The sequence below is a fragment of the Microtus pennsylvanicus genome, chromosome 11 (genome assembly GCF_037038515.1).
Source record: "Microtus pennsylvanicus isolate mMicPen1 chromosome 11, mMicPen1.hap1, whole genome shotgun sequence".
NCBI lineage: Eukaryota > Metazoa > Chordata > Mammalia > Rodentia > Cricetidae > Microtus > Microtus pennsylvanicus.
The window spans coordinates 103,177,301-103,451,585 of NC_134589.1; the positions used below are offsets into that span (position 1 = coordinate 103,177,301).

At 44.8% G+C, this 274,285-nt stretch overlaps 4 protein-coding genes and 1 non-coding gene across 16 annotated transcripts; 2 read left to right on the forward strand and 3 right to left on the reverse strand.

The window, feature by feature from the left end:
* Window positions 1-9,088: 9,088 nt before the first annotated feature.
* On the reverse strand, window positions 9,089-67,630 carry Marf1 (meiosis regulator and mRNA stability factor 1). 2 transcript variants are annotated; one of them, XM_075942101.1, is made up of 27 exons: window positions 67,493-67,630; window positions 61,529-61,730; window positions 59,254-59,949; window positions 58,365-58,536; window positions 55,463-55,689; window positions 53,289-53,406; window positions 49,705-49,877; window positions 46,496-46,921; window positions 46,153-46,310; window positions 45,912-46,070; window positions 44,632-44,821; window positions 43,235-43,413; window positions 41,813-41,893; window positions 38,369-38,605; window positions 38,161-38,280; window positions 37,496-37,671; window positions 35,924-36,144; window positions 34,856-34,998; window positions 34,559-34,692; window positions 33,125-33,327; window positions 32,152-32,379; window positions 27,935-28,165; window positions 16,139-16,351; window positions 14,778-14,838; window positions 14,576-14,692; window positions 13,176-13,346; window positions 9,089-11,552 (listed from the first exon to the last, which is right to left on the reverse strand). In XM_075942101.1, exons 2-27 carry the CDS (start codon window positions 61,667-61,669, stop codon window positions 11,305-11,307), a joined length of 5,223 nt encoding a protein of 1,740 aa, XP_075798216.1. In that variant the 5' UTR covers window positions 61,670-61,730; window positions 67,493-67,630; the 3' UTR covers window positions 9,089-11,304. The 2 variants fall into 2 exon arrangements, with proteins under 2 accessions (XP_075798216.1, XP_075798217.1); XM_075942102.1 differs by having other exon boundaries at window positions 59,254-59,946; window positions 67,493-67,628.
* LOC142832065 (small Cajal body-specific RNA 11) lies at window positions 32,839-32,983 on the forward strand. Its single transcript, XR_012907156.1, has one exon.
* A 335-nt stretch (window positions 67,631-67,965) lies between the features above and the next one.
* On the forward strand, window positions 67,966-105,271 carry Nde1 (nudE neurodevelopment protein 1). 5 transcript variants are annotated; one of them, XM_075942104.1, is made up of 9 exons: window positions 67,966-68,207; window positions 76,555-76,678; window positions 77,505-77,658; window positions 82,115-82,263; window positions 95,044-95,180; window positions 97,841-98,020; window positions 100,745-100,836; window positions 102,347-102,492; window positions 102,972-103,892. In XM_075942104.1, the coding sequence occupies exons 2-9, from the start codon at window positions 76,596-76,598 to the stop codon at window positions 103,432-103,434; spliced, it is 1,404 nt and encodes a 467-aa protein (XP_075798219.1). In that variant the 5' UTR covers window positions 67,966-68,207; window positions 76,555-76,595; the 3' UTR covers window positions 103,435-103,892. The 5 variants fall into 5 exon arrangements, with proteins under 5 accessions (XP_075798219.1, XP_075798218.1, XP_075798220.1 ...); XM_075942103.1 differs by lacking the exon at window positions 67,966-68,207 and adding an exon at window positions 72,565-72,710; XM_075942105.1 differs by lacking the exons at window positions 67,966-68,207; window positions 102,972-103,892 and adding exons at window positions 72,566-72,710; window positions 104,016-105,271 and having other exon boundaries at window positions 102,347-102,496.
* A 2,500-nt stretch (window positions 105,272-107,771) lies between these two features.
* Window positions 107,772-207,577, reverse strand: Myh11 (myosin heavy chain 11). 4 transcript variants are annotated; one of them, XM_075942111.1, is made up of 43 exons: window positions 207,466-207,559; window positions 196,013-196,373; window positions 187,507-187,663; window positions 171,412-171,439; window positions 166,464-166,566; window positions 164,849-164,869; window positions 163,016-163,108; window positions 161,045-161,108; window positions 160,373-160,471; window positions 155,975-156,118; window positions 151,115-151,210; window positions 148,883-149,001; window positions 148,097-148,249; window positions 147,077-147,250; window positions 144,850-145,023; window positions 142,846-142,960; window positions 140,506-140,699; window positions 137,820-137,941; window positions 137,654-137,723; window positions 137,330-137,490; window positions 135,263-135,371; window positions 134,515-134,646; window positions 134,204-134,410; window positions 129,736-129,873; window positions 128,981-129,104; window positions 127,403-127,574; window positions 125,911-126,123; window positions 124,725-124,869; window positions 123,092-123,298; window positions 122,460-122,564; window positions 122,227-122,379; window positions 121,758-122,006; window positions 119,289-119,501; window positions 118,865-119,077; window positions 118,468-118,629; window positions 118,015-118,143; window positions 117,735-117,823; window positions 116,807-116,930; window positions 115,792-116,000; window positions 114,260-114,368; window positions 113,989-114,161; window positions 111,573-111,611; window positions 107,772-108,461 (listed from the first exon to the last, which is right to left on the reverse strand). In XM_075942111.1, the coding sequence occupies exons 2-42, from the start codon at window positions 196,355-196,357 to the stop codon at window positions 111,581-111,583; spliced, it is 5,838 nt and encodes a 1,945-aa protein (XP_075798226.1). In that variant the 5' UTR covers window positions 196,358-196,373; window positions 207,466-207,559; the 3' UTR covers window positions 107,772-108,461; window positions 111,573-111,580. The 4 variants fall into 4 exon arrangements, with proteins under 4 accessions (XP_075798226.1, XP_075798223.1, XP_075798225.1 ...); XM_075942108.1 differs by lacking the exon at window positions 111,573-111,611 and having other exon boundaries at window positions 207,466-207,577; XM_075942112.1 differs by lacking the exon at window positions 164,849-164,869 and having other exon boundaries at window positions 108,326-108,461.
* An 11,021-nt stretch (window positions 207,578-218,598) lies between these two features.
* Window positions 218,599-230,861, reverse strand: Cep20 (centrosomal protein 20). Of its 4 annotated transcripts, none has more exons than XM_075942115.1 (5): window positions 230,774-230,861; window positions 226,542-226,739; window positions 224,712-224,796; window positions 219,922-220,008; window positions 218,599-219,656 (listed from the first exon to the last, which is right to left on the reverse strand). In XM_075942115.1, exons 1-5 carry the CDS (start codon window positions 230,799-230,801, stop codon window positions 219,653-219,655), a joined length of 402 nt encoding a protein of 133 aa, XP_075798230.1. In that variant the 5' UTR covers window positions 230,802-230,861; the 3' UTR covers window positions 218,599-219,652. The 4 variants fall into 4 exon arrangements, with proteins under 4 accessions (XP_075798230.1, XP_075798229.1, XP_075798228.1 ...); XM_075942114.1 differs by having other exon boundaries at window positions 219,922-220,032; XM_075942113.1 differs by having other exon boundaries at window positions 219,922-220,055.
* Between the last annotated feature and the right edge of the window lie 43,424 nt (window positions 230,862-274,285).

Here is a 274,285-nt window from a genome sequence, read left to right on the forward strand (position 1 = left end):
TAACATTAAATACTTTTCATAAATATTTATAATGGCTTCTTAGTACTCCATCCCATGGACACTCTGTCATCTGCCTCACCACTGCCTTACCACTGGACATCTAGCCTGCCCACCTTTTCCCACATAAGGTCATGGTCAACACCCTGAAGAGATAAACCTTCATCTAATTTCTGTCTTTTTTTTTTCTAAAATAAACTAGAAGAAACATTATTGGTCCATTAGTGAGAAGCATTTTCAAAATACTTATAAATTTGGCTTGGGATGTAGCTTAGGTAAGTGCTTGCCTCACAGGTACAAAGACCCTGGGTTCTGTGCCAACTTGTGTGTAAACTGGGTGCAGTAGGGCACATTTGACTCCTAGCACTGGGGGAAAGGGAGGAAGTGGAGATGAGAGGTTCACAAGTTCAAGGCCATCCTTGGCTACAATGTTGTATTTACAGCTAAATAAGACCTCTATCTCAAAAACAATGTAAATTTGGAGTTGGAATTGACTTCAGCTCCAGCTGTGGGATCTTGGTGGGGTAGACAGTATGGGGCACACCCTGCACTCTGTCTCCCATGAGTTTCTGCTTCAGCTCACATGCCACATCCTGACATCCTAACAGTGGAGAAGTTCTCTAGGGCATTTGTCAGAACACTGGCCTCCTTCAGTACCTTAGTTCACATGTGAAGCCAGGTTGTATGTATGTCGTAGAACAACCACAAAAAGTGAGCACAAACTGGGAACGCAGCACCACAAAAACCCAGTGTGAAGTCATGGGGTCCCTAGGACTTTCCCTGCCAAGGCTATATATAGGCAGAGTACCTCTGCTTTGTTCAATTCCTTGGGCTTTGGTTGGTTCCGATGCTCCCACCCCTACCTTTGAGGCATTTTCCTCCCTCATCATGTAAGACACTAGTGGTGAGTGTAGGGCCTCAGTCTGACTTCATGATCTTAGATCTGGCTGTGTGGCTCAGATTTCATTGCTGTGATGGGATGCCTGATGCATACAGCTTAAGGAGGAAGAGTCTGGGTTCATGATTTCTGAGGGATCTTATCCATGGTCGTTTAGCTCCACATGCTTCAGCGGACAGAATGGCAGTGTAGCATGTTGAAGGAGCCCCGGACCTCACAGCAGGCAGCAATACCCACACTACCTGTCTTCCCTCTCCTATTCCATTAGGATGCCCAGCCTGTAAGATGGGGTTCTGCCACTCTCTCTGGAAACACCTTCATATACACACTTATAGGTTCCTTGTTGATTCCTCAGGTGCCTCTTAATCCAATCAGGTTGAGAAGATAAACCATCACAGGTAGGCATGAAATTGGGGCAGATGTTATTCAATTTATTATAGACTCTTTACCCTCTGACACAAAACACTAGGACAACATGAAGGGTTCTCTGCTGTCCCTTCCTCATGGAAAACACAGCAAGCCAGGGGGCCAAGAAGAGCCAATCACTCACAAATATCCGCCTCCCGTACTCATCCACTAAGCTCCCAGCATCCAGTACCCCACTAAGCTCTCAGCATCCAGTACCCCACTAAGCTCCCAGCATCCAGTACCCCACTAAGCTTCCAGCATCCAGTACTCCACTAAGCTCATAGAAGACTTGTATTGGGGGCTGGAGAGATGGCTCAGAGGTTGAGAGCATTGCCTGCTCTTTCGGGGTCCTGAGTTCAATTCCCAGCAACCACATGGTGGCTCACAACCATCTGTGATGGGGTCTGGTGCCCTCTTCTGGCCTGCAGGCATGCACACAGACAGAATGTTGTATACATAATAAATAAATAAATATTTTTAAAAAAGAAGGAGACCTGTATTATTTCCTGCTATTCCATTATTGGTTTTGAAAATATATATCGAGGACCAGTAAGATGATTTAGTCACACAAACCTGATAATCTAAGTTTCATCCCTAAAACCCACTGTCTTACTTTTTTATTGCTGTGATAAAACACCATAGTCAAGGCAACTTCTTTTTTTAAAAAGCCTTTATTTGGGCTTATGGTTCTAGAGGGTTAGAGTCCATGATGAAGGATGAAGGAAGGTATGGCAGGAACAGTTGAGAGTGAACAACTTGATTCACAAGTAGAGAATTAAGAGTACACTGGGAATGGCAGGGGTCTTTTGAAATCTCAAAGCTCACCTCCAGTGACATACTTCCTCCAACAAGGTCACACATCCCAACCCCTCCCACCAAAACAGCCACCGAATGGGGAATGCACAAGACTTATGAGGCATCTTATTCTAAATAAAAACCAGATGCAGTGGCAAGCCTCTGCAAACCCAGCATTCTGGCATGAGACAAGAGGAACAAGACACTCACTCAACCCAAAAGCTCTCGTTCAGCCTGAAATACACAGCATGGTAGAAACAAGAAACCCTGCCTCAAGGAAGGGAACTGCCCCTTTGAAAATTGTCTTTTGACCTCCAGCAGACACCTTTGCACAATGCATCTACACTCACAGCATATTTCACACACACAATTATAAAAGGTGTAAAACAAACATTTATTTGTGGTTTATCAGGACAGGACCAGATGAAATTGAGAGATGATGCTCTCAGTTTCCCAGGGCTACCACAAAGCTGGGGAACCTTGAAGACCATGGAACCCTCCATACCCAGACTCGACCCCTGTGGATAGCATCAGGGCACAGGTGGCAATAGAAATCCCATTCATTGCACTGAGTAACATACACAAATCCACTTGTTTGTGTATCATATTGGTCAGTGGGGCAGGTCCTGTTACTACTTCCACTGTGCAGCTGAGGAAATGGCCCAAGTTCATGGCAGTTAGTGGGGATCATCTTTCATTGCTCATGCTCCTATATCCCTGACAGCCCATTCTCTTCTTACTGCATTTAGACACATCTCCTATTTAAGCAAAGAACTCTCCCGTCATTGCTGTCTTTCTCAGCATCTTCACAGCCGTACATTTTTGAGGTGGCCATAGCCTTGCCATCTTCATTTTACTAGCCTCTTAGGTCTACTTGTTTGTCTTGGGGCTGGGACTTGTATGTGTTAGTGCTCTACCGTGGAGCTACTGCCAAACCTCTTGAGTAGATTTAATCTGTTTGTTTTATACTCTCCTCTCACCAGGAATACAGTCATGAGGTTACATCTGGCTGGAGCACACCAACCAGCCTAAGCTCTATGCCTGTGTATAGACATATGTTTCCGTCACCAGTGTGGTGCCCAATCTCCAGGGTCTTCCTACCTCCCAGGAGGACCTCTCTCCAGTCCCTTTTATTTTACTTGTTTTTGAACTTTTTATTTATAGGTACGTATGTGCATATGTGCATGTGCCACACGTGTGCAGGTACCTGTGGAGCTAGAAGAAGGTGTCAGAGGCCATGGAGCTGGAGTTACACGAGGGTGTGAGCTGGGAATTGAACTGTAGTCCTCTACAAAACGATCAACACTCTAAACTGCTGAGCCATCTTTCTGGTCTCTTATTACATGGCGTCAAGCTATGTAGCTCTGGTCAGGTGAACTCAATACCTAGACCAGCTTGGCCACAGGCTGTCTCAGACTTGCAAGCATCCTGTTCATGCCTTTCAAATGCCAAGGGTATAGCCCAATCTCCTAGACTCCTCTAAAGCTTCCTGGTCCTCAGGGACCCTCAACAGTCTGTTCTTTTCTCTCTTCCACTTCTCAAGCATTTTGGATAGTCAGCTACACTCAGGAAGCATCTGTCTCCTAAGCTCAGATTCTTCCTGAATCTGCACTGGACTACAACATGTACTCTAACCTAAGACACCCTAAAACAAGGATGGGCAAGCTTCCTTGTGTCTTTGTAAATAAAGCTCTAAAAACCTTTATCTTGGCCAGGCCGTGGTGGTGCGTGCCTTTAATCCCAGCTCTGGGAGGCAGAGGCAGGCAGATCTCTGTGAGTTCAAGGCCAGCCTGGTCTACAAGAACTAGTTCCAGGACAGGCTCCAAAGCTACAGAGAAACCCTGTCTTGAAAAACAAACAAACAAACAAACAAAAACACATTTATCTTGGTTTTGTGTATATGGGTGTTTGGCCTGCTTGTATGTTTGTACACCACTGCATGAAGTGCCTACAGAGACCAGTTAGATTTCCTGGGACTCAGGTTGTCACAGGGTGCAGGAAATCGAGTGAGCCCAGGTCCTCTGAAAGAGCAGCCAGTGCTCTTAACCATTGAACCACATCTCTTACCCCTATTTAAAAGAAAAAGTTTATTATAAAAACATCACTGTCACTCATCGCGGATCAGCTTTGGTGCCTCTGTGCTAAATGGAGAGCTGCGTGGTAAAGAACGCGTGAGCCACAAATTTCCTCTCTGAGCCTTACGACGAAATTGGTCAACTTCAGGCTGGCAGGATGGCTCAGCAGGAAGGTGCTTGCCACACAAGCCTGATGAGGTAGGTCCTGTGTGGAAGGAGAGAACTGACTCTTGAAAATTCTCCTTAGACCGCCACACGCATATTATCAGTGTGTAGGGCACAGGAGTCTCCCAGCCCCCATCCGTTGGAAAAAGCAGTTGAGTTGTCTAACTTAGTAGTCAGTTTCTTCTAAGTCTCTCCATGTTGGGAAGGATACCCCTGTTCCCATCTGCCTGAGGTCATCCTAGGACTTGCCTTTGACTTCTCTATTATACATTTCTATTCAATTGTACGTCTTTAGCATCTACTCCATAAGTACTTCTAGAATGTGGTCTCTCCTATGGTAGCCACTGCCATTACTTCATCAATTTTTGTCAACTACAACTACTCACTAACCCTTCATTAACACTCATTCCACAGTAGCCTGCTGATTTTTCCTCAGACATTTTTATGGTGAAAGAACAAAACTGGCGTACTTCCATGAGGCTTACCACCCTTCCTGTACCCCAAGTCTTACCTCCTGGTGCACTTCCTTGCCCTTCCTGTATCCTGTACCCCAAGCCTTACCTCCTGATGCTGAGACCACAGACCAGACGTTCCTTGGCTCTTCTTACCACCGTCTCTGTTGACTTGTCTCCTAGATCTTCACATATTGTCCCCTCTGCCAAGAACATCTCGGGTTCCTCACCAGTCCCTCTTCCTGCAGCTCTGCCTCCATATGGATCATGCTGAACCCTACAGCTGAAGCGATCTTTGCAAAGCGTAGATGTAACCAGGGCTGCTGCTTGAGGCCTCCTGGACCTTCCCATAGGCCTTAGAGGGAGAGTCCAGGGTCCTGGGCCAGCTTCATCAGGCCCACACAGTCTAATCCTTCTCTCTACCCTCTTCCCAGTCCCTCTAGATCAGTGCCTTGGTTCATACTGACTTAAGGGAATGGAAACAAATTGAAAAGGAACTACCAGGAAGAAGGAAGACTGCAGAGTGTGTCCAGGAGGAGGGGATGCTGTACAGCGCCCAGGAAAGTTCTGGGGTAGAAATCGATGCATCAAACAGGGAAGCCCCTCTCACTGAAACACTGCAGGGCAGTGGGGGATAGGGAAAGTGAGGTTCAGAGTGGGGAAGTGATGAACTCAAAGTCACATAGCATCTAAGTGAGTGATAGAGCTGGGTTCAGGGACCAGAAGTCTTGAGCTATCTATGTGAGAGTCTATCAGACCTGGTGTTAATTGTATACATGTGATTCCAGCAGCAGCAGCAGCAGCAATGCCCTGGCTGTGATGGACCAAAGGGAATTAACTCATGGTCATGTCAGTAGTCAAGCCTCCATATCCCTGGCTCACGCAAAACGTGGGAAGCTATGGGACACCACAAGTCAGGACTCAAGACACCTGTTGTACAGCAAGTGAGTATCATGGCTGGGCCCAGAGTGCTGAGGTCAGCTGGGCTTAAGGAACAGACATCAGGCATGTTTCAATGTGTGGATGGCGAGGTAATGCCATTGGTCAATGTAGTCCTTGACAGGTGCTAGGAAACGGATTGTGTGCACCTTGTGCTCTGGTGAGAAAGACAGAAGCCAATGGGGAGCTTGGAATCCGAACTGAATCTCCATGAATAGTGGGGCTAGCCAGAAAGACTGAGGCTTCACTGTAGAGCTACACTGCTTAGAATAAAACCCCAGTGGCGCTCCCCCAGGGCACTGTCTTCACTTCTCTACACTTCCAGTTGTAAGATACAGGAAGGCACACGAGGACCAGGGGAGCTTAGGCATGTGATAAAGGAAGCTGCCACCAGGAAGCCTGCAGACAGGAAGCTAGAAATGGGAAGGCTGCTGAGCTTTGCTGTGGTTCTCACGAGGTGAGCAGGAGGGATGCTGCAAGGGACCACAAATGATACAGCTCTGATACCAGCCAAGGCCCCAAGCCATGCACTTTCCCAAGATTCCTGAATAGCCCCAAGGCAGGTCCCATGATGTTGGGAGCTGCAGATCCCTGGCCCCTTGACTTTCTTTGCCTTGCCTCAGACCCTTTGCCTGCTGGCGTGAACTGAGCAAAACACCTGTGCCTGCAGCTGCTCTGGGCACAAGACCTTGATGGCAGGGAAGTGGGTTCTGATTAGGCCTGCAGCTGAAAAATCCCAAGAGCCGGGCGTGGCTAAGGATCCCTATATAAGTTTCCCTGGAGCACAATTAAACTTGGCATTCTTGTATCAAGGATGACCCGTGTCTGTCTCTCTCTCTGTCTGTCCCTGTGTTTTTAAGTCTCCAGGCCCAGTTTCCGGCTCGCATACCAACCTGTAGTGGCACAGGCACTACGGCGTAGTGCCGTAGGGTGGACGTTGTGCTTTACACTATGATAATCTCTGAACCTTAGCATCTGCTGGCGAAGATTTGTCACACCTAGGTTCCTGTCCCTAGCATGAACTAACACAGGGTTCATAAGCAAAGCAAATCTTCCCGAATGTATATGAAAGTAGAAGGGTTGCTACCATGACCACCTGTAGTGATGGATCATTTGTACTTTATAATAAATAGTTTGCCTGAAGATCAGAATGCAGAACAGCCATACTAGCCAGCCATACAGGCCATTTAATGGTGGCACACACCTTTAATCCTGGAAGCCACACTAGTTAGCCATAGAGGCCAGGTGGTGGTGCACACCTTTAATCCCAGCACTAGAGAGGAATATAAATTGGGATGAGACAGGAATTTGCTCTCTTTTCAATCTGAAGATTTTATGGAGGTAAGAGCTCTCTAGTGGCTTGGCTGCTTTGCTTTTCTGATCTTCAGGTTGAACCCCAATATCTGTCTCTGGGTTTTTATTATTCATGCTACAGCCTCCTGCATGGGAGGAGATTGATCATGAATTAGATTTCCTATCCCCAACAGTTCTGCCACCCTCCATGTCCTCATCAATTTCCTTTCTGCTGAATTCGAACACTCTAGGGCAGTGGTTCTCAACCTTCCTGATGCTGTGACTCTTAATATATTCCCTCATGCTGTGGTGACCGTCAAGCATAAAGTTATTTCCCTGCTACTTCATAACTGTAATCTGGCTACTATTATGAATCATAATGTAAATACCTGTGGCCCCCAAAGAGTTGAGACCTACAGGTTGAGACCACTCTAGATCCTCTCCACTCTGACAAACAACTCAAGGCTCCCCCTCATATTGAGAAGTCTCAGGGACAGCCCATCAGTTCCAGGTCCTACTAGTTCTCACCAAGCAGGTTCTTCAGGGAAGGAGAGTCCTCCTTATGGACCACATAGCTGTTACTGTTTGAAGTATCATGAGTTGTTTTCCCGATCCTGCTGTAGAACTAGAAGGTGCAGAGGTTGCAGGAACGTGGAAGGAGACCTCACAATTTAGAGTTCAGATTTTCTGAGAAAAGAATCACAGGAATGAAAAGCTGGGAGTGGGCACTTTGTGTATACACACACACATGCACACACAGGCCAGAGGCCAAAATTGGGTGTCTAACCACTCTCCACCTTGGTTTTTGAGACATGTCTCAGTGAACCTGGACCTTACCCATGGCCAGGCTGGCAGGCTAGTGAGACCTAGGGCTCTGCCTCAGTCCATCAAGCGCTAGGATCATAGCTCTGTCTGCCATGCCTAGCGTTTCAGGTGTGTGCTGGGGACTGAAATCAGGTTCCCATGCTTGTGCAGTCAGCACCAGATCCACCAAGCCATCTCTCCAACTCCCTCAACTTCTTCTGCAAACTTTGCTATGGTGAAAGGTGTTTTGAAGGCTCTGCCCAGGATCTTTTGGAGCTTGTAACACTGACTTTCCCAACCACTACACCTACTGAGAAGCAGCGACTTGTCTCTTTCTTCCCAAAGGGATAGAAGTGGGGATGGGGTGGGGACTCCAGAGCTGAACCTGCAAAGGAAGTCCTTCCTTCCCAGACTTATTGGGAAAGCAAGCTTCAGGAAGCACAAACCAAACACACAGGAAGTACATATGTCTCCAAGGAAGAACCTAGAATCCATCCTGGCTCTGAGAGGATCTGCTCCACACCAGGAACAGGACGCAGGGCTGGATAATGCAGATTGTATTCACAAGGGGCCAACAGCTCCGCCCCCTGCCTCTGCCCCCAGCATCCCTCTCACCCCACACACTCCAGACTAGACTACAGTTTGCTCTGCAGCTGACACTTTCCTATCCTCTACTTCCAGAGTGCTAAAATGACAAATGGTTTATATGGTGCTAGGAATTTAACCCAAAGTTTCATGAATGCTAAGCAAGCATTCTACCAACTGGGACACCCACATCTCTAGCTTAAACACTTAACATTTCAGGAGGGCGAAAAGCTGAGGCCATCCAAAATGAGAAGTGACTGGTAATAAGCCCCTCCTCTGAAGACCTCCAACTGCTAGGTTCCACCCACAGGACACTTTAAGTGCTGGTCCCAGCCCCCACCCTACAGAGTAAAAAGCCCAGTATCTGGATGTGAAATCCCACTCATCACCCTCTATCTGAGAAAGCTCTACCCTGAAAAGTCCCACCATCACCCTCCCTGAGAAAGGCTATGGAAGCCCTGTATCCTGTTGAGTGTGCTGCTGTTTCTCACCCGAGCAGAGGCAGTCACCCTCCTGTTTCTTTTCCCCTCCCAATAAATCTCTTGTGTGAGGTTTGTTGTGTGATGTGACTTTGTGGTATTCCGTGATTCCCAACTGCCAGGATACTTTCCCATCCAAACCATAATGCTTACAACAGAACTGTTTTTTAATTCAGCCCCTCAAAACAAAAGCACTCATTATGGATGCTTGCTCATAAAGTTTATTGACAACTGTTTGGTCCCAACACACAAACAGCACTTGAACCACGGGGGGGAGGGGGAGGTCAAACAAAGTAGACAGTTGAGGAAAACATCTTGCCCCAGAAGTCTGATCAAAAGCAAACAGTGCAGGGTGGGAAAGGGGATTTTGGTGGTAACTTTTTTCTTAACAGGTAAATCTAATCTGGTACATCATTCCACCCAGAGTGTCTCGTCATCTCCATACATCACAGCAGCAGCATCTAAGCCTCTGGATAAAGAAATAGTGACTGGCCTGGCCACTGTGGGTTGGCACATCAGACTCAATGCACTTCCATTGAGTTTTCACATCTTTAAGCAGCAGTGGTTCGTTACACTCATCCCAGACGCATGGGCAACTCCAGCAAACGGCAAAGAAACACCCATTTACTGTGCACAATTATTCTTTGTTGCCCACAGAAGAAACTGAGCTGAGATGGCTCCAAGTGACTTTAGTGACACCTGGTGTTTTCAAAGTTCCTGATCCCTTCTACACTTGCAAACCTTAAGTTTGAGCAGGCAAGCTTATCCTTAGGATGTCTGTGATTAAGGCAGCCCATGTTCTCGCCACTAACTTTATTACATTGCTTGAAAGCCATGAAGAAATTGCACATGTGTGCTAGAGCTGCAGAGGAAGTGCTGCCAGGCCAGGCCCGCATGGGAAGGACCTTGAGGCTTTGCACAGAGTGTGGCAAGCCTGTAGAGAGCATTTCCAGTGCAGCTCCATCTTGTGCTGAGAACCGGGAATCAGTGGCTTCATTTAAAAGATTTTGGCAACAAAAATCCAATTGGTTAAAAAAAAAAAATCTCTCTAGAGCTTTTAATTTTGTGACATTTTATCAAACTGCTGGTTATGAATCAGAATCCATTTTCTGGCTTTCTAGAAAAAAAATGAAATATGAACATTTCCCACCAAACAAACGATCTAACTAGAGGAAGACTGTGTGCCAACAGGTTCTTTCTGTTCTATGAATGGATCCGCCTTTTTTGCCCAACAAATACAATCCATTGTAAATGTCAGGTCTCTCCAGCAGGGGTGAGAGGCCACTCATGAGCGGACACCTCAGGCACCCAGAGAGAAGGTCATTCCGCAGGGCGGTGCCCACAAAGGCTGGCTTTTCCCAAATGCCAACATCAGACACCACAAAAAAAAAAACAAAAACAAAAAACAAAAAAAACCAACCCAAACATGCTTCCAATAGCGAGAAGTAACAGTAACACCAGACACTATTAAAAGACAAGACGAACTAACATGGACACACATCTTCACATGGAGAGCTTCCCAGCTTTACAGCTGACTTTAAAATCACAAAAACAAGGTTAGGCTGATCAACCTTGGCCTTCACATTACAGATAGAACTCCAGTCTCTTTCTAGAGGAGATAGTATCAACCCCACTCCTTTTGAAGCACCTCACTACTCGGCTGATTTACAATTTATGCATCTGATGCATAGTTTAAAAAAATCAGACTCTTTCCAACACCACCTCTCAACACATAGTAATGTGTGCCGTCATTCAAATGCTGACTTCAAATGCATGACACCAAGACCATCTCCTTTCCTAAACCTGATCCTTAGCAAACTGGGACAGAAAAGGGAAGCGTGAAATAACTTTCTAGAAAGCTCCTAAGTGGAATTCTCAAATGGAAACATTAAAAAATTGGGATGAAGCCACACTGGTCAACCACAGACATAGTTAAATAAAAAACAAGGCACACCAAGAAGTCACCCGGAAACCAGGAACCTTCCCATGTCAGCCTGAAAATGGCTCTCTTACCACTCATTCGTCCCCCAGTGTGTGACCCACAGCTCATGGACATGCTTGGCTTCTCCAACAACCACAAAGCCAGAAGACAGAGGCTGCTCAGTGGGAGTTGATCCACTTCCTGCTGAGTAATTGCTGCTTATCCCTCCCCCACCACCACCTTTCACAACAGTTTAGAAACATTGGTAAATATATTATGGATTCCTTAATGAAGGCCAGAGTTCTTTCAAATAACTTGGAGAAATAAAGAAAGAAAAAGTTCATCTGAAAGTTCAAAAGGAACACCACCCTATGGACTGTCTATAAAAGTGGCTTCTGGGGTCAAGACAGAAAATGAGGTTTTTAAGCCCATTTTTGTGTGTAGAGTCAGACAGTTTTTCCCATCCTAATGTAATTCTGTGTTCAAATGGGAGTTAAAGTTTGGTTATACGTGCAAAAGAAAAGTTGGCTGCCAATTTGACTCTATTTTTGGGCTGCTTTTTGGCTGGGCTTTCCACTGTGTCCTTGCTGAACAGTGGCTCATGGGCTTCCAAAGAGGGACTTGGAGGAGTGGGGACAGATGCTGGGCTGCAGGGCAGGCAGGAGTCGCAGGGCGGTAGCCCCCTCTTCTTCAATGGTGCTGGAATCTCAGCTTTTTCTTCTTGGCTTAAAACTACAGTTTCTAGAAAGACAGAAAAGTAAACAGATTTAGTGCTAGGGCTCAGAAGATGTACTGGTTTTCAGTTCCTCTGTATTTAAAACAAAACAAACAAACAAGCTTATAAAACCCTTCCAGAACCAGGTGGCTTGTTATTCCAGCCCTCAGAAAGCTGAGGCAGGATTACCACAGGGCTGGTCAGCCTTAGCAACATGTCAAGACACTGTCTCAAAAAACAACAAAACAAGGTAGTCATAGTGGGGCACACCTTTGACCCCAGAACTGCAGAGGCAGAGGCAAGTGGATCTCTGAGTTTGAGGTCAGCCTGGTCTACAAATCAAGTTCCAGGACAGCCAGGGATACAGAGAAACCCTATCTTAAGAAAACAAAAAACCAACCAAACAAAACCAGCCATCAAAATGTCATACTTATGTTAATTTAGATATGAGCTACACAATAATATGTCACAAAAGTCTATTACTTATAAATGACAGATCACCTTTTGGATTACAAATTTTAGACAGATCATGTTTCGCTCCCTATCAAAGGCTAATTTTTCTTACTTAGACTCTTTACTCCTCTGTCTGGTGACCAAAGACTTTGAGGCCTCATGTGAACTTTCTGAGGCAACAGGGACCTTAGTGTGAGTGAGTGCCTGTCCATTCTTACAGAGGCCACATGCTCACCTCACCATAATATTGACACCAGGAACATGGAATGACGGCTACTTTAGAAGGTCACTTGTCTTAGAGCATATGTAACACACAGATAGTCAAATATTGCCTTAAAAAGACTACAGCCTAGAGCAGAGAAGGAAGTATGGGCAGGAAAAGGAAGAGTCGGATTAAAGTGACAAAGAGGGGAAAGCGAAAGGTCTCTGGAGAGCATCTGGGTCCTCAAAGAAGAGGAACTGCAGACCGGCAGTCAAGAGGCCTTGGTCACTAACCGGTGGACTCCACTGCTCGCACAGCCCGAGTTCCACTGGCCATCACCCAGCACCCGATAAAGATAAGAAAACTGAATGGACCTCACACCAGGTTGGCACTAAGTTAGGATGTTATAAGCGGTCAGCTTTCAGCCAGACAGTGGTGGCACACACCTTTAATCCCAGCACTCAGGAGGCAGAGGCAGGTGGATCTCTGTTGAGTTCAAAGTTAGCCTTGCCTACAAAACAAGTTCCAGGACAGGCAGAGTTACAGCAAGACTCTGTTTTGAAAAACACCAAAAATCCAAACAAGAACAATGTTTGATTCAGCTTTCTTGGCTTTCAGGTCACAGGATATAGAGTCCAGGGCCTCAAACCATAGGTGCCTTGCTCACACCAGCTTCCTAAAAGCCCTAGTATCCACTGGACCCAAAGCAAAGGTTGTGTAGCAGGTGACAGGTGTTGCCTAAGGATCAGCTGAGCCTCAGACACGGTGGGAAGGTCAGTACCAGAGGACCTGAGACAGGACTTATTACTCAAAGGCTCTCCACAGTCCAGTGACACTGGCCCTCAACTTCTGATTAGACCTGATTTATAAATTCTATTAGTCAATACCCAAACAAGGAAAGGAAGAGCCTGAATAATCAGCACAAGTATTTTATAACAGTGCCATTTTCTCTTTGTCCACCAGACACCCTCTCCACACATACAGCGTAACCTACCCAGAGGCTCTTGAGGACATTCCTCAAACTGAATGAGATCAGCGGGCTGCAGGATGACAGGATCTGGTCTTAGCTGAGGGGATGGCAGGCAGGAAGGGACAGGAGCACAGAGAAGGTCAACAGGGGAGCTGTTGGCCAGGTGCAGAAGCTCCTGTTCCATCTGGCTGGGCCCTGCAGAGAAGGCAAGCAACTGCATTCAGCAACGCACAAATGTCCCCTCCTGAGGCTTTGCTCAGCCCCAGACGTAATCATGTAGGACTCAAGCACCGTGTGTGTGTGTGTGTGTGTGTGTGTAAAATAAACAATAACAAAGTCACTATTGGAAAACAATATACCAAAGGCAACAGTCTGCTGAAGACTTGTGTTCTTAAGAACATTGGTCTCTCAAGAGGCCTTTGGAGGAGAAACAAAACTGCTGAGGATTGGGGGCAGTGAAGGAGCCAGGGCAAGAAGCTTCAGCAATGTCAGATGTTGGAAATATCTTTTCTCTAAGCACAAGGCACAGCAATCTTTCTATCTACTCATGATGTATGAAGGTCTCTCTCACATTTAATGGTGGAATTCAATCTACAGGATTCTGGAGTGGCGTCTGTCAATACAGAGCTAGCTCTACATAAAGCCTATGATTCAGTTACCTGGAGAGGCACTTTTGTACCACTATGTCACACCCCATGGCATGTGCCTTGCCCTGAGCCCTTTTCCTCATGAAGCATGTATGCTGCGTCCTTTCCAAATGTAGTCTAGAAAAAACCCTGATGACCCAGCTCAGCACAGCCACCTACCTTGGGCTTCTCACCCTCAACAAGATTTAGCAGAATTCTATTAGACTATCACTACAAACTCACCTACCCTTCCACCCACCTCTGTGTACCCTTCCTGGAACTGTCCCAGGTCTTCCGGCTCGGCTCTCTTTCCTTCTACAGTTTTAAACAGTCACTTTAGTAAACATCAAAAAAACACTTGAATTGGGATAGTCTTTAAGGATTGTACTTTAGCCAAACATTCAATGCTACCTGTAGACCCGTTGTTAACTACACACCAAACTGCATTAGAAAAAAATGAATATTTAGGTCTGGAGAGATTGTTCATCAGTTAAGAGCACTTGTTGCTCTTGCAAAGGACCTAAATTTAGTTTCTAGCACCCACAAAGTGGCTCACAGCCATCCATAATTCCTGTTCTTCTGACCTCCTCAGTTTCCAGGAAGGTACACACATGGTACAGATGCATGCAGGCAAAATGCTGATACACATAAAAATGAAATACATCTAATTTTTTAATGAATTCTTAACCTTGATGAAATTGCCCACCATCCTCTTTCCTCCAGATGTCTCACCCCAATGCTCCTCCTGGAACTTTAAGGCTTTGCCTACTTTGTTGCTTTTCTTCCAGTCCCCAGTACCTGTTCTGAGCTGGAGTTCTGATGCTACACAGGATTCTGACACCTCCAGGATCTGCATGCTGACTGCAGGCTGATCTTCATGACTGGCAGGGAACAGGCCAAGGGAGCTTAGCCGGTCTATAAGAAAAAAGCACTAATCAGAGAGAAAGGCCAGTGACAGAATCACAACGGAGTCAAGGGAGGGTAATGGGGGCTTACTTACTTTTCATGTCATTTTTTAATACTACAATTCTCTTATGACCATGTCCTTTAATCCAGACCACCTATGCAAAAACATACACCCGGTTAAGTAGTGGAAAAGAAGAGAAAAATACCCTAACATTCAGGAGAGTGGGGCTCCTGTGCTGCTTCTCACACACCAGACTCAGAACTCAGTGAGTGTCAACAGGTTTCCTATGTGCTTTCTTTAGCGTCAAAATAGCAGGGTAGAACTCCTGCACTCCCACCAAAGCTGAGCACTCAGAACTCACAAGACAGTATTAAAAGTACTTATAACTTCGATAATGTCTACTGTAGCTTTAGGATTTAAATCCAGAAACTCCCCACATCCGAGTACTTACTCCCAGTTATTTTGTACCATTTCATCGGAGGCTGAGCACCCTCTGTCTCAAATGCTTTCAATCAGAGGGATTTTGGATTTGGGAGTATCTGCATATACCTAATGAGATAATTTGGGGTCTGGGTGCACTTACTAGAAATTCATCTTATCACATAAGCATTGTATACACATAGCCTGAAGGCACGTTAGATGCATTTTAGTGTGTTGACGTAATTCATCAAGGTAGTCAACTGTGGTGTCATGTCGCTTCCAGAAGTTTTGAGATATTGTGGGTTAGAGTCTGACTACAAGTGCTCACATGTATTTTTAACTCAGCTCAACTCCTTCACTGACACCTTCTGGGGTCTGGGCAACAGTCAGGACCCTGCATAAGCTCCTTCCTCCACTCCAATTTCCCTTAGCTCTTCTGGAGACAGCAGGGGTGTTTTCCAAAGGTAAAGCTAGGCTTCCCTGCCTTCTCCACAGCAAAAGGAAGCTCTTACCTGGAGGAGCAAGGCCCTCAGAACAGTTCCTACCCTAACAGAGGCTCTACCATGCTTGCATTTCTTCATTTTTCTTCTTTTGCAGCACTGAGAATCAATTCACACTTGCCATGCAGCCAGACAGGCGCTCTCTCAGCACATTCACTCCTCTCACATTGCCCCTACTGACCACAGGGGATTATGCGTGCTCCTTGCCACATGGTAACTCAGCTGTGATGTTGCCCCTCCAGGATCCCCATGTTCATCAAATGGGCCCTGCCTGGGCCACTGTCCATACTCACTGAGCAGAGAGGAGGGCATTGCTATGCTGCTATAACCACATTCTATGTAGGACATCTGCTTTAGTGTCCTATCCGGTTAGGAGACCACTGAGCACATTTCTGGGGGGAAGGCCTGCAACTTACTTACCTGGCACACAGGAATAAAGGTTTAGAAAAGCCAGATAAGCATCATTCATCTTATCTGGCAGCACCTGACATCTCTGACCAGGGGTCAGCAATAGTTCTTCATGAAGACACCTACCTGTGGGATGGCTCCCAATAGCTCCTCCACACTATTGTAGCCATATGTTTTGGGCTGCAGTGCTTCTCCAACATACTTGGTATAAGCCATGGAAAATTCATGAAGGAAAATCTGCTGGTAGTGATAGGTGTGAAGCAAAGACCGTACATTCTTTGCAAACAAGTACAGGCTTGTGAGCTTCACATACTCTTCTGCCTTATCATTCATAAACACCTGGCCCAGAAGAAACAAAGAGAAGGATTAAAAATTTCATGAGTGACCGGTCCTAGCCCCTCTGGCTAAGGGCCTTCTGCCAAGAATACTCTGAAGGCCCCAAATCAACTTGGCTTCTTAAAGAACTTTAGGAGGGGTTCACAGAAGAGTCTCCCAGAGCCCTAGGAGGGGTTCATGCAAGGTCTTCCAGGGACGCTAAGCAACTCAGGGCAACTTGGTGTCCCTGCAGTGTGATCCTGACAAGTTCAAAGAAACTGTGTGAGCAAGGAAAGGAAGCAGGGAACCTGCAGTCTCAAAGCAAGCACAAGGAAAGGTGGGGCAACTCCGATAGACACACACAGTGGCTATGGTCACTAGAAATAACGTGAGGCAGAACAGTGGCTATTCCTGCAAACACCCATGTCTTCTAGCACCCAGCTTTTGAAACTGTGTGTGGAGACTGCAAAAATCTGGAAATATAAAAATGTTTCTGAATCCCAATAATCAATAATTAGTTGGAAAGCCAAACTCCTAATGAACCCAAGGTATTTCTGTAGCAGTTCTCAACACTGTATCTCATCTCAGCATTACACGACAAATGCTGCCTGAGTGACCTCAGATTTGCATCTACAGTACGCTATTAATACAGCACTTTTACTACTCACACCAATCTGATGTTATTTAACTCTGAAAAACACTGAAGATGCTCCAGGTCCTACAGTCTCAATATTCAGCCAAGATTCTTTTACATGAAAACAAAAGTACATCTACCTCAGCATGCAAATCTGTTTTTCTTTTGTAAATGGTAAAATTGCATGCATACCAATTAATCTTTTAAAAACAAATTTTCTTATTGTTTATCATCAAACAAATACTTGCTCTGTACACCTATTTGATATAGTGATATATCCAGGGTTGCATAAGAAGTTACTGGGCAAAAGGAGGGTTGAATTGGGAAAAACTTAAGCAGCGCTGTTCTACTCCATCAGATGTGCCAAGCATCACCAAGAGAAGGGGCATCTCCGTGTCACCGAGCATGACAAGCTGTTTATCTTGAAGGTCTGACAGCACTGCTTAGATTGGTAGAATGTAATTAACAGTAAAAACAGTAAAATGCCAGACTGGGCTGTTAGCTTAGTGAGTGAGGCCCTGAGTTAAGTTCCTAGGACCATAGAAACAAGAACTTGAATTCTTTTCATTATTTATCCAGCACATGGTCACATGATGATAATTGAATCTTTCATTCCCTCCACGGCTGGATTTTATCCATTGACATCTTCTATAGAATCATTTTCTTTTAAAAGACTATATTAAACCAGGTATGGTGGCACATGCCTTTAATCCCAGCACTTGGGAAGCAGAGGCAGGTGGGTTAATCACTGAGTCCAAGGCCAGGCTAGTCTACAGAGCGATTTCCAGGACAGTCAGGGCTACACAGTGAATCCCTGTCTCGGTGAAATATAAAAGAGAGAGAGAGAGAGAGAGAGGGAGGGAGGGAGGGAGGGAGGGAGGGAGGGAGGGAGGGAGGGAGGGAGGGAGGGAGGGAGGGAGGGGAGAGAGAACATTAAGATTAAAATAAATGATGTGCTAGGGTCATACATCAGTGAGTGGCAAGATGCTTGCTTGGCATGCATTTGATTCCCAACACAACAAACCAGCAAAAGCATTTTTTTTTTTAAAAAAAGTAAATTATACCCTTTACCACATTTCTTTTCATGCCCTAGAATGAACTTTTTTTTTTTTTTTTTTTTTTTGGTTTTTCGAGACAGGGTTTCTCTGTGGCTTTGGAGCCTGTCCTGGAACTAGCTCTGTAGACCAGGCTGGTCTCGAACTCACAGAGATCCGCCTGCCTCTGCCTCCCGAGTGCTGGGATTAAAGGCGTGTGCCACCATCGCCCAGCTTTTTTTTTGTTTTTTAAAGCTTAAGTTGAAGCTGGAAAGATGGTTTAGCAGTAACAGTAACTACTGCTCTTCCAGAGGACCTGGATTTGGATCCCAGCACCTACATGGCAGTTCACAATCATCTGTAACTCCAGTTCCAGAGGACTCAACACCCTCTTCTGGTCTCCAGGGGCAACCAGACGCGCATACAATGTGCATACATACAAACCACTCAAGATACATAACATTTTTTAAAAATCTTTTTTAAAAAGCCTGAAAGTTAGACAGGAACCAGAAACCTCTGTGGGTCTGGGCATGAGTCTGGGACCTCTGGGACCTCTGAGCCAGGTCCTCTGCGAGTCTGGGTGCACCCGAGTCTGGGACCTCTACTGATCAGAGCCAGAGACCTATGCAGGACCAACCCAAGCCAGGGCCTGCAGGAGCAGATTCAGACCAGGAACATTTACAGAAACAGGTCAGAGCTGACAACCTAGACCAAAGCAGGCCTGAGACAGGAAACTCCATGGGAGTGGAATAAAGCCCAGGAGTGCTGAGCAACCTCCAGGAACATGGAGTGACCACCAGGGTAACTAGAACCCTGGCATTGACTGCACCATGAGGAACAACCATCTGAACCTTGGATCCATTGGCACCTAGAAGATTAATCACCAGAGTCACAGACAATCCTGACCACATCAATTAGAGGAAAAGATGAGTAGACAAGGTAAGAACACACACAACACCAAAAAGAGCAACACGATACCAATAAAATCTAGAGATCCTACAACCACAAGACTTGAACAAACAAATATAGTTGAAGCAGAAGAAAATGACCTAAAAAATAACTTCAGGCGAATGTTTGAAACTCTTAAAAGAGGAAATGAAAAATTCCCTCAAAGAAATGGAGGAAAAGACAAAAAAAATTGGAAGATATCAACAAATCCCTTAAAGAAAACCAAGAAAAGCAGTCAAACATATGAAAGAAACTATTCAAGACTTGAAAACTGAAATAGAGACAATAAAGAAAACACAAGCCAAGGGAATTATAGAAACAGAAATCATGAGAAAAATGATCAGGAACTACAAATGCAAGCATAAACAGCAGAATACAAGAAATGAAAGAGAGAAAGAACCTCAAGCGCTGAGGATACAATAGAGGAAATAGACTCATCAGTCAAAGAAAACATTAACTCTCACAAAAGCTTAACACAAAATATCCAGTAAATAGGTACAGAAGGAGAAATTCAACTAAAAAGCACAGAAAATATACTTAACAAAACCATAGAAGAAAACTTTCCCAACCTAAAGAAAGATATGCCTATACAAGAAGCTTACAGAACACCAAACAGACTGGATCAAAAAAAGTTCCTCTGCCACATAATAATTAAAACACTAAACATACAGAATAAAGAAGGAATATCAAGAGCAACAAAGAAAAAAAGGCCAAGTAACATATAATGGCAGACTTATTAGAATTACACCTGACTTCTCATGAGACAATGAAAGCCAGAAGGTTGTGGTCAAGCGTTATTCAGACATTAGGAGACTGCAGATGTCAGCACAGAATATTATACCAAGCAAAACTTTCTTTTTTTTTTTTTTTTGAACTTCTTGTGTCTTTTTTTTTGCCGTTTATTTATTTATTAAAAATTTCTGTCTCTTCCCGCCACCTCTTCCCATTTCCCTCCCCCTCCCCCGATCAAGTCCCCCTCCCTCATCAGCCCAAAGAGCAATCAGGGTTCCCTGACCTGTGGGAAGTCCAAGGACCACCCACCTTCGTCCAGATCTAGTAAGGTGAGCATCCAAACCGCCTAGGCTCCCACAAAGCCAGTACGTGCAGTAGGATCAAAAACCCATTGCCATTGTTCTTGAGTTCTCAGTAGTCCTCATTGTCTGCTATGTTCAGCAAGTACGGTTTTATCCCAGGTTTTTTCAGACCCAGGCCAGCTGGCCTTGGTGAGTTCCCGATAGAACATCCCCATTGTCTCAGTGTGTGAGTGCACCCCTCGCGGTCCTGAGTTCTTTGCTCGTACTCTCTCTCCTTCTGCTCCTGATCTGGACCTTGAGATATCTGTCCGGTGCTCCAAATTGGGTCTCTGTCTCTGTCTCCTTTCATTGCCTGATGAAGGTTAATATTCAGGAGGATGCCTATATGTTTTTCTTTGGGTTCTCCTTATGTAGTTTCTCTAGGATCACTAATTATAGGCTCAATGTCCTTTGTTTATGGTTAGAAACCAAATATGAGTGAGTACATCCCATGTTCCTCTTTTTGGGTCTGGCTTACCTCACTCAGGATAGTGTTTTCTATTTCCATCCATTTGTATGCAAAATTCAAGAAGTCTTTGTTTTTTACTGCTGAGTAGTACTCTAATATGTATACATTCCATACTTTCTTCATCCATTCTTCCATTGAAGGGCATCTAGGTTGTTTCCAGGTTCTGGCTATTACAAACAATGCTGCTATGAACATAGTAGAGCATATACTTTTGTTGTATGATAAGGCCTCTCTTGGGTATATTCCCAAGAGTAGTATTGCTGGGTTCAGGGGTAGGTTGATCCCGAATTTCCAGAGAAACCGCTTCCCACACTTTCCAAAGTGGTTGCACAAGTTTGCATTCCCACCAGCAATGGATGAGTGTACCCCTTTCTCCACAACCTCTCCAGCAAGCAAAAGTTTCAATCACCATAAATGGACAAAATAAGATATTCCATGACAAAACCAGATTTAACCAATACCCGGTCCTACACAAAATACTAGAAGGAAAACTCCAACACAAAGAAGTTGCCTGCATCAACAAAAAAACACAGACATTTTATGGTCTCACAGCAGCAAATCTTAAAGAAGGGCAAACCACACAAATTAGCATCACCAACAACGAAAACAGGAGATAGCAATCACAGGTCATTAATATTCCTTAATATAAATGAACTCAACTCACCTATAAAAAGACATAGGCTAATAGATTGGATATGAAAACAGAATCTATCCTTCTTCTGTACACAAGAAACACATCTCAACCTCAAAGACAGACATTGTCTCAGAGTAAAGGATTGGGAAAATTTTTCCAATCAAATGGACATAAGGAACAAGCTGGTGTAGCTATCTAATATCTAGCAAAATAGACTTCAAACTATACTCAATCAAAAGAGACAAAGAAGGACATTTCCTACTAGTCACAGGAAAAATCCATCAGGAGGAAATCTCAATACTGAACATCTATGCCCCAAATATAAGGGCACCCTCATATGTAAAAGAAACACTTCTAAAGCTTAAATCATACATTAAACCAAACACATTAATAGTGGGAGACTTCAACACTCCACTCTCACCACTAGACAGGTCAGTCAGAAAAAAAAATTAGAGAAATAAGGGAACTAACAGATGTTATGACTCAAATGGACTTAACAGACAACTACAGAATAGTCCATCCAAACATAAAAGAATATATATTCTTCTCAGCACCCCACATAGTTGGTAACAAAACAAACCTCAACAAATACAAAAAAAAAAAATGGGATAGCCCCATGTATCTTATCAGATCACCATGGCTTAAATTAGAATTCAACAGCAATACTAATTCCAGAAAGCCCATAAACACATGGAAATTAAACAATGTTCACTCATCATCAATGGGTCAAGAAAGAAATAACGGGAGAATTAAAGACTTCCTAAAATTCAATGAAAATGACCCCACAACATACCCAAATTTATGGAACACAATGAAAACAGTGTTAAAAGGAAAAGTTCACAGCACTAAATGCCTACATTAAGAAGCTGGAAAAACCCCTCCCAGTTGATTAACATCTGAAAACTTTAGACCAAGAAGAAGACACCTCACCCAAGAGAACTAGACGTCAGGAAATAATCAAATTGAGAGCTGAAGTCAACAAAATAGAAACAAAGAAAACAATAACAATAAAAGACTCAATGAGACGAGACAAAGAGTTGGTTCTTCAAGAAAAATCAACAAAATGGACAAACCTTTATCTAAACTAACCAAAAGGCAGAGCAAGAATATCCAAATTAACAAAATCAGAAATAAAAAGGGGGACATAACAACAGACATGGAGGAAATACAGAGGATTATCAGGTCATATTTCAAAAACCTGTACTCCACAAAATTGGAAAACTTAAAGGAAACGGACAACTTTCTGGATAAATATCACTTACCAAAATTAAATCAAGACCAGATAAACAAATTAAACAGACCTATAACTGCTGAAGAAATAGAAACAGTTATCAAAAGTCTCCCCCCCCAAAAAAAACAGAATCAGATGGTTTTAGCTCAGAATTCTACAAGATTTTCAAAGAAGAATACCAATACTCCTCAAATTGTTCCACACCATAGAAACAAAAGGAACATTGCCAAACTCTTTATGAGGCTACAACTACCCTAATCTAATATCCAAACCACATAAAGACATTGCTAAGAAAAAGAATTACAGACCAATCTCACTCATGAACATTGATGCAAAAATACTCAATAAAATACTAGCAAACCGAATCCAAGAATAAATTGGAAAAATTATCCACCATGATCAAGTCGGCATCATCCCACAGACCCAGGGATGGTTCAACATATGAGAATCTGTCAACATAATCCACCATATAAACAAACTAAAAAATAAAAAACACATGATCATCTCATTAGATACCAAAAAAGCTTTCAACAAAATACAACATCCTGTCATGATAAAGGTCTTGGAGAGAGCAGAGATACAAGGAAGATACCTAAACATAATAAAGGCAATATACTGCAAGTCAACAGCCAACACCAAACTTAAATGGTGATAAATTCCCAGTAATCCCACTGAAATCAGAAACAAGACAAGGTTGTCCACTCTCTCCATATCAATTCAATATAGTTCTTGAGGTCCTAGCTAGAGCAATAAGACAACAAAAGGAGATCAAGGGGATACAAATAGGAAAAGAAGTCAAACTCTCACTATTTGCTGATGATATGATAGTTTACATAAGAGACCCCAAAAATTCTACCAAGAAACTTATACAATTAATAAACACTTTCAGTAATGTAGCAGAATACAAGATTACTCAAAAAAATCAGTAGCCCTCCTTTACGCAGATAAGTGGGCTGAGAAAGAAATCAGAGAAACATTACCCTTCACAATAGCCACAAATAGCCTAAAAGTACTCAGAATAACTCTAACCAAACAAGAAGAAGACTTGTATGACAAGAACTTTAAATCTTTGAGGAGAGAAAATTGAAAAAGACACCAGAAAGTGGAAAGATCTCCCATGCTCTTGGGTAGGTAGAATTAACATAGTAAAAATGGCAATCTTACCAAAAGCAATCTACCGATTCAATGCAATGCCCATCAAAATCCCAGAAAAATTCTTCAATAACCTTGAAAGAACGGTACTCAAATTCATATGAAAAAGCAAAAAACCCAGAATAGCCAAAACAATCCTATACAATAAAAGAACTTCTAAAGGCATCACAATTCCTGACTTCATTCAAACTCTACTACAGAGCTACGGTACTGAAAACAGCCTGGTATTGGCATAAAAACAGACAGGAGGACCAATGGAACCGAATAGAAGACCTAGATATTAATCCAACATACCTTCAAACACCTGATTTTTGACAAAGAAGAAAAAAATATAAAATGCAAAAGAGAAAGCATATTTAACAAATGGTGCTGGCATAACTGAATATCAACATGTAGAAGAATGCATATCACCATGCATAAAACTCAACTCCAAATGGATCAAAGACCTCAACATAAAGCCAGCCACATTGAACCTCATAGAAGAAAAAGTGGGAAGTACACTTGAACGCATTGGCACAGGGAACCACTTCCTAAATATAACTCCAGTAGCACAGACACTGAAAGAAATAATTAGTAAGTGGACTGCCTGAAACTGAGAAGCTTCTGTAAAGCAAAGGACACAGTCAACAAGACCAAATGACAGCCTACAGAATGGAAAAAGATCTTCACTAACCCCATAACAGACAGAGGTCTGATCTCCAAAATATACAAAGAACTCAAGGAATTGGTCATTAAAAGAACACATAATCTAATTTAAAAAAAAAAAAAGTGGAGTACAGACCTAAACAGAGAACTCTCAACAGAGGAATCTAAAATGGCTGAAATACACTTAAGGAAATGTTCAACATCCTTAGTCCTCAGAGAAATGCAAATCAAAACAACTCTAAGATTCCATCTTATACCTTAAGAATGGCCAAGATCAAAAACACTGACGACAACTTATGCTGGAGAGGTTGTGGGGAAAAGGAAACACTTCTGCATTGCTGGTGTTCCCAATTGCAAGCTGGTATAGAGCCTTTGGATGTCAGTGTGGGGATTTCTCAGAAAATTAGGAAACACCCTTCCTCAAGACCCAGTAATACCACTTTTGGGTATATATCCAAAGGATGCTCAATTGTGCCACAAGGACATGTGTTCAATCATGTTCATAGCAGCTTTGTTTGTCATAGTCAGAACCTAGATACAACCTAAATGCCTCTCAACTGAAGAATGGATAAAGAAAATGTGGTACATTTACACTATGGAGTACTACACAGCATAAAATAACGACATCTTGAATTTTTCAGGCAAATGGATGGAGCTAGAAAACATTATTTTGAGAGAGATAACCCAGACCCAGAAAGACAATTATCACATGCACTCACTCATAGGTGGTTTTTAAACATAAAGCAAAGAAAGCCAGTCTACAAACCACAATCCCAGAGAACTTAGACAACGATGAGGACACTAAGAGAGACTTACATAGATCTAGTCTACATGGGAAGTAGAAAGTAGAAAAAGACGAGATCTCCTGAGTAAATTGGGAGCATGGGGACCTTGGGGGAGGGTTGAAGGGGGAAGGGGAGAGGCAGGGATGGGAGCAGAGAAAAATGTAGAGCTCAATAAATATCAATTTAAAAAAAAATTTAAAAATGCCCGAATGTTATCTGGGTTTCTGCCCCCAGGGTTAACGGAAAGACTTAACGTTTTCTTAGTTTTTTACATTGTGTGTGTGTGTGCACACGCGCGGGTTTTCCGCCGCCAGGATTAATGGAAAAACTTAACTTTTTTTAGTTTTTTACATTGTGTGTGTGCACACGCGCATTTGAATGTGTACATAACTTCAAATGCCTCAGCAAGCATAGAACGTCAGAGGATAACCAGCAGGGGTCAGTTCTCTTGTACTCGGCAAATCTGAGGGATGAACTCACTCACATTAATTAGGTTTGCTAGAAGGTGCCTTTACCCACTGAGTTATCTGAAGACTGGTTGTTAACCAACTAGGTCTTGACACCTGTTATCAGTAGTGAGGTGTAAACAAGCTTATGGTCTTTCTTGTGGTAACTGCTCTAGACTGACTTTCCTCTCTTTCTTTTTCTTTCTTCAAGACATGGTCTTTCTGTGTAGCCCTGGCTAGCTTCAAACTCACAGAGATCAACCTCCCTCTGCCTCCAGAGTGCTGGGATTAAAGGTATGCACCACCACTGCCTAGTTCCTTTCTTTTGTTCCTACATAGCCCTGGCTGTCCTAAAACTCAGAGATACCATCTGTGACTCCCCGTCCTAGAACTAAAGGCATGGCCCCCATGGGCAGTTCCTCTGTTAACTGGCTTTTTCTCGGAGAAGAGCTCTATCACTTGTCTTGGATTTTTCTCTGTGCTGCCAAGTGGCAGAGTCTTCTCATTTGTTTTTTTTTCCAGCAACAAGAGCCATTTCTGAAAACGTGCCTAGAGCTAACCTTTCTTTTTTTTGGGGGGGGGGGGGGTTGAGACAGGGTTTCTCTGTGGCTTTGGAGCCTGTCCTGGAACTAGCTCTTGTAGACCAGGCTGGTCTCGAACTCACAGAGATCCACCTGCCTCTGCCTCCCGAGTACTGGGATTAAAGGCGTGCGCCACCATCGCCCGGCCTAACCTTTCTTTTTAACATCCACTGCTGTCACCTGAAACTGTCACATAGGCCAGTGGAGGCATCAGCATTAGACTCTCTTCCTGACTTTCCTGCTCATTTTCAGCAGGGTTTCCTCACTTTCTGGGTCTCAGTACCTGAAAATGGCTATCTAACTGAAAAATGGCTATCCAACCACAGATAAGTGTACCTCTCATGCATCACCAAAGAAGCTTCTTTTGCAACAGATGGCAATCATTATAGAAGACTACACCTGATCCAAATGCAGAGAAAAAAATGATAATGCAGTGCCTAGCTCCAGCAGACCCAACTCCTACACCTAAGACTCAGGAAACATCACAAAAGAGGGGACAGAAAGATTCCAAGAACCAGAGAAACTAGAAGTCGGCTGAGATGTATCTTCTAGAAATGACAGGCAAGGCACACCCACAAAACCCCATCAAGAAGGCTACCTAAACAAGGACCCCCCCAACCCTAAGCAAAGAAGTCCAGGCAACTAAGGAAAGCTGAAGAGTAGGAGACACAGTCTTTTCCAGGAATCAACCCTGATATCATACACACACAGGTAACATACAGACTGTGCAGGCCGTGTTTAGTTTTAGGAACGAACACACACCAAACAACACACACACACACCCCAAAAAAAGAAAAAGTGGCATGGAGAGACATAGCCCACACACCCCAAACAATGCCCCCCCCGAACAACACACACACACATACACACACACACACACACACCCCAAACAAAGAAAATGTGGCATGGAGAGACATTGCACACACACCAAACAACACCCCCTCAACAACACACACACACACACACACACACACACACACACACACACACACCCCAAACAAAGAAAATGTGGCATGGAGAGACATTGCACACACACCAAACAACACCCCCTCAACAACACACACACACACACACACCCCAAACAACACCCCCTCAACAACACACACACACACACACACCAAACAACACCCCCTCAACAACACACACACACACACACACACACACCCCAAACAACACCCCCTCAACAACACACACACACACACACACCAAACAACACCCCCTCAACAACACACACACACACACCCCAAACAACACCCCCTCAACAACACACACACACACACACCAAACAACACCCCCTCAACAACACACACACACACACACACCCCAAACAACACCCCCTCAACAACACACACACACACACACACACACACCAAACAACACCCCCTCAACAACACACACACACACACACACACACACACACACACACACCAAACAACACCCCCTCAACAACACACACACACACATGAACAAAGAAAAAGAGGCATGGAAAGACATAGTTCAGCAGTGAAGACTTGGGTTAAATTCCCAGCACCCAAAAATGATAGGTCACCACCATCTGTAACTCCAGTTCCATGAATTTTGAAGTCTTTTTCTGACTTCTGTTGGCACCAGGCATGCATTTGATGCACATACATAAATGCAAGCAAAACATTCATACACATAAAATAAATTGATCTAACAGTAAATAAGTAAACACAATTTTTTAAAAAGAAAAGAGGCCATGAATTTGAGAGAGAGCAAAGAGGTGGGTATGATAGGGGATGGGAGAGGAAATGGAAGGGGGAAATGATATTGATTATATTTAAATTTCAAAAGATAAAAAATTACTAAAAGAAAGAAAGAAAAATAGCCAGCCAAGTTCAGGACCCCTCATGTCCCTCCAGTTCTACACACACTAATGCAGACTAACAGACTCCAGAAGTGCTGGATGGAGAAGCTTCCAATATGATGGCCTAAAGCCCTCTCACACATGTACCTCCACTAAGTAAGGCAGACTCTTCAGTAGCTCAGTCAAGGTCATGAATCCATATTCACAGGGGTTGAGAGGAGTACTGTGGGTGGTTTCGTAATGTCTCCTGAGCTCATCAACAGAAAGATAGGCATCTCCTTCCCAAGACATCAACAACACCAGCAACTGGGCAGTGAGAGACCGCAGAGACTTCCTGTTGATCAGCTGGATCTGTTTGCCAGACTCCAGGTCAGCAACCTAAGGAGAGGAGAATGCAAACCCACTTCAGATCATCTCATTCTGGCTAACGAGACCAAAAGAGGCACTTAAACACACACAGAGCGAGTGAGTCTCTTTGTGACAGCGATCAACACTTGGAAAGAGACTGGAGCAGAAATTGCTTTTGCTTCCCTACAGTTCAGCCCATAAGCCCAAACTCCACCCACTCATCTTTCATGCAGTAAACTGGAGACGCAGCTGTGGTTCTCTCTTTTGTGTTCTTTCTTCCTTACTGTTTTCCTCAAAGACAGACAGCAGGTGAGCTCACATGGCCAAGCTACTGACGAGGCTGCTGATGACAGGGAGAACTACACTTTTCTGAGGCCCTACAACTAATTTTAACCTGATATTTTCATCTGCTATGCATCTAATCGATCATTTCAGATTCTCATGGAAATAAAGAACTTCAGGGAAGGAACCAATGAAAGCTATATGGCATTGTCTGGACATCAAATACCAAGGCAGAGACAAGAGTTTGGTGATTGAGATCATGCGCCTTGTTTAGGTGCAAGGACATGCCATAAATCTTAACTGCAGGTGGCAGAGCTCTGGGCACTCATACCATCAGCCAGTGGATCTGGTCTTCTTCCTTAGGCTTCTTTCCTGCTGGCTTTGCTTTCTCTGCAAGGACCAAAGGGCTCACTGCCTACAGTTAAGACCTGAGGGATCACATGCTTATCCTCTTTGGGACTCTGGACTCAGCCCAGCATCAGCACATTCTGGACTGAGACAGGAACACTGGCAGACTCCCACTCCCACTTCCACTGTGGCAACAGAGCTCGGGGTCTTGGGGGCTGGAGAGATAGATAGCTCAGCAGTTAAGAGGACTTGGTCCTCCTGCAAAGGATCTGGGTTCAGTTCCCAGCACCCATATAGGGAGGTACAACCACCTATAATTCCAGTTTTAGATGATCCAATGTCATCTTCTGGCCTCCACAGGTACCGCACTGACATTAATGTTATACACATACAGAATACAAGCAGGCAAGCACACATTCTCATAAATAAACATAAATCTGTAAAAAAGAAACAAAAGAGAGAAAGGTGGCACTCAGCCAGGAGACACAGCCCAGAGGGTTGAGTCACCACTGTCTTAGAATCCCAGACCATTGGGCCGGGGGTGGAGGGGTGGGGGGGATGGTGGCGCACGCCCATTTAATCCCAGCACTAGGGAGGCAGAGACAGGTGGATCTCTGTGAGTTCAAGGCCGGCCTGGTCTACAAGAGCTAGTTCCAGGACAGGAACCAAAAAAAGAAAAGCTACGGAGAAACCCCATCTCGAAAAATCCCTGCTCTTCCAGAGGACCATGTTTCAATTCCAGCGTGACAGGTCACTGCCATTTGCAACTCCAGTCCCAGGGGATCCAATGCCCTCTTCTGGGCTCCACGGGCACTGCACACATGTGGTGCACAGACATACAAGTAAACAAAACATATGCATAAAAATTAAAGAAATGCTCTTTAGAAATAGTTAATTCAGTTGGGCAAGAAAAAAATCTGGCTAAATGATGCATGGGTTCATCATAAGACAACATTCCTTCCCAGCATTCCCAACCCCCACCCACAAGCCACCATGAGGCTTGGCTGGGACTGCCCATCTTTCGGAATCCTGACTTGGAAAGCCCTAAGTATTTCTTCTTCTTTTCTATCTTTCCTTTCAGACACAACCAGAGCCTTGGCACACGTTGCCTTGTACTCTGGGCTTCCTTACTTTCTGTAAACTCCCCTGCTGACCTCTGTGCCAGCTTTTCAAATAGCATGACTTTGCCTCCTCTCTTCTTTACTCTTCTCCTCTAGGTACAGCAAGATTTATAGCCTGTCTGCCTTGGTTTTTTTCTTTAAAACTCTAGTAAACTGGGCTGGAGAGATGGCTCAGAGGTTAAGAGCACTGGCTGCTCTTCCAGAGGTCCTGAGTTCAATTCCCAGCAACCACATGGTGGCTCACAACCATCTGTACTGAGATCTGGCGCCCTCCTCTGGTGTGCAGGCATACATCGAGGCAGAATGTTGTATACATAATAAATAAATAAATCTTTAAAAAAAAAAAAACTCTAGTAAACTGACCTCAAGCTCCATTTTGAGTCTGTTTTTAGATTTTTCATCAATGAGACTAAAAATCCCAAGAAGAAACTCAGATTTCCTATGTTTTGGGTATCAGCACTGGCTCTGTTGGACTCTTCAGGGGTTTCTGGCAATACTCCTTGCCTGCCTTGTAATGACACAACAAAGGAGAAGCTGGACTTCTAGACAACATTACTCTCTCCAATTCCCTGTTCTCTCTCCAATCTGGGAGTCCTTCCCTCACTTGGTTCTGTTTCCCCGTCCCCAGTACTGAGGATGAACCCAGGACTCTGCAAGCTGGACAAGCCCTCTACACTGAGCTGTGACTCCAGTCTTTCTACTTTTCTAAATGTGGAGATGGGGTCTTGTTAAATTTCCCAGGCTGAACCTGAAATTCAAGTCTTCCTGCTTTAGCCTCCTGAGGTCCTGCAATTGCAGGCCAGGATTCTGCTTTTCATGTTACTGTCCATCTCAGCAACACTGGCATTTGTGTCAACTTAAGTTTTTTTACCCCTACGTCATTTCAGTCATGGTCATCTGAACAGCTCTCACCATGAGCCCAGCCATCAGCCCCTGGGCCTGCATCTGGGTGACACGCCAACGGTGGCTGTCTCTACCATCCATGAGCATGAGCACGATGCACAATGCTGCTCCTCACCCTTGAGGCCACACATCAGACCTTCTCTGAGCTCTTCTACCTTAAGCCTTGACCCCGTCTCTTTAAACAGCCATTGTAACCTTCCATTTAATGGCAACATAGCATTATTTTCATGGTGACAAACACCAGAATTAACTTTACTAGGGCCAACCCAACAGCCCTCATTGTTGTGTTAAGGCAGTCCGTCCTTCTGGTCCACCTCCTCGTTCTACCCCAGAAGCCCTTCTTGCCTTTGTCTGCTCATTTCTCAAGTCATCCTTCTTTGGCACTCCCCAAACTCAACTGCAGCACCTGCATATCAGGCCAGTAGCCCATTAGTTCTCTTCATCCCGTGTCCAGCTGTGGCCCTCACACACTTCCTCTTACAAGCAATCTAGCCAAAAGCTGTGGCATATCCTTCTACCACTCTCCCTTGACATCCTGACATTGCTGGGCCCACTCTTAAGTGCTGTTCTCAGGAGCATGCCAGTCACCACCACCCACCGAAGTCTCAGAATGAAACTGGTCATTCCCTTCCTGTTTCTTCTAACCTATCAGTAAACAGTATATAACCAGATTCCCTCAGTGTGACTGATGGTGCCACCACTACTTGCTTCCCTTTCCATTTCTTCCTCCTGGCAATTGTTCCCTAGTCCTGTGCTATAGATGTTCTAGAAACTGTCCAGCGGCTCTATGTTCCCTAGTCCTGTGCAATAGATGTTCTAGAAACTGTCCAGCGGCTCTATGTTCCCTGGTCCTGTGCAATAGATGTTCTAGAAACTGTTCAGCGGCTCTATGTTCCCTGGTCCTGTGCTATAGATGTTCTAGAAACTGTCCAGCGGCTCTATCTGTAAGTGGGAGGGTAGGGAAGAGGAAGGAACATGCCTTCTAGAAGGGGTTTGCAGTCACAGGGGCAATTCTAAGCTAGTGTTTACTCTTAGGATGACTCCTAAATGAGTCAGGATCCATGGAAGATACATGATACCATATCCCAAGAACTCTTCGGAAGGATTCAACTTTACCTGAGCACTCGTACCCTAGGATAAAAAGTGACCTTATCAGTTCAGAAAGGTCATAAATAAAGATATAAAAGGAAGACCATGAGTCTAAAGTATCACATCAAGCCACCTCCTATTACCTAGTAAGGTCTCGCTGACACACAGCTGTAAAGCAACAGCAATACACAGAGGGAACAGAAATGCTGCAATACACACAACACCCCACATGGGCCATGCCACAGCCTACTCAGTAGAAGGACATCGGCTTACCTTTACAACATGGCAGAGTTTTTGTGTCAAAGCAGAGACCGAACTGACATCGTAGTCTTGCAGACGAAATGTATAACCAAAAGTTTTAGCATATTCTGTGAGCAGATCTGTCATCATAAGGCAGTTATCCTTTTGGGACCGCAGAAGCTTAACAAACTGGGCAGCTAGAGCTTTAAATCGCTCCACTTCGGTCAAAGTCAGGATTTTCTCTTCTCCACATTCCAGTACCTTAACAAACACATAGGGAGGAATGAAGGGTCTGAACACATGATTGTATGTAGAGTTAAACGGCATGAAAACCTCCTACACACTGGTCACTTAAGATGGGAGTGTGGTTATGCAGGCACAGTTCTGCAAGGTCAGAGAGCTCTTCCCTGGGCACGCAAACACATATGTAGGATGATCCTTTTCCTGGCAGTAAATTATAGTATGTAGATTTCACAACAATAAAAAGTTTTAACAACACATCTGGAATCAAATATCATGTTAATAAAATTAATAACAGAAATACAGCTCCACTTGGAAAAGCTTGGCATGAATTCTTTCACCCCACCTCTAACCAACGGGATTTGGGAAGCATGGTGCTGCTCAAAAAATAGCCATTTTAACATTTGAACCATCTCATCCTATTTTTAATGATTATCTTAACACAAGTTGAAGATATTTTTGAGGTGGAATCTTGCTGTTTAATCCAGGCTAGTTTTAACCTCATAAATTCTGGGATTACAAACAAATCCTCCAGTAGTCTGGCCGGACACACAGCAATTTCCCTCTCAGTTTAGGAGGGCTGTCCTAAGAATAGGGCTGGCTCTTAAAGGCACGAGAGGACAATTTAAAAAAAAAAAAAAAAAAAAAAACAAATCCTCCATTACCTAAAATTACTAACAGGTCAAAATACAGTTTTGCTGATGAGTAACAACACCTCTCTATACACTGCTCAGAAAAACACTTAAAGAATAATCTCTGCACTTACTTGTAAAATCTCAGGTATGGCTTCCAAAAGTTCAAGCAGCTTGGTAAATCCATAGTATGCAAGCTTGCACTGTCGGCCAAAGTGGTGGTGGTAAGAGGGAATGAACTTGTTAAACGGCATCCGGAAGTGGGGCTGGTGGCGCAGCAAGTCTACAACATCCTTGGAGAACTGCTTTGTCCTTTCTATCTCATCCTGAGTTCGTTCTTCAAAAGACAAAGAATATTACACATCAGGCTCCCATCCATTGTGTTTAGTCCCAACCTGCAGGGCACTGCTGGAGTCACAGAGGTCAGCTCTGTGAGGCTACTACTGTGGGAGGTGAGAGACACATGTGTCATCACCTACAAGACAGGAACAATTACTATAAATCCTGTCCACTACATCTATGTGAACAAGACAGACAGTGTTATTTCTACAGAACATTCACACTTTTATTTATTTGATCTTCAGTTCAAAATTGCCATCAGAAAAGAGTATCAAGGGCGGTGGTGGCGCACGCCTTTAATCCCAGCACTTGGGAGGTAGAGTCAGATGGATCTCTGTGAGTTCGAGGCCAGCCTGGTCTACAAAAGCTAGTTCCAGGACAGGCTCTAAAGTCCTAGAAAAAACAAAAAACAAACAAAAAAAAAAAACAAAAAACAGATATACACACACACACACACACACACACACACACCGGACTTGCAGTCAATGTAAGTTGCTGAGTAGCTGCACAAATTAAAAAAAAAAAAAAGAGTATCAAAATTTCAGCAAAATTAAAGAGAAAAAGTACTTAAACACTGATCTTCATTTCTATTAATTTTAAATTGATTGGAAGAGAACTGGGAAAAGACAGACACCACAAATTTTAACTCTGGGACACAGAGACTCTCACTGGTAAGAGGGGAATATGATATTTAACAGGTCTCTCTCCAGAGTTGACAGTATTGAACTACTAGGACTGGAAAGACAAATGCCACATTTCTATGAGCTTGTTTCCTTACAAAGTATGCACTGTGTCAAGGGACACGGTCATTAGAAACTGCTGCACATAGCTGGGCTACAGTTTCTTCTCATCTCTGAGTATGTTCTGAAAGACCAGTGTGCTTTCCTGCAGGATACATGGTTTCCCTTCCTCCAAACAACACAAACAACACAGGTTCTCTGTACAGGCAGTTTTACAAACCACACTTCCAAGGGAACCATTAAGAACCATGGAAAAGGAGGGAAAAGGGCAACCCCTCAAAACAAACAAACAAACTAAAAGCCTATTTCATTTAAAATAATCTAATCGATAACTAGAATCATGTCTGCAATCCCAACACTTTGGGAGGCTGAGGTCAGAGTAATACTCTTAAGTTCAAACCAGCCTGGGCTACACAGTGAAGCTGGGCCTCAAAAGTACAAAACAAAAAACCAAAGGCACCACTGAGACAGACAACCCCCTCCACATACCTCTTTTACGGATATAAATGACCATGTCATCATCTTGTTGGGACAAGCAGATGGTTGTGTCTGGGATCTCTGATATGATATCAATCAACTCACATACACCATATTCTGTGATATCCCAGTCCCTTGAGAAACACCTATGTTTTAAAATGCGAAAAGGATGAAAAATGAGTAAAACTCATTGCCACAGTAACAAGCTTTACAAAACTCTGCTTAACGGAAATGTGAGAGAACTGTTTGAAACTTGTAGGAAAAAAGAATGTTAATTTTTTTTTTTCTAAAAGCTTCCCATCAACTCACCAATGATAAGCCTGTGAGAACTCTCTCACAATGACCTGCTTGCTGGCCTGGGACTTGAGAAGTTTTAGTAAATCCTGAGTAAAGCGCTTCACCTGGGCCCTATGAGTGAGGGTCAGCAGACGTTTGGAGCCCATTCCAAGAATCTGAAAATGAAATGTTCTCATTATTTGTACTGAAGAACTCAAAAGATATGTTGTGTCAACCTCATCTCTATCTTTCTTGCTCTTGTTACTCTCAGACTATCTCCCTCTATGTACAATGTCTGCAATCTGAAATGGACAAAATTCAACATATACAGTTGAAAAGAACAATGGTCCAGCTGTCTGGGGCCAGGTTCATTTGTTTTCAAAGTGCTATTTTTTTCAAGTGATCATGAGCACAAAGAGGAAGAGCATGTGCTCAGTCTGGATGACTAATTTCAGCTCTAAAAGATAGCTAAAGTAGTCACCGGGTGGTGGTAGCACACACTTTTAATCCCAGCACTTGGGAGGCAGAGACAAGTGGATTTCTGTGAGTTTGAAACCAGCCCGGTCTACAGGGCGAGTTCCAGGACAGGCTTCAAAGCTACAGAGAAACCCTGTCTTGAAAAGACAGCTGAAGTTTTTCAAGCCTCTTTAACAAGTGGGAAATTACGAAAACACTGTCTTCAGGGGAAGTTACAGGCAGCCTAGATAACAATCCAAGGCTAAACTCTAGTTCAGTGACTAATGTCCAAATCATGAAGGGTAGAGCCCTCGACTCCCTGGTAGGCATCAACATGTAAGAAATGCTGCTCACAGCAGCCCCCTGTAATGAGCATCCTAGAGAACACTGCAAGAAAGGTGTCAGCCCACAGACACTGGGAGGAAATGCTCACAGGCCTCTAGGAAATTGTTCCAGGTTGGAAATTTGTAGTTCCCTCAACACTTGAGAGGGCAGCTGCATTTTGAAACAAGTTCTAACAGGATGTTTAGCTCAGTATGGCTTTCTGAGAAATGAGGTACCATTTGTCTGTATCTTTGGCTGTGGCAGCTAAAGTCATGGAAGAATACTCCTTTCTTTGAACAAATAACCCCTCGTACCCTTTACCTGTAACACATGAGGCACTGCTTCTAATAGTTCAATCAGCTTGGAATATCCATAATCTGAAACTCGACACTGCTTTGCAAAATGATGATGGTAGGAAGGGATGAAATTGCTAATTGGCAGTATACAAGACGGCTGGTTCTTCAGTAAATCAATTACTTCTCTGCTGAACTGGATCAGCTGGGGATTACCCACAGGACTTTTAGAACGCAGAAGCCAAGGGTCTAGAGAAGGAAAAAAACACAGAAGACCTTAGGCATGATTTCACCGACACAGTAAACACACATAGTGTGTTCACTACACAGCAAGCCACTGTTTCAAGTTTCAGCTTGTACACACAGGAGCCACAGAATCAAACAACCAGGCTATCTTACTATAGGCAGGCAAACTAGTGCCCATAATTCTCAAAAAGTGTCAAAGGAAAGCAGAGCACTCTGGGGTTATGGCAGAAGTGAAGATGAACAAGGATTTCCCAGACTACATTGGCAATATTTCAAAAATCTATCTGTAACTTGGCCATTTGGACAGTATTTCTCCCACAGACACAGTATAGATGGGCCCAGGCAGATGATCCACGAAAATGCAATTAACCAATAATGGACTTGAAATATTCCCCACAAAGATATGGGAGGCAGTAACTGGAGCAGGATGGAAAACAGACTCAGAAACAGATCTACCTACTTCCTCCCTGAGACAGTCTCATGATGAAGCCTAGCAGGATGGACCACCCCATGAAGACCAAACCTCTGCTTCCTATGCGCTATGATATGAACAGGGCTGCACCGTCAGGGTTAAACACTATCTCAAGGACTCACATCTCATAAAAGCTTTAAACAAAAAACAAAATCTAGGCTGAGCTAAAATAATGCCAAGTGCCCTTAATCTCAGTACTGGGGCAAGGCAGGCTGAATCAAGAGGATCCATGAGTTCAAGGTAAGCCTGGGTTAATTAAGTGAGACATTATCTCCAATAATAATACAAAAGTTAAAGATCAAAAAATAAAACCTAAAAAAAAAAAATCAGACAAAAACCTTTATAGAAGTGGCACAAGACAGAGCGTGAGCCTTTCATGGATCCTGCGAGGGAGAGGATAGTTCAGGAAAGAGCTTCTCAGAGCTCCCCAGAGCTGCTGGCTCAGGCTCCCAGTCACCCTCACCTTTCCTGTACAGAAACAGAGGTACAAACCTACGAAGAAGACACATTAAGACTAAAGAGAAGAAGAGAGCGCAAGCATGCACGTGTGTGAGTTTGCGCGTGCACCTGTGCACACATATGGCATGGCACAACTTGTGGAAGCTGGCTCTCTCCTTCCACCAAGTGGATCCTGGGGCTCAACTCAAGTTGTCAGTCCTCATGGTAGGCTCCTTTATTCTCTGAGCAATCCTGCTGGCCCAATGCTGATATCTTCAAAAGTCAGACACTACCAACCCCTTAGCATCTGGGGAGTCTTAAGATCAGAGGAGACATTGTGATAAAAACGGTGCTGCTGTTTAAAATCAAAGCCACAACTTTCTCCTGACCTCCTTGTATTCAGGAGGGAGCTTAGGCCTTAATCCCTGATACCTGCCCACCTACCAGTGTTGGGAGGTGGGGGCTTGTTGTGAATCCACTTCACTACTTTGACACCATTCTGAGCACTGGCAATGTTCACTCCTGGAATGCAGGTGATGAAGTGCTCTAAAGGGACACCCCTGGGGCTGTCTTGCACGATTTCTAGGTCACCAAACTCCGCAGCATAGCAATCTGGAAAGCTGAAGTGGGGAGGAGGGGTTAAATGAAAATAATGGAAAAGGCATTGCAAGCTCAACTGCTGGCTTTAATCTGTATGTGCTGAGAAATAACTGCTATAGTACTGGTCTCGGTGCTATTCTAACAGCTCTAGAAATCCCTGGGCAGTGTTCACTAGGAAGTGAGATAAAGAGCACTGGCTGCCAAGGCCACCGAGTCTGGAGGTGGTCCTTGTCTGTGGAACCTGATCACAGATGGAATGATGCACTCTACTAGCTTGTGCAGCTTTCAGTCTGGATGCACCTCTTTCCTGCAGAGCAGAAACTGTCCTCATGTTTATGTTTGTGAAATTCAATGGAAGCCCAGTTTCTTGTTGAAATACTAAGTGCATGGATCCACTTCTTACAGCTTCACCCCAGGACACAGCCCTATTTCTAATCCTTGGTTCAGTCAGTAGGCAGATTGTAGGAATGACACTCAACACTCTACTCTCAACGGTTAACATCACTCACCTTAGCAAAGGCACAGTGCCCTCATGGGTCTGGAGAAGACTATGAACTTGAGGCGCAAACGCTTTCAAAGAAAGGACCACAAAAGGGATCTTGTAAGAGTCTGGATCAAATTCATGTTCACTGCAGGAAAGACAGCAAGCAGTGAGCTGGCGCTTCTCAGGAGTGGAAAGCATTCCCTGCTCACACTCTCTGGAGGGTGCCGATGTACCTGAAGTCCTTGTTAGAGCAGTGCTGCCTGCAGACAGGTTCATGATATTCCAACTCTTCAAAAAGAACTGGGCTGCAGTTCGTGGAGGAGCCATCATGTGACTGGGAAGAGCCCAAGGGGCTCTGGCGGGCCTGGCTGCTGGGTAAGAGACACACCAACCGCCCGTTTCCCTGCTCACGGATTGCGATTGTGTCTGTTAATTTATATAAATCAGACACATTTAACTTGTGTCCATACCTAAGAACAGGAAAGAGATGTTGTCTTAGAATATCTTTCTTTTTTAAAAAAAAAAAAAAGATTTATGTATTTATTATGTATACAGTGTTCTGCTTGCATGTCTGCCTGAAGACCAGAAGAGGGCACCAGATCTCATCACAGATGGTTGTGAGCCACCATGTGGTTGCTGGGAATTGAACTCAAAAGCTCTGGAAGAGGGCTGGAGAGATGGCTCAGTGGTTAAGAGCATTGCCTGTTCTTCCAAAGGTCCTGAGTTCAATTCCCAGCAACCTCATGGTGGCTCACAACCATCTGTAATGAGGTCTGGTGCCCTCTTCTCGCCTGCAGACATACACACAGAATATTGTATATAAAATAAATAAATAAATAAATAAATAAATAAATAAAGAGAATTAAAAAAAAAAAACAAAAAACTCTGGAAGAGTAGTAAATAGTAAGTGCTGTTAACTTCTGAGCCATCTCCCTAGCCCTAGAATGTTTTTCTTATGTAGAAATACCTGACCTGTCTAAATAAAGCAACAGAGAATGGCTGCCCCGTGATTAAACTCATCCAGTCCTGCCGTCATGTGGCTCCTCACATGCGGACTCTACTTCAGCCTTTGTAAACTTAAGTAAAGATATTCAACCAATTTGAACCTTAATTTTGCTGTCTTTAAAACGCTGAGGTAACTTGTACCTCATGGTGCTGAATGAGGCTAGTGTGTGCTAATGGGTGGGGCCTGGCCTGGCAATCCCTTCCAATCTCTCCAGGTTCTACTGCCAGTTCCCTACACCCATCAGGCTTCCTTCCTACCAACAGCATCCATGGGGTCTCCCCACACCGGGAGATACACATTATCTCTGTCCTCTCATTCTTAGTCATAAGCGCTGATCCTTGAGAGTAAAAATAACTCATCTCTCAGGACTGACATCTGCTCAGGCTCTAAACCTCTTCCCTCCTGGCTGTATGTCACCAGTTGTCCCTAAACCTCACTCTGCTTCCTCAGCCCCAAAATTCCCCATGTCTGGCATGTTCTTTCTCACATACTTTCCTTACCCCACCACCCTCACCCCTGGGACATTGTTTGTTTCCCTGGTCTTCCATCCAGTTCTACCTCTCCTCCCCCACCTCTTCTGATCCTATCTGCTTCCCTGCCCACCACAATGCCTAGTCAACAAATACCAGTCAGGACTTTCAGAGCCAGCATGTCTCTCACAGAGCCTCCAAAATAGCACTCCAACTCTCTGTATCAAGACTCCAATAGTGCCCCAAACTTTTATGTCCAAGACCTAACACTTATTGTGATCCCATTCAAACTTCATGCCGTTTCCTGTTTAACTGTCCCCACCATGTTCCCAGGTCAAATATTTTCTACCTTTAATTTTGCCATCTTGTTTCCTATCCGACACCAGTTATCTGATCCTGATTCACAGGAACTTGAACCTCCTTTTTCTTTCAAAAAAAAAATTTATTATTTGACGTGTATACATGTTTTGCCGATATGTATGTCTGTGCAGCACATGTGTGCAATGCCCTTGGAGGTCAGAAAATAGCATCATATCCACTAGAGATAGACTTACAGGTGGGTGTGAGCCACCCTGCAGGTGCTGGGAAGTGAAACTGGGTCCACTGCAAGAACAGCCAGTGCTTCTTCTAAATGCTGAGCTATCTCTCTAGACAGTGGTTCTCAACCTTCCTAATTCTGTGAAGCTTTAATAGTTTCTCATCTTATAGTGCTCCACCCAGCATAAGTTACTTTTGTTGCTACTTCATAAATAAAATTTTGCTGCTGTTACTAATCATAATGTAAATCTCTGATACGCAGGATATCTAATATTTGACCACTGTGAAAGGGTGGTTGTTTGACCTCTAAAGGGACTGCTACCCACAAGTTGAGAACCTCTGCTCTAGCCCGCCCACCCATTCCTCCATCCATTTATTTAGTTTTTGAGACAGTATCTGTGTCTGGCACTTGCACAGCTAAGTATGTCTTGAACTCCTGATGTTCTGACCTGCACTCCCAAATGCTGGAATTATCAATACATGCCACCAGGTCTCAGAGAGACTTAAAACTTCTGTGGCACATAGTCCTTGTAGTCCAATTGCATCAGACAGATTTGGGCCTGGTGCAGAACGTTCCCTCTTTTTTTCCTGTCCTTGAAGATGGCTCTGACCACCATACTTCTCTGTCCCCGACTCCCCCACTCATGCAATGGTTCATTACTTATGGAGTAACTGCCACACCTCTGTGATGCCTTCCTTTGGATCTCTGAAGCATTCTCTCTTCCATGAAACTCCTTTTCACTGACATTTCTCTTTGATTCATAAAGAATTTGTGAGATTTTCTCTTTCCTTCTTTGGGTACAGAAATCTGCATTTTCTGCAGTGCCTCAGCTTTGGAACACCTGCTGTGCATCGCACACTGGACACTGAACATTCGTCCCTGTCTAATATCCAGAGCAAGCTCACAAATGCCATCCCAAGAGTAATAAAAATTAGTTGGTAAAACAAAATAAAAAAGCTTAGCTTTTAGAATTGTGGTGGTCTGAATGAAAATGGTCCCCATAGGCTCATAGGGAGTGGCACTATTGGGAGATGTGGCCTTGTCTGAGGAAATATGTCACTGCGGGTGGGCTTTAAAGTATCAGAAGCTTAAGCCAGGCCCAGTCTCTCTCTCTCTTCCTGCTGTCTGTGGATCTGAATGTAGAACTCACACGCTCCTTTCCCAGCACCATGCCTACCTGTGTAACATCATGCTTCCCACCATGAGGATAAACAGTAATCCAGACCCAATTAAAGGTTTCCTTTTAGAATAGTTTCCATGGCCATAGCTTCACAGCAATAAAACAGAAACTTGAGTATAATTTTGCTAAAAATAAAAGTTTAGGGCTGGAGAGATGGCTCAGTGGTTAAGAGTACCAACTGCTCTTCAGAGGACCCGGGTTCAATTACCAGCACCCACATGGCAGCTCAAAACTGCCTGTCTGTAATTACGGTTCCAGGGCACCTGACACCCATGACAAAACATCTATATACACAGGAAAATTTTTTTTTAAAAAGTAAAAATTAAGAATAAAATTATTTAAAAAAATTTTTTTAAAAAGTGTTAGATTCAAATTTCCAATCTGATCAGAACCTTCTCTGTGTGACGTTCCTTAAGGGTGAGCATAATAATTTTTTGGATGAAGTCACCAATCATACTGACTATATCAATAGACAAAACTTACTTCTTTTCATAGATGTCTATAAATTTAAAGAGAGGCAAACAACAGGCGGGAGCATCCTGAAGAATAGAGATTGTTTCTGCACTGTAGGACAAAAGCCACAAGTTAGAGAGGGGCCTATTCCTGTATATTACATATTATATATACATTTTCTTCTTTTTTTTTTCCCCTGGATTTTCAAAAAAAAGACAGGATTTCTCTGTGCAGTCCTGGTTGTCCTGGAACTCACTCTGCAGACCAGGCTGGCCTCAAACTCACAGAGATCCACCTGCCTCTACCTCCCTAGTGCTGGGATTAAAGGTGTGTGCCATCACCACCCAGCCAAAGTGTATTTTTAAAAGGGTTACAAAATTAACACAATGTCCACGCAGAGTAAACTTCCGAATTTGATATGTCAAGAGTTTACTTTTCAGAAAAGTTCAAAAGAAAATCAAAAAGATTTTAGGATCAAGCCAAAGAAAGATTACCAAGTCACTGCCTGGGATTCCCTGGGACTCAGTAACAGGACTTCCCACAGCAGTGCAGTAGAAAGACATGAGGTCTCCTAAGGACAGGGGGAGACACACATTGGGCTTTAAGTCCAAGTGAAAGCAGAATAGCTTGAATTATCTCCTGCCATGTGTGGCTTATGTGTTAGATATATGGGGCTAGAATTCCTGCATGTGGCTGGACATGTAACTGCACACAGTAACATCCTCATTACTCGTTACAAAAAAAGGTACTGATGCCACAGAAATAGAGGCCCAAACACTGCAAAAACCTGAGTATTATTTTTATTCTAAGAAAAATAAATAACATGCCCACAACTTCAAATACTGTCTAAGTACAAACCAGAGAAGGTCCTTGATATTCCAATACTCAGAGTGAACCCCATTTCACTAGCTCCCACAGACCTGCTATGAAGAGCCACACTGACCCAGTCTTGAGGAAGACACTGCACTAGGACGCCAGCCTGGATTTTACCCTTTTCAGGCTTCTGTGTGTTACTGTAGTGGTCTGCTAGTCTTCGAACCTGTTCTGGGTAAGCAATATGCCACTTCACTCTCAAAGGGCTGCCAAGTTCAATCTTTGGCTTTTGATTAATAACTTGAACAAAAGCCAGAGGGCAGATTTCAAACCCTATCAATTCACAATAACTTTTATTGTATACAAGAGGATTGGAAATGTGATAAAATCTATTTATTATTTTCCAAACCATTTGTGGCTCAGTTTGTTATGTCCTGAAGTGAATGGCTTGGTTACTGTATTTTTTGTTTGTTTTGTTTTTCTAAGCAGGCTTTTTCTGTGTTAACAGTCCTAGCTGTCCTGGAACTAGCTCTCGTAGTCCAGGCAGGCCTCAAACTCAGAGATCTGCCTGCCTCTGCATCCCAAGTGCTGTGATTAAAGGCACGCACCACCATGGCCTGGCTTGGACACTGTTTTTACCTTAACAAAGAAAGTGATTTGTTGGCAGCTCCCGTGGAGAGTGAGACCAGAATCTTCTTGCTGCCAATCTTGTGCCTGTGGAGGCTGTTCACTGCACAGATTGCTTCTTGCAGGTTTCCCATCTGCACAATGGCCTTGAGCTGGTAATCAGTGTGAGGACTGAGCTCAATACTCTTGACCTACAAAAGGACAAAATGAAGCAGAGCACTACCAATATCTACCCAGAGCCTGTCGTCTTCAAAAACGAGAATGAACTATGGAAGAATATGCCACTAGATGTCAGGGCCTGCATGAGGTGACTTGTCTGAATAAGGTACTGCAGGTGACCAGAGTGTAGAAGATCTTCAGAGAAGCTGGCCTGGCCAGTCTGCCTGTGTGCTCTGGCATATGTCACTCAGAGGCAGACTCAGAGAACAGGGTTTCTCTGACTCTGCAAAATACCAGGTCTATAAAAGGTGCATTAAAAAAAAAAAAACTGCACCTAAACACTGGGCTGGGTAAATTAAAATACAATAAGAAATAGCCAATATTCCTTTAGACTAGTGGTTCTCAACTTGTGGGTGACAACCCCTTTGGGGGTCGAGTGACCCTTTCACAGGGGCTGCATACCAGATATTTACATTACATTCATAACAGTAGCAAAATTACAGTTATGAAGAAGCAATGAAAGTCATTTTATGGTTGGGGATTACCACAACATGAGGAACTGTTTTCAAGGGTAGCAGCATTAGGAAGGTGGAGAACCATTGCTTTAGATTTTCTGTATTTCTGGATGTAGTTCCTCTATCCATGACAGGCACTTCTCATGGCTAGCTTCATTTTCTCTTAAGTGTTTTATACTTCTTTTAGCACAGAGAAGGGAAAAGAAGTTCCAATCTGTCCAGTCATACCTATGTCCTAGTTGTGGCTCTGTGTGTCCCATTAGGCCCTCTGGTATTGAACTCTACCAGGGGTAAAACAAGCAAGGACAAGAGTGAAGGGGGGGGGGGTCTGGGAGGGGCAGCTGGAGAACAAATGGCTCAGCAGATAAGAGCCCACATATATTACTCTTTCAGAGGACCAGAGTTCAGTCAGAGCATCCATGCTGGTGAGCTTAAAACCTACTGTAACTCTAGCTCCAAAAGACCTGACACCTCTGGCACCCACATCCATGTGCACATACCCTCACACAGATACACACATCCATATAACTAATTTAAAATATATCTTTAAAACAATGAAAGAGTAAAGCTGAGCATTGTGGCTTATGCTTTTAATCACATCAACTGGGAGGCTGAGGCAGAAGAACTCTCCCATAGTTGAGACTAGCTGAGCTACAGAGTTGAGATCCTGCCTTAAAAATGCCACACACTCCCAAAAACCCAAACCAATTACCCTAATAACAAGAGTGAAGATACCTGGCCATGCCTGGAAAAGGCCTCCTGGAGGAGCTGCTGCAGCTCCTTCCGGGACAGCCTATAGTCCACATTGCTGACCTGGATGTCAACACCATTTGCAAATGGGTCTGGGCAGTCAGCACTGCTGCTGGGATTGGCAACATTGAAAGCAAGTGGCGAAGCTCTGTTTAAAAGGTTTGGAGACATACTCCTGCAGAAAACACACAAGATGTGAACAGTTCTATGTACCGGGTTCTGCCAGTTCAGCTTTGTCTGAAACTATAGATAACAGAGACTTTCCTACTTGGTTTTGCAGTGGATTTACCTTAAGCCAATGCTGATTTAGGCTTACTGTCTAAAGTACTATGAATTGGACTCAATAAAAAAATCATTCATTATCAAATGTTATTTCGCAGAAATATTTAAAGCAAAACAGAGAAAATATAGGAAGCCTTGCTAAATTAAAATTCCATTCTGGGCTAAATTTAGTCCTACAAACTTAGCCTCTAATGCTTTGTAAGGTTTAACTTCCTCTGACTTACAAGGCCTACCATCACAAATAACAAGGAGTCAATTGTTACATGAAATTGTACATTCCCTTTCCGCAGTGATTTTTTTTCAGATTTTTTTTTCTAAGATAAGGTCTCACTACATAGCTCTTGCTGTGCTGAAATTCACTAAGTAGACCAGCTGGACTCAATCTCATAGAAATCTAAACCTCCCAAGTGTTGGGATTAAAGGCGTGTGCCACTGGGCTTGACTTTTCCAGAGTGATTCTTAACCAGTTCTGCACAGCAAATGCATGCAAAAACAGGCCTTTATGGCAGCCTTGTCTGCTAAGTCTCACAGCAGCCTCCTACAAAGTAACATATTAAGAGCAGCCAATGCTCATCTCATTTTAGCTTCCCTCAACAGAAAGAGAGCAAGATGCTGTTTGTCTAGTTGACTGTTTTTATTTAAGGTCTTGCGAAGTTAACACAGTTTGGCCTTGAACTCATTATGTAACCCAGGCTCATGATCCTCCTGCCTCAGATTCCCAAATGCTGGGAACATAGGCATGCACCTGACCATAAGGACATCTTAACGTCCTTCCCTGTTGATACGGAATCACCTAGATTTCCAAATGGAGGAAGGAACAATGGAGGAAAGCAATGCCTCTGAATGTCAGCTATGGTAACCTGTAAATAGGGTCTGGCAGGGAAGATGGCAGACCTGCCTCAGTGTGCAGTCTCAATAACTAATGTAATGACCTGTAACCTTCCGGCTGCATATCCACCCACGGGTGAGCAAGCTGGACTTACCTGGGAGACCAAGACTGAGAGGTGAGCAGAGGGCTGACTTGCCTTGAGGCGATCAGCTTGCGGAATGCAGACGGGTAGCTCACTTGGAAGACAGTCTCCTCTCTCTCCTTCTTCTCCACAGGAGGGCTGGCAGCACTCTGGGAACTGACGTTCTCTTTTCTAACAGGAAGGAGAATTTGAGAGTAAACGTCACAGGTCTCCCATGATTTCAAAGAAGCAGCTACAAGAAAACTGGACATACTTCTGATTGCTTCTGTAAAGTGGCTCCATCATGCCTGTGTTCTTCAGGGTGGGCACTGAAGTGCTTAGGCCACCATTAGGCAGTGCTGCCAACCTCCCATGGCCTTGCTGGTGCTCACTGTTTCTGTTGCCAGTCTTTGACTCCATTCGGCACAGCTCCTTTAAAGACACAAGTGCAATGGCTTGAACCCTAAAATCGCAGATGAGTTAGATCCTATTCAAACTGTAAAGTCACTGCGTCTCAGCAAAAAACAAAGTAAAAGGACACAACAGGAGCTGGCAGGACACACAGAAAGAAACCAAATCTACCATAAACATCAAAAGGCAAGCAATATCAAAGTTACCTGTAAACTTTTAATGCTCGTGTTTTTTGTAGCAGGTCCAGAATTTGCCTGCAACCCTTTGCCAGGCATGGCTTTGGCACTGGGTGACTGTTCACTTGTGTCTTTGATGAGGCACAATTTTGAGTTCTTAACTTTTTTGGGAGACTTTGCTTTATCGGCAATTGCATTTGAGTTCTTGGTTTCAAGGAACTCTCTATGTTTTGGAGTAAACGACACAATGATCCTGTTACCAAAGACATCTTCATTTTCCATTCGCTTCTGGGCCCGCTCTGCACTATCCTGGTTTATGAAGCGGAGAATTGCACTGCAGCCTGAGATACTCAGCACTTTGCCACCGCAGTTATCAGATAGGCGCCTAAGCCTGTTGCTGATGCTCTTGCCGTCTTTATTTGCTGGTAGGTTATAAACATAGAGCAGAGTGTGGCACTGCAAACACAGGGGGAAAGGGTTACTTCAGTCAAAACAAGAACAAGTGCTGTCTTCACTTCAGTTAATTCACTGAAGAGGTAGGGACAGCAACTTTGAAGGGAAAGCTAAGTACAGATATACTAAGTGATTCTGTCTCTATACAACATCCAGAAAAGACCAACCTAGAGTCCAGTGACTAGCTGCCTGGATGAAAAGGGAATCACCACCAATTGGCAGACACCACATGGGAACCATGTCAAACTGCAAGTGCATCTCAGTAAATATTGAAAACTAATGAGCTGTACATGTCAGGTAAGAGGTCAGAAGCCTTCCAGATATCCTGAAATGTGTATCAAGAAATAGGCCAGGGCTGGAGAGATGGCTCAAAGGTTAGGAGCACTGCCTGTTCTTCCGAAGGTCCTGAGTTCAATTCCCAGCAACCACAAGGTGGCTCACAACCATCTGTAATGAAATCTGGTGCAGAATACAGTATATATAATAAATAATAATAAATAAATAAATCTTTAAAAAAAATAAAGAAAAAGAAATAGGCCAGCTGGTGGCTGTGTAAATCTTTAATTCCAGCACTAAGGAGGCAGAGGCAAGTAGATCTCTGAGTTCGAGGCCAGCCTGGTCTATGGGGCAAGTTCCAAGACAGCCAGGGCTACAGAGAAACCCTGTCTCAAAAAACTAAGATAAATAGGAAGACAGATAGAAAGAAAGAAAGAAAGAAAAATAGAACAGGGGTTGAGAATTTAGCTCAGTGGTAGAGTGCTTACCTAAAAAGTACAAGGCTCTGGGTTTAGTCCTCAGTTCCAAAAAAAAGAGAAACAGCACTGTGAAAATGCTAGGAAAATGAAGATAATTGTGGAGAGGGCTAAATCTGGGAGCCACAGGAAAAAATATTCAAGGGCAATAGCAAAAGAAAAAGAGATTTGTTAAAAAAAAAAAAAAGTTTCATAAGAAGGCCGACCACAGACAGCACTTTTTACCTATCACACCGGCAAATGTTTAAAACGCATTCTCATTGATAAGAGTAGGAACCAATGTCACCTTCTTGGAGGTCAAGGAAGACCGTGCCAGTGACTTCTGCCCAGAGCTACCATAGCTGAGAATGTACTCTCAAGACACCCTGGGTGAGCTGCTGGAGATGATAAAAACTAGGTAAGAAAACATGTCCAATAACAGGCAGACTTCTTAAACAAATCAAAGGCCAGCCACAGACCAGCTGTCAGTCGGCACTCGTTTTGTTTATTTGTTCTGTGTAGCCCTGGCAGTCCTGAACTCACTCTGTAGACCAGGCTGGCCTTAGACTCACAGATCTTCCCGCCTCTGCCTCCTGGGATTAAAGGTGTATGCCGCCGCCACCTGGCTTGTCAGTTAGCATTCCAGTGGCTAAAAATATGGGCAATTTATACCAGTATTTTATGTGGGCATGGAAATGCACCCAAGTTTTGATACTAAGTTATTTTTTAAAAAATAAATAAATAAAAAGATATGGGCTGGAGAGTCGGCTCAGAGGTTAAAAGCACTGACTGCTCTTCCAGAGGTCCTGAGTTCAATTCCCAGCAACCACATGGTGGCTCACAGCCATCCGTAATGAGATCTGGTGCCCTCCTCTGACCTGAAAGTATACATGCAAGTAGAACACTGTATATGTAATAAATAAATAAATAAATATTTATTTTAAAAAAAGACATGATTAAAATTTTTTTTATCTATTTTCAACATCTGGAAAACAACGCTAAACTGTAAACACTGGGAATCATCCCTCACATGATTTCGACTAGGACAGACTCTCAGTTTGCTGGCAACTGGGACTAGCAGGTGGGCTGGTGGACCTGAGTCCAGCCTCTGCTTTGCTGTGGTTGCCAACCTGCTTCTTTTAAGCACTAATTTCTACCTTCCTCCTGTGAGGATGCTGGATGCCACTCTTTCTCCCTGTTTTGATAGAGTTTCACTAATGCAGCCCTAGCTGGATAGAAGCTATGCAGCACAGGTTGACCTGGAATTTGTGATATCCTAAATGCTGAGATTACAGACATATGTCACATGTACTGGGTTGGACAGGGTCATTTATAATACACACTTGCAACTGTGAAGTTATTAAATTATGCATTAAAATCCACTTAATGTATGGGAATGCCATCCTTCTGTAACAGTCACACTGTTAGAATTTCTTTCAGAGTGATGCATGCATTCCCCTAACAGTTCCACACACGGCTCAGCACTGTGGCAATCATCCTTACCCCAAACCACATCCAACAGAAATGCTGTTCCTGCTCATGTGCTCACACTCTCCTAGTGTGTACGGCCTACAACATCCAGTGTCACACCCATACATGACAAGAAACACACTGTAAAGAGCACAGCCTCTGCACCGGCTGCAGTTTGGGAAGAAATCATCCAAAATGCATAACTGCTCTGCTTATCTGTAGCCAGACAAACAAGTACATGTGAGCTCTCTACCCATAATACCTGAGACCAGAACCACTTAAACTCTTCTTTCCCTGCTTCATCCATTTGATATAAAGTGCCTTTAGCCTTGGGGACAGTATCACGTATCTATCTCTGAGATAAAGTCACAAGTTGGTTCCCTAAACAAGTTAGAAAAGCATTAAAAGAAAATTCATCTGTATCTATTCAAGACAAGAATTTAAAGTTTCCAAGCTTATTTCAAACTCTGATCAGCCTTTTACAAAGAACACTATCCCACACCTGGTGACCCCTGGCTGAGGGCTGTGTCTCAGCTTCTAAAATCTACCAGTAAAAACCAGCAAAGGCAACATAAACCCACTCACAGGGATCTTCAGTGGTAACCTGGGGGGTAAATCAGAAATGAATTCTTCAAATCTGATCAGCTCGTTAGCATGATGCAGCAAGGCTTCAGAGGCTTGGTTTTTATGCACCAAAATGATGTGGAAACCGTGCCTGTGTCTCAGGTCACTGAGTTCCAATGCAAAATTGACATCAGCTGAAAGACAAGACAAATTATTAGAAACATCAACAGAAGCAGCCCTGGGCAGCAAGTGGCACGACAACGAGGCAGGCGGAGGCTCAGCCACTTTCCACTTTTGAACAGGAGCACATTTTCTTGTAAAGAATTAACGTGACAGGGTAATCATACCTAACACACCTTCTTTTTCAGGTTTTTTTTTTTGTTCTTTTTTTCAAGACAGGGTTTCTCTATAGTTTTGGGAGCCTGTTCTGGAACTCGCTCTGTAGACCAGCCTGGCCTCAAACTCATAGAGATCCGCCTGCCTCTACCTCCTGAGTGCTGGGATGAAAGGCATGCGCCCGCCACTACCACCTGGCGGCTTCCATCTACAACAGGGAGCAGATAGCAACACACTGGGGAGATGTGAATCTGAAAATTTATCTTGCATTTTTTTAAGTTTAATACTGAGGGAGGGGGAACCCTTACCACCCAAAAAAGATTTTCTTGAATAAACTGACCCTGCAATTATCTCATAGAGAACATAAAAGAGTCAGATGCCTGAGGTGGGAGTGTCATATCAATCTGTTGATTTCATTGGCTAAGCAATAAAGAAACTGCTAGGCCCATTGGATAGGCCCACCCTTAGGTGGGTGGAGTAAACAGAACAGAATGCCGGGAGGAAGAGGAAGTGAGGTCAGACTCTACAGCTCTCCTCTCCGGAGCAGACACAAGAGAGACGCCATGCTACCTGCTCCAGGGAAGACGCACGCTATGAAGCTCCGACCCAGGATGGACTTAGGCTTAGAATCTTCCCGGTAAGTGCACCTAGGGGCGCTACACAGATGATTAGAAATGGGCCAGAGCAGTGTTTAAATGAATACAGTGTCTGTGTAATTATTTCGGGGCATAAGCTAGCCGGGCAGGCGGCTTGGGGTTTTGGGGACATAGCCCCGCCGCCGCTCATATTACTACAAATGACGCCCAGACGTGGGGCTAACTGAGTCCACAGAAAGCCTGAGAAAGCTTGGGAAAGAGTAAAGCATGTTTTCTTGATTGTGACAATTTCTCGGGTCTACTCTGCTTGCCAGAGGCAAGCAAGCGCCTCATCTAAGAGAGGCTTCCTGACTCAGCTTCAGCTGCAAACCCTGCAGCTCATTAAGAGGTCCTGCCACGAAACATTTAAACAGTGTTGATGAAAAGCTGAACACATGCTTTTCGGTTTTCAGCCGTAGCAGGAAAAAAGCTGTGCCGTTTAAAAATGCCGGCTTTCTGGGCCATCCTGCCAGGGCAAACTCTGACTGTTTGAGGCAGGAGGGCCGGCTACAGAGAGAGGACTTGAGTGTTGTCTGTTGTAGCTTGCTGGCTGGCAGGGACCTTGAAATGTTATAAACATGGCTACAGCCAGTACCTCAGCCAAGAGGCTGAAAAGCTAAGGAATGGACTGGATCTAGCTGGCAAAGCCACGCCTTTAGTCCTACTGATATTGCTTGGTAAATTAAAGGCTCTTGTGGTCAGAAAAAGAGAGATATACAGTAAAGAGAGATTCAAAGACAGAGAAAATTTCTGAATGGTTTAAAGTGTGTTAAAAATATATGCAAGCTGAAAGTTGAAGTTTTAAAGCAAAAAACAAAAAAAGGAAGAGAGTTGTTGTGTGTCTTAGTACACACCTTTAATCCCAACACTTGGGAGGCAGAGGGAGATAGACCTCTGTGACTTCAAGGTGTGGTAGCACACGCCTTTAATCCCAGTGCCTAAAAGGCAGAGACAAACAGATCTCTGTGAGTTCAAGGTGTAGTAGCAAACACCTTTAATCCCAATGCCTGGGAGGCAGAGACAGGTGGATCTCTGAGAGTTCAAAGACAGCCTGGTCCACAGAATTGTTCCAGGTCAAAGATATACGCTCAAAAAGCAAAAAGTTAACTTAGGAATGTCACAGCTTAGATTCTTAAGTGCCTAGTGATTTAAAGGCACAAATCAAAAGTGCTCCTGGATAGTAAAAAATTGCAGATTCACAATAGGACAGATTCAGACCACTAAATGAGTCACACTGTTGGATGAATGTACGTAGGCTTGGGAGAGAGAAGAAAAAGAATATAGAGAATAAAGTTAATGGTTTAAAAAGAAAAAAGTAAAAGTAAAGTCTTTAAAGAGACAGAGTACAGATAGTTATAGATATAAATAAAAATAAGCCACGTAAAGATGGAAAATTCACAGAGAGTCTGGATTATGTACATTGTGTTTTCTTTAAAATTTTTGACTGTGAAGGAGCTAAGTACAGAGAGACATTTCATTATATGGGCTGCCAAGTGGAACCAGAACGGATATCATGAGGGTATTACGATTTCGAAATTTGGACCTAAGGATATGATGCTTTGGAGAGAGTCTTCTTTTGTTTTCACAGAGGATGAGACCCTGTTCATTTCTTCTATTCCGATTTGGTATGATGGACCACGTCCTCCTGAAGGGTTGCTGTGAACATCTTCAGAAAATTGCCTTGCTCAACTGCCAACTGAGATAAACCTGGCACACAGGTTACACCCTAAAATCATTAACGACGCCCCCATTCAGCAGGAAGCAGTTTGGAGAGAAAAAACTGCGCCCATGTTCCCAAAATATTGTTTATAAATGTTCTTTTACATTTAAAGGGGGAAATGATATAGGTATGAATAATTTGCATTGATAGAGATTTAAGGTCAATTTTGTTATATGTATAAATGTTTCTGATGTAACTTTTACTTATAACTGTTTTGTTATATGTAATTTTGCTATGTTAAAGTTAAAGCCTTTTTTTTTGTTTAAACAGAAAAAGGGGAAGTGATGTGGGAGTGTCATATCAATCTGTTGATTTCATTGGCTAAGCAATAAAGAAACTGCTAGGCCCATTGGATAGGCCCACCCTTAGGTGGGTGGAGTAAACAGAACAGAATGCCGGGAGGAAGAGGAAGTGAGGTCAGACTCCACAGCTCTCCTCTCCGGAGCAGACGCAAGAGAGACGCCATGCTACCTGCTCCAGGGAAGACGCACGCTATGAAGCTCCGACCCAGGATGGACTTAGGCTTAGAATCTTCCCGGTAAGCGCACCTAGGGGCGCTACACAGATGATTAGAAATGGGCCAGAGCAGTGTTTAAATGAATACAGTGTCTGTGTAATTATTTCGGGGCATAAGCTAGCCGGGCAGGCGGCTTGGGGTTTTGGGGACATAGCCCCGCCGCCGCTCATATTACTACAGATGCCTTTTTCTTCTACCTTTCAGACAAGTGCTGGTGCTGAATTCATCCTCCTACACGCTGGGATTAGAGGGGAGAGCCAGCACACCAGCACACCAGGCTATAGACATCATCACTGCGTGCCCCGTTTTCACCTCTCTGCAGTTCTTTCGCTTGCACACTTCTGGTAATTCCCATGCAGTGATTGTGGCTGAAACCAACAGATGCTTTGACACTTACTTGATACAAGAACCACAGTAGCAGGAGCAGTATGCGTATTTGCAAACCTTCGAAGACTCTGACGGAGTTTGTCATCAGCAGCATTCTTTGCAGTAGCGTTTATGTGAGCAACAGTTACCTGTGATTATTTATCAAAAAGATCATTGAACAAGATCTGGGGTTAGAAAACTGCCACACTTGGTCCACTTTTTTTTTTTTTAAACAAGGTCTCACTGAGTAGCCCAGGCTAGCCTTAAATTCTTGATCCTTCTGCCTCAGCCTCCAGAGTGCTGAGACTAGAGAAATGCACCAGAATACCTGGCACCTAGCAGATAACACACAGGAAAAAAATCTCTCCGATTTCTGTTACAACTGGATCTAAATAATTTCAGAACTGGTTCTCCATATGAAAAGAGAAAAATTATTATCCCAAGTCTCATTTCTAATTGCTTTTGCACTTCTTTTATTCAAGTCATCAGGCTTTCCATGATACACTTTGTCCACAATGTGCATGAGGTACAGCTAAGGTACAGTGTGGGGTTTATCACCCATCGATACCATCCACTGTCTGGAGCCTATAGGATCTGGGGATGCATGGCAGATGGAAGACGAAATAACATTCCTAAAAAAGTCAAACACTGACTACTGTTAAAAGATTAGACTTACACAAAGCTGTCTCCAAAGCAAAGTGCCTCAACCACATGTAATTTTCATTTGGATTACAGAGAATGTGTGTGTGTGTATATAAATTACATAATATATATCTGTATGTTAAACATAAATATATAATTCTAAGCAGAAATATGAAATGTCAATGATACTATTTACCTAAGAGTCAAAACATTTGGATTCTATCTTTAGATTTACAGCAGACCTTGCGGTCAGACAGCCTTGACTTAAATATTAGTTCAAAACACTGTGCATGGTCATGTCTTTAATCTCAACATTCAGGAGACATGAGGTAGGCAGATCTCTGTGAAATTAAGACTAGCCTCATCTACATACTAAGTTTTAGGCCAGCCAGGGCTATCTGGTGAAACTCTGTCTCTAAATAAATAGCTATTCCAGTTCTTTCCTTTATTGGCCATATAACCAAAAGAAAGTAGTTTCCCTTCTTAGAGCCTCAATTTCATCTGTAAATTGGAAATACCAAATCCATTCTGTATAGATGTGGGCTGACACAGACAGCACACAGCCACTACAGCACACCAAGGTACAAACAACTTACTGAAAGATCAAATGTTTAAATTTCAGCATTCTAGGAAAAATTGTGTGGCTTTCTCTCATTTGAAAACAGCATAAAAACAATAATATCACTAAACCAATCTGAAATTGGAATTTTAAACAAAACACTCCAAGTAATCAGGCCAACTGTGATGATACACGGCTTTAATCCCAGCACTCAAGAGGCAAAGGCAGGAGGATCTCTGTGAGTTAAAGCCTGGTCTACAGAGAAAGTTCCAGGCTAACCTGGGCGACACAGATAAACACTGCCTTTAAAAAGGGGGGAGGGGAGACAGGAGAGATGGCTCAGCAGTGAAGAGTGCTGCCTGCTCTTCCAAAGGTTGAGTTCAATTCCCAGCAACCGCATGATGGCTCACAACCATCTGTAATGAGATCTGGTGCCCTCTTCTGGCCTGCAGGCAAACATTTAAGAAGAACACTGTATATAAAAAAATAAATCTTTACAAAAAATTATGTGAGTGGGTGCTTTGCCTGCATGTATGTCTGTATACCACATACGTGCTTGTCACCTGCAGAGACCAGAGAGGGTGTCAGATGCCTGGAACTGCAGTTACGGATGCCTGTTAGCCACCATGTGGGTTCTGGGAACTGAACTCTAATCCTCTAGAAGAGCAGTTACTGCTTCAGCCCTCAGCAGACTATGAGTCTTTCTTCTCCTTCCTCCTCTTTTCTCCTCTTCTGCCTTCTTTTTTAGATTATAATTCTTTTTATTTTTTTTAAGATTTATGTAAGAGCATATATGAGTGCTCTGTCTACATGTACACCTGCATGCCGGAAGGCACCAGATCTCATTATGGATGGTTGTGAACTGCTATGGTTGCCAGGAATTGGACTCAGGACCTCTGGAGAAGCAGTCAGTGCTCTTAAGCAAAGAGCCACCACTCTAAAGATTGCAATTCCTAACATACATGCATACATACATACATATATACATACATACATAATTTTACCTGGCAATTATTTAGTTCCTGAATAACTTCCTTGTTTTCTTTACTGATGTCACACACACAGATAAACTCTGCTTCTCTGTGTCCTCTAAAAAACTTCTCACGGATTCTCTGTACAACAGTCGTTGCTGACCGGCCAGAGGGGACTGAGCAATTTTCAATATCCCAGAAAACGCCAATGGGGGGTAGGGTCTCCAGCACCTGTCCAGTGACTGCAACTTCTGGTGACCCTTAAGAAATATTAATACTTCCAGTTACACATAGTGAAAAAGAAAGCAGTGAGCTAAAACACAATAGGTAACTACCCATCATTCTAAACAGCAGAACATTAAGTTTAAGGATAACAACTTCCCACTGACCAGCCTAAGAAGCAACCACAATGTCCAGCGACATACTAAGATCATTTCTACTTTTTTTCTTCCGAGACAGGGTTTCTTTGGGCAGCCTTGGCTGTCCGGAACTTGATTTTAAACCAGGCTGGCCTGGAACTCAGAGATCAGTCTATCTCTGCCTTCTGAGTGCTGGGATTAAAGGCTGCACCACCACTGCCTGGCCAGTCTATCTCTGCCTTCTGAGTGCTGGGGTTAAAGGCTGCACCACCAGTGCCTGGCCAGTCCTACTTTCAGTAACAACAAAACTACAGACACCGACAGAAACAATAACTGGGACCTCCTAAAACTGAGACAATCTTCACCAACCCCACATCAGACAGAGCAAAATATACAAAGAACTCAAGAAATTGGTTATCAAAAGAACAAATAATCCAATAAAAAAAATTGGGTACAAACTTAAACAGAGAACTCTCAACAGAGGAATCTAAAATGGCTGAAAGATACTTAAGGAAATGCTCAACACCCTTAGCCATCAGAGAAATGCAAATCAAAGCAACTCTGAGATTCCATCTTACACCTGTAAAAATGGCCAAGATCAAAAACACTGATGACAGTTTATGCTGGAGAGGTTGTGGGGTAAAGGGGACACTCCTCCATTGCTGGTGGGAGTGCAAACTGGTACAGCCCCTTTCGATATCAGTGTGGCGATTTCTCAGAAAATTAGGAAACAACTTTCCTCAAGACCCAGTAATACCACTTTTGGGTATATATCCAAAGGATGCTCAATTGTGCCACAAGGACATGTGCTCAACTATGTTCATAGCAGCTTTGTTTGTCATAGCCAGAACCTGGAAACAACCTAGATGCCCCTAGACCGAAGAATGGATATGGAAAATGTGGTACATTTACACAATGGAATACTACACAGCAGAAAAACATAACGACAGCTTGAATTTTACAGGAAAATGGATGGAGTTAGAAAACATTATTTTGAGTGAGGCAACCCAGACTCAGAAAGACAAATATCATATGTACTCACTCATAAGTGGCTTTTAGACATAAAGCAAAGAAAAACCAGCCCACAAATCACAATACCAGAGAACCTAGACCACAATGAGGACCCTAAGAGAGACATACATAGATATAATCTACATGGGACATAGAAAAAGACAAGATCTCCTGAGTAAATTGGGAGCATGGAGACCATGGGAGAGAGTAAAAGGGGAGGGGAGAGAAAAAAAGGGGAGTGGAGAAAAATATATAGCTCAATAAAAACAATAAAAAAATAATAAAAAGTGGGGCTGGAGAGATGGCTCAGTGGTTAAGATCATTGCCTGCTCTTCCAAAGGTCCTGAGTTCAATTCCCAGCAACCACATGGTGGCTCACAACCATCTGTAATGAGGTCTGGTGCCCTCTTCTGGCCTGCAGACATACACACGGACAGAATATTGTATACATAATAAATAAATAAATATTTTTAAAAAAGAATCAAGAATCATTTTGAAAAAAAAAATAATAATAAAAAATAAGTGGTGCCAAAACAACTCTGTATTAACAGTGCGGCTTCACTTCCTGCTGCCCCACGGTGCTTCTGCAATGATGACCAGAAACTGAGTGGATGCTGAGGACCCTTGCCCTGCCTCTACCTCAGCGCAGGCTTGTCTGCCTGCTGTGTATGAAAGAACATTAAAGAGACCACCAAAGTGAAAATGGCACCAATTCTCACCTTAATCTACTCTAATATGTCATTAACATCTGTTTTAACCTTTCAGAGATGTATTTGGATGATAAAATATCACAGTAACTAATTTTTAAGGAAATAATTTTGATTTCAAACTCTAAGGTTTCAAATACTATTAATAATCAGCTACTACTAAATTTTTCTAAATACTAAATATGTCTAGGGACTATTAAGACCCTAAACTGAGTTCAAGCATGGTGGTGCAAACCTTTAATCCCAGCACTCAGGAGCAGAAGCAGGTGAACATCTGTGAGTTAGAGACAAGGATAGTCTATACAGAAGGTTCCAGAACAGCCAGGGCTACATAGAAAGACCGTCTCAAAAACATTAAACACAAACCTAAGTGAGTCCAAGTCTCCTACAGCACTTAATCTCTCCAATACATTCCTCTTCCTATACAGATTCTGGTCTCAAACAGCATCGGTTTAATATAAAGACCTATAATCACAAACACTCTTGCCAAGGGAGGGAAAAGAGGACTCACATACGCTTCGAAATGCAAATGCACCCCTAGTATCACAAGGAAATTTTTATAGGCAAGCAAATACATTTGTGTCAGATATTGAAAACAACTCAGATGGAAGCTATAGATGGCTCAGCAGTCAAGAACATTTTGCTGCTCTTTCAGAGGACAAGGGTTCATTCAGTTCTTAGCAACCTTCAGTAACTCCACTTCCAGGGGGTCCAGTGCCCTCTTCTGGCCTCTACAAACACCACGCACACATAAGTACACTTACATACATGCATACAAAACACTCATACACATAAAACAGAAATAAACGTTGGAAAAAAAGACAACTTAAATGCACTCTTTTATGTTACATCATTTACCAAATTTTGAAGCAGCTTTGCCTAGACTGGTTGCCAACAGTGAGGTCTCCTTCTCCATCCCTTTTGTTCCACAGCCATTACACAGAGGGATAGCTCCAGGTGCAGACTGAGTACTTGGAGGTGGTATATTCGGCCAGATTTTAGCAGCATCAACTATACTATTTCTTCCTGGCTGTTTTATAAAGGAAGACGTTTTAGGCACATCAATAAAGAACTCAGATTCATATATAACTGAAAACACCATCCTAAGCTTTTTATCCTCCTACCCAATAGCCTCTGATAAATTGTATTTTCAAATAATCTTTATCAGAACTACCAGCTACCAATCTAGTCTCAACTGAAAAGCAACTTGAAATGATGAGAGACCTGTTCAAATACTGAGTCCTTTCAACCTGGACATGCATATGCTATGAAGGAGACCTTGGATGCAGCTCCCATAAATGACAGAAAAACCTTCCTTTGAACATTTGTGTGAAAGAGACCAAGTTTCACGTTCCTCATATTACAAAGAAACAATGTATAGTTACTGTTCTGCCATGAAAGGGTGAGTGTATAAGCTGAGTTTAGGTTATAAGAACTCGACCAACTCTGTCCTAGAAAAAACGAAACAGATAACAGACTCTGCAAACGAAGCTGTCCTGCAGGACATGGCTTTCTCGTGAGCAGAGGCTCTAAAGGCACAAGCTGCACACCTAACTCCACTGCACTTTTCTGGATGCTCTCCCATTTTACCCTTTGCATCTTTCAGTATCAGACGAATGAAGCGTGATCTACATCATAAGATTCTTCAACCCTATGCACAGTAAAGACATGGCAAGATAAAGCCATTTCTAAATAGAACCTCAAACCTCATTATCTGGCCCCAACATAAAAAATAAAAGATACATACCTTGTTTAGACAGTCTTCACAGTAAAGTGAGCCCTTTAAACAGACTGGAGGTGCCACATTTAGGTGAAGAGAGTTGGTGCACAAGTGAGGTGTAAGCTCTGACTGGGAAAGGCGATCTTCCAAACGCCCACGAGCCCCACTCGGGAAATCAGAACAGGGGAAACAGCCAGCAGAGGTGCAGCCCTGGAGAGTCGGGAACTGATGCAGCTTGTGTATGTTACTATGACATGACTGAAAATGGAGTTTCCCACAACATGGTAGATGCTTGCAGGAAGGTAGGCTACTCTCTACACACATGCTGGGAAAGTCATTCGCAAGGCCCACCAAGTTGTTCCTAGCAGAGGCATTCTGCAGTGAAGACACAGACTGGAAAGCAAACCCTGACCCTACTTGACACGTGACTGTCCTGGTGCTTGGTGAGTCTAAGAGTGAGCCCGTGTGAATCAAGCTCCCAGAGCCTCCACTACTGCCACCACCACCACCACCACCAAAACGCATGGGTGAAGTGGGGGGTTCATTAGGGCAATGAACACAGCAGCTTACTTTGGGAACAGCTGAGAGCTGTACTTTTGGTTGCTGAAGGGAATGAATATCAGGAAGTGGGACTGCTGGGAAGAGTTTAGAGCCAACATGAAGAGGAGATGGTATATCCTTTAACTCCACAGCAGCGTTCTTGTTCTCCATGTACTCTTTCTTCTGAGGAGAGATCAAAACACAAGGCAATTTTTGGAGACTACTGTATTTTTTCTCTCATATACTACTGTGTTAAAAAAATAGAAAACAATGTTCTTTTTTTTAAATAAGTAAAATCCAACTTCTTTTTTTTAAAGATTTATTTATTTATTATGTATACAATGTTCCTCCTGCCTGTACACCTGACACCACAAGAGGGCACCAGATCTCATTATAGATGGTTGTGAGTCACCATGTGGTTACTGGGAATTGAATTCTGGACCTCTGGAAGAACAGTCAGTGCTCTTAACCTCTGAACCATCTCTCCAAACCCAACTCTTTTTACATCACTCAATCATAACTGAACTAATATAACAGCATCCAGCTAAGACCAGGGACAATCTTTAGAGGTCTTGCAGGAAGGGAATAGAGAAACAAACAACTAAGATTAATGCTATTTCTGTCAAAATATTAAGATGGCTCAGCAAGCCAGATTAACCACTCATACCTCAGGGATTATAACTTTCTCTTGCTTCAAAGAGCTGTCTAAAGAAAACTGGGATACGCAAAGATGTCACAGCACTCAAGGAAGGGGGCTTATAAGCAAGCAGCTTCCTTTATTTATTCCTGTAGGTGGTGAGTAAAGGGTTTTAGTGGGGTTCTCCTTAAAGGAGAAGAGTGATATTCCAAACACCATGAATGAGGCTCGCCACCTGCCCAAAGTGACCCAGCTGTGCTGCTAAGAGCACTGAGGAAACGCTGAAGCCTTCATGGAGTCTTTATACTGTGGCCAATGCAAAGACACAATGATTAGAACTATCCACTGTCAGTTCAAAACCCAGCCAGCACCACTAAAAATGAAAAGAAAGAATATACTTAACACCTACAAGAAATCCTGAACAAAAGGTATTGTCAATCTTTTCTAATTTACAAGACTTAAAACCAGAGGGTGAGTCAGGGACAATGGTCTCACACCTGTCTGTAACTCTGCACTTGGGAGGCCAAGGCAGAAGGATCACAAATTCAAAGCCAGCCTGGACTATATAAGAAAAACTTACCTCCAAGGCCATAGGCCAAATCCACTTAAGAAAGCTATAAATAAAATTTATTTTAAATTTTTCATTGTTTTTAATATGCAAGCTTTAGAATTTGGGGCTTTAATAAGAAACCAAATTTCCAGCCAGGCGGTGGTGGCGCACGCCTTTAATCCCAGCACTCGGGAGGCAGAGGCAGGTGGATCTCTGTGAGTTCAAGGTCAACCTGGTCTACAAGAGCTAGTTCTAGGACAGGCTCCAAAGCTACAGAGAAAACTGCTCTCAAAAAAAAACAAAAGAAGAAACCAAATTTCTCCCAATTTTAAATGATTAAAACCTCTGTTACCCAGAGAGAATACAGAGTTGAGCAGGTGATCATAAAAATGTGCAGATATGGTGCATAATAGTGCATAGGTGATACAGGCAGGAGAGAGACTGCCCCAGTCACCTGTACCCATCATCTATAATATTCTATAATAGTGCAGAGGTGATACAGGCAGGAGAGAGACTGCCCCAGTCACCTGTACCCATCATCTATTCACAACGTGCTATATCTTGAACATAGTTACCGTTTGGGGATTAAGAGGCAACGTTTGATCTGGACGAGAAAAGCAACCAGAGAATTTCCAAAGCCAAGGCTTAGCATCCTTATCTTGGTGAAGCCATCCAAGTGTTCTGCTGCAAGGGTTCTCAGTTCTGTTCCCTTCCATCACATAGCCAGACAATGTGGTTCAACATTCTTTCATCTTTCTTTTCCGTCATTCTTCCACCCTGTTAAAAAAAGTTGTCTTAGTTAGGGTTTCTATTGCTGTGACAAAATACCATGACCAAAAGTCAAGTTAGGGAGGAAATTTGGTTTCTTATTAAAGCCCCAAATTCTAAAGCTTGCATAGTAAAAGCAATGTTTACACTTCAGCATTGCTGTTCATCGCTGAAATAAATCAGGACAGGAACTTAAACAAGGCAGGATTCCAGAGGTAGGAACTGATGTGCAGGCCATAGAGGAGAGCTGCTTACTGGCTTGCTTCCCATGGCTTGCTTAGCCTACCTTCTTATAGAACCCAGAACCAGCAGCCCAGTGAAGGAACCACCCACCATGGGATGGGCCCTCCACCACTGATCACAGGTGGATCTCACAGAGGCATTTCCTCAGCTAAGGCTATTTCCTCTGATGACTTTGGCTTGTGTCAAGTTGACACACAAAACCAGGAAGTGCATAAGTCAACATCTATGTTACTTCTTACACAAGCACACATTTTATAATGTTAATATATGAGATCACAGCTGTATTCACGATACAATGGCTTTCACGTTCAGACCTTAAAGAACAAAGGCAGCATGGATATCACAGCTCACTACAGGACACTAAAATTTGGTAAACTTGGTTGATTCTATCTATTTAAATTTGATTTAGAGTGGTGGCACACACCTTTGATCCCAGAAGTCAGGAAGCAGAGTCAGAAGGATCTTTGTGAGTTCAAGGCCAGCCTGAGACATCTACAAAGCTAGTTCCAGGACTGCTAGGGCTGTTACACAGAGAAACACTGTCTCGAAAAACAAACAAAACAAAACAAATTGATTTAGAAATAAAATATATGATCTGAGGCTGGAAGATAGCTAAGAAAAGTATTTGCTACACAAGGATGTGAATTCAGATCTCACTCTTACAAAAGACAGGCATACAGCTATAACTCCAGCACGGGAGAGGCAGAAACAGGCAGATCCCTAGAGTTCAATGGCTACTCTGCCCAGCAAAAATCAGTCAACTCCAGATTCACTGAGACTACCTCAAAAAATAAGGTAGAGGGGCCAGTGACAGGGATCAGTAAAGGTGATTGATTGCCTCCAAACCTGCCAACCTTAGTTCCACTCCAACATATCAGAGAGAACTGACTCCCACAGCTATCTTCAAACCTCCACATTTATGCTATGGTATGTATGCATATATACACATACACACACAAAATGAATAAATGTAATTTTTAAAAAATTAAATAAAGGGGGGCTAGAAAGATGGCTCAGCAGTTCTTCCAGAGGTTCTGAGTTCAATTCCCAGCAACCATATGGTGGCTGATAACCATCCATAATGGGATTTGATGCCCTTTCCTGGTATGCAGGTACATACGAATAGGGCACTCATACACATAAAATACACAAACAAATCTTTTTTAAAAAATTAAATAGAGAATGATGAGGAAGATACCCAGCATACAACTCTATACATATATCTACATATGTGCAACTGCATACACTCCTACATGAACATGTACATATACCACACAAACCATTTATTATCTGCCATTCCTCATATCCCAGTTTTTTTTTTCTGTGTGTGCAAATTAGGGAGGGCAAAGGGATCCTCTTACATGTGTGTATAGGTCAGAGCTCAGTCTTGGGTTTTCCCTAATCTACTACCTTTTCTTCTTCCTCCTCCTTTTTTTTTAGGACAGGGGTTCTCATTGTCTAGACTGGCTGTCCAGCGAACACGGAGATCCTCCTGTCTCTCCCTCCCCAGCTCTGGGATTACAAGCACATGTTATTACCTCACTCAGCTTTTAAAAACAGAGGTGCTGAGGCCTTCATGCCTGTGCAACAAGCACTTTACCTACTGAGCCACTCCTCAGTCACTAGAGCTTCACATATGAAGATGGATTATAGATTTATTTATTTTTAAGACACAGCCATGCTTGAAGGACAGAGACAAATCATGGCCTCTGCACATCTCTTGGTAGAACTCCCCCTCTTCACTCAGCCAAAATAAGCCTCTATGCTCTAAGCAGACTTTTTCTATAGTTTTTCTCTATTTGTTTTGTTTTTTCAAGACAATGCTCCTCCATGCAGCACTGACTGTCCCTAAACTATGTAGTTTAGGCTGGACTTGAACTCAAGAGATCTATCTGCCTGCCTCTGCCTCCCTAGTATTGGGATTAAGGTGTGGACCATCATACCTGGCCTAGAATTTTTCTTAATTTTCCTATCTCTTCCTATAAATTCTGCTTAGGAAAGCAGAGACGTTAGCAGTAAGGAGAACCTAATGTAAGTAAAAAGAAAAAACACAGTATTAACTTTCCTATGCCCCTGGTATGAGCAAAGAAAGGACAAGTTAAATGACCTCTGAGGACTTTGAATTCTATTGTACCAGAGAAGCCATCCAATCGAGTTTTTGGTTTGTTTATAATGAAAATGCAATGTAACAGACTGGGTGGCCAAACATCCAGCAATTAAGAAAGATACAACTCACAGATGCACTTGACCCCTACACGACTACACTCAGGGTCCTCGTACACAAAGGCAAGGCCCATGCACATTTATCGGGCAGAGATGAAGCTAGCAATGGTAAGAACAACCAAACCTTACTGTAAGTCCTCACCACAGTAGCCATTTTCAGTGATTAGCAGAAATTTCATCTGTGCATGTAGAAAATAATTTCTTTCAGCTGTATCTCTGATAAGACGCTTCTAAGAGATTTTACATCTCTGTGACAGGGTGAGGGGAGAATGGTTCAAAATGTATGTCAAGTCTGGGTGGACTGATCACATAAAGAACTAAACTATGGTCTGCCAGCCAAAGCCAGCCTGCTGCCTATATGCATGTGTATGTTTGTATATGTCTACCTAGTGATTCTTGGACAGGATATGATTCTGTAATCTTGAAGGCTGGCCTCAAACTTTTAACAACTTTTTTTTTTTTACCTCAGTCTTTTAAATGCTGAGATTACACACCTGTATTTAAATGTTCTGTGAACTAAAAATATATTTTGGATATTTTAAATTCCTGAGAAAGTGTTCTTAAACACAAAATTCAAACTTTAGTATCCATAAAGTTTTACTAGGGCACAGCTATATGCCTTCATTTAAATATTATCTATGGTTGACTTGAACTATAATTGAGACTTGAGTCTTTGCCGCATAATCTGGTTGCAAAGCCCAATATTCTTATATTTACTATTTAGCCAGTGTGCTGAACTATAAAATTTAAGTTTCTGTTTGTAGGCTGGGGGGTGTATGGAACTTAGTGGCATATGGAAGGTTCTGGATTCAATCCCAGACAAAAAGAGGGGGAGGAAGGGAAAAAAGAAGGAAGAGAAAGTAGAAAGAAAGAAAAAGATGTTTGTTTCTTTGTGCACTGTCTCTATCTGCCATAGCATTACAGAAAATGAATTAAAAATGCACACACTGCCCATTTTCACCACTGTATCTTGTGCCAGTCCGAGGCCTATTCTATGGTAATCACAAAATAATTATTTGTTGAATGACAGAATTAGCAGAATTAACCTAGTACACAGTTGAAAATAATTTGGAGACAAAGTTAACTGCTATCATTGTTTGAATTACAATACGTGTTTTTATTACTAAATCCAGGTTGTGCCAGGTGGTGGTGATGCACACCTTCAATCCCAGGACTTAGGAGGCAGAGGCAGGCAGATCTCTCTGAGTTCAAGGCCAGCCTGGTCTACAGAGCCATCTCCAAGACAGCCAAGGCTACACAGAGAAACCAACCCTATCTGGAAAAACCAAAACCAACCAACCAAACAAACAAAAAACCCAAGATGTATATCATCCAAAAAGCTCCTCTCTTATTCATAAGAACTTCTGATGCTCATATTGTTCATAATTTCAGCATGCTCAGACCTTTTCAAAGCCAAATGAACTACAACTTCTAACAATTCACTGAGAAACAAGAAACTTAATACTTTCATAACTAGCTTAAGGTCAAAAGGCTCACCTACTTCTTTCTACTACTACACCAAGGTGCCATCAACATGCTCAGTCAAAGAATCAGTAGTACTGGCACACATCTACACTTCCAACACTCAGGAGGCAGAGACAGGAAGATATTGGCAAATTGAAGAGCAGCCTGGGCTACATAGACTTTGTGTCAAAAAAAGTTTAAAATTAATATATATAGGTGTCAGTACTTGTTTTAACTCTTACTTTGGGGGCTTGCCACCCAGCTCCCAAATAAACACAGGGAATCTTATTCTTTCTTATGAATGCCCGGCCTTAGCCTGGCTTATTTCTAGCCAGCTTTTCTTAAATTACCCAGTCTATACCTTTTGACCTTTACCTACCTCTATTTCTGTATATCTTTTCTTTACTTCTTACTCTGTGGCTTGCTGTATAGCTGGCCCCTGAAGTCCTCCTCTCGTTCTCTTGCACCTTCAGCCTCCCTCCCCAGATTTCTCTTCCTATTTATTCTGTCTGCCAGCCCCACCTTTCCTTTCTCCTCTCTTTCTATTGGCCATTCAGCTCTCTTTTAGACCAATCAGGTGTTTCAGACAGGCAAAGTAACACAGCTTCACAGAGTTAAACAAATGCAACATAAAAGAATGCATCATATCTTTGCATCATTAAACAAATGTTCCACAGCATAAACAAATGAAACACATCTTCAACTAATATTCCACAACATAAAAGGATATATATAGATTACTCTCAGTACAAATAAATATAAGGAAAAATATTAGTGACCTGTACTCTAAAATTTGCCCAGATATTCCTAGTTCCATTAGGCATCTGAGCTAGCCAAAGGAAGCTTTGATGTGAGTGTCTTCCCTTCTGCCACTCTCTTTGTCTTTGAGCAACTTAGACACAGGCTGAGAACGCACTGCATGCATACTGGGCCCCAAGGCCACCTCCCCATCTGTGTAGCTATGGGCAACTCATCCTTTTTAACCCAAGGTTTGTGGTTTGGTGACAAGAGATGAATAATTTCTTAAATGGCCTCCCCCTGCCACAAACTCCCATACTGTGCTAACCCATTTTACCGGTTCTGTGTATTTTGTTTTTCTACCTTTTATCTAAAATGACATTATTTATTTGGTGTTTTATTATTTTTCTCCTCCATTAGAATATAAATTCCACGATGATATTGACTGCTATTTTCTTATTCACTGCTGTATCCCCTGAACCTAGCACTCCACTGTGCCTCGCAAGTTATTAACAAATGACCGCTGGACAAATGTAGAGCTCACTAAATGTGAAGAAAGACCATTTAGCTGACCGTTTCCTTCTATACAAAACAGGAGGATCCTGGAAAGTCCAAAAGATACGGCAAGTACTAGAAAGCTCTTCGTTACACCAAAAGAGTGTTTGGCGAACTCTAAAGGCCAACACGTTCGTGCTAGAATTAACGGGAGGAGTGGCTGATACTGAAACTGAATCCAAAGAGGCTGCTAAGAGACGGACCGCTTTGGAGGGCTGCAAAACACAAAAAGCAAACAAGCTAAGGGACCCAACTCCATCACTATCCCTTTTCTCTCAACTTTCTAACTTTGCACAGCCTGCAAAGGTTGTTGCTGACACCTGGAGGGCCCGGAAGCGAGCAGGGAAGCAGGCGCAGGCGGGGAACAGAACGCCCCGGAAGACATCGGGATGGTTTGGGAGACCGATCTTTTCGCGCGGTTCCTTTGGCGGGTCCCGGACCCCAGCAGCATCAGTCTGGGGAAAAGAGCGTTGTTCCCGGGCCAGCTGCGCTGCTGGCCGAACAACCCGAGCGCCCGAATAGAGTCCCGGAACTGACAGAGGACTCACCTCAGCCGCCAGCTCCTTCTCCACTCACATTCCGACCCCGCCGCCTTCCCCTCCCGCCCCCCAGGCCCTTTGTTTTGATTCCCGACTCCGCAGCTCCCGCCGCCGCCGCCAAGCGCACCCTCCACTTCCGCTTCCGCTTCGCCCCTCCTCTGTCGCAAAACCCATACGCTTCTTGATTACTAGCCCCGCCCCTTTTCCGTTCCTCCTCCCCCCCGCCCCCCTCCCGTCTTCCAATTACCACGTCTTCCTCTGCTCCGCTCCTATAACCACGCCCCTGCCCCGCCCATTCCCGCCCCGTCTCCGTCTAGCCCTGTTCCTTGCTTCTCTAGCCCCGCCCATTCCCCCCCTCCTGCTTTTCCATTCCTCGGTTTAGCTCCACCTCTTCCCTCGTCTCTCCCCTTTTCTTCCGCCCCGCCCTCGGCTCCCGTCTTCTTCGCGCGAGGCACGATGGGAATTGGGGGGGGCGGGGCCTCGCGGCCCTGCAGCCTCGTCAGGCTCAGTCCCCTCCCGATAAACCTCTAAATAGGGTCTTTCCCCAGGACGGCTCCGGTTTTTTTTTTATCACGAACACCTAGTTTAGGAGTCCTCCCCGCTGGCTTGATGATGCCAGGTCGAATGGAGCCTCCAGGCGAAGAATTGGGGAACTTATGTGATGGAGATGAGAAGAGTCTGCCAAATGGGGTTTGCTAGGGTCCAGCTCTTAAGGTCTTGGAGGGTAAGACGAAGGAGACAAGAGTTCTGTGAAATACAGCGTTGTGGTGGCTTTTCTAACGTTCTGGCTCGTCACGTGATAGTCCTGTTTTAGTTTTACTAATTAAATTGTGTGTGTTGCGGAACACATCTTTTAGTGCAACCTAGTGGCGACTGGGGAAAGAACAGTAAAACCTGTCAAATGAGCTCCAGCAAGGTCCTTCCTACCGAGTGTCCGTCCAACTGGTGTCAATAAACTACATGCCAAGACTGCCGAATATTGTCAGCAATGATAAAGAGTACATGATGACCTACCCTTTTTTTTTTCTTTTTGGAGATAGCATCTCACTTGTATAACCTGGTTGGCCTGGAACTTGCCATTTAGACCAAGCTGGCTTCGATGTCGGGTTCCCTTGCCTTCTCAGTGCTAGGAGTAGAGGCATTTGTCTCGTCTGGCAAACTTTTCATTCGGATAAACCTGGTGCTTTGTTTCAAATGAACACTTTTGGGTGACAGGTTGGGAACGAAAAAGAAGACATGAAAGTTATAAAAACTTGGTAAAACCAAATTGTGAACTACCATATGGGTGCTGGGAATATGAACCAGGATCAACTGGAAAGAGCAATAAGTGCTCCTAACCGCTAAGCCACCTCTCCAGCCCCAACACTTTCTGTTTTAAATGGTTAAACCATGCCCTGTATTTGCTCCCCTTCCCAATTGAGCCTCATAGTCTTCACTTTTACTTGGCCTAAATATAAGTTGGAGCTTTTTGTTATTCTTCGCTTTTTGAAACAGGGTTTCTCTGTGTAGCACTGGCTGTCCTGGAACTCACTCGGTAGGCCAGGCTGGTCTTGAACTCAGAGATCTGCCTGCCTCTGCCTCCTAAGTGCTAGCATTAAAAGTGTGAGCCACAATGCCTGGTTTAATGTTTTCAGGAGGGGGAAATTTCTGAAATCACCAGCTGTTTACTATTTCCTGTTGCAAATTAGGTTAAAAATTTATTATCTAAATGTAGGCACAGTTTAGAATGTGCTGGCTGCGTAGTACTTTTAAATAGTTTCTACTTAAGTCTGCCAGGGAGCCGGGTGTGGTGGCGCATGCCTTAAATCCAGCAACAAATGAAATTTGCTAACTAATTAGGAAGCATAGTTGCCAGGAACATTTTTCTTCCCGATCTCCAGGTATGCCATGCTTTCACTGCTCTCCTTGAAGTAGGATGAAGACCATGTAGCTTTCCATAAACCTGGATCAGGAGAGCAAGTTCAGACATGTAACTGAAGAATCCTTTATTTCTACTAGACTCTCCAGAAGGCACACCCGAGGTGTTTGCTACTGCTAAGAACAACATTGTGTCTGTGTGTAGGCAGAATTTTTCCAAGGGAGAATTAAAACTGACGAAAAGGATTCTAGTTGCTGTTTGTTTTGCTTTTAGTTATTTATTTATTGGTTTGGGTTTTTTTTTTGAGACAGGGTTTCTCTGTGGCTTTGGAGCCTGTCCTAGAACTAGCTCTTGTAGACCAGGTTGGCCTATGAACTCACAGAGATCCCCCTGCCTCTGCTTCCCAAGTGCTGGAATTAAAGGCATGCACCACCACTGCCCAAATCGCTTTTATTTTCAAAGTCTCAAACAAGTAGGTGTTTCTTTTGCCTCCATTTTATTCTAGCTATTTCTGAATACTGACAACATTAACTAAAAATATAAAAAAGGGAAAAAAGTAATTGTAATGTTTAATTATTTGAACAAGTTTTAGCCACAAAACATAAAAGAGGGAAGACATTTTCCTTGACTTTGCTTGACATTTTTTTTCTATTTATTTATTTCTACAGTATCCTGCCTGTAGGCCAGAAGAGGGCACCAGATCTCAATATAGATGGTTGTGAGCCATCATGTGGTTGCTGGGAATTGAACTCAGGACCTCTGGAAGAGCAGTCAGTACTCAAAACCGCCGAGCCATCTCTCCAGCCCCTTGACATTTTTTTCTAGTCAAGAAGTAGGCTAGGGTCAATAAGTATTGTAAGAAATAAAGTCACTCAGGTAGACTAAAGAAAAGGCCTAAGAAAATGAGAATCATAAGTACTTTTAAAAGCACACAGATTGAGGCTGGAGAGCTTCACAACCAAAAAGACTCGACTTTCTCTACAAACTAGGCCAAGGACTGAAAAAATAGCCAATAGCTCTTCTGAAGGATGGGGTGTTGGTGGCGATGGGTTATTTCATTCTGAGTGCCCAGTCCAGGGTGATCTGACACCTTTTTTGTCCTCCCTGGGCATTGCACACACATAGCACAAGAAGGAGACCACACCCTCCGTACATCAAGGGTTCCCTCCCTGACCTCAAATTAAGCACAAACCACATCCAAACACTTGTTTTCACAGCAAGGTCCTTTATAGGCAGAAAAACGGCAGCCAATGACCTTGCATGTGTGGTTTTTAAGAAGAGAAAAAGGGTAGTCTGTGTTAGAATGGGCTAGGATGCCATAGTATATTTTGATTGGGCATGTTAGTTAGGTGATCCAAAGTTTTGATTGTTGAACTTTAACACTTTGATAGATGATTGGTATTTGATTGTTTCCTGAAAACCACTGAGGGAGGGGCGGGAGTGGGGCTACTGGAAAGATGGCTCAGCTGTTAAGAGCACTACCTACTCTTCCAGAAGACCCAAGTTCAGTTCCCAGCACCTACATGGAGGCCCATAACCCAGTTTCCTCTGGTTTCTGCAGTCATCAGGCATGCATGTGGTATATATACACACAGACAGCACATCCACACACATAAGTTAATAAATAAATGAGAACATACTTCTTCAGTTTGTTTGATATAGGCACTGAGGTTCCTGTGTGTGCCTTTGAGTTCTTTTAAGGAACTATGGCGGAGTCACAAAAGAATTAAGAGACAGGTCACCCTAATAGGAGACAGAAAGCTTTACTTGTGTAATGGGCAGAACACTGTAAGGGTACACAACAACAACAACAACAAAACCAAAAGAACACCACAGCCTGAAGCTCCTTTTGTTAGCTACAAATCAAAATACCTTTGGCAACTTACTGGATTTCCTGTAGCTTTATTTTCTCATCTTTTAAACAACTACAGGAGGCTGGGATATAGCTCACTGGTTCAGTGCTTGCCTTACATGGCCAAGGCTCTAGGTTCAAGACCAGCATTGCCCCAAAATGTAAGATCATTATGCTTTTCTGTGACTCACCAGTCTATCAAGCAATAAAGTTTGGCATCTGAAATTGGGTATATCTTTACTGTGTTAAGCCTTTGAGATCAGATTTTTTTGGTTTATTCACCGGGTTGTAAGATTACCATGTACCTAATAGTACTCAATAAATATATTAGTGAACAATTAGGTTGTTTACTGTCAAGAATTAGGTAGGCCTAAGATTGTAGCAAAAAATAAGGCTGAGGCAAGATGCTCAAGAATTCGAGGCTAGCCTAGGCTACATATGAAAAAAACAAACAAATAAAAAACAAACACACAAAACCAACAGAGGGCTAAGACAATTCAGTTGGAGGAGCACTTGCCTAACATGCCTGGAACCATGCTTCCATCGCCAGCACCTCATAAAATTCTCCAGTTGGCACACACCCACACCCATAATTCTAACTCAGGATGTGGGCAAGACTATCATAAGTTCAAGGTTAGCCATACAAGAAGTTAGAGGCCAGTCTGGACAATATGAGACAGGCTCAAAAGACCAGCGCCACCGTCATCTCCCCACAAAAAAACTTAGCATTGTGCCTGAGACGCATGGTCGTTTAACTAAATAACATATTGTACTTACTATTTACAAAGCACCCCACAATTGTTTTACAACTTGTTTAGCCATGAGCAAAACCTTTTTTATCCACGAGCAATTAAATATCTTGTCCCAATATCTCACAGTTAATAAGGGGGAGGGATACAATTCAAAGACAAGTTCTTTTACACTAAATTAAACTGTTTAAGAAGTTATTGTTAAAGATTCTATTTAGGGTGTAAAATTGTGGGACGAACAAGGGCCCTGTGGGCTGGGCGAAAGTTTGGTGTTTTCTATGCCAGTTTTGTCTCAGTACGCTAGTATATATAGCATTTCTGGACTTGGGTAGGGCGCTTTCAAGTGAAACCCGATACCAGGTACTCCTAAAGCCAGGGGTTCTTCGACCAACTGCACCTTTGTCTCTTCTTGGGCAAGAGCAAGAGCGGATAAATGCCACCAGTGTAATGGAGAGGCGTGCGGGTGTTCCTGGGTGCGTGGCACCGCGTGCACAGAGCCGCCTGCACGCCCTCTCCACACCCGTCTTCCGGGCCAGCAGCCCGCACCTCCCGCGCCCCCTCCCGCCCGGCCCCACCGCAGCTTGGCGCGCCCCGGCCTAGGGGGAAAAAGTTTCCAAACCTCGCTTCTCGGCGCTGATTGGCCGAGCCAGACGCGTCCCGGGCGCGGCAGCCAATGGGAGACGCGGGCAGCAAGGTGCGGACGGGGCTGGGACCGCGGTCGGGCCCTGCTGGCCCGCGCCTAGCCGGGATCGTCGTCGCCCGGGCGGGGTAAGTGAAGCCAGGTTGCGGCCGGGGCCTCCCACGTCCGCAGCACTCGGCGGACGCGTCCCCCAAACCTGACCCCCAGCTTTCCTCCTTCCATCCGTGAGCTCCGCCGCTCGCCCTGGCCAACTCTGTTCCTCTTCTGCCCGCCCCTTCCCTTCCTCAAGCCCGGCGCTTCGCCAGCCCCTTCAATCCCACAGTCGCTGGGTCCCCAACTGCTGTCGCACGGGTACCAGCCTGTGTCCAACTTCCCCCACAGTGCCTCTTGGGTCTCGGCCTCCGGACGTTTCATATTTCTGTAGACATCACTTTGGATCGGATAAACTTTATCCGATAAAGGGTGAGAGTGCTTACCCCACACCTTGGATGTTGGTCCAGCTCTCTAACTTTTTTGAGGTCGTGGGATGACTCCGGAGCGACTTTATCTTTTCACCAAGTCATCTCGGTTTTGTGCCAGGCTGTGCATGCTCCTGCTTTTTACCCGGAACCTTCCTAAACTTCCCTGATAAAGAAGTCTTTTGAGGCAGGGAGGAGGTTTGTAATTTTCGCTGCCTGCTGTTTTGTGTATTGTGTGCTAGGATAACCTCTTAGGACTGGGAGTCTGACACAAACTACTCTCCAAACCTAAGGTTATCTGAGCATGCACCACTCCTCCCCTACACACTGGTATTCAAGCAGCTTTGAGATTTAAGTAATTCCTTTTACAGCATTCCATATGGAGTTAAATATCTGTGGCCAACCAACCCCCTTGAAGTCGTAGGGGTCTCCGATTTTTATATTTTACCTCTACTTGGATAACAGTTTGCTTTCTTGTAGATATCTTGTAGATATTGTTTTTTCTTCCAAAGGGTGTTCTGCCGTAGAATTTGTGAGTCTAGTGAGATTAAAGCCCCGTTCCTTCAGAGGGCATTTCCCACTGTGAACCTCTACAGCCTGCACTAGGGTTGCACCGGAGGATGGAGAAGCTTGGGATATAGCCCAACTCTCTGTGGATGTTAAAGAAATGTTTGAAAAGTTTGAAAAGACACGGAGGGGGCTCAGACCACCGTTGGAAGATTCCTTGGCACCTTGATCAGTAGAATAAAATGACCTCCAAACAACAGTTACTCTGTTTTTATTCTTATTCAAATATAAGCTCCTCCCCACCCCCTACGGAGAGTGCATTCAGGCAGGGCTCAATTTCTGAACTACATCCTTAGCCTACCAAGTGTAACCCTTTTAAAATTTCAGATGCAACCAATTTTCAGCTCAAAAACACAGTTCTCACCTCAATAGAATAATACAGTTTTTCTAGAACCCAGTATAAATGACAGTGGCCCCACAGCACAGATTCGGTTACTCTTGGTTACTTGAGATCTTACTGAACAAATAAAGTAAAAAGTTAAGGTGTTTACCAAATTCAGTGCTAGGGTCACAGCAGGGAAACTTCCTCCAGTGGAAGCTACTGGAGGTCTGCTTAGAACAAGTTTTAGGTTTGCTACAAGTCAGATACTGGGATGGGCAGTGAATAGCTTTCAAAGGTGCTGAAAATAGCACAAGATAATTCGGCTCTGATCTGCAACATTTAATTTTACATTATTTTGAAGTTCAGTTATTTGGTTTGTAGAATCTGTAACAAGGTGCAGCCAGCCTGACTTCCTCTCTTATGGAAACTTGAGTTCACAATGTTTATTGTAAATTGTATTTTTTTTTTTTTAGTTTCTTTTTACCAAAAAGACCATCGTAAGGAAGTGTGTCAGGTACAAGTATGCTAGCGCAGTGCCCGTTCTCGCCGCGCTCTGGCACTGTCTGTCCCTGTTGCAGAGGAGACTGCCCTTCTACTGCAGTGTATATAGTTCCTATTTAACGGCACCACCGTTTTCCAGTTGTCTGCTGATAGTTCTCCATGTTAGAGAATGGTGAGGACATGTCCTTGCATGTCTCCGTACTTGAAGAGCTTGAAGACAAGCTAGGTCTACTGACTCTTGGTGTGTTTTGCGACAATGACCTCTCTTCTGTAAGTGCACACTGTACCATCATCATGCAGGTTTATGTGTGAATATTTGGCTCCTTTCTCGTCCCTGCCTCTCCCTTTCAGCGTTTCTGTTGTTTGTTTGTTTGTTTTGAGACAGGGTATCTCTGTGTATCCCTGAATTTCTCTGTATTGTCCTGGAACTCGCTCTGTAGACCAAGCTGGCCTCGAACTCAAAGATCTGCCTCTGCTCCCAAGTGCTGGGATTAAAGCCATGGTCACCCTCCACTTGCTTTTTTGATAATTTTATACAAGTGTCATACTCACCCCTACACTCTCTCTTGATCATTGAACTTTCATGTCTTGTTTTGGTTTTGCTTTTGCTTTGTGATTTACTAGGGCCAATTCAGTCTCCACCTTCTTTTTTGAAACATGGTCTCTCAGTGAATCTGAGCTCACTGATTCGGCTAGACTGACTGGCCAGCATGCTCTGAGGATCCTCCTGTTTCTACCACACAACCCTTCAGCACTGGGGGTATAGCCTAGCTTTTTACATGAGTGTTGGGGTTGAAACACAGGTCCTCGTGCCCACTGAGCCCTCTCTCCCCCTTTTACTAGGTCTCACTGTGTTGTCCAGGTTGATTTCAAACCTCTGACTTGGGCTGCAGACCTCCTTTCCTGGTCTCCCAAATGGCACCGCTGCACCAGACTCCTGTTGCTTTCTTAGGATCCTGGACTCTTCTTCTCTTCACCCTTATTCTGACTTCTTTTTTTTTTCTTTTTCTGGATCGTTGCAGAAGATCCCCATTTTACACCTGGGCCCCCGCAGCCAGCCGTACCACCAGGCTGAACTTGTGAGTTGGAGAGTCCACCTGTCAGTATCCTCAGTGCCCCAGTGGCTCCATGTGGCAGCCAAGCAATCCTCTGTTTCTCTCCTTTTTTTTCTTCCCTCTTTCTGGTGTCTTTCTCTGTGGCCCAGGTTAGCTTAGGATCTCTCCATCTTCCTGCCTCAGCTTCTCAGTTGTTGGGATTACAGGAGTCTACCACCACATACAGTGGGCAGTAAATTTGTTAATGGGTTTGAAAAGTCTCCTGTGGGTTTTAGCCCCTGGGTTTTCATCGGCACTACTCTTTCCCCTCCTCTGCTGTCAGCCTTCCTGGACTTCCTCACCTACCCCCACCCCCCCCAAGTCTAGCTACTTCTCTAGTACCTATGTATTCAGGGTCCTTTTTTCTCCTCCTCCTACTTTCCTATTCTGGTTTTCTTTGAAACAGAGTCCCAGGCTGGCCTTGAACTTGCAGCCTTCTTGCCCCTGCTTCCTGAGTGTTGGGTCAGGAGTACAATGCTTATCACTTTCCCATTTCACAGGTACTCAGGGGTCAACTTTTTAGGAACTCAGCCTTGACTTCCAGGTTGGATTTTGCACTCTGAGTTCTCAGATACTGCAGGAATGCATATCACAGTGCTGCTGGTGGCTTCTCAGGGACACACCTATGTCCAAACTCAACAGGGTATACTCTGCACACCTACCCATTTGTTGTAGGTCACCTCCTGGGCAGAGCTCTGTCCCTGTGCTCACTGAGGGCTTTGTAGTAATTTACATGTAATTTGCATCTTCTTCCCCCCCAAAGTCTCATCGAGAGGAACAGGAATATAGATAATATCTTATTTGGAACTGAGGGTCTTATACTAGGCAGTAAATGTGGGAACATACACATAAGCCCTGGGCTGTAACTAGAGGTAGGACCTACTTTTTATTTAGCTTTAGTTTTTGAGAAAGCACCCCCTCCCATTTGATCTAATATGAAGTTCAGGGCTTTTAAACTTTAATTTTTTTTTTTAATTAAAGACTGTCTGTTTACCCAGAAGTCACTAATGATTTCTAAACTTTTCTCCAGACATCATGTCACAGGGAGAGTGAGCTCTTGCCCTTTCTACCATGGAGGACTCGGGAAAGACTTTTGGATCAGAGGAGGAAGAAGCAAACTATTGGAGAGACCTGGCCATGACCTACAAGCAGAGGTCAGTACTTCTGTGCCCCTCACTAATTCCTCCTGGGAGGATGGTGGCTGCCTCTTCTATAGGTCTCTCATGATGTCTGAAGCTGACATTACTGACCCATGAAGAAACTAGGATCACCTTGCTCTACAGAGGCCCCTGAGCCTTAGGGAAGGCAGACAGTCAGCTGGGAGAGGCAGAGTTGGGATTTAAACCACAAATACCTGAGGAGCCTAACCATCCTAACATCTCATTGTGGTTTCTGGATGGGTCTTTTTATCTATTCCTAGATGTCAGGTTTTTTGTAGGGGAGAAGATTTACCTGCGCCTTGAGATGGCTCAGGGTTAAGAGCACTTGTTCTTGCAGAGGATCTAGGCTTAGTTCCCAGCGCCCACATGGTGCTTCACAACCATCCTTAACTCCAGTTTCAGGGGATCTCATACCTTCTTCTGACCTCCTTGAGCACCAGGCATGCAGACAAGACACTCATACACATAAAATATAATTGGAAAAGGGTAGGCTCATTTTAAAATTTGGAGCTGGTGTTTCAGTGTACATGTCTAAGAGTGGTGTGTGTGTTGTGTGTGTGTGTGTGTGTGTGTGTGTGTGTGTGTGTGTTGGGTTTAGCACTATGCAGTTCAGGCTAACCTTGAATTCTTGAGCCTCTTGTCTCTGCCTCCTGAATGCTAAAATTATAGTTGTGTGCTTCAATTTCAGCTCTAATCACCTATCTTCTTGTCCATAAAATGGGAATAACAGTGCCTGAATAAAGTCTTGATCCACACACGCTGCTGCAGCACAAATACCCAGCATCATTCTGTGATAAATTTATTTGCAATCCTACTACAGGGCCGAAAATACACAGGAGGAGCTCCGAGAATTCCAGGAAGGAAGCCGGGAATATGAAGCTGAATTGGAGACTCAGCTGCAGCAAACTGAGACCAGGAACCGGGACCTCCTGTCAGAGAATAACCGCCTTCGAATGGAGTTGGAGACTGTGAGGGTGAGGAGCACAGGAGACATGTCTACAGATAGGAATGTCTGTTGCATGGCTGAAGAGGCAGTCTTAGAGGGTGAAGTGATTGTAACCAGGCCACTCCCTCCTGGAATCCTGTCAGGTGTCTGTGGTTATTGCACATTTCTTGTCACAGGGGGTGGAAATTGGTGAAAAGCAAGTCACACACATGGCCTACAACCCTTCTTGGTGGTGGTCTGTACTGATTTCACAAGGCACATGGTAAGGAGAACTTATCAGAGGCTACAGTGTCATTAGAATTGCAGATTCTTGACTCAGTCAGGTAGCCCAGGCTATGACCAACCCTCAACTTACTGTGTAGCTGAGAGTGGACAAGTAAAAAAATAATTCTTCTACTATCACTGGCCACAGGTCAAATGCCACTTGTGGCTCATGGGTTTCCCTTCTGGACACATGAATCACAAAATATCATCTTGTAGAACATTCTCTTGGACCATGCCTGTCATAAGCCAGTTTATTAACTGGGCACTGCAGTAGTTCTGCTTGGACCCCTTGTCTGTGGTTTTGTTTTTATGGTTTTAGTTACCAGTGACCAAACAACATCCAAAAATATTAAATGGGAAATACAGACATAAACAATTTATACATTTTAAATAACTTTTATTATGGTGTAATGTTATAATCATTCTATTTTGTAATTGTTAACTTTTTTGTTTGAGACAGGGTTTCTCTGTGTAGTGCTGACTGTTCTGGAACTCACTCTGTAGACTAGGCTGGCTTTGAACTCACTGATCTGTCTGCCTTTGTCTCCTAAGTGCTGCGATTAAAGGGGTGCACCACCACCATCACCTGGCTATTGTTAATTTTTTAGTTTGTAAGTTAAGCTTTATAGGAAAACATGGCAAACATGGGAATAACAAAGCATATATAGGATTTGGTGGTGTCTAATGTTTTGGAGGATGCTGCAGAATGTCTTGGAATGTGTCCTCTCAGATAAAGAGGAGGCAGGCACTATGTTGCTTAAGACTGGACATTGTTGTAAGGGGCCAAGCTTTATACTGTAAGACAGTGAGAAATGCTTCTGGCTTTCATCGTCCAGAAACAAATAGCACTCCTAACTTCTGAGTGTGGGACAGTCAAAAATACTTCTGAGCTATCGAGATGGTTCAGCTGGTAAAGGTGCCTGCCACCAAGCCTGATGCCCTGAGTTTGATTCCTGCGATTCACGTGGTGGAGGGAGAGAGCTGAGGCCTGCAAGTTGTTCTCTGGCCTCTGTATCCAGGGAGTAGTTCTCTCCTTCCATCGTGTGGGTCCCAGGGATCTAGCTCAGGTCATCAAGCTTAGCAGCAGTTGCTATCTCCACAGCTCAGTTTCAAAGTTTAAAATTATGTATTTAAAGGGGCTGGAAAGATGGCTCAGAGGTTAAGACCACTGACTATTCTTCCAGAGGTCCTGAGTTCAATTCCCAATAACCACATGATGGCTCACAACCATCTGGAATGAGATCTGGTGCCCTCTTCTGTCATGCAGGCAGAACACTGTATGCATAATTAATAAGTAATATACACATATTATTACCAAGAGCTAAAATTTTTGAAGCGTCTCAGAAAAATTAGGATTTCTAATTTCCTTTGAGAGATGGAGACCTGGCATCATAAGGTCTCCATTGTCCACACCAGTGAATGGGTGAGCCCAGCCTGTCCTGGTCACTGTATCCTGATACCAAGGACTGTCTCTTGCTCCTTGTCCTATGCAGAGTCCAAATTTCTTTTTTTTTTTTTAATATTTATCTATTATGTATATGATATTCTGTCTGTGTGTATGCCTGAAGGCCAGAAGAGGGCACCAGACCTCATTACAGATGGTTGTGAACCACCATGTGGTTGCTGGGAATTGAACTCAGGACCTTTGGAAGAACAGTCAATGCTCTTAACCTCTGAGCCATCTCTCCAGCCCCAAGAGTCCAAATTTCTTGTTGGCCCTGGAAGTATTTTCATTTGACCCTTGAAACAGGCATGAGGAATTCTCACATTGAAGGGGCCCCAGGGCTGGAGGCTGTGGGGAGAAAGGTTTGTGGCTCAGGGAACCATAAGAGACCTTCCATAGGGCTGCATACACACTCTTCAGTTACTGAGTAATTGTATGCTTCAAGGCAGAACCTTGAGCTCGCAGAAAACCTCTTCTGGCCAGAGGCATGAGGCTCAGCACACAGACTGAGGGAAATACTGTGGAGAAAGCCTGCACACCTACGGCAGGTGTGTCAGCTGCTGCCTGTGAGGCATCAAACAACACTTACCGAGGCCTCCATCAGCTGACAGCTTTTCACAGTAAATCTCAGATGAAAGCTCAGTGAGGCAGCAGTTTCCATGTCCCAAATTCAAGCTGTTGGAATCTGTGCAGGCAGAGGATCCGAGTCTCCACATCTTCCTGGGATCAAGGTAAATGATCTAGGATCCAGTTTCTTTTTGTTTAAAATGTAGATACTTGCTCTCTGATCCTTGCCAGGAGACCCCAGCAGCCTTAGGATGTTAAGGCTCTTCCTTCATGTCATCTTGCAAGTCATTTAACAGACACTTTGGTCATTCTTTTGTGACCTCATCCCTCTCTCAGGCATGGGCACCATGATGTCATTTCCTGGCATGTCCGACTGATTCTCATAACAGTTTTGTTTCTTGAATCTAGTCAGGAAGAGGAACTAGTCTCAGTCTCTCTCTCTCTCTCTCCTCTCTCTCTCTCTCTCTCTCTCTCTCTCTTCCCCTCTCCCTCTCTCTCTCTCTACTTTCTTAGTGGCCTGCATGGAAATTGCTTGGTATTCTTCTTGCTTTAACAGTACATGCCCTAGTGGCCCTGATCTTGGCTAAGTTATTTGTTGCAGCTCAACCTTGGGCCAGGCAAGCTTAGTTTCCATATCTCTCATGTAGGATCAGGTAAGTTAACACATACCAGCCCAAAGGCCGGGTGCACAGTCAGCACGAGCTAACCTGTAAGGTGTGACCCTGACTAGTCCTTGGTCTTGGAAAGTACTGAGCTTCCCTCCCTTACACTAGGGAGTGTCGTGGATCAAAGGGTTAGGATGGTTGTCACACTAAGTATCCGATGTCTCCTTTTCGGAGGTACACGCAACCGATACCATTCCTGCTACGTTCCTCAAGTACAGTGCTCGTGTGTAAAGCAGGGCCATTTTGAATTGTAGCTGAGGCCTGGGCAAGTACACGCGGCTTCCTTTGGCTGTGGACACCTTGAATGAGGGTTGTTGGGCACTGAAGGGACCGGGTGAGAGAGGACAGGATGGTAAGTGCTAAGAGGATTAGCAGGCACGTGCTTGGGAAAGTCAGGACGTACAGACTTTGAATGACTGTCACTTACTCCCACCATTTTATGTAGTCCCAGCTAGTTTTATGTCACCTTGATACAAGCTAGAGTCATCTGAAAGGAGGGAATCTCAAGAAAATGTCACTATAAGATCTGACTGTAGGGTATTTTTTAATGAGCGAATGATGGAGGAGGGCTCAGCCCATTGTGAGTGGTGCCAGCACTGGACAGGTTCTAGGTTCTATAAAACACAGACTTAGCCCGACAATGGTGGCGCGTGCCTTTAATCCCAGCACTCGGGAGACAGACGCAGGCAGATCCTGTGAGTTCGAGGCCAGCCTGGTCTACAGGGTGAGCTCCAGGACTACAGCGAGTTCCAAAGCTACACAGAGAAACCCTGTCTTGAAAAAAAATGTACAGACTGAGCAAGCCTTATGAGGAGCAAGCCAGTATGCAGCACTCCTCCATGATCTCTGCCTCAGCTCCTCCTCCAGGTTCCTGCCCTGTTTTAGTTATTGTCCTGACCTCTTTTGATGATGAATAGTGATCAAATAAACCCTTTCCTCCCCAAGTTGCTTTGGCTGTGGTATTTCATCACACCAATAGGACAACTGCTTCTCACCTGAAATTTCAGGTCTGAGGAAAGAAGATTCTGTTGACTGAGTAGGGGAGGTTGGGGGAGGAAGCATAAAGCAGCCTTGCAGGAGTGGTGTGAAGCATAACTCAGGGAACTGAAAATGAAGGGAGAAATATTCCTTAGGATGTTGGGGTCATGTTGAGGATGTGCCTCTTTGTAGACTGAGAACCATCACCTAGCACACATGAAGCCCTGGGTTTAATCCCCAGCACTGCATAACTGGGCGTGGAAGCTCATGCCTATAGCCCTAGCACTTGGGAGGTGGAGGCAGGAAGATCGGGACAAGACTGTCCTTCGCTTCTTGGGTACTTAGCTGGTTTGACCAGTTTGGTACACACTAGACAAAGAAGATAAGATATTGTTGCTAAAGTGGGAGGAGGGGGAAGAACTTATTTTCAGTGCCTGAAGCCATCAAATGTCTTCTGCAGATAGATGGCGCTGTCAAGGAATACCGTCCCACATTTGTTGTACTGGGTGTAAACATGGTTTGTCAGAGGCGTCAGTCACCGACCTGGCTTCCATTCTGTCCTGCAGGAGAAGTTTGAAATGCAACATTCAGAAGGCTACCGGCAGATCTCAGCCTTGGAGGATGATCTGGCTCAGACGAAAGCCATTAAAGATCAATTGCAGAAATATATCCGGGAATTGGAACAAGCCAATGATGACCTGGAGAGAGCCAAACGGTAGGTAGGCAAGGAAAGGTCTGCGAGGCAACAAGTACGGAATTGAGTGTGATGACCTTGGTGGTGAGCAAAACAAAGCCCTAATCGCTTGGGCAAGATGGAGCATGTTTACTGTTTCTGGTGTCTTCCCACCTTCCTGAAGATGTGAGTTTCTGTCTGTTCTCTTCTTCCTCCTTCAGCTTGAAAGACTACCCTTGGGGTTTTTTATAGGGTGCGGTAGGACTTTTGCTTACCTGAAAATGTCTTTTTCTTTGCCTCCATTCTTGAATGCGTGTGTGCATCCATGTGTGCCAAAGGACAGCCTTGAGTATTCGAGGTTCTTACCTTCCATCTTAGACTCAGGGTCTCCTTACTTATTTATCTGTTTATTTGAGACAGGGTTTCTCTGTCTGCTCTGGCTTTGTGCTCTGGCTGTCCTGGAACTCACTTTGTAGACCAGGCTAGCCTCAGATTCACAGAGATTTGTCTGCCTCCGCCTCCCAAGTGCTGGGATTAAAGGCGTGCGCCACCTGCTGCTTTTCACCTTTATTATGCCTACTTATTTCTCCTTATGGTTAGAACACAGTGCCAGTCCAGTTTGGTTTTCTTCAGTTTATTCGACCTTTCATCTTTTCCCCTAGGGTATTAAACTCAGTTCCATTGCATGTTAATTTCTTATTAATCCTGGCATCCATTTGTGGATTTGTTTTTGTTTTTTAAATCTTTTTTTTTATTGAGAAAATGAGAAAAAAAAACAAGTTTCCACCTCCTCCCAGCCTCCCATTTCCCTCCCCCTCCTCCCAACCTTCTCTCCCTCCTCCCACCCTTCTCCCCCTCCCCCCACTCCTTTCCCCCTCCCTCTCCAGTCCAAAGAGCAGTCAGGGTTCCCTGCCCTGTGGTAAGTCCTAGGTCCTCCCCCCTCCGTCCATATCTAGGAAGGTGAACATCCAAACTGGCTAGGCTCCCACAAAGCCAGCACATTACGTAGGATCAAACCCCTTGCCATTGTCCTTGGTGTCTCATCAGCTCTCATTGTTCGCCATGTTCAGAGAGTTCAGTTTTATCCCATGCTTTTTCAGTCACAGTCCAGCTGGCCTTGGTGAGCTCCCAATAGATCAGCTCCACTGTCTCAGTGGGTGGGTGCACCCCTCGTGGTCCCGACTTCTTTGCTCATGTTCTCCCTCCTTCTGCTCCTCATTGGGACCTTGGGAGCTCAGTCCAGTGCTCCAGTGTGGGTCTCTGTCTCTATCTCCATCCATCACCAGATGAAGGTTCTATGATGATATGCAAGATATTCGTCAGTATTGCTATAGGATAGGGTCATTTCAGGTTCCTTATCCCCAGCTACCCAAGGAATTAACTGGGGACCTCGGCTTGGGCACCTGGGAGCCACTCTAGGTTCAAGTTTCTTGCCAACCCTAAGGTGGCTCCCTTAACTAAGATTTGTGCTTCCGTGCTCCCCTATCCAACCTTCCTTTATCCCAATCCTCCTTTTTCCCCAAGTTCCCCCCTTCCTCCCCTTCTCCCCTTTCTCTCCCCATCTCCCCTTACCCCCATCCCACCCCACCCCCAAGATCTCAATTTTCTCCCCGGCAACTTTGTCTACTTCCCATAGCCAAGAGGATAACTATATGTTTTTCCTTTGGTTCACCTTCTTACTTAGCTTCTTTAGGATCACCAATTGTAGGCTCCGTGTCCCTTATTTATGGCTAGAAACCAATTATGAGTGAGTACATCCCATATTCATCTTTTTGGGTCTGGGTTACCTCACTCAGGATAGTGTTTTCTATTTCCATCCATTTGCATGCAAAATTCGAGAAGTCATTGTTTTTTACCGCAGCATAGTACTCTAATGTGTAGATATTCTACACTTTCTTCATCCATTCTTCCATTGAAGGGCATCTAGGTTGTTTCCAGGTTCTGGCTATTACAAATAATACTGCTATGAACATAGTTGAACAAATGCTCTTGTCATATGATACGGCATCTCTTGGGTATATTCCCAGGAATGGTATTGCTGGGTCCAGGGGTAGGTTGATCCCGAATTTCCTGAGAAACCGAAACACTGATTTCCAAAGTGGTTGCACAAGATTGCATTCCCACCAGCAATGGATGAGGGTACCCCTTCCTCCACAGCCTCTCCAGCAAAGGCTATCATTGGAGTTTTTTATTTTAGCCATTCTGACAGGTGTAAGATGATATCTCAAAGTTGTTTTGATTTGCATTTCCCTGATCGCTAAGGAGGTTGAGCATGACCTTAAGTGTCTTTTGGCCATTTGAACTTCCTCTGCTGAGAATTCTCTGTTCAGGTCAGTGCCCCATTTTTTAATTGGGTTAATTAGCATTTTAAAGTCTAGTTTCCTGAGTTCTCTATATATTTTGGAGATCAGACCTTTGTCTGTTGTGGGGTTGGTGAAGATCTTCTCCCAGTCAGTAGGTTGCCTTTTTGTCTTGGTGACACTGTCCTTTGCTTTACAGAAGCTTCTCAGTTTTAGTAGGTCCCATTTATTCAATGTTGCCCTTAATGTCTGAGCTGTTGGGGTTACACATAGGAAGCGATCTCCTGTGGCCATCTGTTGTAGGGTACTTCCCACTTTCTCTTCTATCAGGTTCAGTGTGTTTGTACCGATATTGAGGTCTTTAATCCATTTGGACTTGAGTTTTGTGCACGGTGATAGATATGGGTCTATTTTCATTCTTCTGCAGGTTGACATCCATTTATGCCAGCACCATTTGTTGAAGATGCTTTCTTTCTTCCATTGTATACTTTTGCCTCCTTTATCAAAAATGAGGCGTTCATAGGTTTGTGGGTTAAAATTCGGGTCTTCTATACGATTCCATTGGTCGACTTCTCTGTTTTTATGCCAGTACCACACTGTTTTCATCACTGTAGCTCTGTAATAGAGTTTGAAGTCAGGGATGGTAATGCCTCCAGACAATCCTTTATTGTATAGGATTGTTTTGGCTATCCTGGGTTTTTTGTTTTTCCATATAAAGTTGATTATTGTCCTCTCAAGATCTGTGAAGAATTTTGATGGGACCTTGATGGGGATTGCATTGAATCTATAAATTGCCTTTGGTAGAATTGCCATTTTTACTATGTTGATCCTCCCAATCCAAGAGCAAGGGAGGTCCTTCCATTTTCTGGTATACTCCTCAGTTTCTTTCTTCAATGCCTTAAAGTTCTTGTCAAATAGTTCTTGTCACTTCTTTGGTTAGAGTTACCCCAAGATATTTTATGCTGTTTGTGGCTATCGTGAAAGGTGAAGCTTCTCTGATTTCCCTCTCTGCTTCCATATCCTTTGAGTATAAGAGGGCGACTGATTTTTTGGAGTTGATCTTGTATCCTGCCACATTACTAAAGCTGTTTATCAGCTGTAAAAGTTCTTTGGTGGAGTTTTTGGGGTCGCTATGTACACTATCATATCATCTGCAAATAACGAAAGTTTAACTTCTTCCTTTCCAATTCGAATCCCCTTGATCCCCTTATGTTGTCTTATTGCTATTGCTAGAACTTCAAGCACTATATTGAAGAGGTATGGTGAGAGTGGACAGCCTTGTCGTGTTCCTGAGTTTAATGGGATGGCTTTGAGTTTCTCTCCATTTAATTTGATGTTAGCTGTCGGCTTGCTGTAAATAGCTTTTATTATATTTAGGTATGACCCTTGTATCCCTAATCTCTCCTATACTTTTATCATAAAGGGATGTTGAATTTTGTCAAATGGTTTTTCAGCATCTAATGAAACGATCATATGGTTTTTTTCTTTCAGTTTATTTATATGATGGATTACATTGCTAGATTTTCGTATGTTGAACCAGCCCTGCATCCCTGGGATGAAGCCTACTTGATCATAATATGGATAATTTTTCTAATGTGTGCTTGGATTCGGTTTGCCAGTATTTTGTTGAGGATTTTTGCATCGATGTTCATGAGTGAGATTGGTTTGTAATTCTCTTTCTTGGTTGAGTCTTTGTGCGGTTTTGGTATCAGAGTAACTGTAGCTTCATAAAAGGAATTTGGCAGTGACTCTTCTGTTTCTATATTGTGAAATACATTAAGGAGTATAGGTGTTAGGTCTTCTTGGAAGTTCTGGTAGAATTCCACATTGAAACCATCTGGTCTTGGGCTTTTTTTGGTAGGGAGGTTTTTGATAACCTCTTCTAATTCTTCGTGACTAACAGGTCTATTTACATTGTTCACCTGGTCCTGATTTAACTTTGGTAAATGATATTTATCTAAAAAAGTATCCATTTCCTTTACATTTTCCAGTTTTGTGGCATATAGGCTTTTGTAGTAAGATCTAATGATTCTCTGAATTTCCTCTGTGTCTGTGGTTATGTCCCCCTTTTCATTTCTGATCTTATTAATTTGCAAATTCTCTCTCTGCCGTTTGATTAGTTTGGATAGGGGTTTGTCAATCTTGTTGATTTTCTCCAGGAACCAGCTTTTTGTTTCATTGATTCTTTGGATTATTCTCTGTGTTTCTATTTTGTTGATTTCAGCCCTCAGTTTGATTATTTCCAGTCTGCTACTCCTCCTAGGTGAGTCTGCTTCTTTTTTTTCTAGAGCTTTCAGGTGGGCTCTTAAGTCTCCAATGTGAGCTTTCTCTGTTTTCTTTAAGTGGGCACTTAGTGCTATGAACTTTCCTCTTAGGACTGCTTTCATAGTGTCCCATAAGTTTGAGTATGTTGTTTCTTTATTTTCATTGAATTCCAGGAAGACTTTAATTTCTTTCTTTATTTTCTCCTTAATCCAGGGATGGTTCAGTAGTTGGCTGTTCAGTTTCCATGACTTTGTAGGCTTTCTGGGGGTAGCATTGTTGTTGAATTCTAACTTTAATCCATGGTGATCTGATAAGACACAGGTGGTTACTAATATTTTTTTGTAACTGTGGATGTTTGCTTTGTTACCGACTATGTGGTCGATTTTCGAGAAGGTTCCATGAACTGCAGAGAAGAAGGTATATTCTTTCCTATTTGGGTGGAATGTTCTATAGATGTCTGTTAAGTCCATTTGCTTCATTACCTCCATTAATTCTCTTATTTCTCTGTTAGGTTTCTGTCTGATTGACCTGTCCATTGGTGAGAGAGGAGTGTTGAAGTCTACTATTAGTGTGTGCGGTTTGATGGCTGCCTTGAATTTTAGCAATGTTTCTTTTATGTACGTGGGTGCTTTTATATTAGGGGCATAGATGTTCAGGATTGAGACTTCATCCTGATGAACTGTTCCTGTTATGAATATAAAATGCCCCTCTCCATCTCTTCTGATTGATTTAAGTTTGAAGTCAACTTTGTTAGAGATTAGTATGGCCACACCTGCTTGTTTCTTAGGTCCATTTGCTTGATAGGCCTTTTCCCAGCCCTTTACTCTGAGTAGGTGCCTGCCTTTGTGGTTGAGGTGTGTTTCTTGTAAACAGCAGAATGTTGGATCCTGTTTTCTTATCCAATCTCTTAGCCTGTGCCTTTTATAGGTGAGTTGAGTCCATTGACATTAAGTGATATTAATGACCAGTGGTTGTTAACTCCGGTCATTTTTTTTAGTCGTAGAGTTTGTGTGTTTGCCTTCTTTGATTTGTGTTGGTGAAGTGTCTCTAGATGTCTGAGTTATTGTGGCCATTGTTGGACCCCTTGGTTAGTGATTTTCCTTCAATTACTTTCTGTAAGGCTGGATTTGTGGCTGCGTATTGTTTAAATTTGTTTTTATCCTGGAAAATTTTATTTTCTCCATTTATCGTGAACGAAAGCTTGGCTGGGTATAGTAATCTGGGCTTGCATCCATGGTCTCTCAGTTTCTGCAGTACATCTATCCAGGACCTTCTGGCTTTCATGGTTTCCATGGAGAAGTCAGGTGTAAGTCTGATAGGTTTACCTTTGTAAGTAATTTGGCCTTTTTGCTTTGCCGCTCTTAATATTTTTTTCTAATTCTGTATGCTCTGTGTTTTGATAATTATATGGCGAGGGGATGTTTTTTTTTGATCCAGCCTATTTGGTGTTCTGTATGCTTCTTGCACCTTCATAGGTATATCTTTCTTTAGGTTGGGAAAGTTTTCTTCTATAATTTTATTAAATATATTTTCTGGACCATTGAGCTGCACTTCTCCTTCTTCTACTCCTATTATTCTTAGGTTTGGTCTTTTTATTGTGTCCCATATTTCCTGAATGTTTTGTGATGAGAGTTTGTTGGACTTGCTGTTTTCTTTGATCAGTGTGTTTATTTTCTCTATGGTATCTTCAGAATCTGAGAGTCTTTCTTCTATCTCTTGTATTCTGCTGGTTATGCTTGTTTCTTTAGTCTCTATTCGTTTACCTAGATTTTCCATGTCCAGCCGGCCCTCTGTTTGTGTTTTCTTCTTTGCCTCCATTTCAGTTTTCAAGTCTTGAACTGTTTCCATTATCTGTTTGATTGTTTTTCCTTGGTTTTCTAGGGTATCATTTACTGATTTATTCAATTCTTCAAACTTTCTGTTATACTTCTCATCCATTTCTCTAAGGGCGTTTTTTACATGCTGTTTAAGGGCGTCAATCACTTTCATGAAGTCAATCTTTTCTCCTTCTTGATTAAGGTCTTCATCATGTCCTTCCGTTGTGAGGTCGCTGGTTTCTGGTGGCTTCATGTTGCTTTTCAGCTTGTTGGGCGAATTCTTGCCTTGGCGTCTGCCCATCTCTTCTTCCAAATGCTCCCTTATGGATCTTCTTTTACTGGATCAGGTCCTCTTGCCTACCCAATGCGGCCTCCCCAATGTTGGCTCTCCTGGCGCCGAGAGATCAGGCCTCCGTGCTGGTTGGGCAGCTCGCAAACAAAGCGCCAACCCTGCTTGGTGCAGGCAGGCCACAGAAACAAAGGAACTGCAGCCCTCCCGGGCGCCCCAAGGACTCGGACCCAGCGCCACGGGCCAGAAACTCCGCCATTTGTGGATTTGTATTTGGTTCAGTCTATAGTTTGTGGTATGTGTCTTGGATAGTTTTATGTCAGCTTGACACAAGTGAGAATCATTTGAGAAGAGGGAGCCTCAGTTAAGAAAATACCTCCAAAAAGGCTGTAGGCAAGCCGGTAGGGCATTTTCTTAATGGTGGGGAGGTCCTAGCCCATGTGGGTGGGGCCATCTTTGACCTGCTGGTCCTAGGTCCTATAAGAAAGCAGGCTGAGCAAGTTGTGGGAAACAAGCCTGTAAGCAGATCTCCTCCTTGACCTCCGCATCAGCTCCTGCCTTCAGGATCCTGCCTTGCTTGAGTTCCTGCCCCAGCTTTCTTTAGCGATGAACAGTGATGTGGAAATGTATGCCAAATCGGCCCTTCCTCTCTAAACTGCTTTGGTCATGGCGATTACACAGTAGTAGTAGCCCTAACTAAGACAGTCTGTGAAGCCACATTCTGAAACACAGACATCCTTGATCAAAAGCAAATAAATCACTTGGTCACACTGAGTATATTCCACCCACAGTGAGGCTTCAGCAAGGGTTTGGGTGAAGGGACAGATGGAAATTGGGACCAGTAATGCGGTTTCCATGCTGGACGGTGGTGGTGCTCACCTTTAATCCAGCACGAGAGGCAGAGGCAGGTGGATCTCTGTGAGTTTGAGGCCAGTCTGGTCTAGTCGAGTTCCAGGATAGCCCAGGCTACACAGAGAAACCCTATCTTGAAAAATTAACCAATCAATCGATCAATAAATAAATAATGCAGTTTTCCAAGAAGTTAGTACATTTGCACAGTTCAAAACTAATACAGGAGGGAGTAGAGAATTCCCAGACTTAGTCTTATTTTTTTTAAATTATTTCTTTATTGTGCATTGGTGTTTTTTGTCTGTGTAAGGGTGTTAGGTCCCTGGAACTGTAGTTAGAGACAGTTGTGAGCTGCATGTAGATGCTGGGAATTGAACCCGGGACCTCTGGGAGAACAGTCAGTGCTCTTAACCACTGAGTCATCTTCCAGCCCCGTCTTATTATCCTTAATTATGTGTATGTATTAATGCACCTGTGTGTGGTTACCTGCAAAAACCAGAAAAGGCTTCAAATCCCCTGGAGCTGGGGGTCACAGGAGAGGGTCAGCTGCCTGCTGTTGGTGCTGGGAACCAAACTCAGTTCTTTGCAAGAACAGCAAGTACTTTAGCACTTTTAACCACTGAATTATCCTCACTAGCCAAGATAGTTTTTTTGTTTGTTTGTTTGTTTTGTTTTTCTTTCTTTTCTCTTTTGTTTTGTTTTCAGGACAGGATTTCTCTGCCTCTGGGGTGCTGGGATTAAAGGCATGTGCCACCATGCCTGGCTTGTTTCTTTGAATTTTTTTTTAAAATACTTATTTGTTTATTATACAATATTCTGTCTGCATGTATGCCTGAAGGCCAGAAGAGGGCACCAAACCTCATTACAGATGGTTGTGAGCCACCATGTGGTTGCTGGGAATTGAACTCAGGACCTTTGGAAGAGCAGCCAGCGCTCTTAATCGCTGAGCCATCTCTCCAGCCCAGTTTCTTTGAATTTTTAAGAGGTTTAAAACTTTTTTGTGCACCTTGTTACAGTGCTTATAGAGGTCAGGAGAGGGCATTGATCTCCTAAAATTAGATTTGCAGAAATTCTGAGTTGCCATGTGGGTTCTGGGAATTGAACCCTGGTCTTCTGGAAGAGCAAGCAGTGCTTTTAAACACCGAGTGATCTCTACAGACCCTTTAAAAAAGATTTTAATTGTATCTCTGTATATGTATATGTAGGTGTCAATGGATGTCAGAGGTATGGATCCTCTGGAGCTGGAGTTTGTGAGCCACCTGACATGGGTCCTGGGAACTGAATGGGGGTCCTCTGCGGGAGCAGTGTGGTATATAGTCTTAACTGCTGAGCTATCTCTAGGAGTTTTTGTTTGTTTATTTGTTTTTAATGGAAATTCAAACAAACAAAAACCAAATACTCTGTCATGAAAGTGTCAGGGGCTCATGAGACCTCTTCGCCTTCCCAAAGATTGACAGGTAGTTAATGGCTACAGCTGAGGCTTCCCTTCAGCGAGGCAGCACTCTGCGATATACATGCTCCTAGAAGCAATCACATCGGCTCATTGGGTCACACACGCTAAAGACATAAAAACAATGGAATAACACAGGAGGGAGTGGGGGACAGAATAGGGTAATGAGTGGTCATGGCAAACATGATCAAAATGATGTTCATGTATGGAAATGTTATAAAGAAATCTTTATGTATAATTAACATAGGCTGATAGAATAAAACAAAAGGCATTGTTATTCCTCCACCTCCAGTCCCCCATAACAGAACACTTTGTACTCAGAGTTGAACATCTTGCTTTTTCACTTAACAATGGGCGCTGAAGATATCTGTCTATTGAAGGACAACAAAACACCCTTGTTCATCTACTGAGGCTGACATTGGTGACTGACTTATCCAGGCTCTTGGGACTGCATGTCTTTACTGATCAGTGCCCCTGTGATAAACAACCTCCTATGATGTGTACCCGAGCAGTGGGGTCCTGTCTGAGGACACACGCCTATGTGACTTGGATAGGACCAGTTTATATTCCCAGTGGCTCTTTACCAAATCCTCGTTTTCCAATTTGCCTCCTTAACACAGTGATTATTAGGCTTAGAATTCCTGCCAAATAGATGAGAAGTGGGTTCAGCTCAGCTTTGAATTCTAGAAGACCTATAGCTATGGTATTCATTTTCTGAGCTACATTCTCTTTCTTTTTCTCTCAGCCTATTTGTAGTAATAGGAGCGGCGGGGCTGCATCCCCAGCACCGCGGCCGCATGGCTAGCTTATGCCCCGAAATAATTACACGGACATTGTATTCTTTTAAACACTGCTTGGCCCATTATATCTAGCCTCTTCTCGGCTAACTCTCGCACCTGGACTAGCCCATTTCTAATAATGTGTAGCACTGAGGTGCGCTTACCGGGAAGATTCTAGCCTACGTCCATCCTGGGTCGGAGCTTCATCACGTGTGCCTCAGAGAGCAGAGCTCTCGCGTCCGCCCGGGAGAGGGGAGCATGGCGTCTCTCTGAGCTCACTTCCTCTTCCTCCCAGCATTCTGTTCTGTTTACTCCTCACACCTATGTTTTAACCTATCAGGGCCAAGCAGTTTCTTTATTGCTTAACCAATCAAATCAACAGATTGATATATGACACTCCCACATTACCTATTTCCCTCCCTTCCTCCCTCTTTTTTTCTCTTCTAATTCAGTATTTGGAATCAAATCCAGAACCAAGGTGGATCTCTGAGTTCAAGGCCAGTCTGGTCTACAAGAACTAGTTCCAGGACAGGCTTCAAGGCTACAGAGAAGCCCTGTCTCGAAATAAAACAAAAACAAAACAAACAAACAAAAAGCACACTGGGCAAGTGCTCTACCACGAACTACATCTCACACTAGTTTACACATTTTGAAGTTAGAGTTTTGGGGACAGTAGACAGAGTTTCATGTAGCCTAGATGGCCTTGTACCCACTCCATGGCCAAGGATAGCCTTGAGATTCTGGTCCTTCTGCCTCTACCTCCTGAGTGTTAGAATTCAAAATTTGTACCTAGTATGTTGAAACTGGATTTGTGTGGGTATTTTCATTGCTTCTAAGAGACTTTCATCTGTTTGTCTTTGACATGAGTCTAACGTATCTGGAGTTTCTTTTGGTTTTGTCTGATGTGTGCTTTAGTTAGTGTGCATGGGTTATTTGACTTTTGGGTATTCAAGACAGTCACAGTTAGGAGGGCCTTTTGTTCTCTAGTCTTTTAAAACACTTGGCTTGAATTAGGTGTGATGGCACATACCTTTATCCCAGCACTCAGAAGGCAGAGGAAGGCAAATACATAAGACACTTGGCATATGTTTTTATTGTTTTTTTCCTAGTTTGGGAGGGGCAGGGATTGAGACAGGGTTTCTTTATTTAGTCCAGGCTAGCCTTGAACTTGTAACCTTCATGTGTTAGCTTCCCAAGTGTTAGGATTACAAAGATATATCATTACACCTGACCTGTTTTGTTTTTGAGACTTCATAGAGAGGTGTGAGCTTCCTACCTGTAATGATTCTTTACCATTGGTCTTTCAAGTCTGTCTCCTTCTAACAAACAAACAAAAGAAAATTACACTTGCCAGGAGAAGGCGCCAGGTGCCACCATGCTCACCTGGTATTTATATGGCATCTCAGGATCCCAACTCCGGTCCTTGTACATGTAGCAGTTGCTTTAACTATTGAACCATCTCCCTAGCCTAGGGGACCAGTGTCTTTACCTCTTGGGCCTCCTGAGTCTTGAGCACACATTTGTTTTCCCAGAAGCATTCATGTCCTCCATCTAGATCCCTATTCTCTAATTGAATGCTTTCCTCTTGTCACTAGATAGGCACCTTAGGTAACCTGAACGAACAGGTACTAACATGATGCTTTGTTTTGTTTTATTTTTTTAATTTATTTACTTATTATATATAAGTGTTCCTTCTGCCTGTACACCTCCATACCAGAAGAGAGCACCAGATCTCATTACAGATGGTTGTGAGCCACCATGTGGTTGCTGGAAATTGAACTCAGGTCCTCTGGAAGAGCTACCAGTGCTCTTAACCTCTGAGCCATCTCTCCAGCCCCTCTAACATGATGTTAATAGGGAATGTTGAATAAGTTAACAAATTCAGCCTTCCACTACAGTTGAAGACCCCAGCTTACACGGAGGATTCCAAACCTGCTTCCTACCACAGAAAATGCAGTTGCACTACAGCTCCCCAGATGCCTTAAAGTGCCATCATGAACCGGGTGGTGGTGGCGCACACCTTTAATCCCAGCACTCCAGAAGCAGAAGCAGGTGGATCACTGTGAGTTCGAGGCCAGAGCTCTGGTCTACAGAGCTAATTCCAGGATAGTCTCCAAAGCTACAGAGAAATCCTGTCTTGTGAAACCAAAAAAAAAAAAAGAAAAAAAAAGTGTCAACATGAGCTTTAAAAGCCCATGGTTTACTGTTTAGACCACTTTACTCCTGCCTCACATCACAGAGATGTGTTTACTGCCCCTGCTTTCTGTGTGAGGAAACAGATTCAGAGAAAGTTCTGGGCCTGAGTTAAACACTGAATGGATTCTTCTTATTGTTGTTTTGAAGTTACAGCCCTTCTTGGTGCATTTACCACCATTTATCACTGTGTTCTAGTGAAATACCTACCCTGTTCACAAAGCAGTGTCTGTTGGGGAGCAACTGGATGGGGGACCGAATGCCCAGAGCTTTGGAAGCTTTGGTTTTTCTCATCACAAGTGTGTGCACATAGAGGCAGGGTGGCAGAGGTCAGCAGCAGGTATTCTCAGTCACCCGTCGTATTTTTGAGACAGGGTCTCTAGGTGAATCTAGAGCTCCCTATTCTGGATAGGCTGGCTGGATGGCTAGAAAACCTCCTGATACTGGGATAATAGGCTCATGCTGTGTACCCAGCTTTTTGTGTGGGTGTTGGGGGATCTTAGCTCATATAGATGCTCAAGCACTTAGTGACTGCCACATCTACAGTAACACTTTCTTGACTTTAATTAGCATTCCTAGACAAGCTAGAGCTGGTTGCTGTCAATGATGGGCCAGAGCATGTGGCGCTACGGACAGGGCCTTAGATCATCACTAAGGGCCATATGGAAATCATTAGACCTGACCCACAAGACAACTTGTTCTCAGCTCTAATGATCCCATATTTTGTTGGTGAAGAACTTGAGGCCCAGGTAGCTGACTTGACCAGGCCTGTGGTATTTAGGACCGCCCAGGCGTGCCTTTTGTCACATTTTCCAGGCCTGCAGATACCAACACATGCTGCCATTGCTATCTTGGATAACTTTGTGTTTCTTTTACCCAGAGCCACAATCATGTCTCTGGAAGACTTTGAGCAGCGCTTGAATCAAGCAATCGAAAGAAATGCCTTCCTGGAGAGTGAGCTGGATGAGAAGGAGAATCTTCTAGAATCCGTGCAGAGGTTGAAGGATGAAGCAAGAGGTCAGAGACTTTCCCTGTCTTCTTCCAGCACGGTACCGCTCCATCCAAGACAATACTGTCCTTGTCTTTGCCTAGCACTGCCTTTCCAGTTAATCTGGATCTGTTCTGTACATAACTGGGCCTCACAGAGCAGAGGCGCAGCTTGCCAGGATGGGTACTCCGAATTGTCAGCTGCTGATGGGGATTCCTGGGATGACTCAGAAACCTCATGGTTTCAGGAAAAGCCTTGGGGTTGACAGATCCAGCTTTGTTCTTGGGTTTGTCCTCCTTGGTTCAGAAATGACCCCTTGGTTCCGGAATGATCCCACCCATACCAGGCAGGCTTGAGGCCTGGCAGAAACACAAGGGTTTCTTAGGGGATAAAAATGCCATTATATTGCTGGCCAACTTTTGACTGTTGTTCCAGGCATGAAGTTTTCACACTAATGAGAACTTCACTGGTGATCCATCTAAGCTGAGTGCTTAAGAGACTTTGTTCCAAGTCCTAATTTCTTGTTTATTATTTATTTTTGTTTTTCAAGACAGGGTTTACTGTGTAATAGCCATGGCTGTCTTGGAACTCCTTTTGTAGACCAGGCTGACCTTGAACTCATAAAAGTCTACCTGCTTCTGGCTCCTGAGTACTAGTATTAAAGGTTTGCATCATCATGCCTGTCCGTTCTTCCTTTCTTTTCCTCTTCCTCTTTCTTTCTTTCTTTCTTTCTTTCTTTCTTTCTTTCTTTCTTTCTTTCTTCAAAAATTTGATTTTCAATGGTGTAGTTACTAGGTAAGGTTTTAAAAGCAGTAGTCAGGGCTGGAGACATGGCTCATCGGTTAAGAGCACTGGCTGCTCTTCTAGAGGTCTTGAGTTGAATTCCCAGCAACTACATGGTGGCTCACAACCATCTATAATGAGATATGGTGCCCTCTTCTGGTCTGTAGGCATACATGCAGGCAAAACACTGTATACATAAAAAAATAAATTTAAAAAAAAGAAGAAAAAAGTAACAGTCAAGTTTAAATAGTTTTAGATTTCAGAACATGTTGGATTCCATTAGGAGTACTTAGTGGAGCTGGGCATGTTGGTGCAAACCTGTGATCCCTTCACTAGGGAGGAGAATCAGTTATTTAAGGTCATCCATGGCTTTATAGCAAATTCAAGACCAGCCTGTTCTTCAGAGACCCTGTCTCAAAAACAAAATAAAGCAAAATAAAAACAAAAACAAAAAACAAACCATAAACAACCAAGCAAAAAAGCCCTGGATGGGAAAATTCTTGATTGGTAAAGTCAATCAAATCACAAAATTTAAAGAGCGCTGAAATCTGAAGCACATCTGGTCCAAACAGGTAAGAGCCATCACTAATGAGATGCCAATAAATCATAGGAATTTATTTTGTGGAGTGTTAAACAGTTATTAAAATGAGTGGGCATTGGTAGACATGTTGTCTTGGGAAAGATGGGCCAGACCCTTCACGGAAGGGGAGGGAATTAGTCAGAGGCAGGAAGTGGCATATCCATGGCTAATGCTTCCTAAAGTCACTTGCATTACACGCAATAGGAGCTCACAGCATATGTGAACTATGCAAAGGTTGGGTGGACACACGGAGTCTAGTGCTCAGGAGGCTGACTCAGGAGGATCAAGTATTTGAGCCCGTCCTGGATACTTAGCAGAAAGACAGTCATCTGTGTTATGCCCAAATCACAGAAACCAACTAGGAGACCGAGTCCTGAGTGTAAAAGCAAAGAGCTTTTATTCTTACACACGCTTGCAAACTCGGTCTCTCCATGTGTTCAACATGTTGGAGTGATGGAGACCAACCCCCAGCTCAGTTGGGGTTAGGTTTTTATAGTAGCAAAGGTGGGGGTAAAGGATTTCTAAGGTTCAGGACTCCTGATTGGCTGACATTTGTCTAGGGGTGTCTTGGTGAAATGCCAGGGTTAAGTGCTGGCAGGTGGTCCTATCTACTATGGTTGGAACGTTAGGAATTTCCTTTGGATGGTCTGTTCCTGGGTGATGCGTGGGTGGTCACAGTTTGTGGCCTTTTTTGAAATCAGGTATTGCCTTAGGGTAAACTACTGAGACTTGGGCCTCTGTTGAGCTTGTCAGGGCTGGGTCCTACAGTCTGCTGCTCCACGGTTTACCCTACTTTCTGAATTACTTTCCCTTGTACCTCCTCACTCCCCGCCATTGCTGAGTACACTAGTCTGACTCAAAGATGTGGCTTTCTCTCTTCCTTTTCTCTTAACTTCCTTCTGGTAGCTGCTAAGATTTCAAGCTTGCCTGCTTGGGTTTCTCTTTTAAAGTCGAATAAAACTGTTCCCAAGTTTCAAAAAGAAAAGAAAAAACAACAGCACACAGAAAAAAAAACCAAAACTTGGTCACATGTTCCAGAGGGAAGGGCCCTGGGGGGTGGAGAGTGGGTAGTTTCCCCCGGGATTCTGTCTGCACCTCAATGTGAAGTCTTTCTGAGCATTAGCATGGTGAAGCATGTACCATCGTTTCATGTTCTTCTGTATCCTGCAGAAAGGAAGTGTGTTGTTTTGTATAACTGTTAGGAGGACATGTGGGTGTCCCGCTAGTCAGGGTTTCAAGGTTGATTTCTGGGTTGTAGCCCTCCTGTTTTGGCTTCATCCTCACCCAGAAGAGAGGGCTCACATTCTGGCTCCTTTCCCGGCATAGATCTGCGGCAGGAATTGGCTGTGCAGCAGAAGCAAGACAAGCCCCGGACACCCTTGCCAGGCTCTGGGGAAACCGAGAGGACAGACATGGCTGTACAGGCTACAGGCTCTATGCCGTCCACTCCCATAGCTCACCGAGGACCCAGCTCTGGTTTAAACACACCAGGAATATTCAGACGTGGTAAGGAGATGGGGCAAAGGGAAAAATTTTCCTTGATTCAAAGAGGCCAGACATGGTGATGCAGACCTCTAAGCCCAGTACTTGAGAGGCAGAAGCAGGTGGAGATCTGAGTCCAAGGCCAGTCTACATAGTGAATTTCAGGATAGCTAGGGCTTTTTTTAAAAAAAATATTTATTCATTTATTATGTACACAACATTCTGCCTCGATGTATGCCCACACACCAGAGGAGGGCGCCAGATCTCAGTACAGATGGTTGTGAGCCACCATGTGGTTGCTGGGAATTGAACTCAGGACCTCTGGAAGAGCAGTCAGTGCTCTTAACCTCTGAGCCATCTCTCCAGCCCTAGCTAGGGCTTTGTAGAGAGACCCTGACTCAAAATGAATGAGTGAATAAATGAAAGATTTGTCCTGGTGAGAACCTAGTGTGGGTCCTGGGTAAGGTGGTGTGGATCTAGCTCAGGGTTAGGGAGTTGTGTGGGGATCAGTGGGGCAGGCTGTTATGATACATGACAGGGGGGTTTTGAGTGATGCAGGGCGTAACACATCCTGTGGTAAAGAACAGAAGGATGTGGGTCCATCCTAGCTGACCACTCCAGTCACATACAAATAAAAGTTAAAAGCATCATGGGTTGGACATGATTGTACATATCTGTAATCTCTGTGTTCTTGAGGCAGAAGCAATAGGATTGAACGTTCAAGGCTAGCCTGGTCTACATAGTGAGTGACTATTTCATAAATAAATACGTATGAGGGGGAGGAGGAGTTCTGCAATAGATCTACTTAGAAATGGGCCCGAAGTAATTGGTGTGCTTAAAACTGAAAATTTTGAGTTCTGCCCCCGCCTCTCGGCTGATGAATCAGGCAAATGCTCATATATGGTCGACATCTTGTTTACCACCCTTCATAGTAGGACCACACAGAGCCTCCTCACAGTTTACCACACTTCATAGTAGGGCCACACAGAGCCTCCTCACAGTTTACCACACTTCATAGTAGGGCCACACAGAGCCTCCTCACAGTTTACCACACTTCATAGTAGGACCACACAGAGCCTCCTCACAGTTTACCACCCTTCATAGTAGGGCCACACAGAGCCTCCTCACAGTTTACCACACTTCATAGTAGGGCCACACAGAGCCTCCTCACAGTTTACCACACTTCATAGCAGGGCTGCACAGAGCCTCCTCACAGTCTCAGTACCGGTGGTAGTCCCATCTTTCAGATGTGTATGCCAATGTCCCCGATGTTACCTAACAGATCAGTGACAGAGTTGAGATTCACAGCCACGTAGGCTGGTTCAAGGGTGTAAGCCTCAGTTCACAGTGTGAGCCTTGCTGATGAAGACTGGTGTGGCCTCTGGGGTCCCAGTCCAGAGCAGTTTCCTGTGTTTCAGGGTTCACATGACTCACTTGGTGTCTTAATCGCTGTTCTATTGCTGCGTAGACACCATGACTAAGGCAGTCTTATAAAAGAAAGTACTTAACTGGAGGCTTGCTTACAGTTTTAGAGATTTAGTTCATTTTAATCATGGCAAAGAACATGATGGCAGGCAGGCACTTCCTGGTCCACAAGTAGAGGTACTGGGCCTGGCATGGACTTTTGAAACCTAGGAAAACTTCCTCCAACAAGGCCACACCTCCTAATCCTTATAATCCCTTCAAACAGTTTTACTCCCTGGTGACCAAGCATTCAAATATAGGAGCCTATTGGGGTTCAAACTACTGGGGATGAGTTTGGTTCAGGCTCAGCTGGTCTCAGTGGGGCCTACAGTTGTGATGGAGGAAGGTCATTGGTTAAATAAAAAGAAACTGCTTGGTCCTCATTGGTTAGAAGATAGGTGGGAGGAGTAAACAGAACAGAACACTGGGAGGAGGAGGAAGTGAGCTCAGACTCCACAGCTCTCCTCTCGGGAGCAGATGCCTCAGAGAGACGCCATGCTCTGCTCTCCCAGGCAGACAGACACGATGAAGCTCCGACCCAGGATGGACTTAGGCTAGAATCATCCCGGTAAGACCAGTGCTTACAGATTATTAGAGATGGGTTGATCGGGATATCAGAATTAGCCAGTAAGGGCTAGAGCTAAAGGGCCAAGCAGTGTTTAAATGAATACAGTTTGTGTGTTGTTATTTCGGGGCATAAGCTAGCCGAGCAGGCGGCCGGGGTGCTGGGAACGCAGCCCCGCTGCCCTTATTACTACACAGTTGTACCACTGTGTTGGGGGAGGGGCTCATAAAAAGAAAAAGAATTTCTTTTTAATTATGAAGGGCTGCCATGGTGTGCATGTGGAAGTTGGGCTCAGCAGCAAGTGTTTTTACCCACGGAGCCATCACTGGCCGTGAGTGGAGCAGCTGGCTGTGGTGGTGCATGGCTGCAACCCCAGTGGCCACACTGACGGGAGGGACCCTGCCTTTCGCTCCCCGATTTTTTTCACCATGCATATATCTATCCTAATCATTTTCAATGTTATTAACGAGCTCCGTGGAGTTCTTAGACTGCCTTGACTTGGTTTAAAAAGATTAATCTGTGAAAATAGATGTTTAACATAATCTTACCAAGAACTCAAAAAATAGACTGGTAGACTCTTGGCATGTTGCCCAGATAAGATAGTGACCAGACTCAAAGGGAAGGTGTCAGCTTTCGTCCCCACCCCCACAGTTGGAGTTTGGTGACATTGGTCCACAGACTATATAGTACTGTGTGACTTGTGCTTCTTGTACACCCAGGTCTGGACGGCTCTAACAGTGGGACCCCACTCACACCTGCAGCCCGAATATCAGCCCTAAACATCGTTGGGGACCTGCTTCGGAAAGTTGGGGTAAGCTCCAGCCTTTGCGGGGTTTTTTTGAAGGTTTTCTAGATAGAGCCTCTCTTCCCGCTTTCACAGAGACCTGAGTTTTAGATGTGGCTAGACCTTACATCATTAGCTCATGAGACGAGAGTTTCATATAGAGGGATCAGGTGCTCTGAATCCAGGCATCTTCCATTTTTCCTCCCAAGTAGTTTGTCTGTCTCTCAGGCCCCACACTAGCAGCCTTCTTCCTGCCTCACAGTCCCCAAATTCTGAGACTGTAGTTGTGGGCTTCCAAGCTAAACTGGAAGTTCTTTCTTAATTTGAAAAAAAAAAAAAAAAGTCCAAGAGCTATTTAGAAATGGGTCAGTCCTTTTTCCCCACTCTCTCTGTCTGTCTATAGAACATCTTAAGAAGCAAAGCAAAGAAACAGCCTTGGCCTTCCTGGCTTTCTGTTAGTCACAGGGAGGAACTTTTGTCCTCAGGCAGCCACACAGAATTCTTGTAGCTGTTCTTTCAGTTTTAGAAACTATGCCTGAAGGCCATTTAATGTCAGCCTGGCCTGAGGCAGAAAGAGAACACACACACACACACACACTCACGCACGCACGCACGCGCACCGAAGGTCTGTACCTCTGTGAATTTTTAGGTTTGTTTCCTCCAAGTTCAAGACCTCGGTTGACTCTCTTTGCAGATTTGATGAGGTAAACAAGAGAACGGTTCCAGAAGATGATTATTACTATTCTTAGTATTTGGTGAGGGTAGTTCTTTTTTGTTTGTTTGGTTTCTGGTTGTTTTTTGAGACAGAGTCTTTCTATGTCACCTAGGCTGGCCTAGAACTTATAGTAATTCTCCTGCCTCAGTCCCTAGAGTGCTAAGATTGCAGGTGCACACCACGCCTATCTCATTTTACTAGGTGGAGCTAATGATTTTCTGGGAAGCTTCTGAATATTTTAGGGGGGGTAGTTTTAGTCCTCGTAGACACACTGAATTCCACTGAGGACCCCTCAGAATCTTGGGAACACAATTTAAGTGGTTTTCTCTTCCCTGGCTCCCACCTTCTATGTGTTTTTTTTTTTTTTTTTTTTTTTTTTGATAGTATCTTTCTGTAACCCAGGCTGTCCTGGAGCTCACTGTGTGACCTAGACTGGCAAGGCATCTGAAACCTGCTCTGCCTGGACTCACACAGATCTGCCTGTTCCTGCCTCCTGCGGGCTGGGGTCAAAGATGTGTGCCATCATGCCCAGTGGCTCTCAGACTTTTCCGTTCCTGTCTTTTTTATTTCCTTGAGGGGTGGGGAACGCTATGGCCCAGGCTGGCCTCGAATTTGCTAAGTAACTGAAAATAACTTTTAACTTCTGATCCTCTTGTCTCTTCCTCCTGAGTACTGAGGTTACAGGTAATGTCGTACCTTGTTTATATACCGCTGGGGATCAAACCCTGTGCTTCATGCACTTGGCAAGCACCCCCTCCCCCAGCTGGCTATTTCTCCAACCTCCGTCTACACCTTGACTGATGAAAGTGTGTTTCTTCCCAGGCGCTGGAGTCCAAACTAGCATCATGCAGGAACTTGGTGTATGATCAGTCCCCAAGCCGAGCAAGTGGACCAGCCTCAGGGCAAGGAACCAAAGGCCGAGATGGTGGTGACAGATGGCCAAGCAGCACCAGTGTCGGAGATAAAGGGTCAGTGCCTTTGATGAACTCAGATCAGACACCAGCCCCAGCCCCAGCCCCACATGGTCTCTAGTTTTAAGGCTATAGGATTATTGCAGAAAACCTTAGCCTCTGCTTCCAGGCTAGCCTTGAATAAGCCCTTTGCTTAAGGCCAAATTAGATAATACCTGAATTTGGGCCAGCAGACAAGGAGAGAGCAGTGTTTGTGGTGTGATTTTGCACTGTGAAGAGGGCTGTCCAGATCCTTTGTGGAAAGTTGCACTTCCCCTAGAGCACTCTGTGAGTTTGGCTCCACTGTGTATTTGTGTATGCGGAGGCCAGAGGTCAGCTTTAAGTGATGTTCCTCAAGTGCTGGCCACTTGATTTTTGAGACAAGAGTCTAACTGGCGTGGAACTTGTCAAGTAGGCTAAAAGCCCCAGGGATCCACCTGCCTCTGCTTCCTTGGTGCTGAGGTCAAAAGCATCCTCATGTCTGGCTTTTTACATAGGTGTTGGGGATCAAATTCAGGTCCTGATGCTGCAAGGCAGCACTTTTGCCAGTTGAGCTATTGCCCAGCCGGACCAGATTCCTGGAACAGTCACAGGGATGGACACAGCGCTGAGTGCCCGCACTTCTTTTTTCTTTTCTTTTCTTTTCTTTTCTTTTCTTTTCTTTTCTTTTCTTTTCTTTTCTTCTCTTGCCTAAGGGAAGCCCTAGATCTTGGGATTCATCAAAAGAAACCTGCCTGGCCTCGGGGCCCAGGTGTGAGGCAGCACGTGAGAGAAGTGAATTTATCCACAGCTGCACACTTAGCTTCTGGACCTTTAAATACAGATTTTTTTTTGATTTATTTATTTATTATGTGTATAGTATTCTCAGTATTCTGTCTGCATGTATGCCCACATGCCAGAAGAGGGCATCAGATCTCATTACAGATGGTTGTGAGCCACCATATGGTTGCTGGGAATTGAACTCAGGACCTTTGGAAGAGCAGGCAGTGCTCTTAACCACTGAGCCATCTTTCCAGCCCTTAATTTTTTTTTAATATTTATTTATTTATTATGTATACAATATTCTGTCTGTATGCCTGAAGGCCAGAAGAGGGCGCCAGACCTCTTTACAGATGGTTGTGAGCCACCATGTGGTTGCTGGGACTTGAACTCAGGACCTTTGGAAGAGCAGGCAATGCTCTTAACCACTGAGCCATCTCTCCAGCCCCCTTAATTTTTTTTTTAATTCAAGGAATTGAATTAAAAATTAGGAAATGTTGCTCAGTAGACATACGTCCCTGGGTTCAAATTTCAGCATTCCCCACCCACTCTAAATGAAGTGACCAAGAAGTAACAGTTTTGTGGGATCTTCTAAGATACGGTGCTTTTTCTGTAGCGTTTGGAATCAGGGAACCAGATAGCCAGTATCCTTTTCTTCATTTCACAGGAGAGAAAGCTGAGACCCTGTGAGACATTCACCCTTAGAACCCTGGGGTCCCTGTGCTAGCCATGGCAAACTCCTGTCACGTCTGTTAAATGTGTTTGCTCTGTCTGAAGGTCAGGAAAACGCTTGGAGTTTGGGAAGCCAGCCTCACAGCTCTCATCACCGGCACCACCGTCCACCCAGGGTGTGGTCAAGCTTTTGCTTTAGGACCAATGGGAACTGCACCCTCACCTGTCCTACCCTCTTTATATTTAGCTTTTGGTTGTGCCGCGCAGCCCAAGCTGACTAAGGCTGTTGGCTGTGGACTCAGCATCATTGCTGTGGTGTGGCCCAGCCCCTGGCAGTATGCATCATAGAGTTGAGCTGGTTCCTCACCCCACCGCCCTCCAGCTCCAAGGTCTGGTGATGGGGCCACCCTGTCATTGGCTACCTAGAGTTTTAATGGCCTCCAGAGGTGTTTTGAATATACCTAATCTTCAGGGGGAACTAGAGCCCAGCTAGCTCAGGAGCTCTCCCGCAGCCTACTTCCAGCTGAAGCTGTCTTCTGGAACATCCTGCCAGTGCTTTACAGCATGATTAAATTGTGTCGAGAACTGGGAGATCACAGAAGCATGGGGCTGTTTAAACCATGACCATGACCTTTGCAAGATGGGGTGTCTCTGTGTAGCCCTGACCGTCCTGGAACTCACTATGTAGAGCAAGCTGGCCTTGAACTCAGAGATCTGCCTGCCTCTGCCTCTCAAGTGTGCACCACCACTGCCCAGCCCTTTGACACTTCTAATCTGCCTCATGAAGATTTTCAGAGGTGTGTCTGACTCCTCTGATCAGTGGGAGATTATTCTCTATAGATAAACCCAGCTTCCCATCTCTCCTGAGCTCTTACCTTGATGTTGGGGCGACTTCTGTATCACAACCATGAACAACTTGGAGTTGGACTGGGCTTTGTCATGCCATCCCTAAGAACAAGACTTCATCATTCTATGTCTATAGAATAACAAGGGTGACTAAAACATCAGATTCTCAGCCACTGGTGGTCGCTCCCTTGGGATGTAGAGAAATGAGCACAGAACTGCAACACCAGAGCCTTGTCTGGTCTGTCTGGGGTGAAGCACCACCTCCTGCTTCGGTCCACAATGAGAAATGCGCACTGATTTCCAGAGCTTAGCACCCTTCACTTCGCTACTAATGCATTTTTTTAGTAGATGGGGCAAACCTGGCCTTGAACTGAACCTAGAACTTTCTGAGTGCTGCTGACATTCACAAGGTGGTTTTAAGCTGTGTGACCATTTGTTCCCCCCAGACATTATAGCTTGGGAAAAGATGGCCTTTATTTTTTTATATTAAAAAATAAAATCAAAAGAAATGCCTGCTTTACTTCTGTGTGTTTGTCCTTCCGTGTTTGCACATGGCCCTAAAGTTCATTTTTTTGTTTAGCCAAGTAATAAAATAATGGAGGAAAAATGTTTTGTGTGTGGGTATATGTAGTTGCTTGTGCGGATTGGAGGCGTGTGTTCACATGCTTGGGAATCAGAAGCCAATATCTGTTATCTTCTTCAGTTCTATGGGTGATGTATATAGGTGTGTGGGTGGGTGTGTGGGAACATGTGTGCAGAGAGGTCAACGTTTGGTGTCTTTCTTTTTGATGTGGGGTCTCTTATTAGACCCCAGTTCATCCATTAGGCTAGGCTGGCCAACAAGCTTCAAGAATGACTTTCTCTGCCCTGCCAGGTGGAGTTGCACAAGGGTGCTGAGGATCTGGACTCAGGGCCTCGTGTTTGCAAAGCACCTTACTCATTAGATCTGTTTTTAAAATTTTTCTATTAAAGTCAACTTTTCAGCAGTGATTTTGGGAAAATGTTTATATGTCATTCCAGTTATATCAGCACTCGTGGGAGGACTGGCTTTTTCAGCATTTTAGTGTCTATTTCCTGTCTCTTTTATTTTAAAGTCTGTTGAGTTGGGCTTTGGAAAAGTGTGTGTGGACTAGAACTTTTACAGTAATTGGAAATTAAAGGTCCCTGATGTGCTTCTGTAGATTCTTCATGCTAAGAATGATTTCTTAAATGTTTTTTCGGGGTGGGGTGAGATAGCCTTAGATGGCTTCCAAACCAAGGACTATAGGCGTGGGCCACTCTGCTTTAGGTGTTTGGGGTTTTAGTTTTTAAACAGCTTTGCTCGAAGGTGAATGTGTTGTAGAGAAAGATGTGGCCTACAAGTCTGAAGTATTTACTTTTAAATCCTTTATTGGTGTATGAGGGAGTATATGCCACCACACTCACGTGGTGTGAGTGCCAAGGATTAAACTCAGGTCATCGGGCTCACACTGTCATGTGGTGAGCACCCGCCATAAATACTATGTGTCTAGATTTCTTTCTTTCTTTCTTTTTTTAATTTTTTTTAATTTATTAAAGATTTCTGCCTCCTCCCCGCAACCTCTTCCCATTTCCCTCCCCCGATCAAGTCTCCCTCCCTCATCTGCCCAAAGAGCAATCAGGGTTCCCTACCCTGTGGGAAGTCCAAGGACCACCCTCCTCCATCCAGGTCTAGTAAGGTGAGCATCCAAACTGCCTAGGCTCCCACAAAGCCAGTACGTGCAGTAGGATCAAAAACCCATTGCCATTGTTCTTGAGTTCTCAGTAGTCCTCATTGTTCGCTATGTTCAGCGAGTCCGGTTTTATCCCATGATTTTTCAGACCCAGGCCAGCTGGCCTTGGTGAGTTCCCAATAGAACATCCCCATTGTCTCAGTGTGTGGGTGCACCCCTTGCGGTCCTGAGTTCCTTGTTCGTGCTCTCTCTCCTTCTGCTCCTGATTTGGACCTTGAGATTTCTGTCCGGTGCTCCAATGTGGGTCTCTGTCTCTGTCTCCTTTCACCGCCTGATGAAGGTTAATATTCAGGAGGATGCCTATATGTTTTTCTTTGGGTTCACCTTCTTATTTATGTGTCTAGCTTTCTGAGGGATTTTGCTGACCTGCTCTGCTGAACAAAAATATTGTAATTTAAAGAGATAAGAAACCTTGTGCTTAAAATATTGGTTGACTGTGCTGCCCTTGAAAGACTTGGGACCAGAAGTACCTAGGATTTGGTGTCTTTAGGACGTTGTGATATTTTTGCAGCCTGGAGGCAAGACCCAGTTCTAAACACAGAATTCACTTGGCTTCCATGTATGCCTTCTTTTTTTTAAAAAAACTTTATTTTGTGTGCATTGGTGTGAAGGTGTCACATGCCCTGGAACTGGAGTTACAGACAGTTGGGTGCTTGGAATTGAACCCGGGTCCTCTAGAAGAGCAGCCTGGCTCTTCAGTCCCGTGTATGTCTTCCACATGTAGTCTGAAGGTTTTTATTTTTATTTATGCATTTATTTGAGACAGGGTCTCATTATATAAATCATGCCATCCCAGAACTAGGTAGCCCAGGCTGGCCTTAAGTTTTCAATCATCCCACTGCCCCCTCTTAAGTGCTGGGAGTACAGGCATAACACCCCTGTGCCTGACACCTGGAAGTAATTTAAGTGCTGGGAGTACAGGCATAACACCCCTGTGCCTGACACCTGGAAGTAATTTTATACAGTAATTTTAGTGTGTCTGAGTTTTGGTTATGACCCATTCCATTTTGGGATTTTTCAGTGTTGATGGAAAAGGGTCTTCAAAGGTGTTGGGGACATTGGAATTTTCAGACCAGATGCTCAAGCAGGACAGCTGCACAGCTGGTACACAGCCTTCTAGCTTCATGTCCAAATAAAGCCCTCCCTTATGCATGTTAATCCCTCCATGATTGTTTGCCCAGTTTGTGGACTAACTCAAACGTTCACAGGGTGACGGATGTCCTGCCCCGCCCTGCACTAGACTACAGCCTGACAGAAGAGCCAACTCCATTTTCGTGACGTATGTTTTATTAGTGAAAGTGTTCATGGGTACAGCCTGGGTGCAAGTAAGACAGTGTGAGCTCAGTACTCAGCCCTTGGAGCAGTGTTTCCTTTGTAGTTCACTTGGTCTTGGTGAATGAACTCTGTGTGTCTGAGGTGTGGCAGCCAGGGAGGGGAAGGGAGTTTTCAAACAAGGGCTTCCTTCCCGAGCTGGAGCAACTAGTTGGTCAGGGAATGATTTGGGAGTGGACTGGGGGCAGTGGCACCCATTAGGTAACTTACTCATTTCATGTAAACACAGTTGATGGTGACTGGGGCTGTTTTCCTAAAACCTGTCTGCACAGCCCCCCCCCCCCCCCCCAGCGCAAGGTCTGGCCTGCATCTTCTTTGATAGCACATCCTAAAACATGAATTCACACCCTTTGTGTGGGCTGTGGGCCGACTGTCGTGAGGGGTGAGCTGACGTCTGCGACTTGAGAATGAATGGAGCCGAACGCTAAGCATAGTCCACTAGATTCTGCTGTCTTCAGTGTTTTGTTTCCCTGCCACGGTGTATAGTTCTGAATTTATTCATTGGCTTTGGTTCCATTGAAGTCTGAGTCCCGAGCGTCCATTTCTTCTTCAGAACCATCTGTGTTTTCAATAACTCTGCGGCCTCCAGCCCTTCTGGAAGGAACAAATGAGGCCTCGTTTCCTCGCCTATGGATTTAAAACAGAAAATACACGTCTTTAGTAAGGAAATCTCCCAGGAGATTGGAAGAAGTGTTTATCAAGGGCTGAGACCAAACACACACTCAGCATGAATGAGTCACAAACAAATTCAGGGTGAGTCCCAGCCAGTCTTAAAAGTCTGAGTGGTTTTATTTATTCAGTTGGCATGAGATTATTGGCTTTAAATACATCTGGTTTGGTCATTTCATACACTTAGGATTCTGCTGTGCCAAAGCACTGGATTGGAAAGAGGAAAAGGACAAGACGGGTGGAGAGTCACACACACAGGCCTGATAAGAAAGTGTGCTGTTTTATCTACAGATTTCTGTCTTGTGGGAATAAAAAGGCATGATTTTAGGTTTTCAGAATGACTCTAAAAGCAGAGTGGAGTTACACAGAGGACATTCCTTAGTTGAAGGGGGTGACACACACTCTCCCCTGCCCTCAGATCTGCCATGGTGGGGAGATGGTGTCTACCTTGAATGTGCATGATGGGACAAGTGAGTGCCCACTGAGTATTTGGAAATTGTTATTCTGAGGTGCACGTTTACTCAGGGCAGGGCGGCCCTGAGCCTTCACAACTGTCCTCAGCCTCTGGTCTGGGGTGAGAGGAGCAAGTGGGAAAAAAGGGAAAGGGAAGTATACTCACAAATACCCTTTGCTATTTCACAAAAGGTTATGTGTGGACTTTCAGTGACGTAACATGTGATCTTGTTGGGCCCCCACCAGCCAGCCCTATTTGACCTGAATTTGAAAACAGGTGCTAACCCATTTTTGTACAGTTAAGAAAGCTGATGTTGGGTAATGAAAGCAACTTGCTGGCCATACGAAGGCTGGAGGGAAAAGCCATGAGGGTGTGCCCACCCAGTGACCCATTCTTTAGTCCAAAAGGATCAGCTCAGACAGGTGACATGCCAGAGGCATAAGCAGACCCAAAGCTTATTGTCAGCAGATACGGGAACTCCCAGTGTGAACCTTTTGGGGTTTCCCAAGACAGCAATCAGGAATAAAATCTTCCAAAGTAAGACAGACACCCTGGCCAGCTTCAGGGGGCCACTGTAGAAAGGCCACTTTCTTGTTAGAGGATGAACAGCCTGTTCCCATTTCTTTCCAGTGCTGTGGGTCAGTCAGAGAGAAGCCTAGAGTGCAGTGTGGAGAGGTGACTGTCAGTGGCCCTTTCTTCACACAACTATATTTTACTTCAGAACTGGAACCCACTGGGGCTAGAAACCATGGTTAAGTCTACATCAAGGCTTTAGTTACTTTGTGGGCTTTGGGACAGTCTATATTTGCTGACTCAAAAGGTTTGTCCCTTGATCTCAGAAACAAGTCGTGCCCTAGTTATCAAATGCGGCATGGTTCCAGCACAAGGATCACTATTGGAGTAAGTTTTCCCAAATTCTAGACAAAGGTTGATACCAGCCAGGAAGTTGTGATACATGCCTTTATCCCAACACTTGGGAGACAGAGGCAGGTGGATCTCTGAGTTTGAGGCCAGCCTGGTCTACAGAGAGAGAGCTAGTTCCAGGACAGCCAGGGCTACACAGGGAAGCCCTGTCTTGGGAAAAACAAAAACAGGTTGATACCAATTACCAATGATAGGAAATAGGGGGACCCTGCCAAAGGTTTTCTTAGAGGGTCTCATCCTGGAGAATTGTGGGTATTTCCAGATACTTGGAGTTTAGTCTAGGCCCTGTGAGCAGAACAGGCTTACTTAGAGTGGAAGCTTCTGCTATTTTGCCAAAGTTTTGTCTCCTGTTGACTAGAGAAGGCTCTTCTGTTCCCCCTCATATCCTTGGGGATGCTCTCTGCAAAACCTCAATCACCTTTAAGTATTTGGCAACAAGAGCAAAATTAAGTTCTACGAAGAACAGGAAAATACAAGCAAAGGTGTCCTTGGCCTCAATATTATGGGCGTCTGGGAACTATATCAAGCCTTTGTTGCTTTCTTACACCAACCCCCCCCCCAAATGTGCTTAAAATACCAGAAAAGCAGAGACCCCATGAACTTTAAGTCCATTCCCCTGTCCGTGAACATGTGGGAGCCCATGAGGCCTCCAGAAAGGCCCCTGCAGGAATTGTCCAGTTCCCACACTCATGCACTGAAAATTCAGTAAGGATCAATAATTCAGTAAGGAGCCCTACTTCAAGCCACCTGAAGTCCTGGCATCTTTGCTGTGGTGGGGAGTGCGCATGTCCTTTGGACAGGACAAATTTAACCATGGACTGTGGTTACTGTGGCCCTGTGTTTCTTTTTTCTGAACCGTGACTCTGGCCAGCCAGATAGAAGTCAGGTCTATTCTCTAGGGGTTGTGCCAAGGGGAAGGCACCTTACCTATACAAGGAGAGTGCAGTGCTGAGCATCCCCACTGTGTGAGCAACCTCAGCAGCAGGTAGCTAAGAACAATTCCAGCAAGGGCTAGGGCTGTAGCTCAGTTAGTAAGTGCTTGTCCACCACGCATGAAGCCCTGGGTTCCATTCTCATTATCACATAACAGCACAGTGGTACATGCCTGTGACTGCAGCACTTGAGAGACAGAAACAGGTTTCTAGCTTTAGGTCACCCTTGTCTACGTAGTGAGTTCAAGGCCGGACAAGGTTACATGAGACCCTGTCTCAAAACAACAAAAGCAAAAACCAAACAAATGAACAAACAAAACAAATCATGCAGACTTTTAAAATCTAATAGAGATGTGATCAAGGTGTTTTGCCAGAAGTCATGTTTGACAAAACGCCAGAAGGAAGGGCAGTAACTCCAGAGAGGAGGTCTGCTCCTTACACTCATGGTTCTGAACTAATCCAGGCCTTTGCATTTGGGGGATCTCACAGAAATTTGCAAGGACTTGGAAAAGAAAGGACACAGGGAAGGGGTGCTGGGCACAGAGGAATGGAGATAAGGAAGGGGTGCTGGGCACAGGAATGGGGACAAGGAAGGGGTGCTGGGCACAGGAATGGGGACAAGGAAGGGGTGCTGGGCACAGGAATGGGGACAAGGAAGGGGTGCTGGGCACAGGAATGGGGACAAGGAAGGGGTGCTGGGCACAGAGGAATAGGGACAACATGACACACAGGAGCTGCAAAGCTGGAGGCACAAGATACCTGGTAGCTCACTGCGAAGTTTCCTGTGGGGGGGGCCCTCTGAAACAGAGAGAGTCCCCAGAAGTTACCATCCACGCTTGGGAGGGAGCCAGTTAAGTATGCTAAAGGTACTAGCTTCAACTGAGTAATAAAAGGTACTTTTAAGTCAACATGAACCAGAGAGCCAGCTTGGTTCTCTGGTTCTGTCCTCCTGAGTCACTTGAGCATTGTACAACGTAAGAACATCTGAAAAGGTCAATCTGAAAGGTCAGTGTTGGACCAGATGTCTGTGCAGGGGTGTACGCCGTTTGTGGATGTTATCTATCTTCATGAGCACTGCCTACCCTGTCTTTTCAGACAGGGTTTCACTAACCCAGAGTTCACCAATTGGGCTAGGCTAGCTGGCTGGAAAGTCCCAGGAATCCTGTCTCTGCCACCAACCCAGCTTGTTATGGGATTGAACTTGGTCCTTGTGCTTGAAGAAGAAGCACTTTATCAAGTGAGCAGTGCCTGAGCTCTGGTCTCTGTCGGCTTTGGCAGCTAAGTGGAAGGTGACCAGCAGCATGGCAAGTGTTTTCAGGCATGTAGAAGGTTATTTATTTGGCCAACACCGCGAAACTTGCTTAGTGATTTCTGATCTGCTGGTGGGGTTTAACAATCTCAGAACACAGCTTTAGGGTGTGAGCTCATGTTTCTGTACACCTAGACTTAGAGAATGTGGTACGTACTGGTATAACAAAATGACCGGTCTTGGGTCTGTACTACCACAGGTTAAGTAAGTGGGCAGAACCCACAGAGATGGCCAAATGACCTCAAAGAACCATTAAGCACAAGAGAGAAGAGACATATCAGTACAGGGACAGATAGCTGAGGTGACTGTCCTCTAGGGCAGAGGGCCCAGTCCCCACTGGCACATTCTTTTGGGTCACTGTGGAAACAGCTTTTGTGTACTGAGCCTTCAACACTGGAGCATCTCTTACACCTCTACTAGATTGGAGAAATGGGGAAGTATCGTGTCTAGCCCATCAAGTAGGAACCATAAGACTCTCATCTTAAGGGCCTGGAGGCGCCTTTCAAAACAGATCACTGAAAGTAGAAAGATGAAAAAGGGACCAAGATGGAACCTGGGTAGTCCAATGCATGGTAGCTTTCTGAGGGAGAGAGAAGGGCAATCGGGAGTGACCCCTGTGAGGTCCAGGGGAGAGATCCTGTGATAGTCACTCTTCCGGGGGCTATTTGTAGTCACGGTGTGGCCCAAAGAAGGCCTTTGATCCATGCTCCCTGCATATCGCATGGGGAAAGGCGTGGCAGAAAAGCACCCAATGGAATAACTGAAGGAGAGTGAGCTAACACCCAGGTGCATGCTGGGGATGCAAAACTGATGAGGGCCAGGTTTAGCAAGGCCTCGGCTCTGCCACATAGATCAGCACAGACGTCAGGGCAGGAATAGGGGAAGCTGGTGTGTATTTGACCATCACTTCTGTTTTCTAGTTAAGGCAGAAGTGAGAGTGGAGATGAGAAGTGCACTTGTGGAGGAGATGAACGTGGCTGTCAGTATACTCAGTATGGAAGTAGCAGCTGGGGTGTCATGGTTTGTGTCTTGGCTGTGCAGAAGGTGTTATGTTAGGGCTGAGCTGGGTACTAGTCAAATGAAGCCAGCAAAGCAAGAAAGGGTTACAGGCATAAAGGTGCAGGTGCATAGTTGACCATGGAAAAGAAGCTGGGGCCACTGGGGGTCATGGAAGAAAACATGGAGGGAGCAAAGACCACAGAGCTAGATATGTAGGATGCCCACAGTGCAGTTAGAGCCTCTCATTACATCCCAGAGTACAAGATCTCCTGGGATATTAAAATCACAGAGAACAGTGGAGTGAAGAGAGGTTGGAAGGCCAGAGTATCCAGAATGACATGGTACAGAGTGGGAGGCAGACTTGAGCAAGAAGACCAAACCCAGCCCCCACAATAGTGTGGGCAGGGCATCTTCATGAGGGCCACCTGGCAACTTCTGGAGACATTTGTAGCTGTTACGGTGCTGGGTAGGTGGACCTGCAAAACACCTTATAGGCATAGCACAACCCAACCCTACCCAACATGGCAGTGTGCTAAGGGTGAGAACTGAGATAGAAGGTTCATGAAAGAAGATAAGAAGTGAGGGTTGATAGTTGTCCACCCTGCAGTGAACGATGGGCTCCAAGACATGGACTCTTTCTCCACACAGCAGGGGGTGGGACATGCGGGTTAAAGAATAGAAGATGAGTTTCTCAGAGGCCATGTCCTGGGCAGCTCTATGCCTGTTTCAGCGCTGGACTAAGAAAAATGGTGGAGGGAGTTGAGGGGGTTGTTGGGTACAGGGATGCAGGGGAGTGGATGCATGGGTGCAGAGCAGGCACTTTAGGCTGCAAACCCCTTTCCAAGCTACCCTCCCCCAGCTCCTCACCTGAGCTTGCTCTTGAGGGCATTCACCTCTCGGCCCATGGCCTCATTACTCTCAGTGGCCTCATCTAGCTCCCTCTGCAGCTTCCTGCGGTTGGCATTGATGCGCTGGGACTCCTCCTCTGCCTCTTCCAGCTGCCTCTTGAGCTGCTTGACCTTGGCGTTTCCTTTCTCTGCCTGCCAAGGAAAGGATCATGAGTAAGCAAGGCTGCACATGTGGGGCCCCAAAGCATTGTGAAGCCAGAACACTGAGGAGGGGCCGCAGCTATGGCTACCTGCTCCTTATACTGTTCGGCCATCTTGCGCTCATCCTCCACCTGCAGCAGGACCTCCTTCAGCTTCTTGTCCTTTTGTTTCAGTGACTTGGTAGCTGCCTGTTTCTCTCTGTCATGGGGAGGAAAGGAAAGGTAGTTTCAGACTGAGATGGCATCCTTGTGGCTGGCATGTTAATCAGACATAGCATCCCAGCTTCCTCAAGCCCCAAATCAAGAGCCATCCCAAAGATGAGGCAGATGTAAAATAGAGAGAGGTGAGGTATCGAGGCATGCTATAGCACGAATGAACCTCTTTTGAAGAAATGAGTCCGTCACAAAGGGTTTCCATTGATGTGAGATGCCCCACAGGCAAATGTTGGATCCCCAGCAGGACAGGCTGGCAAGGTTGTGGAACATAACTTAGTTGTGGGCCAAATGGCTTAGCTAGCAGAATGGGTCAACAGAGGCAGGACTCAAAGGTTCAGCTCAGACTCTCTGATCCACCAAGATGTAAGAAGCAGGGGCGATGGTGGTGCACGCCTTTAATCCCAGCACTCAGGAGGCAGAGGCAGGCGGATCTCTGTGAGTTTGAGGCCAGCCTGGTCTACAGAGCAAGTTCCAGGACAAGCTCCAAAGCTACAGAGAGACCCTATCTCAAAAAACCGAAGGAAAAAAAAACAAACAACAACAACAACAACAAAAAACTGTTTAAGGGGCTGGAGAGATGGCTCAGTGGTCAAGAGCACTGACTGCTCTTCTAGAGGACCTAGGTTCAATTCCCATCACACACATGGCAGCTCACAACTGTCTGAAGATCCAGTTGTAGGGGATCTGACACCTTCACACCAATGCACATAAAAAAATAAAGTTAAATAAACCATAAAAAATATTTTTTTAAAAAAAGATGTGAGAAGCAGGAGCTGCAGGTGAGCTGACCCCAAACCAAGATGCTCCATAATGCCTTTTCCACATGATGAGCCAAAACAAACCCTTCCCATCTGAAGTTGCTTCTGGCAGGCAGCTTGTCACAACAGTGAGAAAAGTGACCAATACATTCCACATAAGCCTTTCCAAAGTGGTTAAAGTTGGGCGTGGTGGGAAGGAAGGACAAAGAATGTTTTGTTGTTGTGGTCGGGGTTTGTTTTTTTTTCTAAGGTGAGACAAATGTTCTAAAATTGTGATTGTTCTACACACCTGCAAGTGAACTAAAAACCGCAGAAGTATGTGGATCATCCAGAAAGCTGGTATAAGTGGCTCAGAACCCTTAAAACACCAGGCTGAAAGATACTGTGGTCATAACTAAGCAGGGAAGCCTTCTCGTATCTGTGGGCTGGTGGCTAGACCTGTCACTAAGGACGCTCATGTCTGGAGGACTATCACCACCCTAATAACAGTACTTGGTGAATCCATTCTGTCCTCAGTACATCACTGCCGTGTGGCCACCACTGAACCGTATTGTCACTCACCAGAAATGAGCCTCTTAGGGTAAATGATTCCCCGGTACTCCCTTTTGGTCTCCAGAAAGCTGGGATGGAGTGCCGAATGTCCCATACCTGGCCTCCTGCTCCAGCTGCTCCTCCAGCTGTGCAATCTTCGCCTCCAGTGCTGCGACAGTAGATTTGAGCTTGGCTTTGACAGCGCCCTCTACCTCCTGCAACTTGCTCCGGAGTTCCTTGTTCTGGCGCTCCAACTGCTGCCGTGCACTCTCGTTCTTCTGAGCAGCACTGCGCTCTGTGGCCAGCTCATTGCTCAGTTGCTCAGTCTGGTGAAGAGGAATGCCGCGAGTCAGAAAGCATCGAGCTGGGGTGGGTATCAGAGCAAGTCTACTGCCATGGTGTACCTGCATTCTCTCTCCATCTACTCTATTCCTTGTCACCCCCCCACAAGACTCAGCTCAGAAGCCTCCTGTGTCACCTAGACTGAGCCAGGGGCCTTCTGTTCAGTTCCACCAATGCTCCCTAGCCCAGACACTGATGGGCTACAGGATGGTCCAGGCACGCATCACATAGGGATGCTCAGGAAGCCTCCACTCCACAGAGGCACCAAGGACTCTAGGGACTGGGCAAAGAACAATGAGGGAAAACAGCAGCGGCGTTCACCGTGGCCATGTAGTGGAGGGAACTAGATATGACCCCGCAGGTCTGTTCAGAGATTTCTGAAGAGAGCAGACAGTACAGGCATGATACTAGTGGACAAGGAATACACTGGCTGGTTTTGTGGGTGAACTTGACACAAGTTAGAGTCATCAGAGGAAGGAGCCACAGGTAAGGAAAAGCCATGAGATCCAGCTGTAGGGCATTTTTTCATTTAGTGATCAACTTTGCTCCTGTGTGGGGAATGTGGCCAAGCAGTTTTGCCTCACTGTAGCCCAGAAGCGGTCTGCTATTTTGAGTCTAGTGGCTGAGTGTCCAGTGTATGTGTTTTGTGTAGGGCAGAAGCAGCCACCCAGAACTAAATAGGTAGGGCACCAGCCAGGGACAGGTTGCTTACTGAGCCCACTGTCCTAACATAAATGGCCTGAGGAGTTTTCCCTCCCTTTCCCCTTACCCTAACCTTAGTATCGCCTACCTGCAAAGTGGCCTTGCGGACCCTGTCACTCATGGCTTCCATGTTGCCCTGTTCTTCCTCCAGCTCCTCCTCCAGCTGTGCAATCCTCGTCTCCAGGCGACGCTTCTCATCCTGCAGTGTATTCCTGAGGGGAATGCAGCTGCCTTGGGGACCCACGGGCGCACCCAGTCATAGGACTCTCCCTGGAAAGTGCTCTCAGGTGGCCCTCATTCTCTAACTTCAAGCTCAGGGTAGTCTGAAGTCATCCGAGATTACCTTGTGTCATGGTTTGAATATGAAATGTCCCTCACAAACTCATGCACTTGGTTATCAACTGGTGGCCTCAGATAAGTGACTAGATTCTGAGGCTTAATAAATGGGTTAATTCCTTGATGGATTCAGAACATGATGGAATTCCTGGATGTTAAGAAGCTGGAAGTGGAGGCTAGTTGGGGGAAGTTGGTCACAGGGGAATAGGGTAGGTGAGTGACCTTGGGGAATCCATGCCCTTTTCCTGTCTGCCACAAAAGGGGCACAGCCTCTTTAACAGGCTCCTGTGCCATGGTGTTTTTCACTAGTCTGAGTCCAGAATCAGCAGAATGGAAGACCTTGGACTGAATCCTCTGAAACCTGGACCAAAATAAGTCCTCTTTCCTTTAAATGGCCTCTTGAATATTTGAGCCACAGCAGAGCAAAATTAGATGTAACCTGCTAGGAATTGGTGGGCCAGGATTCATACCCTGACCAGCACCAGCAAAGCCAGAATGGGGTAGGAACAACGTCTATCTTTGTCCCTGACACTACTCACCCAGAATGAATGAAATGCCACACTCCCAAATCCATAGGTGGAAGACCATCAGGTAGAGCCTTTCCAAGCCCCAGTCTGACCTGTCAGGGCCCTGGTGACACTCTCTTACCCCAGGTCCAACTGCCTCCCCTGCAGCCTTACCTTCCCGACAGGCTGCTAGCCAGCTCCTCAGCCAGTTCCTCCTTTTCCAGGTCAGCTTGCTTACGAGCTCTCTCAGCTGCTGCCAGGTCCTGAGGCAGGAGAGAGAGGCTCTAGCTACCTTGCTCCCATCATCTGTCCCTCACAGCTGAAGTACAATTCCCCTTCTGAGCCCTTTGTGGGAGGGAAGCCAAGGGAAGGAAATCCGTGCCTAGGCCTGGGGGAGCAGTGCGAGTCCCACACAGCTCCATGCGAGGCTGTTACCAGCAGGGGGAGCCTCTACCTCCTGGAGCTGCATGAGGTCTGCCTCCAGGCTCTTGGCTTTCTTCTCGTTCTCCTTTGAGGTAGCAAAGACCTCATCTCTGGAGGCACGGGCATCATCCAGCTCTCTCTGGAAGTCCTTCATCTGAGCCTGAATGAGTCAGCAGGACAAGCAAGATCCACTTTCACTCACCTGGTTCTCACAAGGATGTTTATCTCTGCATGCCAACCCCTTGGAATTTCCAGTTTATGTTGGTGAGTCCCTGATGTGTGCTTGGGCCCCAGGCCTCCAAGGGTCGAATCCTCCATGTGAATTGAGGAGAGTGGACAAGAACCAGCAATGGTGCCTCTAGTGGCAGAGTCAGTCTCCGGCCTGCACCTCAGACAGAGGCAGGTTGCTTCCTGAGGTTACTGATGCACTGGGCCTCTCTTCCTCCACCTCCACTCCGTTCTCCCTGAACACAGTACCACCCACCTGCAGTTTCCGAAGCTGCTTGATGGCTTCCTCCCTCCCTTTGATGGCTGAGTCAGCCTGGAGCTCCAGGTCTTTCAGGTCCCCTTCCAGCTTCTTCTTGGCTGCTGCTGCCAGAGCCCTCTGCTTCCGCTCATCTTCCAGTTCTGTTTCATACTCATGCAGCTAAGCCAGGGAGAGAGGTACAGGCTACAGGGATGCCCCTCAGAGCCGGGGCTCACTTGGCTGCTCCCTCAGCTCCCAGGGACTTAGAACAATCCCTGTATGTGGTGTATGTTGCTGGGGGTGTCCACCTACCTCTACCTAGTAGGTTTTAGGGGCTGAATTTAGGTCACGAATCTTGGCAGCAAGTGGGATGGAGGATGCAGGTGTCCCCAGCCACAGATGAGAGCTGGCTCACCTGCCGCTGTAGCTGCCTCCGCTTCTCCTCATTCTGTTCATCTCGAGCCTGGAGATCTCGTTCAAACTGGCCCTTGAGGGCCTGCATGTTGACCTCCAGCCGCAACTTGGCATCCTCAGTGGCCTGCAGCTCATCCTCCAGCTCCTCCAGCTGGGTTTTCATCTCTTCCATCTGGGTCTCCAAGGCACGCTTGGACTTCTCTAGTTCATGCACCTGGCAGGCAGAGTGGGCAGGGCATTTGCTTAGATGAGACTTCACCCTCACAGAATGGAGGCTAATGTTACCAGAGTGGTGGCCCAGGCCTCTAGGGTCTGACATGATTCCTGATGGCTTAGCCTCAGCGGCTGTTCCCTGGTCTCCTGTGCCCACACCAGACTGATACACCTCACTGAGGACCTAGCTGGTGAGATTCCGCACCACTTACGTTCTTGCCCACGTCGTCCTTGGAGCTGACCAGGTCTTCCATCTCAGCTTTGAGCATCTTGTTGGTCCTCTCCAGCTCCTCCTTGGCCTCCAAGGCCTCCTCCAGGGCCCGGGCTAGGGACAAAGCCTTTGTTTCCTTCTCTCTGGCCTCTGCTTCAGCTCGGTCCCTCTCATCCGCATACTTGGAAGAGATGTTCTTCTCCTCAGCTAACAACTGAAAGAACACAAAACTCAGAGGCATCCTCAGTATACCTGAAGCTCTTTGAAGCCCAGATATGAAGAAGCCCTGTCACACGGAATGTGCCCAGTGCAAGTATAAGCCAGTTAAGATAATCTTTCTCACTGCTAGAACAAACTGCCCATTGGGTTAGGACATCCTGCTCCTGGGGACAAAATAAATGTTTCTGTTGCATGACCACAAGTATCTTTCTTACAGAGTTAACTCATGTACCATCCTGAAGGTGTATGGTTATGCACATGCTTGGAGAAAAGTCAAAGATGACTCTGTTCCAACTTAACACAACTCTCATCTGATGGAGGAGAGAGCAGTGTGTTACAGACCATGACACCAAACCCCACAGAATATGGACGGGAAGGCAGTGAGAACCTCTGGCCCTCTAGTGGATAATGAGACTGTGGGTAGAACGGACAGAGTGACTGCTGGGAAAGGAGAAAGCAGGGTGTCCTGCAGGAGCTCACACAATGAGGTCTGTCAGGGAACACAGTCCCCTGAACTCCGAGCGTTTGGACTCACAGCGCAATCTGTAAAAACAACCCCATGTCACATATAAAATCATCTTCTTTTCTCTTTTTGTTTTTTCAAGACAGGGTTTCTCTGTAGCTTTGGAGCCTGTCCTGGAACTAGCTCTGTAGACCAGGCTGGACTTGAACGTACAGAGATCCACCTGCTTCCGCCTCCCGCGTGTGGGGATGAAAGGCGTGCGCCACCAATGTGCAGCTAAAATCATCTTTAATAAATATAGGTAACACATAGTAGAGCTGGTATTTAGGAGTTTGGGTCATAACAGGTGCATTTATCAGAACAATGTGACTGCACACTTAAAGGATGTATGCATTGAAACATATGTAAATTTACCTAAAGATATAAAATGATAATAATATTAGTGTTTTGAGACAGTCTTGCTATGTAGCCTAGCCTAGGCTGACCTTAATCTACAATCCTTCTGCTTAATCTTCCTGAGAGTCAGAATTTCAGGCCTGTGCCACCATGTCTGGCTGCAAAACTATTTTTTAATGTTTTTTTTAACATTTATTTACATTTGTTTGTTTATTTGTGTGGGGGGGGCGCACACGTGGGCGTGCACACACGTGCCACAGGATAACCAGAGGACAATTTGTGGAAGCTGGTCTCTCCTTCCACCAAGTAGATTTGATTTTAGGGGCTGAATTTAGGTCATGAATCTTGGCAGCAAGTACTTTAAAAGTTGAGCCATCTCATCAGCCCGAGTATCTTTTAATATGCCATGTGACATGCTAAGGGAGAAAGGCACAGATGTCTGTGATCTGCTTTGAAATGTACCCAAAATATTAAACATGTTAGTTTGTTGTGATTGATCTTCATTATAAAATAACTAGGACAGAGCTAGGCATGGTGGCGCACACCTTTAATCTGAGAACCCGGGAGGCAGAGACAGGCAGATGTCTGTGAATCTAAGGCCAGCCTGGTCTACACTGTGAGTTCCAGGCCAACCAGGGATGCATAGTAAGATCCTCTCCCCCTCTTAGCCCCCAAAAGTAGGTTAAAGGCATGCAACACGGTATTAATGGATGATTCTGGCAGTGACTACACAATTGTCTTAACTTTCACTAAAGAGGCATTTGGGGAAAGCGGGATTGACTAGTATACACTCTGAGGGAAGGGGCTGTGCCTTAGTGAATAGAACGTTTGCCTACCATTCAGGAAGCCCTGGGCTCAGTCCTCAGTACTGCATAAAACTGAGTATGGCACACCAGTGACCCCAGAGCTCCAAAGGTGGAGGCAGGAGGATTAGAAGTTCAGAAACTCAAAATCAAGTATAGCTACATAGTGAGTTCAAGACTAGCCTGGCCAACAAGAGACTGCCTCAAAGAAAGTGGAAATTAAATGACGTGCTCTGGAGAACAGATGCTTAGAACTACTTATAACACACAGCAGTGCTTCTGAGTAGTCACTGAGTGCATGGGATAAATGACCCTCATTTTTTTAGGGCTTGTACCAGCCCTGTGGCTATGTTTGTGGGCAACAGTTATAGTGTTTGTGCTTAGAAGAATCTCAGTGTTAAGTATTCCGATGTGTTCATGCCCTGACCAAGTGGCCCTCATATGTCATGGTCACCTAAGATGAGACAAGATAGCCTTCCACTGCTTCCAGCAAAGTCCAGATGAGATTCAGACTTCCAGTGTCACCACAGTGCCACAGAAATAACCTCTCCCCATGTTCAAGGACAGGGCGGTGAGCTCTTAGACCTACCTGATCAAATTTCTTCTGCTTCTTCTCCAGATTGGATACCAGTTGCCGCTGGTTGTCCAAGTCCACGACCAAGTCATCCAGCTCCTGCTGAAGCCTGTTCTTAGTCTTCTCCAGTTTGTCATAGGCAGCAGCCTTTTCCTCATACTGCTGGTTGAGACCCTCCATCTCCTTCTGCAACCTCTTCTTCCCCTCCTCCATGGCCTCCAGGGTGCTTGCGAAGTCCTGCAGCTTCTTCTTAGAGTCTGAGAGCTGGAATGGCCAAAAGTTGGGTTCTGAGAAGGGAACTTTCTTTCTCCTCACTGAGGAAATCCAATAGCAGAGAGAGCTAGTGAGCAAACAAACCACACAGACCCAGAGGAGAAGAGAGGACCTGTAACGACCCCAGAGAAGAGGAGTCACAATGGACCCTGGAGGTGAGGAGAGGAAGAGAGGTGAGGATGCATGGTAGGCCCCAGCATGCTGTCCACACCTGAATGTTCAGGGTAGAGACATGGCGTTCCAGGTTTTGCTTGGCCTCTGTCTCCTCATCTAGCTGGTCCTGGAGGCTGTTCCTCTCATCTTCCAACTGACGCAGCTTGGTGGACACATTGAGTTTCTGCCGGGTTTCTTCTTGTAGTAGCTCCTACAAGGGAAGGCATGTGTGGCGGGTCCAGGGATGCCCCCAAGGAAGTAGGCACTCCAGGTCTCCTAGAAGGTACTCACTTGAGTATCCTGAAGCTGGGATCCGAGGGACGCCACATCCTTGGCCAGTTTGATGGCCTTGCCCTCTGCATCATTGAGCATGCTTGTGACACTCTCCACTTCATTCTGAGGGGGTGAGAGACTGGTGAGTTGAAAGTCTTATCATAGAACAACAAGAAGAGCCCTTCTTACTCAGAGTACATCACGCACCTTTATGGGAAGGGAGCACAGAACCTCTTTGGTGATGGCCATGAAGGTAATGGAGGAGCAGTGGGTAGGAGAGAGCAGGCCCTACAGTTTCCTCCCCAGTGCTAAGGAGTGGACAAATCAGTACTGACTTTCAACACTGGGACTCTCAGATATGCAGCTCATCTCTGCCAGCTTTGGTGGGGATTTGGAATCCAATAAGGTGGATCCTAACTGGACCCAGTTAATACAATGGGGCTCTGGTAGGATCTTAGAACTGCAGAGTTCTAGGGCCAGGATTCCCAACTTGTAGCTGATGGGTTCCAGAAGGAGCCACAGAACATGAGGTTTTGACAAGAAGAATTCACACAAGGGAATGCAAGGATGCACCTCGAGGAAGCCAACTTGCTGGCAGCCACAGGGACTTGGGAGGCTGGACAGCCGCAGCTTGGGGATGCTGGCCTCACCTGTAGCTTGTGAACCTTGTCATTGAGCTCTGCCCGGGCACGCTCCCCGTCGCTGCATTTGGATAGCACCTCCTGCAGCTGCACCTCCAGCTTCTTCTTCTTGTGCTCCACCTCCTGCTTTGCCTGGCCCAGGACACGCAGCTCCCCGGCCAGCTCCGCATTCTCTTTCTCCAATGTCTGCTTGTTTTTGTCTAGATTTGCCTTGGCCTGCCGAGGGAAGCAGAGAGAGGTGGACTTGTCCTCTCTGTCCCTCTTTCTAGTCCATCTCATCCAAGGGAAGGGGCAAAGGGAGCATAGAACTTCTATAGTGCTTCTGGGATTCTAGTTTCTTAACCCTAACCCCATCAACTGCTTTCATGTCCTTCAGGCCTGCTCTGTGTGGGTTACCAAATTTTAGGACATTTCCCAGGAAAATATGAATTCCAAGTTCTTTTTTTTTTTTAACAACTTCATGTTCTATCTTGTGACTGTGGGACTCTTTATTCAGATGGTCACACTTGTCAAAATGTGTTGAAAGTTGGTGAATTTAAACTGGGTGGGTGATGGTGCACGCCTTTAATCCCAGCACTTGAGAGGCAAAGGTTTGTCTCTGTGAGTTCAAGGCCAGCCTGCTCTACAGAGAGAGTTTGAGGACAGCCAAGGCTACCCAAGAAATCCTGTCTCAAAAGAAAAAAAACCAAAATAAAAATTGGTGAGTTTAGCCAGGTGTGGTAGCACACACCTGTAATCCCAGCACTCAGGAGGCAAACCCTGGATGTGAGACTAGAGTTGTCTAATAAGACCCTGTCTCCAAAGAAGAAACAGAGGGTAGAGAAAGAAAGGAGGGCAGGCCATGGTGGTTTATGCCCATAATCCCAGCACTCCAACTGAAGCAGGTGGATTATCATGAGTTCCAAGACAGCCTGAGGTATAGAATGAGACCCTATCTAAAAATAAGAAAAGTGTGGGGTGTGGGGAGCTTGTTTACATATTTCAATAATTCTGACTCTCAAAAAGCAAAGTAAAGACCTGGCCTTACCTTCCCTCAAGGCAAAAACCAGTCGACGCAGCAGTGCCTGCTCTGTTAGTGGGGCAGGCCCACTCCACTTGACTCTGACTGCCTGTTATCTGTCATAGATTGTCTGATCTCCCTGCTATCTCTGTGATCAATTTATTTTACCAGCCAGCTCCCGTACATATGTGGGTCACCTAAGGAAGTGTTAAAAGCAGGAAACAGGAGGATGCTTTGCAGCTCCTGAGTCCAGGCAAACCACCCAGCTTCTAGATCTCCCACAACACATCTGGGCTGCACAATTTCTCTAAATCTGAGAATCACAAATCTCATAGCTTTTTGGGTTGTAGGATATTTGTATCTGTACATAGAGAAGCACCATGGGGGATGGCTCAGGCTGAACGTGATTTGCCTACTTCTCACAGACTATGTCCACATAGCCTAAAGATCTTTATATCAAGTATCTTGGCCCACCTGCATTCTGACTATGGCCCATCTCATGAGGTCTAGGGTATAGTTTTTCACTTGTTGTGCACAGAAACTTTTGGGTTTTAGGAACATTTCAAGATTCAAAGTTCTAGACAAGAATAGGTGAAATCAGCTGTCCTGATGTGGTTTCTGGGGTGTTTCCTGAGCACGCACCCTTTTGAACTGCTCCAGCTGCTCCGTGAGTTCCTCCATAGCTTGTGTGTGCTTCTGCCTCATCTCCTGGACCTGAGCCTCATGCGAACGTGTTTCCTCATCCAGGGCCTTCTTCAGCACTGTCACCTCCTGTTCCCTCTTGGCTCTAGGGGAAAAGAACACAGTGGATGACACTCAGGTTTACCTGTGACAATACTGGGCAAGGAGACAAGAGGTCTCCTGGTACTCAGAGCTGAAGTTCTCCTTCACTGTGTGAGCCAGAGTGACTTGTCTAACCTCGCTACCCTGCAGTGTTGCATTAGCTGTGCAATGGGGAACATTTTAGTTGCTCACAGAACCTCTTAAGGCTGGCAGACCAGCATAGAAAATATAAGTAAGAGTATGTCCCTTAAATATTAACACTTCTTGGATTTATCCAGCACTTAGTATGCACTTACTGTATGCCAGGCCCTGAGCTAAGATTTTTTTTTCCTTGAAGTAGAATTTCACTCACTACATAGCCTAGGCTGGTCTCAAATTCACAATCCTTCTGCCTCTACTTCTGAGTACTAAGATTATAAGCATGAACCACCAGGCCCAGCTGGACATGATTTTTCTATACACAGCATTTCATTCTCACAGAAACTCTACAAAGCAGTGGTGTCATTTCCCACAGGGTCACAACTACCATGTGACAGAGCTACAAGATGAAGCCCAGCCTGACCTGGAGTTTTAGCCACTGCTCTGGGCTTTTCTGCATCTCTAGCCAGGTGGGAGGGAAACAAAAGGTGGGACTAACCTTTGTACACATATAAAACCCAAAGTGTGGGGAATCCCTACTGTAGGACACGCTCATTAAATGAATAGATGTCCTATGTTCACAGAGACAGAATATTGCTGGAATATGGTTTGTTTCCTCTATTTACTTGTAGTGAATCTTAAATCAGAGACCAATATAATGAATATTATTTTTAAAATTTAACATAAAACATATACACATACACACATACAGTGAAAGAAATTACTTAAAAACCCTAACTATGGGTGGAACTGGAAGAAATTTCCTTTTGAACATCTGTTCTATCATTTTAAAGTTGTTCTTCAATTCTGCACTACTGCTCTCTTGCAGATAAAACTAAACATACTCATGTTCTAGACACAAACAGGTTTGCTCGGAGCCCACAGCCTCTGGGGCCCAGCCCCGTACCGGAGCTCCTGTTGTGTGGCTGTGCTGTCCAGTGTATCCTCCAGCTCCGTCTTCAGGGCTTCCAGCTCCTCCCCCAGGTCTCGCTTCTGCTTCTCAGCCTTGTTCCTGGCAGCTCGCTCTGAGTCCAAGTCCTCCTGTAGGTCTGAGACATGGCCCTCCAGCTCTCGAATCTTCTTTAGGGCATTGTTTTTCTGGGCAATCTCTTCATCAAGCCTGCCCGGGATGGAGAACCCAGATTAAGACCCCACAACCAAGGCTATCCAATGCCACCAAAAACTGTTCTGGGGTTGGCTCCTGTGTCTCAAAGTGTAGGAGGCTCAGTTTAAAGAAAGCAGTGTCAATCCCATGGGCCTGTTTCCTTCAATGGAAGGAAATGAACGGCGCCTAATCACCTGAAATGCCGCAGTGAAAAGTAGTCCACCAACCCGGTGGTTCTTTGCTCTTCCAATAGGACCCAGCCTCTACCTGAATTGCCCAATATCCTGAGCATTGTTTAAGCCCTGATCCCGCAGTGAATAGAACCCATCCCTATGAAAGAGGCCCCTCGGACTTTACATCCTCCATCAATAAAATCTATCCCTATGCTCATCATAGATCCTTCTGGAGGCCTAGCGCTGAGCTCTGGTCCTGTTGCATGGTAAACATCTCTTTATTTCTAAGACAAAAACTGGCTTATGGAATCCAGGCTGTCCATAAAGCTGTGATCCTCCTGCTTCAGTCTCCTGAGTGTTAGGGTTACATGTATACACCATCACATTCAGCTGTGCTGTTCAACTTGACTATGATGAATGGGAAGGCCCAGGATAAGGATCAGGCAGGTGCTCTGGTGTGCTTACAGCCCAGTGGCTCCCAAAGAGGTCAGGGTCTTTCGGGAAACGCTACTGCTCCAGCACAGACTAATACACTGGAGTCACATTTTTCATTAGTTACCCAAGTTCTGCCATGCACTCCAAGTTAGAAAAGAGAGATGAGCCGGAGACTAATCAAAAAGCCTGGGGTTTGAGCCCCAGCTCTGCCTTTTACAAGCAGTGTGGGCAGGTAGTTGTGTCCCCAGAGAAGTGAGTGTAAGTGTGGTACAGTCGTTGTGTCCAAGGTGCTTCTGGGAATGAACTGAACGCACAACACACTACACAGATCGTCGTTTGCTGCTGCCATATGCACAGCCTGAAGCCAGTCAGATGCCAGGATAAAGGGAGAGCAGAGGGAGGAGGAGGGCAGGTGACTCAGGCTGTGTGGCCAGAGCTGGGGAAGCCACCTGCACAGAGAGTAGGATGGGGAGGATGAAAGCCTCAGATGACAAATTCTGGGCACCCCAGGTGCTGCAATCCCATTGGAGTGGAGAAAAGAGAAGTCAAATGTGAGGTTTAGGGGTGAGAGCATAGTTGAGAAGGCCTGCAGGAGACCTGGTCTGAGAAACAACATCCATCCCAAGGGCCTGAAGCCACCTCAAAAACCAGACACACACACACACACACACACACACACACTGCACCTGGCCAGGGCTGCTTGCAGCTCCTCCTCTTTCTTTGCTAGCTGCATCTTGAGCTCCGCAATCTGCGCCTGCAGGTCCGCGATCTGCTCGTGGTAATCACTGGCCTCACCCTCCAGCTTCCTCTTTAGTTTCTCCAGCTCTTGCCGGCTCTTCTCCTCTTTCTTCAGCTTCACTGCAAGAGAGCCAGGGCTACTTCAGCAGGGGGACGACACCAGGAAGAGGCCTATGCCTTTCTGCCTGGGCTGTGTACATTGCTCATTCTGCCCTAGACCCTTCTCGGGTGAAGGGAGTGTCAAGCCTGGGGAAAGACACCCCCCCCCCCGAATCTCACACAGTGTGGAGCCCAGATAGCATCTTTCCCATGATAATCTGTCTTTCTAAAGGTTCCTTTCTGATTTTTCTGGTTTATTAGTTTTTTTAAAAAAATATTTATTTTATCTCTGTGTGTGTGAGTATGAGTGTCTGTGTCCATGTGTAGCTCTCTCTGTGTGTATGTGTGTATGGCTGTCCGTGTTCACGTGTGAGTATCTCTGTGTGGGGGTATCTGTGCAAGTGTGTGCACACCTGTGTGTGAGGCATTTGGAGGGCAGAAGAGGCTGCTAGAACCCATGTAGCTGGAGTTACAGCATCTGTGAGCCACCTACTGTGGGTCTAGAGCCAAACTCTGTCCTCATGATTTAGCACTGGAGAAATCTAGGCCATCTCTCCAGTCCCTGTGCAATAGTTTTTAAAGTGGCTCTGTAGAATAGTGGATTTTGTGAGGCCATTTCATAGACACACATGGTGGGACTTTGCTTGTATTTACCTCAATTACTCTCTTGTCCCTCCTCCCCTCTCCTTCTGGTCCCCTTTCTTTATTCAAACAGTTCCTCTTTCTGCTTTTATGGTTTTTCTTTTTTAAAACCTGACTCCATATGAGAGCAAAGACATTTCCTTTTTTTCTCTCTCCATCTCCCTGTCTTGTCCAGCCACCTGCCCTACCTTAATACCCCTTCCTTTCTACAGACCCCCTTCAACCTTTGTGTGCTACGCCTATGCACTCATTTAAAATCAAAACTCTACACTTGCATGCACAAGCCTTTGGGTTCCATTCCCAGCACTGCATAAGCCCAGCACAGAGGCACACCTGTAATACCAGCATTTGGGATGTATCAGAAGGATCAGCAGCTCACAGCTAGCTTTGACTACATAGTAAGTTTCAGGCTAGCCTAGGCTACATGAGACCTGCCTCCAAAAATAAAGTAAAATAAATCCAACAGAATGACTCAGCAGGTAAAGGCATTTGCAGCCAAGTTTAACAATCTAAGTTCAATCCCCAGGAGCCGTACAACAGAAGGAAAGAACCAATTCTACAAAACTGTCTGTGACTTCCATGTGCATGTTGTGACATGCAGGACCACACACACTGCACATATATATGACATATGTACACACTCAATCAACAAGTAATAAATTTTTAAAGAAAATGGAAAATAAAATAATAAAAACATCAAATAAAATATTAAAATCTAGACAAAATATGTGTCTGAGTACAGTTTCATTTCTCTTAACTTCTGGTTCCACTATTTGTCCACTCACCCTCTAGTTCTGAGATCATGGACTCATGCTTGCTCTTCAGCTTTGTGAGGTTTTTAGCTTTTTCTTCCTCTTCTGCTAGATTGGTTGTCAAGTCGCTGACCCTCTCTTCTAGGAGTTTTCGTTCCTTTGGGGCCAAGGGGAAAACAATCATTGCCGTGGTTTTATTTTCCCTACATGATCTATGTTTTATTTCTGGCAGCTTCTATATGAACAGTTTAAAAAGAACCCCTTTCCTAATCACAGGCACCAGGAGTTCCAGATGGCAGAACTTCCTTAGGAACTTCCCAGGCTGCTCACTACCTACCTTAGACCAGTGTGTCCTGCATACTCAGTGTTCAGCTAAGGGACTTCCCCATTCCTGCCACACGACAGCTTGGCTCTGCCTCAGAATCTTTTCAATGCAGATCAGCCTTCTGTTCCTAACTATTTTCCAAGCTACATTCATGCCCCCTCCTCCAGAAAGTCTCCTTGGAGATCTTCTAGTATTCCACTCCTAACAGGGTGAGCATCTTCAGACCCTGGTCACAGTGGTAATAATTACTTCTATCTTGCCAGAGTGTAAGCCCCAGTGTAGGACACTGGCCTCCTGCTCCATGAGCGCCCTGGTCCACACAGACCCTAGCCCACAGGGGCCTAGCTGATGCCCAGTTTGAATGAATGGAGTCAGCTATCTTGGAATTACTAACTGAAGTGCTCCCCCATTTTCATAGGGTGCCGGATGTGAGTCCCAGGCAAGCCCGGCACATCTAACTCACTTTTGAAAGTTTGTTGTTCTGATCATCCATGACCAAGATGTCATCCTCCAGTTTCTTGATCTTGGCCTCGGCTGTGACCTTCTCAAGCTGTAGTTTCTGCCTGGCAGCCTCCTCCTCCTCCAGCTGCTCCTCCAGGTCCTTGGTTGGGAGAGAGACAAGCATCACAGCCTTGCTGGAACAAAGTCACTAGAGGAGATCTGGGCCGAAGATTCCCGCATGCTGCTGTCTCCTCCAGAAAGGAGGAGATGGACAGCCATGTAGGCTACTCTGCCTTGCTCAGTGTTGGTGACATGTCTTTACTGGCGTGTCAGTACCATACTCCAGACATTCTTTCTGTCATTCCTTCCAGAGGCAAGCAATTAGGCCCCACGAGTGTGTGTGGGGGGGGCAGGGGGAGCGGCAGGGGTGCTGAGAATTCTCAGCACAATTGGAAGGAAGTGCTAGACTGTAACCTCAGAAGCCTGGGCCATGGAAGGCATCATGGCTTCTTCCCTTCTTCTTCTGGGGGGCAGTCCACAGCCATGACAGGAGAAAGCCCAAGCAGCCCCCATGACGTGGCTAAGGAATTGGCACCTCCTGCTAACAGCCATGAGAATAGGCCACAAAGGAATTGATCTTTTAGCCTGTTTAAGCCTTCAGATGACTGATTGGGATCTTGATTGCTAACCTCACAAGTGGCCATAAGTCAGAATCACTCAACTGAGCCCCTCCCCAGTTGCTGACTACTAAGATAAATATGGACGATTTGAAGCTGCTATGTTCAGGTGATGGAGGAAGGTCATTGGTTAAATAAAAAGAAACTGCTTGGTCCCCATTGGTTAGAAGATAGGTGGGAGGAGTAAACAGAACAGAACACTGGGAGGAAGAGGAAGTGAGCTCAGACTCGACAGCTCTCCTCTCGGGAGCAGACGCCTCAGAGAGACGCCATGCTCCTCTCCTGGGCAGACGCACGCGATGAAACAAGCTGCCAGGTCAGACATGCTGAGTCTTTCCCGGTAAGACCGGTGCACACAGATTATTAGAGATGGGTTGATTGGGATATCAGAATTAGCCAGTAAGAGCTAGAGCTAAAGGGCCAAGCAGTGATTAAATGAATACAGTTTGTGTGTTGTTATTTCAGGCATAAGCTAGCCGAGCAAGTGGCTGGGGTGTTGGGGACGCAGCCCCACCGCTCCTATTACTACAAATGGCGCCCACGTGGACAACTGAATCCACAGAAAGCCTGAAAAAGCTTGGGAAAGAGTAAAGCATGTTTTCTGGATAGCAACAATTTCTCGGGTCTACTCTGCTTGCTAGAGGCAAGCAAGCGCTCTCATCTAAGAGAGGCTTCCTGACTCAGCTTTAGCCGCAAAACCCTGCAGCTCATTAAGAGGTCCTGCCACGAAACACTTAAATGGTGTTGAGGAAAAGCTGAACACATGCTTTTCTGTTTTCAGCCATAGCAGGAAAAAAGCTGCGCCGTTTAAAAATACCGGCTTCTGGGCTGTCCTGCCAGGGCAAACTCTGACTCTTTTACGCAGGTGGTTCGTGCGGTTTGCAAGCACAGGCTGCTGAAGCTCGCTTGCTGGCAGGGACCTTGAAACATTGTAGACTTGTGGCACTGAATGCGGCTCTGGCTGGTACCTCAGCCACAAGGTTGGAATGGCAGAAAGCTAAGGAATGGGCTACATCTGGCCGGCAAAGCCACGACTTTAGTCCTACTGAGATTGCTTGGTAAATTAAAGACTCATATGGTCAGAAAAAGAGAGATATACAGTAAAGAGAGATTCAAAGACAGAGAAAATTTCTGAATGGTTTAAAGTGTGTTAAAAATATATGCAAGCTAAAAGTTGAAGTTCTTAAAGTAAAAAAAAACGGAAGAGAGTTGTTGTGTGTGGTAGTACACACCTTTAATCCCAACACTTGGGAGGCAGAGGGAGATAGACCTCTGTGACTTCAAGGTGTGGTAGCACACGCCTTTAATCCCAGTGCCTAAAAGGCAGAGACAAACAGATCTCTGTGAATTCAAGGTGTAGTAGCAAACACCTTTAATCCCAATGCCTGGGAGGCAGAGACAGGCGGATCTCTGAGAGTTCAAAGACAGCCTGGTCTACAGAGTTATTCCAGGTCAAAGATATACACTCAAAAAGCAAAAAGTTAACCTAGGAATGTCACAGCTTAGATTCTTAAGCGCCTAATGATTTAAAGGCACAAATCAAAAGTGCTCCTGGATAGTAAAAAATTGCAGATTCACAATAGGACAGATTCAGACCACTAAATGAGTCACACTGTTGGATGAATGTACGTAGGCTTGGGAGAGAGAAGAAAAAGAATATAGAGAATAAAGTTAATGGTTTAAAAAAAAAGTAAAGTCTTTAAAGAGACAGAGTACAGATAGTTAAGAGATTAAAAGAAATAAAGAAAAATAAGCCACGTAAAAATGGAAAATTCACAGAGAGTCTGGATTCTTTGTATTATTGTGTTTTCTTTAAATTTTTTGACAGTGAAGGAGCTAAGTATAGAGAGACATTTCATTATATGGGCTGCCAAGTGGAACCAGAACGGATATCATGAGGGTATGATTTCAGAATTTGGGTCTAAGGATATGATGCTTTGGAAAGGGTCTTCTTTTGTTTTCACAGAGGAACAGACCCTGTGGATTTCTTCTATTCCAATTTGGTATGATAGACCACGCCCTCCTGAAAGGTTGCTGTAACACCCTCAAAAAATTGCTTCGCTCAACTGCCAACTGAGATGACCCTGGCACACAGGTTACCCCATGAAAGATATGATTAACAGCGCCCCCATTCAGCAGGAAGCAGTTTGGAGAGAAATAACTGCGCCCATATTCCCAAAAAATGTTTATAAATGTTCTTTTACATTTAAAGGGGGATATGATATAGATATGAATAATTTGTATTAGTATAGATTTTGCTTTATTGATAGAGATTTATGGTCAATTTTGTTATATGTATATGTATTTCTGATATTGATTAAGGTATTGTGATTGTGTAGTTCATTTAAATATGTACTGTATAATTAAGAAATATAGGTTGTTAATGGATAATCATCGATAATAGTAAAGCTTGTAGTCATGTTAGTTAGATTTTCTAGATATATAGAGATATATTTTAGATAGACATTCTTCATGTCTTTCAAAGATTACAGAATAGGACATTTAATGTTTTAATAACTTAGGGTTTTTCATGACAATGAGACACTCTGCTCCTGGCAGCACCAATCTACTTCAGGAAGAAGATGGGCATCGAAGAGGATCTTTATGAAGTTTGATAGTCATTTGGGCAAGAAACTCCTATTGCCTGGACTATTGCATAAACTGGACACAGAGAACCCACAAAGAGAGGACTACTGAACTTGCCTAAGGTGAGATGATCTTTCGGGGTTCCTGATTCATGAAAGAGTCTGCGAGACATTCTGCAGGACACAATAGATAGTGACTGAACTGACTTTGAATTTTCCTGCTTTATGGAAATGTCTGCTGGATACCATGGACCTGAAGGCTGAAGATGGATGCCCCAACGGTACAGAGGAACTTTGGGTGACTGTCCAGGCAGCGAGATGTCTCTGTCATTTCTAGAGTTTTAAAAGTTGCTTTTTTCTTGTTTGCTTAGGTAGTATTGTATCTTTCTGGAGTCTTTGATGGAGGTAAGAATAGTTAGTTATATTATAGTTTTCCTTAGTTATGATAAAGATTATTGTAACTTTTACTTGATAACTGTTTCGTTATATGTAATTTTGCTATGTTAAAGTTAAAGCCTTTTTTTTTTTTTTGCTTAAACCAAAAAAGGGGAAATGATGGAGGAAGGTCATTGGTTAAATAAAAAGAAACTGCTTGGTCCCCATTGGTTAGAAGATAGGTGGGAGGAGTAAACAGAACAGAACGCTGGGAGGAAGAGGAAGTGAGCTCAGACTCGACAGCTCTTCTCTCCAGAGCAGACGCCTCAGAGAGACGCCATGCCCCGCTCCCAGGCAGATGCACGCAATGAAGCTCCGACCTAGAATCTTCCCGGTAAGACGGGTGCTCACAGATTATTAGAGATGGGTTGATCAGGATATCAGAATTAGCCAGTAAGGGCTAAAGCTAATGGGCCAAGCAGTGATTAAAAGAATACAGTGTCCGTGTAATTATTTCGGGGCATAAGCTAGCCGAGCAGGCGGCTGGGGTGTTGGGGACGCAGCCCCGCCGCCGCTCCTATTACTACATTCAGGCTGTTCATTACAGTGTTATTCTCACACCAAGCTGCTAACAGGAAGGGGGTCAGCATACAGAATACAAGGCACTAGACAGAGCAGGCTCTGGTGACTTGTGTTCAATCCCTGCCCTAGCTCTGTGGTGTTGGGCAGATAACCATTGCTCTCTAAGGGTGTGTGCCTCCGCTGTCCAGCATCAGGGCTGTGTATCATCAGATGCCTTCACGAGGGTCTAGTGAATCTGTTCCCATCATAAGGTGCCCCTGCAATGTCTTACCAGCATCTGCTGAGCCATCTTCTTCCTCTCAGCCTGCAGTTGCTGGCCCCGGTCCTCCTCTTCCTCCAGGCGGGCCTCCATCTCATGCAGGATCTCTTCCAATTCCTGCTTTTTGGCTGCCAGCCGGACCCGCATCTCCTCGGCCTCAGCATACAGCTCTGTTTCTGCCTGCAGCTGCTCTTGCAGCAGATTCTTCTCCTCAGCCAGCTGCATGCAGGATTAGGATGCAGGATCAGGAGGTGGCCATGAGGTGATCCAAATCTCACTCCTTGCTGTGCAGCCCTCACAGCCCACTGTACACTTGTTTATACCTGTGTGTGCTTCTGCTCCAGCTCCTTTAGCTCAGTCTCTGCCTTCTGCTGCCGCTCCTTGATCTTCTGCATCTCCTCCTCCTTGGCCTGCATCTCTTCCTCCTGCCGTGTCACCTGGAGCAATGGCTTTACCTGCATAGATACACATAGGGAGCCATTTTCATCAAATATTGGATTGGTTCTCAGCTATAGATGATTTTGTCTAGGTGACACTGGGCAATGTTAGGGACATAATCAGCAGTTGAAACAGGGATGGAAGTTTTTATTGGCATCAGTAGGTAGAGGCAAGAGGTATGGGCTTACATTTAAGAACAATTTCTAGGAACCTCTCCCACAAGACAGAATTGCTGAGCCTAAACTCAAAAGATGAGGGACCTTTCATTGTTTGTTTTTTGTAGTTCTGGGGATTGAACCCAGGGCTGTGTGCTTTACCCACTGGGCCTCTTATTAGATACATTTATTAGAACAAAATGAAAGAAGAGCCAAGGGAGTTGGACATAGCTATGCATCTTTGCAAGAAAAAGATCCTGCATTGCTGTTTCCCTGTCACAGTCACTGTCACAGCAGTGCATGGCTGTCACCTACAAACCTTACAGACCTGCATGTGAGGCCTGACTTCAGACCTTCAATTCCAGAGTCACTTTGGACCACCTCCCATTCCCATCTCTAGAGACCCCAGTAGGGCTTGGGGCTGGGAAACTGAAGGAGGTCAGGTGGCTTCTGGAAAGGTGCAGAGTCAATCACTCACTTTCGTGAACAGCCTCCACCATTGCCAGTTGCGGAGCTTGAGGTAGGCAGCACAGTTCCTCTGGATCACCTTCATGGCTGTCAACTGTTGCTGCCTCTTTATGAAGGCCCTGTGCAGAGGAAGGCAGGGAGCCGTGAGTTGCTTCCTTCATGGTTCACGGCATCATTCCCTGTATAGGACACCCCCCGTTTGCTCCAGCCGATCTTTCTGAGCATCAGAATATAATCAGAATATTAACCAGCATATTATCTGATCAAGCCACTTAAGCTGGCTCCCAGAGCCTTTCTCAGTAGGTAAGGAAAACTTCAGGCTCACAAATGCCTCTGAATCAAGGCTAGAAATGATATCTAAGGAAAATTCCTATGCTCTGTTTCTATAAGGATTCTTCACACCCTGCCTGTGCCCACTGAGTTCTGACAGACTTCTTTATTCCTTGGTAGTATTTCAGAATTTTCAAACCTTAATACCAAACCAGCACTATGTTTCTTAGGAGCTTCTGAGTTTGAAAAACTACAGAATGATGACAACAAACCCATTCTGCCATGTTAGGAGCCTCGTGGGCTGTGGGTACATATAAGAACACCAATTATTAAGAGTACCAATTATTAGGCCGGGCGATGGTGGCGCACGCCTTTAATCCCAGCACTCGGGAGGCAGAGGCAGGCGGATCTCTGTGAGTTCGAGACTAGCCTGGTCTACAGAGCTAGTTCCAGGACAGGCTCCAAAGCCATAGAGAAACCCTGTCTCGAAAACTCCCCCCCCCCCCAACAAAAAGAGTACCAATTATTTTGGGAACAGGAACAATGGCAACAGAGAGTTTAATGATAAAATTTAATAAATTAGGGCTGCTGTTGCACTAAGGGCTCCCCAGTATCTGGACGTAACCATATTGAGTCTCTGACACAATCGAGGCTCTACAGATGTGGTTTGGACTATACCTGATAATAGCCCACATTCCAGTCTTCAGCACCTGAAAGATCGCTCTAGGTTGTTTCCTTCCCTCCTTCCCTCCTTCCTTCCTTCCTTTCTTCTTTCCCTCCCTTCCTCCCTCCCTTCCTTCCTTCCTTTCTTCTTTCCCTCCCTCCCTTCCTCCCTCCTTCCTTCCTCCCTCCCTTCCTCCCTCCTTCCTTCCTCCCTCCCTCCCTTCTTCCTTCCTTCTTCCCTCCCTTCTTCCTTCCTTCCTTCCTTCCTTCCTTCCTTCCTTCCTTCCTTCCTTCCTTCTTTCCTTCCTTCCTCCTTCCCTCCCTCCCTTCCTTCCTTCCTTCCTTTTTCCCTCCCTCCCTTCTTCCTTCCTTTCTCCCTCCCTCCCTCCCTCCCTCCCTCCCTCCTTCCTTCCTTCCTTCCTTCCTTCCTTCCTTCCTTCCTTCCTTCCTTCCTTCCTTTTCTTTCTTTTCAGACATGGTTTCTCTGTGCTGCCCTGGCTTTCCTGGAACTTGCTCTGTAGACCAGTCACTCACAGAGATCAGCCTGCCTCTGCCTCCCAAGTGCTGGGATTAAAGGTCACCATGCCCAGCAGGGGGCATCTTTCCTTGAGGAACTTGAGTTTTCATCTTAACACCAAGCAGAACTGATGAAGCATTGCAACTTCTAGTGTCTCCCTTTATGAATCTTATTTGAACATGGGGCTAGAGATACAGCCAAATAATCTTTTCTCTGATATGGTCTCATAGTCTAAGACTTCTGAAATGAACCAGCCACATTTCCAAGCCCTCTCTAAGCATATTTCATTAACTCCTCTTGAACAATTTTATGAGGCAGAAATGATTGCACTCAGGAGAAATCTGAGCACATGAAATGAGAAATTGAGAATGAGAACCCAGGTCTAAAACTCTCAACCCACTGACTGTCGTTCTGCCCTTTCTGTACCATAATCCTCATATATACACATTTCAGTTGGTAGCTTCTGCTTCCTCTCAGAGAGAAGCTGTTGATTACGGGAGTGTCTTAAAATAGATGGCCTCTTGGAATCGGGGAATCCCAGTACAAAGCTGGAAATCCCCTTCTCTGGACTTTAGGTTTCTACTCTGAATTTGGGGGAAACTTTAGGATACAGGAAATTGTATTTACTTTCTGGCCAGGTAGCCACGACACATCGCCTGGAAGGCCATGATCACATCAGTAATCTTCAGGTCTCGTTCCTCCTCCAGGTGGGCCAGGACTCCCGTTCGGAAGAAGATTTTGCTCTGCCCAATCCTGTACAGGTTGGGGTCAAGTTCCAGGGCTTTGATCTGAGAAGAGAGAAAGAGAAAGCCTGCTATTTTCAACTGTTCTGTTTGTTCAGTGGTGCCATGTATTTAGGAACCATTCCACCCAGATCAGCAACTGGAAATATGACTCAGAGCTGGGAGGTCACAATTGGATGTCTGGGGAGGGTCCCAAGGTTAAGCTCACCATGAGAATGCAAGCTTGCTTTCCATCCATAAAGCCTTTGGGGATGGCATTCGCTGCCAGGATCTCATAGCTTAAAACACAGGACAGAAGTTACACACTCATCTCCATGATTCATGCTTTCTTCAGGGCTTGCTCCCCACTGCCCCACCAACCACAGCAGGCTCACCGTTGCCGGAACTCTTGGAAGACAATCCTGTTGGGGAAGCCCTGACGGCAGATGCGGATGCCCTCCAACACACCATTACACCGCAGCTGCTCCAGCACCAGAAATGCGTCCAACTTGCCAGACTATGGAAGTGGAAGAGGCCAGTGACCACTCGAGCAGCAAGGCCCAGACCCCAGGGCCAGAAAACTAACCTGAAGTCTGTGGGGTCTTCACAGGGTTTAGCTGAGGTACAATGTCTCCTGTTGCCATCTCTGGGTCTTTATATTTTCTTTGGCATTATTTGTCCCATAATCCCATTGTAATTGGTGGTGCTAGCACCCCTGGCTAGAAACTGGGTCTGTTTCCCCTTTACTATCCTCTCCCTCACTCCTGGTCTTTGCTAATCCATAGCTCTTACCTCCCAAGTCTCTCCCAGTAATTTTCTATTTTCCTTTTTTAAAATTTTCCATTTTTTAAAATTGATTTTACTGAGCTCTACATTTTTCTCTGCTTCCCTTCCTCTCCCCTCCCCCTCTACCCTCTCCCATGATCCCCATGCTCCCAATTTACTCAGAAGATCTTGTCTCTTTCTACTTCCCATGTAGATTAGATCTTTGTATGTCTCTCTTGGGGTCTTCTTTGTTGTCTAGGTTCTCTGGGGTTGTGAATTATAGGCTGTTTTTTTTCTTTGATTTATGTCTAAAAGCCACTTATGAGTGAGTCCAGTAAGTTTCTTTAAAAAAAAAAAACCTCGGGAGACAGCGACAGCAGATCTCTATGAGTTAGAGGCCAGCTTGGTCTACAGGGCAAGTTCTAGGACAGGCTTTAAAGCTACACAGAGAAATCCTCTATTGAAGAACCAACCCCCCCCAAAAAAAGCAGTTGTAGTGTATTAGTATATATTATGTTCTTGCATGCCTATGAGAGCATACATGTGTGGACATGTGTGGTGTGTGTGTGTTATGTATGTGTGTATGCGCCTGTGTATGTGATATGTACTCATGTGAAATGTGTATACTCATGTGTGTGTATTCATTTGGAGGCCGAAAGTTGGTGTCAGAAATCTTCCACTGTACTCACTGACTCGTTCATCCAAACTCAAAGTTCACCAGTCCTACTAGTCTCTTAGCTGAATTGTTTTGGAAATTCCTTGTCTCTGTCTTTGGAGATTAAAATTACAAGCAGGCCACCATACCTACCTAGTATTTATGTGGGCTTCTGGGGTTCCAAGTCATACATGTGTGGCAAGCATCTCTCCCAACCTACATTCGTATGCCATTGTCTGTGTCTTTTACCCAGACAACTGCAGCACCTTCCAACTTGGTCATCTCCCCTCAGTCCTGCTCATTTTTCCTAGCTCCTCATTTGGTCTAAAACATAATTTTGATCATGACCTACTGTATAAACTCCTTCAGTGGCTTCCTACAGACAGGAGGCCATCACAAAAGGAACTCCATAATCCAGTCCAGTCCCATCCTTACCTCATGTCAATAAGAAACAAGGGGGCTGGACGATGGCTCATTCCATAAAGTGACCACTCCATAAGCTAGAGGCCCTGAGTTCAAATCCTCAGGACCCATGTAAAGCCAAGCATAATGCCATGTGCCTGTAATTCTAGAATTGTAAGAAGGAAGGCAGGGATAGAGGATTTCAAAAAACTAGTAGGCCAGCTAAACTGTCCTGTGTGGTAAAGCTTTAGGCCAATGAGAAAGCTGTCCCACATGGAAATGGAAGGTGCCTAAGGACCAACACCAGAGATTGTCTTCTGACTCTACAGTACACTGTATGTGTACATGCACACAAAACAAAAACAATACAAAATGAGCTAGCTACAGTTTTCTTGCCTAGACTCATTTTTTTACCCCCAGTTCTGACTTAAAGGCCTCCAGACACTATGCACGTCACCAAGTTGATGTCTACCCATGTCTTTTTAAATGACATTTATTTATTTATTTATTTATATTTATTGTGTATATGTGTGTATGTGGGATTGGTGTGGGCACAAGTGTGCCACAGTGCATATGCGGAGGTCAGAGGGAATCCTGTAGCACTCAGTTTTTCCCTTCTACTATGTGGGTTCCAGGGATGGAACTCAGGTTATTAGCCTTGATTGACATCAAGAGCCTTTACCCATTGAGCCATCTCCCCAACCCATCTATCCATTCTTAAAGTTCTTGCAGAGGTAGATACTCCAGTTTTTTGTTGTTTTCCTAATTTACCATTGTGATTCTAGCCTGTGTGTTAAGGTCCCTGGTCTCCTGATATTTTGGGGAGAAATGGGGCACATAATGAGATGTCCAGCAGACTTCCTCGCCTCTCTCTACTGGATGCTATAGCAAATGTGTACCCAGTGATTTCTCCAGCACTGCATCCTAAGTGTCAGTCACAAATAGCAGCTTGGCAAGTGTTTACTAGAAGAACGGAAGGGTTGGTGGCCTCACACCCCATGCCACTACCTAGATGAACAGTCTCTGGAAAGAGTCCCTTCCTTCCTTCCTTGATTTCTGTTGCTTTTAGGCATGGGGAGTAGGCCCCAAATCCAGACAAACTGTCCACTGTCCTTGAGGCTGCTCAGGACAGGGACCAAGGTCAGACCACTTTTTCTGCCCCTCCACCTCGTTAGTCTGCCTGTTGCCTCCCAGGTGCCTCTCTGCAGTCCTCCAACACTACCTCGTGGGCAGGAGCTCCAGGCTGGGGGGTACCTCACCCTCTTCTCGTGATTGGGGATGATGCAGCGCACAAAGTTAGGCGTGGTGTTGTGCAACGTAGTCATCAGTTTCCCTAGCTGTTCTTTGTAGAGCTGGCCCACAGTGCGGAACATGCCTTTCTTAGTCTTGGAGGCACTAGGCAGTGAGCTCTCGGTCATCTTGGCCATCTGGTCCAGGCCCACAATGCGGTCCACTGTGGGGTACATGAAGGATGATATCAGCCTCTAGGCCACTTCAGGGATCCTACACTCTTGTCACAAACCAGATGACGAGACTGTGAAGATGGTGGTCGAGGGAGGTGTTCCTAGACCCCATCTGGGGGGTACCGTTCCCATTTTTCTCTGTGATGGTCAGGTGTTTCCACCTCTAGCTGAGGTAAGGGCCTCGAAGTAGTGTCAATTTGGGCATCCTTGAGAGCACCCGAGTGGCAGATAAACCAGTGTCCTCTCAAGGATCACAGAGACCTAAGGAGTCAGTTTCGTTCTTGGTGCTAACTCACTGGGTAGCCTGGCCCTGGACCATGTTGTGCTTCAGTTCCCTTCTCTGCAATGGCAGCAATAGCAGCATCTAATTCATTCATTCATTTATTTATTATGTATATAATATTCTGTATGTATGCCTGCAGGCCAGAAGAGGGCACCAGACCTCAGTACAGATGGTTGTGAGTCACCATGTGGTTGCTGGGAATTAAACTCAGGATCTTTGGAAGAGCAGGCGATGCTCTTAACCACTGAGCCATCTCTCCAGCCTCCCAGCATCTAATTCCTAAAGATGGAATATGACCACAAAGCCTAGAAAGCCCTGACCTCCATAGTAACCTTCAGTACTTACTGAACCCTAGGGAGTTTGCTGAGAACTAACTATGGATGGCGTAAGCACACAACAAAGGCCCTGTCCACTTCAGCTCATAGGTTACCCATCTCTGACAGGAGGAGGCAGACAATGCAATGTAGCAGGTAGGCAGGTATGCTTAGAAAAGTTAAGGATAAAGAGAGGGGAGAGGAAAAGGAGTGAGAAGAGAGAAAAAGGGAGAGGAGAAGAGGATGGGGGAACAAGAGGGAGAGAAGGAGTGATTTCCCGAGACAGGGTGATAGGGAGTGTCTGTCTAAGAAGCTGATCTTTGAGCAGATACAGAACCAAGCAGTGACCACCATCTTTCCACAAATGCATACGTGTCCAATGAGAGAACATCCTTGGTATAAGTGACAAGTACTCTGATGAGGACTGAGAAGATGTAAGTGCTCAACAGCCAAGACACCAGTGGGCAATATTATCACCACAGAGGAGCTTTGCTTTGGGCAGGTGCTCTGCCAAATAGCCATAGCTTCCCCTTTCTTCTTTAGAATGGAATAAGAAGTGCCCACTGCTACAGCATGTGCCACCATCATGGCCAGTTGATGTAGCTCTGGATGGAGCCAGAGCCTCCTATATGTCCAAGCTCCAGCCGCAGCCTGGGATTTAATAGGGAGACCCTGGTACAAGGCTGCATACCAGCAATGAGAGCCAACCTCATGCAACTCCTAAAGTAAGCAAGACGTGGTAGAGACCCAGTTTACAAATGAGGACATCCAAGCTTAATAGTTAGGCAGTACGTCCAAAGTCACAGCTCATAGACAAGATGTGAAGTCCTTCTGACTTCATCATGTCTAGTTAACCCTCTTCCTGGACCCTGACACAGGACCTTCTTGGTGAATCCAGGAATGAGATGAAGGAGCTCAGTGTCCCTCATTTAAGAAGATCATGAACTGAATTTTCCAGGGAAAGAAGGGCAGGTCTGTGTTAAAGATTCTAAAGGGCTAACAGGTTGGTAATTATGGAGACCTGAAATGTTAGAGATGCAGGGTTTAATCATCTTGGGCCATCTTTAGCCCCTAACTGGCCATTTATTGTCTACATCCATACCTGACCTAATATTTATCTATCATAGACAGGTTGGGACTGTCTTAACAGACCACCAGTTTCCACTGACCCCAAAGCTAAGCATGTCATCAGGTCCCCACAAGAGTCCTTTAAAGATTACCTTGATTATTCTAGAACATTAAAACCTCATGAAACCATTTCCACATTGAGGCCAGCCATTTGGGGTCCTGAGCCTGTGATCTCCAGCCACAGCCACTCATACTCAGCTTAGGATAGATTCTTACTTCCTTTACAGGGGGAAGTGTGTGCTGTGCAGACAAGGCTGTTTTAGTGTGGTAGCATTAGCATGTGACAGTCTGCTTCTCTTCCAGGCCCCACACAAGGCCTCCCAGTTTGTGGCACATGAAGGAACTAGGGCAGTAGGTCTGAGGTGTTCAACCTCCTAGATCAAAGCGGCCTCCAGGGCAGGAAGAACTTACCATCCTTCCACAGGTCAGCAACAAACTTGTCAGAAGAGGCATTGAGGAGTGAGGTCACGTTGTCATTTAGCGGGTCCATGTTCTTGGTCAGCCAGGCAGCTGCATTATAGTCCACCTGCCAAAAGCCACGCTGGCATCAGGCTGCCTGCCTCTGAAACCCACCACAAGGCCCAAATCCTCCATGTTCACATCTCTAGACCTTAAATGGGAAATGGTATTTTTTAGGTTGCCATGATGGGTCTCCACTGACATCAAGGAAGAGACAAATAGGTCAGAATCTTCAGGGACCCTACACATAGTAGGACATTCACCAGTGGCAAATCAGTGCCAGAAGAAACTCTTGCTGTTCTGTCCACAGAGCCTCAGAGGAGCTGCCTTTTGCCACAGTCTCACACTAAGCCCCAAAAATGTCCAAGGAAGATAATGGTGACAAAAGTTGTCCTAGACACCTCGTGTTTCTCCTATTCCGGGGCAACTGGACAGGACTCCTCAGTGTTAAAGTCAGCCAGGGACGTCTTTCCCACTGTCTGAGGAATAGGGTTGGTTCTACTGGATTTCATCATAGCACAGGGGACTGAACCTAGGACAATCAGGGTAGGTGCCCTAGTCTGTTTTCTGTTGCTGAGATAAAACACACTGACCAAAAGCAACCCAGGGAAGGAAAAGTTTATTGGCTCACAATTCCAAGCTATAGTCCATCACTAGGAACAGTCAGGGCAGGGACTCAAAGTGCCACATCCACTGAGAAAGGGACAGAGAAGCAAATGTGCCTATGCTGTTTCTGCACCTAGCTTTCTCCTGTTGCTCGTGAGGTGGTGCCACCCACATGCAGGGCAGGTCTTTGCGCCTTAATTAACAATCAACACAATTATCCCCAGCCCAACATGCCCACAGGCCAACCTGACCTAGGTAATTCCTCAGTCGGGATTCTCTTCCAAATGATTCAAGATTTGAGAGTAACCTTCATGTAGGCCAGTGCTCCAGCACTGACTGACAGCCCTAGGCTGCTAGCTTAGAGGTCTTTATACATGGATATATGGAAAAGGACACTGAAGGCTTTTGAAAATCCCTGACTTGCTTAATGTCCAAATTTAATGCCTGTGACTACAGCACAGTATGGACCGACAGCACAGCTCTGGTGCGTTGTAATGGGAAGTGGTTTCTGACAAGACTGAAAAACAACCACATAGGAACCTGGGCAGAGTGCTACTGGCAGATGCTTAAAGGAGCATAAGCTTTACTGAGAGTATAAAGTGGGAGGCAAAGAGGCCACAGTACAAATATTTCCAGCTTGGTGGGCTATACAGTCTGCCACAATGCTCAACTCTGCCCTTGTAACATCAAAGAAACCAGAGACCTTATGGAAACAAATGGGCCTGGCTGTGTTCCAATCTTGGCCAGCAGCCTAGATTGTGTGAATGGGGCAGTGCCTGTTCCCATGATGCAATGGGAGATACTAGAAGGGTGACGAAACAATTCTATAAGCCAGAACAAGCTATGGCTTCTCTTTTCTTTCTTTAAATACTTATTTATAAGTATGGATGTTTTGCCTGTGCGACCCTATGTGCTGTGTGTACAGTGCCAGCAGAGGCCAGTGATGGATTTTATATGCTATTCAGGACACACTAATATCCAAGATGATGGCGGTGGTGATGGTGACAGTGTTGACAAGTAAAGACTTCCACAGATGGAACACAATGGTGATGCCAGGGGTTCTTGTGAACTAGAGAAGATCCACTGGTCCCTCACTTCAGGGGCCTTGCCTATGGGGTTTGCCATGGAGCAAGCAGTCCTTGAAGTCTTCCCAGGGAAGACTATCCTGGTTAGGACAGTTGACATACCTCAGAGACGCTCACTCTCACTACTGACTGAGGCTTAGACAATGAGCCTCTAGCTGGGAACTCACTTGCTATATGTCTCTGGAGGGTACAGCCTTTGTCAAAGCATCTTTGTGTAAATGCCCACCCTCAGGACAGAGCACCCCTCAAGAACCTTGACCAGTACCTTCCCAGCATAGTGGATGATGGAGAATTCAGTTTTGTCCTTTAACTGCTTGGGCTTCTGAAATTTGGGGTGGTTGCCCTGCTCTGAGCACAGCTTCTCCACAAAAGACTTGTCCGTGGCTTTGGGGAACCAGCACTCTTCATCCAGTAAGGCCAGCACACCTGGAGGGTTGTTCTGGAACACAGGAGGGTAGGATCACCACCAGGCTGGGTCATCACTACCGGGCTCACTGGGAAGGGACAATCATTCAGACGCCACAAACACAGCCAGGTAAGATGGCACAGGCCTAGAATCCTGGCAAAAGTGTGAAAACAAGTTCAAGGCCAGGCTTGAATTTGAACTATATTGAACACTATCTCAAAAAATTATTTCCCTCTCCAAAAAGAGAGAGGTCACACAGAGGAGAGACACTGCCACTTTGTTTTGCTTATGTCAAAGATCAATCCATGTCCTCTTTCCTCCACCCCATGAGGGATTAAGAGCAAGAACTACCAGGACACAATGCTTGCTGCTGCTTTTGCTGGGCAATACACAAACACCACAAAGATGGCATTCCCCTCTCCCACTTTGAGTGGGGATAGAACTCAGGCTAAAGCCTGCTAGGCAGGACCCTATCACTGAGCTATATTTCCAGCTATATTGGTTTGGTTTAGTTTGAAACACAGCATCCTAGGTTCTCAGACAGTTTGAGACACTATAACCCAGGCTGCTATAATCAGTCAACACTTGATGTGGGATTCCCCTCTGTAGGCTATGAAAATGTTTTATTGCTATTGATTAATAAAGAAGCTGTTTTAACAGAGTAAAGCCAGGGGAAAATCCAAACAGAGATGTAGAGAGAGAGTAGGTAAAGGCAAAGAGAAGCCATGTAGCCGTAGAAGGAGAAAGACATCTGCCACTGCCGGCCAAACTTTGCCGGTAGGCCATAACCTCATGGTGATGCACAGATTAATAGAGATGGGCTAATTTAAGATGTAAGAGCTAGCTAGAAATATGCATAAGCTAATAGGCCAAGCAGTGTTTTAATTAATACAGTTTCTGTGTGATTATTTTGGGTCTAGGTGGCTGGGAAACAAATAAACAGTCTCCGCGTACAAACACTAGACTCAAACCTCCAGCATTCTTCCTGCCTCAGCCTCTTGAGTGCTGGGATTAGGTGTGAGCCACTACACCCAGTTAAGATTACACAAGAATCTCAAAAGAATCTGTTGCTTTACTTCCTTATAAATTTACCCAGGATCCCTTTCAGCAAAGTTTTTCCTATGTCTGAGAAGGTCTAAATGAAGGTGTTGGTCTGTACCGTTCACCCTGGGAGAACTGTCTTCATGTTGATGATTCCAGCTCACAGAACTATTTCCTGATTGTCCTCCATAGTGCCTTGGTGAAGTGTTGGTTTGGTTTCACCACTGGCTCTTCCAGGAGGTGAGGGTCTATACCTATCTTGTTCATAGTTATAACACCAATCCTTAAAGAAGAGGCCCAGCCTGCAGTAACTGCTTGCCTGCTATGACTCTAGAAGTTTGGGATACAGTAGTAGACAAATCACAGACTCTTTGGGAATGAATGAGCCAAAGAGAGGAAGAGAAAGACTGAGGGAACTGCATTCTGGTGGTGTATGCTCTAATCCTAGCACAGGAAGCTTGAGACAGAAGAATTGTTATAATTCAACCAGATGTGGTGGTGCATGCTTGAAATTCCAGCACCTGGGAGTTAGAGGCAGAAGATCACAGGTTCAAGCTCATCCTCAACAACAGAGTGAGTTTGAGGCCAACTGGAGCTACAGTAAGACCTTGTCTCAAAAAAAATTTATATATGCTAATAAAAATATCTTTAATTTTTAAAGCAATAGAGTACTTGCCTAGCATGGGCAAGGTCCTGAACTGCAACTGCAGAATTGCTAAAATAATTATTTTGTTGAGGATCAGTGGGACTAATCTCATGACTCACGGTGCTGAGGCAGGAAGACTCTTAGGTTTGAGACTAGCCTGGTCTACATACGAAGTTCCAAGTGAGTTGGCTCAAAACAGGGGAGGGGTAGCATAAAACAAAGTAACTTTGATTGTAAACATAGACAGCATAGCCTAGTTCCCCAAACTCCATTGACAGCCTTTTAGGACTCGCCCAGAGACAGCACACATGGAAACAAGCTCTGACTAAGTGTGTACAAATAAATGGGTCAGCATGCAGTACAAATAAATGGGTCAGCATGCACATGCCAGTCCCTCACCGGCCGCTCAATCAGCTCAATACAGGGCTGCAGGTCCAGGCCAAAGTCAATGAAGTTCCACTCAATGCCCTCTCGTTGGTACTCTTCCTGCTCCAGGATGAACATGGTGTGGTTGAACAGCTGCTGCAGTTTCTCATTGGTGTAGTTGATACACAGCTGCTCGAAGGAGTTTACCTACATATACACAGAGAGGGAGGGCAGCTGAGCTGGGTGAGATCATAGGGCAGCTCAAGTTGCAGGAAGCCCGGTGGCCTGGACCTGGCTTCCTGAAGAGCTCTTCCTGCCACCTGGTAACCAGAGAGGTACAAGACTCAAATAAGACTGTGTAAAGCCCAGGATGCTTGGCAAAAGTGGTCCACACCCCTATCACAGAGCACTTATCTCATATGATCAATATATAGATGAACTAACCATATAAGGCATATTCTCCTCACCAATTCACAAATAGGGAAACTGAGGCTCAAAGACAGGATGATCCCACAGTAGAGCTCTTTGATAGATCTGTCACCCTCTAGAGCTTCTTTTTCTCTGAGAAATTCCCTCCAACTCATGAGAGTGGGACCCAGGCACTCTGCATATACTATATGAAATATAGGAAGATCTTGAGCTCAGTGATTGGCTGAGAGTTAACCCACTGACTCAAGTCAAGTGAGCAGGAACCATTGTGACTTCTACGTCAAGATTTGGGTTGAAGCTCTTAGAAATGAGATCCTCTTTTTTTTTAAGATTACTAAGTGGCAATCTAGATCTCCGACGCTATCTTGGCACCATGAGAGGAGAGCTATTGGAGGGGAAGCCAATGTGGTAGGAAGCAGAGCAGGTAGATCCTGCCTATTGCAACCAGCTTGACTGCCAGCTAATTTATACAAACCAATATATAAATAGTGGATGTATGTCTCTTACACACACTCAAGTATAACCTTAACCAGATAGTTTGCTACCTATAGTGCCTATCTGTATATCTTTCTACAAAATAAGTGTTTCAAAGCCCATCCCAGAGGACCAAGACCATTGATATACCTCAAAGATCTCAAACCCAGCAATATCCAGAATGCCCAGGAAGGAAGCCCCCTGCCGATGGGTCTTGTCCAAAGCTTTGTTCACACGGCTGAGGATCCACCGGAAAAGGCGTTCATAGGTGGCTTTGGCTAAGGCCTCAATGGCAAAGTCAGCCTGCAGGACATTGAAGGAAACACATGTATTGCCAACAGGAAAGTGGCAGAAAGAATGATTAGACTTAAGGAATGGCTGGATGGATAATGAAATACCACCCATGAGAAAGCCTGTGGAGCCTGTCCCCACCCAGGACCAACTAGAGACTACTAGCCCTGCTTGAAAATATTTCTACAGGCCAGGTCTCTAAGAATCACTGATGTGTGAGGGACTCAGCTCTCAGTCCACAGTATCCTCAAAGTTGGCATATGACTGAAAATATTTTAGTATTGGATAAATGAAAGATGTAGGGGTAAATGGATGGATAGAGGAACAGATGGATAGGTAGAGGAATAGAGGAATGGGAGATGATTGGCTGGTGAATGAGTGGACTGGTAGAAGGGTTAATGGGTAAAGTAAATGGATGGAAAGGAGGGTGGGTGGGCAGGTGAGTGGATGATGGATGGTTGAGCTAATGTGTGGATGGGTGGGTGGCTGATGGATGAACAGATAGCTGGTGATTGGGTGGATAGATGAACATGTTGGTAGATAAATGGAGGGCTGGTGGGTGGATGAGTAGATGACATGAGATGGAACGACAGGTGCCTGGATGGGTAAACAGCTGGATGTCTGCAGCATAAACAGCACCATTACCTGTTCTTTGGTTTGAGCTTTCTGTACCACATCCCGTCCAACTTTGATACGAGGGGTCAGGATGGCTCTGGTGAAATCTGTCACATTAATTCCCACAAGGTGGCAAACTTTCTGAGCAGCTGTGTGAGGAAAGAAGCATCTTAGCTAAGCCACCAAAGAGAACAGGTAGGGGCCACTGGGACCAGAGGGAGAGGCCTGTCATCTACACTGTTTATTTCCCTTTAAAGAAAAAGAAATGCTAGTCACCACCTGTATGGAGGTGCACATCTGCCATCCCAACTCTTGGGAGATGGAGACAGGAGCATCTCTGTCCACACAGTGAGTTTGAGCTTTGCATGGGCTATGTGCAACCCTGACTCAAAAAATAAAAGCCAAGCAAATAAAAACAACTGCAAAAGAAAGAAAAAGGAAACTGTAATGTATTTATAAATGTCTATTCTGGTCATAAGCTTGTGGCTTGTCGTATTACTGTGTATATTTTTGCATTTAAAAACTTACTTTCAAAACCACACAGAATCATATACTCAGCTGCTTCCTATACATAAAGCCTTGTCTATCCCATGGGGTGTGTGTACGCCCATGTGTGTGTACATGCCCAGCAGAGAGTCTTAAGCGTAGGATTCTTCCACTGCTTCATAAGCTCTCTGCTCAAGTCTTTTTCAGTGAACCCTTCTGGGGAACTGGATCCTGTTCATGTGCTACATTTGGAGAGTACTCCACAATACATGTCCAGTAGGGTGAAAAGCAACACAATACACAGTGGCCCCAGAACTAGAAGCCTTATGCTCAGCTACCACCAAAAGTGGTGAGAGTCAGGGATCTTCTCAAAAGCACAAAATGTTGAGTATTTTCAAAAAGGTTGCCAGAATCAGTGGAGAAAACCAGAGAAGGGGAACCAGGGTTCTGAGTTAACTATGATTTCCAAATAAACAAAACTTTGTAGCAGAACCTCTTTTTAAAGGTTTGTTTTTATTTATGTATATGTATGTGGATACTGAAAAGGGTGATGGATACCCTAGAGCTGAAATTACAGGCAGTTGTGAGATAGCTGACTCAGGTGCTGAGAATCACATTGGGATCCTCTGGAAGAGCAGCAAGTGCTCTTAATCTCTCAGCCAACTCTGCAACTCCAAGGAACATTCTTGTGATGGAAAGTGTTTGTAGGGGAAAGCCCAGCCCAATGGGGGGCGTGTTTGCCTCGGGCTAATGTTTACATATGAATCTGGCGGGCGTGAGCCCCGCCAGACCTTTTTTGTATTTCCTGCTCCTCGCTGGATCCCTGGTGTTATAAGCTATCCCTTCATTAAAATTTGCTGTTTCATACTAAGCTAGCATGGTTTTTACGCCTTGTACAAATGTTACAGCTTATCTGAAACCTGGATTCAACTGTGCCACCAGTATTTTATCTGCCATCCCTCATTTGCAGGGAACATGAGGCCTGTCTCCTCAGCAAGACTGTGTGCCATAAGAAAGGCTGAGTTAACTTTTTCTGCCTGGCAGAGTGTAACTGCTTAGGAAATGCTTGTTCAATAAACAAACCATTGCAGGGTTCAGAAGAGATGACCATGAGGACCTGTCTGGCCTGAAACACTGAACTTCTGACTTTGTGCTCTGTGGTCTGCCAGCTATGAAACACTTGAAGGAAGAGCCAGTGACAGCAAAAAGCCCGCACAGCCATAGGGCACATGCTCAAGACCTGTGACAGCAGATGGAGCAGGCTCTGGGCATGCTAGTACCTTCCTATGCAGACACACCTCTAATAAAGTTTAACTTACACAGAAAGCACCAAAACGAGCTAATAACAGTGGTTAGTAGTAAGTCAGGCAGTCAGCGTGGTGTGCACACCTGCCATTCCAGCACTTGGAGGCTGAGGCTGGAGAACTGGGAATTCCAGGCCAGCATGGGCTACAGTGAGGCCTTGTCAAAAAAAAAAAAAAAAAAAAAAAAAAAAAAAAAAATATATATATATATATATATATATATATATATATATATACTAGTACTTATAAAGTAACAGGGACAATAACATTGAATGATATAATTATAACAGTGTGTTATAATAAGTCACATGTAGGTTGCCTTTCTCAAACTCCCTCCCTGTGTTGTCTCTTTTAGATGACATCTGACTGCCATTTGCAGTCATAGGTAAGAGGACATTTATATCACCAAGGCCTGAGTGGGACCTGCCCTCCCATCCCTAAAACTATTATCACTGGGTCAAGTAATAAGTACCTGTATTGTCAGGCATAGATGCCTGGTCTGTGTTTCGTTCCTTCTTGAAGACAATGTTTCCCAGCTGAAGGACAGAGGATACCACCTTCAACATAGCTGAAGAAGGGAGAGAACAGTGGATCAGACAGTAACAACCCAAAATATTCTGAAGGCTGGCAATCTGATCATCACTGAACACCCAGAGTCAACCAGTGTCATCCCTCTGTAGACCAAGTTCTGAGTTATTGCAGCTTGACAAGAGTCAAATTGGCTTGCAGGGGAAGATGCCTGAATTTGGGAGCTGAGTATTGCCAGCGAGTTGCTGAAAACCTTATATCGCATGGGGTTTCTCTATGCTGATGGAACTTTTGCAAGTTCCATCCATGGACCAAATGTGTTCACTGACTATCATGAATGAATGTATTGGTGGAGGAAGGATGCATGCATGGATGGAATGTAGATGACTAGACAGATGAAGGATGGATGGAGATGTGTGGGAAAAGAATGACTGGGTGAGTGCAGGGTGTGTCACTGATCAGTGCCAACAGAGGTCCTAACTGAACTGTGCAGTTACCAAGAAGTTACCATGTCCCAAGAACAAAACCTAAAAATCCTAACTTTCTTCGATCCCCAGGCTAAACCATGGGTTTTAGCTCCTTCACAGCAGTTGTTCTCACACCATAAGGGCCAGACCCCTTCAGGAGGACGAAGATACAGTTGCTAACCACCAACTCACCCACACACCCACTTCTCCCCACTGCAAAGTTGCTATGGGCAGGGCATTGCTAAGGGTGTTCTCTTTTATACCGACACCCACAAAAAGAACTTTGCAAACTAGGACATGCTGGCTTCATGCTTCTCAAAAGTACCAGTTTAAGCCAGTATTGACCTGCAGAGTGAGGGCGAGCCATCTAACTCCAGCTCAGCCTTGCTGAACTCAGGGCAGAAATTCTTGGGCAGAAGATAGTCCGGTGCATCCATGGGATAGTTAGCAGCACCCCATCACTTACCAGTAGATTGCAGTAATACCCTCCTCTAGAGCTAGGGCAGCCAAAAAAAGTCTCTAGACCTTGCTAAGTGTCCCCTGAAATGAAGGGGGAGTCAAGCCTCCCTTCCTTGAAAATCTTCCGTCACAGTAATTGTGATAGACTGATGAGCCAGGAGGACTCATGGGGACAAGAACTGCACTTACAGTAGCAATGGATACTCTATCAATCATCTTTTTACCAAGGGAAAGGTGCCCAGAGTTATCAGGACTGATTTTTCCTAGTATGGTAGAAACCAAAATTTAAACATGAAATCTACCCACATTGGGAGCCAATTTTAAAAAGCAAGTTTAGGATCATACAGATGACTCAGAAGCTCAAGCCTGGTTGTCCGCAGACCTCTATACATGGCATGGCCCACCTCAGCAAATAAGTGGTTAAAATGATTTTTGTTTTAGCTTTTCACTGGGTGTGTTGGTACACCCCTAAAATCCTAGCACTGGGAGGCGGAAGCAGGAACATTGTGAGTTCCAGGACTGCATAGACAACTTTGCAAGGTACTGTTTAAAAAATTAAACTAAATAATGTTATAAAGATATCTTCTTTCTTGCTAGGTAGTCATTCTAATTTATTAAAACCAATATAATCCAGGCATAAAATTGGTGTTTTGATAGACTGTTGCTTGTGACAAAGATCACAACAAATATGGCTGTCACGTTCTATCCTGCACATTAAAATATTCAGGCAGCATTAGTGCAGATGGGATGCAGAGTGGCATCAGTGCAAATGGCTGAAGTCAGATCACAATTCTTTATAATCCCTGAAAGGATGTGCACAGTGATGCTAGCACCAAATTAAGGGCTCACATCTGTCCCTGTTCTCAGCGGTTGTGTGACCTAAAGTGAGATATCAGTCTCTCTGGACCTGTGTTTTGCTAACTAAAGAGTGGCAAAAGCATCTGTCCTATAGGGTTGATTGTCACAGGGTTCAATAGCACAGAGCCTAATACAGTCCGAGCACAGTAGTTCAGCACTGTTTTAGACTTTATGACATCTCATGCTACTTACTGGCTTGCTTGCTTGATTGGTTTGTTTGCTTGGTTTTGCTTTTTATAAACAGGATCTTATTATGCAGTCCTGACTGGCCTAGAACTCACAGAGAGTCTCCTGGCTCTTTCTCTCTAGTGCTGGGATTAAAGGTGTGCCCTCTATGCCTGCCTGGTTTGCTTGTTTGATTTTGTCTCTGAAACAGGGTCTCAGTCTATAGTCTTGTCTGCTTGAGCTCACTATGTAGCCCAGGCTGTCCTCAAAGTCATAATGACCCTCCTGACTCAGCCTCCCAAGTACTGAGATTATAGGTACATGTCACCATGCCTTGCTGAAACATGTAGTTAGAATTAAGAGTTCACTTAGCTTGTCTTTTCACCTGGTCCCTCATATGAATTATTCAAGAAATTTAAGGGCCCAAACCTCTACTCCTGTAGGCAAAGGTAGGGTCCTAAGTGTGAACCCTAGCAGCAATTCACTATGCCTTCTTGGCAATTCACTTTTGCTTCTCTGCCTCAGTTTCCCCATCTACAAACAAGCTATCACAGCTACCCCATGGGTGCCTATGAAATTAAATAATGTACCTAAAAACCCAGACATCATGTTTGTCTGACACATGCAAGACTTCAGCTCCATCCCACAGACTGCAGGGGACATGGCCATTAGTAGTGAGCTTGCCTAGCTTGCAGGAAGCCCTGGGTTTGATCCCCCAGCACCATATAAAGCAGATGTGACGGCACACGCCTATCATCCTGGCACTCAGGAGGGAGAGGCAGGAAGTACAGATGTTCAAGGGAATTCTGGGCTAGCCTGGGCTATTTGAGACCTTGTCTCAAAGAGTTAAAAGTCTTGTTTTGTTCCCTATTAGCTTCTCTTAATCTCTTGTGAGTATTTATACAGAGGTCAGTGTTTTTACAGAACACAATTTAAATGGCTCCATCTGCCTCCATTTACAGGACAGACAATAATAATTTTTAACAATCACCATTTTAGTCTATCCCTGCTTTTTTTTCACTAATTGAAATAAAATGCACTGAACATATTGGTGTCTTTTTTAAAAAAATATTTATTTATTTATTATGTATACAATATTCTGTCTGTGTGTATGTCTGCAGGCCAGAAGAGGGCACCAGACCTCATTCCATATGGTTGTGAGCCACCATGTGGTTGCCAGGAATTGAACTCAGGACCTTTGGAAGAGCAGGCAATGCTCTTAACCACTGAGCCATTTCTCCAGCCCCATATTGGTGTCTTAGGGGGAAAATAAGAAGCATACAACTGGAACCTACTCAGTGTGTTTTCTCAGTCTCTCTTTGTGTCTTTGTTTTTTTTATTTGTTTGTTTGTTTGTTTGAGACAGGGTTTCTCTGTAGCTTTGGAACCTGTCCTGGCTGTCCTCGAGCTCACAGAGATCTGGCTGCCTCTGTCTCCCAAGTGCTGGGATTAAAGGTGTGCACCACCACTGCCCAGCTCTTTGTGTCTTCTTAAAACTGGATTATGAGCTAGGACCCTTGTTCCCAAGAAGATGCACCAGATGTAGGGAGTTCATGGCCTTGGATGCTGATGAGAGGCCATTGTCAAGAGCTACAGACACTACCCATCTGCCAACTCTGTCCGTGGACCCTCTTTTTCTCCACTGCAGGTTATCCTAAAGGCACCAACTCATCCTGTGGGCCTTACTGTAGCAACTGGATAGTCTGGGAGCCCAAAGCATGCAGGAAGGGAGGCCAATTTATCACAGTCCTGCCCTGGGGAACTCTGAACCCTAGAGCCCATTCAAACCTGAAGGAAAGTCATTCTGGAGTTACAGCACTGAAGCCAGCAGGGGCCATATGGGTTTCACGGCCAATTGTGGAATGATATTGGGCAATATCAGTCTATCAACAGAGCTGAAATCCCAGGAAGAGCCTATGTCTTCATTACCTCCTTCCCATCATACCTTATTCAGGGCTGGTATGTCTATGTTCAGCCCTAAGAACCTGCTCTTAGCGCCTTTACCTCCCTTCCCACGACCCTAACATCATAGGCAGACAGGGAACATACACACTCACTTAGGCCCACCAACCCAAGGTAGTGAGATGGCACTGTTTGGGGCTATGACAGAGTCCCTCTACACTTTGGCCACAAACCTAAAGGCTGTAAAAGCTGGAATACAACTGCATTGTTGTATTCAACAAACTATAGCCTATATAGGGACCACAGTGTTGAAAAATGAAGGACCTGAAACCAGCTTTTAGAGAAACTGTTGAGTCCCTGAGTCTATGGAACCTGAGACCAGCATGGCTGACTTTTCCGGTATGGAGTTAGTATGGCTGTCTTCCCAGCTCTTGGAGCCTAGCTAATGGTACTATTCTGAAAGCCAAGAGGCAGGACCCAGGCTGTGGAAGTAGGCTGATAGGACACTTTCTTCCCATCCTGCTTCCTACCTGCTGTGATTTAAAGAGCTCTGCCACCCAATCCCACTGCCATGGTCTGAACAGTTTTACCATGCCTCCCCTCTGTGATGGGTGGATTCCCTCTGAGATCATCAGCCAAGATAAACCCCCCATCTTAAGTTGTCCCGTCGGGTGTCAGCATTGAAGCAGAAGTAACTAACACAGTGAGTCACTTTTGATGAAGTCAATGTGGGTCAACTGCAACATAAGCTTTACTTCAGTCACTGGTCTAAGCCATGTGTGGCAGGATTCACTTTGCTTCTCTTTGTTTCCTTTCCCTCCCACTCTCCCTCCTTTCAGGAGGTAGGGAATTCAAGAGAGTAGCCACCTACCCTGAACACATGAGGGCCAGTAGGGAAATCCCTCAGCACCACAGATACAAATCCAGTCTCCTAGGCCACAGCATGAAACTCACCTAGCTGTTCCTCTTCATTGAAGCCCATGATGGACATGGCCTCCAGCGTCTCCTGGAACATCTCGTCATCCTGAGCAGCTGGGATGGGCACGAAGCCATTGGATAAAAACGTATAGCTGTTGAAGCTCTCCAAAAGCAGGTCACCTCAAAGAGAGGAAGAGAGTGGAATGAACGAGGAGACATGACACAGGGACCCAAGAACAGTCTGGGCCATCACCATTTTTCTTGCTCTCTCAAAGTTTGGGCAGTTAAAACCCTTCTTATATGTCTTCATGTACAGTCCTCACCAGCCAGTGCTGGTTTGTTGGGCCAAAATTATCTCAGGGCCTGTACCTCGAGGCCTGTAGGACAGAGAAAAGCCTGGCTCTAGTTTGAAGGATAGTCTCAAAGCTACCAAGTGGGGATGAGACAGCAAAATCTAGGTAGACACTCCTCTAGCCAAAGGGAGGGCTTGGTCATCTCTCATTGGCTGGAGGTACCCCCACATCACCCGATGTCACTTAACCTATATAAGCTGATGTTCACAATAATAAACTGAGTTCCTGCTTTGACTTGACTCCATATTACGTCTGGTTGTCCTGCATCATGGGGCTGCTGAACGGGCAGATAGTGCACTCACCTTTCCCTGGGGAATAAGGCTAAGGAGGCCTGGCACTGGTTTTATATGATTGTGTAGGTTATATACTGTGCAGGGATATCAGACAGCTAAAATCAGCCTGATCTATATATCCTAAATAGTATATTATGTACTTCCCTGTGTATAACAAGCTATTTCAGGACATCAAAATTAGGTCTTATATGCTGAACTCCTGCTCTGGATAGATAAAGGTTTAGCTCTCATCCTTCCTCATTTTTTTTCAATTATTTCTAATTGAATCAGTAGACAAGCCTTTTATCAGAGGTTAACAAATCTGGCCCACTGGTTGCCTTTGCAAATAAAGTTTTATTGAGGCAGGTTTGCCTCAATTTCCTTGTGAATTCTCCCACTGTAATAATAAGCAGCTGTTAACAAAAACACTATGGCCCTCAAAGCTTAGGATGATTATTATCTTGTCCTTTAGTGAGCCTATTTTACAATCCCTTGTTTATATTATTACATTAAAAAAAAACTTGTTTGTGCCAACCAGGCTTGCTGGTACATGCCTGTCTGTACAAGCCTACAGGCCCAGTATTCTGAAGGTCAAGACAGGGAATCTCAAGTTCAAGGCTGGTCTAAGACTGTTAGGAGTGAGCATCTTCTGAACCATACTATAGTACATAGGCCAGGGAAGACTAAGAGAAAGGAGCTGTTACCCTGCTGGTGAAGGCTTTCCAGGGGTGGCCTGGAGCACCCACACCCCTATCTGTAACTCCTTTCCCTCCTTAAGGAGGTAAAAAAGCCTAGAGAAATCATTGTTTCCCCAGTGTGAACTTTGGTGGAATCGTGCATCTATAGCTGGGAGGTTAGGAGAAGGGATGGATATTGTTGTGTATTCCCTAGGAAGGAAGTTAGCAACAGTGCCAAAGAAAAGAAAGGTTTCTCTCTCTCTCTCTCTCTCTCTCTCTCTCTCTCTCTCTCTCTCTCTCTCTCTCTCTCTCTCTCCATGTTTACAGTGCATACTTGTGTCCTCATGTGTATGGAAGTGAGTGTGTGTGCTTGTAGAGTGTGCATGTAGAGGCCTAATTTTGACATCAAGTCTTTCTCACCCCTCCCCCACACCTTATTGTTTGAGGCAAGGTCTCTTATTGAGACTAGAGCTCACAAATTCAGCTAGACTAACTAGTCTGGGGATCCTGTCTCCACCCTGTGAGTGCTGGGATTACAGGTAACTGCCAAACACTCCCAACCTTTACATGGGTTCAACAGATCTGGAACTCAGGTCTTGATGCATATACAAATGCTTTACCCAGTGCACCATCTCTCTGACCCCAGTTACACTCAGCTGCTCTATTTCCTTTGCTGCTGCTTGGTTTTCATCCTGCCCATTTTTTTTAGCTTCTCTCTCTCTTTCTCTCTCTCTCTCTCTCTCTCTCTCTCTCTCTCTCTCTCTCTCTCTCTCTCTCTCTCTCTCCTTCTTCCTTCCTTCCTTTCTTCCTTTCTTTTTCTTTTCTCATTGTTACTCTTCCAACATGTCTGTTCCTTGCCAAGACAATTAAAGATACTTGGAGTAAAATCAGGGAGAAGCTCTCTTTTTAAGCCAAAGTCTTTTATGGGTCAGGTCACCTTGAAGTCACTTGATGAGCCCAAAGTTGAATGTACTCAAGGCCAAGGTAACTCAAGTTTCTGGGTTCAGAGAAACATGGGACTGGTCACAAGGACTTGGGTCTTAGTCAACACCATTATCCATGGTTTGGAGAGATTCATAGACATTTCAACCTCTTAAACTTTCCTTCTCCCCAGCTCTGCCATCAAGAATACAAATCGGCTGGGTGTGGTATGCATGCCTATAATCTCAGAACTTCAGAGTCCAAAGCAGGGGGTTGCTATAAGCTTCAGCCTAGCCTGGGATACTTAGTAAGATCCTGACTCAAAGAAAGCATAACAAACAAACAAACAAACAAACAAACAAAAATGCAATTGGCCCTAGACTGTCCCCTGTTCCCTGGCCCAGCTGCCCCTGGAGGAGCTGCCCCGGCCTCAGCTGTGGGAAAGCTTGTGGCAGGGCATGGAGCAAAGTGCAGCAGGGAACAAGAGGGAGGAAGGGTAAACAACTTGGGCAAGCTGCCCGCCAAGGGCCCCCACCATTTGCTGGTGCTCCAGAAGGCCAAGCTTCACAAACAAGGGAATGAGGGCGACATCCCCTATTTCAGGGCTGTGCAAACACCCATCGTGGCTGAAACCCTTTCACAACTTCCTTTCCTTTCTCCTCTCATTTTCTTTTCCCTCCTCCTAGCTTACTTTCCTTCTTTTTCTCTTTCCTCCATCTCTCTCCCTCCCTCCCTCTTTCAGGGTTCCGTGCTGGCCTTGGCCTAGCTATTCTGCTTCCACCTCCCAGTGCTGAAAGGACAAACATGGGTCACACCCCAGTCCTTTGCTAATCTTAACAAACGTAACTAAGGGGAAAAACGTGATGGAAAACAAGTTTCTGTTATTTCCGTCAGTTCTCTAACCTAATCCTAATGCCAATCATAGAATGTGGATTCCACTAGCCACATGTATTCACTTTTCTGGCTATACTTTTGATGTTTAAGAATTTGATTCCTCAACTCTGAGGCTTCTGTGACAACTACCCTACTCTACCCCCCAAAAAGAAAAGAAACAGTCTAGACAGGAAGCCCTTAGGAACCTGTGACAGGAATTCTGAAGTGCAGCTCTTCACAGTTGATGACTTTTGGTAGGGGCAGGAGTGGGGAAAGATTTAGTTTTATTTAAATGGGTGGTCACTGGGAATTTGACCATGCTCCAATGAGCATATGGGCAAAATAAATTGAACTTGGCATCTTTTTCTTTCTTTCCTAAAAAATAATTTACAATGGAAGTTGGCAAATTAAAGTATGTTTCCTGTTCTTGTAAATATAAAGTTTTTATTGAAACATTTATTCTGCTGGTTTATGCATTGCTGTGGCTGTCTCTGCGCAATGGCAGAGTTCAACAGAATGCATATGCTATTCGGCCTTTTAAAGAAACAAAAAAAGTCTGTTTAGTTGGGGTGAAGCTCAACTTACAGAACTTGCCTGGCATGTGTAAAGCCTGGGGCTCCATCCCCAGAGTCAAAAGAAAGGATGAGGAAGGAGGGAGTAGAGGAGGTTGTGTGTGCAGGTAATCACAACACTTGTGGGGTGGACCAGGGAGATCAGTTCAAGGCTATGCAGTGAGTTTGAGGCTAGCCTGGGCCACATAAGACCCTGTCTCAAAACAGAAAAGGCCCTGAATTCACTGACCTTTCAAATTCCTTCTAAACTCAAAATACAATGCTAGGCTTTGGGGCCCATGCCTATAAACTCAGAACTTGAGAAGTTGAGGCAGAAGGATTACAAATTCAAGACTAAATTGGAATTTAGTTAATTTAGCAATTTCTAGGTCACCTAGACTACAAAGTAGAACTGATCTCAAAACCAAACCAAACCAAAGACAACAACTAAATGTTACTGAAAGTTTTGTTTTGTTGTTTTTTTTAAAGGCAGGGTCTCATTATGTAGACTGGGCTGGCTTCAAACCCATAAAAATCTCCTGGCCTCTGCCTCTTGAGTGTTGGGATTAAAGGAATGTGTCACCCTACCAGGCACCTGGCAAGTTTTCTAAATGGGCATCAAAGTCATTGTCATCTACTTCCTTTAAAGTCACAGATTATAACTGGACCTCAACAGTTAATGGTCTAATGTGTGACTGATAGCTTAACTATCTTCCACTTTATAGAGTTGGTGAGGATAACTGAATACACCAAGGACCCTGAATCCACCACAGGGGTAAACACTTACTTCTCATCTTTTCCTTGGCTCCAGCGATCAGATAGTAAAAGATATGGAATGTTCTCTCATCCCTGGCCTGACGAATTGCCCGGGACTTTTCCAAAAGATCTGGTTGGGGAGGAGTTAAGGACTCCGGGGCCAGCCAGGGTGTAAGCTTCCACAACCTAACCCCTAACCCACCCTGCCAAGTCAGCTGCTGCAGGTGTCCCCAGGACCAGAGAGGCTCCCTGGAAAGTTATAAGAGACCAAAGAGCTGTCAGAGTTGGCTGTTATTTCTGATTCATGAGCCTGTGTAGGGCAGCTGATCTCAGATAAACTCTTTAAGGACAAGGGGTTTGGCCTTGGGAAAGCAAAGAGGTGATGAAGGCTGCATGACAGCTGATGCCAAGCTGGCCCTAGTCTGTCCTAGCACATGCTCAAAATGTGATGAATATAATCTATTCTAATTCTACTCTCCAGACATCATCTCTGTCTCATCCACAAGGTTCAGAGAACTGAGTAACCAGGCCCAGGGAAGGAGAGATGAGTCAACAGTACAACACAGGCCATTGAGGGTTTACACGTAACCCTATCCCACAGCACCTCCTGATAAACACAAGACACTCAAAAGTCTGCAGAGAGGGAGGGGATTTTGTGTTTTTCCTGGGCCCCCTCACCCTCTTGAGGCTCAGCAAAGGATACATGTTTCAATGTTGGCACCCACGATGTAACCGGTGACATCGAAGTTGATGCGGATGAACTTACCCTGCCGAGAGGAGAACAAGTTGATGGAGAGGCCGGACTCAGTACAGATCTCACACCACAGGCAGGTGGGGAGGTGTCAGGGGGCCATTGGGGGCCGGAGAGACTCTCAAAAATACTCAGAGCTCCACAGTCCTGCTGGGCCACAGCAAGCAGCACCCCCAGGCCAATCAAGTCCATGAAGGAACATCATTTATTCATGAAACAAGTAAGTCCCTCATGGCTGTCCCCAAGGGGGGAGAGAAACCGAGACTGACAAAGGTTAAGCGGCCTGGCATAACATTGCTTCCAGAGGTGGCTGTCAGTCACAGGCTTTTCTACACTAGGTGGGCTAGGCTGAAATGCTTTTTGTGTATACGTGTGTGGGGCGGGGGGATTGGATACACATGCCAGGGGACAACATCAAGTGTTATATTTCTCAGTTACTGTCCACCTTGTTTGCTCAGACAGCGTGTCTCACTAGCCTGGAGCTCTTCAAGCAGGCTAGGACGGCTACTCAGCCAGTCCTAGGGACTCTCTGCTTCCCCACTGTTGGGACTACGAGCATACGCTACCATGTCTTGATTTTTCTTGCAGGTTCAGGTCCTAGTGTTTTCAGGGCAAGCACTTTACTAACTGGGCTATCTGATCTCCTGCTAATGCTCTGAGTGGAAGCCCTGGCCTCACAGATGCTAAGCCAGAGCCCTCTCTGAGTAACTCCTCCTGGTTCCCCACTTGTCAGGGTCTTGCTAGGTAGCCCAGGTTAACGTCCCTCATGCTGAGATTACAGACATGTACCACCAGGCCTGGCTCTGGATGCCTTCTTCTTCCTCCTTCATATTAGAGGGAGGACATCAAGATATTTTATGTGAATCTGAGACAGTAAGAGTGTTACTTGGCATTGCATGAGCAGCTGCAATGAAAATGGGGCACAGTGAAGTTCATGGGGAGCTTCTGGGTGGGCAGGGAAATGTCTCCAAGGATCTACATGTGAAGTGTGTGGGAGTGCTCATGGGGGTTTGAATCCCCTGGGGCTAGAGTTACTGGCAGTTCTGAGCTACCATGTGAGCTCTGGGAACTGAACTCTGGTCCTCTGCAAGAACATGAAGTGCTTGTAACCACTGAGTCTTCTCTAGAGGTCCCTTCAGGGGTCCCTGTCCCAGAGAATTACAAGTCCAAGAGGTACTCCATCACTCTGCTTGACAGGCACATCCTCCGTTCCCCTCACTAAGGAAACTGCCTAATGGAGGCCCAGCTTCTTTGTTCATTAGGACAATTCTGGTCTGTTGTGGCTTCTACCATATTTCCTCTGCATCCTTCAACCCATTAGTCTTGAGCAAGGAAGGAGACAACCTTGGGACCCGGGAAAGTGTAAGTGAGACCGTGATATCTCCCACATCACTGACTGCTGGTCCCCTTCCTGTGTCTGGAGTCACACCAAGAATATTCGCTGTGATTCTTGGTGCCTAGGTCAGTGCCAGATATATACTATGTGCTTAATAAATGGAAAGGGGGAGCATGGTCTGTATAAAAGTGTCCACAGAATGGTTGGATGCAATAAGTGCTCAGTCAGTATTTGATAGAGGACAGATGTATGTTATAAGGTAGGTGTCCAATTCATACTTTGTTGAATGAATGAATGAATATTTCATGTATCTAATATGTAGTAGGTACTCAGTAAATGTTAGATAAGTCACAGATGTTAATTAATGGCTAATTGACAATGGATGCTCAGTGATTATTGAGTGAACGAGTAGGGACAGGAGCCCTTGGGACAGAAAGGTGGGGAACAGATGTGGTTATCTTCTACTGCCTCTAGTCCTTTAGTTCCAGAAGGCCCTTGAACTCTTACAGTCTGTGTTCTTGGGGGATATGTGACATCAGGGTACCCACATCAGCCCCAGGAAATCCCATTATCGCTCTGCTACTTACAAAACGAGAGGAGTTGTCATTCTTGACGGTTTTTGCATTGCCGAAAGCCTCCAGGATAGGGTTCGCCTGTAGAAGCTGCTTTTCCAGCTCCCCCTAAAATTTATTTACATCTAGTTATGGGGGAACACAACCTAGGCCTGACACAAATCTCTGCCCTTTGGTCACGGGCTCTGTCTTGTTCTCGGCCCCTCCTAGGCCCCAAATGTCTCTTCCAGATGTACAGGATCTGTTCAGAAGAGTTTTCTGACAGAGAACACGTCTGCTCCCCAGAGACAAGAGTCATATCATACAGTGCTGGGATATTTACAACCCCATGAACGCCACCCCTAGGAGCATGCAGTGTGTAACCTGCCTGCTGTCCAGGTAATACCACAGTTCAGGCTTGCCTTCTGCAAGCTAAGCTGCTACAACCTTCCCACTGCTTAAGCCCAACTTTTAAAAGTTTCAGCAGTTCACCTGGCAGGCCTGGACTTCTGATGTTTCCTATGGAAGATACTTTGGAAGGCTCAAAACCCACCAGAAATCCTTTTAAGCAACTGCAGAATGAAGCCTCAAAACTACACGAGCTCTGTCTAACAGATTAAATGCAGCGGAGACTGAGTGCAGCCTGCCAGGCCCCTCTGCAAGACTCCCGTGTGCAAATGCAGTCATGTGATTAATGGAGCTAAGGAAAGGGCCAACAAAGTAAGCCATGCCAGGAAAGCAAAAGATGCCAAGCCATAGAAGGCAGTGGCTGCTGCTGCTGCCTGACCATCACCCCACAATGCAGCCTGCAAAACAAGATGTAGAAGGTCTGATATCCACGGAAACCCCAGCACCAAGTGGACCTGGCCCACTGGAGAAATTGATAAGAAAAGTCATCTACTTTCCTTGGCCAGTAGGAAGAAACTTGGAGTAATTGCATCTACTTATGCAGACTTGGGATACAAAGGTTTTACTCAAAGCTCCCTCTTCTGCAAAGAGGTTTCTAGTTCTCCAAGGAGAACTTCGAACATAGAGACCTCATCCAATTGATGATGAGATTGTGGCCTAGAACCGTTAGCTGACTTGGCAAAGGTTATACAGCCTATGTCAAATAACAACCAACTTCTTGTCCGAGACAAAGTAGTGTGTGGCCCAGCATCTACCTGAAACAGACTAGGTGATATGGAACATCCTGGAGATTCTTTTCTAGGCTGGAACCCATTGCCAGCCCCACAAGCTCTGCATCAAAGTCCAGTTCACATACGCAGAGGTCCATGCAGGGCCAGGTTGTGTGTGGCACAGCTGGGGCCTTACCGAGCCACCAAAGCTGGTGCATCACAAACCCAAGATGGTTTCAAATGTCTTGGGTGAGGCAACTGGCATGCAGGAGAAGAGACACACACGGCACACACATGCACAAATACACACAGGTGCAGGAAAGCAGGGAAGGTAGCTTTGCCCTGGCTGGGTTTCCCACTGACCAAGCTAGGGCCACTCTGGAACCTGACGGTCAGATCCTCAACAGATGGGATGGGTCATTCCAGTGTGTTAGGAGACTGATGGCGGGCACATTGTGGGGAAGGGATGAGGTTTATTCTGAACTGGGCAGTCCATCCAGGCTGGAGTACAGCCCTGGGGATTCTGGTAGGAGCCCTCGGCAGTTAACATACCCCACTCTGCACTCTGGCATCACCCCCACCCCTACCCATGCACCCCATGATATTTTGGTGCCTCTACTAGTCTGGGGCTGGGAACTCAGGGGTTTGCCCTGCTCCTGCATCCACTAGGGGGCCCGTGGGTGCAACAGATGCATGCAGGTCTTAATCCACTCGGTGCCTCCCATCACACCAGGAAAACTCTGTTACTCACGTAGGCAAAAGATGGGCCTTGCTGCAGTGGGACAGCACAGTATGAAACAGACGTCAGTGCTTCTGCCTTCACACCCAAGCCCACCCCACAATGGGAGCCCTGAGCTGGGTTCCTTCTCCTTGCTACCAGCCCTAGCCAACAGTGATCAGCTCCTTCACTTCAAATGTGCTCTCTCCTCTCTCTCCTTCTCTCCTTTCTCCCTCCCTTGTCCCCTTGGTACTTTTGAGACACTGTATAGCCAGGCTAATTCTGAACTCAAGATCCTTCTGTCGAGTTCTGGGATCACAGACTCATAGCACACCATCACAACTGCCAGACATCGTTTCCTAATTGCTGGGGCCTCAGTGGATGTCTTCCTCCCTCCCTCCCCCTCCCTTTCTCTCTCTCCATCTCTCTCTCCTCCCTTTGTTTGACAGGGTATCATGTATTCCAGGCTGGTGTCAAACTTATTAGATAGCTGAAGATGAACTTGGACTCTGGTTCTCCTGCATTCACCTCCCAAGTGGATAATAGTGTGCACCACCACATCTGGTTTATGAGACCAAGCACTGGCCTCTGATCTGATGGGGGAAGATATGTGTCTGCAGATACAGGGAGAGGGTGTCCAGCCCTCATAAAGGTCATCCTAACTATTACGTCTTATTTTTATTATATAGAAAAAAGCTAGGTGGAGGAGAAGGGGTATTCTCTCTATCACACAAGCTTGGGTCAGTGTTCCCTACACATAACTCTAACAGGCTATAGTCCTGAGCTTGTTTAAGGGGAAAAGGTTCCTAGGCTATAGCCAGCACCCAGCCCACGTCCCTGAGAGCTCCAGGTTCACTGACCACTGTACAGTCTGTTAGCCCCTAAGAATAGGAAGCAAGGTGCAGTGTGGTAGAAGCCTTTCCCATCATCTCCCTGTCCGTTCAGAGGCATTGATAGGACCCAGGGTCCCATAGGGGACAGATGAGAAATGCAAATGGAAGAGAGGAAGGGAAGCAAGGGAAAATTCTAGAAACTCCCTCTGCCTTTCTTTGTAAACCCTTTTCCTTCCTACTGGGGGCTTTGTATTTTGTTGTTGTTGGTTTTTCATTTGGTTTTGTTTTGATTTGGTTTTGTTTGGTTCTGCCCCCTTCAGTGTAACCACATGTCCATGCAGGACCTCATCCCTGTGGTCTGTGGCTCACATCAAGAGGCTCAGCCAATAATGGACAAGGGACCCATGCTGACAAACACCAGCATTCTTGTCACCTGGGGGTGGGATATGGGGTTGTTCTAATTTGAGACCGAGTCCTAACCCCTAGGGACAGCATATAGGGCATATTTGCAGGCTCCAAATATGCTGTGGCATATAGGGACAAAGGCCAGGGATCAGGAACACTGGAGTTTGTAGGATAGTCCCTATCTTACAAAAGCATGGCCACTGCTAAGAAGTGTTCATGGAAGATCTCAGTGGAAGAGGCTCAATCCCCAGACTGCTGGGACCATGTAGCCATGGCAAGGGGAGAGGGGTACCAGAACCAGCTTGCTCCACCCAGGAGGATCAACCCTGGGGGCACAGGCTGAATTCTCACTCCAGTGTTATGTTCACCTAAGTCAGCTAAGGTGCAGCCTAGAAGCACTTGTCACTCACCGTGATGTTACTGTCTTTCTTGCCCTTGTGGGAAGATGCCACCACAGCCAGGTACTGGATTACTTTCTTCGTGTTCTCTGTTTTCCCAGCTCCAGACTCACCTCTGAAAGACAAGAGTATGCTGACCCTACAAGCCAGGCAGGACCCCTGTAGTCATCACCGCCACTCCCAGAGTGGGAAACCTGAGGCTCCTCCGGCAAGGGGCAGTAACTGGCTGTTTGTGTGTGCAGGTGCACATATATTTTGGGTGAAAGTTTACACACATTTGTATAGAGGCCAAAGGTCAACCTCAGTTACCAGCATCTTTAAAAAAGAAAAGAAAAACAAACAAACAAACAGGTCTCTCTTTGAATGGAACTCACCAGTTAGGCTGGGCAGTGAACCCCAAGGCTCCACCTATCTGTCCCCCCATTGTGAGCTTACAAGCACATTTACTCTGCTTAAATGTTTTTAACATGGGTCCTGGGAATGAGAGCTTAGGTCCTCGAGTTTGCACAGCAAACACTTACCCACTGAGCCACCTCTCCAGCCTTGAGCTTGGGTTTTTCGCCTGAGCAAATGAACCTGGGTAGACCCAGGCCTACAAACCAGTTTGCTCCTCTAGAAATACTGCAAGGAAGAGCCCAGAAGAGGAGGAAGAAGGAACCTGAACTCTGCTACAAAGGTCAAACTCTGGTCTGTTTAGCCCTGTCGCTAAGAGACATTGTTAGCGAATTGGACCCAGAAGACCTGGACAAGAAAGAGGCTTCCACGGAAGAGAGTACCTTCCAGCCTATGGCAGAAACTCTAGAAAAAGGATGCCTTATCCAGTGAGTCACTGAGCCAAAGCAAGGCCCTCCATCCTCAGCAGAATCCTTCGAACACCAGGCAGCTCGCTGGTAATCTCAGGCAAGTACCAAAGGGTTTCTTTGGTTGGAATAATTTACACTAATGTGTATATAGCTGATAACTTCCCACTGTTGAGGGGCGTACTGTTAGCCTAGGGAAGACTCTTTAGAGTGTGAGGGGCTGCCATCTTGAGCCACCAGATCACTGCAGAGTGACTTCTCCATCCACAAACTCCAGTACCCTGTCTGGCTCCCCATGTCTGCTGAGAAGAAAGGACCGGTCTCTGTTCACTTTTCTTCCACATCATCTCCCATCCGGATTTTTTATTTTTTCCTTTCTTTGCTTAAATGCTCCCATTTTCTGAGCTCACTTCATATTTCATGACATAAGAGAGACTTTTTTTTTTAAGTCTGGAAAAAAATTCAGCCATGCAAAAGTCAGCTTGGGGGTTCTCTGGGCAGAGCCAATGACCCGGATGAGCACGGTTCTGCTCTTCTCCCTAAACAGATGGAAAGAAATAATTTTCTCTGCTAAGGGCGCCTCAGTGGCTTCACTCAGGCTGGAAAGAAGACAGCAGAAAGAGCCAGCACTCACTCTGAGCATCTGGCCTGGCTCCACAGAGTCTGCGGTCCAGAAATGTCGTCTCACGTCAGCTTCCTGTTGTCCCCTGAACTGGGCACAGTTTGAATGAGAACTGTTATGCATTGGTAGTGTGTCTGGGTGCGGTCCCTATCAGGTGGAGGCGGGTCCGTGGAGGGAGGCGGGCCTTTGACAATCACAGCCTACTAGCTTGCTCGAGCTCTCCCTGTTGGCCGCAGATGAGAAATGATTGGTGCAGGTTCCCCTGCCAAGGACTGACCAGTGCTGCCCTCTCCTTTCCCAAAAGACAAACTTATTGATTTTTCTAAACTTTGGTAAACAGAACTGACATTATGTGTGTGGGTGGGGTGCTCAAATCTTTACCTTCCTCTCAGCGCCACCACCTCTGTTTATGGAGGTAGGAACCATGGCATCTGTGTTACTGTGGGAAAGTCGGGTCCGGATGAGTCCCTGGCTCAGGAGCCACCCACACCCTCGCTGCTCTCCCACACAGGCTCTGCTCTCTAGTAATATTGATTGTTGACAGGATCTGGGGTCACCTGGGACAGACCAGGCTGACTGAGGTGGGAAGAAGGCCCACGCGGAGTGTGGGCGGCACCTGAATCTAGGCGAGGGTCCTGGACGGAATACAAAGAATAAGAGAGCCTTCCCGATCTTGGGTGCCACTTGAGCAGCGGGCTCACACTCCATGTCACCACACCACAAAGGCCAGAGCCTCACGCTGGGGCCTTGGCAAACCCATGCATCTCAGGAAGGACAAAAGAGAACTAATACTTTGGTGCCAGACAAGGGCCAGCCAGGGCCCTGGTGTGGACTAAGCACCTGCTCTCGGCTCACTTGTACCCAAACTTCAGGGCCTTTAATCCTCCCAGCCATGCAATAAGGAACTTCCTGATTATTCTCATCTTCCTGGGAAAACTGAGGCTTAGAGATATTGAAGTAAAGTGCTCTAGTTCTAGGTACTCCTATAAACAGAAAATAGAAGAGGAATGAAATTTGAACTCAGGTCTAAATAATAAGACAACCCATATTCTCCCACCTCCCACTCTTTCATTTTGATAAACGAGAAAGGGAAAGATAGAGGGACATTCCAGCCTTGGACTCTGAAACGGAAGTCATGGATCAAAGAACTAAGCCACTCAGTTATGTCCACCATAGTACAAATTACTTCAGCGAAGCTAATGTCAAAATGGATGAACTTCCCTGTCAACTGAAGGAGAAGGATCTTGGTCAGGACAGGGAGAGAAAATTCTCGCGATTCTGTCCCAGGTCCATGTCCTACCACCCTACGCTTCCCCATCTGGCCTTCATTCTCTGCTTTTGACATAAGGAGGGCACCAGCTCAGACTCTGGGAACCGATCCCTTCCTGGGGTCCTCGAGGCTCAGCTATTTCCAAGTTTCTCTGATAAAAATAAATTCTTAGATGGCTTTGCCAAAGAATACGCCCAAGTCCCAGGCTCCAGGCATCTGAAGTTGGCAGGCTCTGGGTGGCTCCAGAAACATGCCTGTCTCTGCTTTGGTGACCCTGGAACTCTGGGTGACAATGTTATCCCCGTCTAAGCTCCTGCCCTGGTTCTGGAGGCCCCTGGCTTAGCCAGATGGAACTGGGTTTGTCATGACCCTTGGTGTGTGTGACCTGCAGAGGCTCATGGGGACCGCTCTAAGAAAATCCCTGTGCTGACAGAATGTTCTGGAAATTCTTAGTGACTTCTCATCATGGAACTGTACACTCTCACTTACATGATTTTAACACCGTAGGGCAGTTGTGTCTCTCTGAGTTATCACAGGCCTCAACAAGGAGCCAAACTGATTGTATACTCACAGCTCCTCCTAAGTTCCACCCCTAATGCAAGCTGGCTGTGTTCTCTGGTATTCATGTCCAGCTCCTACACAACTCGCAAAGCCCAGTTAGACAGTACCCATTTAAATATTGTCTGGACTCAAAGTATTTGCCCCCTATAGCCCTCATTAGCTAAATGGCACAGGAACTCCTGGGTCAGACAGTCTGAGTTCAAATACCCACTCAACCAGTCATCTGCATGGCCTATGGTAAGTCACTTAACCTCCTGTATTTCTGCTTCTTTACCTACAAAATGGGTATAAGTCAAGCACTCCATATGACCACTGTGAAGGTTAAACAAGAGGACACAACACACGGAATGGTGACTATCACACAGTCATAGCTGTTTTTCCTCCATGGCCGCTTCCTCCCTTACCCTTGCATGCTCTATCTGTACCATGATCTCCATCACTGGTCCTTGCACTAACCCACAAGCCCTGCCACATTTCTCCCCATTTAGGTGTGGAGTAGGCAAGTCACTTATGTACAGGGCTAGATAGCAGTCATTTCAGGCTTTGTGGGCACCCTGGTTGGTTTCTGTCAACTTGACACAAATCTAGACATATCTGGGTAGAGGGACTCTTGACTGAGAAAAAAATGTCTCCTTAATTCTTGCCTTAAGTGGTGACTGATGTGGGAAGGTCCAGTCCATTGTGGGTGGTGTCATGATGGTACAGGTGGTCCTGGTGGTATAAGAAAGCAGTTGAGCAAGCCATGAGGTGTGCTAGGTTATGGTCTCTGCCTGCAGCAGTCCCTGTCTTAGGTTCCTGCCCTGATTTTCTCTAGTGATGAACTATGATGTGGAGTGTGATATAAACTAAACACACACACACACATTTTGCTCATGTTGCTTTTGGCATGGTGTTTTATCACAGCACTAGAAAGCAAGTTAACATAGGCTGTGGTGCCTCATTATACCTACTTGGCACTCCAATGAAAAAGTAGCTGTGGAAGCTGTGGAAGCAAGTGGATTGCAGATGTACTTCAATAAAACTTAATTTACAAAATATAAAGTGTCTATTGATTTCACAGTGCGAACTTCCTACATCCTCATCCCTCAGAAAGAGGTCCCTAGTCCTGACACCATTCTCTCTAAGGTCTCTTGTTCTCTCTCACACATACATACACCACTTATACAAATAAATGTTACAAAATAAGACAAGTAAAGAATCTCCCACACCCTCCAACCACTTTGATATTCTGCCCTTAGCACTTGAGGTTGAATGGCTATGAGCAAAACCCTCTGAAACCATAACACATCAAAACTCTTTCCTGTTTCCAGTTGGTTATACGAGATGTTAAGTCCTGGTGCTAGTAAAAGTAACTATTACTCAGGCTGGCGAGCTGGCCCAGAAGGTAAAGGCACCTGCAATCAACCCTGATACCTTGCATTCCATCCCCAGGACCCACATGGTTGGAGAGGAATGACTCCTGCGAGCTGTCCTCTGACCTCTAGCTGTACCGTAACACTTGTGCACCCCCACATACACAAGAACTAAATAAATATAATTAAAAAAAGAACGACTCCAGGACACCCTTTAGCATTCAAGTGTACTTGTTTCCAGCACGTGTACCCTGTGACAGGGGTAGAACTGGGTAGCTCGGCTGTGACCATCAAAGGCCCCATGCTGGTGATCTTTGTCTTCGGTAAACAAGAAAAGAAGAGCAGCCTCACTTACGTGCACAGAATGGACTGATCTTCACGATCTGCAAACAGAGAGGAAACAGTGTGAATTAGATTGAGCCCTGGATCTAAGTCTCTGGACCTGGCTCAAGCTCCCCCACACTGGCCAGACTGGAGGTGGCCAGAGGCCAGCTATACTGGATGCTCAGAACACAGGGGCCAAAGTGAACCCACGAGGACAGACAGTCCCTGAAGTGGCCCTTGAAAGAGTCTTGAGCCTGATGCACCTAGGAGGCCACAGGACACCCCCCCCCCCGGCCAGTCACACCAACTCTGGGAGACCCAGAGCCTTTCCTGCCCCTATTAGGTTATAGACTGGGGACACTTTGGGTTCAGGCTGACCGGGTGCCCTTGTGGCCACAGGTCTTTTTGCTCAAAGGCCTGGGGTATGTGTCTGAGCTTGCTGTATCAGCTGCATCAGCTGGGATGTGTTGTGGAAGACAGACCTGGATTGTAAGTATCAGAGCTCATCTCTTTTTTCTGGGGGTGGGGGACATCTGTCTCCATGTCACCCCTGCCATCCTAGAAAGCTATGCTAGCTGTTTTTATGTCAACTCCACACAAGCTGGAGTCATCGGAAAGGAGGGAACCTCAATTGAGGAAAAGCCTCTAAGATTTAGCTGTAAGACATTTTCTTAACTAATGATTGATGTGGGAGGGTCCGGCCCATTCTGGGTGGTGCCATACCCAGGCTGATGTTCCTGGATTCTATATGAGAGCAGCCTGAGCAAGCTATGAGGAGTGAGTCAACAAGTAGCATGGTTTCTGCATCAGCTCCTGCCTCCAGATTCCTGCTCTGACTTCCTTTAGCAATGTGGAAGCATAAGCAGATAAACACGTTCCTCCCCGTGTTGTTTCTGTCAGAATGTGTCATCACAGCAACAGCAGCCCTAATAAGACAGAGTTTCTACTTGGTTTGGGTGAGGGTAGCATAGAGGCCTCCCTCGCTTCCCTCTAAGCCCTGATTTCTGTCCTTCTGCCTCCCCCACATGTCTGTAAGCTCCTGTGTAGGCTCTGCTCTCTGGAAGTTGAAGGTAAGTGCCTGGTGTGTAGTACCAAAGACCCCCACCCTCTGATACAGAGGACACCATGAGACCAAAGATCAAGCAGGCATGGTTGACAGCTTCTACTCAGAAAGTGTCCCAGAGATCCAGCCAAGGCTTGGCTGTCCCTACCTATGAGGGACATGGGAACAGCAACCAACACTGTAACCAGCAGCCAAGAACAGAGACATCTGGGTGCCACACCTGATGGGCAATGCCAGAGGTAACATCTCTTACATCTCTTCCTTGCACTGCGGCCCTCAGCCTCAGTTTACCGCAGAACTGCTGGTCTGTGGGACACCATGCCTCCATTGCCAGCAAGATGGTTGATGCCCTGTTATATTTTTTGAATGAATCATAGGATAGATGCACAGACAGATGGACAGATCAAAGGACAGATAAGACGATGGATAGATGGATAACAGGAACAGGAAATCAGGAATTTAAGACCATCTTTGGCTACATAGTGAGTACCAGGCCAGGCCAGTTAGGGCCACACAGTGAGACCTGTCTGAAAGAAAGAGTGTGTGTGGGGGAATAAAGGAAAAGAAAGAAATAATAAAGGAAGGAAGGGAGGGAGGGAGGGAAAAGAAAGAAGCCCAACACATTCTGATTGAGGTGAGGGTTGGAGGAACCAGAGCCCTATGACTAGAACCCAGACAGCAAGAATGTCTGTGCAACCTGATGACCAGACAGGATCTCATATAACCCAGGTTAGCCTCAAATCCACAGTGTAGCTACTTTGAATATCTGATCTCTTGCCTCTACCTCCTCAGTTCTGAGACTCCAGGTCCCCAGCACTCACTGTTTATGCAGCACTGGGGATGGGGCCTCATACACACCAGGCAGCTCCTTTGTTCTCAGAGCTGTGGCCCAGCCAGCCCTGACCTCCATTATTTAAAGCAAGCAATGGCAGACCAGGACTCTCTTCTTCCATCTGACCTGAGGAGGGAGCCAGGCTTTCTCAGCATCCTGGCAAGGGCTAGGCCCTGAGCAGGAGAGATTTATAGGTCAGAGGCTCCTAGGCCTCCCAGGAGGAGGAGCAGTCTTCGTGCTGTGGGCGCTGGCAGCTCTCTGGCCCAGGATGTTCCCATAGGAAACAGAAGCGTGGGAAGCACAGCTCTGGGCAAAAGAAGGGCTCCTTTTGGTCAGTTCCACAACTGACCCAGGGAGGTTGCCTGAACTTTCCATGGCTGGGGCTTTCTGTTTCCTCCCTAAGCCCAGTCTTTGAGAGAGCCAGGGAGGGGTTGGTGGGATGACTCAGAGGGTAAAGGTGCCTGTGTCAAACCTGAAGACCTAAGTAACCTTGGGGTCCAAATGGTGGAAGGAGAGAACTGACTCCCACAAGTTGTCCTTTGAAATCAATAAATGTAATTCATAAATTTTTAGAGGGAGAGCAAGGCCTTTTGCCCCACCACACACCTCCTTGTCCACTCGGATCCTTGTTATTCACGGCTGTGAAATTCACAGGACATTAACTAACTCAAAGCAGTACCTTTTGGTACTTAGGATAGTCACATCATATGAGTACCACCTGTATAGAGTTCCAGAACATTCTGTCATTCCCCAATAAAACCCTGTGCCCATCAGGCCATCACCATCCATCAGCCATTCCCACTCTCTCTCTCGGTACCCATGAGTTCAGTCTGTCTGTGTGCACATACATGTTGACCTGCTCTGGGTATTTCCCACAGCACCTCCTCTCGTGCCTGGCTTCTTCCATGTTTGGGAGGGTGATCTGATTTGTAATTATATTGCACCTTTGTTCTGTTCACAGCCAAGTAATTCTCCCTTCTATGATAGACTACATTTTCTTCATTCACAGATGGAAGGGTGCATCGTTCCAGCCTTTGGGATGCTGCTCTGGACTTTCACATCCAAGTCAGATCTCATCTGAGATTCAGCACCTCCATGATACCATCTCTGCCTCCACACCTCTCTATGGCTGGGACAGTGTCTGTCTGCTGCACACCTCACCTGCAGGGCTGCCCTGGATGGTGGTACAAGTTTCACATTGTCTGACTACAGGGGGAAATTGTTGGACATTTGTATGTTCATGAAAACAAATGGCCTGCAGATTGAAGAAAAGCATCTTGAGAAAGAAGTGTTTTTTCCTAATTCTGCAAAGGCTTCATGTTCTCCCTGGCTCCCTAATGTAGCAACTAACCTCCCCATGGTCATTGTTTAACCTGTTAGTTTTTCAGTACATTTTTGGAAAAAACGTACATGGCATATAGTGTTGTCCTTGTTTTTTTTTCCATGTTGGAAAAAAGATATATACAAAGGCCTATGTAGCATTATATTCACATTCACTACAAAGAGGAGGTGAAGGAGATATCCATTGTCTGATAGATGGATCTGAAGATGTGGTATGTCCATTTAATGGGCTAGTCTCCAGCCATGAAAAGGGAAAGTGCCGACACAAGCTCCAGCAGGTGTGAATCTTGAAACAACTACACCAAGGGAAAGAAGCTGGTCTCAGAAGGTGACTCATTCACGTTTTTTTTTTTTTTCCGCCTTACTTGTCCATAACAGGCAAACTTGACTGCTTGCCTGGGGCTGGGTGAAAATGTGGAGTGACCTCAATGAGCACAAGATTTGGGGGGAGAAGGATAACAAATTCTAACTCAATTACACTGACAGCTCCATATTGTGCACTAACGACCTGTGACTTGCATATTTATTTATCTACTTTGGTTTTTCAAGACAGGGTTTCTCTGTGCATATTCTTGGCTGTCTTAGAACTCTCTGTGTAGACCAGGCTCACAGAGATCCACTTGCCTCGCTTCCCAAGTGCTGGAATTAAAGGCATGTGCCACCTTCCCTGTCCCCAGAATAAAGTTTTTAAAAAACACAATTAACTTTGTACTCCTTCCTTTTTGTTTGTTTGTTTGTTTGTTTTTGAGACAGTTTTGTAGCCCAGGCTGACCTCAAACGCACAGTTTTCCTGCTTTTACCTCAGGCGCTGCCACCACACTTCTAAACTCTGCTGTACACTAGACCCTGGAAATACAAACCAACGAAAACCTCTGTTCCTTGCTTCTACTTAGCTGATGGCAGAATGTGGGATCTGTGGTAGTTTTAATGAAAATGGCCCCTAGAGGTTCATAAATTTGAACGCTTAGTCCCCAGTGAGTAGAACTGTTTGGGAAGGATTAGGAGGTGTGACTTTTTTTGAGTGGGTGTAGGTCACTGCAATCAGGTCAATTACAGTCAGTGTAGCCTTGTTGGAGGAAGTGTATGTGGGGGTAGCTTTGAAGTTTCAAAAGCTCATACCAGGGCAAGTGTCTGTCTCTGCCTGCAGATCAGGTTGTAAAGTTCTCAGCTGCTATTCCAGCACCATGCCTGTCTGCTTCCCACCATGATGATCATGGACTCACCCTCTGAAACTATAAACAAGCCCCAGTCAGATGCTTTGTTTTATAAGAGTTGCTGCAGTCAGAACACTGACTAAACTGACTAGAGTTAGGTGGGCAAAAATATGACTGAGGACTATAGCCACACCTATAGCCAGGACAAGCAGCAGTGCATAGACCCCGGGACCGTGGCTCCCCAGAATGGCAAGAAACTTTCTAGACTTTGTTTATAATTGAACTATATCAAGGGTATGTAGGCATGCAGAAGGGATGGGGGTCACATGGGGATGATCAGAGCATCTCTGGCCTGACTTAAACAGCTCAGTGGCAGGAAGAAGATAACCTTGGCACCTGTGGGCAATGACAGCCTTACTGTAACTCAGCTTCTAGCTGAGGGTTTTGGGTCCTAGAACTGATGTGGGATTTCCCTCTGTATGCTGTGGATATCATCGGTTAATAAAGAAACTGCTTTGGACCTATAGCAGGGCAGAACTTAGCTAGGCGGGAAAAACTAACTAAACTGAATGCTGGGAAAAAGGAGGCGGAGTGAGGGAGAAGCCATGTAGCTCAGCCAGAGAAAGACACCAGAACTTTAGCTGGTAAGCCACAGCCACATGACAATACACAAATTAATAGAAATGGGATAATTTAGGATATGAGTTAGCCAGAAATATGCTTAAGCTATTGGCCAAACAGTATTGCAAATAATATGGTTTCTGTGAGATTATTTTGGGGTTAAGCAGCCAGGAACTAACTAGAGGCCTCCTTACAACATGGGACCTCACCCCCATCATCAGTCTGTCCTGGTCTACCCTTCCTACCTGACCTGGGGGTTTGCCTTTGGATGTCCGAATCTTAGGATGTGCTTGGGAATGGGATAACAGCCCTGGGATCACCCCCAGCGAGGCATAGCAGGCCAGGCAGGACTCCCTGGAGGTTCCCAGCCACCCAGACTATTTCAGTTGATCCCCAGCTGGAGTTCTGGCTGGCTGATTGCGGAGACTGAGCCTGCAGGCTACCAATAAAAGGAGGAAGCCAAGAATAGCTGGAAAAGCATCCCACGCTCCATGCCTCTCTTTCGTTTTGTACCAGCCTGCTGTAGATATGTGAGAGGGAGGGGACTGCACGCACAAAGAAAGTGACTCTCTACTTCATATCTTCCAAGAAGTTGGCTTCCAGAAGGTTCTACACACTCTTGTGAGGCTAGTGCAAACTTGTCAATTCTGAGTCTCCCCTGATGCAAGGACAGCTGGCAGCTAAGCTTCAGACATGGCTCAGAGTGAGCCTCATACTACCTGGAGCAGACAACAAAGACACTAAGACCCAGAGATGGACTCTACCACAGCTCCAGAGTCCTGACTCTACCCTAGATCCCTGTGGGCCTGGCCTTCCCTTCTTCCACGTTCTCTCTGGCAGACTCAGGTAGGCTATAGGTTTGCATTGGGCCCAGGGAGGCATTTTCTAACCCTTGGAACTGAACCACTGAGGCTCATCTGGGGCAGGGGACTCTAGTGGCCTCTTGGGGTGCAACTATTTCTTACCCCAATCTCCTGCCTCCAACCCTAGGAGCTGTTCCCAGCTCAAGTTCATGGTCACTTCCCAGGAACCATGCACTGTCTCCTAGCTTAGGAGAGAGGCCCCAGGCTAGTAGTACCCTGAACCTCCCTTCTTTGCACTGTGGGACTAGTTGACTGGTGCCCCTGAACTAGACTGTGGGACTAGTAGTACCCTGAACCTCCCTTCTTTGCACTGTGGGACTAGTTGACTGGTGCCCCTGAACTAGACTGTGGGACTAGTAGTACCCTGAACCTCCCTTCTTTGCACTGTGGGACTAGTTGACTGGTGCCCCTGAACTAGACTGTGGGACTAGTAGTACCCTGAACCTCCCTTCTTTGCACTGTGGGACTAGTTGACTGGTGCCCCTGAACTAGACTGTGTGTGTGGCAGGGCTATGGCACATGGGAAGCCCACAGGCAACTCTGGAGATGATTAGCTGGGAGACCACAAACTTTTCATGCTCCCTGGATGAGGAACATGCTGCCACACACCAGTATGGGCCCTCAAAGCTACTCTCCTGGGCAAGCCTGCTTCTCCAATTCAGAATTTGCTATTTATTCATAAATTTAAGAGTCTTAACTGCCTCCTGTCCCAATAAGAAGCTACAGACAGCAAAGCTTGTCCCATCTCCGCTTATATGGGGAAATCTAGTCCCTAAGTCTTCCCTCACAGTTCCTTACCAAATTTTGATCTTGTCGGCTCCCTGGTGCTGTAATTCCCGGCCTCCATTGAGTAGTTCTTTCTTGTCACCTCTAACTCACCCAGGAGGCTAACCTGAGTTACATATTGCAATTTCAACCTGGATTACAGTGAGATCCTGTCTCAATATACCAAAGATGGACAGAGGTGGGGAAGGCAAGAAGGATGGAAGGAGGGATGGATAGAGTAAACCAACAATTTATATTGTTTTGTTTATGGAAGCAGCTAGATATGTGAAGAGCAATTGTGCTCAGAGACTTAGTCAACCAGACACTGTACCCTGCTGTGGGATGATGCTTTTGTAAACTGTGAAGATTTGTCACTCATATTGGTTTAATAAGACACTGATTGGCCAGGCAGGAAGTGTAGGCAAGGCGATCAGACAAGGAGGATTCTGGGAAGAGGAAGAGAGTCAGTTGCCACCTAGATGCAGAGGAAGCAAGATGAGAATGCTGCACTGAGAAAAGGTACCAAGCCACATGGCTAACCACAGACAAGAATTATGAGTTAATTTAAGTTGTAAGAGCTAGTTTATTAACAGTAGTAACAGTAGTAGTTAACAGGCCAAACACTGTTGTAATTAATATAGTTTCAGGTCTGGGTGGCAGGGAAACAAAAGCGCAGTCTCTTTATAGTACCTTATTCTACTAGCCAGTCCAAACCAGACAGAACCAAGCATAGCCACAAACCTTCTTGGAAGCTGATCCTGTCTTGGAGACATGTTTGTAGGGTGCTAACTTTAAGTCAAACAGCCTGACACTAGACGGTCCGCAGCCTGAACAGCCTCTGTGAGGCACAGCTATTTCTTCATGGGAGAAACAGATTCAAACCTAGACTTTTCAGAAGCATGAAAAGCTCCTCTATGAGACTAGATTGAGAAAGCCTTGAAGCTTCCCACAACAAGGCTCAGAGCTGTTGAACCTCAGGTGCTCTCTGTCTCAGGGTCTCTCACAAACCCTTACGAGGAGCTCACTGATCAGGCTATCACGAATCCTCCTGTCTGCCCTGCTCTAGCTCTGGTATTACAAGCTCTCACACTTGTTTTTTTCACACTGTGTTCTGGAGTTCAAACTCAGGTCCTCGCTGTACTGGCTGAGCTACCTCCCGCTCCCCTATCTTCATCACTGAGCACAGGAATCTGGAGCCAGACAATGGCCATGTATGTCTGCAATTCTAGCCCTTGAGAGGCTGGGGCAGGGAGATTTTACATTCCAGGTCATTCTGGGCTACGTAGTGTGACTCTGTCATGAATGCATGCAAGAGCGAGTAAATGAATGAAACTAGTAACCCAGAGAAGTATTAGTGGACAGCAGTGACTCTGAACCAGGAGGTCAGAGTGCATGGCCATGGCCAGCCCCTTCTAATCAGGTGTCATAGCTGGAGTCTCTGTGTCTCCCTACAAATCTCCACCTTAAGGTGAGATGGGGCCCTTGGGAGGTCACTGATGGGACTGTCATCTTTATAAAATAAAAAAGCTCAATGAAATTTATTTCCCCTAGGACACAGCAGCAGGGATGCCATCTTTGAACAGAAAATAGGCCTTTACCAGACTGAATGGGAAATGAGCCCTCGCCGGAATATGAGCTTATGTGTGCCTTCATCTGGGCTTCCAACTTCCAGAACTGCAGGAAGTAAATTTCTTTTGCTCATAATGGCACTTTGTTATAGTATTCTGGACAGATTAAATCTTTTTTTTTAAAGATTTATTTATTTTTTATTATGTATACAACATTCTGTCTCGATGTATGCCCGCATGCCAGAGGAGGACGCCAGATGGTTGTGAGCCACCATGTGGTTGCTGGGAATTGAACTCAGGACCTCTGAAAGAGCAGCCAGTGCTCTTAACCTCTGAGCCATCTCTCCAGCCCCCAGATTAAATCTAAAACCACAAATTAGTACCCAAGGAGGCTGAGGCAGAGTCTGATTGCCGAGAGAGTCTTATAGCTAGAGTGTGTCTCAAAACTAAAAATAGACCTGGAGAGATGGCTCCATAGTTAAGGGCACTGGCTGCTCTAGTAGAGGACCTGTTCAGTTCCCAGGACCCACATGGTGGTTTCTGGTACCTTCTTCTGGATTTAGTGAACACCAGGCATATGGTAGATGGACATATACTCAGGCAAAACACCCATACACATTTTTTAAAATTTTTACAAATAACAACCAAGACTATGACCTATGCCTGTCCCTTTGCCTCATTGCCCAGTTTCTTCTTTGGCACATCACCTATTACATGGCCTTCAAAAGAAAAGTCTCCAGGTTTCACTCTCAGCTCTAAGGCAAGTCTTTTGTTATGTGAAGCCCCCTAAAATTATCAAATGCAGAGGCTGTTACCAGCTCTCCAGGCCCAGGTTTGGTAGCGTCTGTTCTTTTCTCCTCTCATCCACAGACCAGCCTGTGGGGATTAGGTAGGCATGAGCCAGTTCCCCTAAGGCATACCAACCATAGAACAGAGAGACCTGCTTCCCACCTACTGTCCAGACTTAGTCTTGGAGAGGGCTAAGCTGAGAGCCCCATCTGTTTTATTTTCAGTCTTTGACAGGGTCCTCTTGGTGCTGATGAAGTGAGAACAGGGTACTTGTGATAACACAAGCCAACTCCACACCTCCTCATCAGGTTAGAGTCAAATCTTATCTGCCTTTCACACCTCCTCTACTTCAGCCCAGGGACCCTTGGTGACCACCCACAGGGTCCCGTCAGAAGGCTTAGTGTACCCTTCTCACACTTTGCCTGTAATTTGCTGAGTCCAACTCTGGGCTCCCAAGTGTTCAATCTTCAACACTGAGATAAGAAACAAGACCCACAGGGACAAAAGACCTTTTCTGAGCTGGGGCCAAGCACAGCTCAGTTCCACTGTTGGATCAGGCAAGCTCTAGCGTTCCTAGGAATCACAGGCACCAGGCTCAACAGTCTGACACTATCTGTTCTTTGGAAAGTTCTTCACTTCTCCGAATCTCGAGCCCCATCTCTAAAAGGGGGTTGACAATAGTGCCTGCCCCTTGCATGTATGATCAGGGGACACTTGTGCAAGCACACACACGCACATATACACACTCACGCACACACACACACACACACACACACACACATGAGGTAAAATTTGTTGTTTCCTCAAGACCAACAAGGTACATGTTCCTTTAAATTTTAATTTTGTTTTTATTTAGCATAAAATTATAGTATATGCACCATAAAATTTCAGGACTGAATTTTAAAGATAAGTGAGTCCTATATGCCCCAGGTTTCTGATAAAAGATTGAGAACACACCTTGCATATAAAAAGCAGGAAGCAACCATCCCCATGGAGCTGGGATGTGGCTCAGTTACAGAGTACTGGGCTAGCATGCATAAGATCCGGGTTCAAAGCCCAGCACTGGAAGGGGAAAAAGCCCACAGCAACAAAAAATGTTAGAATTCAGGCCAGACAGCTGCCTAGGCCACAACACAGCCTTCCTGTATGACTGTCTGGCTACCAGAATTCAGATGCCTGGATTTTTCATTCTGGAGATGAGTTTGCAATGTCAAGACATACCAAAGGACATGGTAGCTAGCTTCCTTACTCAATTCCCTGCTCAAACTGTAAAATCTCCCCCTTCACCTTCTCCAGAGACCTATAAGAAGGTACATCTCCAGAACCCCTGCCATGCTACCGTCTCTAGTGGTGAGGTTTGTTTCCTCAGAGCCCTTGTCACGCTGCTGTCTGTTTGTCCATGTGCTAATATATCTTTAAGTAAACTTCTTACATCCAACAATCCATTAAACACGCCTTTGATCCCAGCACGAGGGAGAAGAGGCAGGTGGATCTCTGAGGTTTGAGGTCAGCCTGGTCTGAGTTTTTTCTGGGGTTTAGGGAGGTTCATGAAGCACGTTTTCTTTGGCTAACAGAATAAATAAAAATTAACTGGTAGAGGAGACTTGGGTATTGATGGAGGAAAACCTTGTTACAGTACTTTGTAGTTTTAAAAAGTCTTTCAAATGGGGTCTGAAAAATTGCTCATCAGTTGTGAACTTGCTGCTCTTGCTGAGGACCCAAGCTCAGTTCCTATCACCATGTCCCACAGCTCCCAACCACTTCTAACTCCAGCCCCAGGGGATCTGATGCTCTCTTCTGGCCTCCATGGAAACCTGTCCTCACGTGCACAAACCACCAAATAAACACCTAAATTAAAAATTTAAATTATAAGTCTTTAAGGTGCTGGTCCTGGTGACACAGGCCTGTAATCTCAGTTACTTAGAAGGCTAAGGCAGGAAGATTATAACTTCAGGGCCTGTCTAGGATACAGAGTGGTTTTTTTATTTTAAGATTTATTCATTTATTATGTACACAACATTCTGCCTCGATGTATGCCCGCACACCAGAGGAGGGCGCCAGATCTCAGTACAGATGATTGTGAGCCACCATGTGGTTGCTGGGAATTGAACTCAGGACCTCTGGAAGTGCTCTTAACCTCTGAGCCATCTCTCCAGCCCGGATACAGAGTGTTTAAGGCCAGTTGGGCAACTTGGAGAGGCTCTATCTCAAAGGAAAAGTGAGAAGAGGGCTGGGGGTGTAGCTCGGGGCTAAGAGTACTGGCCCCACATAGCCGAGGCCCTGGGTTTGATACTCAGCACCACACCCCCAAAACAAAATAATTCTTTGGGAAAAAATCCCCACCACTGTAGAACCACATAGCTTAATGACTCTGCACATGGGAATCCCATTGTTCCCTCCTGATTACGCCAAGACCAGGAAGGCCAAAGATTTACTAACTGGGCACACCTGACCCCGAGGATGAAATGTCTACAATCCAGATCTAGAGCCTGAGGCCATTAATGGCAAGATTCAGTTAACAAGTATAGAGAGATCAGAATGATACAGTATAAAAGACCAGGACCTTCCATTTCGGGAGCATATGAGGGGAGCAGGCCCATATAGTAAGACCAAGACACAAAGGGATGCAATTAGGACACAGCTCAGTGCTGGTTATGCTATGTGGCACAAACCCTGCATCACACCCCTTGAGGAATGAAAATTACTCTTAAATGTAGTGAAGTGAGCAGGCATGGTGGTGCACGCCTTTAATCCTAGCACTCTGAAGGCAGAGATAGGTGGATCTTCATGAGTGTGAGGCCAGATCAGCCAGGGCTACACACCAGAGAAACCCTGTCTCAACACCCCCACCTCCAAAAAAAATTTAGTGGCGTGTGTGGTCCCCAAGGAAGTCCTTTTCCCAAGGTCAGGCATTTGGATAAGGACCTCAGTTCCCTCAGGGGCTTAAGGAAAGTTCCTGATTCAAACAACCGTGAGGCCATTGAACTGTAGCTTCTCGTGTGATGCATAAACTGCCAAGGCTAAGCCACTCAATTAGTTGAGTTACTTTCAACCAAAATCATGTTCACCAAAGAGGCTTTTGAGCTGCTTTCCAAATAAACTTTCATCCAGGGGACCACAAACGCGATAATACAACACAGACTGAATTCTAACTCCAAGACCTAGTAGGGATTTTCCCACTTTGGATAGCACCATCCTTTGCAGGGCTCCCCCTGCTGGTCCTTGGGGGAATGGCAGGCTCATGTCTGGACGTGAAGTTCCTATTACAGCTGAGGTCTGGCAAACTGTTGATAGCCTGGGGTGCTTCCACCTGGTAGCTCCATCTTCTAGGCACACTTGGATTCCTGCCCTCAAGTGCTGCCAACAGAACTCTTCTCAATCCTCAGTTCAGACCTGTGTCCCTTTGAGTTGACAGTCCCTGTGGAAGGACTGAGTGTGCCTGTTCCATGAGGCCCTACCTGGTTGCTGCACCTGCTTGTGTTAACTGTGGTCTCTAGCTATTAGCCTGCACAAGTGTTCTCCATATTGTCCTCCTGTCCATGAATCACTCCCAGTACTATACATATGAAAGGCTTAGGACAGTGTGTTCAGATTTGAGAATATTTGCAAATTCATAATGAGGTAGCATGAACCTGGAGGCCAAGTTTCACATGTCTTCTAGATACTATCTGAATTTTTAAATATTTTATTTCTTAGTAAGTCAGGACCGTTAGGGGTTGGTCCACCCACTGAGACAGTGTGCCTGATCTAATGGGAGCTCACCAAAGCCAGCTGGACTGGGACTGAACGAGCATGTGATCAGACCAGACTCTTTGAATGTGGCTGACAATGGGGGTGGAACTGAGAAGCCGATGATGATGGCACTGGATTTGTCTCTACCGCATGTACTGGCTTTTTGGGATCCTAGTCTGTTTGGATGCACACCTTCCTAAGCCTGGATGGAGGGGGAGGGCCTTGAACTTCCCACAGGGCTGGGTACCCTGCCCTCTCTTAGGACTGGAGGGGTGGGGGAGGGTGAGTGGAGGATCAGAAGGGAAATGGGAGGAGGGGAGGAAGTGGAAATTTTGAATGGTATTATTTATAAAGCAATAAAAAAAAAACCTAAATACTAAAAAAAAAATTTATTTCTTTAATTGTGTATGTGGTGGGGGGAGTCAGTGTCCACATGAATGTAGGTGCCCATGGAGACCAGAAGGATTGTTGAATCCCTTGGAGCTAGAGTTACAAGACTTTGTGAGCTGCCTGACCTAGGTGCTGGGAACCAAACTCAAGTTCTCTGTGTTAGGAATTTTCCTAATATGAGCTCTCTACCTACGCAAAAATCCCAATGAAGCCAAATCACAACAAGCCAAATTAAAAAATATCCAGGTTTAATGGGATTCCTGCGCTCTCAGGTGGCCCTGAGGGTGACCACAGTGTGTGTGTGTCTGTGAGTGTGTGTGTGTGTGTGTGTGTGTGTATACACACACGACCACGTGATTCTCCTTTGAGACCTATCTTAAAGCTATCTTAAATACCCTGTGGGAGTGGTCTGGCATGCTGGGGGCTGGGGACTACGCTCCCAATTTAACATTCTGGAAGAGCAGGAAGTGTTCCTAATAACTGCTGAGTCATCTCTCCGGTTCTCAAAGCTCATTTCACGTGATGTTTGTTTGTAGTCAGGATCTCTCTTGGATGTCCTGCAGCTCTTCATGTTTATCAGACTGGCCTGGAAGTCACAGAACTCTACCTGCCTCTGCCTCCCCAGAGCTGTAATGGTGATCCCACACACACCTGACCCATGTAATATTTCAAATAACTTTGCTCATTAACAAAGTTTCACAGCCTAGAATTTGCAATGAAATTATCCCAGATTGGGCTGGAGAGATGGCTCAGTGGTTAAAAGCATTGCCTGCCCTTCCAAAGGTCCTGAGTTCAATTCCCAGCAACCACATGGTAGCTCACAACCATCTGTAGTGAGGTCTGGTGCCCTGAAGATACACACAGACAGAATATTGTATACATAATAAATAAATAAATATTTAAAAGAAAAGAAATTATCCCAGATCTTGGAGCATTTTAGATCGTGGATTTCAGAACTGGGGATGTTTGATCTGTGCTGCCTTATGTTTAGAAAGGATTTTGTTGATCAAGCACCAGACTTGCTTTGATGTAGGATGTAATAGTTCATTTAATTCTCACGTCAGCCCTAGGAGCTGAGTCACAGACCTCTTGGTTTGGATGCATTAGACAGGATCTCATTTTGTAGTCCTGGCTGGCCAGAGACTCGCTTGTGTAACCTAAGACAGTCTCAAACTTGTAATCATCCTCTTCCATCTCCTGACCCATCACGGTCAGAACCTTCTTATGGATCCCTTTTTACAGAGAAGAAACAGGGGTACAGGACATTCACCATCTTGTTTAAGGTCACATAGCACCCCCTTGTTAGGCACATGCTAGTAGAGGCAGTTCTGCCCTGGAATGCATGCTGTAATTGACATGTTGTTCTGCCTTTTCAGAGGAGGTGGGGGTGGGGGAAAGTTCCTCCCGAAAATGCTAATAAAAGTCAGTGTGTCATTCACAGGAGGTCAAGGCTGTACCGATGGTGACAGAAAGTAAAATAGCAGGGGTGTACACGCTAATTAGAATTAGCAGGGTGTACTCTGAAGAGGTGTTGGCACGGAAAAGGCATGAGGAAATTTTCTAGAATACTTTATTCACATCTTTACCTGGATGGTAATTATTTTACTGTGGTCAGGTATAAAAATTCACTTCACTGGGACTCTTCAATTAACACTTCCCCATTCTTCTGTGCGAATCTACCACTTTGTCCCAGGAGAAATGTAGGAGCCAGCCATGATAAGCTAAATATGAACAGATCACCCAAAGGAAGTTCTTTACTATGTTCTATGTACTAAGTTCTAGCCATAGATAAGTTTAATGGAGGCCTGAGTCTCAGTAGTTTACCCTGAAGCAATACCTGGTTACAGAAGAACCACAAACTGAGATTACCTGAGCACCACCCAAGAACAGACCATCCAAAGGAAATGCCTAACGTTCCAACCACTGTACATAGGATCACCTGCCAGCACACACTCACCAGGACACCCCTAGACAAATGTCAGTCAACCACGGGTCCTGAACCTCAGATATCCCTCACCCCCACCTTTACTACTATAGAAACCCAACTCTAATTGAGCTCAGGGCTCTCCATTTATTCCAATACGTTGGACACATGGAGAGACCGAGTTTGCAAACTTGCATAAAATAAAGGTTCTTTGCTTTTACATAAGGGACTCGGTCTTCTTGTTGGCTTTTGGGGGACTTGGCGGATTTGGGCATAACAGAAACATTCATTCAAAAGTGTCAACTGGGTTGAGAATCCCAGACCCCAAAACCCCAAATCTGAAATTTCTTTAGTCCATACATAAAGTCACAAAGGGAAATTCCATTTGAAAAAATGTTGCTTCATGTACAAAATTATTTAAAATAATGTCAAAAATTACCTTGAAACTATATAAAGTAGAAATGAAACATGGATGAATATTGTTTTTAGAATTGAATTCCAGTCCCACAAATTCTCATCATACATATATGAAAATATTCCTAAATCAGGGGAGTGGTAAGGTTTCAAATTGACGGCGGCTCTGGTCCAGACATTTCAGATAAAGGCGTCACAAGATGCCACACCTGAACTTGGAGTGTGTGTACAAAGGCCCTCCATTGGTAAAGCCAGCACAGTAAGGCTCACAGAAGTGCCACAGAGACTCTTAGCCCCTTTCACATACAAGGAAGTTGGGACTGTGGAAAAGACATCTGACTACAATCCCAGGGGTAGAGATTGGTAGGTGGCAACCCAGGTCCACAGCTTATCCACAGCCTGTCCTCAGCTTCTTCCTCTCTGGCAGCTGGCTAGGCCAGGGCCTTGGAACAGTCACAGGGATGGCAGAAGTCAGAGAGGGCAATGCCCGTATTTGCTCAAGCCCTGCATCCCCACCCCTCCTTGCTGCAGACTGATGTTCCTTCTGTTTTTGCCCTTTTTTAGTCATGGCCCTGCCTGCCAAACTCCACATTCCTGATGGGGACTCAGGCAGGTGGGGGTGGGGACTGAAGCTGAGCCCTGAGGTGGTTCTCAGGCCTGGCAGGCTCACCTTGCAGCATGCTTCTGTAGGCTGTGTCAGCAATGGCGTAGATGTGGGGTGGCATCTCGTGCCTCTTCTTGCCCTTGTACATGTCCACGATCTTTTCTGAGTAGATGGGTAAGTGCTTGTAGGGGTTGATCACCACACAGAAGAGGCCGGAGTAGGTCTGCAAAAGAGAACCAGGCTCAGTTCTGGACTTTCGGATGGGTGGGAGAACTCCCACACCCCAGTCAGCAGCCTCATGCCATAGTTGGGGAAACTGAGGCTCCTCAGAAACTCAGCAGGAGTCTTGTGGAGAAGGAAGAAAAAAGCAAGACTTTTTCTTCCCAGCCACGTGTGGTTGAGTTAAACCAGTTTTAGGCTCCCAAACCCAACACTGTCCTCTGTCTCGCTAAGTCTCAGGAACTTAACTTGTGTGTCTGTCTGCACATGCTCATGTGTGGGGTACACATGAGCAGGCATGTGTGGGGGCCTCTTCTCCAATTCCCTCCTCTTTAGTGTTTAAGATGGGCTCTCTCACCAGTTTGATTAGGCTGGCTAACAATAAGCTCCAAGGATTCCCGCCTCTGCCCTCCTAGCATCAGGGTCAGAGGAATGTGGTCACTACACCCAACTTTTCTCCATGGGTGCTGGGAGCTCAACTCATGGGTCCTCATAAATGAATAGCAAGCACTTTACCAACAATCCAGCAATCCCCAAATTCCTTTTTTATCTATCCCATTTTTATTTTTTATTTGTTAAAATATAGACTGCTACTTACAGAGTACCAGTGGGCGGTGCTGGCGCACGCCTTTAATCCCAGCACTCGGGAGCAGAGGCAGGCAGCTCTCTGAGTTCAAAGCCAGCCTGGTCTAAAGAGTGAGTTCCAGGACAGCCAGGGCTAAACAGAGAAACCCTGTCTCAAACAATAAAACAAAACAAAATGAATAATAATGACAATGTGGTTTTTAATTTTTTTAAAATATTTATTTATTTATTAAGTATACAGTATTCTGTCTGCGTGTATGCCTGCAGGCCAGAAGAGGGTACCAAATCTCGTTACAGATGGTTGTGAGCCACCATGTGGTTGCTGGGAATTGAACTCAGGACCTTTGGAAGCGCAGGCAGTGCTCTTAACCTCTGAGCCATCTCTCAGCCCCCATGGTTTTTAATTTTTAACAGAAGGAGTCAATGATAAAATAGCTAACCACAAAAGCCTGAAGAGAAGGGATAACGTGTAGGCAGTAGGACTGCCCTAATCTTATATAAAAAGGGGACAATGTGATTGATGCTATTATTTATTGAAGAAGTCTTAGAAGTAATTTAATAATTTAGGAATTTAATTTTTTTAAAGATTTGTTTATTTATTTATTTATTTATACAGTATCCTGCCTATAGGCCAGAAGAGGGCACCAGATCTCATTACAGATGGTTGTGAGCCACCATGTGGCCACTGGGAATTGAACTCAGGACCTCTGGAAGAGCAAGTCGGTGCTCTTAACCGCTGAGCCATCTCTCCAGCCATAATTTAGGAATTTAATAATGACAAGTGAGAGGCACATATCTCAAACCAGAGGAGCCACTGAAAACAGTAGCAATGGGTGTTAACCTGCAGTAGGGAGGATGCATCTTACTATGTAAAGCATGTTCAAAGGTGAAAGGGAACAGAGGCTGGGCGTGTGGCAGTGGGGAGAGTGTTTTCCTAGAATGCTCAAAGCCCTGAGTTTTATCCCCAGCACCAAATAAAGAATCTGGAATCCTGGTACTCAAAGCATCAGGAGTTCAAAGTCATCCTCAACTATAAAGCAATTTTGAGGCCAACCAGGGCTACATGAGATCCTGTCTTTAAAAAAGAAAAGGTGGTGGTTAAATGACAAGGAATAAATGTGAGAAATAACAACAAAAATCAAAAGCAAATTACACATGCTGCTCTTCACAGTTGCGCGATTGGTAGGAGAAGGGAAGGACACTGGGGCTACAGTGGCCTCAAAGGCCCAAGTCCTTCCTGGTCAGGACAGAGTAGAGCAGTGACAGGAGACCTGCACCGACCAAGAGGAGTGCTGGGGTGACCATGGTGATTCCTGGGGTGCTGAGTCTTAAAGGATCGGGGATTGAAGGCTCAGGGCAGAGAGGGAGGCAGCAGGCAGCACATGGGCTGTCAGAGGGAGGAGGCATCTTTGGAGGTCAGCAGGGGCCAGGACAGCTTCCAGCTTTGGCTCCCAGGTCAGGGCATTCTCCGACCTGAAAAGGCCAGCTGCAGTCACCTCTACATACCTGAGCTCCTGTTCTGTCCTCTTCAGCCCCAATCTAAGACTTGGCAGATAGCAGGTGCTAATTAAATGCTAACTAAATGACTGCCAAGGTTAAGTTGAAGCCTCCCCAAGGGTAGATGCAGCTTGCCTTTGCTGTACGTCTTAGAGAACTTGAACTGCACACAGTAGGTGTTCAAAGGACCTTCTGTGCCACGATTGTTCCTTCCTATCCCTGACATACCCAGACTCTCAAAGAGTAGTGTCAGTAATTAATCATCTTACTGAAAATCATCAGCCAGGCTCTACCCCAGAATGACGTCATTTATATATGGGACACTACCACCATCTCCTACCTCAGTCTAAACCCCAGGCATAAATGATATCATTCTGACCGCTCCTGGGTATGCTTGAGGTAATTTATTGTAGGACAAGGGAGAAAACAGACAGAGGAATCTGGAAAGGTCCAGACTGAAATGGGCTGTGAGAGGGTAGTGGGGAGCAAGACAGAGGAACAAGGAGCCAAGAAGCCAGGAGACCTTGAAGCAAAAAGGACATGGAGCCAAAATGTCTAGGTCATTTGGAAAGAGCAGGCAGGGGAAGGGCAGCAAAGCTCAGGGGCTAGAGAGTTTAGGCTAGGGGAGGCACGCCAGCCCCAGCCGGGATGACCCTTTAGCAGGAGATGCTGGGAGAGCCTAGGGACAGTGGCTGCCTTGATATGTTAAATACACACCTTGGCTAGCCAGTTGTCCTGAGTCTGAGACCTAACAATTTCCTGCTTGCCTCTCCTTTGGAGCCCAACTACACAGCAAGCACTTAATCCACATTAGAGGCAAATGTGAGTCTGCTCAGCTGGCAAATCCTCTAGCGCAAACCAGGGTCTCATGTCCAGGACAGTCTCTCTCCTGATGCTTGCTTGAGTTCAGAGGTCCCAACATAACCTCCCTTCCCGTGTCCCAGTCAGGCATCTCAAAGCTCAATGCCACCAGCAGGTCCCAGCTGGAGTAGGATCTCCTTTTTGTGACCGTATTAGGAAGCAGGCCTGGCTGCTCCTCATGCTTTATATGGTCAGCCACAGAGCACAGAGCAGAAGCTGCTCCCAAGACCTTGGCCTCAGGAAAAGAGGGTTGGGAGTGATGGGGAAGAAGCTGAGGGACAGACATGCCAGGGGACAATCTCAGCTTTGCCTCATAACCTACTAGATGTGTGCATGGCCTAACCATGAACCTTCTCTTCCCTCCAGAGACTAATTGGAACCCTGTATTTTCTATGAGGTTCTCCGTGGCATCCACACTTTCTGAGTAGCTATGCTGAAGACAGACACTTCACTGAGAATGTACTTCTACTGTGGCTGGAGCCAATGACATCTGGGCAGTGTGTTAGTGGGGGCAGTCTTGCTGGGCAGTGTGTTAGTGGGGGCAGTCTTGCTGGGCAGTGTGTTAGTGGGGGCAGTCTTGCTGGGCAGTGTGTTAGTGGGGGCAGTCTTGCTGGGCAGTGTGTTAGTGGGGGCAGTCTTGCTGGGCAGTGTGTTAGTGGGGGCAGTCTTGCTGGGCAGTGTGTTAGTGGGGGCAGTCTTGCTGGGCAGTGTGTTAGTGGGGGCAGTCTTGCTGGGCAGTCTGTTAGTGGGGGCAGTCTTGCTGGGCAGTCTGTTAGTGGGGGCAGTCTTGCTGGGCAGTCTGTTAGTGGGGGCAGTCTTGCTGGGCAGTCTGTTAGTGGGGGCAGTCTTGCTGGGCAGTCTGTTAGTGGGGGCAGTCTTGCTGGGCAGTGTGTTAGTGGGGGCAGTCTTGCTGGGCAGTGTGTTAGTGGGGGCAGTCTTGCTGGGCAGTGTGTTAGTGGGGGCAGTCTTGCTGGGCAGTCTGTTAGTGGGGGCAGTCTTGCTGGGCAGTCTGTTAGTGGGGGCAGTCTTGCTGGGCAGTCTGTTAGTGGGGGCAGTCTTGCTGGGCAGTCTGTTAGTGGGGGCAGTCTTGTGTGTACAGTTCATGGCCTCAACAGGAGATCCTACTCTGCTATGAAGAGGACACACACAGATATAAGGATACACAGAATGTGGCCTGCGCTGCCACTTTGAGGGAACAGAGCGTGTTCTGCATTTATCTAAAATGTATAAAATTGTGTCCAGGACTTGTTAAACAACAACAACAACAAAACAACCAGGAATTAAAAATAGTGGGATCACACCTATAATATAATCCCAGAGCTGGGAAAACTGAGATGGTGAGATGGAAGGATATCAAATTTGAGGCTAGCCTGAGCTAAGTAGTGAGATCCTGTCTCCAAGCAAATGGTGGGCCAGTTTCTCTGAGGGTGGGGGTGAAGAATAAGAAACTGGAATGAAACAGAAGGCTCTCTGTTCCCTCCCACAGCTTTTTTTTACTAGCTGTGGCCCTCAGCTATTAGTAGGCCTAGATCTGACTAGACAGGTACTGACGGAGGTAGAAGACCACAGTGCAGCCAGGCAAAAGGAGCAAGATGCATAAGGCTCAGGGAGTGGGACTGTTGTTAGACTCTCTATCTGCACAGATGACCCGGTCAAACACATTTGTCCCCAAGATAAAGGATCGGGAGTTAAAAGTGGGAAAGGACTCTTGCTTTTGGAAACATATGCCTTTCTTTTGGGGGTGTATGCAACATATGTGTATGAGTGCATGTGTACACGTATGTACATGTATGTAGGGCTAGAGATCAGCATATGTGTATGAGTGCATGTGTACACGTATGTGCATGTATGTAGGGCTAGAGATCAGCATATGTGCATGAGTGCATGTGTACACGTATGTGCATGTATGTAGGGCTAGAGATCAGCATATGTGTATGAGTGCATGTGTACACGTATGTGCTTGTATGTAGGGACTAGAGATCAACATATGTGTATGAGTGCATGTGTACACGTATGTGCATGTATGTAGGGACTAGAGATCAACATATGTGTATGAGTGCATGTGTACATGCATGTGCATGTATGTAGGGACTAGAGATCAACATATGTGTATGAGTGCATGTGTACACGTATGTGCTTGTATGTAGGGACTAGAGATCAACATATGTGTATGAGTGCATGTGTACACGTATGTGCATGTATGTAGGGACTAGAGATCAACATTGAACCTGCGACTCACTGGCTGGAACCCAGTGAGGTCCTGGGATCCACCTGTCTCTACCCACCCAGTGCTAGGGTTGTAGAGGTACACCACCATACCTAGCTTCTTATGTGGGCACTGAGGATCTGAACTCAAGTTGTCATGCTTGCATGGCAAGCACTTTTCCCACTAAGCTACCTGCCCAGCCCCAACATACACATTTTCAATAAAGTTTTGAGGGGATAGCCTTGTAGCATCTTTAAAGCCATAAGGTTGTAAGAATTAATTCATGAGGCTCCCCAAGAGGTGGCCTGCAGTTGTCATCTTTCTTTCTATGCTCTGGGGCACTATGGAGTGACTTCTTCCAGCGTTCCTACTCAGGAAAGTCCCTGGCACATAATAGGCCCACAGAGAGCTCCCTCCTCTCCTGTAGCCCCCTCCCACGTATCCTCCAGCACCATGTCTGGAACAAAGCGAGGTCTCAGCCAGTGACAATGTGCCTGAGATAGATCAGTAGACAGAGCTAGGGAGCAGGTAGGTTCCACACCCTGCAGGAGTCGTGCAAGAAACCCATCTCAGAAGAGGCAGGCTAGCCCTCAGAACCTTCTAGATGCCTTCTGAGAGGCCCCTTGTTTAGGACGAATCAATCCAGTACAAGAACGCTATCATTAAGGAAAGAAAATCAGACAGCCTCCTGAGCACACCCTGTCAGCAGGAGTTTGGTCACTCCTGGCTCTCAGACCATGCTGTTTTTATCTTATCCTGGGCAGAAGTTTCTGTGAAGTGGTTCATTGGAGCAGAATCATCATTCTTTCGCCAAGAGGATTGAATCTAATCCTCCCAGAGAAGCGTGACAGGGTTCTGAAGCATCCAGTCAGCTTTAATCTGTTTCTCTCGGGAATTTCCCAAGGCCTGTTGCCTCCCGATTTCCACCATGTCATAAGATTGTGAGGTGAAGGGAACATGCAGGCCCATCTCTGTCCCTACATAGTGGTGACACATCTTGAGGGGAGTCTAGAATCCTAGAGCCCAATACCCTATTCAGCAAGTACTCCTAATTTAGAAAAAAAAATGTAGGGTATTTATTTTTATTTTACAGACCACAGGGAGCTTTTTGTCATTTCAAGAGGCAAACAGTAATAGGTATGTCTAACTTGCAGTCCATGGGCCGTGTGAGTCCCAGAATAGATATGAACTTGGCCCAACATATCTGTAGGCGACAATATTTTGCCACATTGTGAAAGGTTGGATGCCTTGAAGGGGTGAAATGAGATGTTGAGGTCATGGGAGTATCCTTTTTCAGAGGATGTGAAAGGGACCCAACAAATGACCAATGATAGCCAGTTACAGCAGACACAAAAGCAAGAACAAGACTTCTGGTATCTGCCATTAAGTATTCATGATCTCTTTCTAGAAAGAGCCTCAGAATAGACTTCCATGATCCCTCACCATCCAGAGAAGAAAAGAACATTTGGAGAAACAGGGAATCCCAAAGGATTTACCAGCACCTTCAGAGATGAAGGTGAACAAAAGAGTCTTTGACTGCCAAGCAGTAATTATGGGAACATCTGTGTCCTTTGTGTACTGAGGATCTGGTCCAGTCCACAAGGTACCTGGGTACCACCATTAGGTAGTTAAGGCTAGAACGTGATAGTGAGGATATTTTAGAATTATGCCATCTGGTAGAACAGCTGTTAAACTCATGACCTGTGGCCAAGATATAGCAGAAAAAATGATCTCATAAATATTCATGTTTGAAATGAATCCCATCACTTGGGAGGCAGAGGTAGGTGGATCTCTGAGTTTGAGGCCAGCCTAGTCTACTGGACAAGTTCCAGGACAGCCTGGGATACAAAAAAAAAAAAAAATCAATGAGCCAATAAATAAATTAATTAATTAACTCACATTTCAATATAGTTAAGAGGTCGAGAGTGTGACTACAAGAGGATCCTTAGAGCCCTAAGTCCTGTCTGACACAGAGGCCTAAGAGGATCCTTAGAGCCCTAAGTCCCGTCTGACACAGAGGCCTAAGAGGATCCTTAGAGCCCTAAGTCCCATCTGACACGAGGCCTAAGAGGATCCTCAGAGCCCTAAGTCCTGTCTGACACGGAGGCCTAAGAGGATCCTCAGAGCCCTAAGTCCCGTCTGACACGGAGGCCTAAGAAGATCCTCAGAGCCCTAAGTCCTGTCTGACACGGAGGCCTAAGAGGATCTTCAGAGCCCTAAGTCCTGTCTGACACGGAGGCCTAAGAGGATCCTTAGAGCCCTAAGTCCTGTCTGACACGGAGGCCTCTGAAAACCTGTTTAGATCCTCATGTGCCCTACCTAGTTCTCAGGGCAGGGAGGCACCAGTCTTCCTAAGGAGTTTTTCCTAATTCCAAGATGGAAAAAGGGTCAGGAACGACACCCTCACCACCCATGGTATGCTGCCATGTGCCTTAGCACTCTGAGCGTGTGACCACGTGGACTCTTGGGGAAGGTGATAGTTCCCATGTTAAAGACAGGAAAACGAGGCTTCCAGAACACAACAGTCTGCTCTTTACCTTGAACCAGGTCTGAGGGACCCCACTTTGTAGTGTGAACCCTGCTTGTAGTCAAATATGTAGAATTTTGACCTACATCCTAAGAACAACGTTTGTGTTTATGTGGTGCACATGTGTGTATATGTTCATGCAGAGGTTAATGATGGGTGGCTTCCTCACTTCTTCGCTGCTTTTTTTTTTTTAAAGATTTATTTATTTAGTTTACACACACCAGAAGAGGGCACCAGATCTCATCATAAATGGTTGTGAGCCACCATGTGGTTGCTGGGAATTGAACTCAGGTCCTCTGGAAGAGCAGCAGCCAGTGTTCTTAACCTCTGAGCCATCTCTCTAGCCCTTTTGCCTTATTTTTCCACTAAATGACCTTATCAATTCAGCTAGCCTGACTGCCTGGCAACCCTAGTGTCTGTACCTCCCAGCACTGGGGTTACAGGCAAGTGCTGTCAAGCCCAGCTTCATGGGTGCTGGGGATCCAAACTGAGATCCTCACACACATAACAAATACTGTTTTTGGAGACAGGGCCTCACTATAATAGCCCAGGCTGGCCTTGAACTCCCAATCTTCCACATCAACCTCCCAGATGCTATGATTACAGATGTGCACTACATCCAGCTCTCACAAACATATTTCTAACTCCCTTCCTTCCCCAAACCCCGAGATACTCACGTAGATTAGGCCCGAGAAGTATCGCTCCCTCAAGTTGTGCAGCACAGAGGCCTCATTGAGGCATGTCAGCTCTGCCATGTCTTCCACCTTGGAGAACTTGGGTGGATTCATTTTTTGGATGTCATCTTTGCCCACTGTGATCTTCTTTCCATTTTCCACCAGCTCCACAATCACCTCGTCACCCTTCTCCTCCTTGACGCTGGCTGCCTCAAAGCCCTGCTTCTCTGAAGGGACCCATACCAGCTTCTTGGCCACCCAGTCGGCCTGGGCCATTGGGCTGTTAATGAAGTTTTTGTCCACAAAGAGGAACTTCTCATCGTCGCTGAGTTGTCCTTTCTGTGCCATGGTGGCTGACGGTCCCCTGTCGAGTGGAGAGATGGGGTCAGAGTAAAGCCTAGAGAGAAGCAGGCCCTCACCTCACCCATCTAGGGATAAAGGGTGTGGAAATACCTCACAAAATATTAAGAATCCTCCCTGTAGTATTGGTTATGTTATTAAAGAGGGTGATAAGCCCAAGGCCCTCCAGTGAAGGAATGACCTGAGAATCTCAAGTGTCCACCTGTGTGGGACTAGACATGTAAACCAGGGCATTTTTCCACAGTGAACTACTTCTTCATGCTTAAGAAGTTTGTATGACTACTTCCTAAATATAACCCTAGCAGCACAGACACTGAGAGAAACAATTAATAAATGGGACCGCCTGAAACTGAGAAGCTTCTGTAAAGCAAAGAACACAGTCAACAAGACAAAATGACAGCCTACAGAATGGGAAAAGATCTTCACTAACCCCACATCAGACAGAGGGCTGATCTCGAAAATATACAAAGAACTCAAGAAATTGGAAACCAGAAGATCACATAATCCAATAAAAAAAAAGTGGAGTACAGACCTAAACAGAGGACTCTCAACAGAGGAATCTAAACTGGCTGAAAGACACTTAAAGAAATGCTCAACATCCTTAGTCATCAGAGAAATGCAAATCAAAGCAACTCTGAGATTCCATCTTACACCTGTAAGAATGGCCAAGATCAAAAACACAGATGACAACTTATGCTGGAGAGGATGTGGGGTAAAGGGAACACTTCTGCATTGCTGGTAGGAGTGCAAACTGGTACGGCCCCTTTGGATATCAGTGTGGCAATTTCTCAGAAAATAGGAAACAAGCTTCCTCAAGACCCAGCAATACCACTTTTGGGTATATACTCAAACGATGCTCAATCATACCACAAGGACATGTGCTCAACTATGTTTATAACAGCTTTGTTTGTCATAGCCAGAACCTGGAAACCTAAATGCCCCTCAACCAAAGAATGGATAAGGAAAATGTGGCACATTTATACAATGGAGTACTACACAGCAGAAAAAATAATGACATCTTGAATTTTGCAGGAAAATGGATGGAGCTAGAAAACATCATTTTGAGTGAGGTAACCCAGACACAGAAAGACAAATATCATATGTACTCACTCATAAGTGGCTTTTAGACATAAAGCAAAGAAAACCAACCCACAAATCACAATCCCAGAGAACCTAGACAACAATGAGAACCCTAAGAGAGACATACATGGATCTAATCTACATGGGAAGTAGAAAAAGACAAGATCTCCTGAGTAAATTGGGAGCATGAAGACCATGGGAGAGGGTAGAAGGGGAGGGGAGAGGAAGGGAGAGGAGCAGAGAAAAATGTATAGCTCAATAAAATCAATAAGAAAAAAATTTAAAAAGAAAAAAAAAGAAGTTTGAAAGTGCTGGCATGGGAAGACACATAAACTTTCTTTTTGTTTCGTTTTGCTTTTTTTGAGGTAGGGTTTGTGTAGCCCTGACTGTCCTGGAACTCCCGAGTCCAGGCTTTGTCACCACCGCCCGGCTTTGTTTTTTAAATATAAAAGTAATAAAACCTTTGTCAGGCGATGGTGGCGCACGCCTTTAATCCCAGCACTCGGGAGGCAGAGGCAGGCGGATCTCTGTGAGTTCAAGACCAGCCTGGTCTACAGAGCTAGTTCCAGGACAGGCTCCAAAGCCACAGAGAAACCCTGTCTCGAAAAACCAAAAAAAAAAAAAACAAACTACTAAAACCTTTAAGGGAGGATGGTATTGAGAGATGGTTCATGGAGTAAAAGTGATTGCCATAAAACCTGATGACCTGAGTTCACTCCTCAGGGTCCACATGGTGAAAAGAGCAAACCAGGGCTGGAGAGATGGCTCAGTGATTAAGAGCTTTGCCTGCTTTTCCAAAGGTCCTGAGTTCAATTCCCAGCAACCACATGGTGGCTCACAACCATCTTACTGAGGTCTGGTGCCCTCTTCTGGCCTGCAGGCATACACGCAGACAGAATAAGAGCAAACCAACTCATGCAAGCTATCCTGGCTTCTACACATGCATCACGGCATGTGTGAGCCCATACACATATACACCCATGAAATAAATGTTCACTGTTAATTTTTAAAAAGGAGAATAAGATAAAACAAAACTTATATTAAGCACATAGTTCAACGTGTGATGTGTACTTCACATTTTCTATAATAGATGAGGATCTTTTTAAAGGGGCTCCAGTCACTCAGTAGTGTGCAGGAGTAGGGTGTCATTCTTCCTCAACTGCAGCAAGCTCTTTTTAAATTGCATCAAAGTTTAAAAAATCACAAAACATTCAACAGAAAAATGAAAAGACATGGAGATATCATCTAAACCAGGACTGGAAGCACGGACAATATTAACTGCAAAAATTGAGTCTCTGGCTAAAAAAGGAGAGAGGGCAGCTTACTGCTCCCTGAGGCTTTGTTGCCCTTGCCAGTGTGAAGCACAAGACTGCTTTGGTCCAAGCCAGGGATGCTAAAATTCTGATTTCCAGCCTGGGTGCTTTGGAACCCTGATGCCCAGGAATATTTGGTGTTGGAGGAGGGGTGAGAACAGGATCAAGGATGCTTTTCAAACACAGCAGTAAAGACGAAGCCAGCAGGCAGGGCACAGTTGACAACACTCAGACCTGAGTTTGAATCTCCCTAACTGACATGAAAAGCAAGGCTTGCCATGTGTGATTGTGACCCCAGGACCTGAGGGGGTGGGAGACATGCAAGTCCAGACAGCTTGACGACAGAAACAGGGAGCGTCCAGTTCAGTCAGAGCCTGTTTCAGGGCTGAAGTATACATACTCACACATCCACCTGCACGCACCCCCCCCCCACAACACACACACACACACACACACACACACACACAGAAATTCCTTGCCTTTCACTAAAAAAAGCAGAGCCTAAAGAGGACATCCCAGTTCATGACAGATTTTATAATCAGAAAACTTGTGGGGAGAGGGGCTCCCAGATCAACACTGGACAGGTACTTGCCTGGAAAGAGTTCACTAAGCCCCCAGTGATCCAGTAATATCTGCTAACCATATGGAGTGATAGTTACTCTCTCATTTAATCCTGTAAGTAAGTGAGTGAGTAAGTAAATAAATAACAGAACCCTAGGATATGGCTAGGATATAGCCCAGAGGCGGAGTGCTTGCCTGGTATGCTCCAGGCCCATCACCAGCATCTAAAACACAATGCAAAAAACATATTTAAGGTGAGAGAGGACAATTTAAAGGAAGAACACTTGCCTAACATGCCCTAGACCCTAGGTTTTATCCCCAGCATCAGAAACACTTGTTTACAAATGAGGAAACTGAGGCACACAGAGGCAAAGTTGGTTGTCCATCCTTTTAGTTGGTTGTTGTGGCCTCTGAAGAAAAAGCTTTTGTTTGGTGTGTGTGTGTGTGCGCGCGCGCGTGTTTAGAAATTTGAGGAGGTAGGCAGAGAACCTGAAGGCAGAAAGAATTCCAAGCATGCAAACAACATATCCTGCCTCTGTTCTTAGAAGTTCAGGGTAACTCAATTTATTGTCAGAAGGACTTGCCGGCCAGGCACGGAGGGACACACCTGTAGTTCCATGATGGAGGAGGCAGATTTGAGGGAAGCCTGGGCTACAAAGAGAGACTGTCTCAAAACAAACAAACAAACTGGGATGTGGCACAGTGATGATGGATGGGATGTGGTACAGTGATGATGGATGTGGTACAGTGATGATGGATGTGGTACAGTGATGATGGATGTGGTACAGTGATGATGGATGTGGTACAGTGATGATGGATGTGGTACAGTGATGATGGATGGGATGTGGTACAGTGATGATGGATGTGGTACAGTGATGATGGATGTGGTACAGTGATGATGGATGTGGTACAGTGATGATGGATGTGGTACAGTGATGATGGATGTGGTACAGTGATGATGGATGTGGTACAGTGATGATGGATGTGGCACAGAGATGGAACACTTGCTTAGCATGCTCAAGGCCCTAGCTCAAATCCCAGTACCAAGATGACAGCTGGGACCAGGGAGCACAATGGTAGCAGAGACCCCACAAGAGGGACTGAAGTGACATTTGACCTCTCCCTGCTCTGACTACTGATTTAGAGTGAGTTTTCTCAGCCTCTATGCTATTGGCCTTGGCACTGACCGGTTCTTTGGCCCTGTACAGAGAGTTCAGTAAGGCCCACTCTATACTGGTATCCACCCTCTCCCAGGTATGACATCAAAAGGAGGTTCAGACATTGCCAGATATCAGTCCCAGAGGAGAAACTGTCCCCAGTTTGAAACAAAATCTTCTTATGGAGACAAGATCTCATGTAGCCCAGGCTGGTCTCACCATTATGTAGCTGAGAATAACTTTAAAATTTTCCTGAGTACGGGCATTACAGGTGTGTGCTATCACACTCAGGTTCTGGGGTGCTGGGGAATCAGACTTGGGGGTTTGTGCATACTAGGCAAGCACTCTACCAACTGAGCTATATTTCAGGTGTTACAATTATTCTTTTTAGTTGGTGGATGCTTGAGGTGCTGGAGATCAAACTCAGAACTTGCACATGCTCAGTAAGTGCTCTACCATTGAGCTACATCCACTCTGGCCTAGGCCGGTCTAAAAGTAACAATCCTCCTGCTTCAGCCTCCCAAGTGCTGGGAGTATAGGTGTAACCACTATGCCTGCCCCATCCCACATATTGCCTGGATTTTAAACACCACAGAGATAAGAAATAAGTTCTTGGAGTCTGAACAACAGCTCCGGTAAGCCAGTCACTAGTGTCGGTTCTAGTTCAAAGCCACATTTGGGCCCAGAAAAATCACTCAATGAGCAAGAGAGGGGAGAGAATCCTCTGCACACTCGTTCTTCAAGCCTGTGTTGTCCCACGAGGCCTTTGGGCCTGCAGTCTGTTGTTGATCATCACCACTTAACCCTCTCATCCTTTTCTTGAGATAGGGTCTCATGTAGCCCAGGCTAACCTCAAACTCATGTAATCCAAGATGGCCTTCAACTCTTGATCCTCCCACTGAATAATGGGGGTCCCAGGTGTTTCCATGTCTGGTTCATGTGATTCTGAGGATGGAATGCAGAGTTTTGGACACACTAGGCAAGCACACTCTCTACTGAATTACATCTCCCGCCCAGCAGACCAGGAGTGTTTCACATCCATCTCTTGGATATCTTATGAAGGTTCTGTGAAGTGGACATCACTTATATCTCCATTTTCCTGTTACCACAACCAAGGTCATAAAAAGTTAAAAAAAAAAAAAAGGATTGACCCCAAATCTAGCCATCCTTCTTCCTCTCTCCCTGGTCCCAGGGCAACCCGGTTCCTACCACCCTCAGCCCCCCAGGGAAAAAGAGAAGAAGAACCTGTCCCTTCACAGAGGCTTGGTGACACTTCCAACTCCTGGAAATCCAAACTGCTTTTCAACCTGCTTCAGAAAGAAGCTCTTTCCAATAGCTATGGGGAAATGAACTGATCTCTTCCTCCAAAGAGCTTAGTGACTGAGGGAAGGAAAGGGAAGAAAACTCTGGGGAGAGAGCAAAGTGCTTGCTGTGTAGACAAGAAAACGTAACTTAGAGCTCTGGAAACCATGCTTTAAAAGAAAGAAAAAGCTATATGTGGTAGCATGTGCTCATAATCTAGCCTGTGGGGGGGAGGGAAAAACAGATCCTGGGGGTTCAGGGACCAGCCAGTCTAGCCTACTTGGCAAGTTCCAGGCTGGTGAGGGCCTCTGTTTCCAAAAGCCAGGTGGATGGTACCTGAGGGATAACAGTCAATCATTGTGGCTTCTACATGCATGTGCGCGCGCACGCACACACGCACTCACTCACACACACACACACACACACACACACACACCATGAACTTCTCTCTCTTTCACTTTCTCTCTCTCTCTCTTCCTCCCTCCCTTCTTCCCTCCCTCCCTTCTTTCCTGTTTCCCCTCAACACACACACACAACTGAGGTCACTCCTATTCAGGGCCTTTAGGCCCGCGGAGTCCTGCTGTGCTTTGCATCTCACAACTTAAGTAGAAAAATGCTTAAAATAGATGCTGAGACACAGGCCTAGCTGGTCCTGGCAGACATCTGCAGTCCCTTTCCAGCACCATTTAGAGACGGCTGTTGATTCCCAGTGTGCTGTCTATTCACTTCTTTGCTGGAAACTCATATGATTATCCAGAAAGAGAGTGTACAAGCCAAGAATATAATCCCAAAGATTCCAAAACTCACAGCTTTTTTTTAGGGTCAATATTATAAAACTGGGAAAGTTCACATTTGACTTCATTTAAAAGGCCACAATTAAAATGAATTAAAAACATCACATACGACCTGGGCAGTTGTGGCACACACCTTTAATCCCAGCACTCAGAAGGCAGAAGCAGGATGATCTCTGAGTTTGAGGCCAGCCTGGTCTACAAAGAGAGTTCCAGGATAGCCAAAGCTGTTACACAGAGAAACTCTGTCTCAAAATAAAAAACAAAACAAAGCAACAACAAAATCACATCACATACAATGACTGTCCAGTCATCTGCATAAAACAAAGATGAAACATCAAGATTTGTGCTCACAACTGGATGTAGTGGGGCACACCTTCAATCTCAGCACGTGGGAGGCAGAAGCAGGAGGATCTCTGCTAGTTCAAAGGCAGCCTGATCTACAGAGAGTTCTAGGAATGTCAGGACTACATAGAGAGACCTTGTCTAAAAACAAGAACAAAAAACCCAAAACCAAAATAAAAAGATTAGTGCTCAGAGTTGGGTCTCATTTCCAGAATATCTCATTATGTATATGTAAATATCCAAAATAAAAATCTGGAACATTCTGGTTCTAGGCATTTCTGATAAGCAACAGCCAACCACACATGGATTTATACATGGTGGAATGGAGCCAGCATATTTTAGTAAGAGTATAACAAATAATATATATAACAAATAATAAATAATAACAAATAACATATAACAGAATACTATGCAACAGATAAGAAGCAGACAATGATATAAGGATACAGTGAAGATTTGTGATAAGGTGAAAAATGTTTTGTAGAATTCCAGGATTTGAACAAAAAGGGAAATGTGACAGAATAATTTTAGAATGACATGTAAGACTGTTTCTTAGGGGTGCATGTAGAGATAGGCAGAAGGGAGAATGGTATCTGGAGTCAGAGGAATGGCTAGGACGCCCTTTGGTGTCTCAGACACTCCGAGGCTCTCTATCATTGACTGCATGCTGCTCCAGGGATGGCAGAAAGGTACAGCTATCCTTTGCTCCGTTTCAGAACTTCTTTGGATACTACAATTCACAGATGCTGAAGTCTCCGCCATAGAAAGCTGTAGTGTTTGCATAGTACCTTGAGCAACCTCCCAGGTAGATATCCAGAGAGATAAAATAGTCCTTATGCTGCATGACTTAGGGATAGTGACAGGAAAGAAGGCCTGTGTTTAGTACGGATGCTGTTAAAAACAAACATCCAGGGGGCTGGAGAGATGGCTCAGAGGTTAAGAGCACTGACTGCTCTTCCAGAGGTCCTGAGTTCAATTCCCAGCAACCACATGGTGGCTCACAACCATCTGTAATGAGGTCTGGTGCCCTCTTCTGGCTTGCAAGCATACACACAGACAGAATATTGTATACATAATAAACACATATTTAAAAAAAACAAAAACAAAAAAACAAACATCCAGCTCACAGTGCCCTGGATTCATCTGTAGGGACTCACAGCACAGAGGGCAAGTCCAAATGGGTGTGAGTGGACAGGACAGGCCCTTACCCTCTGTCAGCCCTTCTGAAGCTCCAGTAAGCCACAGCGGGGTGACTTGCCCCTACTAGAATACTGGGCAGTTTCCTCTGTGGTTTGACAGAGACAGAAATGCCTTCAAATTCTTGCTTGCTCACAGGCAGTGGTGGCACACGCCCTTAATCCCAGCACTTGGGAGGCAGAGGCAGGCGGGTCTTTGTGAGTTTGAGGCCAGCCTGGTCTACAGAGCGAGTTCCCAGACTGAGAAACCCTGTCTCAAAAAACTAAAAACGAAAACAACAACAAAAATCTTGCCTGCCTTTCTTTAACTCTGTGCTCCCTGGTCCTTGAGGCCTTGTAGGTCAATGTGACTAAATGTCACGGTGACAGAAGAGAATCAGGAAGCAAAGCGGCCACTGTGAGTGCTGGGTATGGGAAATCCAAGGAGACTCTAAAGGTGTAGAGCGATCACAGATGAGCTAGTGGAAGTGGTCAGCAGTGTGCTGGTGACCGCACAGGTTCCCAGTCACTGCTCAGAGATCAACGAGGAACCAAAGGGAAATTATAGGTGAGTTTTTGCTGTAGGGGCAGACCACACAGGACTTTCTGGTTTATTGATACCAGTTGTGTCACACAGAGCACACTCCTAAATAGCTCCAGTCATATTGTTATAAATGACCATCTGCTTAAATTTGCAAGAGTCAGCCTTGAGTTAAATGCTTCAAATGAGGCATCTATCAATGCTCCCAAAAGGGCAACCCTTAGGGTCTGGAGTCACAAGAATCTTGGTATGTAGGCTCCCATCTTTTATAGATAGAGCAAGGTTTTCAAAGCCCACATTTATAAAATGAAATGAAGACTATTAGTATTTGTTCCAACGGACTATTGTGAAGACTTAAAGTTTGTTTTTTTCTTTCTCTTTTGTTGCAACCCTGGAGACTGAACCCAGGTCCTCGCGTATGCTAGCAAAGTGATCTTCTACTTCTGTGAGGACCAGGCAAGTGCTGTAAAGGTTTAATATACTGTAACACACTCTGGCTGTTCTCACCAGTCCCACTCTGCAGATGGGAAAACAATCAGGAAGACTATGAGCAACAAAATTTTTTTAGATAAGATCTCCAAGTAGCCCAGGCTGGCTTTGAGCTCCTGTGCTGTGTAGGAGAGGTTGACCTTGAACTTCTGATCCTCCTGACTTACCTCCCAGAGGCTGGGATCACAATTTAGGCTGGATCTTATTCTTTTCTCCTTTTTCTGAGACAGTGTTTCCCAGTGTAGTCCAGGATGGCCTGAACTTCCTATGTAGCCCAAGCTAGCCTCAAACTCTCTTTAATTCTCTTGCCTCAGCCTCCCAAGTGCTAGTATTAGAGACATGAACCACCATACCAAGCACAATAATGTGCTCGGTACCTTCTGACTTTGATTATTTGACACGGGACATAGTTTTCTAAAAGTATAATCTATATCTTGTTTCAAAATTACTTTGTGATTCATTAATTTTCTGCTTAGATGCATGGAAGAAAGGAGATAATTTCCACCAGAAAATTAAGCTTCCACATAAGAAGGGATAGGGAAAAAAACCCTCAGTGCCTTCCAAGTGTCCCCCATTCCCTGCAGGGGAAAGGCAGAGAAGTCCCCAGAGCCCAAGTTAGCCAGGCTGCAATGCAAGGCTGAGCAACGGCCAGGGGGGCTGACGATGGCCTCATGGAAAACACTACCATACATGGGCATGTCTGCCTCCAGCCCAGCCTCCACAGAAAAGCAATGATAAATCCATAGTGACTACCTTGTACGGAAGAGCGGCTCTATTTCAGATATGATAATAAAATCCATGATGTTTATGAAGCAAACCCACAGGTTTCTCCAGGGTGGCTCAACACAGGCGTATGTTCTGGGATCTTGGAATGGAAGCACCCCCAGCCTTAGGGACTCCCACCACAACCTTATCCCACTCGGGAGCAGTCTTTAAATTTGTAAAAGGTCATTTTAAGCCTTATTCGAAGAGTGCTAAGTGTTTCTTTTGCTTAAAGTAATGGATCCACCAGAAACATGAAATCAACAAATTTTGGTTTCAGTAAAGAGAAGAGATGCCAGGGTCACGGTATGAACTTGGCATCAGACAAACTGGGAAATGGGCTCACAAGTACTGCCTGGTTGTGTGACCCTGAGGAAATTGTTTAACCTCACTGCGTTTCAGCTGTGGTATATACTAAACAGGCTCACGGTGTCTTTGTGATGAGGTACATGCAATGATTAAAAGAACTCAGTTCCATTTAAATGCTGTTAAAAGTACCTGACTTGTAAGTGTGCTATCAGCAATAGCATAGAATGGAACGTGTTCCCTGCCACCTGCACGGACTTTCAGACCTGCATGGTCAAGCTCTTTTTCTTTAAGCCAAGTCGAAAATAGCCTCTTGAAGTAAACAAGAGAAGAACCTTCACCAAAGGAAACAGAGCAAGGCAGAGCCAGAGCGGCCGGCCGTTTGCTAAACACAGCCCAACTTCCCTCCTTTCCCAACAAGCACAGCAGCAGCTCTCAGTTCTTAGTGGCAGAACCAAAGCAGCCTAGCTCTGGCTTTCTAAACCTTCTCTTGTTATCTGACAGGTATAGCTTTGAAGGGTGCTTTCCTCACATGGCAAGATCCTCCAATTCTGAACCTGAACAGCTGAAATTTCTCCTGCTAATTCCTCCACCTTCCCATTGAGAAGCCACAAACTCCAATGCCTGCTCACTTGGCGCACCTGTGGGTGGCGGCTGTGAATGGAGCCTCAGCATGCACCTGGGCATCTGGAGCCCTAACATTAACGTGGAAGAGCTCCTTTATTAATTCTCAGGGTCTGGGTTCTGGAAGGGATCAGAGCTGAAATAAATGAACCTTAACTTACAACAAGCTGCCTTGTCTAGCCACGGACTACCATCAACCACCCACCTAAGTGGATGGAAAACACTTTGCATACAGCCTGTATCCAAGGTCAACACTCTCACCAATATTTCTGGGTTACTTTGTACAATGGTCAGTGAGTTATCCATCTCATGACCTTCTAGTCAGAATAACCTGGGGGGTCTGCTCCCTGCCCCCAATATGGGATTTGAACCCAGGAACCACAGAGCTCTATCACCACTGGTGCTAAAGTAGGCTATTTTTTAGATTCTAGCATACCTGGAATTGGGCCTAGCCACCAGACCTTTCATTGGTACCCCCATTTGCCCATGTGGTACGGCTCATCAGCAGCCTTGGGGATGCTGATTTCCGAGAGAAATCATGGAAGGTCTAGGATGACCCGGTGCCTTGTTTCTTCCCACTTCCCATTCCCACTCCCAGGAGGATGTTCTAGAGGCCACTCAAGACCACCACCCAGACCAGCCCTACTTACAGATCTGTCACTGGGGGCTACCGGTAGGACAGGATGGAGAGCTCGGATCTGGCGCTGGTCCCAGGCTGGGTCGGTCCAAATCTCCCTGTGTGCCTCTGACGCCTGGCTTTATAGAGCCGGCTCTCCCCGAGGGTGAAAAGGGGAGGCGGCCGCCGGGAGGGGTGGGAGAGTCCTCTGCCCTTCGCGGCGCCCCCTGCAGGTGAGGAACAGAGCCGCCGGGAACCACCTGGCAGGGGTGCAGCGGCGCTGCCAGAGCACTGGCCTGCAGCCTCAACCCTCGCTCCCTGCAGTCACCCAGATCCTGGGTCCCCAGAGAAAAGGGATCGGGTACGCAGCGTCTTTAGGGAAATTTGAGAATTTCTCCACTAGGTCCATTCCAGCTGTACTTTAACCTTTTCCTGATCATACTGGGAACCTGACACTTCCCTCTCTCCCTCATCCCCACTTCTTTCGCCCGCCACTGGGCCGGCAGGGAAAGGGGACTTTTTGAACTCCTCGAAGTGCAAGGCACACCCTCTTGTGACTGCTAGGAATGTGTGGGAAGGGGAAACTTTTGCTTTTCATAACTTATTCTCTGCAGCTCCATTCACCAAAATTAAATATAACCCCGGGGTACTTGGAACCGACAACGTCCTTGTGTCCACAGACGAAAAGTGGGGTGCTGCTGGGGAAGGGTGAATAATGGCATTTGGAAGAGTTGTGTTACGATCCCAAGAGAATGTGGGGGACTTTCTGGATCCTGAAAGTTCCCAGCTGTCCCCCCTTCACCAAGGGGTCTTTGTCCACTTAGAGGTCACAATTTTTCTCCCTTGGTCCTGTGTGGATCTAGGCCCCTGTCTCTTTTGTCGGACCAGGCACTCTCTTCTTTCCAATCTCTCTAGCTTTGACTAGTTTTTCTTCTGTCTCTTGTATGTTCCTAAACACTCTCTCTCTCTCTCTCTCTCTCTCTCTCTCTCTCTCTCTCTCTCTCTCTCCTGCCACATGCACACACACTCAGGCCATAAAAGGAAGTCGAGGCAGGACTGGCCCCACTCCAAACTGCGGACGCCTAGCTCCCTGCATGCGGACCCTCTAGGTCCCAGGCCAGTCCTCCCTCCGGGGCCGGGCTGAGCGGACAACCCAAAAAGGGAAGGCGCGATTCTCGTGGAGGAATTCCCAGCGCGGCATACCAGCGGGGCTCTGGCTCCCCCTGACTAAATATGGTCCAGTGAAGATGCCTGCTGAGCCCGCGGGGCGCTGGGGAACCCCAGTTCTCAGACAATGAGCTTCAGGCCCGCGTGCAGTAGGTGCTTCGAACTGAAGGATGGCCCTTGCCAAACCTGCCCCAGTCCCGCGGTGCTCAGTGGCCCCATTTTGCAGGCCAGAAGACTGAGTCCCCTGAGGGTCCACAGCACGCTCAGGACCTTTTAATATCAATGTCCACTCTGGGGAACAATCAGGAAACTGGCCACAAGGCCAAGAGAGGCCTCTGGGCAGCGTTGTTTTCATGGACGTCTGCTGAGCCTCTTAATAGCAGCAGGACCAAGGGCAAGTAACTGAACCTTTTCTGCCTCAGTGTCCCTGTCTGTAAAAAAGGAAGAATGCCAGTTCCTTCCTATTTTTCATAAGCAATCCTTGAAACAGTGTGAAATTAGCACATTGCAACTTTGTGGGCTTAGGAAGCCCAGCAAAATAGCAGTGAGCTGGCTGTGGGATACAGAAGGCCAGGCAGCCTCCCATTGGCTTTGCACAGTGATCTGTGTCTCAGTCCCTCTAGACCCCTTCTGCATACCTTCAACACCAGTCCATCTGCTTCTCGTCCTTGAAAACATCTGGATCCTGGTCTTCCCTATCCCCACCGCTATCCCCCTGCCCCGTAGGGCAACATAGAACAGAGCCAAGGACAGCTGCTTGGCTGGCCCTCTGTGGAGGTGGGGGAGGAGCCCTCGGGATGATGGACGAGGCTGCTTCCCCAAAGCCTCTTTACAGCTGCTGTAAAAGGAATGGAAACCGTCCCTGCGCTGAGCTCAGGAGGAATGGAAGGGAAAGCCCAGGGTCCACCTGCACCTACCCACTCTGGAACCAGTCCAGAGCTGGCTGTTCTGCTGTAGGCCCCAACAGTAACTTCCAAGGGGCACAGCTGATTTTTAAAGGACTGTGCCAATTTTGAAATGAAAATGATTTCATTATTAAGGAGAGACTGGGCCAATAAAAAAAATGGCTGTGTGGGTAAAGTATTTGCTGCCTAAGCCTGACCACTTGAGTTCCACCCTGAGGACCTACATGGTGGGAGGAGAGAACTGACTGGGACACAATATTCTGCCTTCCATGTGTAGCAGTGGCACAACCCCACCCCTGATAAGTTAGTACATGTAATAAAAGGGGTTTTAAAACTGCAGGCTGTGTTGTGTATGTGGTATGTGTGCACAACTCAATCACAGATATCAGTTCTCAGGAGCCATCCACCACCGGGTCTATGTAGATCTGGTTGATCTGGCAGCAAACTCACAGAAATCAGCCTGCCTTCCAAGTGCTGGGATTCAGCGTGTGTACCGCCACCTCTGACATTGCTTTTGCTGTGGTCTTCACAGGCTTGGCTGCTCAGCTGCAGCTTGCTGTGTCAGGCACTCAGGGCACCCTTGTCTCTTTCCATCAGTGCTAGAGATGGAATTCAGGCCCTCATTCTTGTCTCACCACCTCTGCCAAAGGAGGTGGAAATTTCACTGTCTTCTTCACACCTAGTGACCAGAATGATGGCATGAAGTAGGCTCCCCAGCATCTGCTGCTGAGGATATAGGTTTGAGAAAGGCAAGTCATCTGGCCAATGTAGCAAGGTTAATGGAAGAGCTGGGATTCCCGTCTGGGCTGGCTGAGTCCATTCATAGCAAGAAGTGATGGTGGCGGTGCCTGTCTGTGTAAGCACATGTTCTTGTGTGTGGAGGCTGACAGTCAACACTGAGTGTTCTCACGAGTCACATCTTCATTTTAGTTTCTGAGCCACCATCCCTCATTGAGCCTGGAGTGTGTTGATTCTGCTACACTGCTAGGCCAGAGAGCCAGCCCACAGATTCCCCTTTCTCTGCCTCCTGAGTGCTGGGATTAAGGGTGTGCACTGCCATATTCAGCTTTTTATACGGGTGCTGGAGATCAGGTCCTCATGCTTGAGTGGCAAGTACTTTATTGACTGAGCCATTTCCCCAGCTCCATTTATGTCTTTCCCGCAGGGGTGGAGTTTAAATCCCAAGTCTTGCCCACACTAGGCAAGTACTCTGCCACTGAGGCCCAGAAGCCTGATCTCAGCTCTGCTAAGTGCTAACCAAGAGCCTCTGGGGTGACCCACGTCCTTACATTCCATTGTCTCAGGAAAGGCAAACACCAGGCTCTCTCCTTCTCTATCCTGCTGGGTTGTTAAGGACAGTGCTGGCCTTGTATAAACCATCCATGCCCTCCTGGCAGGCTTGAGCAGTACCCAAAGACAGTATGTTCATTTAACAGTCACTCAATAAATATCTGTCCACTGTGAGAAGTTCAGATATCTGAAGTTTTTGGAAGGACCCTGTTCTAGGAGTAACTGTAGAGGCTTATGTTTTGTTTCTTGTGGTTGAAAAGGTCACTTATTTTAAGAAGAGGAGAAAAGTCACTTTACAAAATGCTCCTTTGACTGGGTGATATCAAATAAATTGTAAGTTTCTCTGTGAAGGGCAGTTTAATGGGAGTTTCCATAAACTCACAAGACAAGATGACAGAGGGGAAGTTTCTCTTTGGAGTCGTTTTTTATAGACAGGGTCTCACTGGCTGGTCTGGAACTCACTATGTAGGCCATGCTGGCCTCAAACTCATACAGACCCACCTGCCTCTGCCTCGTGAGTATTGGGATTAGTTTTAAATGGCTACTGGCTTTAGGAACTATATGCAAGCATGGCGGACTCCTGCATGTGCTTTAAGACTTAATTGTTGAGAAGTACAGCAGCAGGGCTGAGGAGATGAAGGCTCACCGCACAAGTATGAGGACCAGAGTCTGAGTCCTCAGCATTCACAGCCACAAACACCCATAACATCTGTGCTGTGGGAGATGGAGACAGGAGACTCACTGGGGCTTGCTGGCTACCAGCCTAGCTCCAGCAAGTTCACTGCGAGCCTATCTCAAGGGAATAAAGCAGTGACAGGACACCTGATATCTCCTCTGGCCTCAAATGCACAAGTGAACAGGCATGCATGCACATGTGTGCACAGACACGTACACAGAAACAGATCAATGTGACGTAAGACGTACCTCCTCATGAAGAACCATCTTTACTCACAAGCACAGAACAGTGGGAACTGTCACACGCACAAGCCCTGGTCCTCCTCAAGACGACCCACTGAGTCTCTAGACAGAAGACTGCAGCTACTGTGCCGCTCCCTCTTACTCGTGTCCAGTTCTGATTTCTGTGAGTTTGCTGCCGAGATCATTCCTGTAACTGTAGATGTCACTATTGGGAAGAGTTCATAATTCTCAGGAGTTTTAGTATTTTTATAAAACTAATCTGTATGGTGATTTGAATAAGAATGCCCCCATAGGCTTGGTTCCCAGATGGTAGAACTAGGAAGCTTTAGGAGCGGTGGCCTTGTTGAAGGACGTGTCACTGGGGTAGGCTTTGAGGTTTCTGCAGCTCAGGCCATTTCCAATCAGCACTCTTTGCCTCATGCTTGTGATTGCAGTTACTGCTCCAGCAGCACGCCTGCCTGCATGGTACCGTGCTCCCCAACATGACAGTTATGGATTCTAGCTAGCCCTGTACAACTGTAAGGCCCCAATACGTTATTATGTTATGTTAGTAATATCTTAGTAATGATATTTTGTCACAGCAATAAAAAAGTAACTAAGACACTCATCAGCAAATTCTTCTTGGGAATTTACCCAAAGGAGACGAACTTACCTCCACACAGTCCTTCCTATACATGGCATTTCCAGCGCACTTTGTTATTGTGCTTTTGAGACAGAGTCTCACCAAGTAGCCCACACCTTTAAAACTGATCACGTGTCAGGTTCAGCAGCTTTATTAACTCGAGTACCAGGAAGCAGAGGGCACTCTCTAATAGGTAGACAAATAACTAAGAGGCAGGATTCTGCATTATAAAGAGCCAACAAGACAGAAAGATGTGGGAGAAACTTCACAGCGCATTGCCAATCCTACAAGGTGCAAATGAGTAGAGCCATGTGGTGCCCAGGGAGAGGATGGGGCAGGTGTCAGGGCACAGCAGCTGCTCTCCTGTACTGTTACGGCAAACTCACATCACCATGCTTTGTTGGGTGCCAGAGCAGGCTCTTCCTCTCTAACAATTGCAGCTCCAATGCAGACTCAGACAGTGGGGGTTTCATTTCATTTAGCCAGGCACTTAAAAGTTGTACATAACTTTTTTTTTTTTTTTTTTTTTTTTTTTTTTTTTTTTTTTTTGTGAGACAAGGTTTCACTACTAGCCCTGACTGGCCTGGATGTTGCTATGCAGAGCAGGCTTGGCTCAAACTCAGGTATCTGCCTGTCTCTAACCTCCAGAGTGCTAGGACAAAAGTATATGCCACCACACCCAGAATTTCACTTTTTGAGACAGGGTCCCTCATTGAACCCAGAGCTCACCTAATTGGCCAATGAGACTCATGTTTGTCTCCACCTCTACATCTTCGTGATACCAGGAACCTGCAGCCGTGTCCAGTTCTTTATGTAGATGCTGGGTATCTGGAAACTGAACTCCTGGTCTTCATGCTTGCATAGGAAGCACTTTCCCTGACTGAGCCATCTCCAGGAAGTTTGGTCTCACTTTATTCGAAGCATTTCATGCACAGGATGGTTGTTACAAACATCAAAGGACAAATGTCTGGGAAGCATCTTCCAGATGCCTTGGAAGGCACATTCTTGACTGTCACAACTCCAGACACTTGGCTTTTTCCTAAACGAACTATGGACTTTACATAATCAGCCAGACATGCAAGTCATATACAAACGTGTTCTTGCACATAATTATAAAGCTATCTGTTTACTCTACACAAACATACATGCTAGGCTTAAATTTACAATCTTCAGAAGCCAGCCCCGGACTTGATAGGTACTTTTGTTAGCCCAAATTTTGGATAACCAAGTCTCCTATAGCCATCTGGTTCTGTTACCATCCAATTTTTGTGTGAATTCAAATTTTCCCATAAACCTCTCGTATTTCTAGAAGGTAACTTCTCCCAACCCCAAGTGAGGTGTCACTACTGTTTCTAAGTGCAGCCTGATGGGTCTTCTGGGCTTGTGATTTATTCTTCAACACACCTGCTTTTCCTTTCTTGGGAGTTTTAAATGTCCCAGCTTAGTCAGGCACTCTGGAAGGCAGAGGCACATCCAAAAGTTCTAGGCAAGCCTGGTCTACATGGTGACACCTTGTCTTGAAATGTTCCAGCCTACAAAATATATTAAAAAGCCACAGAAGAGCCGGGCGGTGGTGGCGCACGCCTTTAATCCCAGCACTCGGGAGGCAGAGGCAGGCAGATCTCTATGAGTTCGAGGCCAGCCTGGTCTACAAGAGCTAGTTCCAGGACAGGAACCAAAAGCTACGGAGAAACCCTGTCTCGAAAATCAAAAAAAAAAAAAAAAAAAAGCCACAGAAGTAATCAGCTGATAGTGTTCATACATACCCCGTGAAGAGACGGCAACAGTAGATTGTCTTCAATTCTTTGTTTTGTTGCTTGTTGCTGTTTGCTTGCTTTAGATCCTTAGTTTCTTTTATTTTCAATTATATCCATGTATGGGTATGAGTCTGTGAGTGCAGGTGCTCAGAGAGGTCAGAGGAGGGCATCAGATCCTCTAAAGGATCAACAAGTGCTAAGTACTTAGCCATCTCTCTAGCCCCTTGATTCTTTTTTGGACACAGGGTCTGGCTACACAGCCAGAGCTGGCCTAGAATTACCAATCTTCCTACGTGGGCCACCAAGTACTTGGCTGGATTACAGGTGTTGAGCAGAGGCTGCTTGTTTGTTCCCAGCTGCCCATACCACAAAATAATCACTCAGAAACTATATTACTTAAACCACTGCTTGGCCAATCACTTAAGCATATTGCTAGCTAGCTCTTATAGCTTTAGTTAACCCACTTCTATCATATTTTACCATGAGGCTCATAGCCTACTGGCAAGGTTCCACCTGTCAATTCACATCTTGTCCCCTCTGGTGGCTCCATGGCATCTGACTCTGCCTTCTTTCTCCTAGCATTCAGTTTAGCTTTCCCCGCCTACCTCTATTTTGCCCCGCCAGGCCCAAGACAGATTCTTTATTAACCAATGGTAGTCACAGCATACAGAGGGGAATCCCACATCATACAGGTATACCCCACCATGACCTGGCTCTTCCTTAGCTTTTAAGAACCTGATCAGGTGGTGGTGGCACACGCCTTTAATCCCAGCACTCGGGAGGCAGAGGCAAGCGGATGTCTGTGAGTTCGAGACCAGCCTGGTCTACAACAGCTAGTTCCAGGACAGGTTCCAAAGCTACAGAGAAACCCTGACTTGGGGGGAAATATATATATATATATATATATATATTCTGGGGCTGAAGAGATGGCTTAGTGGTTAAGAGCACTGGCTACTCTTCCAGAGGTCCTGAGTTCAATTCCCAGCAACCAGATGGTGGTTCACAACCATCTATAGTGAAATCTGATGCCCTCTTCTGGCAAAAAGTCGATAGAGCACTCATATACATAAAAAAGGGAATACAAAATCTTTATTTGGATAATTAAAAAACAAAAATGGTAATACATTTTAAATATAGATGGAAAACAAAAATATTAAAAATCGACAATTTTCCTTTTTTTCAAACATATCAGGTCCTCCAGGCTGTGACACTGACCCCCAGAGTGGTATACCAAGTGCACACATGTGCCAGCCCTGCCTTTAGTCCCCAGCTGCCCAGTAAGCCAGCTCCAGTCACCCTTGTTTCAGGGTCCCTCTGGATGACAAGATGGTGACATGAAGCCTCTACAGAGCTAACCTAATTCTCATCAAGCAGTCACTGAGATTAAAACATTGCCTTGGCATAGACAGGTTAGAATAAAACATAGGAATGCATGCGGCAATTCTGTTTATGTTCCATTTCGATAATTTTACATCAATATCCAAAATTATAAACACCAAAATTTTCCCTTAGTCTGGCCCTACATAATTGCAATTCCTGAGGCAGTACAGCATCCATAGCTGACACCTCTGAATATTAACCAAGTCCTCTGGGAGCATCTGGTATTTACATTCACACACAGAACATAATGAAATTCATAACTATAGTCAGTGCAGATTTAGAAGCGGAAATGAGGGTGTGTGCAGCTTCAGGCATTGGTGGCCTAAGTGAGCTTGCAGTGCTTCTAGTTGAGAAAGATGCCCTCTGAACATAGGTTGTGATGAACACCCGGAGTCCAGAGACCTGCACCTGCTCCCATGTGGAAAGTACAGCCCACACTTTCTGAGAGCAACGGTAACAAAGACTGCTAAGAGGAGAAACAGTGTGCATACAAACAGGAAAAACAGCTATCCAGGTCAGAGTGATGACACTTCAAGACCAGATCCAAAGAGGGAAAATAGTTCTAAAACACAAAACAAAAACTGCCGATAAAGAAAATGCAGAGGAGCCTGGTGTTCTGACACAAGGTTTACTCATAGCACAGGGGAAACCCTGCCTCAAAAAACCTAAAAAAAAAAAAATCCTATAAAGAGCAAAATTAACACAACCCATATTTCTGCAAAATCTTCTAATAAATTAACCAATTTAGAAATAACTTTGAGGATGACATATTGCACTCCCTACAATTAAACATGATTTCCAAAGTCAGATACAATGTTTAACCTCTCCCTGAGTAACAGAGACAAGTGATGCAGGAAGACCAAGAAGCCCATGCAGCTTTGGTCACGGCTACATTGTTGGGTCTAAGATTAATTCATTCAGAAAGTCTCTGTAAGACAGAGACAGAACTCTACAATAAATAAAGTTCTTCTACTATCTCCAAAGCTGCAAAGCCTTGGTCTGTATAAACAGCAGAAGGGTTACAGACACAGCTATGACCTTGACTACCACAACAATCACCATAGTAACATGCACACGCTCAGAAATAAGGCCTCCACAGAACCCCTGGCAGTTCTACCACTGGAAATACCCAGCCTGATTAGTAAGGGCTGTCCCAAGAACTATAAGAACCCGGTCTGACCTGCTAACAAAAGCTACAGTTGCCAAAACACTTGTTAAATATTCTGTCTTGCCCATACTGAATTGACCACAAGTCCTATTGAAAACATTCTCTAAATCTCTAAGATTTAGAGAATCTCTTGTGCTTGCAAGACTCAGCCTATGGAAGAGATGGTACACACAAGCACATATTCTAACAGTGAAGTGTTAAGGAAGAGTTAATTTGGGGGCTGGAGAGATGGCTCAGAGGTTAAGAAAACTGGATGCTCTTGCAGAGGACTTGGGTTCAGTTCCCAGTACCCACATGTTGGCTCACAACTTCCTGTTATTACAGTTCCAGGGGATATGACATCCTTTTCTGGCCTCTGAGGGCACTGTATGCACACGGTACACAGATATACAAGTAGGAAAAACCCATTTACATAAAAATAAAATCTTAAAAAGAGAAAAACAGTGAATTTGTGAGAAATACTGGAGGCGATTCATGCAACCAAGGAAAATCTGCAAGTTAACACTGAAATAATTATCTTCTGGGAAAAGCAAAACTGCAGAACAGGCACCATAGAAATGGCATTTCAAGGCTGTAAAATTGACAAAGACAACAAAACTGAAGACCCAGCCATTATAAGTAAGCCCCGATTCAGCCAATTCAACAGAATGTATATTCTATACCATGCCTGCAAAGTATGGAAAAGAATATGGACACAACACACTCATTTTTAACACCAGACATTTCATGCATTTTAGATTTCAACTGTCAGTATATTAAATGATCACTGGAAGCCATCAGCTTTTGGTGACGGTGCCTACTCTGCCACTCTAAAACAGAACTGTGCCCCATGTTCTCTGATAAAACAAGAGAGAAACAAAGCCCTCCTCAGGAAGGGGGGTCAGCACTAGTCCTGGGCTGCTGTCTGCATGGCTCTGTACTGCTCTAGATTCCTTGTTGATACACACATTACAGGAGCAGGCACCCTTTATGTGCCAGCAATCTACCCTTAGCTTGTCAATGTTAACAGGCTGTTCTTTTTTTTACTGTGCTTACAAGTACAATATCAGCTTATTCTCTCTGCTCAAAGTACAGTAAGAATGATCAACAGGAAATGTATTTTAAATACATTTCTATTTTTACATTGAAAAGAAAAAATGGAAATGGGTTCTTGTAAAACTGCATTTATGGATCCCCTTTATCCAACAGGGTTTCTAAGAACTTTAGAGTGGTGAAGACCATTTAATGAGGTTTTCTTCATCATGTTCTGCATTAACAGGAATGTTATCAATCCATCTTTGATCAGTGCATGACTAGTATCACCAAATACAACTCAAACTGGTAACATTCCAAGTCTCCAATGCCACTGACAGTAACCCTCAGCTCTCTTCCTGTGGCATATACTTGGCTATGCATTAAGTTCTGTCCCCCATGCTACTTTATCTGTAATAAAACTGTGCAACTCTTACGCTGTGTGACTCTTGACAGTAATGAACCATTGATGGAACAGCTGTGTTCCATGAAATAAGGCTGTAGCTACCTACACTAGAAAAATCTCCTTGATAAACAGCAAAGTAGCATTCAGAGGCAGAACAGTAGCAGCTCTTACGATTTTCCTGTCCTAAGAATCAAAACTCCTGTTTACTAAGTCTCTCAAGAGTCCATGTAAGCAAAAGATGGCACCTCTACTGTCACTGTGTGCAGGAGGGAGCTGCACAGAGAGCTCTGGTAACAGCTCCATCAAAGTTCCTACATGGCACTTCTCCCAAAGCCTTGTCCTTACATTCTTTATATAATAAAATAAACCCTGTTTCACTAAAACAAAATTAAAAGAATTATTTCCCCTGTTACCTTTTCATTAAATTCCCTAGTAGAAGCCACACTGTTCTTGGGAAAAGAACATTGTTATTTAGTTTAAAGATCAACATTAGAGTGTCTCAGGGTTTTCATTAATATTGTAAAGACCAGGACCATAAGCAACTTGGGAAGGAGAGGGTTTATTTCAGCATACAGTTCCATATCACAAGCTACCACTGAAGAAGTCAGGGTAGAACACCACAGAGACTTGCTCAACAAGGCCTGCTCGGCCTTTCTTACTGAACCCAGGACCACCCACCCACAATGGGCTGGACCCTCTCACATCAATCACTGATAAAATGCACTACAGGCTTGCCCATAGGCCAATCTGATGAAGGGATATTTCTCGACTGAGAGTTCCTTTTCCCAAATAACTCTAACTTGTGTCAAGCTGAGACAAAACTAGCTGGGGCAGACAGTGATTCAGATATTTCTTAAATATCAAACTTTAAAGGAATAAATTTCGGTTTTATGCCCTTTAAATATTTTTTCAAAAACATGAATGAGTTTTTCCACAGGTCTATATAATTCTAGCTGAAGGAAGTTTAATGAACAGAGCGTACAGACAAAGACCTGTGCTTGTGTTTTCTTTTTCCCAGTGCGAGGACTAAACTTGGACCTTACAAATGCGAGGCAAGTGCTTCCCTGGAAGCACATCACAGCCCTTGGTGATGGCCTCTAAAAAAGGGAAGAGGGACAAAGAATAAAGTACAAAGTACCTTTCAGTTTTCTCAAACTCAAGAACTTTAAAATATACATCCTGGCCTGGCAGTGGTGGCGCACACCTTTAATCCCAGCACTCGGCAGGCAGATCTCTGTGAGTTTGAGGCCAGCCTGGGCTACAGTGTGAGTTCTAGGACAGCCAAGGCTATACCAAAAAAAAAAAAAAAACCTGACTCAAAAAACAAAAAAGTAAAAAAACAAAACAAAAAACAATCCTGAAAGCAATACATATTTTTCTCCAGTGGCTTTTAGCAAGGATTAACTTTTCACAGATACAGTAAAATTTGAGGCTGAATGTTTTTAGAAGGTCAAACGTTTACAAACAGTGGTGGTCTAATAATAAGTTAACTTCTCCACATACACAGCTGAGATCAGAGAGTCATCTACTGACTGCTTGCGCAGTAGCATGCAGCTCTTCAGTCGCGGTGCTCGGGACCGTGTCCTTCCTCAGGTGGTCATCTAGAGAGAATATATAGGTGTTAATACTCCAAAACAGGCAGACAGGCAAACACACCTCTATCTATTTTAGGGCAATATATTAGTATTTTATGAGTTTTTCTAATAACATATATTGACTTGTGGGGGTGAGGACTGGCAGGTGTGTATGTGGAGGTTAAGTATTACAGGCGAACACTGGACTAGACATAGCTTAACTAAGCTAGGACTCACAGGCTCCAGGAAAATTAAGTCAATGAAGTTAAAGGAGAACGTTGGAAACACCTACCCTTTGGTTTTCTGCTGGGCTTCCAGCTGGGATGCCTGTTTGGAGGCTGGAGTGTCGACTCTGTCAGAAGCATATTCTGGATGCCATCTGGAGGACCACGCAAGAAATGGGCTAAAACTCCATATAACAGAGGACTATTTCAGGAAGAAGGCAAAACCAAAATCAATTCATTTCCCATAAGTAGAAAAAGCTTAAGACATTTGCTTTAAAGGTAACTCTGACACTGAAGCTGCCCTTTAACTCACTAGATCGCAAAAGACACAGGATTATTATCCAAGTGGCAAATGGTCACTCTCAGTTTAAAACTACCAATTAACTTGAGAAGTTTTTGTTTTTGAGATGGAGTTTCTCTGGATACCCTGGAACTCTTAGACCACGTTGGCCCTGAATTTAAGAGATCCGCCTGCCTCTGTCTCCCGAGTGCTGAGATTAAAGGTGTGCACCACTTCGGCAACCACATGGCTCTTGAGAATTTGTAAACCCCCAGGAAACACACTAATACCATTAAAATAATCTAAATTGAAATAAAATTATAATCAACCCACTGGAATTCACCTTGTCAACTCCAAACCCAGCCTAAAACCTTCCTAGAACCTAAAATTGGTTTCCTGCTTTGCCAACAGCCAGCTGCAGACCTTGGAAGGTCTTAGTTTCCTGAAGCTCACAGATGTTTTTCTCCCTCAAAGGGTCTGAGCAGTCCCTTTGGTATGCTGTGAATTAGTTCACAATGTCAAGCTTTTAGCTGTGCACCTTGCACACAGTAAAAGGCACATTAATTTTGGTTACAGGTGAGCTGCACAGTAACTAATATCTAAAAGGTTGCTTTGTGGTTTCCTCTTACCCATCACTCTACTTAACCAACTTATTAATGAGAAAGCCAGGCCTCAGTAATATGCTAGTGTCTCTCAGGGGTAACGACATTTACACACATAACCAACTCCTATGTGCTTTTCCTTAAAAATATGTCACCTAGAGTCCTGTTAATCAGTCCCTTGTCACTGAAGGCTGGTCTGCTGACAGCACAGAAGCCAAAGTCCCTTTGCTTCCAATCTCACTCCTGAAAATACAAGTAAATACATTTACTTTTGAGATATCCATCTCCTGCCCAGTTGGTATAATGGTTCAAAGTATGGTATGAATATTGAAAACAGAGAACAGAGTCTAAACCCCTTATAGTTTACTGAGCCTCACTTACTTCTACCAATGGGACAAGGTGGTAAGGACAAGGGCCTATTTATTACTTGCTTTCTTGTATCACTTCTGTGGGAGGCACAGACTAAGGACGTTCAGGCAGTCCCACAGACAGGCACATGTGTGAGGCGCTGAGACAGTCTGAAGCAAATTCCATGGCCTCAGTTAAGGCTCTAGAAGCCTGAAATCTCAAGAAATCTGGGTCTACACTCAGGTGAGTACAGCTCCCAATACCCCTGATACAGTGAATTCTGGAGTGATGTGTGGGACAGGAGCAACTCCTCCAGGCCAAGAATGACCAAGAGGGAATGTGGTTCAATGGTCTTTTGTGAGCATCTGGGAACACTTCAGAAAACAGTGTGCTGCCACATCTCCAGCAGTATCCCACATGATAGCAGGTGTCAGATAGGTTTTGGCAGAATAGTAAAATGCTGGAAAATACCTCATGGATATAGGAATCCACAGTGACCCAAGAACATGAGAGTTGTTTACAACAAAAGGGGAAGACATGATAAGAAAAGGAAGCAGAGGGAGACAGCCTCAATAGACACCTTCATATTCTGTGTAGACAACAACAGCGATGACAACAACAACAAAAACCCTGAAACAAAATACCCCCCAAATAAGAAGAATGCAAGTATTTGAAAAAGAGATGTATATATATATATATAATACAATTCCCTCACTAAGTGGAAGAAAATACACACAGTTGTGCTCTAAGTGGTAAGCTTGTATCCGAATAATGCAAGGGAAAAATGTTCACTTGGGTTACCTTTGGGTAGAGGTGTCAGTGGGCAGATGGAGACAACATTACAGTTTTCTCTGCCATCTACATGTTTCGTAGCAAAACACCAATACTTTCACCATGACCACCTTAAAAGAGATTTCACCTCACTCAGGCCATTGTTCCTCTCTAAGGGCTCATGCCACTTGAGGTTAATACACAATGTAAGTATACGCAAGCAGTCAGCTTGCTGTCATCACTCACACCTAGTGCCTTAAAGCTTTCCCTTCAAGGCTGGGTGGTAGTGGCACAGCAGGCCTTTAATCCCAGCACTAGGGAGGCAGAGGCAGGAGGATCTCTGTGAGTTCGAGGCCAGCCTGGTCTACAAGAGCTAGTTCACCTGTCCAGCTCAAAGCAACACAACATCAAAGTACAATTGGAAGTTTCTAAATATACAATGTCATAGTAACAGTCCACTATAGTAATACTCTGCACTTACTTGAATCATTTATTTACCACGTAGTATAACAACCATTATATTCCTTTGTAGTCTGTTTAAGATTGCTGTTGAAACCCTTTGTAGTCATATCATATCAGCACAAAGACAAGTATAAAGAGAAGAAAACATGAAACTGTGGAACTATGAAATGCTTTCTTTTCTCCTTCTCCAGGTCACCTTGATTTTATACAGATAATCAGTTTTCCTTGTAACTGAAATCCATTGCAATGAGAACAAAATATAGTCAAAAACCTGTGGGTAACTTTTTTCTCCTCAACTCCTGTGGGAGCATCTAAACAGGGCCAAGAAGATGAAAGGTGATCCCACAGAAGTTGAGGAAGAAGAGAGATCTCCAGCTTCCAGAAGAGGGAACAATTGCTGCAAAGGCAAAGAACCGTGAAGCTGCAATGAGCTGTGTGCCAGTGAGGTGGGTAAAGCCACTGGAGCGGGAAGCCATGCTACTGGTTGTGACTTGCTCATGTATATAATGGATGTTTATTAAGTGTCTTTAAACGATGCAGTAGCTGCCTTAGAAAGATAGAGGGCAGGATAAAATCAACTTGAAAAAGAGCGACTGGTGATAAACTAGTCAGGTGGCTCCTTAACAATGTGAACAGCATGGCCCAGGGCAGTGAGAAGAGATACCCAGAGGCAGAATCAATAGTACAGGTGAAGGACTAGCCAGAGAAAGAGTTCCCTTTAAACTGCCTGTGGACTCTGCCTTTAAAATCTGAGCAGCAACCAGGCACTCAGAAGTCAGTGAGTTCAAGGGCAGACTGGTCTACAAGCCAAGTTCCAGAACAGCCAGGGCTGTTACACAGAGAAAATCTGTTTTAAGAAAAAAGAAAACAAAAACAAAAAACCAACAAAACCTGAGCAGCTCATGAGCAGCTTATGAGGAAGGTGTGAGAAAGCACAAAGACTGCCCTTGTCTTCTGGACACCACATGAGCCCCAACGCAGGAAAATTAGCACATTTGCCCCATACAGACCTCCCTAGAGACTCAAGAATATGGTGGGGAGGGGTGTAGAAATAAAAGCAGAAGACAGAAACTGCTGAATAGTTTATGATTTAAAGGAGTCAATGAAGAAAGCAAGACTACCACCGGGAACTCGTACAACAGTGAAGAACCACAAGAAACAGGACAGAAAGCAGCGTGGAGAAAAGAAGTCAGTATTACATGTTGTAAAAACAGGCATACACTTGGCTCTAGGGATAAGACAGCACTGAAGGAGTGTTAGTTTAAATGGCATATGATATAATACCATTTATGGTAAAACAAACATAATTATACCATAAAAACAAATGAAAAAATTCAACAAGCTTTTAGAAAGAAAACATGAGTTTTCAAAGAAATTTTCAGCTAGTAAAGTTGTGTTGAGCCATGTACTCTGGCACTAGGGACAAACTAATAAGCCAGTTAGGGACTCTATGGTAAAGTGTAGAACGTATTAAACACAGGGAAAGAACTAAGAAATGATGAGTATAAATGAGGAGAAGGAGCACTGAAGATAGCAGAAGAGAGAGGGATGGTAACACGAACGCAGAGGGCAGACCTAGCAATTAAAGAAGATAAAGCAGTAGTAGGGTGAGAGGAAGTTGATGGGAAGGCTTTTTTTCTTCTTTTTTTCATTTTTAGAGAAGAGATCTGAGTCTGTTTCTACATTGGAGTGACAAAAGCAATGAGGAAGAGTTAAATATGAAGAAGAAAGGAACTTAAAGAACAAAGCCTCAGGAAGAAGAAAAAAGATTAGGAGGCCAAGAAAAATCATCCTTAGAAAGAAGTAAGAAGGCCGAAGGGGGAGCTGGAGAGGTGGCGTGCTTAGCAATTACGAGCACTGGCTGTTCTTCTGGAGGACCAGTCTCAATGCCCAGCATTTACTTGGTGGCTTACAGCCACCTGTAACTCCAGCTCCAAGGCCACATGTATGTGGTAAGCAGCATGCATGCAGACAAAACACATATCCACATAAACACTTTTTTTTTTAAGTTTAAAAAAGAAAATAGAGGGCCAGGCCAAGGAGACTGCTCAGGGTACAGGGTGTGTTGCACCATGAGCATTTAAGGCTCTGGTTCAATTACCACCACCGAAAGAAACAAATTGAGGAAAAAGCCCTCAAGAAAGAAAGAAAGAAAAAGAAAAGAAGGAAGAGAGGCAGGCAGGCAGGCATGGTGGTTGGCTAGGTATTCAGTTCTCTGAAGACACAACAAGCTCAGCTGTAGCAGAGACCTCAGGTGACTGACCTGCTGCCACACTGCTTAGACCTCATATAGTGTGTAACTTACAGTAAACCCCAATAAGTTCCTGCTGGATTAAAATGAATCATAGGCAGCACTGAATGCAACATCTGCAAACCTCTTTTAAAAACTTCTTACATTGAGTTATCCTTTGATTCTTCAAAGGCATTCAGTTCACGGATGAGAAACTGTCTGTCCAATGGAACTACAGGTTGACCAGATTCTGGAGGGAAAAAATTCAGAAAAGCACTGAGTCTATTAATCTAAAAGGCAAACTTAATTTTGATAATAACCATATCTCCTAGGTACATACATTTCTCAGACTTTGATAGAATGCTGACAGTACATACCAACACAGATCAAACTGCATATGACTTTATGTCAACAAACTCCAATGCAATGAAATGTAGAACTTAATTAAAGCTTAACACATACTCACTTTTTATATCCCCATTTGTATTTGGTAATATGGTTTCTAAATCTAAAATTACAATGCTGGACTTCAGTAAGCTCCCTAAGATGCCTATACATTAAACACATGATAATAATAAATAGCTCATTAAAAATATATCCACTTAGGGACAGTAATTCTAAAATTAAAATTATAAATTATTAGACTGAGTCTTACTCTAGCACAGATTGGTCTCAAATTCACTATGGGACCTAGACTGGCCTTAATTCTGCCCTTGCTTCCTGACTGCTGGGACTACACATGTGAGCACCACCTCCCTGATGTGTCACTCAAAAGCAGCGGCAGTCATTACCTGAAGGGAAGCATTCACTTCCCAGACAATATGGCAATTTCATCTTTAGTTCTTTATTTACAAAAATAAAATGAAGGTCACACAAAAACTTCATATAAATGTTTTTGAGGATTTGATTCACTGCTGCCAGAAAGTATAAACAACCAACCTGCCTATGAGAGCAGAAAAGAATGGCACAGCACAGCATTACCCCATTTGCAGGGTAGAAGTCAACATGACTGAACTCTCGTGTGTTGTACCAGGTGAAGTGAGGCAGCATTGAAAGGCACGTCCCGTAGGCCTTCACTTATATGGCATGATGGAAGAGGCACACCTGATGAACAGAAACCCAGTCTCTCTTCTCCTTTCCTCCCCACCTTCCCCGGTGCTGGGAATTAGAAACCCAGTCTCTCTTCTCCTTTCCTCTCCACCTTCCCCGGTGCTGGGAATTGGCCTCTGACCTCACACGGAGCTGCAGCCCCAGTGCTCTTCTGGTTTTCATTTTGAAGCAGTGTCCTCCTGCTTCAGCTCCTTGAGTTTCTGCGATTATACGCATTAGCAACAATACCAATCTAAAACACTCGTTATCAAAGACAGCACTGTTACTATTTCATCCTAGGGATGACACACACCTAGGTGATGGCATTTTCATTTTTTTAAAAAAATATTTATTTATTTATTATGTATACAATATTCTGTCTGTGTGTATGCCTGCAGGCCAGAAGAGGGCACCAGACCCCATTACAGATGGTTGTCAGCCACCATGTGGTTGCTGGGAATTGAACTCAGGACCTTTGGAAGAGTAGGCAATGCTCTTAACCTCTGAGCCATCTCTCCAGCCCGTGGTGATGGCATTTTCAAAAAAAAAAAAAAATTTTCCCCCTCTGGAGTGTTGATGGTATTATACAACCAGCTATGATAATCTGAGAGAAATAAATACTGATACTAGATCTTTAGAGAACCTTCAACATATCAAAATCATATCCTTTATGAGCATGTGTGCATAATATTACATGGAGAACCTGCAGTAGAAGGTCCTAGCTCTTACTTTCCCCGACAGCATAAAGCTCACCAAAACTTGTTAATGCTATGACAAGAGACCACAGGATGCTCTGTGTTCAGTCACTTGCATGACAGAGTAATCAAACTACATATTCAGGCTGCTTTCTGAGAATTAGAAAAAGGATAAAGCAGAGGTTTTCTTCAGAGATGAATAACCACTTACCTGCTATGAGGACAGAGGCTGTGTACTTATATTTGTTGAATTCCAAATACTCTCTAATTAATTCATTAATTAGAAGGTTTTCATGAGACAATGATGGTCGGGGTTCATGATCATCATCTAGGGCACTGAAAACTTCAGCACGGATCCTTGCTTTTAAATGTCCTAACACTCCCCTTTTTTCCAAGGTGTCCTTTAAAACTGTGAAATGGAAGATATAAATGGTTGTTACAGACTAACTGCTGAGAGTTCAGGTATGTGTTAAAGAATAAAAAGGACACAAATATAGCTCTTAGTTTAAAGAGAAAGATAAACAATTTCAATATCATAAGCTCTACTTGTAAAAATTAAAGTCCTCATAGTATGATCCACTCTCAATGTATTTGTGCAAATTCAAGTTTACCCATGATGCATCTTTAGTTAGGGACTGAGTTTGATGGGGGGGGGGAGTGTGAACAGAATAGAGTTTGTTTACCTGAGTCTCCCACAGATGTTCAAGTGTTTGTCTATTTATAGGGGACGCAGACACTACTATGATCTTTAGTCGGGAAAGATGACTATGGAAAACAACTAACCTCCAGAAAAAGAAGGAATATATCATTAATGTCGACAGAGAAAACTTCTGACATCCATAGCTGACTTGGTTTTGTTTTCCAAGATAGGGTCTCTCTATGCAGCCCTGGCTGGCCTGGAACTAACAGAGATCTGCCTGCCTTTCTCGAGTATGCCACCACACATCCAGCTGACTGAAATCCATAACTGATTTTTGTTTGTTTGTTTCCAGACGTGGTTTCTCTGTAACCTTGGCTGTCTTAGAATCACAGTTGATTCTTAATAAAAAAAAAAGTGTTGTGGGTTTTGGTTCTGTTCTGCTTTAAGGGAACTAGAACTGGGAATGTTGCACATTCCTGTAATTCCAGTACTTGGGAGGCTGGGAAGTCAGACCAGCTTGGGCCTCATACCTAGACTAAGCTAACTTTAGACCCAAGCTAACTTTAAACTCTGATGTAGGCTGAACATGACCCTAAATTTCTGATCCTCCTGTAGGCTGTGCTGGGATTACAGATGTACACGACCAGCCCCAACGTATGTGTTGCTGGGGATCATACCCAGGGCCTCATGCATGACAGGGAACCAACATCCCTAGCCCAACAGTAGATTTTAAAATATCAAGTCTGGTTAGAAATGTAATACAAGGTGCTGAAGAGATGGCTTAGTAGTTAAGAATGTATATTGTTCTTGCAGAGGACTTCAGTTTACTTCCTGGTACCCATGAGTACCCACAACCATCTGATACCCTCTTCTGCTGGCCTCCACAGGCAACCGCACTCCTGTATACATGTACAGAGAGAGAGAGAGAGAGAGAGAGAGAGAGAGAGAGAGAGAGAGAGAGAGATAAAGACACACACACACACAAAATAAATCTTAAAAAAAGGAAATGTAATGAGACTCTAATAAGGGACTATACCACTGTTAACTTACGGAGTCAGAGTCAACCCTGCTGCCACCCAGCCCAGAACCAGGGCTATGAGATGACCACCTCATCTATGAACTGCTGGCGCATGTGAGGGGCCGGACCTGCAGATCCAAAGCTGCAGGATCTCCATGACACAGGACAACAACAGGATATTATAGAGGAGTTCCAGTGAGGGTCCAGTACCAAATGGAGCCAAACCCGGGGCTTACAACCAGACCAATGATTCACTGCAATGAACACTTACAAGTAAAGATGTATGCCAAGACTTTTTTTTTTTGGTATTATTAGTTTGTTTTTCTTTTAAATATTATGTTGGGGGAGGGGAAGGTTGCAGTGGCAGAGGGTGGATGTGAAGGGATGTGGAGATGAATGGGATCAGGATGCATGATGTGAAACCACAGAGAATCAATTTTAAAAAAAAGTTACCATCCAGATCCTTCCCTTTTCAAACAGTCTTTTGTGACTACATGACAGTTCTGAAGAATCAATATAATACCTAGAATATAACAAGAGCTCACTAAATGTTACAAATGTATATCTATAGTGCCTTACACTATTGGTGAAAAAAAAAGTAGTTCGTTTTCTATTTTATTTTTTGAGATACAGCTTCTCTGTGTAGCCCTGGCTGTCCTGGAATTCCCTTTGTAGACCAGGCTGGCCTCTAATTCATAGAGATCCGCCTGCCTCTGCCTCCTAAGTGCTGGGATTATAGGTGTGCGTCATCACCACCCAGATAAAAAGTGTAGTTTAACAGAACACTGTGCTCTGCCAGTGGCAAAAGCATTATTATGCCACAACAATAAAAATTCATAAGACAGCTTATCCATTTAGGTACAATCAGTAAAGTTCCTAAGCTCTGGTAAATAACAACATCCTTGGTCATGTGATTAAAGATACACACTGATAGACTTTCCATCTTCCTTCTCTTTTGTTTTTAATGCATTCATTCCTTCAGCCTTTCTGCAGGTGCACTAACTGCAGTTATCAACAAATTTACTTTGTAACAGGCCCATAAAAGGAAAGCTTTATCATACTGTTAAGATCATAAGACAACCCCTGTTCTCTAGTTCCATCTTTGGAAATTAAATGGAGAGATTCTTTTCTACTGGCAAGCATCCTGTTCCAATTACTATGAAGAACACACAGTACAGCCTCATACTCAGCAGAAAATAAAAAGTAATGAAGCTGGCACTGGAAAACTTAGCATGTCCTTCATGACTTGGTGGCAGATTCCTAACTCATGCCTTGGTTGCCTTCTCGGTGATAATGAACTCTACCTCTCAGAAAGAAGATCTAGGTGAGATGGAAGAGTGTTTTACATGAGTAAAAGGCCCATAAAATATAAGATCATCGATTAGGGAACAAGTTTTCATTACCTTTCTCTTGGACACAAAGCTTATCAAGAGCCCTAGAATACAGAAAAACAAACGTAAAGAAGAAACCCCAAGTCTATAGAGACCACCGTCCTAGAACTAGTTCTTGTAGACCAGGCTGGCCTTGAACTCACAGAGATCCACCTGCCTCTGCCTCCCAAGTGCTGGGATTAAAGGCATGCACCACCACTGCTCGGCTTGGTCTTTTTTGTTGTTGTTTTTTTTTTTAAATATTATTTATTTATTTATTATGTATTCAGTGTTCGCCTGCATGTATCCCTGCAGGCCAGAAGAGGGCACCAGAGAAGGTTGTGAGCCACCATGTGGTTGCTGGGAATTGAATTTGGACCTCTGGAAGAACAGCCAGTGCTCTTAACCTCTGGACCATCTCCCCATGTTGGGAGCCGGTCTTAATCTGACTTATTTCCCACCGGATTATCTTCAAGTCCTTTGAGAAATTTATACAATATCACACGTGTTATGTATCCTCCTGGGGGCTGAGGCATGTCTAGTTTTGCACAATGCCACCAACACATATTTTGCCAATGGGTACTAAATTATAGTCTCCAAGCTACTCTACTTGGTCCTCTCCAAATTTCCACTATCACTGGCTTTGTCTCTGAATTCTTTGAAACTCAGGACTGGTTTTATTCACTGTGAAGCAGAATGGCGCGGTGATTAAGAACGCTCCTGCACCTTATGTGAGTTCCACGCCAGTCTATTTCTATCTAAATTATCTTGGATGAAATATTCTACCTCTTGGCACCTCAAATTCCCAATGTAGAGAACGGGGTTTGTTAGCTGGAATCAACATGGATGAGTTGTTACAACGCAAACATTAACTCTAACTACCAGAGCTGATAGGATACACGTGTTATTGATGGTTACTCTTTGTTTTTTGCAGTCCTGGGGATGGAACCCAGGGTCCTGCACATAACCACTTTGGAAAAACTCTTCCGAAAAATCCCGAAGAACCGCCAGGATGGGCAACTCTGCCTCAGGTTTATCTCGAAGGACCAGGAGGACCTATCTACAAATCGTTAAGAACTGTGTTACCAAACGTGGCTGTGGTGTTGTCAATGGTCAGCCCTGAACACAAGGCCTTGACTTGGCGCTGGCGGCTGAGCGGGGTTCAGATGGATGTCCAGGCGTCCGTAGGAACAGACCTGCAGCCCTCTCAGTTCCTTCCTGCAGGTCGCCTGGCCCTCCCACAGCACATGCGCAGCGGTCGATTCCGCCTCCCCAGCCCCCGGAGGGCCCTGCCACCTCAGAACGATCCTGGAAAAGCCGAGCCGGTGTCCCGCGCGCTCTCCTTCCGTCCTATCCCTATCACAGACGGAAGGCGTGACGCTTCCCGCTGGCGAGCGTCCCCTCGGTGCACTCACCAGCTTTCAGTTCAGTAACACTCGCCATTTTCAACTGCTACCGGCGTCACGCGTCTGCCGTGCTTCCGCCCGGCGCGGCGGCGTGGTTTCTAACCAATAGGAGCACTGCTCTCTTCAGACGCAACCTCAACTGTTTCTGTGTCTGAGGTCGGGTGATTGGCGAATCGCCACCGGAGACTTCACCAATGAACGATCGTAGGGAAAGAGGCCGGAGCCAGGGCCGAGTCAGTTCCCGAGCATTGCTGGCGGGAGCTGCTGCAGTCCCGGAGGTCGAGGTGCTGGCTTCTCTGCTCCCGTCAGAGTTACCTGGAAGTAGAGTTAGAACAGATGGCTCTGACCCACTCTTGGGTCTTTCTGAGTCGAGGACCGAAAGTTGGTTTTTCTATCATGTTCCCGGATGCTATGATTGGCTGCTGGTAGTCTTAGGACACTTACTAGGAAGCCTTGACACGCCTCAGGTGCCCATTTTACAGAGGAGGAAACTTGAGTTTTCAATGGTGAAAAAGCTTTCGTTAAGATGACCTGCAGATGGTGGAGGTGATACCTAAACCCAGGCCGTGTCTCTTCAAAGCCTGCTCTCTACGCTAGCATTAATACCAAGTACATTTGGAGTCCCGAGCTATTCGTGGAGATAACTGATAAAGGAATAACATGTAGTGTTATAAGTAGAAAAAAGAACATGGGAATAATACGTTCAAAACGGTGTGAGGTAGGTAGTATGACTGCAGCTGGCTCTCCAGGAAGACCAAAGACACTGTTAAATAAGAAGCAATCTTGACCTAGATTCTAAAACTGGACCCTTAAAATTATGGACAATCCAATAGCGCAAGTCTATTTATTAGTGGATGCCAGTCAGCATATTTTCAAGGAAGTGAAATGTAATAAGAAGTATAGATTTTATTAAAAAGAAATCATTGGTTTGTTTTTCAGCCTCATTGTGTAGTTCAGGTTGTCTGGACATTCATTCTGTAGCCCAGGCTAGCACTGACCTAACAGTCTTCCTCTGTCTCAGAGTGCTGGGATTTTACCAATGAGTGCTACCATACTGGTCGAATTCTGTTTTGTTTCCTATTAAATGTGTCTAAAGGAAGATACGTGTATGTTCTTCCTAAGGTTGGCTTTGTTCCTTTTTTCAAGTTTCTCTGTAGGACACAGGGTGACTTTGAATTAGTGTTCCTTTCTTTAACCTCCTAAATGCTGGGGTGACAGTTGTGCATAGCTGTAAATGCTCTCCAGATATTTCTTAAGTGAGTAGCAGTTTCAAAGGTTTGAAATCAACGTAGAGGAATGGCTCAAAAGTAAAGTGCTGGCCACAGATGCCTGAAGAGCTGAGTTTAGAATCTCATCACCCATGTAAATGCTGGTTTGGGCTTTCCCTAATCTCAACACTTGGCTAGCAAAGACAGAGGATCCCTGGGGCAATGTGTCTAACTAGACCAGCCAAATCAACAAGCTCTGAGTTCAAGTGAGAAACTTTGCCACAATATAGAAGGTAGAAAACGATGGAGGAAGACACTTAGAATCAAAACTTTAGAGGAGTCTATTCTTATCTTAGAGTACCTTGGGTAGATCTGTTCTGTAACCTTAGAAAGGTCCCTTTCAGTCAGGCCTTTCTATTCTGTGAAACCATGGTGCCTGAATGCCTGGTGAGCAGCTCTGAGCACTAGAGGACTAACTGCATTCTGAAGGTGAGAACGACACTCCTGACTGTACTAGTGAGGAATCCAGAGCAAAGCAGACTGGACGGATTGTAATTATCATGCATTAATTGACATCCATCACTATGTTCACCAAAAATAGATACAGTTCAAATTTTCCACATTTTGTTGAATGTGGTAGCATGTCTGTAGTACCAACTACTCTGTATGTAATCATATGCTGTAAGTAATCAGGTAATCCCGAGCCAGGAGCTCAGAGTCAGCCAGGGCAATCATAGTGTGACTGTTTCCTGTGGGTATGTCATGATTATCATCATCATGAAGCAGGGCCCTATTACAGAAGACTGCAGCCGTGGCAACAAAATAAACAGTTATATCTTCTCCTGCTACAATGAATCTTGAAACTGCTAAAATATATCAAAGGTTTAAAAAAATGGCAGAGGGGTGGGACTTCGCAATCGTGCAGCTGCCTTGAGTCCCCCATGCTCCTGTGAGTAATCCTAGTAAACTCAGTGACTCACCAAACTTTGGTCTGCCTTCTTCACTCTTTGGGCTGAATAGACATTTCTTTTACATCTCCGTAGGAAAGTTACACTTTAAATAATAAGAACTTGAACATAGACAGGTAAAGCATTCGTTCACATTGAGCACTGTTGGTGAGGATGTAGAAGTCAGGCAATGCCAAAGCTAACTGGCAGGTGAGCAAACTGGCACCACCACCAGTGACTGTTAGATGAGAACAAATAAACCTTCCTCACCCTTTAACTCACTTGCTCTTGTTCTCAGTGTATGTTATAGAGCTATTAGTAGCTAATACAAAAGAATTTATTTATGAAGATATTTCTTGTGGCTTTGTTTGCACTAGACAAAAACTGCACAGGATCAGAAATACTCAAATAAAAGCAACGGAAGAGATGGCTCAGTGTGTAATGGTATTTGCCACCAAGCCTGAGAACCTGAGTTTGGACTCTAGATCACATCTGTGTGGTAGAAAGAACAAATCCTCAGATATTATCCTCTGATGTCCATATGCACATTGTGACATGGGCACATACCTCTCTCTAAGAATAAATAAATGTCGAAGAAGAAAGGCCAACAATCCTAAGTGTTGCCAAGGATACTGTGAGCGAGCCACTATGTGGCCTGGTAGGGCTGCTTTGGAAACAGCTCTGCAATGCTTATCCAGTCACATATTTATGTCTCTGGTGCTGTCACCCCATCCTAGGAGTTTGTCCAAGACCAGTGAAAAGCCTGTGTGCAGTGGCATAGTCAGTGACAATTTTCCCAACGTGGAAACAGCCTAATGTTTTGATGAATGGATAAATGAACAATGGTGTCTCTTCCCACGGGGTATTGAAAAGGAGCTGAGATTCTGAGACATGCCACATGTCTTACTCTCAAACACATATGCTCTTTCAAAGAAACTAGTTCAGGCTGACCTGAAACTTACCATGTAGCTAAGGATGACCTTGAACTTCTGACTCTGCCTCCATTCCCTGGTGTTGAGTTGATTTGTGTTTTTTTTTAATTAGTACTTGTGTGTGTGCACGTGATATGGATGTATGCCAGTGGTTCCCAATCTTCTAATACTGTGACCTTTTAATATAGTTCCGAATGTTGTGGTGACCCCAACCATAAAATTATTTTGTTGCTACTTCATAACTACAATTTTGCTACTGTTAATTGTAATGTAAATATCTGCTAGACAGGATATTGCTGTGCAGCTCACAGATAGAGAACTGCTGGTACTCCATGGTGAACATGTGGAGGGCAGAGGACAACTTTGTGGAGTCTCTTGTCTCCTTCCTCCTTTATATGGGTTGTAGGGATCTAACTCAGTTCTTCAGGATTGTGCACTGTGATGGTTTGAAAGAAAATGGCCCCCAACGGAAGTGGCACTGTTAGGAGGTGTGGCCTTGTTGGAGGAAGTGTGTCACTGTGAGAACGGCTTTGAGGTTTCTTTATCTTAAAATTCCCTCAGTGTGACTTTTCCACCATTTCCTGTTGCCTGCAAGATGCAGGATTCTCAGCCACTTCTCCAGCATGTTTCCCTGCATGCCTCCATGCTCCCCACTATGATGATAAAGGACTGAACCTCTGAAACTGTAAGCGAGCCCCAATGAAGACTTTTCCTTATAGTTCCCATGGTCATGGTGTCTCTTCACAGCAGTGGAAACCCGAAATAAGATAGGTATCAAGATTGACATTTAAAAAAAGTTTTAAATGATTCGTTTATTTTTATTTTATGTGCATGTGTGTCCACGTAAGGGTGTAACATTCCCTGGAACTGGAGTTATAGACAGTTGTGAGCTGCCATGTGGGTGCTGGGAATTGAACTCTGGTCCTCTGGAAGAACAGCCAATGCTTTAATCTGTTGAACCATCTCTCCAGCCCATGACTGACATTTTTAACTAAGCATCTGTGCTGCTGTGAATGGGCAGCTAGGAGGAGGTGCCACAAAACAATGCTTTTCATATTGCCAGGGACATCTCTTCCTCCCTGTCATTGGGTCCATTGTAGGAGTCATCTCAGCTATGTGCACACCCATTTCTGGAAATGGGAATGTTTTAGCCCTTGGCCAGTGAGTGGTGGGAGCAGTGGATTACCCATGTCTGTTGTGGACACACTGAAGGTGTATTCTGTTCTGCATAGTTCCCAGGGCACTCCGGTGAGACCCAGTCCTAGCTGTCCAAGGTGTGGTAGCATAGCTTCCATAAGTTTGCCAATGTATTCATTCTCCCTCCATAGTCCCCTGACTCTAGTTTCCTGGAACTGTTCTTTAGGTCAGAATAAGCTGGGACAGTTATATTAGTATATAGTGTCCCTCTTCATCTACCTGGTGGGTCCTTACAGAAAACAATGTCCACGGACACTAAAAGTATCTTATGTGTAAGCCATAAAAAAGCATTTATGTAAAGCCTACCCACATCTGCAGATACTTTTCAAGGGTACCCAGCTTTGTGGGGGCAGAGGTACAAATTCTTGTATGCAGAGGCGCACCTGCATTCATGTGGAGGACTGAGATCAACCTCAGGTATTGTTCCTTAGGAAACATCCAGTTGTTTTTTTTGAGACAGAGTCTCTCACTGGCCTGGAACTTACCAAATAGACTAGGCCAGCTGGTCAACAAACTCAGGGTCCAACTGTTTCATCCTCCCCAGTGCCAAGCACCTCCTACCACACCTGGCTTTTTACACGGGTGCTGGGGCTGGAACTCTAGTCCTCATGCTTAGGAAGCAAACACTCTACCCCTGAGCCATCTCTGAAGCCCTGTCTAATCTTTTGACATTGCTATATGTCACTACTATGCACAGAGTGTCAGGAGACAGTCATAGCTATCCTGGTATGCATGAGGCTGGTGGACCCTGGGTTGGACAGGGCCTACTTAAAGCCATCTCTACATAACTTCTAATGCTCAAAATGGTTGATGACATGTAAATGGCACCCCCACCCCTGAGCATGCACATGCATGTGGGTACCCATGGAGGCCATAAGAGGGCATTATATCCTGTGGAACTGGAGTTACAGGTGGTTGTTAACAACTTGATATGGGTGCTGGGAGCCAAACTTAAGTCCTTGCAAGAGCAGTGTGAGCTCTTAACCATGGAGCCATCTATCCAGTCCCATAAATAGTTACATTATCTAGGGAATAAGTCTTTGCATATTGAGTTTAGATGCTACTATATTTTCCAGTATTTTCAATAATTGTTTGAATCCATGGATGTTAGTTGCATATATGAAGCATCAACTGTATGAACACATTCTTTCACAGTACATCAGCTTTATTCCAACTAAGGCAGGACAGAGATGGTGTTGAAATGAAGTCAAAATGGTGTGATTCCTTAATACTGGAATTATGATCTTCAGACACCAGCAGAAGATCATGGACACTGATAATTTCAGATGGAAGAAATGACAGTGAATTTCATGGAACCTGAGTCCGTGAGCTATTTGAGAATTGGTTTCTTATCTTTTGCTTTATTGTCATGCAATAGCCTAAGTCATCCAGCTATATACTTATGGGTCTAAAACTGTGTGTACCAGAACATTCCAAGCAAGAGAAAGGAAGTTCCATTCACGTGGGACCTGATGTGTCTATGGGTGTGACAGCTTATTTCAGTGTCAACAGATGTCATTGACACTCATATCTGGAAGTAGAGCCAAATCAAGAGTTGAGAGGCTCCACCAAAGTTCAGACAAGTGAGGTGCTTTGTCCTGCACTTTAAAATGTTTGCTGATGCCTACCTTCTGGTTATATGATTTTTCTATGAAAAATACATACAATAATTGCTCAATGATTATTATTTTTTTCTAGCCAGTAAGACAAAAGTAATAAAAAGAGCAGCAAGGTGTGTGGATTGGGGCCCTCTCTGGTGTGCACATCTTCCTGATCCATAACACAGCTGAGTGATGGACAGCCATGAAGAAAGAAGAGTGAACCTGGAGGTGTGAGGCATCGGGAACAATTGACTGAGCCAGTGCCTGACTCCAAGGCCACTGACCACACCTAGACACCTTTCTTTCTTCCTCTTATCCCCATCTCTTTTTCTCTAACTCTCCTTTTCCTCTCTTCATTTTCTCTCTTCATCTCTTCCTGCCTCCCTCCCCTCTTCCCTTCTTCTCTTCCCTCTTCCCTTCCTCCCTTCTTTTCTTCTCTCCTCTTCCCTCTCCCAAATTTTCTTCCTTGTCTACCCCTTCCACATCACATTCCCTCCTTTTCCCTTCCTTCACCTTCTTGGTACAGTCCCTTGTCTGGACAATTTCTTTAAGGCTAGTTCTGGCCACTTCATCAATTCTTCTTAAACCTTCTGGGGTCATATTGGACTCCTTCTCTATCTTGGGAGAGTTGAGAAGGGGGAAAGAGAGCTTCCAAACAGAGATACATCATCCTGGTCCACCCCTAAGGCCAATGTCATATCAGCTTCTTAGGGACATCTCCTCTTGGTGCCTGGTTCCTCTTGGAGTCAGTTGGCACTTGGATCAGTTATATAGGATTTTCTTAACATGGAACTTCCCAGAGATCATGAAGGCTCTGTTGAGGCTTCTTAGAAGTCCATCTTCCTTCTTTCCTTCAGTGTTGATTCCAAGAGTCCTTCCTCAAGCCTCTTACACATATAAGCACTCTCTGGAGCTTCTCAAGGAATCTGGGACTCTCTCCCAGGGACCAGGGACCTCTGATCCCATCCCGTTCCACTCCCTGAGGTGTGCCAGGTGATTAGTCATGGCCACCACATGGATTAGTCATGTCACCACAGAGGAAGGCTGGTATTATACCTGGCCCCAAGAAAGGCTGAGCTCACCTGCACCATGCCATGTGGGACTGCTTGGTAGTACTGCCTGGGAACTCTTCACTCCCCGTCCAGAATAGAGAACATTTAAATGTCAAGAAGGAAGTTTTAGAGTGCACTTGGATTTTGTTCTCTTTAGGTGTTTGGTTTTATTTATTTTTAAGGTAGATATTTATACTAATCCTTTAGAAGAAACAAATGAGTCCTCCAGGTAAAATGATCCCCTGTGACTTTTCCTCTAGCCATTTTCAGCTAGATGAGCAAGAAACTCATTTAAAGCCTTATTTATCAAGTGAATTAGAGATTAAGGAATTCTTGTGGTAACTCTTGCTGAAATGCTAGCTGTTAGAGGAAAACAGCCCAACAGAGCTGTGGGCTGGGCTCAAAGGATTTTAATGTCTTCTAGCCAAGTCTTAGTGGTTTCCTTTCTGGGAGAGGCACTGCAGTAAGAGGCTTGAGAACGGGGAAAATCCTCCTGTAGGTGGAAATTTACAAGGATGGACAGCAGCTTTTGGAAGTAGCAACTTTTCTGAGGACATGTGCAGCTTTTGCAAAGGTGGCACAGTGCAGGAGCAGGGGAGGGAGGACTCTGTAGGTAAAGTGATTGCTGATTCAAAGGGATTAGCCAGAATCCTGAGAATTTCACATTCTTCCTAGACTTACTGAGGAAGAAAATAGCCACCGATGTTATTGGTCATGCTGGAAAAGGAGTGGCTATTAGTTTTGAAGATGGCCCCTAGGAAGCATTTCATGGAGATCATTCCACTTGATCCTCACAAGAGCCCAGGAGACTGATGGGAAAGAAGAGGACAACAAGCTTCAGGAGGGGAGGATGGCCTGCCCAAGGCCACACAACTGGACCCAGACAGTGTGATGATGCCAGCTAGACTATGTACATCTATGCCCTATGTGTTAGACTGCGGACTCTGACTACCTTTCTCCCTTCCCAGAAATCAGGCCAGGCCCTCTGCAGCCTCTTTTTCTGGACAGAGTTAATAAAGTAAGCTGTGGTCTCATGAGTCTTACAAAAGGGTCCAGTTCGCACCCTCCTGCTGGCAGCTGTGAACTTTCCAACCTCCCTGATACCTAGAACAAGGACAGCCTTGAACTACAACTTGGCTTATCTAATGCCTTCCTGCCTTGTGATTCCTAGCACATAGGGCCGGGCTAGATAGCTCACATGGTACAAAGCTTGTCCTTGTGTCCCTCAAAAACTGTAAGACTCAGAAACTCCCTTTGTCCTCTGGAATTGAAGGGAAGGTACCCTCTCTTCAAAGTCCCAATTAGTGTGGTAGCCAGTGACTATGATATGATATCTCTCCTGATATTTGGGAATTAAAGGGTCTGTTCTCTTCAGAACCTCCCGTGATGCTGTACACGGAGCTATGTCTTCTAACACTAGTCTGCTCTGAGATCTTAGTCAAGGCTGCTTGTCTATGATAGGCCTGTAACTCTCCTTAAAGTTCTGGGAAGGGTAATTCCCTATTGGTTCCTTTCTACATGCCTCTATTAACTTCTACCAGTGTGGTGGTTGGAATGAACTCCCAGATTCACAGAACAAGGACTTTTCCATATTGGGTAAAGTTGATTTACCCTTCTTCTTCAAAATTTCTACAAGCTTTCCTAGTGTGTTATCCAGTAAGAGCTTTTCTTTCTTGTGCTGGGGGTAAGTTAGGTGGGGAAAGAACTTCTGTAGCCTATCAGAAGCCCTGGGTTTGATCCTCAACACTCTCTAAAAGTGTGATGGTCGAGACATATACAGACCTGTGATGTTTCATCTTCTACTTCAGAAGAGGAAGCTGGAGGACCAGGACTTCAGGCTCTTGCTTATTCTCACCTGGGTGGGCTGCCTGAAAGCCTGTCTCTGAACAGCAAAAGAACTTCCCTTTTTTGTTCCTGGGTCAGTTATACTTGTGAGATAGATAGATAGATAGATAGATAGATAGATAGATAGATAGATAAACATGGTGTATCAGAGGCTCAGAAGGACAGTGTTTGTGGCAATACCAACCTTGAACCCAGCCGACAATGTAGTGGCTGGGTCTCTGCCTGGAACCTCACTGCAGCACTGGATTTCTAGAATGCTCTTTTGACTTAATAAAAAATATTTTGTATCGTGTGTGTGTGTGCATGTGTGTGTGTACTCACACACATTTGCATAGGTGCACATGAGTGTAGGTGTCCTCAGAATTGAGGGATGTTCTCAGAATTGAGGAGTATCAGAACCCCTGGAACTGAGGTTAAAGACAGTTGTAAGTTGCCTGATGCATGTGCTATCTCTCTAGCTCTGTACAGTATTTTTCCAAACACATTTCTGAACCCCTGGAGCTCTGGCTTCCCACTAGACCCCACAGGTGGAGCCCCCTCTTTCTGTTTAAGCTCTGTAATCACACAAGGCTGAGTGAGAATCCTGATCATTCTGTGGGTTTTGGCGAATGGTCTTTCCACTGAACTTTGATATCAACAACTATTCAAAGACAAAGTCAGGAATGAAGTGTATGCCTTTAACCCTAACGCTGGAGAGGCTTAATATACTTAATTATTTATCTCTTGGGATGATGACATGGTATCATCCCAAGATACCATGCATGAACAACACTTAGCTTGGTACCCAGGACACACACTGAGTGACAGAAAGCCCCCCCCACCATCCTTCTCTCCTCTACTGTCCCTGTCTCTCTCTCTCTCTGGGACCAGCCTTCCTGGATTAGCAGTGTTTCTAGACAATAAGAATACTGGAGTAAAAACAGTCAGGGTCTCTACTCACATAGAGCTCACAGACTGGCTGAGTTAGGGTTTCTACTGTTGTTGTGAAGGTCATAACCAAAAGCTATAACCTCTTAGGTAGGAGAGGATTTATTTCATCCTACACTCCCTGGAAGCAAGAACTGATGCAATCAGTAGCCATGGAGGAATAAAGGAATAAGGCTTACTAGCTTGCCATGGATGGCTTGCTCAGTGTTCATTCTTATTCTGCTGTAATTGTAAAAAAGCAGTACGAGAGAGAAAGACACCAGGTGACAGAGCTCATGTTGCGGAAAAGGGTGGGAGTGGGAGGGGACTTGGCCTCTGGGGACAGGAGGGGCAGAAGAGAAGAAAAAGGCGGGGGGGGGGGAGAGTGAAAAACAGAGAGAGAGAGAGAGAGAGAGAGAGAGAGAGAGAGAGAGAGAGAGAGAGAGAGAGAGAGAGAGAGAGGTGGGCAAGGCACCTTTTAAAAAGAAGCATAGCAAATGTCAGGACCCCTAAGACAGGTCGGTACAGATGCCTGAATACCAATATTCCTCCCTTTGTTTATTATATAACTGTTGATTTAGAAAACAGTAACAAGTGAGGCAGAGATGAGGATGCCGTGTTCGTGAGACTACTTCCTGCAGACCTGGGGCTTGTTGTTCATCTTTGGGGGACCTGAGAGAGCTGGAGTGATGGCCACATCCTGGGTAGTTTGCCATTTCACTTTACTGTCCAGACTCTGGGTCAGGTGCTGCTTGGACATGGTGCTGCTCATTCTCACCACCCGGACACATTTGGTAGTCCTGCGCCTCCAGCTCTATGGCTAACAGTTGGTAGTCCTGTAACAATAACTAATTAGTTGCTTGATCAGAGATTTTTTTTAATGCACATTGGAGAAACATAGAAAAGAAACTGATGAAGCAGGGAGTGGTTGTTAAAGATAGGGGAACCAGGAGAGGGGTCAGGAAGGAAAGCATCCACTTCCATAGGGGTTCCCAATCCAGTAGAAAGCAGATTTTGAAGCAACGAAAAAGAAAGAAAGTGGAGAAATCTTTCTCTGTTCCCCAGCTGTCTGGTCCAAAGAATACCGAGGCCAGATTTGATTTAGAAGGAGCGGTCAGTGGGTCTCCAAAAGGCATCCCAATGGGATGGAGGGGGTGTATGACACAGCTATCAAGGATGAGGTAGAGAAAGGAAACCCATAGGCCTGAATACACTGGCATCCCAGGGATCCAGGGAGGGTCAGACTGAGTGGTCACATAAGAACAGGGACCAAGGGCTCTGAGCCCTAGAGAGACATAGTCACCTGGTACCAGGACTTCAAGACAGCCAGAAAGTGAGGAAAGGACTGTGCTTGAGAAAGGAAGTCTAGCATCCAGGGGAACGGTCAGAGGTGGATAACCCGGCCAGAGACCTAATTGCCAATATTGAATGGAAGGCAAAGCTGCCAGTGAACGAGAAAGCAGATTTGTTGCAGATGGAAGAGAGCAGATCAAAAAGTAATATGTAAGGGATATTTGGGTCAGATCTTACTACAAAGGCAGATGAGTTTAGAAGCCCATAAGTTGGGCACTGAGTGCAAAAGTTGGAGGTGTAGATGATGCCAAAGTTCCCATGTGTGAGGCAGATAAGTGAGACCCAAAGGTCTGTAATTCGTAGTGTCCCAGGAATTCAGAGAGTTGTGTGAGATATCCTTCTGTATATGTGTTGCTTTTATTGGTTGATGAATAAAGCTGTTTGGGCCAATGGCTTAGCAGAGTAAAGCCACGGAAGAGATATATATAGAGAGAGTAGGCGAAGGAGAAAGAAACCAAAAAATCTTACCAGTAGGCCACAGTATTGTGGCAATACACAGATTAAAAGAAATGGGTTAATTTAAGATGCAAGAGTTAGTTAATTAGAAGCCTGAACTAATAGGCCAGATAGTGTAATTAATATAGTTTCTCTGTGGTTATTCTGGTCTGGGCAGTCAGGGAACAAACGAGCAGTCTCTGTTTACAAGAGAGGGTCAATTTTGAGAAGGCACAGGCTGCTGTGTGTTTTCTTCGTCAAACTTACAGATCAGGGGCAAAAGGCTCTGAGCCTGAGAGAGCCTGGTTACCTGGTACTAGGACTTGACAAGACCAAAAGGTGAGAAACCACGCTGGAGAGACGAATACTCACTCATGAAAAATGGCCAGAGGTGGAGAAAAGGGGGTTTACCAGTCATGCCGGTGTTAGATCCAGTTGGAGAAGCAAGGCTGTCTTATGTGGACCAGGTTCCAGGGTCCTGGTGTGTCTCAAACTACTGGCTGGTGGGAGGAAGTGCCAAGAGAGTCTTTCCTGGTCAGGAAACCAATGTTGTAATTTACCAAAAAGTGGAACGAGAGAAAAAGATGTGGAGGCTTATTTTTTTTAATATTAAGGGGAAGGGTGGGAGGGGAGAGGGGAGACCGGCATCTGGGGACAGGAGCGACAGAGAGGGAGAAACAGAAAGACAGGCAGAGAAGATGCAGGGAGAGATAAAGAAAGAAATGCAAGGTGGGTGAGGCCCACCTGTTAAAAGGGAACATGGTGAATGTGCACAGAAGGTGCTCTTAGTGGGCTGCAACTGAGGCCCCAAGAGCAGGCCAGTGCAAATGCCTGAATACTAACGTATACCACACAGGGACGCCTGTCTAGGGGTACACAATGAGCTGGCCCTATCACATCAATTACGAAAATGCCTCCACAGGCTGGCCAAATTGGTGTGGAAAGTTTCTCAATTGAGTTTTTTCCTCCCAAGTGACTATAACTTGTGTCAAGTTGGCATAAAAGGTCAACTTGTGGGAGGGAGGTAGTAATACATCCAAGACATCAGCTCAAACTGCTGTGCTAATAAACTTTGCTGAGGAATTGGAAATGTAGCTCAGAGGCAGAGCACTTTCCTTAAACGCACTGTCCTGCGTTCCTTAATCAAGAATGTAAACAAAGAAACTAACTAACTAAATAAATAAACAAACTGGAGCTGAGAAGATGGGGCTGTGGTTAAGAACAGTCTGTCCTCTTGCAGAAAACCATCATTCAGTGCTTGTACCTCAGGGCAGCTCACAAATGCCTGTCTCAAACAACAAAACAAAAACAACAATAACAAAAGCCACAGAAACAAAACCAAGTTCCTTTCTAGATTTCACCTAACAGAGGCAAAAGGAGAATGGAATGCTGGAGGCCTTTGAGTCCTTGGCTTGTGACTAAAGTCGCCTTTGCCACCAGATGTGTTTAGAGACAGGAAACAAATTAGGTTGATTTGAATTTCTGTATCTTGAACTCAAGATTCCTTCAACCCCCCCCCCCCCCCAGCGGTTTTCTGTGTAGCTCTGGCTGTCCTGGAACTCACTCTGAAGACTAGGCTATCCTTGAACTTAGATAGTCCCCCTGCCTCTCCCTCCCCAGTGCAGGGATTAAAGAGTGGCACCCAAAATTCTTAACAGCTGTTGCCATTTGGATGCCTCCAGCACATCTCTGGGCCTCTCTATGTTTTCCCTCCCTCCCTCCCTCCTTCTACCTATATGTGTTCAATATTGTCTGTTTATTGCTTCTCTTGAACAGATGTTAAATTAAATTTGAGGCTCAAATATAAACAGCACATTTATAAGAACTAGCCATTCCCCGGCAAAAATGACAGACACAAACATGGGTCTAATGATGAAATAAAGTGCATAGAAATTAAACGACAGCTTATGGAAAGATTGGAGTTTGGCCTTTGATCCTGGCACCCACATGGTGGAAGAAGAGAATTGTCTCCAGAAAATTGTCCTCTGACTTCCATACACAGGCTAAGGCATGTGCAACACAATTAAATTTTAAATGTTTTACAAGTCTGAATATTATATTCTTAAGTACTTCATACAAACCAAAGGTCTCCTTCAACGCCTTACAGAGGATGAATGGACCTTGGACATATCTGGGCAGAATGATCATGCCAAATCTGCACTTCATTGTCTGATTTATCTTCATTTCTTCTTTTTCTCCTGATCCTCCTGCCTCCAACTTCTAAGTTCTGGAATTAGAGGCATGTACCACCATGCCCACCTCATTCCATTCTTTATTCCTCTACCAAAATAAAGCAAAACTTTGGTTAGATTAGCTGGCCAGCCCTTCCTTCCTTCCTTCCTTCCTTCCTTTCTTCCTTCCTTCCTTCCTTCGTTCCTTCCTTCCTTCCTCCCTCCCTCCCTCCTTTCTTCCTTCTGCTTTTGCTTTCTTTCTTCCTTTTTCTCTATATAACAGTCTTTCTGTTAAAAACATTGATTATCATTGGGTGTCCAAATATTTGGTGGACTCAAGGCTCAATGTCTTGCCTGTGCCCACAGCTATCTCTCTCTACACTTTCATGGCTTGCCCCAGCTTGTCTCTATGGGAACACTAAGCAGAGCAGAGAAACAGGTCCCTCCAGACATTCAATTTTAAATAAACATCTCCCTTCCTGAGAAGACACTCCCAGTGCCATGGCAGCACAGGAGGAGCTTCAGTCACTTACTTCCTATCCAATGGAGCATTTATTCAAGGCACTAACTGCACGTAAATATCCATTTATATCTTGCTGGAAAGTTGAGCACCACTTTTATAAAAATTGAAGCTATGATTATCAGGTTTTATTTACCTGTTTGTATATTGTGTATAGTGTCTCACAAAGTCCAGATTTTATTTACCTGCTTGTATATTGTGTATAGTGTCTCACAAAGTCCAGACTGATCTCAAACTCACCATAGTCAAGGACGGCCTCAAATGCTTGATCCTCCTGCCTTAGCTTCCCAAGTGCCACCATGATCACATTATCAATAATTTGTAATTATTTTCTCCCATTCTGTGGTTTACCATGTTACTCTCTTGATGGTGTGTAAATGGAGACTGCGCTTTTGTTTTCTGATCATCCAGGCTCAAATAATCACAAAAACTATATTAATTACAATAATAATCAGCCAACAGCTCAGGCGTATTTCCAGCTAACTCTTAAATCTAAAAGTAACCCATTTATATTATGTTATATTTTACCATGAGGCATGTGGTTTGTTACCTCACATCTTGGTTCTTAGGTGACTACATGACATCTGCCTGACTCTGCCTTCTTTCTCCCTGCATTCTTTTTAGGTTTCCCACTTAGCTATATTCTGCCCTGTGATAGGTCAAAACAGCTTCTTTACCAACCAATGTTAATAAACCATATTCACAGCATACAGAGGAGAATTCCATATCATCTCCCCTTTTCTGTCTAAATAAAAAGGAAGGTTTTAACATTAACATAGTAAAATTACATATAATAAAACAGGAATCAATCAAGAATTACAGTTACAATATTTAGTCTTATTTGTATCTGGCATTAATTAAAGAAATAGTCTATCATCTATTTTATCTTTGTGAGTCTAAAGTTTCATATCTAATTTATCTTTTATCATAACTAAGGAAAAATATAACTATCTTCATCTCCATCAATGACCCCAGAAGGATATAATATTACTTAAGTAAACAGGAAGTGCATTTTAAGCAACTTCCAAAACTCTAGAATTGACAGAGACATCTCGCTGCCTGTACAGTCACCCAAAGTTCTTCTGTACTGTTGGGGCATCCATCTTCAGTCTACAAGCCCATAGTATCTGGTAAACTTCTCCTTGAAGCAGGAAATTTGAAAGACTGTTTTGCCTCTATTGGTAGTTTGTCAGTCACTTTCTTCTGTGTCCTGCAGAATATCTGGCAGACTCTTTCATGAAGCAGGAACCATTCTTTTGACAGGTTCAGCAGTCATTTTTCTGTGGGTCCTGCATGTCCAGTTTATACAGCATACCACCAAACATCAAGTCAATAGCAGTTTCTCACCCGAATGACTAGCCTTGCTACATTGAAGGCAAATTACATAATGAGTTTTTTCAATGCCCATCAACCTCTCTAAAGTATTTGATGTTGCCAGAAGCAGACATGTCTCACTGTCAAGAAAAGTCTAAGTTCTTAAAACCTTTAAAATGCCATATTCTGTAGGTCTTTGAAGTATTGAAACATATCTCTGTATATCTATAAAAGCTAACTAAAATAACTACAGTAAGTTTGACTATTATGACAACCTATTAATTTGTAATTTTAACTATGCATTACATTTTAAATGAGCTGTATAAACATGATACCTTAAACAAGAGTAGAAATATACATATAACAAAATTGGCTTAAATTTTTATCCAGAAACCAAGATCCATACTAATGTAAAATATTCATTTTTATATCATAGTCATCCCCGCATTTGAAACAAAGATGTTAACTGTGATCATTAATCATTTATACCCAATCCCTTTAAAATGAAAGAAAATTTATAAGCAATCATTTTAGGAATTTGAGCATAGTTTGTCCCAACTGCTTTCTGCTATTTTTTGGGTAAAGTATTTTAGGGAGGGATCATGGAGACCTTTCAGGAGGATCTTGTTCCATTAATCCACATTAGTCTGGAAGGAATCCACAGGTTCCCATCCTCTGGGAAAACAAAAACATAACTTCTTTTCCAAAGTAACATAGCCCTAGAATCAAATTTTGAAGTCAAGATACCTTTAAAATATATGTTTTTTAGCTTAGCAGCCCCTAGAATCAAATGTTTTTCAGAAGTTAACTCATTAACAGTCAAAAAATCCAAGAAAACACAATAATACACATAATCCAGACTCTGTATTTTCCATTTTTATGTAACTTATATTTTTTACTCTATTATTTATTTATTATTTATTTTATTATCTTTACTCCTTTAATCTATGTGGAAGGATGCTTAAAAGAAATCCTACACTAGTTCAGAATTGAGAAATAGATGGCTATTTATTTAGGGGTAAACTCACAAATCAGAATCCTCTGCTTGAACGGAGAACAGAAACTGAATCCAGCAACTGGAAAAAGAGAGTGGACGTATGTTCTACATCAGCTTATATAGTATATGAGGCCATGCCCCAGTGGGTGGGTAACCACTGGCTGTAAGACTTCCTACAGCACCTCCCCTTTTGTTTAAATAAGAGAGTTCTAAGCCTAATACAAAATTATATACAATAAGAACAAACATATTCAATAATTATCCTATCCTAACTAGTTTAAGTTTTGTACAAATAAATAACTTTGCTAAGTTATGAGAAGAAAGTAACTACAACCATCTAGTCTTCGACCCCATCGAAGATCTGAGAAGGGAAATAATATTACCTGGGTGAGTAGGAAGTGCAATCAAGCAACTTCCTAAATGTGCAACAAATGACACAGACAACTGTCTACTTGGGCAATCACCCAAAGACTCATTTGCAACATTGAAGCAACCAACTTTGGTTAAGGCCTAGAATAACTGACAGACCATTTTCAGAGGCAGAAAAATTTTCAAAACCATCTCCCTGTCTTGGCAAGATTTGACAGTACTGCTTATCCATTTCTGGATACTATGTATCTTGTCAGTGGTTGAGGCATGGGCATTTCTTTGCCCAAAGGCCAGTTTTGCCAAGAAGAAAACAAGCTCCAAGTAGAGTGTCTTTGGTGCTCAACATTCTCTCAGGAATAAATCCGTGCTGCCAGGAGCAATTATGTCTCACTTCAGCAGAACTCCAAGTTTTTTAAATGCCATATTCTACAGCTCTTTGAAGTGGTTGAAGATTATTTATTTATGCAGAATATAATCTCTATGTATCTAAAGAACCTGATTAATCTAACTTCAAGTATAACAAACATAGATGACTATTGATCTATAATTTTTAATACCTATATAACTTAAAGACTAGGACTTCATACTAGAATATTATACAATAAACAAATGTGCAACAAGTGAGAACAATGATCTCACACTGCAAACAATGTATAAGTATCTTGGTCAGAGGTAGAAATGAACATTGCAATATGATAAATATGTATCAATATATAAAAAATGTTTTAAGCATAGGTAGAAGCATGTGTGCATACAATATTCAATATAATTTAACTTTGCATCAGTATACAAGAATCTATACCAATGTTATTGCCTATAAATAATAACTCACAAGTATTCACTTTATTACTTACTATTAATATTAGTGTGAGTAAGCTCATACTACTTTATTACCCCATCCAATTCCCCCCTTTTTTTCAAAGAGATTACTGAGTCTATAAAATTTCCCTCCCAACCCCCAACCCTATACAATTATAATCAACCCCTAAGTGATGTCCCTAACCCTGAGGACAAACTTTGTTGGAAGAGGGGACATTACTTCCAGCTCTTATGAGGGTGATGTTCTTTCTATGGGATCCTGTGAAAGTAAAATTATGGTTAAGTTGCAAGATTAGTCTGGTATATAGCTCAGTCAGTAGAGCATGAGTCTCTTAATCTCAGGGTTGTGGGTTCGAGCCCCACATTGGGCGCCAAATATGGAAGGATGCTTAAAAGAAATCCCACACTAGCTCAGCATTGAGAAATAGATGGCTATTTATTTAGGGGTAAACTCACAAATCAGAATCCTCTGCTTGAATGGAGAATAGAAACTGAATCCAGCAACTGGAAGGAGAGCAGACACATGCTCTACATGGGCTTATATAGTATATGAGGCCACACCCCAGTGGGCAGATAATCACTGGCTGTAAGACTTCCTACAGCAAATCTATGACTGTCTGTACTCTTTCGTCTCTCTCTCCTAAGCTCATGTACATGTATCCAACACTGTGACCTATTCAGATGTCTTTTTTTTTTTTTTACTGGAATCTGTCTTATTGTGTATCTGTAATCATTTTCTGACCAGGAGATTTTATTTTAATGCTAAGCAGGAATGGCTAGGCTTTGGCTGTTGGCTCCTCCCTGTCCAACATGATGGTGGTATGTTCTCTACCTCTATGAGCCATACTCACTGCCCCAGCACCAGGGACGCAACCGGTCTATGTCACCATTAAGCAACTTGTAGGACTCTGCTCACAAACCACATTTAAGTGCTCTGTAGCAGGACCTTGTTGGAGGAGGCTTTTGTTTGTCCCAGCTGACCAGAACCAAAATAATCATACAGAAACTGTATTCATTAAACCATTGCTTGGCCCATTAGCTCTAACTTCTTATTGGCTAACTCTTACATCTTAATTTAACCCATTTCTAGTAATCTGTATATCACCACAAGGCAGTGGCTTACCAGCAAAGATTTGGCATGTCTGACTCTGGCGGCTCCATGGCATCTCCCTGACTCCGCCTTTTTTTCTCCCAGCATTTAGTTCAGTCTTCTCCGCCTACCTAAGGTCTGCCCTATCAACAGGCCAAGGGAGTTTCTTTATTCATTAATGGTAATCACAGCACACAGAGGGGACTCCAACATCACCAAGGAGCCAGAGCCATCTATGTCATCAGTATGAACCGGGAAGCTATCTCTTAAAAAACCCACACCTCTGCTTGTGGCCAACAAAAAGAGCCTATTTGAAAAATGCAGTTGCCAACAAGCTCCAATTGACTCCCATTTTTGTGGGTCTAGAAATCCTTTCCTTTAAAAGCTTTCTTACGCTTTCTGTGGATGTACCGAATGTTGGGTGCTGAACTTTGGGCACCATTATGTAAACAGAGATTGTGCTTTTGTTTCCTGACTACCCAGACCCAAATAATAACACAAAACTATATTAATTACAACACTGTTTGGCCAATGGCTTAGGCGTATTCCTAGCTAAGTCTATTTTACCACGAGGTTTGTGGTTGGTTACCTCACATCTTGGTTCTTGGGTGACTAAATGGCATCTGTCTAACTCTGTCTTCTTTCTCCCTGCATTTAGTTTATTTTCCCACCTTGCTATATTCTGCCCTGCCATGGACCAAAGCAGCTTCTTTATTAATCAATGGTATTAAAACTTATTCATAGCATACAGAGGGGAATCCCACATCAATAGTATCCTTTGGTGCACAAAAGCTTTTCATTTTAATGATGTCCAACCTATTTGCCAATACTTTGCCAAGTGTGATGAAGCATACCTGCAGACCCAGCCCTTGTGAGGTTAAAGCAGGTTCACCTTGCTGAGGCAGCATCTCTCTTGTTTTTGCTGCTGTGATTACATCAATCAGAGGCTGGCTGGTGACACAGTCTGGGAATGACTTATTTACACTCAGTAATCACAGCAATCGGCTCTATGTCACACAGAGACGTAATATTTTCCTCAAATCATTACATTTAATATTATGACAATCCAATGCAACAATTACTGTTATCATTTCTACGTTGCACCTAGAAAAACTAGAAAATGAGAAGTTGAACAACTTGTCCCGGCAGAACATGGTTAGTAAGAAATACTTGAGGTACATACCTTTAATCCAGCACTTGGAAGGCAGAGGAAGACAGATCTCTATGAGTTCAAGGCCAGTCTGCTCTACAGAGTTAGTTTCAGGACAATAGTCATGCTACACAGAGAAACTCTGTCTCAAAAAACCAAAAGAAAGTAAAAAAAGAAGAAAGAAAGAAAGAAAGAAAGAAAAGAGAGAAGGAAGGAAAAAAAGGAACTGAGAGTTAAGCCTTGACTAGCTGAGCAGAATCTTAGTTACCATATTGCTGTTGCCTAGAAAGCAACATTAGTAACTGAGGAGATGGCTTGGTGTACACAGTGTGGCTGCACAAGTTTGAGGGGCTGAGCGGGGATTCCTAACACCCCTGGTAAAAAGCTGGACATAACGGCATATGCCTCTAATCCCAGTACTGGGAGGAGGAGACAGAAAGATTGGTGGCCAGCAAATCCAGTGGAATCAGTGGGTTCCAGGTTTAGCAGGAGATCATGTCTCAAAAAACAAGGTGCGAACTGGCTCAGTGGTTAAGAGCATCTGCAGAACAGCAGAGTTCTGTTCCCAGCACTCACAGTAGGTGGTTCACACTGTCTGTAACTCTAGCTCCAGGAGGTCTGATGACCTCTTCTGGCCTCACATACATGCACATACACATAAAAAGTAAAGCAACTATTAAAACAAAATGGTGAACAATATAAGATAACAGCTGATATGGACCTCGGGCTTTGGAATATACAACTGCTTACACACATGTGCATACAAGTATATAAATATTAGGATCACAAAGAGCCTTTGTTAAAAATATGATGCGAGAGACTGGAGAGGTGGCTCAGTGGTTAAAAGCACTGTCTGTTCTTCCAGAAGATCCTATCCAGGTTTAGTTCCCAGCCAACCTGGCCATACACAACCATCTTACTTAAATTCCAGGGGATCTGATACCCTTTTCTGGTCTTTAAGGGCACTGTACATACATGGTACCAGACACAAAATAAAAATAATTTCTCCTCTCTCTCTCTCTCTCTCTCTCTCTCTCTCTCTCTCTCTCTCTCTCTCTCTTCAAGACATGGTTTCTCTGTGAAACAGCCCTGGCTATCCTGAAGCTCTCCTGTAGAGCAGGCTGGCCTCAAATTCATAGATATCTGCTTGCCTCTGCCTCCCAGGTGCTGGGATTAAAGGTATGCACCACCACTACCAGGCAAAATAAATAAATTTTTTAAAATGTGATTCAAGACTTTCAGAAAACTCTTTTATTTTGTTTATTTATTTTTAACCAGGGCCTGGTAAACGCTAGGCAAGCATGTTATCAGTGGGCTTCATTACCAGCCCACCTATTTATCTTACCTTATCTTTTTTTATTTATCTTACTTTTTTTCCCTACTTTCTCTCTAAACTCCAGGTGCCAGGGAATATTCAAAAACCACATCAATTTTTGAGACAGGGTTTCTCTCTGAACCTAGAGTTCACTAATTTGGCTAGACTGTCTGGTCTGCAAACCCCAGAAATCCTCAGCCTCTGCCTCCCCAGTGATAGGATTATGGGTGTGTGCTATAGTGCCTGGCTTTTTTTTCTTATTTTTTAAAAATATTTATTTATTTATTATGTATACAATATTCTGTCTGTGTGTATGCCTGCAGGCCAGAAGAGGGCACCAGACCCCATTACAGATGGTTGTGAGCCACCATGTGGTTGCTGGGAATTGAACTCAGGACCTTTGGAAGAGCAGGCAATGCTCTTAACCTCTGAGCCATCTCTCCAGCCCAGTGCCTGGCTTTTTACATGGGTGCTAGGGGTCTGAACTTAGGCCCTGATGTTTGTACAGCAAACAATTTACCAACTGGGCCATCTCACCAGCCCTGGTATCATCATCTTCCTCATTATTGTCATCATCTCAGTGAGGGGTGTCAACACTGGGTCTTATGCATACTAAGCAGGTGTGTTCTGTCATGGAACTGCATCTAAGGCCCAACTGCTGCTACTGGCAGCAGGAAACTCAACTCAATGCTGTGGGCTGTGCAGCTTGAGACTTTCCCTCTAGGACAGCCGTTTGAGTCTTAGCTAAGGTCTAAGGTCTTCACTTACACTGTAGAAAAAACACCTCAGGAATAATCACTATGAAATGAAGCTGGGGTGTGTATTAATTATTCTCTTGCCACTGTTACCAATACCTGACAAAGCAACTCAAGAAAGAAAAGATTGATTTGTCTGTGGTTTGAGGGGATTTAGGCCATCATGATGGGATCGGACAGCAGCAGATGGCTCTGTGGTCTCAGGAGCAAGCAGCTCCATCAGGTTGGCAGTCAGGAAACAGACAAACAAGCGCTGGAGAACTGTAAGGTCAGGGCTTACCCACAGCAGTCCACTTCCCCCAGAGATTCTATAGCCTCCCAGAGCAGGGTCTACCACCAGCTGGCAGTTTGAACAAGCACAGCCTGTGAGGGACATTTCTCATCTACACCACACACAGAATTATTTAAATGGCAGGGTAGCTCATGCCTGTAATCCCAGCTCTCAGGAGGCAGATAGATAATGAACTCCAGACCAGCCTGGGCTATGTAAGGAGCTCCAGACCAGCTTTAGTTACATCAGCTACGTGGTAAAATGATGTCTCAAAAAACAAAACAATGGGCCGGAGAGGTGGTGCAGTGGTTAAGAGTGCTGATAGAGTGTTTACCTAGCTTGTGGGAGACTCTAGGTTTAAGGGGAATGGGCAGAAAGAGAGAAAGGAGCAAAGAGGAGGAAAGGAAGGAGAGAGTCAGGAGATCGTTCAGCAGCTAAGAGAAATTTTGCATGAGGACCTTAGTTTGAATTCCCATTACTAGTGTAAAAATACGGGTCTAACCATGTGTCTCTATAACCCCAACACTGGTCGATGAAGGCAGACAAGCCTCTGAAGCTCCCTGGCCAGCCAGAATAACTAACCCAAGTAGTAAATGTCATATTCAAAGAGAGACTTGTCTCAAGGCAATAAGGCAGAGGATGATAGATAACACTTGTTTTTTGTTGTTGTTTGTTTTGGGGATAGGGTATCTCTGTGTAACCCAGACTGACCTTGAACTCATGGAGATCTGCCTGCCTCTCCTTCACTAGTGCTGGGAATTAAGGCATGTGCCACCACTGCCAGGCTGACAGAAGATACTTGTGTTCTGGCCTCCACAAGTTTGTATACATACTCAAGTGTCTGTACTACACACACACCCTACCCCCACACATACAAAAGAGAGACAGTAGTACACACTTGAGCACCTTAAGAGAGAATTCCACTGAGGTGTCACAACAATATTTATATATGTGATTTTGGTAGCCTTTAAATTTACCTTGTTCAGCAGAGGTCATCTCTAACCAGGTTTACAAGAGTAAGGAAAAGTGGTGATTATCTTCTGCTTCCTCTAGTGAGTGAGATGATGGAAAGGCCCTTTATGAGGTGCAGGTGTTCAGATTTTCAGACACAAAAGGAATGCCAATAAGATAAAAAACACAGGCCAGAAGGGTCCATGGAGTTCTCATTCTGTAGGTTACTGTGAGAAAGGGGTGCTGGCAAGGTTGCTTGAGCTTTGGGGGGAAGTGAAGTTCCCTTGATGTTTTAATGTTAGCTGTCTCATATGCTGTTTGTGTGGAAATTCTTGTCTCTAAGGCAGTGCAAAATAGAAACTAGGACCCAGGGCCTCTTCTCCCCACTCCCCATAACTTCTTCCTAACATTTTATTCTGCCTGCTTATTGCATTGGTTTACTGTAGTGATGTGGATATAATGGAGAGTTTAGCATCTTAACCAATTCAAACGTCTCTGAGTAAACTCATGTGGTCACCATATGCTGTGCCACTTTTCCTAGCAGGATGTAACCCACATCTATTCCTACCTGACCGGTCACCAACGACAAACCGAAGAAACCATTTCACAGATGTCTGGCTTAGTGAGCCAGTGAATGTGTTGAGGTTACTTAAAGGAGCATGAGCAGCTATGACACTCTTTCTTCCAGCAACCATTCCCTGTGTATGAAAGGGAAGGGCAGAGCCTCCTCAGACCTTCCCCACTCCACAACTGTAAAAGCTTATAGGTCCCGGGAAAGAGTGAGGCCTCATGCCTACCTCTCACACCTACTGAACCCTGTCTCATTCCATGAGGGTATCAGTGTGCTCAGTCTGAGTGTCCTTTGTGGTAGTCACAGCTGGAGCTCACAGGTCTGCCTATTGTCAAATGGACAGAATTCTTCACCCTCTGATGGAGGAGGATCATCTGTCTATGTGTTACTTTCATTTGTTAATAAAGAAACTGCCTTGGTCCTTTGATAGGACAGAAAATTAGGTAGGCAGAGTAGACAGAACAGAATGCTGGGAAGAAGGGAAGTGACGCAACCGCCATGGAGCCAGCTGCCAGGTCAGACATGCTGAATCTTTCCCGGTCAGCCACCACTTCGTGGTGGTACACACATTTTTAGAAATGGGTTAAGCAAGATATAAGAGTTAGCCAGGAAGAGGCTAGATATAATGGGCCAGGCAGTGTTTAAAAGAATACAGTTTCCATGTAATTATTTTGGGGCATAAGCTAGCCAGGCAGCTGGGAGCCGGGGCGGCAGGAATGCAGCCTGCTGCTCCTACTACAACCCTCACCTAGCTCTATAACTTTTTTTATCACCCCCTACTGTGACTTTGTTCCTATAATGATTGCAGTCTGTGGTAGTGACTCCAGCTTTGTCTCTGAATGTTTCTGATCTAGGAACCACATACATGTGGACTCAGGGAATACATTTCTTTTATGACTGCTTTTAATCAAACCATTACCATGATTGCCCTAATTTTTTATATCATATATAGTCATTGTATGAAATAATATTTCTTTCCAAATGTTTAGTTATTCATTTCATTATTTTGTATGTATGTGTGAGTTAGTGCAGGTGCACAGAAGCCACTGATGCATGTGGAAGTCAGAGGACCTTCAGGAGTCTGTTCCCCCCTTCGCCTTGCTGAGGAGGGTCTTCTTCCTGTTGTTGTGCTACATACCCAGGCTAGCTGGTCCTGAGGGCTTCCAGCTGATTCTCCTAGTTCAGTCTATTTCACCATTAGGTTACTGGGATTACAGGTGTGTGTCACTACATCTGGCTTTAAAAATATGTTTTAAATTGAAATAGAATTATACCACTTTCTTCCCTCTCCCTTTCTCCCCTCCAGCCTCTCCAGGGAACATCCCTTGATCCTTTCATGTCATTTTCCAACAATCTCAAGTTGATAGTCTTATTATTGTTATGTAAGCACGGACATATGTATGTATGATGTATGTACCCAGACTAAAATGTGTAGATACAGCTTGCTGAGTCTATTTTTGTTGTTTGTGTGTATATGGTTTCAGGACTCTGCACGGACAGTGAATAAGGGAGCTCATTTCTGGGAGGAGCTGATTTTCCTTTTCTGGGCAGTCATTAGCTGCCTATAGTTCTATTTATTTATTTATTTATTTATTTATTTGTTTATTTATTATGTATACAACATTCTGTCTGTGTGTATGTCTGCAGGCCAGAAGAGGGCACCAGACCTCATTACAGATGGTTGTGAGCTATCATGTGGTTGCCAGGAATTGAACCCAGGACCTTTGGAAGAGCAGGCAATGCTCTTAACCACTGAGCCATCTCTCCAGCCCCTATAGTTCTCTATCTATAGGTGAGACCCTGCAAACCCTTATCCTTCCTTGTTACCATATTCATTGATATGACCATTGTTCATGCAGCCATTTCTAGGAGCGACCCTTTCTCAGCAAACTTCTTATTCTGGCTCTCACAACTTTTCCACAACCTTCCCTGAGCCATAGATGCAGGAGCTGTGATGAGATGTGTCCGCTGAGGCTGGGCTCCCCATGATCTGTTGACTTTCGCTTTGTGCCCAGTTGTGGTTGTCTGTCATGGTCTCCATTTGCTCTAAAGAGAGGCTTGTTTGATGCAGGGTGATAATTACACTTACCAGGGAAAGGTAGCTTGCATCCACACTGGCTTTTTTACATGGGTTCTGGACACAGAACTCAGGTCATCAGGCTTGTGTAGCAAGTGTTCTTACTGTCCCAGTTATCTTAGTGGACCATTTGCTTGCTTGCTTTTGGTTTTAGGGATTGGATCTATGAACTCATGCATGTTAGGCAAATGCTCCACCATTGATATTTGTGTCTGGCCCAGAGTGATGGATTTCACTATGACATTTTATTTAGTTGTTTGCTTTGAGATGTGGTCTCACTCTATAACTCAGAGTGGCTTAGTATTTGTATGTACAACGGAGTGGGGACTACAGTTTGTGGTAATCCTCCTGTCTCTGCTCTTGAGTGCTGGGACAGAGATTTCACCACCATACTCAGCTCATATGTACATACAACCACAGAGTTTGATGGTATTTGATCATATGCACCCACATATTGTATTATCCTTTTAAAAATGTTTTTAAATTTGTGTTTATATGTGCACATGTGTGTGCAGGTGCCCTCAGAGGCGAGAGAGTTACAAGTCATTGTGAGCTATCTGACATGGGTGCTGGGAACCAAACTCAGTCACTCTGCAAGAGTAGGATGTGTTCTTAACTTACCACATTACCCTTTCTGGTCTCCCCTCCTTTCTTTTGCTGATACCTCTCCTCTTTCTACCCACCACCCACCTTCTACATTTATATCATACATAGTTTTTTAAAACTAGACTTCACACAGAAGACAAAACGTGCAGCATTTGTCCTTCTGGGTCTGACTTATTCTATTCAGTGTCATGTGCTCTGGTCCATCCATTTTTCTGAAGACATGACTGGCTGATTTTGATTGTCATAATGTCTTCAGGGATCATCCATGTCATAGCATAGCATAGTCAGTATTCCCTTCCTTTTGTGGTGAAGGTTCAATTGTACATAGATGCTATATTTTGTTGTCCATTTCCCATCTATACTCAGGTTGGCTTCCCTCTTCGGCCTGCTCACATTCTCACTTCTGGGCGTGTTCCTGCAATTGAGATTGCTGAGTCATTTCCACATTTGTTTTTCTACAAGGATTGGGGAGGTCATGGTGACTTGATGCTTTCCTGCCTTCACAGGATCTCCCTAGCTGCCATAAAGGGCTCAGGTTGTGGTGGGGAGATGGGGGAACTGGTAGACTTGAGAGAAGGCAGGTGCAGGGATTCAGTTAAGAGATAGAAGATGCTTGAAGCACAAAGTTTGCCATCTGGCTTGGGAGGCTACAGAGAGCAAAGAAAGAAACAAATAATTCCAAGTATGGAAAAGTACTAGAGAAGACACAAAGAGAAACAGAGTTCTATGATCGCAGGAAAACAAGAGAATACTTTCTCTGCCTCCCTTCTTCTCTTCCTCCTTCGCTTCTCTTTTCTCTTTCCCTTCTTCCTTATCTCACCTTCCTTTCTCTTTCTTTCTTTGTATACTTTGTAAAAATTTTTAAAATATTTGTGTGAATTCTTGTTTTGCTTGCATGTATGCCTGTGCAATGGGATCAGATCCTCTGAAAATGGAGTTACAGACAGTTGTGAGCTACTATGTGGGACTTGAAACCTGGGTCCCCTGGAAGAACACTCAGTGTTCTTAACTGCTAAGCCATCTTTCCAGCCCCTAACTTGCCATTCTTTTTCTTCCTTCTCATCCCCTCTTTTCTCTTCCTCTTCTTCCCTCACTGTATATTCCAAGCTGGCCTGAAATATCCTATCCCCCCCCCCGCCACTGCCTCCCATGTTCTGAGATTACATGAAGCCACAAACCCTACTCAGCTTTAGGGCAATGAGCTAGGCACTCTCTTCCAGAGTTTTCCTGGGACAGTGAGGTTGGAGTTAAAGGAAGACCCAGGAGTTATTAGTTAGTGACAGCGGTGGTGCAGAGAGTATTATTATCTGTGACATTTTATAAACTCCTCAGCCACATGTGGGCAACTTCCCAATTTTTCTTTGCCTCTGTTTCCTTACCTGTAGCATCAGGGTACATCTGTTTCCTAGGACTGCTGTGCTGAACAGGACGAACATGGTGTGATGCCAGGCATAGCCTCCAGGGAACACTAGCTACACTGATGTTTATTCTGTGCTGGTTATGCTGCTTCAGACAGAAAGAACTGCCTAGAGCAGCTAAAATAGATCCCTGAAACTCTCAAAACAGATTTCAATGTAACTTTTTACTATTCCTTTATTTAAGGGAATTCACTCTACAATGACTCAGTAATCAATCACCTGTATCTTCTGGTAAATGATTATATAGAAAAAAGATGTAAAGTTTAAACCATTTAAGGTTTCACATCCTCAGATCTTTATAACTTGCATTTACATACCTTAAAAAAACCTTATTAGATCTTCACAACTTAAGGTTTAAACTGAGTCATTGTAGAGTGAAGATCTAAGAAAATGTTTTAGAGTCTAAGAAGGTTTTTTTAAGGTATGTAAATGCAAGTTATAAAGGTCTAAGGATGTGAAACCTTAAATGGTGATAAGAAAGTGATCTAAGGTATAAAAAGAATAAAAAAAGTTTCAGATTTCTTTCCCTCCCTATGAACTAATGTTCATAGTCTTAACATTAATCAATGGAATTCTGATAAATTATTAATCTATCTCTGGCAAAGAACCATTACTACTATCATAGTCATAAGCTCAAGATTTTAAATCTCCTTTGGTTGTTTTCTTGGTATAGATTTAAGTGTTTCTTACTGTGCTAAGAACATCCCGGTTTTCTGAGAAAAAGAAAGGGTGTTCATGTTTTTAACGAGAAGCATTTTTGGGTCCCCATGACTTAAAGGCGTGAGTCTACTGCCTTTTCTACAGTGCAGATTTCAGTACAGATTACAGTGAGAATGCTAATGTGTCTGAAACTTTATCTTCTGCTCTGCCAGAATCCTGCCAGAGCTCCTCAACATCTGCATCCCGTACAGCTTGAAAATGGTTACCCCTAAGTGGTCCAACCTTGCAGACTGCTTCAACCAGGTCTGCACTTTCACAGAGCGTGGACAGCAAAGCCGGCTATCCCAGCACTTGCCAGCATCCTAGCTTTTTCAGGTCCCCAAAAGATGCTGACACTCCCAGACAACAGGAAACAGTCTAGAGAACACAGCACCTCCATTCCCACCTACCAGCTACCTCTCCCTGTTCCCTCACATTTTTATGGTAAACGAAAGGGGTGAATGTGAGTTTTTGATGTGCAGGAGCTGCCCCTGCCAGGTGCCTTTCTTCCAGCACTATGTGACACGTGCACCCCTTAAAAGTGCCCCGCAGGCACAGCTCACTCTCTTGTCCCTCTTTTTTCCTCTTGTCTCTTGCTCCTTTCTTTCCTCTTTTCTTCCTCTTGTTTCTTCCCTATAACTCTGTCTGTCTGTCTGCCTGCCTCTCTCACGTCCCCCCTCCCACAAGGCCTTCCACTCTTTCACCCTCTTCCTCCACCCTCCCCCAATAAACCTCTTACGCTAACTGATGTTTAGTGGCAGACCTTGGCAGGGCCCACTGAAAAGTACCCACTTCACCTTTCTTTTTTTGTTCTTTCAACAGGACCACCTTATTGTGGACTCTCCGTTTCCAAAACTATGAGCTTAATAATTCTCCCTCCCAGTGTGTTTTTGTTTGTGTTTTGTATGTATATTGTATGCACAAGTTATGCCCATGCATGTTGACGCATGCATCTTCAGGTGTCTTTGGCAACAATTTCTTCCTATTACTTTTTAATAGATTGATCTTTAATTGTGTATATGCTTTTTTGGGGGGTTATTGCACGTGAGTTCACATCTCTCAGAGGTCAGAGGACTTGCCCTGGAGCTGGAGTCACAGATGGCTGTGAACTGCTTATTGTTGGTGCCAGGAACCTACTGTGGTAAGACCAGGAACGGCTCTGTACTGTTTAGCCCTTCCCCAGAATTGCCACCTTTCTTTAATTATTATTATTATTATTATTGTTATATTTTTTGACACACAGTTTCCTGTAGCTTTGGAGACTGTCCTGGAACTTGCTCTTGTAGCCCAGGCTAGCTTCAAACTCAGAGATCCACCTGCCTCTGCCTCCTGAGTGCTGGGATTAAAGGTGTGCGCCACCACTGCCCAGCACCTTATTCTTTTTTTTTTTTTTAAATATTTATTTATTATGTATACAATGTTCTGTCTGTGTGTATGTCTGCAGGCCAGAAGAGGGCACCAGACCTCATTACAGATGGTTGTGAGCCACCATGTGGTTGCTGGGAATTGAACTCAGGACCTTTGGAAGAGCAGGCAATGCTCTTAACCACTAAGCCATCTCTCCAGCCTCCCCAGCACCTTATTCTTGAGACAGGGTCTTTTACTGAAACTGGAGCTTGCCAGCTCAGCTAGATTCCTAGCTAGCAAGCTCCAGGAGTCTTCCTTTCTTGTCTCTCCCTGGCCCCGGGACTGGGATTACAAACACTTACTGCAGTGCTCAGTTTTTTATGTGGGTGTTGGGGATACACACTCAGATTTTCATACTCACCCTTTTCCAACTGTGGTCTTCCTAGATCCTTCCTTCCTTCCTTCCTTCCTTCCTTCCTTCCTTCCTTCCTTCCTTCCTTCCTTCCTTCCTTCCTCCCTTCCCTTACCCTTCCTTCCTTCCTCTTCTTTCTTTCTTTCTTTCTTTCTTTCTTTCTTTCTTTCTTTCTTTCTTTCTTTCTTTCTTTCTTTCTTTCTTTCTTTCTTTCTTTCCTTTTGAGTCTGTGTAACTCTGGCTGTCCTGGAATTCTCTCTGTAGAGCAAGCTAGCTTCAAACTCAGGGATTGGCCTACCTCTGCCTCCTGAGTGCTGGGATTAAATGTGTGTACCATCACTGCCTAAATCCCTCCCCTTTCTTTATGTTTTACTCAGCCGTAATAATCTGATGTCAGCCGTGGTGACATAAGCCTTTTATCCCAACACTTGGGAGTCAGGGGCAGGTGAATCTACGAGTTTGAGACTGGGGTGGTGTCAGGACACAACAGATGTGAGCCTGTTGCACATTGTCTGGAGGTCAGAGAGTTTTAGCTTATTTTTGTTCTTTCAAAGTTGTTGACAACAGGCATGGCTACAAAACAAGATATCCTGATCTAGAGTGTGGTTACTGGACATTAAGATGGCCTATAGAAGTGGATCCACTCCACCCTGACAAAAGATCAGAGAATTCAAGCTTACTTCTGCTCCTTCATTTAAAATAGGAGGTTTTGGGGCTGGAGAGATGGCTTAGTGGTTAAGAGCACTAACTGCTCTTCCAGAGGATCTGGGTTCATTTCTCAACATCCACAAGGCAGTTCACAACTGTCTGTATCTCCAATACCTGACACCCTCACACAGACAACCATGCAGGCAAAATACCAATGCACATAAAATAAAAATAATTAAAAAAAATGAGGAGGTTTGATGTAGGGAATGGCTGCCTACAGGATACTTGGTCTAGGATGTGTGTTCACTAGATATTCTTGTCCCAAACATCAAATAGTTTACTCAGGAAATAATGGCTTGACCTCTCAAGTATTGAAGCAAGTAACTGTTCTGGTTGTCCTTTGTGTCACGTTAAAGCAGTCTTTTGCCTTCTTCCCCCCTTTTGTATTGGGTTATAAAAGTGTATGGAAAATAAATGCGGATGAATTCAATATTCAGTATTCACTGAATTGCCCTCCTGGTTCTGTTCTATGTCTCGGTGTTTCTTTCTTATTTCTGTTCTTCCTACCAACATTTCTTGTCTGTGTCAGTCACATGGTACATGGTACCTTTTATCAGCAAGGCATTCCCATCTTGCTTCCTCTGTGTCTTGGTGACAACTGCAGACTGACCCTTTCCTCTTCCCAGAATTCTCCTGTTCTTGTTGTCCTGCCTATACTTCCTGCCTGGCTACTGGTCAATCAGCATTTTATTAAACCAGTACAAGTAACAAAACTTTACAGAGTGTAAAACCATTGTCCCACAGCACTCCCTACTATATCTAGGCTGAGCAAGGTATCTATTCACAGAGAATAGGCTCCCAAAGAGCTAGCACAAGCAGTAGGGACAAATCCTGGTGCCACTGTCAGTGGCCCTGCAGTCTGCCCCAGCCATACAATGGTCACTCACATCCAGAGAGTCTAGTTTGCACCTATGCTGGTTCCTTCCCTGTCTGACTGGAGCTGGTGGCTCCCATTAGCTCAGGCAGACTGTTTCAGTGGGTGTCCCCACCATGGTCCTGACCTCCTTGCTCGTATTCGTACTCCTCCCACTCCTCAGTCCAGTGCTCTGATGTGAGTATCTGACTCTCTTTCCATAAGTTGTGGATGAAGGTTCTATGGCAATATTTATGATATCCATCAGCCCCAGATAAGTCTTATTGACCATTTGATGTAAACTTGGTGTTAATCAATAGAAGAAGGTAACCATATATTCTTAAATTTTATTGCTGGTACAGACATTCTTGAGAGGCCACACTACATACTAATACTAGTAGATATTTGAAGAGAGGGATCTGATGGGAGAGACTTTTCACCAATTTGTTTTGCTGGTTTTTATAATCTTGTGTATATATATATAGTTTTTTGGTGTATGATCATGGTAAAATATATTATGCATTCAGCAAATGTATACTATATGCATATTTTTGTAGGACACTGTGTTCTTAATTTGCATTTTCTGATTATAAATGAAGCTGAATGTTTTTTCCTATTTTTATCTGCTATATGGATTTTCTTCCTTTTGAAAGGGAGTATTCAATGGTACAGCACTTGCCTAGTGCTTATGAGGACCCAAGTAAAAAGGAAAGAAGGAAGTGAGAGAGTGGGGGAAGAAAGAGAGGCATGTTACCATATCTTGTTCTTTTTTTCCTGGTTCTGGGGATTGAACCCAGGGCATTGCAAATGCCAGGCAAATGCCTTACTACTGAGCTGCATCCCCAACCTAGCCCTTGTCATTTTTATATGTTGTCTGGCTTTATTTTATTGATTTCAAACACTTCTTTACTTGGCCCAGGGCAAAAGGCTTTGCCACACATACCTTGCAAATATCATCTACTTTCTTTTGATGGGAGTTTCTAAATGTAGTTGAACTTAACATCCCACTTCCTTTTTATATATTATGTAAGTCCATAATGCCAGTGCAGTAGAAGAGACCTCAAAATTAAGGGGAAACTATTTTCTTATATTTAGGAGAGTGAAATCTTTGGCCAGGGAGGAGACCTACCATTTCAGCTGGGTAGATCAATGGCCTTGCTAAGGGACCAGCCCTTGGGACCTCAGAACTACCTGCAGGAAAGTGGCTTTGCCTTAAATCATTCAAAAAGATAGACAGAATAACTTTCTTAAATGAGATACTGTACTTTTCCTCCCCAGACTTTTTTCCCTAATGAACCTCTGTGAAGTTCAGTAGGATTTGCTGACCCCTCTGACTCAGAAAGGGAATTTTCCTTTTTCTTTCAAAACTTGGCTAGTCTTCCTCTGGTCCTTAGGGCTTTCTCACTTTCTCTAAAGCTCACTTCCTGCATGTGGCTGACCTGCAGGCCTACCTGCCAGCTTTTCCCTTCTCCTCTCCATTTTCCTCCAGGCAGCTGCCTTGTTTCATTCTTCCTCACTTAAAAGTTCTTGGCTATTTGATTCTTCCCACCACTGCATGTAATCTTGGCTGGTGGAGTCTACTGTTTATCTATTTGTGTTGTGCAGAGAATCAAGCCTAGAGCTTTGTGTGTGCCAGGCAAGCATTCATCCCCAACCCTTACATCAGGTTGTTTGTTTTTAGTTGCTCGTTGAGGGTATATGAAAGGAACTGTGAATAGTGACTATGGGCATCTTTGGTAGGATAGAAGAGATGGGGCTACTTTGGCAGGAGTCAAAGGTGAGGATGTTGCCTAGGCAGGTGCTGGCTAAGTTTCAAGAAGAAATGTAGGCCCAGCTCTAAATCTGTCAGACACTTTGGCTTCTTTGGGTATACTGGCTCAGGAGACCTGAATGTGAGACTCTAGCACATAAAACTTCCAAAAGCAAGACTGTATCTAGAAAGCAAATTAAACCATCAAATAATGGCTCCCTTTCTACCTTCTGGCTTCTGCTTGCTCGGGCTTGATCCCAATTGGACGCACCTAGAGGGGAAGTACAGAATTGAAGAGCAAAGTAGTTAAAAATGCATCAGGCATGATTGAGGTATGTGGTTAGTGGCTGCCATCAACCATACATACCCTCATCAGTCATACCCAGGAACTTGGGGGAACTTGGGATCATGGAGAGTGTATAAGAGGGGTGGTCTTAATTTAGTTCAAATTTGACCCTCATATTCCCCATCTACAGACTCTGGCTACTAGCTCCCCTTTTCCTTTTGGTCACCATGTGACTCGAGCTTTGTACCTATGTCTGTGTGTCACATCCCTGCTTTTTCTTCTTTCTACCCCAAGTATGACATAAAGTCACTGGATTCAACACAGGGTATGGCATTCTTACATTAGTAGGACCGCTCTGGTTGCTGGGAGGGACTCCCATTGCTGTGGGACTCAGATGGGGGAACTGATGTTTAAGAAAAGACAGGGGCAAGGGATCTATGTGAGAGATCGCAGCAGCTTAAAACTGGTTTCTACCCTATGTACTCTCATGGTGATAAACAGTAATGCAGGAGAGATGTCCAAGGGATTCTATCTTGGGGACCTGAGTTTGGCTCCTAGGACTCATGTCAGGTGTCCTTCTCTTCCCTCCCAGCCCCTCCCCCAACACAAATGAGTGGACTGGAGAGACAACGAAGAGCTTAAGATCACTTGCTGTTTTTTTTAAATATTTATTTATTATGTATACAACATTCTGTATGTGTGTGTATGCCCTCAGGCCAGAAGAGGGCACGAAAGCTCATTACAGATGGTTGTGAGCAACCATGTGGTTGCTAGGAATTGAACTCAGAACCTCTGGAAGAGCAGGCAATGCCCTTAACCTCTGAGCCATCTCTCCAGCCCTCACTTGCTGTTCTTACAGAGGATCTAGGTTCAGTTCCTAGCCACCTACATGGCACCTCACAAATATTTGTAACTCCATTCCTGGGGATCTGACTTCTTCTGACCTCTGAGGGTGTTACAAGCATGTGGTGAAAATACATACATTCAGGCAAACATGCACATGAAATAAAAATAAATGAATGTTTTTTTCAGTTTTCCAAGACAGGGTTTCTCTGTGTAGTTCTGGCTGTCCTAGAATTTTCTCTGTAGACCAAATTCTAGGCCTCAATATCCACCTGTTTCTACCTCTCGAGTGCTGGGACTAAAAGGCATGCACCACCAACACCAAGTACAAATAAATAAATATTAACCAAAGAAAATTGAAGGTTTCTGGGTGGTAGTGGTGATGTCTTTAATCCCAGCACTCAAGAGACAGAGGCAGGAATATCTCTATGAGTTCGAGGCCAGCCTGGTCTACAAAGCAAGTTCCAGGACAGCCAGGGCAGGACTGTTATATAGAGAAACCTTGTCTCAGAAAGCCAAAAAGAAAAAGAAGAAAAAAAAAGAAAAACAAAAAGAAAAAAAGTAACCTGAAAGTTGCTGTCTGACTGAGGAAGCCACAGAGTTCCCTTCTTTCCTCCTTGGGACATGGAAACTTTCTCTCTCTCTCTGTTGTAATAGAAGCAGCGGGGCTGCGTCCCCAGCACCCCGGCTGCCTGGCTAGCTTATGCCCGAAATAACAACACACAAATTGTATTCATTTAAACACTGCTTGGCCCATTTCTATCTAGCCTCTTCTAGGCTAATTCTCACATATTAATTTAGCCCATTTCTAATCATCTGTGTAGCACCGCTAGGTGCGCTTACCGGGAAGATTCTAGCCTACGTCCATCCTGGGTCGGAGCTTCATCGCGTGTGTCTGTCCAGGAGCGGGGAGCATGCGTCTCTGAGCTCACTTCCTCTTCCTCCCAGCCTTCTGTTCTGTTTACTCCACCCACCTATGTTTTAACCTATGAGAGCCAAGCAGTTTATTATAATTAACCAATGACCCCCCCTCCCTCTAGAGCTGGGGATGGAATCCAGGGCCTTTTGCATGCTGTGTTCTATCACCAAGCTACAGTCCCACCTCCATGCACTTCCCTCTTTCTAGGGAAAGACTTGTATTTTGATCACTACCGTGCCCCAGCACCCAGCACCATCTCTTGGTCCTTGAGAATCATGTTTATCCTACTCCTTTATTTTTATTTAGAAAATAATTTTGAGGGGCTGGGGATGTAGTTCAGCTGGGAGGATGCTTGCCTATTATGCATGAAGCCCTGAGTTTGATCTTAATCTCTAACCGGACATTTCTCTCATGCCTGCCAGTTCCCGAGACATAATATTAATGTTAATTACAAATTAATATTAATTCCAAACTGTTTGGTCTATTTGTTAAGGCTTATTATTAACTAGTTCTTACATTTAAATGGGTTAATTTCTATTAGTTTATATTTTACCATGAGGCTCGGGGCTTGTGACCTCATATCTTGTTTCCCTGGCAGTTGCTGGTGTCTCCCTGACTCTTTTTTTTTCTCTGTATCTCTGTTTGGATTTCCCATCTAGCTATATTCTACCCAACCGTAGGCTAAAGTAGCTTCTTTATTACCTAATGGTATTAAAACACATTCACAGCATAAGAGGGTTATCCTACATCATCTCCCCCATTTCCATCTAATTAAAGGAAGGTTTTAACTTTAACATAGTAAAATTACATATAACCAAATAGTTATCAAGCAAGAATTACAGAAATTAAAGGAAATACTCTATATCTATCATATCTTTGTGAGTATAAAATTTCATATCTAATTTATGTTTTATCATAACTAAAGAAATTAGTTTTCAACTCCATCAAAGTAAACAGGAAGTGCATTGTAAGCAACCTCCAAAACTCTAGAAATGACAGAGACTTCTGACTGGACAGTGACTCAAAGTTCTTCTATAATATTGGGGTATCCGTCTTTAGCCTACAGGCCATACTATCTGGCAGACTTTTCAATGAAGCAGAATATTTGAAAGACTGTCCTCTCTAGATTGGCAGCTTCTCTGTCACTTTTCTCTGTGTCCTACAGAATGTCTGGCAGTTTCCTCTGTGAAGCAAGAACCCTGAAAGATCATCCCGTCTTGTTTTGAGTAAGTTTATTAGTCATTTTCTTGTGGGTCCTGCATGCCAAGTTTATACAGCATATAGTCAAGCAGTTCAGTCAAGAGCAGCTTCTTGCCCAAATGGTTAGCCTTGCCACATTAAAAGCAAATTCCATAAGGAGCTTCTTTGATGTCCATCATCTTCTTGAATTGGTGTTGCCAGGAACAGATGTGTCTCAACTGTTGAGAAAAATCCAAGTTCTTAAAACATTTTAAATTCCATATTCTGTAGGTCTTTGAAGTGTTTTAAGATTACCCATTCATCTGAAATGTATTTCTGCATATCTAGAAAATCTATGACCATGACTGTAAGTTTGATTATTATAATTGACTATTAATTTGTATTTTTAACTATACATTACATTTTTAAATGATCTGCATAAACATAATACCTTAAAAAGAGTAGAAATATATATATAGTATAACAAAATTATTCTTAAATTTATATCAATAAACCAAAATCTTTACCAATGTAAAGTATTTTGAGATTAACCGTTGTTTTCTGGATCAAAGTAGATTTAATAATCTACCTTTTTATTATTTCTATATTGTATTCCCCTTCTTTCTTTAGAAAAAGATTGCCTATCACCATTAATCATTTATAACCAACCCCCTTTAAATGAAAACAAACATTAATAAACAATATTTTAGGAATTTGGGCATAGTTTTCTATACTACTTCCTGCTGATTGGGGAGTGTGGTACTCTTAGGAGGAGCCTGATAAAATTCAGAATTATGGTTCAATCTTGGCTGTAGAAATCTGTGAGGCTGTATCATCTCGGCAAATTGCCTTGAAGCTGTTTTGGATGTTGGATCATCTGGGTCACTGCTCCAATTGGAGCCCTGTCAGGGGGGTCACACCATACTACCCTGGACGGAATCCATAGCTTTTCATCTTCTGTAGAAACAAAAGCAGAACCATGTCTCCCAAGCAGTGCATCTCTTAAGTTCCAGTTCACAAATACAAATATATTTTGACTTCTGTTTTAAAGCTAAGGCATTCATAAACATTTAGGTTGTTACATTTTATCAGTGTCTCTTCCAATCCCGTGTCTCTCAGCAGCTGTCTCTTTTCCATCAGCCATCATAAAAACTCACAATCAACACAATACTATACAGGACTCCCTGTGTATTTCCATCTTTACGTGGTTTTTTCTTTCATATCATTTTTACTGTCTCCTTAAGGACTTTGCTTAATTTTGAAAAACTATTTCTTTTTGTAATTGTCTATACTCTTTCTCTCTCTCCCAAACCTACATACACTTTTTAAAACACACTGTGACCTGTTTAGAGGTGTTTTTTTTTTGTCTGAATCTGTCTTTATTGCATGTCTGTAATCATTTTTTTGATCACTGCTTTAAATTGCTAAGTGGGCGTGGTTAGGACCAGCGTGACCACTTACGTTTTGTTCACACCACTAGGCTTTTCAACATGGTGGAGGTAGCGACAAACATCACACTTAACCACCATCCTCAATGTTGTCACCAGATAGTGTGCAGCCAACCCACAAACCCTTTTTGTCTGTATGAGTAAAAGCTAAATCTGCTACACAGCACACAGCTGAGTAGCCTCTCTGTACTGAGGCCCGTGTGAGACTGGAAACTTGCCACACTGCTTAAGTCATAGTGGCTGGTGGCTGGTTCTATCTTGTAGGCAGCTGTTGGGAGATTCATGTCTGTGCTGCTGCTGGCATAAGACCGAGACTAGGAAGCCCAGTGCAGTTCTGTTTCTGTGCATTAGAACCTTTTTTTTTTTTTTAAAAAAAAGCTTTCTCAGGCCCTATGGAAATTCAAGAGCCTCATACTGTTACAGCATTTGTATCTAGACATTTCTCTTCTGTCTGCCAGTTCCTGAATAACCACTCTGAGGCTTAATATTAATTACAAATGGTTTAGTCTATTAGCTCAGGCTTATTATTAACTAACGCTTACATTTAAATCAACCCATTTTTAATAGTTTATATTTTTACCATGAGGCTCGTGGCTTGTTACTTCATGAATCTTGCTTCTCCAGTGGCTGCTGGAGTCTCTCTGACTTTGCCTTCCTTTTCCCTGTATCTCTGCTTGGCTTTCCCACCTAGCTAAATTCTGCCCTGCCATAGTCCAAGGCAGGTTCTTTATTAGCCAATGGTAACAAAACATATTCACAGCATACAGAGGGGTCTCCCCCATGACTAATCATACATTATCCAGTTGTCACACACACTTGTGATCTAATCAGCTGGGAAGCAGAGGATTGTGAGTATAAGGTAATCCTCAAAATCACAGCAAATTTGAGGCAAGCCTGGGCTATGTGAGAGCTCCTTTCAAAAACAAAGGACCTGGCAGTATTGTTGCCCAGGCTGACCTTGAGTTTACTATGTAGGCTGGTCTCAAACTTTTAATCTTCCAGACTGTATTCTCTGAATGCTGGGTTTACATGTGTGTACCATCATGCCTGACTAATTTTAAAATCCCTAATCATGGTATAAGTTTTATACAGTAAAGTAAACTCAATGCATTTAAAAACACATAAATGGATGCACACACACGCACACACATGAACACACACGAACACCTCCCCCCACACACACACTGCTATCAACCTTCTCGACCCTACAGCTCATCTCCTGCTGTCTAGCAGGTTCTTATTCACTTCTGTCCTACTTGATGTAGAATTCACAACATACACCAGCTTGGCCTCAAACTTGCGTTCGTCTTCTTACTTCTGCCTTACTGAGTGGAAGGACTGCACGTGATGTAAAGTTGTATATTAATTGTGCCTCTTTTTAGTTCTCAATACTGAGGGTCAAGTCCAGGGCCTTATGTACAATGGGAGCCAGCTCATACTCCACCACATAGTTATAATTTTATTCTCTTCTTCTTTTTGAAACAGGGTCCCAGCTTGCTAAATTGCCTAGGCTGACTTTGAACTACCCCAGGTGGGTCTTTATCTTCCTATCTCAGCCTCCTGGGTAATTACACATGTGGCATTTCACGGGACAATTTCAGGGGTTCTGTTCTTTTCACCTTTCTTTATGTAGTTTCCAGAGATGAAACTCAAGTTTTTAGGCTTGGCAGAAAGTGTTCATACCTGAACATCTTCAGTCCCATTTCTTCCTATTCTCCAACATCAGATAAATAAGACTGAAGAGACATTAGTCTGCTTCTGCCTTCTGATGCTCCTTATCAGGCTTTGTGAGGTCAATCTACACTGTGCTACACACATATTGGTAGAAGTTATGGTTGGAATCAGTGTTTCTCTTGTACAGAACTGAGATGCTCAGCTTAGGAGAAACCACTAAACCCTCTCTCCCAGAGCATGCATGCACGTCACCTGTGACTCATGTTGTCAGCACCCTGTCACAGACTTGCCTAGTGAAAAGGATCAGAGATTTGTTGAAAGAAAAAGTGAGTAAAATGGCTAAGAATGAGAAGAAATCATGCTTAACCTTGTGCCCTACCTAAATTCCATCAGTGCTTCTTCACAGTCTCTCCCTTGACCAGCATAATCCTACATTCTTGGGTACTGGTGACATTATCCTAGACCATAAGGGTCCCTCTTGCTTTCCTGTCTCCATCCTATTCCCAAGCTGGGTCCTCTAAGGTTTTTCTCTCTTTCATGGTTGTTCATTTTCTTGTGTCTGTGTCTGTTGGGGGAGGTGCACGTGTACAATGCATATATTGTATCATTGGATGTCTTCAAGATTCAGTTGCTGTACACCGTATGTATGTATGTATGTATGTATGTATGTATGTATGTATGTATTTAGAGACTGTCTTACTATGTAAACCTGGTTGACCCAGAACTTACAGATATCTGCCCACCTTTGCGTTCTGAGTATTGGAGTTAAAGGTGAGTGCCACCCTGCCCAAAGTACCACCTTATTTTTCTTTCCTTTTTTTTTGTTTGTTTTTTGAGGCAGGGTTTCTCTGTGTAGCTTTGGAGCCTGTCCTGGAACTTGTTCTTGTAGTAATAAGGGCGGCGGGGCTGCGTCCCCAACACCCCAAGCCGCCTGCCCGGCTAGCTTATGCCCTGAAATAATTACACGGACACTGTATTCATTTAAACACTGCTTGGCCCATTCCTATCTAGCCTCTTCTAGGCTAATTCTCACATATTAATTTAGCCCATTTCTAATCATCTGTGTAGCGCCCCTAGGTGCGCTTACCGGGAAGATTCTAGCCTAAGTCCATCCTGGGTCGGAGCTTCATAGCGTGCGTCTTCCCTGGAGCAGGTAGCATGGCGTCTCTCCTGTGTCTGCTCCGGAGAGGAGAGCTGTGGAGTCTGACCTCACTTCCTCTTCCTCCCGGCATTCTGTTCTGTTTACTCCACCCACCTAAGGGTGGGCCTATCCAATGGGCCTAGCAGTTTCTTTATTGCTTAGCCAATGAAATCAACAGATTGATATATGACACTCCCACATCATGTTCTGTAGACCAGGCTAGTCTCAAACTCACCTGGCCTGTCTCTGCCTCCTGTGTGCTAGAACTAAAGGTGTACACCACCACAGCCCTTATTTTTCAAATTAAGTTAAATTTATTTTGTGAGCCAGGTGGTGGTTGCACACAGCTTTAATCCCAGCACCCAGGAGGCAGAGGCAGGCAGATCTCTGTGAGTTCGAGGCCAGCCTGGTCTACAGAGAGAGTTCCAGGACAGGCTCTAAAACTGCACAAAGAAACCCTGTCTCAGAAAACTAAATATATATATATATATATATATATATATATATATATATATATATATATATATTTGTGTGTGTGTGTGTGTGTGTGTGTGTGTGTGTGAGAGAGAGAGAGAGAGAGAGAGAGAGAGAGAGAGAGAGAGAGAGAGAGAGAGAGAGGTGCTGATGTGCCCTGGAGCGTTTGTGGTAATCAGAGAAGAACTAATTCTCTCCTGCTACCTGTGGGACTGGGGTATGGAACTCAGGTTGTTACGTCTGCATGCAAGTGCCTTTGCTGAATGAGCTCTCTTACTGGCCTTCTCCAGTTTGTTTTTGAGATGGCATCTCTCACTGGATTTCATAACTAGGCTGGCTGTCTTGTGAGCTCTAGGGATCTACCTGTCTCCATCTTTGCAGGACTAGGGTTACAGATGTGTGCTGACACATGGGTGCTTTTTGTCATGGATGTTGGAGATCAGAATCCAGGTTCTCATGCTTGTGTAGCACTACCTATGAGTTAAAACTCAAGCTCTTCCCTCCTCAGTCTCCCAAGCACTGAGATCATGGGCACCCGCCACCAGTCTTGGCTGCTTCATGGTTTTCTTATAGACTTTCTTCAGGTCAGGACACAGTTCCTATTGGAATCCCAACTCTGCTTATGTTTAGCTCAAAAGCTGTCTTCCAGCCAGTCTTATTGACTTTTACCTGAGCAAGCCTGGCCCCCTTTAGACTCTCTTTATCCCCTTTTGTTTCTGAATTTTGCAACAGTTGTAAACACACTTTCTGTTATGAAATTATGTGATTAATATCTGCTGCCTTATCATTAAAACACCTGAAAATACAGCTCCTCTCTAAGGTCTATCAGATTTGAACAGTCTAGCTGCTAGCTTGCTAGGGCATGACCCCTGGTACACAGCAGATGGGTGACAGAGCATTGAGAATTGCCAACTGACGGTAATCACCCTTTAAAAGCTCACTCAGAGAGATGGCTCTACAGGTAAAGACACTTACTGCCAAACATGATGCCTTGAGTTAGTTAGATCCCTAGAACCCTGTTTCCAAGAGAAACAACTCTCCCAGACTTTTCTCTGACCTCCACAAGTAGACATTTACAAGCATACCCCCACACAGACACACAAGGACATAAAAAGTAATGTTACTCTAATAACAACAAACAAACCCTCACTCATATTGTGAGGGACCTGGGCCAGGCAAAGAATCACAAAAAAATCCCGTGTCCTTCCTTCTTCCCTCACCAAGAACCTTGCGTCTATGGGGTCTCATGTTTATACTCAGCTCATTTTTAAATTTGCTCTAGCTGTTTGTGTGCATGCTATTGGGAATCAGGCAGACACCTAAGAAGAGGAGGAGAGAGGCTAGGCGTTGCTGGAGTCCTTGGAAAGCTTAGACTCCAGCTCTTCAGTCTCTGTATCTTAAGTAGTACTGAGGCAAAATCACACAGAGGTGACCCCCAGCAGGATTGCGTTATTGCAAAGCTGGGCTCTGTTAGTCATGGCAAATGATCTTTGACAAGTTGCTTTTGCTTTCAGTTTTGGTCTCTAACCTGAAAAATAGGAAGAATATTATGTACTTCATGAGTTAATGCTTGAGTTTTAGTTTAATGTGTGTATACTGTTAAGTATCGAACCTTGAGTAACTCTCTAATCATGAATGTGAAGTAGTCTTATGTGTCTAAGCTTCAGTGTCCTTGCCTCTGAGATGCTGGGTTGTTGCCAGCCCTACTTCTTGGGGTGCGAGTAGGAGCCTGTTTTGTTCATGGCTCTGTTTCCAGTACCTAACACATTCTCTGGTTTGTGGTCGATCCTCATAAATCATGTCTATCTTACTCCTTTACCTTTATTATTGGTTTTTTAAATTAAAATATTTTCAAGGGGCTGGAGTGGTATAGCTTAGTTGGTAGAATGCTTGCTTTGCTGGCATGGAAGACGCCCGG

Coding starts and splice junctions, on each gene's coding strand:
- Marf1 (XM_075942101.1), bottom strand. CDS start 61,669: ATGGAAGGGAACAGAACTGAGAACCCTTGCAGCAGAACACTTGGATGG. Junction 59,950..61,528: donor TGCCTCTTAATCCCCAAACG/GTAACTATGTTC, acceptor ATCTCTCCTCAG/AAGAAAGAGTACATGGAGAA. Junction 36,145..37,495: donor GCCCCCACCTCCCAACACTG/GTAGGTGGGCAG, acceptor TTCCTTCTCTAG/ACCCTTGGCTTCTGCGTTCT.
- Nde1 (XM_075942104.1), top strand. CDS start 76,596: ATGGAGGACTCGGGAAAGACTTTTGGATCAGAGGAGGAAGAAGCAAAC. Junction 76,679..77,504: donor GCCATGACCTACAAGCAGAG/GTCAGTACTTCT, acceptor ATCCTACTACAG/GGCCGAAAATACACAGGAGG. Junction 82,264..95,043: donor GACCTGGAGAGAGCCAAACG/GTAGGTAGGCAA, acceptor TCTTTTACCCAG/AGCCACAATCATGTCTCTGG.
- Myh11 (XM_075942108.1), bottom strand. CDS start 196,357: ATGGCACAGAAAGGACAACTCAGCGACGATGAGAAGTTCCTCTTTGTG. Junction 140,700..142,845: donor TGCTGACCTGTGGAAGGATG/GTAAGTTCTTCC, acceptor TGTACCCCACAG/TGGACCGCATTGTGGGCCTG. Junction 118,144..118,467: donor AGCAGCTTCGGAAACTGCAG/GTGGGTGGTACT, acceptor TGACTCATTCAG/GCTCAGATGAAGGACTTCCA.
- Cep20 (XM_075942113.1), bottom strand. CDS start 230,801: ATGGCGAGTGTTACTGAACTGAAAGCTG. Junction 224,797..226,541: donor AGCCTCTGTCCTCATAGCAG/GTAAGTGGTTAT, acceptor TTTTCCCTCCAG/AATCTGGTCAACCTGTAGTT. Junction 220,056..224,711: donor GAATCAAAGGATAACTCAAT/GTAAGAAGTTTT, acceptor TTCCTGAAATAG/TCCTCTGTTATATGGAGTTT.